Source organism: Neofelis nebulosa, chromosome 4, assembly GCF_028018385.1.
Source record: "Neofelis nebulosa isolate mNeoNeb1 chromosome 4, mNeoNeb1.pri, whole genome shotgun sequence".
In the NCBI taxonomy this organism is placed as follows: Eukaryota; Metazoa; Chordata; class Mammalia; order Carnivora; family Felidae; genus Neofelis; species Neofelis nebulosa.
In genome coordinates this window covers 114430730-114674522 of record NC_080785.1, presented here as the reverse complement: position 1 = coordinate 114674522, position 243793 = coordinate 114430730, and the positions used below count along the sequence as shown (strand labels likewise).

General features: G+C 52.1%; 2 protein-coding genes and 1 non-coding gene across 9 annotated transcripts; 1 reads left to right on the top strand and 2 right to left on the bottom strand.

The window, feature by feature from the left end:
• Positions 1 to 24163: 24163 nt before the first annotated feature.
• On the top strand, positions 24164 to 117848 carry GRIP2 (glutamate receptor interacting protein 2). 4 transcript variants are annotated; one of them, XM_058725879.1, is made up of 24 exons: positions 24164 to 24418; positions 89178 to 89258; positions 89541 to 89676; positions 90561 to 90706; positions 91396 to 91482; positions 91992 to 92067; positions 93288 to 93433; positions 94301 to 94448; positions 94561 to 94730; positions 96816 to 96941; positions 97270 to 97419; positions 99993 to 100179; positions 100673 to 100818; positions 101580 to 101660; positions 104224 to 104290; positions 104383 to 104528; positions 105348 to 105492; positions 107392 to 107531; positions 108157 to 108336; positions 109356 to 109545; positions 111154 to 111259; positions 115289 to 115432; positions 116187 to 116333; positions 117369 to 117848. In XM_058725879.1, the coding sequence occupies exons 1-24, from the start codon at positions 24364 to 24366 to the stop codon at positions 117525 to 117527; spliced, it is 3159 nt and encodes a 1052-aa protein (XP_058581862.1). In that variant the 5' UTR covers positions 24164 to 24363; the 3' UTR covers positions 117528 to 117848. The 4 variants fall into 4 exon arrangements, with proteins under 4 accessions (XP_058581862.1, XP_058581861.1, XP_058581864.1 ...); XM_058725878.1 differs by lacking the exon at positions 24164 to 24418 and adding an exon at positions 61634 to 61844; XM_058725880.1 differs by lacking the exon at positions 24164 to 24418 and adding an exon at positions 76711 to 76843.
• A 5106-nt stretch (positions 117849 to 122954) lies between these two features.
• Positions 122955 to 211812, bottom strand: SLC6A6 (solute carrier family 6 member 6). 4 transcript variants are annotated; one of them, XM_058725873.1, is made up of 15 exons: positions 211524 to 211812; positions 198392 to 198429; positions 167872 to 168114; positions 165841 to 165975; positions 164296 to 164530; positions 153962 to 154094; positions 146079 to 146213; positions 144769 to 144872; positions 144514 to 144638; positions 140463 to 140575; positions 135729 to 135866; positions 134299 to 134401; positions 133380 to 133480; positions 130731 to 130901; positions 122955 to 127462 (listed from the first exon to the last, which is right to left on the bottom strand). In XM_058725873.1, exons 3-15 carry the CDS (start codon positions 168098 to 168100, stop codon positions 127322 to 127324), a joined length of 1863 nt encoding a protein of 620 aa, XP_058581856.1. In that variant the 5' UTR covers positions 168101 to 168114; positions 198392 to 198429; positions 211524 to 211812; the 3' UTR covers positions 122955 to 127321. The 4 variants fall into 4 exon arrangements, with proteins under 4 accessions (XP_058581856.1, XP_058581857.1, XP_058581860.1 ...); XM_058725874.1 differs by lacking the exon at positions 211524 to 211812 and adding an exon at positions 211318 to 211470; XM_058725877.1 differs by lacking the exon at positions 198392 to 198429.
• A 9985-nt stretch (positions 211813 to 221797) lies between these two features.
• Positions 221798 to 221900, bottom strand: LOC131511212 (U6 spliceosomal RNA). Its single transcript, XR_009261414.1, has one exon. It is a non-coding gene; the product is annotated as a U6 spliceosomal RNA (small nuclear RNA).
• Between the last annotated feature and the right edge of the window lie 21893 nt (positions 221901 to 243793).

The following is a 243793-nucleotide window of genomic DNA, read 5'->3' as shown; positions in this document are numbered from 1 at the left end:
GAAGGACATCTTTCTGTCTGCAAAAGGAGCTCATTGTTATAATGTAGGTCTTATCACAAGTGAATAGAGATGAGCTTGTCTGGCTCAAATGAAATGAAAGACCATGAGTGATTGAAGCCTTAGGTGTGAATTGTGATTTACCTTTTCCCCGTGATGATCTCCCTTCATGAATGCCTTTTCTGAACCCAGGATGAGGACCCTCCCCTTTCCTGAACTTCTCAAGGTTTTCAAAAGCCCCCAAACTGCTGACTTCACACTTGGCCTCTTTGCCTAGTTTCCTCTTACTCGTCCTTCAGCACTCAGCATGAATGTCACTTCTCAGGGAAGGCTTCCAAGACCCTTTGGTCCTGTACTAGGCAAAGCTCTTGATTTCAAGTGGTGGAAAAATAAAATTAAACTGACTTAAGCCAAAAACACTGACTGTTGGTTCAGATAACAGAAAAGTCCAAGGGTAATGGCTTCAGATAGAGCTGGACTTAGAGTCTCAAAGGACATCCCCAGGAAGCTGCCTAATGACAGATCTCTCAACTTTCTTCTGTGGGGCTCCAGGCTCAGGTAGGCTGTCCTGGGAGGCACCTCCATGGCAGACCCAGATTTTCTACCTTTCCAGTTTAGAAACCCCAGTGCAGAGAGAACTTGCTTTCCCTAAGTGTCCTCACGAAAGTCCCAGAGTTGAATCTCATTGGCCAGATTTAGGTCATATGCAGATCTTTGACCAATCATTGAAGTGGTCAGGAAGTGGAATGCTCTGATTGGCCAGGATCATACCCCTACCCTCAGCTCATCCCCACCTGAATCATATGGGCTGATGAAAGAGAAATATGTTGGGGCACCTGGGTGGCTCAGTCGGTTAAGTGCCCAACTCTTGATTTCAGCTCAGGTCATAATCACATGGTTCATGGGATCAAGCCCTGCATGGAGCTCTGCACTGGCAATGTTGAGCCTGCTTGGGATTCTCTCTCTCCCTCCCTCTATCTCTGCCCCTAACCTGCTCTCTCTCTCTCAAAATAATAAATAAGCATTAAAAAAAAAGAAAGAGGGGGCGCCTGGGTGGCTCAGTCGGTTAAGTGTCCGACTTTGGCTCAGATCATGATCTCATGGTTCGTGAGTTCGAGCCCCATGTTGGGCTCTGTGCCGACAGCTCAGAGCCTGGAACCTGTTTCAGATTCTGTGTCTCCCTCTCTCTCTGACCCTCCCCCGTTCATGCTCTGTCTCTCTCTGTCTCAAAAATAAAAAAATAATAATAAACATTAAAAAAAAATAAAAAAAATAAAAAGAAAGAGAAACATGGGCCCCAAATGAAAAGTGAGAAAATGAGGGCATGATGCTGGGTGGGCAATAACAACAGCAGGTTACAACAGACCTCCTGTTACAAATTTTCATAATAACCTGCCATTTGCCTTTCTAACATTTGCTGGATTTAAAAAACTATTTGAGTTAGTTACTTGATTAATGTCTGTCTCCCTAACTATTCTGAAACACTACGGGCAAGGATTATGTGTGCTCACAGAAAATGGTATTCACAATACCTGACATGTGGTAGGTGTTCATCAAATATTTATTGAATGAATGGACTCTCTCCAACCGCTTTAACAACAGCGAGGTTTACTTACATTCGCCAGAGGTGATTCTGGAATGCTGGTAATCAGGCTCCCCATTTTAAATCAGATTTGGCTATTGACACAGCCGAACCTCTGTTCTAGCTGTGCCCCAGGATTATCTGTGCCGTGGAAATGCTGCTCTGCAGAACTGGGGACATCTGCCATGTGGCCACTGGCAACTAGAGACTCTTGCTAGATAGTACAGCCCTGGGCGGGGGGTGTTGGCAGCAGACAGGATGGGGATAGAGGGGGAAGATTTTAAATTCTGCTGCATTTGCACCTGACATCTGAAAGTGGACTATCTCAAGCCTCACAGCCTCCTTGTATGGTAATATAATTACATCCGCTTATTTCAAGGGAGAGATTGAGGTTTAGAATAGCCCACAAGGTCTGCCAGCTCATACCCAACACACTAGCACTTAAATCTGAGTCTTCCAGACATCAGCTCTGCCACTGGTTTTCTGCATGACCTTCAGCAAGTCTCTTTACCTCTGGGAGTCTCAGTTTCCTCACCTGTAAAATGCACATGAGTATCCTCCCATGAAGAGACTGATGCGAGATGATATGAATTCTTATGTGCAGAGATCATATGAATACAGTGTGCAGAAGTCTTGGGCAAATGGCGGACATTGTCTTCCCCTCCCTTTAGATGTTGCTCTAGCTAAGTTGAATATTCCAAGTGCTTACCTAGCTGTAACTGAGACATGAGCTAATGGGGGAGGGCAGTAGGGGGAGGGGCCTTCTTTGCATTCATCTAGGTAATGAAATTCACACCTGACCATAGCACACGCTTGTCACTCAGGACACAGTCCAAGAAATAGCCTGCCTAAGGGTAGCACCAGGACTTTCTTATCCTTAGGAGTCCCCATAGCAGTCCAAGAGCTAGTCATGTTTGGTCCTCAGGTGATGACTTAAGTCCAGGAAATACTATCTACATGGGGCAGGTGTGGGTTTCAAGACTCATGTCACACTAGCCAGCGTCTCTTGTAATAACAGCTCCATATACAAAGCTTCCAGGGTGCCTGCAAAGGACACACCCAGTTTCAGGGGTCTTTGTACGTGGGAAAGCTCAACATTATGGCTTCCTCATCAGGCACATTCACGGTCCTTCTAGTCTGGATGCAATTCACTGGCCAAGAGCCATTTTTGACATAAGCAATGTTGCCTGGCAACACAGCCAACATTCTACCTTTTTTCTGGTTTCTAGGGTTAACAGAGCTAGTAAGTTAACCCAAGGTCAAATCTGTTCTTAAGAGAAGGAAAGAGGGGCGCCTGGGTGTCTCAGTTGGTTAAGTGTCTCACTCTTGATTTTGGCTCAGGTCATGATCTCACAGTTTGTGAGTATGAGCCTCTCGTCAGGGTCTGTGCTGACAACGTGGAGCCTGCTTGGGATCCTTTCTCTCCCTCTCTTTTTGGCCCTCCCCTGCGCTCTCCCTCAAAATAAATAAAATAAACATTAAGAAAAAGAGAAGGGAAGAGTTTTGTTAACCTTTTATTCACAAATATTTACTGATATTTCCCCCATACATGTGAACACATGCGTGTGCACACACACACACACACACACACACACACACACATACACACACACCTGCCCTATCCCTGAATTCTTTGCTCTCTCCCCATCTTCCAGTGCCATTCATTTAGTTTTAAAATTCTAAACTTTGGCGTTTCAAGTGCCAAGAATTTCAGAAGCTAAGATGTTTTAGTTTGAAAAGTTAAGACTTTTGAGTTTTAGGAGTGCCTGCCTGGATGCCTCAGTCGGTTAAGTGTCTGGCTTCGGCTCAGGTCGTGATCTCATGGTTCATGAGTTCAAGCCCCGTGTCGGGCTCTGTGCTGCCAGCTCAGAACCTGGAGCCTGCTTCGGATTCTGTGTCTCCCTCTCTCTCTGCCCCTCCCTCCCTCTCACTCTGTCTCTTTCTCAAAAATAAATAAACATTAAAAAAAAAAAAAGACCTTTGAGTTTCAAAGCCCAGGAACTTTAAATTCCAAGGCCAAGGTTGATGAGTTTCAAATGCCATTTTGATTTTTCTGAGTGTGGCCTTTTGGGTTTCAAACATTGAAACCCTGAGTCAGAGCATAGGTTCATATTCTAATTAATAGATTTGGGAAAAACAGATGAAGAGCCAGGTGACCTGGGCCTCAGAACATTGAACAGTTTTCTGAATTGAGGAAGAGGGGAGGAGACGCCATGATGAGGGATGAGATTAGCAGGGTCCACACAAGGGGCCCAACGCTGAAGGGTCTGGCTGTCCTCATCGGTACCCTGTGAGGACCATTGCTTGAAAGAGCAGCAGGAAGGATGCTGTGCCCTGAGGCATCTCTTGGCTCTATCTGACTTACCTATATGCACAGCCCCCTACTTGCCCACACCATCTGCTGTGGTGACAGTGCCTGGAGCCTAGCAAGCCACTGGTGGCCTGGAGGGAGGCCTGTGACCCTGCACTTGGGTGGTTCTGAGAAGAGCCCACCTGTGGTCTCCCCGCTGGATGGAGCAGGGGGGAAACCCAGCCCCACCCTCCTGGAAGTCCACACCCCACAAAGATGAAGCCTTAGTTGTTGTGTGTATGAAGGAGGCAGATGGGACACCCTAGTGAGGAACACAGTTTTTCGGTGCAACAGGGGCAAGGTCATTGATTCATTCAACAAATTGTCTTACCGCTCTGAGCGCAGGTTCTGGGGCCCGACTGCCTGGGACTGCCAGTTCCGCTGCTTCCTGGGCAAGTTATTTCATTTCTTCATGCTCGGTTTCCTCACCTATAAAATGGGGACAAAACAATACCCGCTTCCTGAGGTGATTTTGAAGTCTAGAAGAATTTGTATATCTAAAGAACTTACCAACGTGCAATGCAGCTAGTAACCACCCCACCAACGCTAAGGACTATTGTTACTGCGCAACAGAGATTTCTCGACGCACCAGGGGTACAGGAGTGAACAAACAAAGGATCAGCCACACGGAGCTTATGTTCTAGTGAGGAGAAAGAGGATAACCCACGCAAAACCAAAATCTTTCTTTGAAAGAAAGATAAATCTAAGGCACCTCTTTTTCTCGCTGAGCTCTGGCCCCTCTGGGATACATCATGATACAACAGCAGATACACCAGCACAGGCATCCAGTCGGTGCTCACTGAAAGGGGTTCCCCTCCCCGACTTGCCAGCTCTCCTTGCTGCTGCCCCAGTGCCTGGCCATGAGCTGCCCCTTCCCCGTTGGAGAACCCTGGAGCACGAATCACAGATACAAAGGAAATTCCCAGAAGCACCGTTCCCACCGACCAGATGTCCCCATGCCTTTCTCAAACAGATTAGTGTCCTAGCAACTGAAGAGGGGGGATATGGTCTGTTTCTCTCTGGAAACAGAATGGACAAAAGACATTTGTTTAAGTTCAACCTTCAGGGAAAGTCCCGCAGCAGGAAAGGCATTTGGTGAAGAGAACTTTGGGTTCAGGCCACCCCCTTCGTCACCATCACCAGGTCACTGTCCTGCTTGGAGAGCCCTCAATGACTCCCTGTTGTTATCAGAGCAAATAGAATGGGACTTTTGATCTTCTCCACTAGGCTTGTTCTCTTTCTAGCCTCCCAGCCCCTCTCTTCCTCCTCTAGATTTAGGATACCCTGTGCACCTAGAAACCTGGAGGCCCTCCTTGACCTCTCCTCCACCCTCATTCTCATATGCAAACCATCAGCATATTCTGCTGACTCTGCCTCCAGTGTACTCTCCAATCTGTTTACTTTTGTATCAGTTACCTAGTATAATGATACTGCTGTGTAACAAACAGCCATGGACCTTAGTGCCTACAACAATAAACATGTTGTGTCTAGGATAAGCTAGAGGTAGGCTAGGCAGTTCTGCCAAACTTAGCTGGGCTCACTCATACGTCTGGGGATTGTTGGCTGGCTTGGGGGTCGGGGGGTGCATCTAAGTTGGCCGTGGCCTGGGACAACTCCACACGTCTCTCATCCTCCACCAGGCCATCCCAGTGGGTTGCAATGGCAGAGGCACAGGGCTAGCACAAGCTCATGCCTGTTTTAGCCTCTGCTGATGCCACGTCTGCTGACATCCCACCAATCAGAGCAAGTCATGTGGCCAAGCTCAGAGTGCAGGCGCCAGGCGCCGCAAAGGGTGAGGCTACAAGAGGGGTGAAGTACTAGGACTGAATGGTGCTGACTGCCCACCTTCTCTGGATCCTTGCTGGCACTGCTTTGTCTCAGGCCGCTAGATCATTTCTAGACCCCTACCCAGCCTCCAACTGCCACCCCACTTTCACCCCTCTTGAAGTCCACTCCCTTGCAGAATGGACCTCACCCAGAATCCCAAAGAATCTTCTAGAAATATAAATCTGATCATGTCTCTCCCCTGCCTAAAACCTCTCTATGGCTTCCTGTTACCCTTAGGGTGAAATCCAAATGCCTTATGGGGACCTCCAGAGCCCTTGGGATAAGGCTTTGCCATTTTTTTTAGCCTCGTTGCCAACCACCAGCTCTTGCCTCCTAATCTTCCAGCTGCCAGGGCCCTCACTCAGTGCCTCATGTGTCTCATGATGGCCTTCTCCTTGTCAGTCAAATCTCAGCCTAAATGTCAGCTCTGCTGAGAGGCCTGGCCTCATCATCCTCCTGATTTGCTTTTTCCTCACCACTCATTATATCTCATATGTATTTTGACTTTTCTCCCATTTTCTTCTCCCCTTCCCATTAGAATTTAAGCTCCTGAAGGGCAGGGTCTGTGTCGCTCTTGTTGACCTTTTATGCCCTGAGGCAGTGCATAGTAGATAGTGGCAATGGACTGAATTATGTCCCCTCCACAAAATTCTTTTTTTTTAATGTTTATTTATAATTTTTGAGGGGGGGGAGAGAGAGAACAGCAGGGGAGGGGCAGAGAGAGAGAGAGAGAGAGAGAGAGAGAGAGTGACAGAGGATCCGAAGCGGGCTCTGTGCTGACAGCAATGAGCCTGATGTTGGGCTCAAACTCATGAACCTCAAGATCATGACCTGAGCCGAGGTTGGATGCTCAACTCACTGAGTCACCCAGATGACCTCCCTCTACAAAATTCTTACTTCAAGCCCTAACCCCAATGTGATGGTATTTGGAGGTGGGGGCTTCAGGAGGTAATTAGGGTTGGATGAGGTCATGAGGGTGAGTCTTCATGACAGATTAGTGCCCTTATGAGATGAGGTAGAAACACCAGAGCTCTCTTTCTCCATGGAAGCCATTAAAGATAGCCATTAAGGGGAGAGGCCATTAAGGATGCAGTGAGAAGGTAGCCATCTCCACCCCAGGGAGAGACCCCTCACCAGACACTGATTCCAGTGGCACCTTGATCTTGGGTTTCCGTCTCCAGACTGTGAGAAAATAACTCTTGGTGGTTTAAGCCACCTAGACTCTGGCATTTTGTTGTGGCAGCCCTCACTGACAAAGACAATAATCACAGTGGATGAAGGTCTAACATTAGCATTTTTTTTTTAATTTTTTTTTTCAACGTTTTTTATTTATTTTTGGGACAGAGAGAGACAGACCATGAACGGGGGAGGGGCAGAGAGAGAGGGAGACACAGAATCGGAAACAGGCTCCAGGCTCCGAGCCATCAGCCCAGAGCCTGACGCGGGGCTCGAACTCACGGCCCGCGAGATCGTGACCTGGCTGAAGTCGGACGCTTAACCGACTGCGCCACCCAGGCGCCCCCTAACATTAGCATTTTTTATTCCAGCACTCAAGGCTCTTAATATCCTGTTCCTGCAAAGACATGAGGGAGAGGGTGGGAGGGGGGTGGAGAGCAGCTGGGGTCTGGCATTAGGCCTATCCACTGGGGTGGGAGCCACAGAGAGGATGGAAGCTCCAGGGTCTGTATAGACACATTCCCCAGCTCAACATCCAGCTTAGCCAGGATGGATAAGTGACCAGTAATTTCTGAGCCCAAACCCAGCCCCAGGGACATCCATTCCACAGATTTCTCTTGATCAGCTTACTCTATGCCAGGGACCAAGCTAGGCCTTGGGGACCTCTTCTTCTTCATTTAGCAAATACCCACCATCTGTTCTGCACGAGCATGGGGCCAAGTGCAGGGAACACTCTTGAGGCATTTCTCTGCTAGTCTTGTCTTGTGGTGACCCATTTACCTAGCTGTCTGTGTCCCTCACTGGCCTCCCAAGGTGCTGGGTCCGCGTCTGAGAGATTCTGACACTTGCGGGCCTGGCATACAGGAGCTGGAGAAAGGAGAAGTGACTGAAAGTGAAATGGACCCAAATTTGCCCTCCAAAGGCCCTCCAGAGGCAGTGAGAGTCTGATCACTAACATACAGTATGACAATGCTATCCTGGGGACAAAGTGAGCTCAGACGTGGGGACAGTGCTTATCTCACAGTAGGTATCAAATTAATATTTTGAAGTCCCCACTCTTATCTCTCATGGCCCTGCTCTGGCCAGATCTCCATTACCAAAGTGGTGTACTCCACGCCCCCCCCCCCCCCCCCCAGCTTCTGTGAGTGCTAGCTGCTGACAGCTCTCAGCTGCACCTTTCCACTGAGAATGGCTTTCAGCCAACAGGAGCCTCCCTGGGGAATTTCTGGGAAGTTACATTCTTCCCATGGGATGGTGGGATGACCCCTCCTGTAGCGCTCATGCTCCAGAGCAACTTGTGGGATCAGGCTGAGGCTAGACTTTTCCTGAAACCACATCCTTGAGTGATTTCTTTCCTGCCTCCTCCTGCTTCCCTCCCCCACCCCTTTCTGATTACAACTGAGCTCTCCCTAAATAAACACATGTACAAGAGTCTGGCTAAGGCTTTGCCTCAATGAAACCTAACCTAAGATAATGCATTTTCTTTCCCTCAATATACACTTTATGTGATGTAAGCCTCTTCCAGGCCTGGACTCCAAAGCCCTCTTAAACATTCCTGCCTCCTGTTTCCTTTTCCCCCAGCTTAATGTATACGACCATGTGGGGATGGTGGGGTCACTACATGGAAGAAAGTTGATCTTTGAATCACTGCTGGGAGGAGGTGGTTTTGAACTTCAAGTAAGTGAGAAATAAACTTAGATAGTGGAACCATTATGCACTTGGGGGTCTGTCTGATACAGTGGGAAATGTTACCATAACTAATACATTTGGGTTTCAGTCATTTGTATGCCCTGGCTGATGAGGTGGAGGGAATGTGAGTTTTGGAGTTAGACAAAGTTTGGGTTCCAGCTCTGCCACACTTTACCTCTCTGAGACTCAGTTCCCTCATCTCTAAAGGAAAAAAATGCAAACCCTCATCTGAGGATGATTATAAGCATTAAATAAGATCATGCTTTAGCCCTGGTACAAACTTGCCAGGGATTGATAAATGCTAGTTTTTTCCCCCAAAAGGTTCACGATCTCATCACCCCGAGTTCTAGGGGATGCGTTCACACTGTGTGTCCTAGGCCTAGGCCTGGGCCTCTCCCTGAGCAGGCAAGGCAGAAGGGCCCATGGCTAACATGGCATGATGGCTAATTTCATACGTCGACATGACTGGCCGTAATGTGTCCACACATTTAATCAAACATCATTCCAGGTGTGTCTGTGAGGGTGTTTCTAAATGAGATTAACATTTGAATCAGTAGACTGAGTAAAGCAGGTTGCCCTCCCCAAGGTGGGCGGGTCTCATCTAACCTGTTGAAGGTCTAAATAGAATACTAGGCTGAGTAAGAAAGAATTCTTTTCCTCTGCCTGTCTTTGAGGTAGAACGTAGGTCTTCTCTTGCCTTTGGACTCAGACAGGAATTCACATCATTGGCTTGCCTTGGTCTGGACTTCTCAGCCTCCCCTGCCCATGCTCATAAATTCTTATGAGCCAATTTCTTATATACGCATATACGTATATATATAAGAAATTGGCTCATAAGAATAAAATCTTCACATATATATACACACACACACATCCTATTGGTTCTGTTTCTCTGGAGAACCCCAAATCATTCGTATGAGGTTTTTCAACCAGCCTTCATTGCTGGCACACACATCACACACTGTCACCCATATGTGCCTCCTCCCTTTCAGTTATCTCTGTGGTCACTTCCCCAGGACAGGCCTCCTTACACTCATTTGGACCATCTCAAAAAACCCTCACTGGTCTCCCTGTTTCTGATCTTGCCTCTCCAATCTATCCTCCCTAAAACCACAAGAATGAGGTTTCTAAAGCCCACATCAGTCCATGTGATGCTTGTACTAAAAAAGTTTCTCTTTGCTCACAGCTCCCAATTTTCTCATCTGTAAAATGGGAGGGTTGAGAAGATGAACTCTATGACTCCCAGATATTTGTTTTCACAATTTGGAAGTGTGGTCCTCACCCTTTGGGCTGGCAGCAAAGGCACGCTTCTCATCTGGTCTAATAGGGCTCTATTATTTTTCTCCTGTGACTCGTGTATGCAAATATTCTGCTCCATTCAAACTGTTGGGCTCTCCTGACTGTCACTGGCCATTTGGCCATGTTGCTCATGTCCTTGTAGCAGGCCAGCTCCACCTCCTGTGGAAATCTAATTCTTTTCTTTTTTAATTTATTTTTATTTTTATAAATGTTTTTAATGTTTATTTTTGAGACACAGAGAGAGAGACAGAACGTGAGTTGGGGAGGGGCAGAGAAAGAGAGGGAGACACAGAATCTGAAACAGGCTCCAGGCTCTGAGCTGTCAGCACAGAGCCCGACATGGGGCTCGAACTCAGGAACGGTGAGATCATAACCTATGCTGAAGTTGGACACTTAACCAACTGACCCTCCCAGGCTCCCCTTTTTAAATTTATTTTTTTTTAAATTATGTATTTATTTATTTTGAGAGAGAGAGAGAGCATGGGCAGGGGAGGGCCAGAGAGAGGGAGAGAGAGAGAATCCCAAGCAGGCTCTGACATGGGGCTTGATCTCATGAACCATGAGATCATGATCTGAGCCCATAACAAGAGTCAGACACTTAACTGACTGAACCACCCAGGAGCCCCAAAAGCTTTCCCATTCTTAAGGGCCCAGCTCAAATGCTACCTCCCTCATGAAGCCTCACCTGAATTTCAACAGGATGTGACAGGATTTCTCCCACTCTTTCAAATCCCTACTAAATTATATGGTGGAAGTCACAGTGACTCAATTAGCTGTGTTTTGTATATTAGGCACAGCACCTGTACTTAGTAAGTACTTTAAAAATATCTATTGAGGTCAGAGAAGCCAACATGGCAGAACAGCATGGAAGTTTTTTTTTGTCTCGGGTCCATGAAATACAGCCAGATAAACACTAAACCATCCTGCACACCTAGAAAACTGATTTGAGGATTAACATAACAATATGCACAGCCTGAACCACAGAACTCAGCAGGTACACTGCGTGGAGAGGTGAACTGGGGAAGAGAGAAGCTGTGGAGGGCAGGTAGCTGTTTTTGTGTGTGGAGAGAGGATGGAATTGGGGCGGGGGAGATGTATGGGAAAAGCACCCCCCCCCAAAGCAGCTGGAGAGAAAATGGAAAAGTGGAAATAGCTGCAGGGACTGAACTAAAAATGGAGAAAGGAGAAAGGAGAGGGTTTAAATTCCATTAAGACTCTATAAACAGGGGGAGCACAGAGGCTGAAACTCTGTAGCTCGATACTTGGTGGTGCTCTGGTGGGAAGGGCAAATCCCCAGGAGCAGAGTGGGGTCCGGGGGACTCTTCGGGCCACAGGGGAGAGGTGGTTCCCCTGCTGGGAGGACCAGCAGGTAGAAGGCAGAGGCAGTGCGGCCCCCACACAGGCAAAGGTACCAGCAGACCCTGGAGAACAACCACATTCACCGGTGCTGGAACAAGGTTGTCAAGGGTGAAGCCTGGTGCCAGATGTGTGTTGTGATTTTCCATAATCCCTGAAATGCTGCTGCTACCCGATCACGTGAACTTTTTCTGGGGCGGGCTGGCACCCAGCTGCAGTCTCTGGGCACCAGCAGCAGCACAGTCCCGTAAACGTTCCTGGGTGCGGCTGGCACCTGGCCATTGCTCAGTGAGACCCTCCCACAGAAGGTCTCAGCGGGTCAAAGCCACAGACCCTCAGAAGTGAGGGGTCAGGAAACACCGCTGCATCTGAGATAAAACTCAGGAGGGAGGTGCCGCCTGGCCACCTGATGGCTTGGTCATGGACAGTGTAAAAGCAGGCACTGAACGGAAGCTGGAGACAAAGGACAGGTGCGAGACTGCTGGTTGGGGAGAGCAGAGTTCTGATACTAGAGACTGGGTAGCCGGGGTTGCCATTTTCACCCCTCCTGTACATGCGCATACACACCTACAAACACCACAACAATCCACCCCAGTAAGCTAAGCAGCTCCATCTAGTGGAGAATGGAGCTGTTACACTAAGCCCTGCCAAACTGGGCCAACCTCGCTCTTCATGAACACCACAAGTCTCTCCACCTGCTTAGTTTCATAGTTTGACTTCTACACGAAAAAGATGTAATTTCAATCATATTTCAATATGTTCACTGGTCCATCTATTAAATTTTCTTTTTTTTTTTTGTTTCTTTTGTTCTTCTTGAATACAGAAAGAGAAAAAATTTATTTTTATTTTCAATTTTTATTAAAAGTATTTTTCTTTAATTTTTTTTCTACTATGTTTTTTATTTTTTGTAAAATTTTCAAATTCTATTTTACTTCCATCATTTTATTTTATTCTATTTCATTGTATTCATTTTTTCAAACATTTTCCTTTTTTTCTTTTTCTTTTCTTTTTTTTTTTTTTAAATTTTTTCTCTTTTTTTCCCTAATCTATCAAGCTCCTTTCAACAACCAGACCAAAACACACCTAGGATCTAGCATCATTTATTTGATTCGTGTGTGTGTGTGTGTGTGTGTGTGTGTGTGTGTGTTGTTTTCAATTTTTTAATTATAATTTTTTTTACCTTATTAATTCCTTTTCTTCCTTCAAAATGATGAAATGAAGGAATTCACCCCAAAAGAAAAAGCAGGAAGAAACGACAGCAAGGCACTTAATCAACACAGATACAACCAAGATGTCTGAACCAGAATTTAGAATCACGATAATAAGTATACTAGCTGGGGTTGAAAATAGATTAGAATCCTTTTCTGTGGTGATGAAAGTAGTAAAAGCTACTCAGAATGAAATAAGAAATGCTATAACTGAGCTGCAATCTAGAAAGGATGCCTTGGTGGCAAGGATGGGTGAGGCAGAGCCGCGGATCAGCAATATAGAGGACAAACTTATGGAGAATAATGAAGCCCCCTCAAAAAAAGAGGAAGACTAAGGCAAAAGAGCACGATTTAAGAATGAGAGAAATCAGTGATTCATTATAAAGGAACAACATCAGAATCATAGGGGTCCCAGAAGATGAAGAGAGAGAAAAAGCGGTAGAAGGGTTATGTGAGCAAATCATAGCAGAAAACTTTCCTAACTGGGGAAAGACACAGATATCAAAATCCAGGAAGCACAGAGGACTCCCATTAGATTCAACCAAAATCGACCATCTACAAGGCATATCATAGTCAAATTCACAAAATACTCAGGCAAGGAAAGAATCGTGAAGGCAGCAAGGGAAAAGCAGTCCTTAAGCTACAAGGGAAGACAGATCAGGTTTGCAGCAGACCTATCCCCAGAAACTTGGCAGGCCACAGAGGAGTGACAGGATACATTCAATGTGCTGAAAAGGAAAAATATGCAGCCAAGAAATTCTTTATCCAGCAAGGCTATCATTCAAAATAGAAGGAGAGAGGAAAAGTTTCCCAAACAAAAATTAAAGGAGTTCATGACCCCTAAACCAGCCCTGCAGGAAATTTTAAGGGGGACACTCTGAGGGGACAAATGATGGGAAAAAAAATAAAGACCGAAAGCAACAAAGACTAGAAAGGACCAGAGAATACCACCAGAAACTCCAACTGTACAAGAAACATAACAGCAATAAATTCATATCTTTCAGTACTCACTTTAAACATCAATGGACTAAATGCTCCAATCAAAAGACACAGGGTAACAGAACGGATAAGAAGACAAGATCTATCTATATGCTGTTTACAAGAGACCCACTTTAGACCTAAAGACACCTTCAGATTGAAAGTAAGGGGATGGAGAACCATCTATCATGCTAATGGCTGACAAAAGAAAGCTGGAGTAGCCATACTTATATCAGACAATCTAGATTTAATTTTTTTTCAATGTTTATTTATTTTTGAGAGACAGAGAGAGCATGAGTGGTGAAGGGGCAGAGAGAGAGGGAGACACAGAATCCGAAGCAGGCACCAGCCTCTGAGCCACCAGCACAGAGCTTGATGCGGGGCTTGAATTCATGAACAGCGAGATCAAGACCTGAGCCGAAGGTGGACACTCAACCAACTGAGCCACCCAGGTGCCCCCAGACAATCTAGATTTTAAAATAAAGACTGTAACAAGAGATGAAGAAGGGTATTATATCATAATTTAGGGTTCTGCCCACCAAGAAGACCTAAAAATTGTAAACACTTGTGCTCCAAATGTGGAGCACCCAAATATATAACTCAGTTAATCACACACATAAAGAAACTCATTGATAATAATACCATAATAGTAGGGGACTTCAACACCCCCACTTACAGCAATAGACATATCATCTAAACAGAAAATCAATAAGGAAACGATGGCTTTGAATGACACACTGGTCTAGATGGACTTAACAGATATATTCAGAACATTTTAATCCTAAAGCAGCAGAATATACATTCTTCTCCAGTGCAAATGGAACATTCTCCAGAATAGATCACATACTGGGACACAAATCACCCATCAACAAATACAAAAAATTGAGATCATACCATGCATATTTTCAGACCACAATTCTATGAAACTCAAAATCAACCACAAGAAAAATTTGGAAAGATAACAGATACTTGGAGACTAAAGAACATCCTACTAAATAATGAATGGGCTAACCAAGAAGTAAAAGAGGAAATTAAAAAGTACATGCAAACCAATGAAAATGATTACACGACAGCCCAAAACCTCTGGGACACAGCAAAGGTGGTCATAAGAGGGAAGGATATAGCAATCCAGGCCTTCCTAAAGAAGGAAGAAAGGTCTCAGATACACAACCTAACCTTACACCTTAACGAGCTGGAAAAAGAACAGCAAATAAAGCCCCAAACCAGCAGAAGACAGGAAATAATAAAGATTAGAGCAGAAATCAATGCTATTGAAACCAAAATAACCAGTAGAACAGATCAATGAAACCAGAAGCTGGTTCTTTGAAAGAATTAACAAAATTGATAAACCACTAGCCAATTTTTATCAAGAAGAAAAAGGAAAGGACCCAGATAAATAAAATCAAGAATGAAAGAGGAGAGATCACAACCAATACAGCAGAAATAAAAACAATAATAAGAAAATATATGAGCAATTATACGCCAATAAAATGGGCAATAATAAATAAATAAATAAATAATAATAAAATGGACAAATTCCTAGAAACATATAAGCTACCAAAACTGAAACAGGAAGAAATAGGAAATTTGAGCAGACCCATAACCAGTAAAGAAATCAAATTAGTAATCAAAAATCTCCCAAAAAACAAGACTCTAGGGCCTAATGGCTTTCTAGGGGAATTCTACCAAACACTTAAGGAAGAGTTAACACCTATTCTCTTGAAGCTGTTCCAAAAAATAGGAGTGGAAGGAAAACTTCCAAATTCTTTCTATGAGGCCAGCATTACCTTGATTCCAAACCAGACAAAGACCCCACTAAAAAGGAGAACTATAGACCCATTTCCCTGATGAACATGGATGCAAAAATCCTCAACAAGATATTAGCCAACCAGATCCAACAATACCTTAAAAAAATTATTCACCATGACCAAGTGGGATTTATACCTGGGATGCAGGGCTGGTTCAATATCCATCAAACACTCAAAGTGATTCATCACATCAATAAAAGAAAGGACAAGAACCACATGATCCTCTCAATAGATGCAGAGAAAGCATTTGAGAAAATACAGCATCCTTTCTTGATTAAAAATCCTGAAGAAAGTAGGGATAGAAGGATCATACTTCAAGATCATAAAAGCCATATATGAAAGACCCAATGCTGATATCCTCCTCAATGGGGAAAAACTGAGAGCTTTCCCCCTAAGGTCAGGAACATGACAGGGATGTCCACTTCACCACTATTATTCAACATAGTATTGGAAGTCTTAGCCTCAGCAATCAGACCACACAAAGAAATACAAGGCATCCAAATCGGCCAGGAGGAGGTCAAACTTCCACTCTTCCCAGATGACATGATACTCTATATAGAAAACCCAAAAGATTCCACCAAAAAACTGCTAGAACTGATCTATGAATTCAGCAAAGTCACAGGATATAAAATCAATGCACAGAAATCGGTTGCATTCCTTGCACCAATAATGAAGCAACAGAAAGAGAAATCGAGGAATTGATCCCATTTACAACTGCACCAAAAACCATGAAATACCTAGGAATAAATCTAACCAAAGAGGTGAAAAATCTATACACTGAAAACTATAGAAAGCTCATGAAATAAAATGAAGAAGACACAAACAAATGGAAAAATATTCCATTCTCCTGGATAGGAAGAACAAATATTGTTAAAATGTCAATACTACCCAAAGACATCTACATATTCAATGCAATCCCTATCAAAATAACACCAGCATTCTTCCTAGAGCTAGGATAAACAATCCTAAAATTAATATGGAACCACAAAAGACCCCAAAGAGCCAAAGCAATCTTGAAAAAGAAAACCAAAGCAGGAGGCATCACAATCCCAGACTTCAAGCTGTATTACAAAGCTGTAATTATTAAGACACTATGGTACTGGCACAAGAACAGACACTCAGATCAATGGAACACAATAGAGAACCCAGAAACGGACCTACAGATGTATGGCCAACTAATCTTTGACAAAGCAGGAAAGAATATCCAATGGAATAAAGACAGTCTGCTCAGCAAGTGGTGTTGGGAAAACTGGACAGCGACATGCAGAAAAATGAACCTGGATCACTTTCTTACACCATACCCCAAACTAAACTCAAAATGGATGAAAGATCTAAATCTAAGACAGGAAGCTGTCAAAATCCTCAAAGAGAGAGCAGGCAAAAACCTCTTTGACTTGGCCGCAGCAACTTCTTACTCAACATGTCTCCAGAGGCAAGGGAAACAAAAGCAGAAATGAACTATTGGACCTCATCAAAAGAAAAAGCTTCTGCATAGCGAAGGAAACAATCCGCAAAACTAAAAGGCAACCGACGGAATGGGAGAAGATATTTGCTAATGACATATCAGATAAAGGGTTAGTATCCAAAATCTATAAAGAACTTATCCAATTCAACACCCAAAAAACAAATAATCCAGTGAAGAAATGGGCTAAAGACATGAATAGACACTTCTTCAAAGAAGACATCCAGATGGCCAACTGACATAGGACAAAATGCTCAACATCACTCATCATCAGGGAAATACAATTCAAAACCACAAGGCTCGAACTCATGAACCTCAAGATCATGACCAACTGTCTGGATGCTCAACCTGCTCAGTCGACTGAGCCACCCAGGCACACGGGCAGTCCCAACTGCTAAGCAGTTGTTGCTGTTGTCATTTTAATGTGGACATATTTTTTTTTTAAACATTTATTCATTTCTCCAGAGACAGAGACATTGCAAGCCGGGGAAGGACAGAGAATCCGAAGCAGGCTCCAGGCTCTGAACTGTCAGCACAGAGCCTGACGCAGGACTCAGACCCACTAACAGTGAGATCATGACCTGAGCCGAAGTCTGATGCTTAACCGACTGAGTCACCCAGGCGGCCCAGTTTGATGTCTTTTTATCGATCCTGGAAAATTCGTGTCATTATCAGAACTATTGCCTCTGCTCCATGCTCTTTGTCCTCCTCTCTGCGACTCCAATTCCATATAGTTAGACCTCTTCACCACGTCCTAATCATCTCTCTCCTGTGTTTTCCATGATATTTCGTCTTTATTTTGGAGCTATTTTTCTGCATATTTTTTACTGACCTATCTTCAAATTCACAGATCCTCTCTTCAAATTTGCACAATCATCTGTAAACACATTGGCTTGGTTCTCGATTTCAGTGATTGTGTTTTTCTCTTGAATTTCCAATTGGTTATTTCTTACAGATCCCAGGTCTCTGATAAAAATTCTTCATGTCTTCTTACATCTTCTTGAACATATCAATCACAGTTGTTGTAAAGTCTACATCTGATAACACTCATATTTGGGTCACCTTTGGGTCTTTTTCGATCAGTTTTTTTTTTTTTTTTCATTTTGGTTTGTTTATTCATGTGTCTGGTTAAGAAAAAAAAATTTTTTTTTTGTCTAAATTGAATGCCAGATATTGTGCATGAGAGGATCTTCGTGTTGTTACCTTTCTCCAGATAAGACATTGCCCTTTCCTGTGACAGACCTCGAATTGGGGAATGTTGTCTTAAATCCAATCAGAGGCTATATTGATTCAAGTCTGAGTCATGATTTTTCTAAGTCTTGGTTTACCTGTGCCTCCTCCCACCCCCCAACTTTCTCCTGGGGTTTAACCCTCATTCATCCCAACTGAAAGGTTGGGGTATATCCCACGACTCTTTGGTGCAGAGACCTCTGTGGATTCAATGAAATCATCCTTTGGGTGGGCCCCTGTAGCTGGGGAAAGGGTCAGACTTCCCACAGCATGCCTACCAACTGGTCTTTTTAACAAAAGGATGGGGCAGGGATCAGGCCTTTGCTTTGCTGAGTAAGATGTGCAGGTTTGTGTCTGGAGCTGAACTTGAGGGATGAGAAAAGAAAGACTGATCCCGGCTCCTGCACGGTCCTCCTCAGCATTCCCCATGCTGTGTGGGGCCTTTCCCTGAAGGTCTGTGGCTGAACTAGGTAGGTATTTAAGAAGAGTCATTTCCACATGACTCAGATGCCGGGCTGCCTGGGGCTCCCAAGCCATTGTTCTGGCCCGCACATTAGCTGCTGCTGTTTCTCAAAGGGAGCTGGGGGACATTTCCCACAATGACCACTTGGTGGTGAAGTGTGGGGAAGAAGTTGGCTTCTGGGTGTGGGGGAGGGCACAAGGAGAAGGTAAACTCTAGAGTCAGAGTGCTTTCTTTCCAGGAATATGATGTCTTCCCCAGCCTTGGCTGGATCATGCAGAGAACTTCAGACTCGAGGAAAGAGGAACAAGAGAAGATCCAGTTCTCGCTCGGCCCTATCTCACTGAGTGGCGTTGGATGAGTCATTGTCCCTCTCTCGACAGCATTTGTCAAGAGCTGCAGAATAAGAGGGTTGGGCTGAGGTTTCTTCCAGGTCTAGTCACCTGGGATGGCTTCCATCGAATGCCCCAGGCCCCAGACCTCCTCTCATCCAGCTGCCCTGCAAGGTTGGGGGTTATGAATCCCACTTCACAGATAGGTAAACTGACAGAGAGGTACAGTGACCCACTCAAGGTCACACAGCAAATAAGCTGTTCCCATAGGATGTAAGCTGTGTAAGAGCAAAGATTTTGTGGAATGCCTTGCATGTAGTAGGTGGTCAACAAATAACCATCGAGTGAATGAAACAGTGGAGTGGAAATCTGAACGTAGGCCTGAGTGATTCTGAAGCCGTTGCTGTTTCCAGTGCTCGGTGCTGCTTCTGGGCAATCTGTCTGGAATTATCTGGATCATTTTCTTGGAAGAGGAAGGATGTATAAAAATGTAGACTACTGATTCTTTGATAGCAGTAATCAGGGAGGAGCAAAGTAAAAGCTCAGGATGTGGTGGAGGCCAACCCCAGACTCAGAGCGTGAAAAGAGAAGCGAGGCGTGAGGTCCTGTTCAGGAGCTCAGACCAGAACACAGAGGCTTTTCTGGAGCCCTGCCGGGGTCCTGCAGTAATTGCAGAGTAATTGTTAGCAGGTGATTGAACGTAACCTTCCCCCAGAGGGCTGCTTTGCATGGTGTGATTACCTTTGCACAGGGTTCTCTGAACTTTTGTGGTCTCACACTTTACTCGTAAAACAATTGGGAGCACACACCCCCAAGAGGTGTACATACTTATAAATTGAATATATGCACCATGCTCAATCCATATATTAAATACCAGGAAATCTTAAATAAAGAGAAAGATAAGTAATGCTAGCTCCTTCCCACACCCCAATGGTTTGCTCAGCTCCCATACGTCATCAGACCAGACCGGGTTATGCTCTGCTGCCCTCCCAACCAAAGGCGGTTAGGTTCCCACGAAATGCAGTCAGAGTTGGGAGTCAAGAAGGTTCTAGTGTACCAGCCCCGAGCACCCCTGGAACTGAGCATGCATGCACCCCTTCTCGCCTGAGAGCCCTGGGGGGAGGGAGCCTGGAAGCCTGGGTGCAGCCCAGGTCCTGTCACTCCTTGGTGAGTAACCTTGGCTGAGTTCTGTCCCTGCTTTGGTTCTCACCCTACCTCCTGCGCAGGGACCTGCTCAGAGGCTGTGGGGTGGGGAGCACCATAACCGAATGTGCCGGGTGGTGGGCTGGGTCTCTGAGGAGGACCCATGCCCTGGTCACCAGCGAGGTAGCAACAGGCCAGCCAGGCCTTCGAGTCAGCCGGACCTACTTCCTTAATAGGCACCCCCCTGCAGTATCTGTTGCTCAGGGGACCTCTCCCATTTCTACAGTATTAAGATAACTTGTAATGGTATCTAACACACACAGACTCCACTATGAACCAGGCACTGAATGCTTTAATGGATTAACTCATTACAACCGCATCAGGGAGATGTGATTAGTATCACCATCCCCACTGTACAGATACAAAGACTGAGGCACAGTTCAGAAAGTCACCAGAGGTGCAGTTTGGAGTTGGATTTGAAACCAGGTCCCTGGTTCTGGAGTGGTCCGGGTCCTAAACCACTCAGCCACACCCCCTCTGTTACTCCTGCTCTTGCCTTCATTCATTAATTAGCATCTCCCCCATTCTTGGGCCTCTTCCTGTTTCTATTCTATGTTGCTCACTCGCTGTCATTCTCGTTACTTCTTTCTTTCTGTTACTCCCCAAATATTCTTCTGTTTGCACACTGTCTCTCTCAAATCTCCCAACAGTAGAAGAGCCTCTCCCATTCCTAGTGAAGTTCCTCCTGGTTGGGCTGCTATTATGTTTCTTACTACCGTTCTTTTCTTTCTTTTTTTTTTTTAAAGAGCAAGAGCACTAGTGGGGAAGGGTCAGAGAGAGAGGAAGACAGAGAATCCCAAGCAGGCTCCACACTGTCAGCTCAGAGCCTGACGCGGGGCTCAAACTCACAAACTGTGAGATTGTGACCCAAGTTGAAATCAAGAGTCAGACACTTAACCAACTGAGCCACTCAGGGGCCCCTTTCTTACTACCATTCGTCATGTTACCTCTCTACACATTGCTTCTCTTCACTTTCTACTGCAACAACTTTTCTTTTTTTTTTAAATTTTTTTAACATTTATTTTTTTAACGTTTATTGAGAGACAGAGAGAGACAGAGCATGAGCATGGGGGTGCGGGCAGAGAGAGGAGGAGACACAGAATCTGAAACAGGATCCAGGCTCTGAGCTGTCAGCACAGAGCCCGACGCGAGGCTCGAACCCACAAACTGCGAGATCGTGACCTGAGCCGAAGTCTACTCGCAGATTCCTTGAGATTCCTTCCACAAGAGGTGGTCTGTGCCACCTCCCTGGAATTTGGGAGGCTTGTGACCATTTCAAGGCTAGCCAGCAGTGGTGCTCCGTGACTTCCGAGGCAGGGATGCGGCGCTACAGCACACCTGCTTTGGCATACCTGTTACGACTCGGTTCCCGTGAGCCCCGTGTAAGAGATTCACCTGCCCCCAGGTTTCCATGCTGCAAGGATGCCCAGGCCACATGGAGAGGCCACTGGTAGGTACTTGGGGTGACAGTCCCAGCTGAGCCCAGCCTTTGAACCATTCCAGCTTGGGCACCAGTGAGTGAAGAAGCCTCCAGATGATTACAGTCCCAGCCTTCAAGTCTTACCTGCTGAGGCTCTGATATCATAGAGCTGAGACAGCCCCTCTGCCCTGCCCAAATTTCCTGCTCCATAGAATTCATGACCATAATACACTGGTTTTTTATGCCACTTAGGTTTAGAGTGGCCTGATTTGCAACAATGGTTAACCAGCACACTCTCCTCTCAATCAAGCCATCCATCCTCCTAAAATCCCTTCTCTTTCTCTTGTGCCACGGCCACTTCTCTCCTGTGCCCTGCTCTCCTCCCTGCCTTCCTCTGCCGGGGCCTCCTGACCTTGGCGCTGGTATCTTTGCCTCTCCCTTCAGCCATCCCAGCCCCGTCATCCTCTGAGCAGTGGGCAGTCTGGCTGTGGAGCCATCAATCTGGGTGCAGACAGCAGTGATTCACAATTCTGCTGCCGGGGAGACTCGCTTCCTTGTCAGAAGCTCACAGCCATTAAGACAAGTTCTGGAGTCAGCACTCCGCAGACTGGGGCCTGAGTGCGGATCTGCCCCTCCCTTGCTCTAAACCTCTGGGCCTGCGCCCTACTTACTGAAATGATGAATAATTCAGAATTAATACGGGGCTGGGATATGATGCATCTGAGGGTCTTAGGAGCATGAACAGGTGATAAATATATCAGATGGTCTGTGTGGGCAGTGCTGTCTGGTGGTACTTGGAGCTGGGCAGATCTCGGTTTAAATGCAGTTTGGACAACTCTTGGCTGTGTGACCTTGGGTAAGACAGTTAACCTCTCTGAATGCCAGTGCCCTCCTTTGTAAAAATGGGGCTAATTATACCAACCTTGCTGAAGTATTGGGGATGTAAGATCGCATAAAAAGCATACGCTTTCCGTACAAAAGGGGTACTTGTGAAAGCCAAAGTTTAGGTGGCTTTATTGATAGGGTGAAGATGTCTGGGGTTCCACCACTGAACTATCTTTTGGAATATAAGTACCTGACTCCAGCCTTACTGGACCCTGTTAGGACAATATGATGATCCTTAGTTTGCAGATGGAGAATCTGAGGCTCGAAAAAATGAGGTAATTTGCCCAAAGACCTACAGTTAAAGACTGACAGCCCCAGGATCCAAGCAGAAGATGCCTGTTTTCTTCCCAACACTCACGAAGGGGAGAAGGGTTCTGCACTGACCACCACATTCATATTTCACTCTGACGATGACTAACAAGAACCTCTCCTTCTCTGAGCCAGGTGCTGGAGAGAGGGCGTCCAGGCAAATGGGCTGACTTCCTTCGTCAGGGAGGAGACAGCTTTTACTGAGGTATAGATGTTTCTTAATATTGTAAACATTTATTTAAAAAAATTAGATTAGGGGCACCTGGGTGGCTCAGGGGGTTGAGCATCAGACTTTGGCTCAGGTCATGATCTCACAGTTCATGAGTTCGAGCCCCACGTCAGGCTCTGGGCTGACAGCTCAGAGTCTGGAGCCTGCTTCTGATTCTGTGTCTCCCTCTCCCTCTGCCCCTCCCCTGCTCACACTCTGTCTCTCTCTCTCTCAAAAAATAATCTAAAATTAAATTTTAGATTATTTTTTGAACAAGTAATGCATTTCCAGGGTTCAACATTTCAAGAGGCACAAAAGGGGATTCAAGAGGCACAAAAGAGGGAGGGGATTCTCCCTCTCCCTCCTGCCCCTGGCCACATGATGCCCATTCTCCAAGGGACCAGTGTTTCCATTGGAGATGATTTTCCACATACTTGAGCAAATACGAATGCAGAGGCTTCCCTTCTACTTACTGAACATATTATAAACACTGTTCTTCATTTCACCCTTTTCCAAAGAATGTCCTCCTCCTTTTTTAGGGCAGTGCAGTACTCCTTTGACTGGATTGTACACCCCCCTCCCCTTTACCCCCCTACCCCACTCCCATAGAGAAAGCAAACTGACTTCTGAGGATGGGACCCTCCTGTGCTCCTTCCCCTGGCTATTCTTCCCAGAATCTCTGAGACCTGGTGAGCTCGACGGCTACCAGGCAGATGGAGGACAACTGTGGTTAAGGTGCAGTTGACAAGGCCTACACCAAGACCACCTTCTCCCTACTGGCCTCCAGCGTGCTGTGCGTTCGCAGACAGGCCCCGCCCTCTCTGGGCCTCGCATGTCTCCTCTGCAAGATGCCACCCAGAGGCCTCCCTTCCAGGTCATGCGTGAGGACTTCTGCGGAGGGTCCTAGGCCTCTTACAGGCCCAAGGCCAGGGTGCACTCACTCATACAGATTCACTGGTTCATACATTTATTCCTTCACTTATTTACATATTCCTTCACCCATTTATTCACTGATTAATTTTCTCATTCATCAATTCACTAACTCATTCATTCATTCGCTCACTCATTTTCTCACTTCTCTATACACCCGTTTATTCACTCATCCACTCACTTCTTCACCCATTTGTTTACGCGTTCATTGTTTCACGCATTCACTCATTGACTAATTCGTGGTGATTATCGTTATCAGGATGTGGCCCGGAGAGCCCCGAGGTGGGGAGGTGGGAAACGGGGGCGACGGGGGCCGTGGCAAGTGGGCGGCGGGGGCGAGAGAGAGCGGGCCCCGCGGGGTCCTCCTCCAGCCTAGCTCGCCGCGCCCGCCCCCGCCCGCCGCCCCGCCCCGCCCCCAGCGCCGGGGAAAGCGCGCGCTCTCGGGGAGCGTCGCTGCTCAGCCGCGGGCTCGCGAGCCGAGCTCAGCGCCTGGCGGCCGCCGGGACACCCCCGATCCTCGGCGGCCGCCCATGCCCGCCGCGCCCCGGGCCCGCGGCCCTCCCCAGCGCTGCGCTGCGCCGCCCGGCCCGGCGGGGGCGGGGCCGGGGCCCGGGTCGGGCTGGCGAGGCGCCGGGCCGCAGGGCGGCCGCCGGGATGCGGGGCTGGCGGAGGAACCTCGCGCTCTGCCTGCAGCGGCTGCCGGACGAAGGTAGGACGCGGCCGCTGCCCAGGCCGGTGAGCACCGGCGCGGGGCGCGGGGCGCGGAGGGCGGACCCAGCGCAGAGCTGGCCGGGGGCGCTCGCGGAGAGTGTCCGCGGGAGGCGAAGGGCGGGCGGCCGCGTCCGAGGCGCGGAGCTTGCAGGGTCACCGCAGGACACGCGGTGCGGAGCGGAGCCCTGCCGGGCAGACCTGCGGGGGCGCTCGGCAGGGCGCGTGGAGGTGGGACCCGGGGCAGGGCGGCCGCGTAAGGCTGGAGCGCAGGCTCTGAACCCTCGAGGGCTCAGCCCCCGACCCGCTCGCGAGTCCGGTTCCCGGAGCGAGCCTTGGCCGGCGCGCGACCACGTGCCTCCCGGCTCCCAGGGAGTTTGTCGGGGGTCAGAAGGTGCCGGTGCTCACCGCGGGGGACTTCGGTTCCAAACGCTGCAGTCGCCGGGACCCAACTTTGCTTCGCACGCCCGGCAGCACCCCCGCGCCAACCCCACAGTCTGCAGTTGGTCAAAGTTGCGGGGAGGCTGGAGGTGGGAAGGGGTGCGGGGTAGCGGAGAGATTCGGCCGCACTGCCCCCGACCCGGGCTTGGCCCTGCCGCAGCGCTGCGGCGCAGCCCCCTCCGCCGGGGCGCCTCCAGGGCTGCTCCACCCCTGTACCTGTTGTCTGTACCGTCCTGGCGGTGGGAAGAGGAAGAAGGACCCGCGCCCAGGCTCTGCCTCTGCTGAGGAAAGTTCGGATTCAGTGCTAATCAAGAATTGATAGAACTCTGGGTCAGGGGCAGAGTGAGGTGGGAATGGCAGTCGCCCACCCTCTGCTCACTTAGCGGGGGCCTAATGGCGGACTTACTGGTACCGCGTACTATGCGCCCTGGAGCCTAACATCTGCTTCTGTGTTTAACCTTCACAGCCACCCCCTCTGGAGGGCGCTGTTATTCCTTCCACTTTACAGGTGAGGACACTGAGCCTCCGAGAGAGGAAACCTGCCCAAGGTCACACAGCCTGTAGGTGATAAAGCTGGGATGTGAACTTAAGTCTCTATGGCCGGCAAGATTTTGGTGGGCCAGGCCTCCCTTACGTCCCTCTGCAAGTTGGGCCTGGTTCAGTTCATAGGAAAGGATCCATTTCCAGCCCTGGCCAGAAACCTTGTGTGGGGCGTGGGGGAGGGGAAGAGGAGGGTGACAGCTCATCCCTGCTTCTCCTGCCCTGTCCCCAGGGTTAAGTCAGATCTGTAACCTCTACCCCACTGTGGCCCTAGGTTCTGAGGGCCTGGGAGCAGAGTCTGTGGAGTCTCGTTTAGACCCTCATCAGGCCTTAGCCGGTGTGGGCAAGACCCAGGCAGGCCCATAGCTCCGTCCAGTGGATTGGGCAGACCTTCCACTCTTAATCCAACCTGAGTTGGCATAGCCGGTGCCCAGGTTTCCTTCCCTGGGAGGAGGAAGATTGGATAAGGCTACCAACAAGGAGGACATCTTGGAGGAGTGCCCCTATTCAATGGAGCTGCCCCTAAGGAACAGAGGAGATTAAGGAGGAAATCTTGGAGCACCTGGGTGGTTCAGTCCGTTGAGTGTCTGACTCTCAATTTCGGCTCAGGTCATGATCTCATGGTTAATGAGTTGGAGTGTGCAGCCAGCTTGGTATTCTCTCTTTCTCTCTGTCTCTGTCTCTCTCTCTTGCCTCTCTCCTGCTCACGCGCTCTCTCTGAAAATAAATAAACATTAGAAAAAAAGAAAGAAGGAAATCTTGCAGAGCCAGTGTCCATGACCACCCTTCAGTGTGAGCTTGGCCCTTCAGGAAACAGGGCAGCTAAACCCCAGGCATGTTCTGTGATCTTGGACAAGTCATTCCCCCTGTTCTGAGGCTCACTTTCTGTATCTGTAAGGGGAGGGCCTAACGCTCATCCTACGGGATTCCTAAGGGGATAAAATGAGGTCTCAGTCCTGGCATAGCACATAGCCCAGGGCAGGCGAGGAAGCGGGGGCTTTGATGTCCTGAAGAAAGGATGTTGCTCCCTTGCTCCTGATCTGCACTCCCCACGCTGTGTGTGTATGTGTGTGTGGGGTGGGGGTGGGGGGTATGGGTAAGGCACGTGAGTGGTGTGTGTGTGAGGTGTGCATGAGGTATATGGGTGTCATGTTTGAGATGCATGTGGGTGTCAATGAGGCTCGCCTGTGACATGTATGAGGCACGTGGGTCTTGTGGTCCCTACAGTCATTTTGCCTGCCACTGGCCACATCCATTGAGAGGAAGCCACTTCTTTCCTCAATGCCAGGAGGTACCCACCATTTGAGTTTTCCTTGGAAAATCTTACTTGAGATTGATCCTTGAGCTCAGCACTAAATCAGAGTGTGGCTGATGCATCTACCGGTGCTGGCAGGAAATTACTGTTTTAAAAAGACAAAATCCCTGGCTTTCTCTGGGTCACGGGAACATTGGTTCCTGTGGGCTGGGTCTCAAATGAGAGACTTTGATACATGGGTCCAGCTTGATAAGAGGCTCATGGCGAAAGGTCAGTCAAGCCCAAGAGTGACAGAGAGAGATATGCAGAGACAGGGCTGTCATCCTCAGAGAAGAGCCAGCGGGAGGGACATTTTGAATAAATCCGGCTTACCTGCTTATTCTGTGGTATAATTTAAGGCCCTGGAGGAAGAAATGTGGACTTGGAGACTGGACTCGTGTCCCAGACTTAGGCCCTCTCCACTTGCCAACTTTGTGACCTTAGGCATACTATTTACTCCTTCTGGGTTTCAGTCGTGGTTGTTGTTTCCAATCCATAAAGTGGGAAGGGTGATCTTGCAGGGTGGTCTTGAGGAATCAATGTTAATGTATCCTAGTATAAAACCTGCATACAGTAGGTGCTCAAGAAATACTAATCCTGTTCTTCGTCTTTTTTGATCTTTACATCTACTTTAACTTCATATTTGGGGAAATAATCTGGTGCATGAGTCAGTGGAGAACTCAGGACTCTGTGTAAATTTCTGGATTATGAGCCTTGAGGCTCTCCACGCCTAGGGTTTGGGGGATCCGATCAGGTTGTGTCTGCCACGTGTGGCTACTTGAATCCACCATCTGGCCTTACCTAAGGAGGTTGGCCAAAAGCGTGGTTATGCGCCCCCCAGGCTTGCACAGCACATGCGTCCAGACCACTCTGCAGTTTTTGGAACCTAAAGTAGTAGTCATGTCTGTTGAGGAAAGACCCGGGCAGCCACTGGGATTGGGGAACTCTGATTCCAGCTTCATGAAGCTTCTGAGTGTGTGTGTGTGTGTGTGTGTGTGTGTGTGTGTGTGTGTGTGTTTGTGCATGTGCACGTGTGTGACTTGTGTTCTAATGAAATTCCACCTTGATGTTTGTGGTCCTGTAGACAGTGACACATTTTCTTCTATTCACTGCAGTAAATGCTTCCAGAGCCCCCGCCCCCCCCCCCACCTCCCCTCCACCACCCCCAGGCTCTGTGTGGGATCAAAAACATGAAAGCCAGTCCTCAGCTTCAAGTTGCCCCCAGTCCGTCAGATAACAAAAGTTCAAGGTGCCCAGTGCTTGGGGAACGTGAAGTTGAAAGCAGCAGTTCTGAGTGGGCAGGCTGCTCAGAGGAGGGGGCTCTGCAACCCGGTGGAGGTCAGCCTTCCACTGGCAGATCCTTCCCGTGGTGTGGCCTGATTAATTTTCCTCCTTATGCCAGTCCTTTCTGCTTTCTAATGGACTCTTGGAATGTGAGCCAGGAGGGTTAATAGAAGTCATCTCGTCTTATTAGAGAGATGGGGAAATACAGAAGCAGTGAGGAGGAAATGACTTTTTATTCATTCGACAAGTATTTATTGGGCCCTGTTCTGGGGGCTGCGGCTATGGCCATGAACAAGAGAAAGACCCTGCTGTAAGGGACTTCACATTCTAGGGGGGGGGGGGGGAGACAGAGGACAAGGAAACATAACTAGAGAGTCATTAGTGAGATGAAGAGAACACAAGAGCAGAGTAGGCGATGCCATGGGGAGTCCCAGGGGAGGGGATGTCTTCAGATAGGGCAGCCAAGGGTGGTCAGGGAAAGGCTCTCTGAAAGGTGGCTTTTGAGCTAAGACTGAAGATCAGGAGGGCTCAGGCATGCCAAGAACAGAAGGCAGACCTAGTAGCCACGGGAACAACCGGTACCAAGAAGAGGCCTGATCTGCAGGGCATAGTGTGGAGAGGACCAATTTGACCTGTTGGAGGAAGAGAAAGGAGCGAGAGAGAGGGGAGTGATAAGAGATGAGACTTGGAGTAGCCAGATCACGAAAGGCCAGATCACTGTAGAGGAAGGAGTGTGGGTTTTATTCTGTGTTGGGAGCCATTGGAAGCCTTGACCAAGGACTTGGGCTGGCTCCGAGGATGAGCAAGGTTTTGAGTGATAGAGATGGCAGTGGGGAGAGGCATGCCAGGCAGAGGAATGGCATGAGTAAAGGAGCGGAGGTGGGAAAGCTGTAGGGGCTGAGGCTGCCAGACAGGCAGGAACCAGAGGCATTGAATGCCGCTCTGGGGAGCTGTCTAGGGTTCTGACAGGCGCATCCGGTATCTCTGCAATTGTGGACTTTGTGTGTGTGTGTGTATGTGTATGTGTCCGTGGTACCCAGCTAGCTGATGTGTCCCTGTGCCGGTTACCTAGGAGACAACAGGAAGACGATAGGGTGGGATCTGATTGGCTACTGACTCCCGCTGCTCATCTCTCTGTCAGAACTGCAGGCAGAGGTTACAAATGGTCCATGCGGGCGTGCCAAGTGCCGGAAGGGGAGCTGTGAATGTTTGTTGCCCCGAGTTCTGTGTGTGTGTGTGTGTGTGTGTGTGTGGTTGCCAGTGAATGTGTGTGCAGCTCTTGAACAAAGCGACAGCATCTGGGGCTAATGCACTTCCTGCTGGGAAACATCTGTTCATTGCCTTAAATCAGGTAGTGGGGGCCCAGATAAATTTAAGAAGAATCAGCTAGACTTGGGAGAGGATCTTTTGTTTGGTTTTAATAACTGCAGTGTCAACCCTGGAGCTGATTTTCAACATTTCCCTGTATCGCTAAAAATGCAAATAGAGCTTTGAGTGGCGGAAGTTATGTCCCGTGACATGGACTGTGATGTCAGTTTGCAGAATCGCCTCCCCCACCCCAGCTGAAAAGGTTGGTATTAGATTGTAGGTCTGTTTTTTTTTTCCTCCTCTCTCCTTCTTTAGAACAATAATATCTTTTTCTTCTACTTTGTAGGTAAAAGGACAAGGAATCCACACTTTAATTTTGCTTAGGAAGGGGATTGGGAAACAAACAAATGAAACCCACCAAAGTGTTTCCTTTGCACCTGACTTCCTCAAACAGCAGCCCAGATAGGCTTGGGAAAACAAAATAAAACAGAAAAACAGCAACAGGAACAATAATAACAACAACGAGCTCCGAGGCTGCAGAAGACTTAGCATCCTTAGTCTCTCTTCCCCCACTCCTGCCTCCCACCTTACAGGGTTTGGCAGATGATACAGGTAGTGAAGAGGAAATGAGGATTTCCCTCCTCCCCGCTCCCTTGGTTTCTCCATACTGTGCTCAAGTTTTAACGTTCCATGTATGAGGAGCCTCCTCTGCCTGTTTGTCCTTGAGACAAAATGCCATCCTGTTTCCTATTGGAAACAAATCATACCAGGCCTTTCATTCATGTCTATTTCTCATATCTCCCTCACCATGGGTCAGAAGTGTTTTATCTGAAACATACATCTGGGGATGTTTTCTATCTGTTTACACATTATTCATATGCTCTGTTACTTACAGGAGGGGCCTCACCCTTAAATGCCTAAAGGGGCAAGACAAGTAACCCAAAAGATGAGTGAAGAAGGCCCCAGGGCCTTTGCACTTGCTAATCTGTCTCCTGGATTGATCTTTTGGCATATACACAATTCACTCACTTCATTTAGATCTATGCAATTGTCTCCTCCTCAGAGAGGCCTTCCCTGACCATCCCATCTAAAATAGCTGCTTTTTATCCCCATAACTTCCTTTTTCTTTCCAGCATTTTGTGCTGCCTCACCTTATATTATATCCTTGTTATATCTTCTCTCCCACTAGTATGCAAGTGCCATGAGGGCTGTGGCTGTGTCTATCTTGTTCTTCATTTTATCCCCAGGAACCAGTACCTTGCCTGGCAATTGCTCAGTAAATATTTGCAGATGAAGGGAGTGAATTGGGTCTGGGGGACAGAGAGTGTAGAGATTTTAGGAGCTTGGGCTCAGCAAGCCAGACCTGATTTTTCTAGGGAAGCTAAAAACTCAGAGTTGTACATGCCACCTACCAATTTAAAAATGTTAAACACCAATTCAGACAGACTCTGAGGGTCAAGCAGGACCTCCCTTTGGAGTTAGAGGCCTCTCATATTCAAGGCTCTTTGCCATTTGGCTGTGGTAACCTTTCTTCCCTCCTTAGTCATGCACAGACCTTGTTCTGCCCCATGTCTGAACCTTTGCTTAGGCTGCCTCTGTGCCTGGAGTGCCTCTCCTCTGCCAACTTCTTCACCCAGCAAAGTACTGCTTCCTCTGGCTCCAACCTCAGGCCAGACCAAGGAGCAGCTTCCTGCTATCCCCCTCCTCCTGACATGGCAGAATTCGTCTCTCCCACCATGTTTCTGTCCTAGCCCCTTTCCTGTGGGAGCATAACTATGCTTACTCATCAGTCTCCTCTGCTAGACACAGAGGTCCCGGGGCAGGAGCCCTGTCCAGTCCATCTGTGGGTGTGCAGCACCCAGCTCAGGGGCCGGCATACAGTAGGAGCCCACTAAGTGAGTGGGAAAATGAAATAGAGAAAGGAAGGGGGAGGCACCAGCCTTTCTGTGCACCTCATGTGAACTAGGCCCTGGGCTGACTGTGTTTGCATCCTTCACTCTCAATGGCCTGGTGACGAGGATGTTGAACTCGGGGCCCCCTGTTGAGCTGAATAGCTTTTCCCTGCCTGGTGTGCAGTCCTTGCCTTGTTCCATTCTCTAAAGCAGCCTCTGGGACTTTGCCTGAGTTTTGCTTTTCTTCTCTGTAAAGTGGGAGCATTAACAGCCTCTGGGAGAGCTGTCATGGGGATCCAGAGATGACAGATGGGGGAGGGCTCTGCCAGCTATGGAAAGGGGTGCACTCATGTGGCGGTGACTGGCACAGTGAAGGCAATGGCCAGTTACTTCCTGGGCATGACTGTGCCTCACCTGTGTGTTCGAGGAGTCTAAGGAAATACTTATTCTTCTTTTCATACATCTTTTCATTCTGCAATTTCTTTTTGGTAAGTGTTTATTTATTGAGAGAGAACAAGTAGGAGAGGGGCAGAGAGAGGGAGAGAGAATCCAGAGCAGGTTCCACACTGTCAGCACAGAGCCTAACGTGAGGCTTGATCTCACAAACCATGATATTCCGACCTGAGCTGAAATCAGGAGTCAGCCCCTTAACAGACTGAGCCACCCAGGTGCCCCTCATTCTGTGATTTCATCGTTAAGCCCCTACTCCATGCCAGCTACCTCTCTTTTACCATTTTACTTCCTATTCCCAGAAAGCTGACCGCCTTTAGGTCTTGTTATGGCCATCTCAACATTTGGGAACCTGAGGCACAGAGAAGTTAAGTCACTTGCCCAAGGATGCACTGCTAGGAAGTGACACAGCAGGATTTTTACCCCAGGAATGTCTTTGTCCCAAGCCAGGGCTCTTTCTCTGCCCCCAGACTGCTTTCTTTGGAATTTTGTTTCCAGGAGTCACAAGCAATGAGGCACTTAGAGAAGGGGCATGGAATTCTGCCTGGGGTGGGGGCATTGGTGCTGACCTCTGACCTGGGCTTTAAAGAGCAAGTGTGAGTGGCCAGGTAGGAAAGCCGCAGGGAAGGGTACGTAAGGCCAAGAGATTGGTGTGTGCAAAAGTACAGAGTTGAGAAAAACCTGGTGTGACCATAGTTGTGCAGGGTGGCTGCATGTGCTGTGTGTGGGGGGAGGGTGGCACGATTCTGGCTGGAGACAGATGGTGAGGGTAGAGATGGCTACACCCTGGTCACAAATGGGTCTTGCTTGACCCTGACAGTGGTGCACACACACACACACACACACACACACACACACAATTGGTTGTCATTAAATTTTGAGTGTGTGTATGTGTGTAGGGGGGGAAATTTGACATTAAAAAAAGAAAGATATCTGCAGCTTTCTTCAGAGGATCTGGTAACCTCGGTCTTACATTTCTGCTGTGCCTTGTGGACTGGGAGTATGCCTGCCGTACTCCCCATCTGGCCGCTGATGCATTCACTTACTTGCTCAGCCTTAGAGGTGTTTGTGTTTGAGACCTTGAACTCACCCAGGAAAGGAGTTTGAACTTCATCATCTTCAGGCAGCTGAAGCTGCTGAAGGCAGCTTTATTTTTTAAAGTTTATTTATTCTGAGAGAGAGAGAGAGAGAGAGAGAGAGAGCAGGGGAGGGGCAGAGAGAGGAGGACAGATCTAAAGTGGGCTCTTTGCTGACAGCAGAGAGCCCAACACAAGGTTTGAACTCATGAACGTGAGATAGTGACTTTAGCCGAAGTTGGACACTTAACTGACCGAGTCACCCAGGTACCCCCAGCTGAAGGGTTTTAAAGCAGGACGGTGGCATGTTCAGGAAGCACCTGCTGACTGCTGGGGTATGGGAGGCAAGGTGAGGCAGAGAGACCCCCAAAATGACCACGTTAGGACCACTTGCTTGGCACTTATTCACACTGTTTTGCTTCTCCTGATAACCGTGCATGGTCAGGTGATCAGCCTTATCAGATGAGGAAATAGAAGCTACAAAAGCAGATGCCATGAAAGAAAGGATTGAAAAATTGGGCTACGTAAAAATGTAGAAGTGATGTAGGATGAAAGGCATGATTGACCAGGTTCCAAGACAAGCCACAGCCCAGGAGGGAAGGTATTTACAACATACATCACAGCTGAAGACTAAGAGCCAATGTATATCAGGATCTCCTGCAAATCAATAGGAAAAGATACACAGTCTAGGAGGAACGTCATGAGTTCAAGCAGGAAGTTACTAGAAGATACACAAATAGCCAGAGAGTGAATGAAAAGAAGGCCAACCTCAGCATTTTAGGGGATTATTGTATTAGCATGAGGAAAATGCTCACAGAAATAACAGCACAATATCAATTTGAAGGGGAAGTTAAAAAATTCATAGCATCTAGTGTTGGTGAGATCCCGGGGGAAGCAGAAGCTGACATATGCAGGAAGGGGAAGCATATAGGAGGGCAGTCTGACGGGTTATCTGTCAATATGGAAAATGCTTACGCCCTTTGACCCAGCCATTCCTTTTCTAAGTATTGCAAGTATTTTCTAGTCTAGGGAAGAATCTAGCACAGATGCATAAGGCAACATGGACACAGACGTTCACTGGGGTGGTTCAGATGTCAAACCTCCAACCACCTCAGTGGTCTCTCTCTAACCTCTGCTCCCATTTGCCAAGCCCCACCTCCACCTTCGGCTGAAGGTACCTACCGTTACCTGTTGGTAGCTCTACGCATACACATTCTTTCCCTTCTTTTTACACAAATAACGGCATACTGTCTGCAACTCTCTCTTTTATCATGAAATACGTTGTACATAACGAGGAGTGTTAAAACATTTGTGTTTTTCAAAGAGCAGCAATAGACCCCAGGTTGAGAAACAGATTGCTCCCAGCACCCAGTGCCACACGGCTCTCCAGAATGTCTGTTTGGATTTATACTCCCCTTTGGGATTCATGTAATTTTACAGAAGAGAAAAGGATTTGAGGTGGGTTTGCTGGTTCAAGGTCCCAGGGCTGGACGGTGGCTTTGGTTTGGCCTGTGGCCTGTCTGCTTCACAGGGATGAGGTTGTAAGCCCAGAGCAGGGGGACGTAGGCAACAGAATGGGCCAGATGTGGCAGTGGACAGATGTGGAGGGCTGGGCCTGGATGACACTCAGGGATTCCTCCTGGCCTGGGGGGTTATGCTAGTGCCTTTCACTGAGCTGAGGGGGGAGGGGCATGCAGGGGTGGATTTTAGGGGGCTGAGTGTGAGAGATCTGCCAAGAGGCCCCTGTCCTGGAGGCCCCCAGATGGATGGCCCTGGGAGCTGGCAGCCCAGCTGGGGAACCCCATAGAGGGGTGCCCTTTGAGCAACCATTTTTCAACTGTATGAACAAATGCTTCCCTTCTGTAGTCCAGTGAGGGTAATTTATCCTAGGGAGAAAAATGGATTCTCCCAGGAAGCTTCGCTGCCAGAGACCCAGGAGCCTCAAATTTACTGCTTGCCTTCTGTGCTGATGGAACTGGGCCTCAAGATTTATGTCTGGGGGTTTATGGGCGGCTGGCTCTGGTTGGCAGGAGTCCTGGGGGACAGGCAGGGGGACAGCTGTATTTTATGGTGAGGCTGGGACCCAGGAGAGTATAAATCACTGTGGCCTCCCAGGAGAGGCCACCTGCCTCACATGGGTGGGTGGGAAGGAGCTCAAGCTTGTCTGAGGACAGCAGAGAGGACCCTCCTTCAGAGGCCACTTTGTCCAGCTTCCCAGGTTCTAGGTGGGGAGACTGTGTCCAGAGAGACAGAAAGCCCAGGTCCCATGAGAGGCCAGGGTTTCCCCCAGACCCGCGGGGTCAGACTCTGGTTTGAGTGGTTTGCTTTCTGCTGTTCTGCTTCTTTCAAAGATAAACCAGCCCAAACCACAGACCTCCCTCTGACTGAGTGTTGGCCACTTGCTGGCAGTCTGTGCTGACCAAGACCTCAGTGGTCCCTGCTGTCTAGGAGCTCAGAGACTCCGCTGGTGGTCTCCAGAGTTGGGTGTGGGTGCCACACCCAGGACAGCCTCTTGAGGAAGAGGCTGGGAAAAAATATGAAGAGCTTTAGCTTACGTTTGTTTTCTATCACATTTTCGTTTTCTCTGCTTTTGTCTGTGTTTATAATGTGAGTGATATACAGATATGGTAACACGTGGGTAAGTCATAAATAATACATGTGTGTTATTGCAGAGGAATGCACAGACATTTTTACACAAAGGGGTGCAAGACCAGAAGGATTTGGGGACCACGCCCTGCCCACCTGCTAGACTATAGTTGTTGGAAGGACCCTGGGATCCTGGGCTGGGGTCTCCCTTGCTTGCAGGGCCGAGGGCAATATGTACTGAGCACCTACTAAGTGCTGGGCACTGGTGCACCCTTTTCTGTCAAGGCCTGGACTCCACAACAACAGTGGGAGACAAGGGTGGTGAACATCATTTTACAGATCAGGAGACTGAGGCCCAGAGAAGAGAATGGATTTGCCCCATTTCGTGCCTGAGCTGGGATTCTTTTCTCAGTCCTCCTTTTGACCATTTTCATGGTTCTTCCTTTTTCTGTCTCCCATTAAAAGAAATAAGACATATAGAATGTTCATGGGGTATTTAAACCATTTTAAGTAATTAAACACAGCAATATCAGTTAAAAAAACACACATTGCAATGTCCCCCTTTCTCCATACTACAGCACTAATATGTCATGTACATACTTTTCTGGCCTCTTGCTGTCATTAAAAAAAAGTATCCTTAGGGCACCCGCGTGGCTCAGTTGGTTGAACATCCAACTTCGGCTCAGGTCATGATTCACGGTCAATGAGTTCCAGCTCTGCGTCGGTCGGGCTCTGTGCTGACAGCTCGGAGCCTGGAGCCTGCTTCAGATTCTCTGTCACCCCCTCTCTCTGCCCTCCCCTGCCTACACACACACACACACACACACACACACTCACTCTCTCTCTCTCTCTCTCTCTCTCTCTCAAAAAGAAACATTAAAAAAAGAGTATTCTTTTATACTAAGTTACTTTCTCTCTGATGAAGTATGCAATTATTGTTAAATATAGACCATTTTGGAAAGATAAAAAACCAGGAAGAAAACTAAAATCACCCTCCATCAACCCACCATCCAGAGACAACTTTCCTGCATTTCCTTCCAGTCTTTTTTCCCACTGTCTACTGTCATTGAGATCATATGACATATACCATTTTATGTTTTTTTTTCTTTGCTTAGTTTTGTAGGATCAGCTGCAGAATGCCACATGGGGTGTCTGTACCAGGCAGATTTTATTTACCTGCTCCCCCATGGTTGGATAATAAGGTTGTTTCCAGCATTTTGCTGTTACAAGTAAGGTTGCTGTAAGAGTCCGCTTTCCTGGGGTTGTCATCAGCCTTGATGTGATTCTGCACGGGCTTTCTCCCCCTGCAGATGTTATTTCTTACACTTGTCATTTTTAATGGCCGTGTAATCTCCTGGAGTGTTGCTTTTCCTTATGTTCTAGGCCATTTCGCCTTCTCCATATCCCACCAGGCTTCCCCACTCCCTCTGGGAAGCCAGCCCCTTCCCCAAATCCTCCCCCCACCCCCGCTCCCCCTGCCCAGCACCTTCAATGCAGGGACCCAACCTCCAGTGGGGAGGGGAGGGCTGTCATCTTGCCCACATCCCAGACATTTGCTGCCTCCCTCCTGCCTGTGTCCCCGTCCTGACACTCAGACCCTGTGTTGGCTGATGCCTTCCTTTCTCCTTTCATTCTGTGGTTGTTTAACTATGACCTACCATGTGCTAGCCACTGTTCTAAGTGCTGAGATACAGTAGTAAATGAGACAGAGTCTTTGTCTTTATGGAACAGGGGAGATAAGTCGTAAACAGGTGGAGACAAGACAAGAAAAGGGGATAAGAAGACAGGAAAAGGGGATGAGATGAAAGAGGGTGATAGGTGGTCAGGGAGGACCTCCTGGAGGAGGTGACATTTGTTCTGGGACCAGCCAAGGGAATGCCTGGGAGAGGAGGACTCCAGGTGGAAGGAACAGCAGGGGCAGAGGCCCTGGGCACATTCTGAATGTTTGAGGAACGGAGGCCAGTGTGGCTGCAGTGTCATGGGGGGAGCACGAGTGGGGGGAGGCCGGCAGGCCCGGCTGGTGGAAGGAAGGTGTTCGGGTCTCCTCTGAGAGTCATGGGAAACCTCCGCAGTGCCTGGCACACAGTAGGTGTCTGGTTGGGTTAGCTGCTCTTATTGTTGTTCCCTCTTCATGAAGGAAGTCAAGTCGTAAGACTTGCTTGTCTCAGAGTGCACCGGGCTGCTGCCTGGCCTCCTTCAAGTTTGACCTGTCCCCTTGCTGCAGCTCACACCTGTTCCTTCTGCACATCATAGTCCCACGCCTCACTTGGCCCCAGAAGTGGGGGTCTGGTGGGCCTGTGTTTGCTCTGAACTATCCATCTGTGTGAAATGGGCAGATTCTGCCTCCTGGGGCTATTGGGAGGTTTTGCTGGCACCTTGTGGGGGCTTATTAAGGTCAGCTCCAAAGATACTAAATGCAACATCTTAAAAAATAATATTTTATCTAGAAATCTCTATACAGTTTGTATGAAGTGGGTGGGTGAGCCCTCTGCAGCGGCTCTGGCCCTTCAAGCTCCCTGGAGGGAGGTGGCCGGTGGCCCCTATGGGAAAATCAAGAGCAATTGCATCGGATTCTGCACTTAATTTAATGAAAAGGCACTGCAGGGAGGCAGAGGCAGTGAGGCAGTTAGGGAAGGCTTGCGGGCTTGGACAGGAGCGATTCCAGGGAGATTTATGATGCTTCATAAAAGATTCAGATCTATGGGGCGCCTGGGTGGCGCAGTCGGTTAAGCGTCCGACTTCAGCCAGGTCACGATCTCGCGGTCCGTGAGTTCGAGCCCCGCGTCAGGCTCTGGGCTGATGGCTCAGAGCCTGGAGCCTGTTTCCGATTCTGTGTCTCCCTCTCTCTCTGCCCCTCCCCCGTTCATGCTCTGTCTCTCTCTGTCCCAAAAATAAATTAAAAACATTGAAAAAAAAAAAATTAAAAAAAAAAAGATTCAGATCTAGGCTGAGCTTGGGCGGTGCTGGGCTCAGTGCTCTGGGCTCTGTCTTCGCAGCCTGGGCGGCAGATGGTCTGAGGTTCCTGGTGGCAATGATTGCCGTGTGACCCTGGGCAAGTCATGGCCCCTCTCTGGGCTATGCAGCACCATTTGCCATTCTGGGTTCCCTCCTCCTCCAAGATCCTGGATCCTACCCTCCTGCCCATATCCCACCAGACCTGCGTTTTACAAGCCTTTCCACACTTGGGAAATCCTCTTTCTCGTAGCCTGCGCCCTCCCCTGCCCAGTTGTTTTTCCATTTTACAGAAGAGAAAACTGAGGCTCTGAGAGGTTCTCTGGTGTTCCCAGAGTCACACAGTGACTGGGGCAGGGGTGAAGTCTGTCTGGCCCTTTTAGCAGTGGACTCAGGAGCTTCCATGGTGGGCTGGAAGGCTACTCAGGATGGAGTAGCCACACAGCCCCATGTGGAGCCTGACCTGTTGTGTTTTACTTCCCCATTTAGCAGAGAGGCGTCAGGAAAGTTAAGGGACCAGTGTGGACCCCAGGGCAACTGGCACCAGAGCTGGGAATGTAGTTACCTCCTGGTCTGGCCTTTCTCCCCGCACACTGTCGAAGTCTTTGGGGCTCCTCCGGGTTTAGCTCAGCCTCTCCATTCACTTGCCAACGTGGTGCTTGGCTGGTGCGCACACTGGAACGTCCATTAGGACAAGGTACTAATTGTCCTAATTAGTTGGACTAATTGTCCAAGGTACTAATTGAAGAGAAGAGAGAGTGGCTGTATGACCCTAGGCAAGCGACCTAATATGTCTGAACCTCCGTATCTTCATCTACAAAATGAGCATGGTAACATGCCCATCTCCCAGGCTTGCTAGGTGGAGGGAACGTGCTACTGGTAAGTGGCCTATTTTCTCAAGAAGATTATAGTTCTAGAGCTGCTCAAGCCCTGGAGAAAATCATACCAAAAAAAGGAGCCCTTTCTTTTATAGTCCCAGGGCTTTGCTGGTCGGGCCCCTCCCGAGGCAGCAGAGGAGGGAAGAAACTTATTGTAGGCTGGTGGTTGCAGATGGCAGGCAGCTAATTTATTTACCTCTTTCTAATAAATATGCACGACACAGAAATAAAATATTTTGCTCGTAGTGCCCCACCCGGATCCAGGCAGGCAGAGACAGTCGGCCGTGTGGCTCTGAAGCAGGCTCTGTGGGTGTGTGTGTGGAGTCTGGCAAGGGGGTTAATGAGCTGATTATTCCTTCTTTAACCTAATTTTCTGTCCCATATCCAGCAGCACCCAGAGTTCCTCATTTTGGAGGTGCTGGCCTTCTCCTCCAGACCTCCCAGCCAACACCTTTTGCTTCCCTGGAGCAGGACTGGACTGGACTGTCCCAGGAGATAGCCAGCTCTCCATCAAGGATGCCACCAGACTGGTTCCTGTTCTGTGTGGGAGTTGGACCAGGGGACGCTCAGGACCTCTCTGGAGATGCCTTGACCACTTTGGAGGGCCTACTTTTTTCCAGTTCATGCACTGGTGCCTTGGCACGGGTCCCAGCCTCCACATCATCCCTGCTACAGTCCGTCCTCCCCTGCGCCCCTGACCCAGCTCATCTGGGGTCCAGGAAACCCAGTAATAAGACAGAGTAACAATGCATGGAACTGCCACCCCCAGAACTGAAAGAAGAGAAGAGAGAGTGGCTGGGTGACTGTGACTCCATGAGTAGGGCAGGAGAGCAGGGGCAGCCCATGGAGTCAGAAGGACCAGGTTCCATCCCTGCTCTGCCATTTTTTCAGAGACCTTAGACAAGTTGTCTCACTTCTCTGAGTCTTTTGTCTTCATCTGTGAAATGGGCACAGCGTTGGTATTTACCTGACAAGGTTATTGTGAGGCTTGTTCTTTCATTCGCTTGACAAAATGTTTACTGAGCAGCTGCTATGTGCCAGGCACTGCCTTCGGCCCTTGGGGATACCGTGAGGAATAAGACAGACTAGTACCTTGTCCTAATGGACGTTCCAGTGTGCGCACCAGCCAAGCACCATGTTGGCAAGTAGATGTGCACCCTAACAGCAGGTTGTAGAATGAAAACCAATGAAGTAGAGTCAGGGCACAGAGATGGTGGAGAAGCTCTCTCAGTCGCAGTACTCGGGGAGGGCCTCTCTGGGGAGGTGACGTTTGAGCATATACTTGAACGAGGAGAAGGAGCCAGCTCTGCAAAGAACTGCACAGGCAGAGGGAATGGCACATGCAATGGCCCTGAGGTGCACACAAGTCTGGCATGTTCGGGGAAGGCCGGGGCTGCAGGCACAATGAGATGAAGCAGGTGGGTGACACGTCTGGCACAGGTCTTGGCACAGGGCAAATTCTTGGCTCTGTCTTCCTCCTTCCCGCCACCCTCCTGCTTTCTTGCTCTCCCTGGACTGCTCGAATACTCCATGTAATCCAGATGGGAGGGTTAGGTTCCTAAAACATCCAGTATGGAAGGGTTTCATGACTTGTCCAAAGACCCATTCCAAATAAGCCTAAGTCTCATGAGTAGCCTGTGGTCTCTGTGCCCAACTTGCAGCCATATTTAGCATATACAGTCAACAAAGAGCTCATATCTTGAATATATAAAGAGCTCTTATAAATCAACAAGAAAAAACCCCCAGACAACCCAGTAGCAAATTGGACAAGACACTTGAGTAAGTGCTTCATGAAGAAGATCCAAATGACCTGTAAACATATGAAAAGGTGTTCAATATCATCTCACAGAGGGAAATGGAAATTAAAACCACAGGGAGATACCCAGCAGAAGGGTTGACATTAAAAAGGCTGACAATACTGAGTGTTTGCGTGGAGGAGGAACAGCAGGACTTTCGTGCACTGAGAGTGGGAGTGTAAATGTCACTTTACTAAAGATTCCCTGGAGGGATGGGGACCAGCTTATATCACACCCCAAAGAGTAACATGGAGTCACATTCACCCGGCCATCCTCTCTCTCTTCCAGCCTGTCTCCCTGGAAGCCCCAGTGCTGGGTCCCTTCTCCCACTCCTTCTCCTTCCCTTTCACAGCCTTTCCTGTGTTGCCCTGCTCATCAGCTTTGCTTCCAGGCTCGGACACCAATGTCCAAAACAGAAGCCAGGCTCTCTCAAGCCTGCTGCAGGAGGTGTTACCAGGTTACAAAGTACGGAAACCCAACCCCCACTAGCCTAAGCCAGGAAGAAACCTTAAATGCTCACATCAGCTTCAGGATGGGCTAAATCCAGGGGCTCAAAGGATGATGTCACAGCTTGATCTTTCCATTCCTTTCCTGTCTTTTCTCTGTTCTGCTGGCTTTGCTCCAGGCTCATATCATTCTACATTCTGGTGGGGAAAGAATGTACAGATGGCTCCAGCAAAAGTCCTGGGGCTGTGTCCCATTGGACAGTATTGCGTCACATGTGTGTTCCTTAGTCAGTCACTGTAGCCTAGAGAGTGGACTGCTCTGATTGGCTAAACCTGGCTCTGCCCACCTTGGAAGCAAGGTCAGCCCCGTGAAGTACATGGACAGTGGAGGAGGGGGTCTCCCCAGAACAAAATCAGAGTGTGTTACCAGAAGAAGGAGGTCTGGATGTTGAATGGGTAGAAACAACCAATGTCCACTATGGGGGCCTCAGTTCACTTGTATGAGGAGAGTGGGCTCAGAATTTATCAGTCAGGCGTCTCCAGAAAAACAGACCCAATAGGAGATCTATCTGTCTATCTATCCATCTATCCATTTATCTATCTATTGAAAGATTTTTTAAGAATTTAAATCATTAAGATTTTTTAATGATTGTGGAGCTGGCTTGTATAAATCTGTGGTGCAGCTCGGGTAGGCTGGAAACTCAAGAAGGGTTTCTGTTCTGCAATCTTGAGGCAGAATTCTGTTTTTTTCTTGGGAGAACCTCTGTCTTTGCTCTTAAGGCCTTCAACTGATTGGGTGAGGCCCACCCACAGTATGGAGAGTAATCTGCTTCAGTCAGAGTCAACTGATTGTGAGTGGTATTCATATCTACAAAATACCTTCGTAGCAACTTCTAGCCTGGCGTTTGACCAAACAACTGGGCACGATAGCCTAGCCAAGTTGTCACAGAGCAACAAAGTTGTTTATTTAAGTTAGTATTATATGGTAATGTAAAAGTGTGTTTGTCCCCTTCCCACCTAAGGCTAGGAGAACCATTCAGGGAAGGACAGGAGAGGCTACATGGCCTCAGCACAGGGATAGGGGAGGGGAACCTTCTGGGGCCACCAGGACCTTGGGTGTGGTTTTCAGTCCCTATCATATAGTGTTGGCTCAGCCATCTGCTCTAGGTGCTGGACTGCAGGGGTGGCCAGACCAAGCCTCTGTCCTGCAGCATCCCCAGGCTAGTGGGGAGGCAGTCCTCCCCCTGGGTCCTCTGGGCTGGTAGGGAGACAGTCCTCGCTAGAAGATCCCCAGGCTGGTGGGGAGGCAGTTCCTGCATCCAGCATGAGGTTTCGTGGTGGGGTCAGAAGCTCTCCAAGTGCATGAGGTTTCGTGGTGGGGTCAGAAGCTCTCCAAGTGCCCTGACATGAGGTGATTTGGCCATCAGCCACTGTGCTGAAAGGAGGGGCATGCCAGTCACTGATGAGAGAATCACCATAATTAACGACAGAGGAAACGGTTACATACACATGGACGAGCCCTCTGCTTCCCAGGCTGGCACAGACCACAACCCAGAGGAATGGGTGGAAGATCTTGGGGTTCCGGATGCCTCTGCCATTCCACAGCCGTGAGTCCCTGGGAGCTGCTCCCTTCTTGGCACTGGTCTCCCAGTCAGTGGGATCCTGGAGAAGTCATATTTGATGAGGGCCGATGGCATGCCTGGTGGTGTTCAGCCCAGAGCGAAGAGTTTTGCTGACTTTGAACAGAGGACTGTTCCGGAAACTGAAGACTCCAGGAGGGAAAGTACTGCTTTGCCCCAGGTTGGACAGCGGGGTTGGTGAGGGTAGGAGGCTGGGTTCCAGCCCAGGTCAGCCATGCCAGAGCTGTGGTATTCTTACTTTCATGTGGGGCAGGGAGAGGAATCCCAACAGAACCTGTACTGCTGGGATCTTGTCTTCTGTACCACCCATAGAAATAACCACAGTCCTTTCCACCTGTAAAGTAGTCTCCAGTCTGACAGAGTTCCCACATGCCCATTGGTATGTGATAACTCATCACAGACCAGCTCTGGGAAGTTTTCAAGAATATTGTCTCAGGAACATTAAAAAAAAAATCGTAACTTTATCTAGGATAACTTACACACAGTAAAATACATGCATTTTCCGTGTATGGTTTGATACGTTTTGACAGAGGTATGTACCTGTGTAACCAACACCACAATTAAACACAATTGTACACATAGATAATTACACAGGTATAATTAGAGCATTCCCATCACCCCCCAGAGTTTTCTTGTGCCCTTCTCAAATAGTTCCTGTCACCCTCTGTTCCTGCCAGACCCAGGCAGGATCTGCTTTTTGTCACTGTAACTTAGATTTGTCCTTTTTTTGAAGTTTTGTATAAATGGAATCATATAGTATACAGTTTTTGTCTCTGATGTGTTCAGCGCATTCATCATATTTTAAGATCCATCCAGGCTGTTGTATGTGTCCGTACCTTGTTCTTTTTCTTGCTGAGTGTATCCAGGGAGTGGGTATACCCCCGTGTCTTTATCCAGTCTCTTGTGTGTGGGCGTTTGGGTGGATTCTAGTTTGGGGCTGCTGTGACCCATGTACAAGTGATTGTGTGAACGTGTTTTCATTTCTCTGGGCTCATTCACTAAGTGTGGGATACTGGGTTGTTGAGTATATGTTCAACATTTTACAAGAAATAGGCCTATTTTATGGATAAGGAAATCGAGGGTCAGAGAAAGCAGCTGACCTGGGTCACTTAGTACACAAAACCAGTTCAGCTCAAAGCTCTTTTACCTTGCTAGTGACACAGCTAAGAAAGAAGAAAGAAGAAAACCCTGCATTAATTCATAAACTTTTACTGATACCTACATATACACCATTTCAGTTAATCCTGACAACAATCCTGTGAAATAAATCATAATATTGTCCCCGTTTCCCAGGTGAAAGACTGAGGCTCAGGGAGGTAACATGACTTGTCCGAGGATACCAGCGTGGAGTGGTGTAGCTGAATCTCCAACCCAGTCCTCTGTGCTCCTGGTCCTGTCGGCACTAGTTAAAGATGCAGAAAACAAAAGACATGCTCTCCAGCCCAAGGCCATGGTGGATATTGCTAATGGATGGCCATGCTCTTTCCTGCTGACTCAGCCTCAGAGACTTTTTTTTTTAACACGTGACCTCATACAACCACTCATGATGGATTGGAGACAGCAAGCAAGAGAACAGTCCAAACCAGCGCAGGGTCCAGCCCTGCCTTCTAGAAGGGCTGCTCACCAGCCTGAAGCCTAAAGCCTGAGACAGGAAGGGACCCCAAGCTCAGACTGTCTTCACCCCACAGGCCCCAGGGTCTTGCCACATTGCTCTGTGGCAAGTAGTCAGAGCTGAGAGCAACTGCCTCATCCTTAGCCAGCCCAGCAGCATGGGGGCCTCTGAGGGACCGAGGGACAGAGGGGCAGAGGGACCCATTAGGTGCGTCCTGCTTGGAGCCCCAGCCTCACATGCACCCTTGCAAGCTGGGTTTTTATCACCAGTTCTCAGAGGCGGCAGCTGAGACCTGAGGTGGAGAAACTGACAAGAGATAGTCAGAATTTGAACCCAGCCTGCCCCAGTGCCCACACCCCCTCTGCCACATTGGCTGTTCTCCTTTTGCTGGGATTTCTCTGGCTCCGGCCTAAGGGCTGGGACTGGTTTTACTTGGGCCTGGGTGTTGTTAACTGGTCAGTATCTGTCCAGACGTCCTGTCTGCTGAGATGTATTCCGAATGACTTTTTGTCTTATTTTGATAAAGCTTTCCTGAGTAATGGAATGGACAAGCCCTGAGGTGAATGTCAAGAAGGGAAGGGCCTTCTGGGCCAGAACAACAGCCCAGAGGTGAGAATGTCCAGACTTTGGCTGGAGAGGAGACAGGGCCTACCAGTCTGGATATTGACATTTTTGACTCTGCTGAGTGGTTGGGAGTTCATGGGTCTCTCTCCTTGTCCAGATCTCTCTGTCTTTGTCTCTGTCTTTTTTTTTTTTAAAGTTTATTTATTTATTTTGAGAGAGAGAGAGGCAGGGAGGGACAGAGAGAGGGAGAAAGAGAGCATCCCCAGCAGGCTTTGCACTGCCAGCACAGAACCCCATGCAGGGCTTGAACTCACAAACTGGGAAACCATGACCTGAGCCAAAATCAAGAGTCAGACGCCCAACCAACTGAGCCACCCAGGCATCCCTGTCTCTGTGTCTGTCTGTCGCTGTCAGCCTGTCTGTCTCTGGATCTCTCTGTCTCTCTTTAGTCGTCTTTTTTTTTTTTTTTTTTTGGTTACAAACATGTTTCAATTTTTCACGGATCTCCTAAGAAAAACACAGACCATTTGCCTCTGATCTAATCCGTCATGAACATCACTGGTAGAAATAATCAACACAAAATAAAACTGACATCGGCTAAAATTGTGCACAGTAAGAATAGTTATTGACCTAAAAATTGACAGAAGAATCAATCCCCATGCCAACACTAAGATCTGCAAAAATCTGACCTGAGAGAATCTGGGTTGAGAGGAGTCACAGCCAGAATGGGAAATCCCTGGTGACAGTGGCCCACAGGCTGTAATATGTGCTATTCACAAAGGAAGTGATGAGTGAAATCTTCATCACAAATCTTAGTTAGGAAAAGACTTGATCTCAATGAAATCGACCTCAATAAAGCAGAAAATGGCAATAGAACAATGTGGCAGTGGCTTAACTACACTTTGTAGGGAATTAATCAAAGGTTTAAACGGGGTCTTCGGGGCTTATGCCAGAAAGCACTTCCTCATGTTCACCAAAGTCAGTAAAGTTAGTGTGTTTGTATTTGAGATGTCCTTGCTGTCTAACGGGGAGCCAAAGTGGACCACACCATCTGGAGAGAATATTGTGGTGCCTTGAGGTGCTCAGTAAATGCTGAACAACTAGTGGGGTGCTTTTGATAGTCCTGTGTTGCTCGACTCTTTGTACCCTGGCCAGACAGCATCTCTAAAATATATCACTTCCTCCGACCTTCAGCAGCCCCCCACTGCTGCTAGGACCAAGTTCAGCATCCTCCCCGGTGGCCCGGTGCTGCTGGCCCTCCAGCCCCATCCCTCACAGCTCTCTTCCCATGCCCTCTGGGCTCCAGCCACACTGGCCTCCTTTGCTTCCTTGGGGAAAACGAGCTGAATGAGAGGTAGTGTTGCTCAGCGGATTCAAATTCAGTCTCTGCTACTTATGAGCTGTGTGACCTTGTGCAGGTTTCTTATTCTCTCTGAGGCCTGGTTTCTTCCATCTGTAAAATGGGAATAATAGTACCTATATCAGAGTGTCATCATGAGGATGAACTGAGTTAGTGCAGGAAAGCCTGCCCTGTGGGAGTGCTCAGGGATGTTCACTCTTATTCCCACCTCAGGACCCTTGCCCACGCTGCTCTGTCTGCCTAGGGGGAAGAAGGGGCCTTCACTGGTTCACTCCCACTAATCCTGCAGACCTCACCCCAAGCATCTTTCCTCTAGGAAACCCTCTCAGAATTCCGTTATGCCCTCTCTCAGTGCTGAGCTGTGCTGATCTGAGCTTGTCCACTGCAGTGCCTGAGCCTCAGGGCCATGGGCCGGGACCTGCCGTCTTCTGTCCCCAGCACTGCCCTGGGGCTTGGCACTTAGCAGGTGATCTACAAATCAGGGGCCGTGGGGGAGGGTAGCCCACTCCCACCACGATGGCTGGTGGGTTGGAGACTTGTCGACACCAGCCTGTCCTGGCTGAAAAGGAGACATGACATCCACACGTCTACCTGTGTTCTGTGGCTCCTCACACACAGGGTGAGCCTGAAGGTTCCCCAGTCTGGTCCCCCAGCCTGGGCTCTGGGGACACAGAACAGTCTTGGCAGATGCCTGAGCAGATGCCAGCTGCCTCCCTGATGGCAGCTCCTTAATTGCTTCCTCCCATCCTTTTTGTTTTCCTTAAGGGGCTGTCAGCCTGGCCTGGGGTCCGGGGTGGGCACACAACACTGCCAGTTCCCCTGCAGTGGCATCTCAGTGACTGATGAACTCCGACCCACCCTCCCTCCCAGTTTCCCCTGGATCCGGGGTAGCATCTGTAAAAAATTTTTTTAATGTTTTTATTTTATTTTTGAGTAAGAATAGTTATTGACCTAACTGGGGGAGGGGCAGAGAGAGAGGGAGACACCGAATCTGAAGCAGGCTCCAGGCTCTGAGCTCTCTGCACAGAGCCCGACACAGGTCTCGAACTCACCATCCGTGACATCATGACCTGAGCCGAAGTCTGACTCTTAACTGAGTCACCCAGGCACCCCCAGGAGCCCACAACCACTCCTGATACAGCAAACAGCTCACAGGGCCTTTCTTTAGGGCACCAGCTTTGGCTGAGGACCCACTGTGGACCGGCCCCTGTGCTAGTGACCCACTGGGGTCTTAACGCAGATGCTCCTCACCACTCAGCAGCTGCGATGGCCCAGCTCGCTTTGAGAGGCAGGGCCTGCCAGTTGGGGGCTGGCTCTCTGGGCTTCTCACCCCAACATGCCTCAGCAGATGTGGCCCCAGAACCTTGGAAATCAGGATCTCCCAGGAGTGGAAGTGGAGGCATGTTTAAAAGGCTCATCCCAAGGCCCCAACCTGGACTGAGGAGTCAGCTCTGCTGGGCGTGACTAGACACACTTTTTCCGCCTTTCATTGAAAATCGTTAAACATGCATGTGGGTATAAGATGGAAGTGTAGTGTAATGAATGACGAAAAGCAACCACACCCTTTAACCACCCTGGTTAAGAAATAGAATATCGCCAGCCTCTTGAACGTTCCCCTCGGGTTCATCTCAAATTGTATCTTCCTCCCTCCTCCACCCTAAGGTAGCCACCATCTTGACTTTTTGATTATTCTCTTGGCTTTCTTGATGGTGTTGTTACCTTGTATATGTGACTACACAGTAGAGCTTGTTTTCACCTGTTCTTAAACTTGATATAAATGAAATCTTAGTGTTGGGGTGCCTGAGTGGCCCAGTTAGTTAAGTGTCCAACTTTGGCTCAGGTCATGAGCTCTTGGCTCATGAACTTGAGCCCTGCATCAGGCTCTCTGCTGTTAGCACAGAGCCTGCTTCAGATCCTCCGTCTCCCTTTCTCTCTGCCCCTCTCCTACTTGTGCTCATGCATGCTCTCTCAAAAATAAACATTAAAAAAAAATGAAATCTTAGTGTGTATCTTTCTCTGTCCAGCTTTTGTCACTCAATGTCAAGTTTTTGAGACCCATGCATTGTGCTGGTGTAGCGGCTATATTTCCTTCCGTTTCATAAATATGCCAGTTTTTACTCATCTGTTTTACTGATGGACTTCAAGGTTGTTACCAATTTTTGACTCTTATGGAAAATGCTGCTATGAATATTCTTTTTAATTTTTTTGAAGTTTATTTGTTTTTGAGAGATAGAGACAGAGCATGAGGAGGGGAGGGACAGAGAGAGAGGGAGACACAGAATCCGAAGCAGGCTCCAGGCTCCACACTGTCGGCACAGAGCCCGACGCGGGGCTCGAACTCATGAACTGTGAGATCAGAACCTGAGCCGAGGCGCCTGAATATTCTTGAATGTGCCATTCGGGCAGTCAGGTGACACATTCCTATTGGGTACCCCCCCTCCTTCAAGTGCAGTTGCTGGACCATAGCATATTCATGTTTTTAACAGCTTTATTGAGGCACATTTTCAAGTATGCATATTTAAAAATTTCAATAGATATGGCCAAACTCCTTTCCAAAGTAGTTGTACCATTTTACATTTTCAGCAACAGTGTGTGAGAGTTCCAGTCTCTCCACATCCTCATACTTGATGTTTGTCAGACCTTTAAAAAAATTTTTTTTTCTGTGAATCTATATTTGTATCCAGCTTCCTAGGAGATTCTCATCCACTCAGAGGGAGGTCTCAACTCTTGCTGGACATCAGAATTGTCTGATGAGCTTTAAAAATACAGACCCTGAGGCCCTGCTGGGTCATTCTGAATCAGTGTCCTCCCAGGGTTGGGGACAGACCCATGCAGCTTGAACAAACCGTGTGCTCCCTGATGGTCCCCTACTAGGAGCTCCTGCTGCACTAGCCTCCCTGCCAGCCTTGCTGACTTGAGGTTTCAGAGACTACTCTCAATCTCCGTCTGTTGTGCTTCAGGCACTGGGCCCCTTCCTTCTGGCTGGAGGCCACGGTTTCTGTCCAGCTGCTGATTGTCTACTGTCCATGGTATACAGAGACCTCTGGGAGATTGAGGTGGGGGTAGGAGGCACTGCAGCTCTAAGAGCCCTGGTTCCCATGGCAACCTTCTTAGACCCATCCTCAGTGATCGCTTTGCCTCTTCTGTGGGCCAGCTTTAGGGAGGGGAGACCCAACAGGCACCCCTTAAGAGTAATGGGTGACACCAGAGATTACAAACTACAGGTGCCTGGCCAGGGATAACACACACACACACACACACACACACACACACACACACACACACAGTCAGAACATCAATGCCAGCTGTTCTCAACTGGGGGTTTTGTCCCCTAGGGGCAAATGGGGACATTTTTGGTTGTCACAACTGGGGAGGGGATGTACTGGCATCTAGTGGTAGAATTCCAGGGATGCTGCTAAATATCCCCCTACAACAAAGTACCATACCGTTCAGAATGTCAGTTCTAGAAGCTGAGAAACCCTGATCTAAAAAAGGTTACTTCCATTTCAGCACGCCTAAAAATTTTGTGCCATTTCGAAAGCTAAACTTTTATTTCACAGCTTTATCTTATGTTGAATTACACGTTGGGCCAGGTACCAGCTTCTTGTCACTGGCTAGTTCCTCTAAAGCCGTGCTTCTTAGACTGCCTGGTGAAAGGCCAGTATTTCCTTTTTAGTTTCAATCTATTAGAGAGTGATAAATGTGAAAAATACACCAGCAATGAACTATTGGAAAATGAAACAAAACAACAAAGACATGAAAAATCCAAGCCACTGATCAGACACTGGGATGTTGTGGCAATGTCAGATTGCTGTAACAGTCTCTGTTCTCTGTTTCTAACTTACCTGTTGCTGTCCATTAAGAAATAGTTCAAGAAAGGCCCTGGTCCACAGATGGCACTTTGTGGAGCTCTGCTCTTAATACGGCTGAGGCTGTGATTGCCTCAGACTCCCTAATCCAGGCCCCAAACAGCTCCAACACCTTCCAGGATTTCTTTGTACTCCGTGCGGCCCCCCACTCCCTCTGACTTTCTTAGGTAGCCACCTCCCCTGCTGTCTTGGCTCCCAGACCCACTGATATCACATGCTCTCTGCTAGATATCTCATGCCAGATACGTCTCCTCCCTGAGGGGAGATCCGGGGCCAACTGTCAGTCAGGGTTGATTCTGTCCCCGTAACGTGTGGAGGCAGAGCTTGGCGAACAGTGCCTGGTGGGGCAAACTGGAGGCAGAGACCCCTGGGAGGCAGTGCTCCAGAGAGCGAGGCCCTAAGGTAAAGGCTAGAGTGGCAACAGGTCAGGCTTTGCTCCTAGCCAGTCCTGGGCGCAGCCCCTGGCTCTGCTGCTTACCAGTTGTGGGACCTGGGACAAGTCACTTCTCCTCAGTGAGCAATGGTCATTTCATTAACCCCCCATTTCCCCTCCACCCTCACAGGGTGGATGTGAGGATCTGGAAGGAAGGTGCATATAAAGGTTGCATCTTGGAGCCAGATCCTAGGCAAGAGCCCCACACATACAGGAGGAGGAGGGGAAAGAGGAAGGCTTCTGGTGCCACCAGAGTGTGGCCAGGTGTGAAAATGATGGCATACTTCCACATTGGTTGGGGAATAACTGCTTCCCAAGTCCTCCTCCCCCAAGTGTCTTCAGGCCTCTCCCCCAAGACCCCTGGATCTCCCGTGATCCAGCAACCAGATGGTTAATGCCTCGCCCAGCAGGGCCCTGGCCATCCTGACTGGCCAACACTATCACCCTGCCTGGATTCCCTGTGCCTCTGGGAGTCTGGTGGCTCAGAAAACATTCCCTCCCTCCTAGGCCTCAGTCTCCCATCTGTAAAATGGGTGGGCTGCATTTTGGACCAGAAGCTCTCTCTGGCACAGTATGATTACAAGAAATCAACCTTCATCATCTATGTCATTCAGTCTATCTCCTGGTTTCAGGGGTATTCGTCTTTTTCTTCTCCTGAAGTCATAATCCCAGGCAAGCAGGCACGACTCAGTCATGGCTGTCACTCCTGAATTTGTGGCAGAGAGAAGGCCTGGAGTTCACTGTAAATGATAGAAAAAGGTGTGAGGCAAAGCTCCGAAGGTGGGGACAGTGGGGACAGCCAGGATGGAGTGAGGAGGCTCTTGCTGTGTCCCCTGCCTGGGATCCTGATGGCCCTGCTGCTGCCTGTCCAGCACTTTCCATACATTTACCCCCACAACAGTACCATTTAGTAGGTGAGGAGCTGAGGCACAGAGAGGCTAAGTGATAGGCTGAAGGTCACACAGCTAGTGAGGGCAGAGTGGGATGGGAACCCAGGTCATCTATTGTACCCTGCTCCCCACTGCCTCCCCTTGGGAGGTGTTTGAAGGGTGCTTCTGGAAATATTCCCCTGGCTACCTCCTCTCTTACTCATCTGTCCTCACTGAACCCAACCTGGCCATCTATCATCTGTCCCTGTGACCCCTTGATGTCCTTTGAGACATCTACTCATTCAGCTCTAGCCACACTGGCTTCCTTGATGGTCCTCAAACATTCCACGCACAGTCCTGCCTCAGGGCCTTTGCACTGGCTGTATCCTTTGCCTCGTTTGGAGGTCTGCAGGGCTGGGTCCCCCAGTTCCTCCATTTGTGTAAAGATTTGCTCAGAGAAGTCTCTGCCCCAACAGACAATTCTCTCAGCCTACTTTTTCTTCAGTGTGCTCATTTCAACTATATTCTGTTGCATATTCTGTTTACTGTCTGCCTCCCCTAGTAGAATGTAAATGTTACATGATTTATTCTCTGCTGGAGCATAAGAGCTGCTCAGCAACTCTTAGGTGGGGGAGTGAATGAATGATGGGGTACAATTGAATGCGTGGGGTCTGGGAATAAATGGTACCAGATTGTCATGACTGTAACCATTATTATCTTTCTCTCAGTGCCTCTGCTGCCCAAGCCCCAGGCAGGCCCTGGTTTGGGGACAAGAAGATCCCCCTTCCTTGATAAGAGTGGTGACTCCAGTCTGACCCCAGGTTTTCCTTGTCTCTGAAATGGTATCAGCCTGAAACTCTTGCTGTCTCCTGAGTCCCTGGATGCTACGTGACACAGTAGCCCAGAGGCATGCAGTGTCCCCAGGGAAGGCTGTGGCACTTAATAGCCTCATTAAATCTAGCCATGATAGATGGTCAGCCTCACTCAACTGGAACCCATGTGGTGGCAAGGACTTTGATTGACTTGTGGCCAGGATTCCCTTTGGAAGCTTGCTCTCTTCTTCCCTGTAAATATTTTTCAGTGTCCCAGAACAGATCAGGACGGTACTTGGAACCAAAGGTCCCTGGTTCTAGTCCCAGCCCTGTCTCCCCATGGCAGAGGCATTTCCTGTCTAAAAGAGGACTTTTTTTTTTTTAGTTTATGTATTTATTGAGTGAGAGTGTGTGTGTTTGCAAGCAGGGGGAGGGGCAGAGAGAGAGGGAGAAAGAGAGAATCCCAAGCAAGCTCTCTACTGTCAGCACAGAGCCCGCTGTGGGGCTAGGTCTCACCAACTATAACATCATGACCTGAGCCGAAACCAAGAGTCAGACACTTAACTGACTGAGCCACCCGGGTGGCCCATAAGTAAGGACCTTCTGAGAAGCCCCTAGTCAGTAAGGAATCCAAGCCCCACTTGAGTCACCAGTCCTGACGGGCACATCTGTTTAGTGGGAGTGGCAACCCCACTGGGAGCCCAGCACCTTGGGTTGCAGTTCTGACTGCTGTCTGGGGTCTCTGTGACCTTGAAGTTGTTTCTTCCCCTCTCTGGGCCTCAATCTCCCCACCTGCAAAGTGGAGACAAAAGCCCCTCATGTGGTACCACGCCTCTCCAAGGACGGATCCAGTCTTTGCCTCCTCCCTTTGATTCTTGCCTCAGTTTCTGAGATGTGGGTCTCACTGGCTATTGCCAAGGGGAGAGGGCGGACAGGATACCAGCATACGTACCTGTGTGTCAGGTGGATGCCCCACAGTGTGGATGGGGAGAGGAGCCCAGGGTCAGGGAGGGGTCCCACCCCATTTGCCTCTCGGTCCAGGCACCTTGGCCGTCTGGCCTGCAGGGACGGCCACGTGGTGGGAAACAAGGTAGGAGGGCGCACAGACCAGCGTTGCCAGAAGTGCACCGACCGTGGGCTGCGTGTGCCCCAGTGCTCACTTTGCCACGTTTGCTGTATTTAATCACACCCACCCACACGTTCGCACGGAGACCATAACAGAGGCGTCTGTGTTGAGAAAGAACAGCAGAGCGGGTATGAGGGTGGGCTTGGGACCAGCCCTCCTGGGTTCAGGCTCGGAGCCGTGTGACCTTGGCCCTTTTCCTTGCTCCATGTGCCTTGGTCTTCACGTTCATAACACGAAGCTAATCATAGTCCCCACCTCGTGGGGTGACAGAGAAGGTTATTGTGTGCAAAAGCCGGAACAGTGTCTGCTGCAGAGTAAGACTTAATACACGTTGGTTATTTTTATCCCCATTTTTTCAGACCGGAAACGGCAATCTGAAAGCCAATGCCTGGCGCGTAATTAGGAGACAGGTCTTGCTCTGGGAGCCCTTAGAGGCCTCGGACCCGCATCATTTCATGAAGCTGTCACAACCACCTGGTGCCTGGGTGATGTTGTGCCCCCTTTATGGACATAGAAAAGTCCTGGGCCAGGCAGCACAGGATTTGAATCCAGCACTGTTGGCCTCTACACCTCCCCACCAGGCTGTCCTCTACCTAGGACTCGGTAGGCAGGTATGGGGGGCGAGGCCCAGGAGTCAGGGTGGGAAAGGGCGCTGGCTGGGCCTGGCACGTGGAGCCCCTGTAGGGCCATAATTGCGGCATTTCTGTCACCTCTGCCCAAGGGCCCCACAATTTAATCTGCATACTCGTTAATGGTGCCTGCCCAAGCATTTGCTCCCAATTATTGCGCCGTGAAGGCAGAGCCAGGAACATTAACAGGCGTGCCACCTGTTTCCTGGCAGGTGGCCCTGTTGGTGCACCTGTCAGACAGCCGCCCTGGCCCATGCCGAAAATGCTTGGTGGCATTTTATTTCTTGGCTCAAAAGTGTCTCGGAACCGTCACACAGATGGGCTGCTTCCCCTGTCTGGGTCTAAGTCTCCCATGGGGTTGCATTCTGGCTCTTGGCCTTGGAGCGGGCTAGGGGGGGTCTGGTGAAAGTGAAGGGGTCCAGAAAAGGTAATCCCCACTCTGCCACTTGGAAGCTGTGTGATGCCAGAGCAGTCACTTTCCCTCTCTGAATGTCAGTGCCCCATCTGTGTTACAGGCCAGCAAGGAGGCAGTGATTCTCCACCCTGGTACCCAGAAAGTTTCTGATTCAGCCTGAGTTGTTTTAAGCTCCCCAGGTGATAATCACCAGTGATGGGGTGAGGCTTGATACCTGCGGAGCCCTGAGCTCTGTGCCTGGCATGTAGTAGGTGCCCGGTAAAGGCTGTTTCCTTGTGACACAAGTCCAGCCCTTCCAGTTTATAGGACATTCTCACCTCTCTTGTCTCCGTAAAGCAGCCTAATGATTGTCCGAGCTCTTGGTCACCGTCTTCATTTTACCAGTGGGGAAACTGAGGCCCAGAGTGGGGAAGGGACCACACGAGAGTGGGGGCTCCATCTTAACTAGCCCAGGCTTTCTCGACCCCAGAGCTCTTGCTCCTGACCCAAACAAAGGACTGTCTGCCATTCTGCCAATGTTTAACCCTGGCAGAAGATCAGAAGAAGGTGGCTGGACCTTCAGAAGCAACCAGAGTCCACCCATGTTATCACTGCTTGTGTCCCCACCCCAGTCCGGTGGCCATTGGTGATCCCTGGCCTCCAGTAGTGCCTCCTCTCTGCCTCCACCCTCCCTGCCCCCCCAGCAGCCATAGGATGGTGCTAAATCATGGCTAGACCATGCCCTTCCTCTGCTCCAAATGCTGCAATGGCTCCCACCTCCCTCAGGAAAGCCAGAGTCCTTAGGAGGCCCTGCATTATGCCCCCTTCCCCTCCCCTTGCATACCCCCTTCCTACTGCCCCCTCCATCCTGGAGCAGCCGCCCCCCCCCCCCCCCACCTCATGGCTGCCTCCCTCTTTTCAGCCTTTCTTCAAATGTTACCTTCTTAGTGGGGCCCTTTATGACCCCTCCTCCATTTATTTTTATTTTTTTTTTGAAATTTTTATTTACTTATTTTTTAAAAAAAAATTTAATGTTTATTTTTGAGAGAGAGAGAGAGAGAGAGACAGACAGACTGTGAGCAGGGGAGGGGCAGAGAGAGAGAAGGAGACACAGAATCCGAAGCAGGCTCCAGGCTCTGTGCTGTCAGCACAGAACTCGACGCAGGGCTCGAACTCACAAACTGTGAGGTCATGACCTGAGCCAAAGTTGTACATTTAACCGATTGAGCCACCCAGGTGCCCCTGAAATTTTTATTTACTTCTACATGGCACATATAACACAGGAATATCCCTGGGGCATTTTAAAGGCAAAATCTCAGACTTTTTTTGTTACATGTGTATCTTCAATAGACTTTTTTCTAAGTGTAATTATAAGAACAGCATTAACCCAACTGAATTAAGCAGAATCTCTCCACATCAGCTGATACTCAATCCTTGTGCAGTTACCCCTGTTGGCTCCCAGTGTCTTGTCACACTCAGTTTATGCAAATCTAAGGTTCCCAGATTGTATTTGGTTGATGGGTCTCAATTCTCTCTTAATCTGTAGCAACCACCTCCCCCCACCCTGGTTTTTTTCACTCTAATTATTTCTTGGGATAACCAGGTTGTTTGTCTTGTGGAAATGCCTCATGGTGTCATTTCATACATTCTTTTGTCCCCTGTACTCGCTGTCAACTTGTATTCGAGTCTAAAGCTGGATTTGGTTCAGGTCTAATTTTGTAGGCAGGAATATGTCATGGGTGGTGCTGTGGGCTTTCTTCCACATCCTGTCAGGAGGTACACAATTCCAGAGTGTTCCACTTTGGGTGATGCTAAGATTGGTCCAGGGGGCCAAATGCTGTCTGCTTGTCTCTCTGTCATAGGGTCTCTTTCAGCCTTCCACGGATGGTCAATGTTGCATCCTTTATTTCGTTAGGACTGCAGAAAAGTGGTTTTCCAATTCTGTTATTTCCTCTGCACTTATTTGCTGTGGTTTTTTTGCTAAGAATGACTTTCCCTTATTAGGTCCCCTCCAAATACCATTCACACGAGAAGACAGGATAAATGCTTCATTTTTTACCTTCAATATCTGTTTATAGAATAATGAACTGGTGCCTTAACTACCTCCAAAGGGATCAGTGAGATTGTTTTTTTTTTCTTCTGAGAATCACAAGCACATGAATGTGTATACTTTGCAGTCATTATTCTTTCTGATGCTCAAAGTGACCCAGATTAAGCCGGTGGGAGCCCCCTGAAGCTGGCTTCTGTGTCCCGTCGGCCTGTCCCCATCAGACTTGGAGCGTTTGCTTACTTTCTGGTGCCAGAATATGTTCGAGGCTCATCTTGTACTTTCTCCTCCCCAGTCCTGGAATCAGCCACTTCTTCGGAGGCCCTTGGGGGCCCTTTTAGTGGGAAAAGATGTTTAGAGACGGTAGTCTGGGTTCTGGGGATACTACCCCCTTACTACTTTCCCTCTGTGCCCCGATACCCCTCACCCCACTCTATTTACTTCTAGCATGTTTCAGCTCTATCATACTGCAAATTTACTTAATTATTACATTTGCCATTTCTTCTCTGCCCCCCCCCCCACCAGAATATCCATGAAGGCTTGATTTTGCCCATGGCTGTATACCTCTGGGCCTGGCACACAGAAGGTGCTTAATAAATGTTTGTTGAATGAGTGAATGGATGGATAGATGGCCCTTGTCCTCCCCCTCCCCAAATCTGGAGAAGTGATGAAGAGGGGTCTGCCCACCCCCACCCCTCCTCTGCCTGCAGAGCCTCAGGGCCTCTGTCTTACTTGGATGAGTAGAGCTGGGAGGCAGAAATGTCACCACTTGGCCCATGGGGAAGAAAGGGCCAGCCCCAAGAAGATTAAAGGCATGTCTGATGAGATGCTAATTTGTTCCTGGTAGCAGGCGGGTGTGGCAACACCCCCTGCCTCTGGGGCTTTGTGAGGCTGAGAAGGAATGGAAAAGGCAGAATCTGAGGGGTAGAGGCTGGTCTGCATCACTCTGTGATTGGTGTCCTTCTCTTAGCCCATCTTTGAGTTCTGTCTGCTCATTTTTGAGAGGGTCAGATGTCCACGGCCAGCTTGGACCTGAGCTCAGGCCTCCTGACCCTCCCTCTGGGCTGATCTGGTGTGCACCCCTGGTTTCCTCTCCTCTGAGAGGTCCTGTGCTCTCCCACACTGTCCCTGTGGCTGCCATTTCTGCAAAAGGAGCCCTGTGAAAATCTGGGGGCCACAGAAGGGAGGCGCCTGGCAGGTGTGTCTGAGATAACAGACAAGCGTTAAGCGCCTGGAAACCAGAACCCTAGATCTCCATTCCTGACTGCGGACTCTGCTGTCTGCCAGGCCAACTGCTCGCTGGAGGCTAGGAACCCATCATGCAGCTGAGGCCTCCTTCCACTGCCTCCCTGACTGGCCCTGAAGGCAGCTTGGAGATATGAACATATCACTCCATGTTCTGTTCATCATTCCCTCATTGTGCATTTGCTGAGTCCCCGGTCTGTGCTGGAATCTGGGACTCTTAGAGGAGGGAGGCACTGGATCGGCCGGGACTCTTTTGGGTCCAAGTTACGAAAAACCCAACCCAAACAGGCTTAAGCAGAGAAAGGAATTTATTGGCTGAAGTAACTGGAAAGGGATATTGCCAACTTAAGGTGTGGTGGGTTCCAGGTGCTGAGAGGACCACATCATCAGGGTGTGATCAGCCTCAGTCCTCCCTCCCCTTTCTCTCTGCCACCAGCAGCTCCAGACTGACGCTGTTTTCTGTACCCCTGGCCCCCTCAGGGGGGAAGGAATTTCCCTTTCTGAGTAGTTTCATCCTAAGTCCCAGAATAATCTCTCATTGGATCTACTTGGGTCATGTGCTCATTCCTGAGCCAGCCACCAGGGGTGGGGTGGGAGTGTGCCATCGCCAAGCTCTGGGTCAAGCGCTCTCCTTGGGGGGATGGGCGGTGGTGCCAGCTTTCCCCACACTGAGTGCGGGGAGCGGAGGGGCTCCCCGGGGAAAATGGGTGATACTGCTGGAAGAAGAGGAGCAGGAGGCAGAACAGCGGGGGCCCCCGCAGATGCCAGCTGTCGGAGAGCTCACCACCTGGAGAAGCTGGCCTGCGCCTGGGGAAAGGTGTTTATTGAGCACCTACTGCATACATGTGTTCTGATACGTGGAGTCATTGTTTCCTCTCTGGGGCCCCAGGAGGTGCACATTCCTGTCCCCTGGGTTCAGATGGGAAAGAGACTCAGAGAGAAGCAGCACCTACAGTCCGGGAGCCCTTAGTGTGCAGGGATCGTGTCCTCCTCAGCTCTGCTTTTGGTGTAGCACCGAGCACAGAGCCAGCAAGCTTCTCAGGAGGACCTGGGTCTTCTGGGACCCAAGGAGCCACCTCCCAAATCAGCTCCGAGCGGCTGGGCTGGAGTGACTTCTGGGTGTATCTTGTCTTCGAGATGAGGCCTTGAACTTGGGAAGAGATGGGGAAATAAACTTACTCCTTCCCGCAGTCCTCCCTCCGGGGCTCACCACAATGCACACAGGCCCACTCATAGGGACTCTTGTCTTGTGTTCACCTCTCTTGGCTCCTTTTCTTTAGGATAAATTCTTTCCCGGGGCCTCCGTGGTGGCTCACCTGCCCTGCTCATTTGCCTGAGGCACCGAGGTCCATCTCTTAAACCTGAACTCCACTTAAACTGAAGTTGGGCCTCTGCTACACCTACCAACAGCTCTTAATGAGAATCCTTACATGTAGTATTTATTGAGCACTTACTGTGTGCCAGGGGTTGTTTTGGGAGCTTTATGTTTACCCTATTTTTTTTTAATGTTTATTTATTTTTGAGAGAGAGAGAGAATGGGCGAGGGGCAGAGAGAGAGGGAGACGCAGAATCCAAAGCAGGCTCCAGGCTGCGAGCTGTCAGCACAGAGCCCGACGCAGGGCTCGAACCCACAAACCGCGAGATCATAACCTGAGCTGAAGTCGGATGCTTAACTGACTGAGCCACCCAGGCGCCCTTATGTTCACCCTATCTTATTTCCTCCTCACAACATATAAGATCTTGACACACTCCTGTGATTGCTCTCCAGGCCATTTAACATCCTCAGGCTCCCTGTCCCACCCTGCCCTGAGAGCTTCCTTTCTTCATCTGACCCGTGACAGTCCTGGAGGCAGGTGAGGTGCGGTCACCGTGTCCATTTTGCAGCTGAGGAAACCAAGGGAAACTTACCTAAGGCCACACGGGCAGGGAGTTTCCAAGCTGGGTTCTATCCCCAGGTGTGTGTGTGTGACCCCAGTGTCAACACTCTGGCTGGGCCGACCCACCTCTCTATCCATGTGTGGCTCTGGCCCGGGGGACGTCTTCACCTGTGGGGCCTGGGACACTTGCAGGGCATCCTCCAGGGTATACTGGTGACAGGAAACCCTCCTAGGCCAGGCTGCTGGATCTCGCGCCCCCCCCCCCCCCCCCCCCCGCCGCCTCAATGCCCTCTCTGTGCATCCTTATTTATTGTATTTTCCACGTGTGCTCGAAACCACTGGGGCCATTTATCTTCTCACCAAAGGCAGCGACGGAGGTGGGGGGCAGCCTCGTTCTTGGCCAGAGTTCTTGCTCTGGACTCGGACTGGCTGGGCTCCTGTCCTGGCTCTGCTGCTTAACAGTCTCCGTGGCTCTGGGCAGGGCAAAGCCGGCAGGGTGCTCAGTACAGAGCCTGGCACACAGTACGGGTTTAACAAGAGCTCCCTAACGGCCTGGCTGCGGTGGTGGCATAGTCTGGCAGCTGGTATCAGACTCTGCCACTTACATGCTGTGTGAGCCTGAGCCTGTCTTGTACCTCTCTGAGCCTCAGTTTCCTCATCTGGGAAGTGAGGATGATCCTAGGACCACCCGGGTGCACTGGAAGGCTTAACTAAGATGTGCATGGAAAGCACTGGATTCTTGACTTTCTTGTCTGACCTTAGCCGGGCCGTCACTTTGATGGATTTCCTGTCTCCACTCACACACAGGTGTTGGGCTGCATGTAGAATAACCATAATATGAATAGTTGTGATTTATTATTTATCAAGCCCCTACTGTGTGCCAGGACTCAACTAAGTGCTCTGTGCGCAGGCTCATACAGGCCCCACTGTATGAGAGACAGGAACTGTTAGCCCCATTAGTCAGATGAGAAAACAGGCTCAGTGGGGCACACTGAGCCAGGATTCGAACTCAGGTCTCCAGAGACTTGTGATCTCTGACTCCTCCCCTCACTGTTTGCTAGGTCAGAGCTTTTCTGTTCAGCAAGAGGAAGGGATACCAGATGCATTTATTGAGTTCTTGCTGAATATCCGGAGCACTCCTCGTTACTCCCATCCACTCCACTCAGTCAGCCAGCCGGGTGGATTCTCTCTGTTACAGACAAGAGTCATTGTCAGGATAAGGAGTGAAGAGGCAGGGCCTAGGTCTCATCATTATGCACCAGCGACCCCATCGAATGCCTGTGCTGAGTGTAGGGGACACGGGACAGGTGGACCCCATCCTTGTTTCGGGGAGCTCCTGGTTTCAGGGGTGGATAGTCAGCTTCAACCTAGTATGAACAGAAAGCATTATTGAGACCCGATAGCAAGGATTTCCAGCCATCAGGGGTCTCTGAAGTCTGAGCAGACCTTCCCAGGCAGAGAAGTTCAATGGTGCCATGCCAGACAGGACAGGCATTTGAGGTGGAGGGCCCTGCAAGTGCAAAGGCCTGGGGGCTTCAAATAGCACCGCCTGGGGAAGGCAGAAGGAGGGGGATCTGCAGATTTTGGCAAAAGAAGGGGTAGGCAAGGTGAGCGCTTTGGGAGAAAGAAGACTGTGGTTTCGGGCTGGGTGCCCCATGAAGATTTGCCCCAGGGTTTGGAACGCCCTGGTGCTTCACTCCCTAGCTGGGGCTGCGGTGGAGGAAGGGACTTGCTGCCACAGATGCCACTGCCGATGCCACCGCTGCTGGCTCTGGGGAGGATTATCTATTTTAGCAACTCGGGAGGGTGGAGGCTGGGAGCGCCCAGCCTCTGCCAGTTAGCACAGGCGGCTCTGGAGCGGAGCGCACAGAGGAGCGCCTGGCTCCAGGAGCGCAAGGAGGCTTGGGCAGGTCGTGTCCCTGGCCCTGGGCCCCAAGGGCCCCGAGGGGCTGATGCTGGCTGTGTCGCTCAAGTGGCGGCTGGGCGTGGTGAGGCGGCGACCCAAAGGTACTGAGTGGGGAGATGGGCAGGGGGCAGCCCGGCTGCCTGCCCAGGGGCTGGGCGGCTGGACCTGATCCGGTTGGAAGGCAGAGGCTGAGGGCTCCTGGGGACCTGGGGCCTCCTTCCCTGCCCCATCTCTGCCTCCACCCCATCTCTTCTGGCACTGTTTGGGCTTTGCTTCCGTTCTGGGTTTCTTTCTCAATCTGTGTGTGTGTCTGGTTTCTCTCTGCCCAGCCGGCTCTGTTGCCTTCTGCACCTCTCCATCTCTCGACGGTTTGTCCCTGCACCGCCCCCACCCCCCATCTCTTTGTCTGGCTGAGTCTCCCTGTCTCTCTGTCCATCTTTTTTTTTTTTAATTGTTAATCTAGTCTCATGGACCATATTGTTTTCAGATTGTTGTCCTCTGTCTCTCCATCTTTCTCTCTGCCTCTGTCTCTTTCTGTTCTCTGCCTCTTACTGTCTCTCTCTTTGTCTGGTTCTCTCTCATCTTTGTTTCTCTCTGCCCCAACCTGTTTTTTCCTTGTCTTTCTCTCCCCTTCTGTCTTGTTCTTCTCTCTCTTTCTCTCTTTCTCTCTCTCTGTGTCTCTCTCATGGTCCCTGTCTGCGTCTGTCTCTCTTCCTCTCTGCTTTCCTGTGTCACAGTCCCTTTCATTGTCCCCCTCACATGGCATGTCGCTGATGGCCTTTATTTTCCCTTCTGTTTGGGGCATGAGGTTGTCTTGGTCGAGCTGGGCCGGCAGGGTTGCTGTGTGTGTGTGGGGGGGGCGGGGGGTGGGGGCCAAGGGCTGTGTGTGGGCATTCAGGGCCGGGGGGGCCGTGGGTGGAGGCAAGACTTGACCCTGGGTGACATGGAGTGTGTGCTGAACCCCACTGTGTGCAAAGCCCCATCCTGCACAGGCGGCTCCAGGAGGGGGCCCGGGAGGGGGGAAAGGCTGAGGGTGAGTCGGGGTCAGAGTAGTGTCCAGCTGGGAGTCAAGCTGCCCAAGCTGTGTGACCCTAGGTTTCATCTGTGGCTTCCCTGTGTTGCCATCTGTCCGTCGACAACATGGAGGGGAGGTGGGAGACGGTGGATGCACAGTTTTTATGTTGCCGGCCTCAGAACTAAGAATAATCATGCTGTTAATAAGAGAAACAGTCAGTGACATTAATTCAGTGCTACTGTGTGCCAGGCAATACATTCACTTAGTAATTCCTCACAACAGCTCTGCAAGGTTGGTCCCATCCTTATCCCGATTGTGTAGACGGGGAAACAGGCACAGAAAGGGTAAGTGGCTTGCTCTAGGCTACACAGGCAACACTCAGAGGCTCTCTCAAGCCAGCCCTCCTAACTGCCATGAACATTTTCTGGACTCGGAGGAGCCTACAAACAGAGGGGCTGCCTCAGGAGTGGTCAAAGGGTAAGGTAGTAGGGTCTTTGGGGGTATCAGAGGGACTCTAGGCTCTGTACTTGCCCGCAGGCTGCTGCTGGTCTGACATCTAGAGGCCTTTGTCAGTCCCTTCCGTACAACAGAGCAGGAAAAACTTGGAGAGTATCAGGAACAGAGTTTCCTTTGGGGCTTTCCAGGGACTCCTGTCTTGGGACCGCCTCCAAGGGAGAAGTCCCCTACCCCGTCAAGGCTGTTGTCCTCCTCTTCAGGTCCACAGACCCTGAGAACTGGTGGGATCCTCCTAGGCTGGAGGGATAGGCAGATATATCCCGGGCTGTCCTCGGGTTTTGGAGAACAGCCAACTAAATACTATGGATCAGGCTCTGCCCCCTTGGAGGTGGAGAAAGTACTTGCATTAACCATAGCCCACCTGGATTCACATGCTATCCCCGTTCTTCCTTCCTGTGCAGCCCACTCAGAACCTCAGTTTCCTCTTCTAGACGATGGACCCAGGAAAGGCCACCCTTCTGAGATTGCAGTGATGATTGGGAAAGACTAGCGCAGAGCCTGGCACACAGTAGACACCTGGTAATTTTGAATTTCACGTAGCCACTCGCTTCCTACTCCCACCCCAGCCATATTCACACCACTGACCCCAGGGTGGTGTCTGGGACCAGCAGACCTGTAACAAAACAGAGGGGGGAGTGCACCCCAATTGGGGGCACACGGTGTGCTGGCGTGTGCCAGGCTCCTGTCTGACATCTCTCCACTTCTTTGCCGGGGGCTCTGTCAGAGGCACAGAGAACTTGTTTTCATACATTTGTGAAAATGTAAAAGCTCAAGGGAGAAGGATTCAAGGGGGGAAGATCGGAGGAAGGGGAGGTGTTGCTTCAGTTTATGTTTCCAAAGCATTTTTTTTAATGCCTAAGGACACATCTTCCCACTTCTAGCCAGTATTTTCTAGTAGGCCTTCCTGTTCCCCATCTTTTCTGGGTAAGACCCTTAATTAAGTTCTTTACCCTGTGATTGTTTAAGGGTGGGGGTCTCTGGGCCTTGCGGCCAGATGAGAGCCCTCCTGTGTCCCTCAGACTGGGATTTGAGGCTTTGCTCACATTTGTGAGCTGTACTCCCCGCCCAGGCCGGGACTGGAGACAGGAGGTGTTCAGTCCTGACTCAGCTTCCCCAATTTTGGTCAGGGTTCCAAGGTGAGGGGAAGCACCTAACGTGCATGCACAGATGGAAACACGGCCCTGCTCCATCTCAGACAGCCCTGAAAGTGTCTGGATGTCCGCATCTGGACAGTGAGGAAACGGAGCCCTCGGGGGTGGGGAGGGGCCTGTGGCGCTGGCCTGACTCTAACATGCATGTCCTGGACCCCAGTGTCTGCAGAGGACGCAGACATTCCCAGGCCACTGTGCCTTCTTTCCTAGCCTGGGCATAATGATGGCATCACCCCAGAGGATTCTGGGCTATCAGATCAAGGTTTCCTATGGGGCTATGCTTGGGCCTTTGCGGGCATAAAATGGTCACGTTTGATTCAAAGAGTGAGGGATTTTGTTTGCTGTGTGTGGATGTGAGGGAGGAAAGATATACAGAGCACAGGCTCTGGAGCCAACGGCCAGGGATTTATCCCAGCTGTGCAACTGGGCCTAGTGGGCCTCAGTTTTCCTGTCTGTAAAATAGAGTTAATATTAGAGCCTTCCTCCTTGGGTAGGCTACAAGGACAACTGAGGTGAAATTTTCAGAGTGCTAGGTGTCAGGGCCCCCGAAGGAGATCACTTGCAGTTCCTGACCCAGAGGGCTTGGGGGAGGAGGAAATGATATGTAGATGATGTTGGCACTTCAGTGGGATTGGGTGGGGGCGGGGGTGGATGGGTCCACTTGGTACCTGGAGAAGAGAAATGCTTTTGCTTGAGCGAGGTCAAGGAAATCCCCCCTGAACGGAGTTTTTAAGGATGAATAGGAGTTTGCCAGGCAAAGGGACTAGCCAGCACAAATATCTGAAGCTTCAAAGATCTGCCTCAGGGAGCTGAGAACTTTGTGAAGAGTGTAAAGAGAGAAGGGAGCCAGGGTGGAGGAGGCAGGAGGTTATGGAGTTTGGACTCTGTCCAGAGATCCGTGGGAGCCATGGAAGGTCCCTGAGCAGGAGAGAGGGGAGAACAGCTTTTTGTGTTAACATAGGCTCTGGCTACAGTGCAGACTACAGGTGACGATGCAGGGAGGGGACTAGGGTGGGGTCCAGGTGAGAGGTAGGGAGCTAGGGCTCTAGGGTAGGTGGAGTTGATGGATGTTGAGGCAGTAGACTATGCTTTGCCATTCACGATTTCAACAGGTATCTGTTAGCACCTGTTGTGTGTTAGAACTACTGTTCTAGGCCCCAGGGGGACATACGGTAGGGAACTAGATCGACCTAAATCCGGGCCCTTGTGGAGCTGACATTCTAGCAGCGGGAAAGCGAGGAAAATGTATGGCGGTGATACGTGTGTGCAGAAAAATAAAGCAGAAAGAGGGGATGGGGTATGTGGGTAGTGTGTGCGGTTTTAAGTGGTGTCTTCAGAGAGGGCCACACCTAGAAGGTGACATGAGAGCAAAGCCTTTATGGAGGTGAGGGAGGCCACATGGCTATCCAGGGGAGGATGTGGCAGAGGCCACAGCCAGTGCAAAGGTCCTGAGGTATGAACATGTTGGTTGTTCCCAGGCTGGCAAGGCTAGAGCAGAGGGGCTGAAAGAGGACAGAGGGTATGGGCTCAAAGAGGTTCTGAGCAAGGGCGTTATTATCTGGCCTCCCAGGCCCGGGTGAGGAGAGGGGATGTATTAGAGGAGCAGTGGGCAATTTTTGGGATAACAAGGTTATCCCAAGGTTAAGGACAGGAATCCCTGTTGCTGGCTACATGGCACCTCCTGGGCACAGGGAGGGACTGTGCCTCACCCTCCCGAGCTTTCTCTGCCTGCACCCCCTCCATGGTGCACATCTGTGATGAATTATTTACTCCTTCCTTCCCCTCTGTAATGAGGCTCTCTATCTCGCCTCCACATCCGGCTCCTGGCATTTCTCACAGTGCAGTAGCTGCATTGGGGTCTCACATCTGATTCCCAGTGGGGAAGCCAGCCCCTCCCTCCAGCGCCTGAACAGCTCCCGGCTCCTAGGCCTCTGCCCTCCTCCATGCCCAGACTGGGGAGGGCACCAGAAGTTTAGATCAACTGCAGTGTCTCAGAGACCACGGATTTCTTTTTTTATCAAGAAGGCAGAGATAAAGTGCAAACCTCTGGTCCTGTTCTTTGTTCCCCAAGCATTTACTGAGCACTTACTGTATGTCAAGTGCTATGCTGAGTACTTCACATGTACTTTCTTATTTTCACAACAACCCTGTGAGTTATGGTATAAGTTGCCCCATTTTGCAGGTAGGGAAACTGAGGTCCAAAGAAGAAGTGACTTTCCAAGGTCACACAGCTAGGAAGGAGATGGTGGAATCTGTGCCCTGCCCCTACCCCCCAGACAGTCTGACTTCCAAGCCCAGATGTCTCACCACAGGGGCATTTCTCAGTGGTCAGTTATCTGGCCGCCCTGCCAGCAAGAAGGGACCTCTCTGTTGCATTCCCAGCATGTGGCTGCTGGTCTGTCTTCCCCAGGCTCCCTCAAGGTTCTCCGCCCTCCCTCTGCTCCCCCTGCCCCAAGACAGCCCTGTGGAGACAGCATTGGTGCCTCCCCAAGATTGCCCTTCCAGGCTAAGTGGCCCCATTTCTCAGGGTCTCTCACCCCTCCCCACCTGGTCACCATCTCTGTCCATGTCCCAGCCTGTGTGTGTCCCTCTTGCAGGGCAGATCCCAGAGTTGAGCCCAGGCAGGGTGTGGGGAAGTCTGAGCAGAGGCAGAATAGCTGGGCCCTTTCCTGATTCCGGGCAGTGAACCGTCTTGATGGCACATTCACCTTGCCCATGTCACCCACCAGAACTAGTGCCAGTCTTGTCAGTTAATGTCCCAGCATTGTCTCCATTTGTCAGCTTGAATGGTCGGTCCAGTGGGACCATCTGCCTGTCTTAATTGCCCGGATAATTGTGAAAGCTGCGGGCCCTGTCTCCCTTCCTGGGGAAATGGCCTGATGGAGCAGAAAGAACATCCATTAGACAGGAGACTGAGGCTGACTCTACTTTCTGGGGTCCTTCAGCGGGTGCTTGCTCTTCCTGGCTTCAGTTTCCCTTCTGTGCCCCCTGCTGTGCTCTCCAGTGGCTGGAAGCCCCCTCACTGCCTTCCCCCCATCCACCCATTTGCTCTCCTTGGGCTGACCTTCTGTCTCCAGCCCCCACATTTCGCCGTCTTGGCCGAGGTGATGGTGACTCATAAGGAGATGTGTGGGCAGGTAGGCGGGCCAAGGGAGGCCACACACTCAGCAACCTCTCACAGCCTCACAACTGGGGCAGTGGGTCCCTGTGGGTGACCTTGGGGAAGGTCCTTGCCACTTGCTGAGTCTTGGTGCCCCGTTTGCAGAATGAGTCTGTTGAGGAAGGTTTGTTTGAGATTTGGAAAAGGTTGGGGATCCTTGAGTCTCAGACAGAGACTGGGGTGAGGGGGTCCCAGGTTAGCTGAGGTCAGAGCTGAAATAGCACCCAGAGACCACAGGTCCAACCCCGGCTCCAGCCCATATGTGCACCCCTATTTTACACATGAGTGGGTTGAGGCCACTTTTGCTGAAGGTCACCCAACCAGTCAGAGGTAGAGTCAGGACTTGAACCCAGGGCTCTGCTAAGGCTCCCATGACACTACTGCTGGAGGAGGCAATGCTAACAGGCTGGGAGGGCAGTCTGGAATGTTCCTCACCACTTTGGTGTCAGGCTCATCTGGGGATAGATGGGCAAAGAGGGTGGGACATCTGGTGAGTGGACAGAAGTGGGATCTAGAGGTGCCCGAGGGCATGGGGAACCCAGATGAGGCATCAGCAGCTGGCGGATCAGGGAAGGCTTCCTGGAGGAAGGGACAGTGGGCAGCCTGGGGGACTTGCAGCATTTGGCCAGGCAGGCAAGGGATGAGGGAGGGGGCGTTCCTGAGGGACCATGAGTGTGAAGGCTGGGAGGTGGAAAGGGCTCAGGGTGTGTGATGCTGGGGATGGGGGTGGGCGATGCTGGAGAGGTAGGCAGCCAGTTCTGGACATGGTTTGGCAACCTCCCAGTGGTTCTTCCTAAACAGCACTGAGGGGCCGTGAGCCGTGGGAGGCCTCAGCTGGCAGGCAGCAGGCACTGGCCCAGGAATCTCAGTGTCAAGCCTTGTCCTCAAACAAGTGGCCCACCCCCAACCCTGCAGGGCCCCCCCACCCCACAACTCCCCAGTGGGAGAGCTGCTGCCCGGATCTCCTGGGATATTCATGAGCTGTGTGGGACCCTTGGGTGGGCCTTCCCAGATCATCACCCTGCCTGAGGCGCCTCATCAGCCCCTGCCTCCAGGGTTCTCTTTCAATGTTCAGGTCCACCAGGAGGCCACGAGATAAAATGAGGCTCTCACACAAAGCCCTTTTGAGAACGTGTGGCTCCCGAACTGTGATTAAGGCTTTGGAGCCAGACACCTGCATTCCTCAGTCTCTTGCCCCTCTGGACTCTAGTTTCCTTATCTGTGGAAAGAGGTGATTATCCCAGCCTCGTGGGCCTGGTGCAGACACACTGGAGGTAAAGGCTTGCCGAAATCCATAGGGATTGAAGATGCACGTGTGAGCATGGCCCCAGAACGCTGGGATGTGTGGCCGCCCACTCATTCCAGCCACACACCCAGGGGAGGCCCTCGGGATGGGATGGTTGCTCGTGGGACCATGCGGTGGAAGCCACATCCAGATCCTGAGCGGTGGCCTCCCTCTCTTGCCAGGGCTCAGAGGCCATGGCCCGGGTCCAGACAGGGCCCTTGACTCTATGCAGGGCAGTCCTGGGGCACGGGGTCTGGGTGCCCCAGGGAGCCACAGGAAACCACAGGGAGGCAGGCTCCAGCTCAGGATAATGGAGCGACTCATCCTTTGACTCTTCAGGAGTTGGGTGGCTGCTTAGGAGGTGGTGAGCTTTCCATTCGTGGAGGTATACTAACTATATCAAACAACAGAAAACGTTTCTGTGTTGATGTGTTAGAGGGGATGAATTATTGCTTTCTTTTCCAACATAGCAATCTAGAGATTATGCCTAATCACCATTTGTTTTTCATTGATTTATCCTAGCACTTACTGTGTGCTGAGCTTAGCCCTGGATATAGGTTTGAAATCAATAAGCAAGATAGCCAGGGGCCCCTGTTTGGTGGAAAAGAACAGGTGAGCAAACGCATCGGTGGAAAGACTGGGAGGAGGTGAAGGGGACTCACCTGGTGTGGTCAGGGTGGGCTTCTTGGTGGAGGCAGCATTTAGGTTGGGCTGTACAGATTTTCATCTTTAGATGTGGGGAGAGACTTCTAGAAGGAGGGAAAGGCCCATGTAAAGGACCCGAGGAGGGAGTACCTGATTCTGACAATCTGTCCCTTGGCCTGTACTAGCTAGAGTCCTTGGCCCAGTCCCTCCCTTCTCTCTGGACCTCAGTTTCTCCTCAAATGGGAGCAGCAGGGCTTTTGAAAGGTTCTGCAGCACACTAAACATCAAGTGCTTGGTATCCAGTAGGTGCTTTGTACATGTTAGACCTTTTTTTTCCTCTGGGGCATATGCATTTGGACAAGGGTAATGCTTGACCTAGAACGTGGAAGGTGGGATTCCAGGCATAGTGCTCGCCACAAGGCTGAGCCCCAGTTCAGTCTCCTACTCCACTCTGTCACTCGAGGGCACAGCTTGAGGGCGGTGCCTTCCCCTCCCACATCCTCATCAAATACAGGGGGTGTCGCTGTAATCAGGCTCCAGTGTGCAGAAGCTCCACCCGCTGCTCCTGACAGCTTGAGACCATTCTTCCCTAAGTGTCATGCATGTGGTGGCCACGGTGCCAGGAATGCCCCATTCAGTGCATTCCCTCCTCCAAAGCAGGTCTCTGTGTCGTTGGGACCCAGCCCCACTTGCCGGCCCAGCCCACCTGCTCTTTGGGGTCCTCTGACCCCAGCCATGCTGGTTGGTGCCTTTCCCTACATATACTGTGCACCTTTCTATCTCCCGCCCTTTGCCTAGGCTGTCCCCTCTGTCTCGAATGTCGTTCCTGCCTCATCTGTGAGTGTCTGGTTCCTTTGTCCCTCAAGGCTTGGCTCAGACACCACCTCTACCAGGCAGCTTTCCCTGACTCCTCCTCTTTGGCCCCCTTTGCTATGTTTGGGCCTATAGCAGATCCTCTTTGGGTATAGTTCCTTCTGCAAGAGATGCTGATGTTCTGACATCACATGTGACGTTCTTGGCATGGAGTAGGCCCTGCGTGAGCAGTTGCTGGGCCTTGAACCTGGTCTTTTGACACCCAGCCCGGGGTTCTCCCCGGGGCAGGGCAGGGAGGAGCCGTTGCCAGGGTGGCATTGACCTCCTGAGGTTGGAATGCATAACACTGCTCTTTCCCAGGGCTAAGCCCTGACAACTTGCCCATTTATTTTTATGTTTTGCCTTTTTTAAAGCTTTTTTTTTAAAGTTTATTTATTTATTTTGAGAGAGAGACAGAGAAAGGCAGAGAGAGAGAGGGAGAGAGAATCCCAAGCAGACCCTGTGCTGTCAGCACAGAGCTCAATTCGGGGCTCAGGCCCACAAACCGTGAGATCATGACCTGAGCTGAAACCAAGAGTCAGACGCTTAACCGGCTGCGTCACCCAGGTGCCCCACGTTTTGCTCCCTTTGCTTGAAAGGCAGTGAGAGGGCAGGTGGGCAGAGTCAGAGCGGACTCTGTGGGGAGGAGCATGACGGGGGGTGGGACTGAGGTCAGCTGAGGCCCTCATCCTGTGCAGTGACTCTCTTAGCACCCAGTCAAGTTAGTTTTCTAAGGCAGTTATCCCTTTCTCCCTCTAAACTCTTCAATGGCTCCCCAGTGTCCTCAGGAGAGACGCCGGGGTTCCAGGCTTCCTGCCTCTAAGGTGCCTTTCTGCTTTCCTCCCCTCTTGTCCCCACCTCTGCCCCATGCCATCCTGACCCTGCAGCCCATTCCATCTGGCCACCATTTGGAATAAGATCACAAAAGACCCTGCTAAAAACCCTTCAGCAGCTCTCCTCATGCCCAAAGCAGAATCTTGACTCCTCGTCTACCCACCAGCCTCAGCTGCACTGGCCCCTGATGGCTCCCCTTCCCCTTCCCATCCTTCACCTCTGCCTGAACAATACCTGCCCTGAGAGGCTCCCTGACCCCCCCTGCCTTGTGCTGTCCCGGCTCCCCTCAGCACCATCTCATTATGTATCTATACTTGTGTGTTTTTCTCCTTTGACCTCTGCCCCTTCCCTGAACTGGCAGCCAGAGAGGTAGGCTCTACTCATATTTTGTTCACTGCAGAAAGCTTAGGCCAAGCTTAGATTCTAGCAGGTAGTGGGTGCATGATAAATACTCGTTGAATGCGTGAGTGGCCAGAGAGACAGGGCAAGGCTGTGATCACCCTAGCTACCTCTGTGGGCCCCGTACTTGACAGTTTTCTAGGTGTTTTGTTTATTCACCGAGTTTCTCACAAGAATCCTTTGAATGGACAATCTCATCAATACTTTAGAGGAGGAACCTGAGGCTCAGGGAGGCCCTCTGCACAGTTGTGGCCTCATGTCATGTTTTCCAGGAGGGAAGCCATTGCAGGTGTCGGGAAATACAGAGGGCAAGAGGGAGCCTTAGGGAGATGCCCTACTCACAGCCAGGCCTGGGCTGGTGCCTCTTGACCCTCTCCAGTTAGGAGATTCCCAGAGACTCCCCAGGGGCAGCAGCGTGGCCCTCCCCCTTCCCCCACAGTCCTTTGTCCTTCCTGTATCTCTCTGGGCTGGGGAGAGGGCTTCTGAGTGTGCCTTTCTCAGGGGGCTTGGGGTTGGGGTGTTGGTGCAGATGGCATCAGGAGTACCTGGGTTCAGATCCCAGTTCTTCCTTCCCCTTCTGTGTGAGTAAGAGCAAGGGGCTTCCCTTCTCTGGGCCCCTGCTTTTCTTTTTTTTTTTTTTTTTTTTTTTTTTTTTAATTTTTTTTTTTTCAACGTTCTTTATTTATTTTTGGGACAGAGAGAGACAGAGCATGAACGGGGAAGGGGCAGAGAGAGAGGGAGACACAGAATCGGAAACAGGCTCCAGGCTCCGAGCCATCAACCCAGAGCCTGACGCGGGGCTCGAACTCACGGACCGCGAGATCGTGACCTGGTTGAAGTCGGACGCTTAACCGACTGCGCCACCCAGGCGCCCCTCTGGGCCCCTGCTTTTCATCGCTGAAGTGCAGGTGTGGATGAAGTGAGGAAAGATGTATACAGCGTTGAAAGTCAGGCCCGGCACACAAAGTCTCTGCACCACCTGGTTCTGTGGTTCCTCTCACATCCCAGAGCCTCCCCCTTCCCTAGTCTGAGCACACAGCCTGTCGCCCGGGTCCCCTTGGCTGGCATGCCGCTGTGCCCTCCACGGCTGGAGGAAGGCTGCGGTGAAGGGTGCTGGCAACCGGCAGGTGTCTGGGGCCACAGCCTGGGAGCCGCCCACCGACGTGGCACTACCCCCCGAAGCTCTCCCTAGCCCACCCTGGAGTAGCTGAGGGACAGTGGGGGTGTGTGTGGAACAGCATGGCCGGAGTGGGGGCTGCGGCCAAACAGCACCTCCTAAGACGGGGGTCACTCGTGCCTCGCCCGTGGCTGCTGGAAGGGCAGGCTGGGTCTCAGTTTCCCCAGCTGTAAAATGGGGACCCACCTCGTGGAAATGTTTACCAACCAGGCAGGGGGCCGCGATTGTCCTGGCCTGGCCTCTGGGGTGGTTTGAGGAGAGGGGGAGGAAGAAGCAACAGAACAGCAATAAAGGGTTTATCTGTCTTGTCTTCAAATCGCCGTCTCTGCCTCGTTCCCACCCAGACTTCATTTCCGGCTGTCCGTCGGGGAGGGTGGTGGTGCTGGCGCGCTTGGTACAGCTCCCCTGTGGTTATGGTGGACTCAGCCCCGGGGTCTGAGAGGAAAGGTGGAGGCTGGGGTCCAGGCTCCCACTCTGTGCTGGGGGGGGTCCCCAGACACGGCCCCATCTGGGTCTCGGTTTTCCGTCCCAGTTGTGGCAGTCACCGCTCCTGGGTGGGCGGGGTCCAGGGGTGCCAGGAGTCCCGAAGGGTGTCCTGCAGGGACAACCTGACACGCCAGAGAGTATCATGCCAGTGGCACCCTGTTAAGAGACACTAAGAAGGGCCCCGCAGGCCTGGCTTCGTGTAGGGAAGAGGTCGTGTGTGCTGGACAGTCACAGTCTGCTCAGCCCTTCCAAGTCTCTTCACAGAAGTGACTGGCCCGGAGTCACATCGTTCAAGGGTGGCAGAGCCAGAACTTGAACCTGGGCGCACCTGACCTGTGTGCTCAGCCACCTCCAAGTTTTTCCTCTCTGGTCTGTTTCACAATGTTGGTATATGAGAGTCTTGGCGGGAAAGTGGACGGATAAGTGCTTTCTGACTTGTTAACATGTGGTCTCCCTACCCTAGGGGGTGGGTTCTATATGGCGAGGAAGCTGAAGTCCAGAGAGGCTTGGGCGCATGCCCCAGGTCACACCGCAATCCATCCTCCAGTTGTCTTACAAAACCTAAGGACGTGCGGGTGTCAGGGCCTCCGCTGACCGTGGAGGGTCTGCCCACCGGCTCAGTGGCCCTGCCACCTCCCCTAGGTTGTCCAGTCTTCCTGTCTGCCCATTCACAGTGCTGGAAACATGACTGGGAGCTGCTGCCGGCCCGGATCCCTAGCAGGCCTGGCTTCTAGCCACCTTACACACCCAGCAATCTGTCCCCTTTTTCCTCTGCTTCCCTGAAGTTTGGCAGCGCTCATTGGATGAGAGGGGTCGTCTTTGGAGCAGGACCGACAGCAGCTTCGCCTGCTCTCAGCTCCCAGAAGGGACCCTTGCTGCTCACTGCCAGGCCCCCCTCCCTTGTCCCTCAGGTGGTGCCGCAGGTCTGAGGTCCTTACAGAGCCTTCTCACTCCCTTGCTCTATAACCATCCTTGGCTCCCGTTGCCTACAGGATGAAAGCCAAACTCCTAACAGAGCACTTCTCAAACTTCTATGTGTCCCCCGGGGAGTTTGTTCAAATGCAGATTCTGATTCAGTGGGCCAGGGTGGGGCCTGAGAGTCTGCATGGCTGAGGAGCTCCCCTGGGAGGCCTTAGTAGACCCTTCACGGCCTGGCTCCACGTGCACTTCCTGTCTGGTCCCCTCACTTCTCACCCAGGATTGCATTCCCCGACACACACCTGCAATGGCTTTTCCCTTCTTGGGCACATTCCCTCTCATCTTTCAAAGTCAGACTCAAAACGCTTCCTTGGTGGAACCCCAACAGAGCCAACTGCTCCTCATCTGTACTTCTGGAACCCTTTACTAGCCCCTGAAATCCTGAGAGGCACACAGCAGTGACTTTCATTCTTTTTTAAAAAATGTTTAAAGTTTATTTACTTATTTTAAGAGAGAGTGCAAGTCGGGGGCACAGAGAGGGAGAGAGAAAAGCAAGGCTTTTCTCGAACTCAAGCAGGGCTCGATCTCACGAAACCGTGAGATCATGACCTGAGCCGAAACCAAGAGTCCGAGGACTCTTAGGTGTGAACCTGGCTCCACCCTCATAGCTGGGAGATCTAGGGCAGGTGACTTAACCTTTGTGCCAGATATTTATTTAAACCCTGCCTTGTTCTAAAATGGACCAGCACTTGCTTCCAAACTCACTCTTGGATAAAATCAAGTGGAAAATGTGCTCAGTGGGATGGCAGGGACAGAGGGCAGAGGGAAGACACTGTTTCCCACCTGTCTCCTGGTGTCTCGGTCCCCAGCACCTGGCACAGCGGGCATTCAGAAAAACACCGCACGGAAGCTCTCTCATAACCCACGGCGTGACCTTTCCAGGAGCTTCTCATCCACAAAAGTAAATACCAAAGGAGCAGGAAGAGAGATCGCCAATCTTCATCGCTCATTTAAATGCATCTGTGTGGCGAACAAATATTTTCTTACAAGAAGGGACGGATGTAGCTCTAAAGGCTTGTGCACCATGCAGTTGGCCCCTCAGGGAGCTGTAAATAAGGGGTGAGGGGAAGAGGGTGAGAGTCTGTTAAGGGCAGTTCACATGCTGAGAAGGGCCACGTCCCTGCCTGGTATGGAGCTGGGACTACCCCAAGGTGTCCCTTAGTGTCCTGCTCATGGTCATTGAGAGCCTTGTCCTGACTATTGCTGGGTACCATGGACCAACCTGAGAGCCTGCACCCCCCCTTCCCTGCCTGGCTTGATTCTCCCAGCAAATTCCTCCCAATTCAGACCCCCCTCTCTGACCCAATGCTCACTACCCCTTCAATGGCTGAGACCTTGGCCTCACTTCTGGCCCAGTGAGCTTGACCTGGAACCTGGACCCTGCCCCCTGGGGTACATGTGGAGTCACCCTAAGAAGAAGGCAGCCTTGGGAAGTGGACAACGGGAAGGAACCTAGAAGAAGCCTCCAGTCCCCAACCACGGTACTGTACATTTTCATTTACTGCAGGACACAGAACAAACTGGAGCTCCATTTGTTTCTGTGTATCCAGGAAACTCTCCATGGGAGCTGGGACCTCATCTGTGTTGCTCTCTTCTGCATTCAGCAGGAGTTAGGCATACAGGCTATTGACACCCTGTGTCCCTATCGCCCACCTTTCTTCCCAGCACCTGTGCGGGGTCTGGCCCTCAATAGGTGCCCACACACACTGGTGGGATGAAGCGCAGAAGCAGCTGGGAGGAGGGGCCTTGTGTGTCCATCAGGGTTGGCAGAGTCAGTCCTGAGCTAGCGTGGAGGAATGTAGGAGTGTGCAGGGCTGAGGCCCAGCCGGGGCTGGAATTCTGACCAGCTGCCCCTGCCCATCAAGCCCAAGGCAGGCAGATCCTTTGCCCATCTTACTCTGTCTTCCCCAAAGGCTGGGGGAGTGCTCCATGGGGCAGGCTGCTGGGCTCATCCTCCCCAGGCCCTCCCTTACAGAAAAGGAAACTGAGGCCTGGAGGAGGTAGTTGGAATGTCAGTGGAAGAGCCCCAGGGGGCTCTGAGCTCAGGGATTTCTAACGCTGAGTCCTGCAAATGCTCTTTGGCATATGGCTGCACTTTATCTGGCTTGTGTCCTGGGATTCTGTACGAGATTCTGTTGGAATCTGCTACTTAAAAAAAAAAAGTTTGGAAGGCACTGTTCCTCTTTTCTAGATGGAAAAACTGAGGCCTGGGGAGAGCAGTCACTTACCAGAGTCCTAGAGCAAGTTAGGAACAGAACTGGCTCCAGGGGTCCATCTGCTTGGGGACCCAGCGGGAGGACCCAGACATGCCATCTTCAGAGATCCTCACCCAGACTCCGACTGTGGGCCCCGGGGGGTGTAGAACCACATCCAGGAGCCAGTCATACAGTGGCCGTGTCCCCTTTAAGCAGAGAGCCGCCCGCTGCAGTGGGTGGACTCGGTGCCCAGCCAGTGGGAGCTGTGAGCTTCCCTCCCACAGCCCCTCCCCAGGGAGGGTGAGGGAGGGCTGAGCAGCGTGGCTCCCGAGGGAGTTGGTGGGCAGCCGAGGAGACAATAGCAGACATGCTGTGTGGGCTCAGCCGGGAGACCCCTGGAGAGGCGGGTGAGTAATGGGAACCTGTAGGCAGAGTGATGGGACTGAACCCTCCGGAACTGCTGCCCAGAGAAGAGACAAGGATGGCCACTCCCTGGAGACCCAGAGCCCCGAGAGAGTGCAGGGCTGGGACACCCAGCCCCCGGTGGGCCCATGAGAGGGCTGCTGTCCTGCAGCCAGGGACTGAGTCCCCCGGGCTGTCCCCTGTCCCGCACAGCAGGGGCAGCAGGCAGATCTGGAGTTCCAGAGGGCAGCCCTCAGCCCCTTAGAGGTGCCTCAGGGAGGTGCGTCCCCTCTCTGCATGGGCATCAGCTGGTGGGAGTGAGCTCCCGGCCCAGAGATGTGAGAGCAGAGGCTGAGCTCAGGGTGGTGTAGAGGGAGCTCCTACAGTAGGTGGGAGGCTGCACCTCCTGGCAGGAGGCAGAAGCCCCGGCCCGGCCCAGGGTCTGGCTGGGGAGCCCCGGGGCCCTGGGAATGCAGTGGGGCAGGTATCACACAGCTGCCACATTCCTAAGTGGGCCCAGGATGGGCACTGTGGGAGGGGCTCTGGAGCAGACATGGTTGCTCCATCTGTCCGTCTGGCCGCCTGTCTTTCCAGCCTTCTCCTGCCGGGCTGCCTTCCTAACCCTGCTCCTGCCCTACCCCCTGACCCCAGCCCGGGCTTATCAAGAGCCGGGAACCGGTCATCCTTCACTCAGTGCCCTGGGACTACCCCTGTCAATCCCTTCCCGCACTCAACATACTCTTAATGGTACCTCCTTGAAACAGTTCCGAGGGTAAGGGCTGTGGTCCTAGTGGACCGATGGAAACAGGCTCAGAGAGGGGTGGTGGCACACCCAAGGCCCCACAGCTACAGTGCAGTGTCCAAGCAGGACTAGCCCCAGATGACTTTTATGGCACAGCTACCTCCATCTTGCTTCCGAGGGCCCAGTGAACTTAGGCTCCCACCCCGCCCCCCATGGCAAGGGGCAGGGACAGTGTCACCCCCTGGCCTCCAGATAATAACATGAATAATGTAGCTAATAGCTGTTGAGATCTTACTCTGTGCCAGGCTCCGTTCTAAGCTCTTTCTGTGCATTTTCTCATTTAATTTGCACAATACTGTGAGTTTGGTACTATTTTTCTCTCCATTTTCCAGCTGGGGAAACTGAGGCATGGAGGTATTAAGTGACTTGTCCAAGGCTACACAGCCAGAAGTAGCAAAGCTGGGATGTTCCCCATGTGGTCTGCCCCGGCTTCCTCCTGGTGACTACACTGTAAATGGAGGCATTGCTCCCCTGGCCTGGGTATATCTGTCCTCTTGACCTAAGGCCCAGGTGAGTGGGGTGACCTTGTCCTCCAGTGATCAGAGCCACAAGTGCAACAGCGCCCTGGAGACCTCCCCTGGAGCACTGCCAGGGAGGTTGTCTTCCCTCACCTCATGGGCCTCATGGGCCTCATGGGCCTGTGGCCTCCACCTAGGCTCAGGTCTCAGCATTGCCTGCCTGGACCTTTGCCCCAGTCTCTTTCTTGGCCTTCTAGCCTCCACCCCACTTTCCCATCCTGCCCTAGGAGGGAACTTTCTAAAACTCAAATCTGATCACAGCTCCTTATGTTGGCATTCAAGGCTTATCTTGGCATCTCCCTGGCTTTTTCTCTCTCTGTTGACTTATTGGACCCCCATCCTCACCACAGCAGCCCCCACCCTAGACTCCTTCCCAGGCCACAGAGCCTCTTGAGTACACCTGCCACATTTGATGTTCAGCACTAAGCCTTTTTTTTTTTTTTTTTTTTTTAGAAAAGTCGAAAGGTGGAGCTTGGGTACAGTGGGATCCAGGTGCTCAGTTTACATCATTAGGACTCTGGGTCTCTGCTTTGGTTTAGGCAATCTTCATTTCCAGGCAGACTCTTTCCTTTCCTTGAGGTGCCCAGAGGGCCCCATAACCTTTGAGCTTAAGGTGAACCAGGTCAGTCGTCTCTAAGGAAAGAGAACCTGTTTCCAGTAGTTCCAGCAAACATCCCAGGGCCAGCTCTTGTTGGCTCAGCTTGGATCACATGCTCACCCTTGAACAATCACTAGGCCTCTGATTGGCTGGCCAGGCCTGGTCGAGTGGCCTCCCCAGGAGCAGGGGAGACAAGGATAGCCAACAGGTGGCCACTCCATACACCCTGCACATTTTGTAGGGAAGGCTGGGCTGTAAGAAGTCAGGCCACTTTCAGAGCTCCTCAGTGAGAGCCTGGCTTGGGGCTGGGGTCTGTGGAATGCACTACCCAGTGCCCTTTCTCTGCCCCTGATGGACTCCTGCCTGCACATGCCCTGGGAGCCTCGTTCACCACCCACTAACCCTAAGCCCTTGCGGAAAGGGATGTGACCAGGGTTGGGTGCACTGGAGGCCTGAATGCGGATTTTGGCAGGAAGCCCCACCCCCAGCCCTCCCAGTGTTCATTCCCCCTCTGACTCCTGGCCACAAAGTGGTCTTTGTTCCCAGGGCCTCTGGGCCTCAGTGAGTATCGCTTGGGCCTGGGAAGGCTCAGGCAGGGTATGCATGTGTGTTGTAGAGATTGGGAAGGGTAGTCCTTCTGCTGTGGCCTGGGCTGCCCACTCCTCTGAGGGGCTCTCACCATCACTGCCTGGATCCTCTGTCAGGCCTCACCTCCTACTGCATGGCAGGGGCTATGGCCATGGGGCAACCCCAGGCCCTCCACCACAGAGGCCACAGTATGGATCCAGGGAGGCCTGGACTGGCATCCTCGCTCTGCCTCTTCCGATTCTATGACTTTAAAAATCTCATGCCACCTCTTTGATCCCCATTCTCCTACTCTGTAAGTGGGAATTGAATTCCAGATTATTTACTGAACACTTACCGTATGCCATGCTTTCCTTCCCGGACACAGCAACCAAACGCCAGCCCTTTGGAGCTGACATCCTAGTGGGCAGAGAAAGATAGTAAATGAGATCACTAAGTTTTTACAAAAGTGAGATCTGTTAGATGGTGTTGAGTGCATGAAGAAAGATACAGAGTAATGGAGGTGTGGGAGGTGGTGGTGGGGTGCAGGGTAAGTTCAAACAGGCTGATTGGGGAAGATCTTCCTGAGAGGATGACATTTCCACAAGTTGCTGAAGGAGGTGAGGGAGGGAGTTTTGTGGATGTCTGGGGAAGTGCATTCTGGGCAGAGGGAACAGTCGGTGCAAAGGCCGTGGGGTGGGCACAAGTCTGGTGTGTGGAACAGCGAGAAGACCTGGGACCTGGAGTGGAGGGAGCTGGCGGAGGGACGCGTATCATCTGGCAAAGTCACGGAGGCCGAGGGACTGTCACTTGTGGCAGGAACTTTTGCTTTTACTCTTCACGGAGTGAAATGAGTTTTTATTGCTCTAGGCAGCCACCGCCAGGAAATAAAATGGTTTCATTGGTGACTCCCCAAGACTGTCATAGGGTAGGAGGAGGTAGGAGGCTGGAGGGGGCCCATGACTAGGAGCTTAGGAGCTGTGTAACCCTGGGTAAGTCCCTTAACTTCTCTGTGCCGCGTTTTCCTCATCTAGAACATGAGGATAATGGCACCCACCACATAGGATTATCGTGAGGATAAAGCGGTACTAATTTTTAAAAGTTTATTTGTTATTTTGAGAGACAGAGAGAGAGCAAGCAGGGGAGGGGCAGAGAGAGAGAGGGAGAGAATCCCAAGCAGCACAGAGTCCCATGCGGGGCTCGAACTCACAAACTGTGAGATCATAATCTGAGTCGAAAACCAAGAGTAGGATGCTTAACCGACTGGGCCCCACCCAGCGCCCCTAAAGTGGTAATAATTTTAAAGTTCATAGAACACGGCTTGGGTTCAAATCTTGACCCTGCTTCTTACCATTGGAAGTCAGGTAACCTCTCTGTGCCTCAGTTCCCCCCTCTGTAAATTGGGAATAACGATCATACCATCTCAGAGGGTAGTGAGGATTAAATGAGACGATGCTTATAACGTGCATAGCACAACACCCAGCACTTCATCAAAAGGAGTTGCTACCATTATTAATCTATGAAAACTTTTCTAACGAGGTCAGTAGCGGGGACAGGGAGAGAACTCCCGTGTTTCATGGCTTGTGTGTACCCTATAATGTTAATTAGATTCCTCATACCAACCCATGAGGCGGGCCCTTGCCCCCCACTGTGCAGAGTAGAAGCCTGAGGCTCAGAGAGGAGAAGTGGCTGGTCCTAGATCCCTAGCCAGTGGGCAGCAAGGTTTAGAATCAGACTCTGAAGTTGGCCTAACTCCAAAGTCCATCCTTCCTTTTTCCATCGGACCAGCCATGCCTGCAGAGGTGGGAACAGCGGAGCTGGGGCTGGTAGATCCCCGGTGGCCTGTGGGAGCAGTGAGCGGCTGCTGCCCCAGGGTCAGCAACGGGCCCCTGAGTACTGTACTTGAATGCAGTCAACGTTGGGCCCAGAGGAAAGTGGGGTCCCCCTTCTCATCAGTGCGGGGCTGGGCTGGCCCCGTTGGTGGCTGGGTGTCACGCAGTCATTTCCTGTTCCCCCCAGATTGAGCCTCGGAACATGTGCTTTCTCAGTGGCCCCCCCTCAGAGGCCGAATGCTCCCTCCTGGAGACCCACAGAACCAAGCTCAGTAGGCTGAGTCTGCCGCCCCGCCCTCCCGCGCCCCTTTCTTGCTTAGGCGGGATCCTGGCACAGGCAGCCTGGCCAGGGGCAGACTTCCTTTGCCCTTTGTCAGAGCTCAATAGCTCCCTGGGGCCCCAGAGAGACAGGGATAATGAAGGCAAGTTAGCAAAGCTTTCAAGAGAAATAAAATAAAAAAGAAGCCCACCCACCCGCCCCTGGCTGCAGCGTGGGGCCTGGGACCAGGTGTATACCCTGCACTGGGCACTGCGTGTCCTCGCTCCCTTCTGCTCCCTGACGGGGCCAGCCCGCATCTGCTGGGACAGGCTGGCTTCGCTGCGGAAATGCATTTCCCTCTGAAGCGAGTTCTTACAGGACGGATTGACTGAACGCAAAAGCTCATAATTGCCCATTGCTGGAAGGAGGAGACAGGAAAAAAGAAACACGCGGATAAAAATATCTCTGTTTTTATGCACGTTTCCAGCTGAAAATTGGTGGGAAAGATGTTTTTGAAAAGCCTTCATCTCTAGGCATATAATTACCAAGTCCCAGAACAAAAAAAAAAAAAAAAAAAAAAAAAAAAGCGGGAGAGAGTGAGCACGTTGTGCTAGGGAGGAGGACAAGGGTCTGAACCCCCATAGAATTTTCTATAAATAATTCCCTCAAATTCTCAAGACTGGCTTGGCTAAAGCCAGCAGTGGGGGGATACACCCCCATTTTATGGATGGAGAAATAGAGACTCAAGTCACGCAGCCAACTGAAAATTCTGGCCTTGCCTTGATTCTTGGTTTGAAGGCTGCCTCGGTTTCCCCCCACCCTGGATGCTCATGAAAGTGGGGCACTGTTGCTGAACAGGCATCAGCAAATGTTGTCGCATTTCTCATGGGTGCCTTCCTGAATATGGTACGGGGTCTTTGCTATCCAGGAGCCTCTTACCCAGCAACTGGCTGCCTTGAGTGGCCTCAGTCTCCAAGAGAGGTCATCAAGGCCACACACTAAAATGCACATGCCTTTTCTAGAGAAGAGTCTCTCAAGTCCCAGTTTATTGCCCACTGACTCTTTGCACACAGTCGTATGAATGTCAGTTCACAGCACACCTGCCAGCCGGAAAAGAGATGGCTCACAGCCTGAGCCCAAAGCCAGCAAAAGAATTGTAGAAGGGAGGGAATAGGGGTCGCTCAGGGTTGAGACAGGTGGTCCTGACACCTCTGTCCCAAGGGGGTCATTGTGGGCCGATGTGGCCCCGTATGGTTCAGTGGAGCAAAATCTGAACATTGGGGTGTTACAAAGGGAGGAGAGGCCACGTGGAAGCCACATGTGGAGACACCCCAGGACATGGGTTTTCTCTTTGAGAGCCAACATCCTGCAGCCTCTGCTTCGGAACCCAGCATTTGGGGACTCCACCGTTCCTCACTCTAGGTTTCTAGGTACTTTGTTTTTGATATCAGGGCCCAGAACACCACCTTAAACCGACTGTTGTTTCATACTCCCTTCTTGGGGATCCTGCTGCACTGAATTTGGTGAACTTGACCCTCTGCTTTCCCCGTCCTTTCCTTAAGAGATAATCTCTCCCCTCCCCGCAACCGCCTCCCTGGAATCAAACCTGGAGCCGGCAAGCTTATCTCGGGTCCTCCCAGGACAGCCCAGGAGAGAGGGATTTTCCAGTGACAAGAATCTCATTTGCAGGAGATAAGACCAATTTTAATTCTGGAATTTCCCACAATGAAATACCAGAGATGTTCACTGTCACAGAGTTGATAGAAACCAGTCTTTTTCATTTTATTAGCTCAGAAACATCTTGTTGAATCTAAATGAAGTGCAAATTAGGGAACCGTTATGGGAGGCATTATACTTAATGGTGTGTTGCCTCAATTGGTGGTGGCTTGTATGAACAAGGGCCTGGGGGATGAGGTGGGGGCAGCTAGTAAGCAAAGCTGCTGGGGGCCCAACTGCAGGGGCCCTGGAAATGGTTTGGGGCTCACCTGCTATCTGATTTGTTATTTGCCACCTTCTGGCAAGCAAAGGGAGCCTAGCCTTGGTCTGGAAAAGCAGAGCGATGGGGGAGCTGGGTAGTTTCTCTGTGGCTAGAGCTGCAGGTGGTGAAGGGGCTCACCTTCCTGAGGTTCTGGCTGTGCTGTGACCCTGACCCAGCCCCAGCCTGAGCCCCACTTTGACTCTAGAGCAGTGATTTTCAGGGGGAGGGGGTTGGGTGGGGGCACTATTGCCCCCTTAGGGGACATCTGGCAATGTCTGGAGTCATTTTTTGTTGTTGTGAGTAGGGGTGGGGTGCTACTGGCATCTAGTGGTTAGAGGGCAGGGATGCTGCTAAACATCGTACAGTGCAGAACAGAGCCCCCCCCCCACCATGTGGAATTATCTAGCAAAAAAAACATCAATAGTGCAGAGGTTGAGAAACCTGCTGTAGTTCGACTGATTCTTTTATTTTTAATGTTTATTTGTTTTTGAGAGAGAGAGGGAGACAGAACGTGAGTCGGGGAGGGGCAGAGAGAGAGGGAGACACAGAATCCGAAGCGGGCTCCAGGCTCCGAGCCGTCAGCACAGAGCCCGACGCGGGGCTCGAACTCACGAACTGTGAGATCATGACCTGAGCCGAAGTCAGACGCCCAGCTGACTGAGCCACCCAGGCTCCCCCAGTTTGACTGATTCTAGCTGAGCCCTGACCTTGGCCCAGCCTGACTCCACCCCCCGCTGAACCCTAATCTGAAAAGGACCTGGCTGGGATGGGATTTGTGCCTTCTGCCCCTTGCAGGGGCTAATTCCTCATCAACTCTGCTTCCATGTGCCTCCGCAGAGGAGTGAGAAGGGAAGATGGGTGCTGTGAGTTAGGTCTTGCCATGGCCAGAGGCTTGGGGAGAGGAGTGGCTTTCCCACAGCTGGTGAATAGCTGAGCCGGAGTCTGCACTCAGGATGGGTTGAACCCTGAGCGCATCCCCTTAACACTGGGCCGGGCTGGAGCTGCCTGAATGAGGGCAGCAGGAGGGCTCTTCTTCATTGGTGGGTGGGGGTGTGTGCAGGCTCACATGAGGCCTGAGGAAGCCTTGGAGACCCATGGGACATGTCTGGTGCTGGGAGGGGTGGCCCCCGAGTCAGCACGGGAGAGCCTGCCAGCCTGATGGTTTGCCAGTTGTCTTTGCCCATCTCAGTCTGGTGCTGAGGAAGAACCTGGAGAAGGAGTGTGAAAAAAATAACCTGGTTAAGGGGGCTGGGAATGTGGGGTGACAGGGGCAAAGGGGCCTGGGGTCAGGTCCTGGCTCTTGGCAGAAGCTTCCTTGGCCAAGAACTTTGCCCCTATGAGTCTCAGGTTTTCTCATCTGTCAAGTGGAAGTGATGGTAACATCTCCCTCCTCCCAGGGTTACTGTTAGAAGTAAATGAGATATAGGGGATAGTGTGGATGGTTGGTGCATGATGTGTGAGCCCCCCTTCCCCCCTGCTGCCAGGGCATAGAGGAGAATCCAGAGTATGCACAGTGTCTAAGACAAACAAGTGCTGAGGAGAGGCGAGGGCTCAGGCATTATCACAGAGCAGGTAACCTGAAACCTTCCAGCTTCAAACTCTTTTGAGATGCACAGATAAACTCATAGGAAATGAAGAGGGTGCATTGGAGAAGAGATAAGGGTGGCCTTCATAACCACTTCTGTCAGTTTTGCACTGGAAGTCTGACGAGTGCAAAAAGGCATGTAAAAGAAATAAAAAGTATGACATTTAGAAAGTAAGAAAAAAAACCTGTCATTTTTCACAGACAACAGAAAAGCCCAGAGAACCTACAGATAAACTATTAGAATTAAAATTAATACGGGAGTTTTAAAGGTCAGTATACAAAATCGACTCTGTTATTATATATCAGCAACAAATGATTAGAAAATTAAATTTGAACAACAATCCAATTTACAATAGCATTAAGACACTTCAAATATCTAGGAATATATTTAATGAAAGATGTACATGGTCTTTGCCCATGGAAGTATACAATATTCTTGGCAGAGATTAAAGAAGACAAAAATAAATGAAAGAGTAGATCATGCTCATTGATTGGAAGACCTGATATTGTAAAGATGTCAACTGTCCACAAATTGGTCTGTAAATTTAGTACATTTCTAATCAAAAAATGAAGAGAAAGCTGAAAACCAGCAGGATGCATGTAGGCTGATAAGCTTCCTTACTGGGGTGGCAGCAGGAATGAAGGTGTTTGCTGGTCTGGCAACCAAAGGCTTAGGTTTTAATAGCTTAAGGATACAGGAGATGATGTCCCTATACCTTCCCTAGTTGGAACTCACACCCCAGCATAAAGCCAGGACCTTTAAAAGGACATACCCTCAGCACAAGTGGGGACTTGGAAAATACCCACCCATCTACCAAAGAGAGAGAATGTCTGTCTCAGCTAGGTCTTGAGATTTGGGTTTCTGAGATGTGCCCCTGGTATCTGTTGAAGGTTGTAATTCACACTACTCCCCTGGTTCCAGAACCCCTGAGCCAATATTTCTATAAATAATGCCTTGGCAGGCACTGAGGGAAAGGAATTGCAAATTCTCTCTGGACCCTGGAGGGACCTGCCTTCAACCAGGCTGAATAAGATTCCCACAGGTGAAGCCCTACTAGAGATGAACTCACAATCCAACAATTACCAAACATACAAGGAAGTAGTTCACCACGAGGGAGAGTCATCAGACATCCCAGACAGCAGAAACACCTCTCAAGAGTCTGAGATAATAGAAAAGTGAGTAATAGATGAACATTGCAAAGATTTAAAATTATTAGAGACCTGTAAGGTACACTAGATAAGGAAAGAACAATATATGACAAGGATATAAGCAAAAGAACCAAACACAACTTTCCAAAACCAAAATTGTACTCGTTGAAATTAGAAACTTATTGAAATTGGGAAAATTTGAGTATGGAGTGGATTTTAATTAGTAATTTAATAATTAAGGAATTTTTAAAAAAAATATTTATTTATTTTGGGGCACCTGGGTGGCTCAGTGGGTTGAGCGTCTGACTTCAGCTCAGGTCATGATCTCACGGTTCGTGAGTTCGAGCCCTGCGTCGGGCTCTGTGCTGACAGCTCGGAGCCTGGAGCCTCCTTCAGATTCTGTGTCTCCCTCTCTCTCTGCTCCTCCCTGGTTCACACGCTGTCTCTCTCTCAAAAATAAATAAAGATTTAAAAAAAATTAAAAAAATTAATTTATTTTGGGCAGAGCACAAGTGAGGGAGGGGTAGAGAGAGGGAGACAGAGAATCCGAAGCAGACTCTGTGCTGACAGGCTGACAGCAGTGAGCCTGATGTGGGGCTCGAACTCATGAACCGCAAGATTAGGACCCGAGCTAAAGTCAGACACTCAACCAACTGAGCCACCCAGACGCCCCAGGAATCATTTTAATTTTGTAAGGTGTGATAGTGATATTTTTGCTATTTAAGAAATGTGTTCCCACTTTTTTTAATACATACTGAAATATTTAGAGTGTAATTTCATCATATCTGGGGTTTGTTTTAAAGTATCTCAACATAAAAATACATGAGATAAATATGACAAAGTGTTAATAATTGTTAAAACTAGATGTTGGGTAAAGATGATTCATTATACCAGTGGTTCTCAAACTTCAGTGTGACACAGAGTTGCCTTTGCAAAACACAAAATTATGACATCTACACAGAGGAATCTGGAATAAATAAAGATTTGATAACAAGAAAACAAACAACCCAATTTAAAAATGAGCAAAAGGTTTGGATAGATATTGCACCAATGAAGATATATATGGGTGGCAAATGAGGAAAAGCGTACCACATCATAGTCATTAGGCAAGTGTGCGTTAAACCACACTAAGAAGGGCACCTGGCTGGCTCAGGCAGGGAGAGCATGTGACTCTTGATCTCAGGATTGTAAGTTTGAGCCCCGGCTGGGTGTGCAGTTTACTTAAAAATAAAGTCTTTAAAAAAAACACAGTAAGAAGCCTCTACATATCTGTTAGGACGACTAAAATTAAAACAAAAAAAAAAAAAACAAACAAAAAAAAAACAATCCTAGCTGAGATTGCCAAATACTGGTGAGAATGTGAAGTAACCAGACCCCTCCTACATTACTGGTGGACCCACAAATAGTGCAGCCATCCTGAAAAGCAGGTTGGCAGTTTCACACAAAGTTAACCTCATTGTTACCATGTGACCCAGAATCCCATCCCTGGGTATTTACCCAAATGGAACAGAAAGTTATGTTCAAACAAAAATCTGGATGCAAATATTTATTATGCCCCCTGTGAAACTGCACCAAACTGGGAAGAATGGAAATGTGTTTCAGTAGGTGAATGGCTAAGCAAATAGATGCATCCCTGCAGTGGAACATCTGTCAGCAATAAAGAGGAACAAACTGGGGCTCCTGGGTGGCTCAGTTGGTTAAGCATCCGACTTCGGCTTGGGTCATGATCTCACGGTTCATGAGTTCGAGCTCCTCATTGGGCTCTGTGCTGACAGCTTGGAGCCTGGAGCCCTTCCCTGCTTGCTCTCTCTCTCTCTCTCTCTCTCTCTCTCAAAAATAAACATAAAAAAACTTTTTTAAATAAAAAAAGAGGACCAAACGACTGATCCATGCAAAACAGGAGTGAATCCCAAATGATTATGCTAAATAAAAGAAAGTAGACTTAACAGCCCACATACTTACGTGATTCTATTTATATGGCATTCTAGGGAAGCCAAGAGTATATATAGAGAAAACAGATCAGTGGTAGTTGGGGGCTGAGGGTTGGGCAGGGACTGGTTGGTTACAAAGGGGGCAGCAAGGGAAAATTTGGGGGGTGATGGAATTATTCTAAATCTTGGTTGTGGTGGTCAGGACACATTTCCCAAAACCCAGAGAAGAGCACACGACAAACAATTTTAATGTCTATAAAATTAAAAAAATAGATGAAAATGTTAAGTTAGGGTAATCTACTAAAACATGTACACATGCAGATTGCTGGACCCCCATCCTCAGAGTTTCTAATGTACTACGTCCTAGGTGGGACCTGAGAATCTGCGTTTCTGACCAGCTCCCAGGGGTTGCTGGTGCTGCCGGTCTAGGAGCCATGCTTTGAGAACCTCCGCATTGTACTATTCTGTTTTCATTATGTTTGAAATCTGTGAAAACTTCTTAAAGCGAGCGTTTTCTAGAATTAAAGCTAAAGGAGACACACTTCTTGCAGGCTGCCAGAACATCTGAGAATGTGAACTGTAAACTATCAAGTGCAGTCCTCATGAAGGAGCGCTGAGTGGGTCCATTCGACTGAGTTTGCTCACAGTCAGCCCCGTCTCACCTGTGCTGTGGTGCCTGCATGGGAGAGAGTTGCCAGTCCCGGCAGTTGTGCAGGCACAGCTCCCGGGTGGTGGGGCCCCAAGACCTGTGCTCTAATCCAGATGGCGCGACTCCCCAGCTGTGTGACTGTGGGCCTGAGTTGTCCGGCTTGGGGCCTCCGCTTCTCTATCTATACAGTGGAATGACACTTAACCACAGGATGGCTGTGAAGCCCCAGTATGTGGTGGTGTTCAGAAGAAGGTTATTCCACTCAAGGGCAGAGATGGAGCCTCCTTTGGGAGGAGAAGCCATGAGGACCCCCCCCCCCCCGCTGCCGCCCAGCAGATTCAGTCGGAGCCGGTGGCAGGAAGGAACCCCTTTTACAGGTCACATCCATGAAGCAGAAGAGTCCCAAGGCAGAAAGGTTTCACCTGCATGGAAATAAAAGTGGAACTCAGGGCCTTTTCTCTTTCTTGCGTGCAGACGATGGACCTTACTCCAAAGGGGGCAAGGATGCAGGAGGGACCGACGTGGCCCTGGCATGCCGCAGACAGAGCATTCCAGGTGATGAGCCTCTTCCCCTTCCCCTTTCTCTGTCCTGGAGGCACAGGTGGCTCAGAGCGGGGGGCAGGGGGGGTCAGACATCAGTGGCTCTGCCGATAACTCACTCTGTGACCTTAGACCGGTCACTTAACTTCTCTGATCCTCTTTGTGTAAAAAGGAGATGATCTTACCCAGCATTTTGCAGCCAGGTGCTCTGTTTACCAAGTGTGCGTCTCATTTGTATTGGAGCTGGGGGCCTGGTATTGTGCCATACTGCCCGCTCACCCCCCCATCTGTTGACAGAGGAGTTCCGCGGGGTCACCGTGGTGGAGCTGACCAAGAAGGAAGGCAGCACGCTGGGCCTAACCATCTCAGGTGGCACCGACAAGGATGGGAAGCCCAGGGTCTCCAACCTGAGACCAGGGGGGCTCGCAGCCAGGTGAGGAGTGGGCTCCGTGGGGCAGGAGGAGGTGGGCAGGGGCCAGTGGAAAAGGTACCAGGGCTGTCGGTAAAGCCATCAGTCAGTTGTTTCCGGGAGCACCCAAGTGCTCCTTGGAGGGAGGCCTCCGGTGGTGGCTGTAATTCTAGGCCCCAGCTTCTTCTCTTCCCCTTTACTCAAGGGGCTGGCTCGACCACAGCATCCCACTCTTGCCAGGCCCTCCAAGCTTTTGCACATGCAGTTAACTTGCCAGAAGGTTCCCTGCTGGCAGCCTCCTATTCATCCATCCACACTGCCTCTGGGAGGCCCCCCGTACCCCAGGCCCAGGCGGCTCCTCTGCTCTGCTCGCATGGCCCTGCGTGCCAATTCTGCACACATCGCTCTGGATTTTCCTGTCGTCTGACCTACGTGGGTCCCTTGGATCAGGAGTTCCATGAGACTTGGGGGTTAGCCTCTCTGTTGCCACTTCTCTGGGCCTCACACAGGGCAGGCACCGGTAGCGTCCAGTTGAATAGAACAGAAGATTAGTGGTTAGAAGCCAGGGTGAGCTCTAGGAAACAGCAAATAAGGAGATGATCCAGCCACTCTGTAGGCTCCTCTGAGGCTGGTCAGAGCCTTAACTATGAGGGCAACACCCCAGCAGGAGGAAAAGCAGGCAGGCCGGCATCGGGGGAAATGCCAGGCCTGGGTGTCAGACAGGTGTAGGTTAGAATCTGCGCTCTCTTACTGACCCGCTGTGTGACCCTGGACGATGTCTGACCTCTCTGAGCCACTGCTTCCCCATCTGTGACATGGGGATTCGGAGATCATAAGGATTCAACAGAAGAGTGGGTGTGAATGCTGGCACCTTCACCGTGCATGTGCTCTGGCCTCCTTGCTCCCAGGAGTGACCTGTTGAACGTGGGCGACTATATTCGGTCAGTGAACGGGATCCACCTGACCAGGCTCCGCCATGATGAGATCATCACCCTGCTCAAGAATGTGGGCGAGCGCGTGGTGCTGGAGGTGGAGTATGAGCTGCCCCCGCCCGGTGGGTGCCCTTGGACGGGGAACTTTCTCCACTGCCTTAGTCATGGGTAGACACAGCTGCCTCCCTGCCAGCACCTGGGTGGTGGGGACCAGCTGGGTGGGTGGGACCTGAAGACCGGCCTATGTCACACCTAGGGACTTCGGCTGCAACTGCAGTGTGGTGTCACCAGCAGGTGGCAGGGCCCTGTTTATAACCCGTTGTCGTTTTTTACGTGTAGCGTCCAGATTTCTTCCTCATGGTGGGGGGGGGGGTGGGGGGGGTGGGGGGATGGTTTGGGGAATGGGGGCTGAAACAGTTATTCCCAGCCCTACTGGTGTCTTCACCCCGCCGGCTTGCACAGAGTACAGTGGGCAAGGGTTTAGCCTAGCTCTGAATTTTCAAAGCTGGTCTAAAGTCTTAAGATTTGAATGACTGGAATTCAACCCTGGCCTGAGCCCATAGCCATGGACTCACATCTGAGTTCTGTCGTGGTCTCTGTGTGAGCCTGGGCAGGCCTCTCTCTAAGTGGGTGTTAAGGTGAAGGGTCCCTTGAAGTCTTGCTTGTCCTACCTGTAAACTGGGGTGGGGGGAAGTTTACCCTCCCTGTAATCTCTGTCTGGTCACCCAATTCTCCCAGAATGAGCTTTGGGGATGTCTGTGGCTTGGTGATGTGACTGAGGTACTCAAAGGAGCCCTCTATTTCTCCCCAGCCCCTGAGAACAGCCCAGGGATCGTCACAAAGACAGTGGACGTCTCCCTGTACAAGGAGGGCAATAGCTTTGGCTTTGTCCTCAGAGGTCCGTGTAAGAGTCATACTTGGGGCCAAGAGGTGGGAAGGAGGCTACCGCTAATTCCATGTGTGAACACATGTTTTGCTTTAATGGGTTGTAGGGATAGGTATATGGATAGATAGGATCGCTTCTTGCTTCTGATTCTAAAGAACCCAGGGCCATTAAGTCAAATGTTAAATGGAAACATTTGCCAAGCAATGAAGGGTGCATGATTGCTGGGAGTGAGATTGAGAACAAAGTTTGGAGCTGCCTAGCAACCAGGGCAAAAAGGGAAGTAGGATGAAATCATAGGAAGGGAAGCAAGCCATTTAAGAAAGGATTTCGTCACGTTCCCTACTTTTTGTTCCAGCTCTGGGGATTTACGGTTGGTATCTTACAAGAGGGCCCGTGAATAGAAGGGACAGGTCCTAAAACAGATTTAGTTAAGGGAGCCTGGTTAGGGGCTGAGTTGGGGCCTCTAGGCATCAGGGAAAGAGTGGGTAGATGACTGATTCCTCTTGTTGAGTTCTGTCCAGGGGGTGCCCATGAAGACGTACATAAGACCCGCCCGCTCGTCCTGACCTGTGTCCGGCCTGGCGGCCCTGCAGACAGGTGAGCCTGAACCAGAAGAAGCCATACAGCCTTTCCCTGCCCTGACTGCCCCCAGCTCCTCTGTGAAGAAGGCAGACCAGAAACCACTGTTCTCTAGATAAGCAAACTGAGGCTCAAAGAGAGGACACACCTTGTTCAGAGTCACTTGGACTTGTTGGTGGAGCAGGACTCAATGCCAAATGTGAGAGACCCCAAGATCTTTCCTCCCCAACAACCTACTGTCTCAGGGGTGGGGAGGGAAGCAAGCCTTGGCATTATGTTGTTCTTCCCTTCCCTGGCTTTAGTTTTCCCCATCTGTGGCATGGGGCGGATACTACAGCCCCTAGGAGTTGCTGTGAGAGATTTGGGGGCCCTGTTAGCAGTGCCGCTGTGGCCTCTATAACACAGCCTCTGGAGTCCTGGCTGTGCCACCCTGCCTGGCTCTGCCTGGGCATAGCCCAGAAGGACCAGGCAGGCAGGGCCAGGAGATGAGAATGTGGGAGACGAACGTGTCCAGTCCCCAGCACCTGACCCCTGACCTCCCCAGTGGGAGAGTCTTGGCCATTTTAAGAGAAGCCTGGAACGGCCTTGTCAGAAATCTAAACCCATTCTTGGGACAGAGGCTGTGATGAGCTATTCATAGAACCTCCCAGAATAGCTTTGGCCATCTGTTGGGGCAAGCACTCCAGGGTGGAGATTTGATCCAAACCGAGGTGAACCCCCACTCAGGCCCCTCTCCCGGGGCCCCTGCTGAATTTGTTCCCAGGTGCATTTGTCACCAGGCCAGAATCACTGCTGAGGAGCCAGAGTGGGGGCAGTGAGAGCGGACCCCATGATGGGAAGCATGAAGCCTCCAGACCACCCCACCCCTGATGCTGTGTGGCCCTGACAGGGCTGGTGTCCTTTCTGGGCACTGGCATTCTCTTGTATCCCTGGGGCGTTCCCACTCAGACGTTCTAGGGTTGAGCTGGGGCTATGAATTTATTAAGCACCGAGAAAGGGGGGAGCTGTCAGAGCTGGTCGCTGGTCCCAGCTATCCTTACCTGCCTGCTTCATTTATTCAGCCGCTTACCCATGGACTCCCTCCTACGTTCCCTCACTCATCATTCCGTCCCTTTCTCCTTCACCCACTGCCTGCCCCTCTCTGTCCCCCGTGCCCCAACCTTTCCCAGCACCCTCTCGGGAGGGCTGTGCACAGTGCTCATTGAGGCCGGGCTGGCTGACCAGGCCCTTCCCTGCAGGGAAGGTTCCTTGAAGGTGGGCGACAGGCTGCTCAGCGTTGATGGGATCCCGCTGCACGGGGCCAGCCATGCCACTGCCATGGCCACGCTGCAACAGTGCAGCCACGAGGCGCTCTTCCAGGTGGAGTATGATGTGGCCATCCCAGGTGAGTTGGGGGTCTGAGGACTAGGGTTGGGGCAGAAAGAGGCCCAGGGCTTGGGGCAGGGGGTAGCAGACCCAAATCCTCACCACTGCAAAGGCTCTGTGACCTTGGACCAGCACCTAGCCTCTCTGAGCCTCTCTGGGCAATAAACACTATGTGTCAGGCATTGTTTGAGGTACTGGAGATCCAGGTGAGAGCAATACAGACGAGGCCTCTGTTCTCAGGGAGCTCACCTTCTAGTGGGGAGAGGTGGACAGTAAACAGAATAAATCAAGTATGGAAGGTGTCAGATAGCAATAAGTGGCATTCTAAAAAAAAAAAAAAAAAAAAAAAAACATCAGGGAGAGATGGGAAAGGCTAGGGGAGAGAAAGGTGATGGTGGCTGGACCAGGCTGGTTGCCTGAGAAGCATAGCTAGGTTGCATTCAGGAAATATGATGAAAGTCGATTTGGTTTGATTTGCTGACGTTTGGACACAGTGGCGGGGGTTGGGCAGGAGCGTCGAGAGCACAAGGAGCTAGGTTTCGTATTTAAACCACTGGGTGGGTTAATGGGGGTGCCATTTCCTGAGATGGGAAAAGGTTGTAGACAAATGGCAGGCTCTCCATAAGTGGGAGCACCTTAGTGTTGTCTAGCAGAGCTGTGGGGTCAGAGCCCCTCAGAGCTGAGTTCCTGACCCTCCTCTGCTGCTGAGTGTTTGTGTGAACTCGGACAAGGCCTTTACGTCCATACATCTCAGTTTACCCGTCTGTAAAATGGGTACAGTAATCCCTCCCCAGCAGCGGGGGTTAAATTGAGATAGCCGACTGAGGCTGGGGAGGCAAGCGTTCAATGTTTGCATTTCGAACTCTTGTCTCCTTCCATGTGCCAGACACAGTGGCCAATGCTTCGGGGCCCTTGATAGTGGAGATAACCAAGACGCCTGGGTCCGCCCTGGGGATCTCGCTCACCACCGGCTCCCACCGGAACAAGTCAGTCATCACTATCGACCGCATCAAGCCGGCCAGTGTGGTGGACAGGTGAGGCACACTGGGTGCTGCCCCCGTAGTGGCCAGGGATGGATGGGGGAGAGGCCACCTTGAGCTCTCTCTGGCCAGACCAGCCTCCCCTTTCATTCTCCCGCCTGGCCAGGAGTGGGGCCCTACATGCTGGAGACCACATCCTGTCCATCGACGGCACCAGCACAGCACACTGCTCGCTTCTGGAGGCCACCAAGCTCCTGGCCAACGTGTCAGAGAAAGTGCGGCTAGAGATCCTGCCAGCACCCCAAAGTCGGCGGCCCCTGAAACCGTCAGAGGCAGGTGGGTCCCCTTGGAGGGTCTCAGCCTCCAAATCTGAGGGCAGATGGGGAGGATTGCACAGGGTCCCAGATGCCTAGGACTGTAGCCCTGGGCAGGCTGAAATTTACTGGAACAAATGTCCGCTCCCATGGGGAAGCTCAGACTGTCAAGTGTAGCAGCCGAGGCTGGGCCGGTGGGGCAGAGAAACAACTTGAATGTTTGAGTGTTGACAGTCTGCTGGGGTGGGTGTCCCAAGGCTGTTTCTGTCACTCTTTGTATTAATAGAAATACAACGGCTAGACCAAGGTTGGGGACAGTCCTTCTGTGCTCTGTGCTACTCAGAGCTTAGATCTGGGGCTCAGCTTACGGTCCTCAGCAGGACCAGAGGGGGCAGCCAGTCAGTCAGGAGGACCGAGAGCCCTGCCTTTTGAGGAGTTGGGGGCTCCCAGACCAGAGCAGACAGCTGGGTGCGAGGCAGTCCAAGAGCAGAAGAAGCAGGTGGTCTAAGAGACCAGAGGGCAGAGCTGAACTTGGGGCAGGGAAGTGCCTCTAGCATTCCAGACCTTGGGCTTTGGGTTCAAATGCCAGCACTGCCCCAGCTGAACAGCCTCTGCATCTCTCAGCCTCCATCGCCTCGTCCGTAAATGGGAGTGAGGACCCCACATGCACAGGCTTGAGAGAAGTTAACCGAGGTAGAGGATAGAGCACAGCCCAGGGGTGTGAATCCCAGCCTGGCACGCCCGATTGATCATCTGGGAGAGAAAGAAACCCCCCCAAATAAAATGCGGGGAGACAGGCGTTGGGGAGGGTCCATCTTTGTGGTCTCTGCCAGGGTCTGAAAAGGCCCCATCAAGCCCCAGCCAGGGCCTGACACAGAAGGCTTTGGGGCTTGAGCTGGAGTCACATATGGAGCACCTGCTGTGGGCTGGGGCTTCCCATGGGTCACCTCCTTTCATCTTTGGGACGAGTCTGTGAGGTCAGTATTGCTGTTATTCCACTTTCCAGAGGAGTTTGAGGCAGCTGAGGCTCAGAGAGGCACCCCTGAGGTGCCTCATGAGGGCACACGGCTGCCGACAGCCCTCCTGGCCCTTATGGGCCTCTGCTAGGTGCCAGACACTGCTCTAAGCACGTCCTATGTGGTAGCTCGTTCACATCCTCCCCGTTATCCTGGGAGGCAGCCACTATCTTAGCCCCATTATACAGATAATGACAGTGAGGCACAGAGGGGCCAAGTGGCCTGTCTCAAGGACCTGGCAGCTGGCTCCTGAGTTGGCTTGTGTGCCGTGCCCTCCCTGTGTGGGATGGAGGTGCTGCACAGGGGGTGGAGTCACTGGGCTGAGATAGCTGGGTTCTCACTCATCCATCCATGGACACGTTGCACCAGGCTGGCCCCCCCCGAAAGCCCCACAGCAGAAGGAAGAGCCAAGGCGGGACCTGGGGCAGTCTGGGAGGAGGCGTTGCATGGCAGCCGGTTTAGAAGATCTGGTGGGGCAGGTGGGGGAGGCAGGATCGCTGGAGTCCCGTGGGAAGCAGGTGGAGGAGAGTGCAAAGAATTCATCTGGGGGTAAAGCCTGCGGAAGTTTGGAGGGCAGGGGGCAGGAAGCCAGAGCAGCTTCAGACTGCATTGCAGGTGTGAGCAGACCTCGGCCAACTCCTCGGCCCTGGAGCATAGGTTGCCTCGAGAGCCCAGCATGGGTGGAAACAGCCAGGCCCTAGTGCCCCCATGTGCTCAGCCCCTGGCCAGGGCTGCCCAGGCCATAGCACTGCAGTAGATCCTAAAGGCGCAGGGGCCCAGTGGGGTCTGCCAGCTGCACTGCCCAAAGCTGATGGGCCAGTTCTCAGGCTGGGCCTGCTTTCCCTCCCATCCTTGCTGCCGCCTGGCTGAGAGCTGAGCATAGTGCCTGGCACGTAGTGGGGGGGGTTCGGGACACATGAGTGGCATCCGAATGAATGCCTGGCTTGGCTCTGGGGAAACTCGGGCTGTCTGGTCCTGCTCTTCTCGCTTCATCTTGCAGATGGGAGCCTGGCCTCCAGGGGAGCGTGGTGAGTCCAGACTCGCTCAGTCCCTAACACCTGCACCTCTGTCTCCTCTTCCTTGGGTCACAGTGAAGGTGCAGAGGAGCGAACAGCCACATCGCTGGGACCCCTGCGTGCTCTCCTGCCACAGCCCGCGGCCCGGCCACTGCAGGACGCCCACCTGGGCCACACCTGCCAGCCAGGACCAGAGCCGATGTAATGTGCCCATCTCACCATGGCTTGTGCATGTTTCATAGGGGAGGAAACCAAGATGCAGAGAAGTTAGGGGGTCTGCCCGGTATTACCCAGCACATTAGTGGCGACATGAGCCTGGCAGCTGGGTTTCACCAGGTCTGTGAAAACCCTGCAGTCTTTGAGGCCCAGAGTGGGAGAGACTTACCTGAGGTCACACAGCCAGTGGTTGAGGTGAAAGGGGGAGTGCGTCCCCATGTCGCCTTGTGCTGGGGTCGCTGCCTAGCACCCACTGTGTGGCAAGGTGGCAGGCCCTTCTGGGATTCACGGGGCTGTGCTCTCATCTCCCCAGCCTTGTCCTCGACTCCCTTTTCCTCGCCGACCATGAATCATGCCTTTCCCTGCACCAACCCCAGCACCCTTCCCCGTGGATCCCACCCCATGAGCCCCCGGACCACAATGGGGCGGAGGAGGCAGCGAAGAAGGGAGCACAAGAGCTCATGTAAGTAAGCCATGGGCTCTTCCCTCCGCTTTGAGCTACGTGTATGCCTGATCCTGAGAGATTTGCCGAAGAGTGGGGGCATTTGGGGCAGGGCCCCAGTTCTATGTTTGTGGGGTCATTAAATAGCACGAGTGGTATGCCAGACTGTCTTGCATGGTTGGGTAGGTTGTGCAGTGTACAAGGATGCACCTGATGAGTTCCAGTTACTTTGTACATTTATTATGGAAAATTCCCAGCAGGTGATAGGACCTCACCATCAAAGGGGCACCTCACCTTAAAGTGCCTTGAGGAGAGGATGCCTGAATCTGAAGAGCTTTCCTCTTTCAGATTTGCACAAAGGTCTTGCAGGAACTCCATTTCATTTTCTTTCGCGTGGTGCAGCTACGTCTTTACCAATTCTCTGACATTTTTTAATTTCCCCTAAGACAAAGACATGCAGGCTGAGGCTAGCCATCCAGCATGTGGGAATTTTCACATTCAGTCTGTATGTATACATACACATATACGTGTAGACATACACACATATATACACACACGTATAGATTTCTACTTACCTTTTGTTTGTAGGCATTTCTATTTGCAATCACTGTATATGTAGTTCCCTTTTGAAAGGAAGGTATAAGTATTTTAAAAAGTGAGTGAATGTAAAGACAAATAGTAGTGAATGATAATGCAAGAGACGTGTGGAAATAGCAAAAGTCACGAGAATGCCAAGAATTTTGAAGTCTTTCCTGGGAAAAGTCCTTCCTTTGTTGATGTAGAGAGTTTATCCAGCCTTCTGCTCTGTGAGTTGTAGAGGCCTCCAGGAAGGATGAAAGGTTAACTGGGCTGTTTGTAATTGAACCAGGTGAGGGAGAAGAGGAACACAAATCTCCTGGAAAGGAGCTAAATACAGTTATGAGCTTCCTGGAAGCCAAGGTGAAAATGGAAACATTTCAGAGTCAGATGAGAGATTAAAATACGTCTTTACCAACCTCCTTTGTCAACCACCAAAGCTGGAGGTGTGTAGGTAAAAAGATTCAGAAATGCTGTTCATAGGCAGGGGCATGTGGAGGTTAAGGGCTCTTGGGACCCCTTTACCTGTCCCTTTCCTAAGATGGATGACTAGTAAAGTATTATTATTATTATTATTGATGATAACCATTAGTTAATTAGTTAAACATTTTGAACACCTCCTATATACCAAGCACCATTCTTATTATTAGGGATGGAACTATGAAAATTATAGCAATACAACATATGCAACAATACAATATATTACACAGATTGTAACATGTAATATAAAGTATAACAAAATAGTAATAAAGGCATAATAGTATAATAGAATTCATAATAGAATTAAATATAATAAATTATATTTAATAAATGGTATCCAGTGTCCCTATTAATAATACAGATATTTTTATATCTGGAATATAAAACAATATATATTAAGTAACATAATATATCAAACAGATATAAAATTTTCATATGACCCAGCAATTCCACATTGATATATGCCCAAGAGAAATGAAAATATATGTCATGTCTACCCAAAAACTTATACATGAATACTCGTAGCAACATTATTCATTTTAGCCAAAAGGTGGAAACAACCCAGATGTCCATCAAGAGCTGAATGGATAAGGGCGCCTGGGTGGGTCAGTTGGTTGAGCATCCAACTTTTGGTTTCGGCTCAGGTCGTGATCCCGGGGTTGTGGGATCGAGCCCCGCATCGGACTTCTCGCTGAGCATGGAGCCTGCTTAGGATTCTCTCTCCCTCTCCCTGTGTCCCTGTCCTGCTCTCATGCACACTCTCTCTCTCAAAAAAGAGAGAGAGAGAGAGAGATGAATGGTTAAAGAAAATGTGGCATATTCATACTGTGGGATGTTATTTAGCCTTATAAAGGAGAACCTTGAAAATATTACGCTTAGTGACAGAAGCCAGACACAAAAGACCACATATTATAGGATTGCATTTACAGGGAATGTCCAGAATAGGCAAACCCATAGAGAAGAAAATAGATTAGAGGTTGCTTAGGGCCAGGAGAGATGGAAGGATCTGGAACACTAGCTAAAAGGAATGGGGTTTCTTTCTGAGATGATGAAAGGATTCTACATTTGATTGTGCTGATGGTTGTACTACGTTGTTAATATACTATAACACACTAAGTTGTACACTTTAAATTGGTGAATGCTATGTTAGGTGAATTGTATCTCAATAAAGCTGTTACCAAAAATAGCATACTACGTATTATGGTATTATACTAGCATTAGAACAACACTAACCCAACGTAACATCACAATCTTCTGTTTTACAGAGGATTTTACAACATCACATCACACATCACAATCCTCTGTTTTACAACATGGCAGTCCCAGGAGCTGTCTCCCTTAATCCTTGTCACGGCCCTGCTGGGTGGGAATCCCCCACTGTGCAGATGAGGAGAGCACTGCCCAGAACAGGCTGTGACTCCCTTGGCCACTCACTTGCCCGTCTGACTCCAGGTTCTTGAGCCTAGGCATGGGTTGGTTCTGGCCCAAAGGGCTCTCTGGGACTGCCCACCTGACAGCCATGCCCACCTGTCCTGCAGTGTCACTGGCCTCCAGCACTGTGGGGCCAGGGGGACAGATCGTGCACACGGAGACCACGGAGGTCATACTTTGCGGAGACCCCCTCAGTGGCTTCGGCCTCCAGCTCCAGGGTGGCATCTTTGCCACCGAGACCCTTTCTTCCCCTCCACTCGTGCGCTTCATCGAGCCCGACAGCCCAGCAGAGAGGTGAGCCAACTTCCCCTGCCCCGCTGGGCCTGCCACTCTCCAACTCAGGGCTCACAGACAGCCAGGGAAACTGAGTCACATGCCAAGCCTGGCTTCACAAGTGTATCTCGTTCCGCCATCCCATCAACTCCGTCATCAGCCCCACTTTACAGATGAGGAAACTGAGGTGCAGAGAAGCTGATGCATTGCCCAGGGTCACGCAGCTTGTGAGTGCCCCAGGACTGGAACCCCTGTCTGCCTGAAGCCAGAGTCCTCTATATACATATCTCCTAAGGCACGCATCACCCCCCTTGGGCAGACAGAGAAGCCGAGGCCCAGCAAGTTCACTCCCTTAGCCAGAGTCACGTGCTGAATGGCCTGAGGATGTACAGCTGGTATAGGGCCGAGCTGGGAGTCATACCCCGAGCCTGCCCCTGCATGGCATTCCTGTCACCCGGGGATAGCCGTGCTGGTAACGGAACTTCTTCTCTCCGCGGGGCTGCCCGGGATTCAGGTGTGGGCTGCTGCAGGTGGGAGACCGGGTCCTGTCCATCAATGGTATTGCCACTGAGGACGGGACAATGGAGGAAGCTAACCAGCTGCTGCGGGACGCAGCACTGGCCCACAGGGTCGCACTGGAGGTCGAGTTTGATGTGGCAGGTGAGTGAGTGTCCCTACCTCCCCCCTCGCCCTTGGGGACCCTGTGCTCCCTCCTGTCCTGTGCTCTCGCCCGGTGCACGTGCTCCTCCACCCCCACCCCACCCCCCCGCGCAGTGACCCTTCTGCCTGAGCGTTTGCAGCGTGTGCCTGAGCACCAGCACCAGGAAGGCACTGGCCGGGGAGGCAGGAATTCTGCACACCAGTGGGAGCGTTGATGAGGGAGTTATGTGCCGAAACAGGACCGAGGGAGGGCAGAGGGGGGCTGAAAACATTCCCTGCCCCTCTGCAGGGCTTAGGCAAAGAACCCCACACAAAAGCTCAGTTAGACGTTCTGGTCTTGTGATTTCGACATTCTGTGACTTTGGACACTCCCTCCCACCACCCATCCTTAGCTTCCCCAACTTGAACTGGTGAATAGAGTCCTACTACAATGGATATTGTTGGGTTAGATGAGATAAATCTTGTGGAAACACCCAGCTAAGGCCCGGCACGTAGTAGGTGTTTGGTAGATTGTTACTGGGTCTGAACTGGGTTGGCTGGCCGTCATGGGGCCTGGGCACCAGCCCCAAATCTGCTCTGACCAGATGGGTTGTCTTGGGCAAATGCCAGCTCACCATGCCTCAGTTCTCTCATCTGTCAGGTGGAAGACGCAGGATGGGGTTGGGATGGTGACTTTTTGCAGTCTCTCCCAGCTGGCCTACTGGGACTCCCTGAGTCTTCTCCCTCAGGCCTCACATGAGTCCACGTGTGTTTGCCTGCAGAGTCCGTCATCCCGAGCAGCGGTACCTTCCACGTGAAGCTGCCCAAGAGGCGTGGAGTGGAGCTGGGCATCACCATTGGCTGTGAGTCTCTCCCCGCCATCCAGTCCCCACGCCGAGTGAGCCTCCTGCTGGGGGAAAGCACACACCTCCAGCCTAGAAGAGGGGGGTGCTCCAGGTGGTGGGAGGGCTGGCTTGGGTTCCCTCTGCCTGCAACGCTCAGCTCTGTGTCCTTGGGCGACACCCTAGCCGCTGGGAGCATCAGTTTCCCATTCTGCACGATGGGAGTTTCCTGGCCATCTGGCTCTCCCAGTGGGATTAAGTGGCTTGTTAGGCACCAAACACGTGGGCCAGATTGGTTTTTTATTTGTTTTTTGTTGTTGTTGGTTTTTACCTTCACATTCCCAGTAGTGGGAGGATGAAAACAGAAGAGTAGAAGGCACAAGCATAGGGACCTTCAGAACCCTCCCATGGCTTCATCCTACTCTGAGTAAAAGCTGAAGTCCTCACGGCTGATGAGGCCTTTGTGATCTGGTCCTAGTGATCTCTGACTTCATCTCCTGCCATCCCTCCATCATGCGCCACCAGCCACTGCTGGCCTCCTGGTTGATCCTTGAACATACTGTTCCTTCCAGCCTCAGGGCCTTTGCACTGGCCGTTCCCTCTGCCCTCTTCCCCACCATTTGCTCAAATGGCACCTTTGGAAGTCCTTTTCTACCACCCCGATTTACACTTGCCCTACCCTCCACATGGCCCCTTCCATTCTTTCTTTTTCTCCACAGCATGCTTTATCAGTTGACAAACTATGTACAGTTGGCCCTTGAACAACATGGGTTTGAACTGTGCAGGTCCACTTAAACGTGGATTTTTTCCGATAAATACAGTAAGTCCTGTAAATGTATTTTCTCTTCCTTAAGATTTTCTTAACATTTTCTTTTTTCTAGCATACTTTATTTTAAGAACACAGTATGTGATACATATAACATACAAAGTACATGTTAATCAATTGTGTTATTTGTAAGGTGTCCATTCAACCATTCAACCGTAGGCTATTAGTAGTTAAGTTTTGGGGGAGTCAAAAGTTAATACTCAACTGCATGGGGAGACAGCACCCCTAACCCCCACATAGTTCAAAGGCCAACTGTACTTTAAAATGTTGTTGATTATCTGTGTCCCCCGCCGGACTGGTAGCCCCAGGAGGGTGGGGATCTTTGTTTTGTTCCCTCTCCCTCTCCCTTGCACATACATAGTCGAGATTCAACTGTGCCCTGGGGATCCTGAAGGGAAAGACGTTGGGATAAGGGGTGGAGACACCCCCCGGCTGGCTGTAGCATTGCCACCCCCACTGCCCTGCTGAGGTGACCTCCTGGTGGGTGTCCACTCTGGCCAGGGCAGCACACACACTGGTAGGCTGACCCCAGGTCAGGCAACAGATGCTTGGACCTCATTCCCCAGGGAGATTCAGGGAACCCCAGAGAACAGAAGACCAGGATTGCAGTCCTTGTGTGAAATGATCCTCAGTCCCCACCCTGGGCTTGACAGAGGGTGACTGCAGCTCCTTCCTTCCCCAGACTCCACAGTCAATGGAGGTGGAAGTTTAAGCACTCTGGGAGGGGAGAAGCTGCTTCCAGCCCAGGAACCTCTGGGTAGGGCTGCCAGATACAGTTGCATAAGTTGTACATGACACAAGGATGCCCATTTGAGGTAGACTTACAATTTTATTACATCAGTTGGAAGAGGTGCCCTTGTCTCATCTGCAAAGATGCCACATGGGCTAGAAGAGGCTCCTACCATCTGGTCACTAATGGGAAAACCCATTCGCCCAGATGGATTCTTTCCGCAAGAAAACTTAGCTATTCATGCAACACCCATTGTCTTAGGTCACGTTTCCCCAGAAAGAGCTTCTTAGACAGAGTTATGTTCCGGGGGTTTGCTGAGAAGGGCTCTTGGAATCACCACCTGTGCGAGGTGAAGGATGTGGGGCTGGGCAGTTGGAGGAGCTGGGTTGTGATGCGACCACAGCAGGTGGCTCAGCCAATCCCACGGAGAGCCCGAGGGCCAGGAAGGCTTTGGAAGTTGTCCTGAATGAGGCTGGGAGCCAGGCCTTTGCACCTCTGTTGGACCAGGCTGTACCCAGGAGTTGCATAACCTTGGGTGAGGCTGTTCTCTTGGTCAGAGGCAGTTTCCAGAGAGGGAGCCCCCTGTGGGCCATTCAGCTAGCACTCCCTGCAGATGGGAGAAGGGAAAACTCAATTGTGGAAGGGTCACCCAGTTCCTGGGTCCTGGCCCTGTGCCAGGTGGGAGGGAGTCCCTGACACAGCCCCTGAAGGAGTTCGCAGTTTGCTGGGGGATGGGCTGAGCAGAAGGGAAAAGCGCTGATGTGGATTGAGCACCTGTTATGTGCCGGGATCCATGTTAGGTTTTGCTTTGTCTAGTTTGATCTCATGACATCTCCATGAGTTCTGTGGCATCCCCCGCCCCCATTTTACAGAGGGGAAACTGAGGCAGAAAGGGGGCTGATTTGCTCACGGTCACCCAGACAGGAAGCAGTGAGAGCAGGACATGCTCTAACTCCTGACCCCTCCAAACTCCCTGAGGCTGAGGTGGTCAAAGGTCAGATTCATGCTTCTCCCCCCTCCCCCCCCAGCGACCAGCAGGAAGCGAGGAGAGCCCCTCATCATCTCTGACATCAAGAAGGGCAGCGTGGCACACAGGTAGGGCTGGCCCTGGGCACAGGGCAGGGGGAGTAATCCAGGGGGAGTAGCGTGTGCCAGCCTCTTTCTGTCCCCGACCCCTGCTCATGCAGGACCGGCACCCTTGAGCCAGGAGACAAGCTTCTGGCCATCGACAATATCCGCCTGGACAACTGCCCCATGGAGGACGCTGTGCAAATCCTGCGGCAGTGCGAGGACCTGGTGAAGCTGAAGATCCGGAAGGACGAGGACAACTCCGGTATGGCCCCTGCCCGGCCCGGCCGCCTCTCGGTCCACCCCCGGATGATGGGTCCCCAGCTTGCAATCTGAGGTTCCCTCTGGCCAAGGAGGGAGGGAGGCAGGCTGCTGGTGCAGGTTCCTTGAATGAACAGATGCAGGGAGGAGCCCCAGCACAGATGTTTCACCATCCCTGGGGCTGCCTGGATCCTCTGCGCCCAGCACAAAGCCTAGCAGAGGGGACCTCCAGGGGGCAGCAGCGAGCAGATGAGTGGGCGGGGCAGGGATGCCTCAATGACTGCACCCTGCAAGGGCAGTGTGTGAGTGAAGAAGTAAAAGCTGTGACACCTCTGAGGCCAGACAGGTGACAGAAGTGAGTGAACTGGACAGAAGGTAAGAAAAATGTATACAGGTTAGGGAGGCAGTAAGGAGGGGTGAGGCTTGTGGTCCCTGGAGAGCCAATCCCTTATTCAGAGAGGCAACTCCTACTCTGGGAAGGATGCTGTCTTGTGGGCAAAACTTCTTCTAATTTTTTTTTTTAAAGAAAGCTGGAAATCTGGTTTCTTCTTCTCATTATCGTTATTTTGTGTCATGCATGAAATCTATATTTTAGAGTGCTGGGTTCATGGTATTTGGGTGCCAGAAAACATTTCTGGAGGCAGAAGATGGCATCAGGGTCCCCGGGTTGTGCCATCCAAAGTCATGGCAGGAGTGAGTGGGTGAATTAACAAATGAGTGAGTGCGAGTGGGAGTAAGGACACCAAGGTGTTGGGGGCTGGGGGCGTCCATCTCCTGGATCCTGCCCCACTGCACCCCGCCCTGATAGGTGCCACCTTTGCAGATGAACAGGAGACCACGGGTGCCATTAGCTACACAGTGGAACTGAAACGTTACGGGGGTCCCCTGGGTATCACCATTTCGGGCACAGAGGAGCCTTTTGACCCCATTGTCATCTCAGGCCTCACCAAGCGTGGTCTGGCTGAGAGGTGAGCCAGGGTTCCGGGGGGGGGGGGGGGGGATGCATGGGGTGGGCCCAGGGACCCTCATGGGGCAGGGGTTGTGCTTTGAGAACAGCTGAAGTAGATTCTGACCTTGGTTCCAACGTTGACATTCTGGGTGACATCAGGACTGTCCCTTCCCTCTCTGAGCCTCAGTTCCACAGAGGTAGACCAGCCCCTCCCTGGCTGACCTCTCCAGCTTCAGTAAGTGCCAGATAAATGTATGCCAACTCTCCTCTCTCTTCCAACGTGGAGATTCCTGGCGATTTCTGGAAAGTCAGCATTGTGAGCCTTTTTGGAGCACCTGCTGTGTGCCTTCAATCCTGGCACAGCATGGGGCTTTTCTGCAGGCATTATGGGCCCCCCTGCTGTCCTCTCCTTTGGGGAAGGTGTGAGAAAGAGGGTGCCCCAGGCTGGCCAGACTGGGAGGAGCAGGTGAATCTGGGGCCCAGAGGTAGAACAGGGCCCCATGGGGGTCACAGGGAGGTGGTCCCAGTCTGGGCGAGATGCAGCTTTCTCCAGACACTGAGAGGAACTGGCTGTAAAGGGAGAGACTGGGCAGGCCTGGAGGGGGCAGGCTGGGCCCCTGGGGGAGGACACAAAGCAGGAAGGGCCACGTGGTGACGGGGTGCTGCAGTGGGACGGAGGGGCCTGAGGAGTGTGGTCCGTGGCTCCCTGTTGGTGTCCTTGCTCCCGGAGCGCCCCCTGCTGGCCCACTCCAGGGGCCAGTGTGGATGGTTCCCACCTCAAGTATGTTCATCTACTCCCACGTTTACTGGGTACCTACTATGTGGCGGCTCATTCTGGACGCTGGGAGCACAACAGACAGTCCCCCGTGCCCTCACCGGGCTGATCTGGCTTAGTGCTGTCTAGTTGCAGTGTAATGCGAGCCACACATTTAATTATCAACTTCCCGGTAGCCATATTAGAAAAATAAAGAGAAATAAAATGAATCTTATGTATGTATTTATTTCAACACGTAATCAATATACAAATGATTAGTGAGATAGTTTACACTGTTTTTTTAATTGTGTCTTCAGAATCTGGTGCGTAGTTTGCCTAAGTCAAGGCGTCTCAGTTTGTGGCAGCCACGCTATGGGGCCCAGTAGCCACAGGCGGCTGCCGAACTGGACAGACCTCCCTCCCTCACTCAGCCTGCCACCGCCCTGACTTACTCAGTCCCCTGGACTCCTGGGGAGCTTGGTGGGCGGTGCCCACCTGCAGCTGCTCTCCCTGCTCTCAGTGCTGGCTGTTCCTCAGGATCCCCTTCCCCAGCCCGATTCCCAGGGATACCATTTAATTGGCCGGGCGTGGGGGCCAGACGTGTGCATGTTTAGAAAAGCTCCTCAGGTAATTCTAATGGTGTCCAGGCAGAAACCCACTGGACCGGATCAATGCTGCTGCCTGGCCTTGCCAGCCCCTTGCATCCCCTTGTGAGGTCGCCTGGGCACCCTGTGCTCATTCTCTAGGTGAGGAAGCTGAGGCCCAGGGAAAGGGAAAGGCTGTCCATGGAGAGAAGCATGAATCCCTTCCATCCATCCATCTTTCAGTTAGAATTAGGTAAAGTAAGTTTATCACTCTCATTTACGGGCTCCAGATCACGTAGTAGTTGACAGCTGCTCTGCGCGATTCAGACCGTGCTCAGAACTCATGCTTGACCCTGCTTCCAGAACCTGCCCCTACAGTCAGGCAGGATCCCTCCCCTCCCAAATTCTAGACTTTGTACCTCCGTTCATACCACCAGAGATCACACTTGCCTTCTGTTGCAGCTGGGTTTGATTGAGGTCCGTCGGGCTTGTGCCTTGGGGTTCCTGAGTTCCCTGAGGGCAGACCCCCACTCTGAAGCCTCGACTGTGTCTCGTTCTCTGTCCTGTGCCCCCTCCCCAGGACTGGCGCTATCCACGTTGGGGATCGCATCCTGGCCATCAACAGCGTCAGCCTCAAGGGCCGGCCTCTGAGTGAGGCCATCCACCTCCTGCAGGTGGCTGGTGAGACTGTCACACTGAAGATCAAGAAGCAGCTAGACCGTGAGCCTCACCCCACCACCTGGGGGCCCTCAGCCCTTGTGGGAACCCCTCTGTGCCCAGCCTCGTGGAATCCCCACCAAACCCCACAGAGGCGGGAAGGCACCTGGGACAGCTGAGGAGACTAGACTCAGAAGGGTCACAGCTTGTATGGGGCAGAGTCTGGGCCTGAACCACCCACTGTCTTCATTGCCTCCTGCCTCTCACAGCTGCTCGTTATGCCTTCGGGCCGTACCTGTCCTTTCCTCAGTTTCCCCCGATTTGTACCCTGTACCTTGGCAAGCGAGGCCACCGCCCGCCGTGGAAGGAGCCTTCAGGGTCTTCCTTCTGACCCATGCCCCACTGTTGCTCACCCTGTGACCTTGGGCATGTTGTGCACACACAACGCCACAGGGGCTCCCCGAGGCCCAGCTCAGAGAACTCAGCCTCCGTTTTCCTGTCTGTGAAATGGGTTTGCCCATTGGTGCACCACCTCCCTCATATCAGGGGGCCCAGCAGCAGGCTCGGGGGGAGTGCTTAGTGCCTGTGAGTTCCCAAACCAGACTGAAGTGGGGAAACTGAGGCTCACTGAGCATCTCTGTCTCTGAGGTCAGAGGTCAGTGGCAGTGACACCCCCTTTCCATCCCAGGCCCCCTCCCACACCGCAAGTCGGGCAGCCTCAGCGAGGCCAGCGATGCAGATGAGGACACTCCAGAGGCGCTCAAAGGAGGCTTGCTGGCAGCCCGGTTCTCCCCTGCCGTGCCCAGCGTGGACAGCGCCGTGGAGTCCTGGGACAGCTCGGCCACAGAGGGGGGGTTTGGGGGCCCAGGTAACACTTCATCGCCTATAAGCAACATGCTCTCTCTGGGCCGCCCCAGCTGCCAGGCCTTTGTAGGGGCTGCTCCCTCTGCTTAATCCTTCCTCCTCCTCTCCCAGCTCCTTCAGGGACGCTTCCTGGAGGCAGACCCGCCTGGGCCACGTCAGCCATTCCCAGGGCCCCTCACTGCTCAGAGCATGGACCCCAGGCCTTCACACATCTTTTGATTAGCATCCATAGCACCTCAGCTGGCTATTCAGAGTTCCCCACCCTGAGGTTAGGGACCAAGCTGGCCATACTTCTGTCTTTGTCATTCCCAGCCCAGTGCCCTGCACACAGCAGGTGCCCAATCAATGTTTATTGCATCCGTGGAGTCCTGGGCAAAAAACCCCTTCCCACCTCATCCCGCAAGATCCAGCCTTAAAGTGGACACCTCCAGGCCACCCTCTTAGGACACGAACTCCCCTGCCCATGCGTGTTGAGACCCATAGGTAGCTTTGGGGGTTGGGGGCATTTGACTGCAGCAGCTGGCCTTCTGGCCTCTGCAACACAGAGCCACAGGGGCTCCCCAAGGCCAAGCTCAGAGAACTAGTGGAGCGAGGCTTCTAAGTGCCCTCAGGTGGCTCCCAGCCCCTGTCCTCACTGTCTGTATATCTGCCTTCCCTGGGGTCTCAGCTTCCCCATCTCAAGTACTTGATCAGTATCTCTTAGCTTACTCCCGGGGTAGGGTCCTCAGAGCTCCCAAAGGCAGGCAGAGAGGAATGGTCAAAATAGTGAAACTCCTTCCCGTGCAGGGGCAGCTGGGCGAAGCTTGATGGAGGCGGGACAGGGTCCTGGAGCCCTGGGCATTAACTCTTCTGCTGGGTGATTCAGAGGGTTCTGGGTGGCGGCCGGGCCCTCAGCGGACTCTGAGTAGTCATGCAGGTCCAGACGGGGGAAAGACCTATCCAGGGTCACCCAGCACAGCTGGAAAAGGGGCAGAAAGGAGGGTGAGCTATACCCTCTCAGACACCCCCCTCTCCACCTGCCAGGCTCCTACACTCCACAGGCGGCGGCTCGGAGTGTGACCCCCCAGGAGTGGCGGCCCAGCCGGCTGAGAAGCAGCCCCCCACCCACGGAGCCCCGGAGGACAAGCTACACCCCAGCCCCCACAGACGAGAGCTTCCCCGAGGAGGAGGAGGAGGAGGAGGAGGAGGAGGAGGACTGGGAGCCACCAACTAGGTCTGTGGTGGCAACGCCATGAGGGAGGAGGCAGTCACGGTCTCCTGGCTAGGATGGGTGAGGGTCCCTGTGCCACCATAGGGGGGCAGCGGAGGAGTCTTGTCTGGCTCCCGAGGAGGGTCTCTTCCCAGGAGAGAGGAGGAAACGTCCGTCAGAGCTGCCTCGGCCTGGCTGAGATGGCAATGAGGCTGTGCTGGGCAGAGGGTGCTGCCGTGGCAAATGTGTGGAAGGTGTTTGCCTTTCCGAAGTCTGCTAATCTCGCGTTCTCAGAAGAAAGGCAACAGACTCAGAACTTGAACCCAACCCTCCTGACTTAGCCCAGATTCCTTGATGGCCCCCCTACAAGGGCCTTCGGGTCACAGGTGCCAGCCCTGAGCTGTGGACGCGATGGGTTTTGTAGTGTTGGCTTTGAAGGGCACGTTGTCACCCCTGGAGGAGGCCCCTGCGGAGAACAGGCCCTGTGGCTGTTCCTCACTGAGCCCTAGCCACCCCTCCCGCATCTGGGCTTTCAATCAGGCACTTCCTTCTGCCTACTCTCTCCTGACCAAGGCCTACTGTGCCTTCAAAACCCAGGTCCTGCCTCCGGGAAGCTTCCCTGACTTTTTCAGGCAGAAGGCATGTGAGCCTCCTCATGGCACTGGCCGCCTTGTGTCCACCTGATGCGTTCCCTGGCTGTGGTCCCTTCTGCTAAGTGCCTGGCACCCAGGAGGCACTCCTGCACACTTTGTGAAGGAACCGCCAGCTCCTTGAGAACAGGGGCGACACCTTCTTTACCTCCGTAGCCACGAACCCTGTGGATGGAGCCCTGGCTCAAAACATTTGTAGAAATGATTTGAATGGAGAGAATGTCCGTCAGCCTCAGTCTTCTCATCTTTAAAATGGGAAGGGCAGGAGGCAACTATCATGCATCAGCCTCCCTGAGTCTCCCTAGGAGATAAAAGCTGGAGGGCCTTTATAAGAAAGTGCTTTGCAAATCATACTTTATAAGCGGCCAGGACTTTGTAGGCGGCAAGTGGCTTTGTGAACTATGAAGCGTGCAAGTGTGACTTGGTATTATTCTATCGCGCCTCCATTTTAGAGTGATGATGGGCTCCTACACCCTGTGACGGAAGCTGTGGGGTGGCCTGGACCCTTCCCCAGCACAGACACGCCATCTCCATCCATCTGTGTCCTTGCTGGCTCCAGCTCTGTCCCTGTCACTGTGCTCTGATGCCATGTGTCTGGGTGGGGCCAGGGGCTGTCCTCTGGGGCTACACCATGGATCTCCTCTCTGTCTGTCTGTCTGTCCGTCCGTCTGTCTCTCTTCCCAGGCGTCCTGTGTCACCGCTCTCCACCCCGTCTCATCCGCCCCTGTTCTAACTGGCCACCGACAGTCCTGGTCGCCCCTAACTGCGTCTTCCCCCCATTCCGTGTCACCAACCACTGCCCCGGGGCCCCAGCACTGCCACCGAGGACGCCCGCCTGCCTGCCCGCCCGCCCGCCCGCCCACCCTCTGGCCCCTTGAGCCCAACGCCGGGCCCTGGGGCCCCGAAGACTCCTCAGGCCCCAGCCCACCTGCCCGCCCATCTGTCCACCAGGAGTTGACGCTCTCTGGTTCCTACGTTACAGCCCAGCCCCTGGCCCTGCCCGTGAGGAGGGCTTCTGGCGCATGTTCGGGGAAGCCCTCGAAGACCTGGAGTCGTGTGGTCAGTCAGAGCTGCTGAGGGAACTGGAGGTAGGGCCAACCCACCCCGCAGACCTTCCTGGGGGCACCTGTGCATGGACACACTGACAGGCATGCCGTAGGAGACAAGCGTGTTGATGGGATCCTGCCTGCGTGTCATGTGTGTCATGCACTCACCCAGCACCTGCCATGTAAAGGTGTCTGCACACATGTGCGGACACATACACAAGTGTGACTGAGAACACTGTGGTGTGGCGGTTCGAGGCGTATGCACATGTGAACCTGTCTGGTATCATGTGTGCATTGGGAACATGCGTGTGGGCATTTCAGAGCAGGTGTGTCTGAGTGTGCACAGTTGGATATGCACAGGGACAGTTTTGGTGTCTGTGTGTGCATGTGCAGTATGTGGACACGGTTTTGGGCATGCCCTGTGGAAGCATGTGGATGTCAACATCAGTGACAGCACAGGGGATCGGGGTCAGGGGGCTGAGAAGTGACTACAGCTTTGGGTGAGGTCAACATTGCCCACAACAGAACAGGCTGCGCAGAAGGTCTAGGAAAGATCCAGCTGGGTCATTTCAGAAGCTCCTTCATACTCTGAGAGCGATAATGTAAACCTCTGCTTTACCTGTGCTTTTGCCCCTAATATTGTCGACTAGGGCCTTTTTTTTTTTCTCCACCAGCCTTGCTATTTACTATGCTCCTCAGAGAACTAGTTTTTGGCTTTGCTAATTCTGTCTTGTGTTTCATTGTTTCCTATCTTACTCATTTCTGTGTTTAACTTCTTTGTGTTTCAGTAATGATACTTTTCCTGGTTTCTTAGGTCCTTAATTTTCAGTTTCCCTTGTTTTCTACTGTGGTGCATCTTAAGCTATGATTTTACCCATAAGTACTGCTTTGGCTGCATCCCACAAGTTTTGATTTGTAGTGCTTTAATTGATCATTCAGTTCCAAATATTTAAAAAATGTCTAGTACAATTTTAGTTAGACCCTTAACATATACAGAAGTGGAGAGGTTTCTTTCTAGTATCAGTTCTAGTAAATGTTTCGTGTATGCCTGCAAAACAATGTGAATTCCCTTTTTTGGGTGTAGGGTTCTCTGCAGATCAAGATTGTTCATAAACTTGTTCAAATCTGCATCCTGATGAAATGTTATATGCTTTATTTATCTTTGTGTGGTTTTTTGTTGTTGTTAATAGTATGATAAAATCCCATTGTGAGTAGAAATTTGGCAAATTCTTGACATTCTGTCAATTTTTGTCTATGTCAAAATTTGTCTGTCATTAAGCGCATGATGACTATAACTTCTTGGTGAATTTTTCTTTTTGTTATTAATCAGTATCTCTATCCCTATCTGCTTTCCACTTTAAATTCCATTTTTCCCATAATAATATGGCTCCACCAGCTTTATTTTAGTAATGTTTCCTGTCTTTTTTCCAATTTCTTTATTTTCAAACTTACTGTGTTACTAAGTTGTACATTTCTCATTTTAAGTGTATCTGTTGTATGCTATATATAGCTGATTGTCCCCCCAAGCCAAGGGTCTTCTTTTAAGGCAAGTTTAGTTCATTTATTCTTTTTGTGATTACTAATATAAAGTTATTTCTAGCAAAGAATTTATACTTTCTATGTATCCTACTTTCTCAATACTTCTGATCTACTATCTTAACTTTTCTTGTATTGATAAATCTCCTATTCCTGCACTCTTTCCATCATGAAAAAGGATATTTTTTATAATTTTTATTCTTTTAGTGATTATCCTTAATTCATTTTACCTTTTTTTTATTTTAGAGAGAAAGTGTGAGTAGGGGAGATGGGCAGAGGAAGGGGGGAGAGAGAGAGAGACAGAGAGAGAGAGAGAGAGAGAGAGAGAGAGAGAGAGACTCTTAAGCAGGTTCCATGCTCAGCATAGATCCTGATGAGGGACTTGATCCCATGACCCTGGGATCATGACAAGATCAAGAGTCGGATGCTCAACCTACTGAGCCACCTAGGTGCCCCTGTTTTACTTTTTATTTATTTTTAATTTTTTTTAACGTTTATTGATTTTTGAGAGAGAGACAGAGCGTGAGTGGGGAGGGGCAGAGAGAGAAGGAGGCACAAAATCCGAAGCAGACTCCAGGCGCTGAGCTGTCAGCACAGAGCCCGACACGGGACTTGAACCCACGAACCATGAGATCATGACCTGAGCCAAAGTCAGACACTTAACCGACTGAGCCACCCAGGCATCCCCCTGTTTTACTTTTAATATTGAATTTTTACATTTAATTTTTTTTTATTATTACAGAAGCCACACATGTGGATGGTGCAAAATTAGATAAAGTAAAATAAAAAATGAAATAAGCAGAGTAAAACATAAGAACAAAACAGCCTCATCACACATAGATTACCACTGTTACTGCTTAAGTGAGTGTGTATGCATTTTTAGGATAACAAAACCATGATGTACATGCTCTTTTATATGCTTTTTCAGTCAGCTACTCTGTTTTTCCGTATATGGAAATAATCTTCTAATATATTTTCATCTCTTCTAATAGCAAGGTCATAGGTTTTCACAGTTGACCCCAAATTTCCCTTTAGGTCTGGTCTGGCTAAACTAGTCCCTAATCCATGCTTGGCACTTGGTTTTTATGCCTTTTCAGTCTCTCTTAATTTTAGTCCAGTGCCTTTTTAACGATGCTGACATAAAATCTTTGTTTATCAAGATAAAATTCACATAACATAAGATTTACATAATGTTATGGAGCCCCTGGGTGGCTCAGCTGGTTAAGCGTCCAACTTCAGCTCAGGTCATAATCTGGTGGTTTGTGAGTTTGCGCCTGCGTCGGGCTCTGTGCTCACAGCTCAGAGCCTGGAGCCTGTTTCGGATTCTGTGTCTTCCTTTCTCTGCCCCTCCCCTGCTCACACTCTCTCTCTCTCTCTCTCTCAAAAATAAAGAAACATTAAAAATTTTTTTAAAAAAATTTACAAACCGTTCAAATGTAAATTAAATATTAAAAGTAAAAAGAATGAATTAAGGATAATCACTAGTAATTCAAGGGCTTTTATAGTGTATTCACAATGTTGTGCATACATGACCAGAACATTTCTAACATCCCAAAAAGGAGTCCCACATCTCTCAACCGCTGTCTGATTTGCCTGTTCTTATAAATGTAGTCATGCACTATGTGGCCTTTTTTCATTTAGCTTAATGTTGTAGAACGTATCAATACTTCATGCTTTTTATGGCCACATAATATTCCGTCCCATGGATAGACCATGTTGCTGACTTTTTGAAAAGACCAGGCCCGGTGGACTTTGCCTTGAATTTTTTTACCATCTTCACTTTCCTTATTTTTTTTCTTTTTTTTTTTTTTTTAACAAAGTCTAATCAGTGCCTTTGTCCTCCTCCTGAATGAGACAGGCCCTGCAGAATGCTTCCATTTCCCTACCAACTCCTCTCCCCACTTGTTTATAAAATTGCTCAAAATTAGTTTTGTGGGATTTTAGTCAATACTCATTTACTGTTACTGGTAATTTCTTTGCTCACCATTGTTTCTCGCATTCCATGTTTTCCGTCTCAGTTCATCCTTTAAGATCTTTCAGTGAGAATCTTGAGGCGGTAAACTCTTTTAGGTTTTGTGAGTGATTTTACCTTACTTATTTTTACCAATAGCAGGGTAGCAGAGTGGTTAAAACCTTTGATTTTGAACCCAGACTCCGAGTTCAGATCTTAATTTCTCTTAGCCTCTGTTTCCTCACCTATAAAATGGACCAAAGGAATGGTAGAATGGTATTTGCTTGTTTCATAGGATTGTAGAGAGCAAAATGAATTTTGTGGGAATAGTCCTTAGACTTGAGCTCGGCACAGAGTAAGTGCCATTCAGTGCCAACAATTAGTATGCTAATTGCTGGTGTGATCGAGGACCTCCCCCACCTCACCCCTGCGCACCCTCAGACTGAGAGCCACAGGAGGCCAGGGACCATGACTATGCTGTTCACTGTTGTGACCTTGAAGGCTGGCACATAGCAGGTGTCCATAGATGCTGACTGCAGACGGCGAGCCAACAAGCATCTGAATGAAGCTCTGTGTGTCCTCAGGCATCCATCATGACGGGCACGGTGCAGAGCGTGGCCCTTGAGGGCAGGCCTGGCCACCGGCCCTGGCGGAGGAGCCAGGAGGTACGAGCGTCCCCTGAAGAGACACAGGAGTTGCTTGTGCCGACACCCTTAGAGATGCACAAGGTGGGCACCGGGGCTGGGCACGGGAAGCCTGGATGGGTGTCCCGGGGCCGCGAGGACTCACCAGGGGCTCCCGAGGGGCTGCACCCCTCTCTGGGCTTCATTCTCCACCACCAAACACGATTTGGTATTAGACTGAGTTTTCCAAAATTCTCATCATTTGGGTGATACACACCCCCACCCCCAATGATACACACCAGGCTGCTATTAATACATTTCTTTAAGTAGACTCACTTTTTTCCCACTTAAGTTAGTGTGTGTGTAAGATCTAAAGGCATTTATATAGAATACATGTATATGTAGTTGTATGTGTGTATCTATATATATCACTTCCTTAAAGGAGAAGCCAGCCTCCCTTGCCATCTGTAGGTTACTATATAGAAAAACAGAGAAGAAACCTCTCAGCTGGTAGTCCTCAGAAGGCTCAGAGCCTCTTGGTAAATTGGGAGAGGAGCAAGTGTTAGAAGGGTGAAAACCCGTTGGTACCCCACGGAGACTTTCTTCTGGGTGGAAGGGAGAGGATTGAAAAAGAACTGAGAAGGTGCCCTATATCTAACTTCCCCTTTGTGACTGGTGCTGGGAACTGGAGGATGTGCTGCCATGCAGAACGCAAGGGGGCGCTGTGGGACAAACGCAGTGAAGTGTGGGGAGCACAGCTAGGCGGCAGGCTAAGTGTGTGTCCCGCACCAAGGGCTGCTGTGGGGGGTGGGGGACAAAGGTCAAAGCTCCAGGGACCTCCTCCTCCTTCTGCTCCCAGGTGACACTGCACAAGGACCCTTTGCGGAATGACTTCGGTTTTAGCGTCTCCGATGGCCTCCTGGAGAAGGGCGTCTATGTCCACACTGTGCGCCCTGATGGGCCAGCCCAACGTGGGGGCCTCCGGCCCTTCGACAGGGTCCTTCAGGTAATGCTGGGCGGGGGGCACCATGGATAGCGTGGCCTTTTCTTGCCTCATGGTGGAGAAAGAACCCTGTTTCTACCCTGGCTGAAAGGCCTCAGGCAGGTCGCCTCCCCTCTCTGAGCCCCAGCTTTCTCATAGAGCAAAGGGAATGACAGGACCAGGCCTCTAGTCAGGTTAGGTTCAGTTGTGTTGCAGTAACAACCCCGAATCTCAGTAGCTTAACGCACATGAACGTATACCTGTCCACAGTGGGCTGGCATAGGCTTAATCCACCCAGGCTGATGGGGGCTGTACCCTCTTGTAAATACCTTAGATGACATGACTTAGGAAAAGCGACTGGAACATCACACATGGGTTTTTTCCTGCCTTCACCCAGAACACCTGCTCCTCCCCTTCACAGCCTATTGGCCTTCCGGAACTAGTGATGTGACCTTGCTAACTGCAAGGGAGCCTGGGAAATGTGGGTGAGCAGATCGAAAGCTCTGGGACAGGCCTGGCCCAGCCACCCTGCACCGCCTTTCCCAGGCCCCAGCTACCTTTGTTCCCATGATGTGATTTCTGCTATATCAGTGCTACATTTTTACTAAATATGTTTCCTTTCAGTTCAACTGAAATTTATTTTGAAAGGAAGCTTTTCGTGTCAATTAGGAATGAAAACCCAGCACCCCTTTGCTTGACATAAAAGATCAATCTAAAATAAAAATAAAACAGAAACAAAGCAATGTCACAAAATTCTAGGCAGGAAGCTGGGTGTGTGGTCTGCTCTTTTATGTTAAAAAAAAAAAAAGAGAGAGAGGTGGGTGTTCGTGGAGTGGGAAGGAGGTACTGGCACCCTCTTTGGGGTTTCTCTGATAAAACCTAACCGGAAAGATTGAAAGAGAACTAAATGAAGGAGGACTTCCTCTCTAGGAGTGTTCTAGATTTACCCTGTACCTGGGCTGGGGCAGGGCCCATGCTTCAGGAAGTCCCACGATTCCCACCTACTTTAGAACAGGCTCAGCTAATGCCGTTCTGTCCCCTTGGCTGTATACTGTGCAGGTCAACCACGTTCGCACGCGGGACTTCGACTGCTGCCTGGCGGTGCCACTCCTGGCCGAGGCAGGCGATGTCCTGGCACTGGTCATCAGCCGCAACCCGCTGGCGCAGAGCAGCCGAGCCCCGCGAGCACCAGGCCCCAGCAGCCCCCGGATGCTCTGAAGTCAGCGTGCGGTCTGGACACCCCAGGGGCTGCCCGAGTAGACCCTGACCCCCAGACCTGTAGCTGGGCTGGAGAAGTGGCCGCTCACTTATCCATCTGTCTGTCTGGCAGGCTCTGAGCCGGGGACCGGACTCTGTGTCTATTCTCCGGTTCTGTGGTGCCTGGAGTCCCAGGCAGTGATGTCCCTGTGCCAGCTGGAGTGACGTCCAGGTCTTTCTCCACGTTGGGGCTCCAAGATGCCCGGAGGAGCCCCACTCAGTAGGGGCTGAGACAGGCTGCTCAGCTGGGAGAAGAGGGGCTGGGGAGCCCAGCTCCGTGTAGGGAGGAGTGAGCTCCCCATCCCAAGAGGTGAGCAAGTGGGAGCTGGATACCCCCAGTGCAGTCATGGACTGAGGTATGAAGCATCCGGGCAGTGGGTCCACACATGCTCAGGTAGTTAGTTTCCCAACAGGGGGAGAGCATTTAGGGTGTTTCTTGTTTTCTGGACCGCCTCCCACCAAGAAAGATGCCACTCAGGGTGGGAGCCTAGCCCCTTCTCTTCTCCAGCATTCTGGTGTTTGGGTCTCACTGGCATCCCCACTGGAGAGACTCTGAGCTGGGATGGCTGAAGCCCAGGAAGCGTCAGCCTGCCGACTCTGAAAGCGAGTGGTTTTCTTACTTCGGCATCTCTGGTCTGAAGCCTCTGTGATTTGAGACCACAGTGCTGGGCCCTTTGGGCAAGCTCACTGTGGCTTTGGGCTCTCAGCCCCTCCTGCTGCTTTTGTAGGGTGCACAGGCACAGATCCATATGAATACACCCCTCTCAGGCCAGGTCCCACACTGCGGGAGGGAGTCATTTGGAACAGACGACCCAGGGGTTTCCATTCATCTGCCATTTCAGTGGAGATGGGAAAACCATGGAAGTATGCCATGTTAGATGACACAGCTCCTCTTCAATATCTAAATTAGTGAAGGAGGAGAGACAGGGAGAGGGAGGCACAGAGATAGAGAGGCAGGCAGGAGAGAGATGGGCCGTCTTCTCTCATGCCCAAAGGCGACAGTGTCCAAGGTGGTTATTCAAGGAAATTTATTCCCACTTGAAATCTGGAAGCACCAGCATCCCTTAAAATCATTGTCCTCATTTTCCACAGACCCAGAAACCCTTTTGATTTTGAGAAGGGCACGGGCGGCCTTCACCTGGTGGTCTGGGCTGGGGCCCCAGGGATGGAGGCGGGCAGGGAGGATTCAGTCAGGTCTGGGGATTTGCTTTGCTCTTAATGGGGGTCTCAGGAAAACGGGGCACCCATTCCCATCTGCATCCTCCATGCTTCCCTCCAAGGGAGGCCCCCCAGAAACACTCTTCCACTCAAGGGACAAGATGGGGAGTCGAGAGGCCTGTTCTTTTCACCCTGGGTTGCTGCTTGGTTGCTCCGTGACCCCCTCTGGGTCTGGTCTGGCCCTCTCTAGACAATCAAGGGGTGGACAGTCTCTGAGCAGGTATGGGCCTCCCTGTCATGGCCAGAACCAGGCCCACTGGGCACCCCACCCACACTCTCCCTGGGGGCCTGCTTTCCCTCTCCTCCCTCCAGTTTCCCAGAGCCTGCCCTTTTCCTGTCTTCCCTGGAGAGCCCTTCATGCCACGGCTGGACTGTCCAATGCCTCTGCTATCTTGGATTCCTGTGTGAACATCCGCCCCAGGGTGAAAGGGCACTGCCCACCCATCACAGGGGCACTGAGGAAAAGCCAAGAGCCCTCAGCTTGGGGGTGTGGGGGGTGACACAGCAGAGACATGGCCACTGGCAGCCACAGCTGTGTGAACTTAGGCAAGTTGCCCAGCCTCTCTGGGCCTCTGTCAAGTGACAGGGCTAGACAGGACATACTCCCAGGGCCTGTCAGCTTGGGAAAGCTGCATCTGGCTGCAGGTGAAGGAAGATGCGTTCTGACCCGTCCAGTGCTCCCCTGTTTTCTCGGGCTGGAGGCCTCTGCCATTTCCCCCAGACGTATGCAACCGGGCCCGGCAGGTGGCCCCTGGCCGTGGCCGGCCTTCTCATATGCAATATTTCTTCTGGCTTCTCATGGGGATCATAGATCCCAGACTTGACATTTCCCGACACCAGTCCCCGGTGAGCATCCTGCCTGCCTATGCATTTTGGGTACAGCTCCTGTGACATGTCCCTCCCACCCTCAAAAGCTGTATTTTTCTCTGGCTGAGATTAGAGCATATTCCTTGTAAAGTATTTTTCTACATGGGGTTTTCTTAGAGCTCTCGGGAAGCACATGCCAAGGGGCTGCATTGCAAAGGCCATTGGGGTCTCTTTGGGGCCCACGCGTAAATCCGTTCTGCCAGGGATTGCAATGACGTGGGAGCTGGGGGTGGGGTGCCATTGGGATGATTTTTTAAATAAAGTTATTTAAATGCAACTGGACTGGAGTGTCTGCCTTTTTCTTTCTTTTTTTGTTTTTTATTTATTTTTTTTTATCATAGGCTGGCAGTAGCTTCTGTTTGGATCTTAGGACATCTTACCTGTTTCATTCATTCATTCATCCATCCAAAAAGTCTGCTTGGGGGGCGCCTGGGTGGCTCAGTCGGTTGGGTGTCTGACTTCAGCTCAGGTCATGATCTCACGGTCCGTGAGTTCGAGCCCCGCGTCGGGCTCTGTGACCCTCTCTCTGACCCTCCCCCGTTCATGCTCTATCTTTCTCTGTCTCAAAAATAAATAAACATTAAAAAAAAAAAATTAAAAAAAAAAAGTCTGCTTGGACTATGCATTGTTTTCACCCCTGGAAAAACAACATGAACAAGACGGAGGAGGTCCTGTCTGCATGGGGCTTATAATTCTAGTGGAGAACAGACAATGAACAAGGGAGTACATTGTAAAGAATTATTTCAGAATGAAAAAACAAAACAAAACAAAACAGTCATGGGGACACAGTGGAGGGTGAGAGCTTTAGCTCCGGGGTCAGGGAAGGACTTTTCTTAAGAGGTATTTGTGCGGAGACCTTCAAGACAGGAGCCAACCCTGTGGAGACCGGGAAGCACAGTGTCCCAGGCAGGGGGTGCAAGTGCAAAGGCTCTGAGGTGGGAATGAGCTTGGTGGGTCAAGGAAGAGAAAGGAGGCCCAAAAGCAGAGTGGGGAGACCAGGTTGGAGGGTGCAGGGCCCAATGGTGAGGGCTTGGGTCTGGACTGGATTTTATCCTATCTGCAGGAGGAAGCCGCCGAGGCATGTAAGTGGTGGGTCTGCTGCATGGAGCCACTTTATCCTGGGTGGGATCTCACTGATGTCCTGAGTCTTCACTGGGCATCCAGGGCAGGATGGGCCCAGAGGGCACGGCCAGGCCTCACTAGGGGTCCACAGCTCTGTGGGGGCAGATGAAGAGCTTCTTCCCATCAGCTATGCATGAGGGAGTGAGCCCCCCATCTCTGGAGGTGTGTTAGTGTGGCTGGGCCAGGGAAGCCAAAGGCCAGATTGGGCACAGGGTACCTCTGCTCTCCCTAGTGCCAGGCGATACTCTGGGCCCTTGTGAAACAGGGAAGAGGGTGTGGACAGGGCCAGACCTAGAGAGGTACCCCTGTGCTACAGACTGGCTTCGTGCAGGCACTTCTGTGTGCTTTTCAAGAATTCTCTGGATTCTCCTACAGCCTTCAGAGGTGGTTCTGTTAGCCCAGTGTCATAGGTGAGGAAATGTACAGAGAGGTTAAGTAACTTGCCCTAAGTCACACAAATAGTAAGGGATGGAATACAAGGATTCGAATACAAGTTATGGCCAAAACACACAGGGAGGAGGGAGGTGGACAGAGGCCATCAGAAAGGCCAACAAGGGACGCCTGGGTGGCTCAGTTGGTGAGGCGTCTTAGGCTCAGGTCAAAATCTCACAGTTTGTGGGTCTGAGCCCACACCGGGCTCTGTGCTGACAGCTCAGAGCCTGGAATCTACTTCAGATTCTGTGTCTCCCCCTCTCTGTGCCCCTCCCCCACTCACGTTCTGTCTGTGTCTCAAAAATAAAAAATATATATATCAAAAAAGAAAGGCCAACAACCAGAAAAAGCTGGGGGAGTGGCATTTTATTCTAACATCATCTATAAATAATGAGTTTATATTACTGAGGGGTACCTGGGTGGCTCAGTTTAGCTGAGTGGCTCTTGGTTTTGGCTCTGGTCATGATCTCAAGCTCCATGGGATTGAGCCCCGCACTGGGGTGTTCTCTCTCTCTCTGCCCCTCTCCCGCTCATACATACTTGCTCTCTCAAAATACACTTTAAAAAAATGAGTTGAGAGATGTTTGGTCTGGCGAATTGGAGAAAAGGACCCAGGAGGCTTCCCTAAATTTGCCCACACACTGATCTGTCCAAAATATTGACCTGCACTATGATCCCAGCAAAGCTGAACCCCTCTCCTGGCCTCAGTTTCCCCACCTATAACAGTGAGTTGAGCACACGATTCCCAACGCAGAGGACCAAATACTTCCTGTACCAAATACTTTCTGAGGTCCTGAGTGTTCTGCCTTCTGAGGCCCCAGAGTCTGTGGTGTGATTTCTATTTGCATCCCTCTAGGGCTTATGCTCCTCCCTGCAGCCTCTCCCACTCAGGCCTGGCGGTCAGAAAGCCCGTTTGGGTGCCAGTAACTACTCCTGTGCATGACCTCTAATCAGCCCGAAGCCTTGAAAGGGGCAGCAGTTTATTCCAGGTGGGGAAACCGAGGCTCAGGAGACTGATGTGAGGTGTCCCAGCCATGCGGGGTGGGATGCATGCCAGGTGGGCTTCAGTCCCCAGCATCAGGGGAACCAGCCCGGAGCAGACCCAGGACAATTCTTTCAAAGACTCGCTCTGTGCCCCTGAGTTAAGTGTACCCCTCTGTGAGCCTCTGCCTCAGTGTCTCCGTAGACAATTACCACCACCCCCCCCACCTTTTTTTTTAATGTTTATTTTTGGTAGAGAGAACACAAGCAGGAGAGGAGCAGAGAGAGAGGGAGACACAGAATCTGACACTGAGCTGTCAGCACAGAGCCCGACACGGGGCTCAAACTCCCAAACCTCGAGATCATGACCTGAGCCGAAGTCAGACGCTTAACCGACTGAGCCACCCTCGGGCCCCTACAATACCCACCTTTGATGAGCATCCTAGGGCAGAACTGAAAGCCCTTTGTAAACTGTTAAGGTGCTTGTCAAACATGGGGAAAAACAGCCTCATCAAAACAGAACCAAGGGCTCCTGGGAAGCTCAGTCAGTTAAGTGTCTGACTCTTGACTTCGGCTCAGGTCATGATCCTCGGGTCCTGGGATTGAGCCCCGAGTCAGGCTCTGCGCTGAGTGTGGAACCTGCTTGGGATTCTCTCTCTCTCTCTCTCTCTCTCTCTCTCTCTGCTCCTGCCCCCCTCCCAACTTGCTTGCACATGTGCACACTCTCGAAAGAAAAATTAAAAAAGAAAAACACAGAACCAACACGTGTTGGATTTTAAAAAGGAAATGTTTATTTTCATGTTATAAGGTGATTACAAACTCCTCTAAAAAAAAGCAAAGATGAATTTAAAATATCGATATACATATTTATCTAAAAAGCAAAAGAGGAAAAGAAAAGCCCTGCAAAATACAGGGATTCATATCATAAAACATTTATACACAAAAGCTTGTATACTGCAAGACTGAATTACACACCAAGGATCTTATTCAAATACAAATTCCTCCTCAGAAGAGTTTCTCGTTGGTTGATTTTTTTTTTTTTACAAAAGTTTAAAATATCTTAAAAATATTTTGAAGTTTTAAAAAAAAGTCCTGATGAGCCAGACATATTTCTGGAAGGAGGCAAGACCCACGTTCTCAGCTTTCTCTTGTGCTAAATACAGAGTCACAGTTGCTAGGGATTCGAAAATTAAGTGGGTAAAAAATAAGGGTGGGGGGGGGGGAGAAAGAAATGGAGCCAACATCTCAATTGGAAGCCAAATATATAACAAGATTCCTCAGGGAACTGTCAGAACACGTCTGTAGTGACACCCACCAAGAGAACAATGAAACATAGCTTCCGATTAAAACAGCAGTCTGAGGGCCAGGCATTAACAGGGCGTTGGGGGCGAGGGAAATGCTGTTCTCTGGCTTCCAGGTTGCCCACACCCCTCTCTGCGTTTTGATATCTGGGATGTTGTTTGGTTTGTGCCTGTTGGATTTTTGCACCGGGCTATTTATAGCATTCACGTGGACAGCCCAGCCTGGGGCTGCCTGACACTGGGGCTCAGGGCTGGATGGGACCTCTAGCCACCTCAGGGTTTCTCTTGGGTCCCTTCCTGGCCAGTGTCTGAGGCTGGAGGGGAAGGGAGGCAGTGTCTGCCTTTAGCCCTGGCTGCCCAGAGCATTTCCCCGTCCAGAGGGGCAGTGCTGGGGAGATGCTGGCTGGGCCCCGGACCACTGTGCAGTGGCACTGGGTGACACAAGATCACCCTGTGCTAGGCTGAGGGTGGCTCACTCCCCTTGGACTTTGCCACCTTCTCTAGGGGTGCGCTGGGATCTGGGGTAAGAATGAGGGAGCACAGGTACAGAGAGGGGGCCGTGTCACCCAGAAATCATCCAAGGCCACTCACTTCTCTGCCTGGGAATGTCCCTCGTGGCCTCAGGCTAAATCCTGCCTAAGGGATTCTGCCTCTTGCACACCAACCGGCTTCACTGGGCCTCAGTTTCCTCACGTGCCATAGGGAGGTCAGCTCCTAGCTCACAGAGGGCTGTTGGGTGCAGGGCCAGGGTGAACGGGTGCCACCTCTCCTACCAGAGGAAGGGCAGTCGTCGGTCCCATGGAGCCACAGCTTGAGGTCCAGTTGGCCCGAGGATGGTGAGAGGACGGGGGGTGCTGCTCTCCTCGTCCCTGAACGCTGGGGGGACAGAGCGCTTCCTTTTTCATAAAGGCTCGTCTTTGGTCTTCAGGGAGAACACTGGGGAGCTACACGCGCCACTCATCACACACCCCTTGGGGAACCTGCAGCCAGACGGACTCCAGACAGCCCGGCTCCAGTCCCTGCTTGCCGTGCCCAGCTTCTTCCTCACAGCAGGTCTCATTTCCCCCATTTTATAAGGGCGCTGACCGGGGAGGCACTGACCACGCAAGACTGCCCACCGCGGGGACTGACACGGCCCATGCCAGGCCCGGCGAAGCATCTCCCTGGGTGAGATTTATCCTGAGGCCCTTACCCATTTCTGCATCCTAAAACAAGTTCTTTAACCACCTCCCTCGCTTCCCTTCCAGAGCTGGCCTGCTGGGCTATCTGCGGGCACTGGAAATTCTAACCCATCCCAAGGCAGAGAGTGGGGGGGCTGCCTGTTCTCCAGAGACAGGAGGACCAGAGTCATGAGCTCCAATGACAGGTTTCCTTTATGAGGAGACATAGAAAAGTCATGCACCATCACACCTTGTACTCACAGAGCCAAGTTCTGCGGAAACACAAGGGCGAGGGGAGTAGACAAGAGGGTCCAATTGGAGACAGGTGCACTGGACGATTGTCGAGGAGCGGGCTTGGGGAAAGTGGCTGACCTTCCTTCCAGGCGGGGCCTGGGGACTTGGTCTGCATGTGTCTTTGGTCTAGAATTTGGTCTGCGAATTTTATAAGAGGAGAGGCCTTTCCCAGGCCATTTCCAGAATGTTGCAATTTGCCTACCAACCCAAAATACTGTAGCCTTTCACCAGAGGGGAGACATTGTAGCCTGAAATGGCCACAAAATGCCCAGGCAGCCACTGCACGCCAGGCCCCCCTCGACCCCACGTGTCACCTGTCCCCAATCGTTGACAGTGGTTAGTTCACTAAGTTCCATGAGACAAAGGAAAACAGGTCACATTGCTACTCGGTAAAATTAGGAAAAAAAAACCCGACAAAATCAAATCAGACACAGTGGCAACCATAAATACATAGAGAAACAGGAACACAGAATTGTTAACAGTTTGGAATAGGACTGGGTATTGTTTGGCAGAGTATATGCTTTGGAAACAGTGAAATGTGGATGCTTGCCAAAGAGAAGAGGTTCAGAACTGCCTCTGCCCCTCGGACCCCAGAGGCTCCTCCCCTCCCGAATCTGGGGAGAGGGTTCCAGGATTCAGAGAGCCCCTGCTCCGAAAACCCGAGCTGGACCACTCTCCACGCCCCATGAGGCCGTCACTGTAATTTGTGCGTGACAACGTGTCGTATTTAGACTCTGAACTTGGAAGTGACAGTTTAAATGGCACAGTTTAGGTCCAAATGGGGGCTGGGGCGGAGACGTGTCCGTCTTGGGATTTTAAAGGTGGAGTACCTTCTCTCCTGGTTCAGAGAAGACAGGCTCTTGGGTAAGCCAGTTCTGGGGTGCCAGCCCCCTGAACAATCCCACCCTTCTAGAAAATGCCCTCTCACCTCCTCTCCTCGGTCCCCACATAGTGTGTATCTAACACCAGCTACCGCAGGAGTTGTGAAGAATTTCACCATCTCCCGAGTCACCACCAAGGGCTGCTCTTGTGCCTGAACGGGGAGGAGGGTTTGGGAGCACTTCGCCCAAGTCAAAGATCCAGGGAGGCTCCAAAAGCACTCCTGGCACTCCCACGGGGGCAGCCCTGAGCCGGGAGCGTGTCGGGAGTTTCCCAGCCCCTGGGAGACGAGGACAGAGCTGAACGTGGATTGCTGAGGAAAGAAAAGCACCCCTCCCTGACATCAGGCCTCTCTGAATGCCTGGGCCCACACCCTTTGGTCCACTGGCTCACCCCTCGTCCCTCACCAAATACATCATGCTTCTTTCCTACACGCAGCTGTGAGAGAGGTCAGCGGGGGGCCGGCCAGAACCTGATAGAACCCCATTAAAACACAACAGACCCATCCGTGTGAGGGTCGGAGCCCTGAGACCGCTGGCGGCTCCCGCAACGCCGGCCCCGAACTCTAGCTAGGAAGCCGTGGAAGGGAAGCAGCCTCCCGAGGCCTCCTGAATGTCAGGGTTCCATCCTCCCCAGCACCCTCTTGGGAGCTCTTACTGCCCCCGCTCCGATGAATGGTCCTGACAATCGATCTGACAGTCCTTCTGACTATCCACCCTCCATCTCAAAATAACAGGAGGGATTTTGCTCTTGGTGCAACGGTTTCTAGAGAATCAGACTTTGGCTGTAAGGCCTCACCTGTCAGCTTTAAGTCAGTCCCTTGACTGGAGGCGCTGATTCACTATTTGGCATCTCTCTTCTTGGCTAAGACAAGTGTAATGAAACCTCTCCTTGTGGCCCTCCTTTCTCTAACCCCTCTGGGTCAGGCCGGCTGGTGGGGCCTCTCCTCTGCTGTATGCTTCTATCTGAACCAGGCTGAGAAGGTACTACACCTTTAAAATGGGTCTCCCGTCCAGGAAAATTCCACCCTGTGTTTTTGGGGGCAGAACTTTCTGCCAGCTATACAAGCACCGAAGAATTGCTTTTGAAAACGAGATCTGTTGCTGGCAAGATCGATTCAAGTGGTAAAAGTGTATGACAATCTCTAAATGTATATATAGTTATATGTAAAAAAAAAAAAAATACAAAGAAAAATTTACCAAGTTCCCATAAAATACATCTAATTCAATATGAAAACTCTGCCTCGCCCCGGACATCCGCCGGTGGGTTTTCTTTTTTGTATAAAATATCCCCAAATCAAAACAAAAAACACATACACACGATACCACACACACACACACACACACACACACGCACGCGCGCGCACACAGAGTAACATTTTCTGTGACAATTAAAAAAAACAATCCTAGTGCAAATAGAAAGCTCTGTAAACCTGGTCCTATGAGAATCTAATGTTAGTAAACAGCAGGGAAGCAGCCCGTCCGCCCGAGCGCCCGAGAGCTCACATCATGGTCTCTACTATGATGTGGGTTGGTTTCATGAGAGCGCCGTTCACGGCCAGGCGGGAGCTGTAGGGCATAGCTCCCTCGCGCTCCACAGCCCAGCGGTTGGGTTCCCTCGGGGTCAGCAGGTACTTGAGTCTCTGGAGAAGGAAGAGGATGGGAGCAGAGAGGAAAGTCAGGCGTCCTAGTTCCCCTCTTCACCACAGCCGTCTATCCCCTCCGAGCCCGGCCAGTGCGCTGTTTGGCCTTTGGCAAACTACCCCTGTCTCTGGACCTCCCATTTCATCCACTAGCAAATGAAGGAGCTGAACTAAGGTGCTTCTTCTAAGGTCCCTCTGGGCCCTGAATGAGGGCAGAATTCCTGTCAGTAGTTTCCTTGGCCAACCCCTGCTTGCACACCTCAGGGACAGGGGGACTCATACCGCCTGGCTCCGACTTCTTTCTCCTACGAGGCTGAAATCTGCCTCCTTGTAATCCCCATCCCCAGATTTCTCTGACTTACAAAGCAGCTGAGCTTCTGCAATTTGTAAGCCCGAGGTAGGAAGACGGTTATGAGCCTCCTCTGGCTTCCTACCTTCCCCAAGGAGAAACCCCCAACTCCTCAGCCACCTGTAAACTACATTTCCTGCCTTCTTGCATGGCCCTCCCGTTCTCCTGCAGGTATCTAGTTCTCCCTGCTGGGGGCTCAGAGACACTGCTCGTGTCTGAGGTCCTCAGAGAGGGACCTGAGATTGGACTTCTTGAGAGTTGTCCCATCACTTTGGGACAGGACGAGTTTCATCCTTCTGGCTGGTTGCCTGATCATAGAATCAGTGAGGGAAAGAGCCTTCCCAGGACACCCAGAAGACCCACAGCGGATTTGGGACTGGAACTCAGGGTTCCTGACCCCCAGCTTTCCGCTGCCAAGGGTCTACTCAAAGACTTAAATAGGAAGCAGCTGTGAATAAAAAATCCTCTCTTTAGACATTTACATTCAACTTAAGTATATTACAATTTTTAAGCTGCTTATTAAAAGCTACCATATCTCATTTCTTTTTTTAAAAAATGTTTTTAAACATTTATTTATTTTTGAGAGAAACAGAGACAGAGTGCCAGCTGGGGAGGGGCAGAGAGAGGTAGACACAGAATTGGAAGCAGGCTCCAGGCTCCGAGCTGTCAGCACAGAGCCCAATGCAGGGATTGAACTCACAAACCACGAGATCATGACCTGAGCTGAAGTCAGACGCTTAACTGACTGAGCCACTCAGGTGCCCCAAGAGCTACCATATTTCACTCGAAAAATCCAAATTTAATTTCCATCTGCTCTTAAAACCTTGCAAGATTTGGCAACTAGTAACAACAGGCCAGAGCTGAGCACATGGCTGCCTGCTGCAACTTTCGATCGCCTTCTCCAGGTCCCTCCTGGCCCCGAGTGAGTCCTTCCCTTGCCCAGGTTCCCCGCCTGGTTCTGGGGGAACCAGCCTGGAGGCCCCAGGGAAAGGGTAAGGGACGGAGGGCCAGCAGGAGAGCAGGCTCGGCTCCCTGCCGTCATGCTGCCTCTCTATACAGCTGTGAGCCCAGAAGGTGGGACGAGAGGCAGGCAATGCCAGACAGCCACCCGGGACTCCACGTATATGGGAGGTGTGGACAGAAGGGGAGTCACCCCGGGACGGAGCTCTCAGTTTACAAATGTGGCTCAGAGAGAAGCTCATGGCTGGGAGCGCAGACAGGAGGTCGAGGGGCACGTGACAAACAGATGGATGGTGGCTCAAATGCCTTCAGAGGACGGCGCTTTGGCTATCCACCTGGCTTGGAGGCAACCATGAGGTGCAAGTTTGGGAGGAGGCCTCACCCACACCCTCCTCCTCCCCACCTCCACACCCTCCTTCCCTCCCCGCCCCCCCCCCCCCACCCCGCCAAAACCCATTCTCATCAAACCTCTGAACTTGGGATGGAACAATATTTTAAAATTAGGCTTTGAAGGGACACAAGTTAGTGTAAGGTGTCCCCCAGGGTTGAAATATGTGGTTGCTGTGGGCAGAGACCAATTGGAACAAACATCCAAGACTGTCTGCTCTGCCCCAATTAACCCGTTAGTTTCTGGGCAGTAGGGACATTCTGGATATTCCCAGGGAGGGGCTGGGTTTGCAAGAGGTAATGGCGGGGGGGCGGGGGGGGGCGGGGCAGGGAGGGACATGTGGAAAGCTCAGGACCATAGCGATCACAGATCTGTCCCCAGACCCCGTATTTCAGGATTTTCACAAATGACAGGTCCTATCAGCATTCTGGCTGAGTGCTGGGGTCCTTCCCTGTGTCCTCTGACAAATTACAATGGGTCCGATGCTGCAGGAACACCTCAAGGGCCCAAGGGCTATCCCAGCTCAGACAGACCCCGGCTTCGTGGCTTCATGTTTTCCTCCCAGGCACACCCTGGCCTGCTTCCTCTGTCTAGGGAAGGATGGTGCCTTCTGCCCAGCCACCCCTCTCCCCCCACCAACACCACCTCCAGGCCATTCCTCTGCCCACAAGGAAACCGGCCCAGCCCAAGGGGGAGCCAGGGCCCCAGGACATCCTGGCTCCAGATTTTTAAGAGAATAACAATAAAAAGAGTCCAGAACAAAACAGTGTAGTCTTGGAGCTGGCCCAAGCCCAAAGGTTAAGAGAGATTCTAAGAAAAGGATTTCTTGGAAAGAGCCCCAGTTTTTGCCACAGCCTGGAATCTGCAGTATTGTTAGAGAAATTTCTGAGGGGTTGGTGGTAAGGAGGGGACCTCGGGGTGGGAGACTGGCAGGCACAGAAGCTTGGAGGACTGAGGGCCTGTCTCAGGCAGCAGATGGGGCCACAGATCTGGGGAAGGGGACACCAGCACGGGCCGGGCTTATCCAGAACATGGCTCCAGGGTAAGAGAAGGCCTCTGGGTGGAGCTCAGGCTTCCTTCCCAGCTCCTTGTCTCCTGTCTTACTGCTTCAGCACCATGGTCCCCACTGCTCCCAGGATAAAGCCCTACCTCTTAGCCTGACATGCAAAGCTACTGTCACCTCTCAAGCTTCATCACTCACCTGCCCCCCTCAGAACATGTCATTGCTGCCCAAACGCTATCACTTGTCCTTCCCTGTGAACATACCAAGCGTCACACCCTTCCACTTCTCATTCTCTGCTTGGCAAATTCCTCGCCCTGCCACAGTTCTGCTCTGAATGTCACCAGAGCCTTCGTCCATGTGAACTGTTTTTGTTCCTGTTTCCCCACATGCCTGCTGACAACCTCAACCCCTCCAGGGGGCAGGCAACGGGTTTAGGACCCAGAGAGGGCAAGCAATGTGCCCAAGGTCACACAGCAAATGGAACAGCTGACAGCCAGTGGCTGGCTTTCACTCTCTCCCTTCTCACCCTCCCGCACCCCCATATCCAGCCTCGGCCCCACGTGCTCACCACAAGGAACGGCCCTTCCGTCTGGCAGAGGCGGATGACCATGACCAAGGGGACACACATCATGGAGGACAGGGCCAGGCTCCAGCCCAGCCCGATGGCCCAGGTGGGGTACACGTAGACTTTGTTGTAAGTCAGGGGTACGTACTTGACGAGAGAGAAGATAAAACATCCCTGTGGAGAGAGATGGGGCAGTCAGGGGGGCCCTGGCATCAGGAGCAGGGGGCTCTAGGAGCAGGGCAGGGCCCACTCAAGGGGCCTTATGCCCTTCCTTACTCGGCTGCCTGAGGACCTCCCCTGGGGCAAACCTGACCACGTCGCTTCCCTGCTCAACACCCTTCCATGGTCCCCCAGTGCCTTCAGGATCCAGTCCAAGTCCCTCAGTCCGTCCAGCAACGTTAGCCAAGAGCTGTGCCCCTTCACCCCTCACCAGCCTGCCACCCCCTCTCCATGTCCGCACTCCAGCTGTCCTGAGATCCTTCCAGCTCCTTAAGCTGCGTGCCCTGGGGCCTTAGAACAGGCTGTTCTCTTGACTCGAGCCCTTACCCTCCATCCTCATTTAGCTCGAATGGTCCTGTCTTCGTCTTACGTGTCCAGGCCCTGCCCGGACTCTGTCAGGTGACCATACCTTTCCTTCCCAGAAAGCATACGGTTTTAATTGCTTCTTCACACATGCTCCCCCGACCTAACTGAATCGGCGAGGGCAAGCAGGACGTCTCTTTTGCTCCCCTGTTTCTCTAACACCTGGTGCAGCTCCAGATGTACACAGCAGGTGCATAATAAATGTTAGCTGCCTGGGTGAAAGCCTTTCCTCCCTTCCCCCACTCACCCATCTCCATCCCTGACCCCCAGGACAGGGTGTAGACCTGGGTCTTGCCCTGTGGGGGTGTGTCCAGCCCCAAGCCCAAGCCAGTGGCCAGTGGCCATCAGTATCCATGAACAGTGGGGTGCGGTGAGCTCTGAGCCCCAAAGCCTGTGCAAAGTCCACATTTCCCTGAGAAGAGCACATAAGGCTGGTTGGGAGGGCCCAGGGCTTGTTTCTGGTCAAAATTATAGCATCTCATATATGACCCAGGATTGCCTTGGATGGATCCACAACGTAAAAAGGACTTAAATCTTCATTATCTAATAACTGCGGTTTGACGGGAAGACAAATCCACATAAATCAGAATTGGTGGCAGGGGAAGGGAGAGCATTAGGCTACAGATACTTTCCCGGGGGCAACTACCGTTTGCCTGGCCCTGTTGTTGCTTCCATCCCTAAGGGTGGGGTGTAGCTTAGGTTGGGATGGGGCCCAGGAGAGCGCTACTCTGGGCTCTCCCAGCACGAGGAAGCTTAGTACCTGCCCCTTCACATTCCTCTTTCCACTAGGGTGACCTCATCCCACTGCCTGGGGATACAGCCTACCTCTGATCTACCCCTCCCTCATCTCAGGGAGGGACAGAGTGGTGACAGGAGGTGCTCACAAACCACTGTCGAGTGAGGACAAGAACACGGGCTCTGAACCCAACTAAATTCATCTCCCACGATAAACTTGCCAGTTGTTGTGGCTGCTGGTTGCTACAGCTTATTGCATTTTGTGGGGAAAACATGCACCTCAGATGAGAAGGCCACAGCCATACTAAATGACAGCAAACCTAAGGTTGTCGCCTGTCACTCACCTCTCACTGCAGAGCCTCCTTGCCATTACAAACGGGGGAAACCAGGGCCCCAAGAGAAAGGAGGTGCACACTGCGAGTTCACGGCCGTGTTGATTTATTCTGGCCCTGAGAGCAGGGTCACTGAGGGGAGGGCCTGTTCATCCCTCAGCACCTGGTTCCTAAACGCAAGGAACATTTCTGCCATTTGTGCGCCTCATGGCACGAGCCAAGAATGGCCTAGCAGATGTCTTCCCCTGCAATTAGCTCCAAAGCTCACAAGTGGTTTCAAATAATGACAGGGAAGAAGAGGACTTCCCTTCTGCCAGAACCTCTGGGGAAAAGATTGAAATGGAGTGTCTGGGCATGCTCTAACCTGCATTCCAAGATGGCGGGCAAGGGAAACCTGGCGCGGGGGTGGGGGGCGGGGGGAGAGGAATGTGGCACATCACTGCCCTTGGGTCCTGGGTGGGTACGAAGCTTCCTTGTTCTTGGGAGAGTCCAGAGCATCTCTTTGCTGGGATTTCCCCTTTCTGGACACAACTCCCACCCTGCCATGGAAACACCACACTTCCAGCGTCTATGACCTCTCTCCATTTGACACCCTAAAGGCCCCTCAATTGGATCAGTGACCCAAACTGAGCTCACGAGCTCCAGAAGGGCTTGGGGAAAGGTTATGTGCTTTGTTGTGGACTACCCCTGAATTTCTTGACATGTCCCGACACACCTTCCTCTTCCGCAACGCCTTGCCTTTGCACGGCCCAGGCTGGTTCCTCTGCCAGGAATGCCCTTTCTATTTTCTCTTCCCGACAAGCTCTTACTTATTCTTCAAAACTCATCTCAAGGAACTTTTGGGAGCAGCCTGCTGCCTCACCTCTCCCAGGCAGAGGTGTCACTGGGCTTGTTACAGGCCAGTGCTTGGCAGGTGCTGAGCAAAAAATGGTTCAGCAGGTGATAAGGTCAAGCCCCATGGACAAAAGGCTAGCACCCACAAGCCAGGCAGGGCAGAACTCACAACACAGAGAACTGGAGTGACCACGGCCCAGCTGTACTTCATCCAGGGTCCAGGCCGGTAGCCAATCATGTCCTCAATACCGTCATAAAGGTTATCGCTGCCTAGGAGAGACGGAGGGAGACAGAGAGTGACACTGTGCCCAATGCCAGCATCTGCCCTGGGAATTGCACAGCAGGGGCTCAAGGGCCACGAGGGGGACTCGGGGGTCTGCTCAAGGTCCCTGCTGCTCAACACCACATAGATCCAAGAGTGGCAGATGTTCATCTGAAATTATGTGAAACTCAAATGTAACTGGGCATCGTATATATATATATATTTAATTTTTTTTTTCAACGTTTTTTATTTATTTTTGGGACAGAGAAAGACAGAGCATGAACGGGGGAGGGGCAGAGAGAGAGGGAGACACAGAACCGGAAGCAGGCTCCAGGCTCCGAGCCATCAGCCCAGAGCCTGACGCGGGGCTCGAACTCACGGATCGCGAGATCGTGACCTGGCTGAAGTCGGACGCTTAACCGACTGCGCCACCCAGGCGCCCCTGGGCATCGTATATTTTTGAGGCAAACTTAGGCAGCCCCCAAATCCTGGTGTGGCCAATCCAAGGTCTCAAGAGGATTAAAATAGACCATGTCCGGGTCCCAGAGCAGTAAATCATAGATAGACCCCCCTGCACAGACAAATTCTGTGTTTCTCAAAACATACAGTCACACCCTGCACCTTTAGCATGGGGAGAATATGTCATGTGGCCACAACGATATTATTTCTGTACAAAAGGGGAAGCCTTGAGGGGAAAATGCCAAGTAGGGAAAGACTTTGTGTTCAACTCAGAGTGAATTCCCCTTAGAATTCTGTTTTGGAAGCTTCTAAATACAGAGACCCAAAGAAGAGACTTGAGAGAGTATATGCCAAAGTCTGTACTCACCATATATCCAGGCAATAACAAAACATTCAAAGAATGCAACCCACAAAAGGCATACACCGCTAGCTGCATAGTAGTCAAAGAGTTGAAACACATACATGCCACCCTATGAAGAAAAAAACCAGAGAAGGTTGACTTGTTATTTGGTATCCAATTCCCTTAATATATAAAGAGCTTTGACAGATCAATAAGAAATAGAAAACCCAAGAGGAAAATGGGCACAGACTATGATGACTAGATACATGTGTAGAAAGATGCTCAACTTCATGTTTGACAAATTTAATTAAAAAACACAGACACACAGGGGCTCCCAGCTGGCTCAGTCGGTGGAACGTGCGACTCTTGATCTTGGGGTTTTGAGATCGAGCTCCACGCTGGGTGCAGAGATTACTTAACTAAATAAAATCTTAAAACACACACAAATACACACAGGAAAATGAAAGCAAAAGATGTTTTCCTCATCAAAAATGATGGGTTTCCAGAAGCAGGTGCTGAAAACTAACCGGGGCCAACAGAGGATACTTCAGTGAAAGCCAACTGCTCAGTGTGGAGCTGTGATCTGCCTTTGGTGCATGCGTGTGTATGCGTGTGTGTGTGCGTGTGTGTGTGTTTCTTAAAGACATTTCTAGAGAAACAGTCATTTGCATTTCCAGTAGGAAAAAGTGGTGATGTGAAACCTGAACGGAGTTTGGGAGCAAATGCAGTGATTTGCTGGAGAATGAGGGGTGGTAGGTGGGGAGGGGAGCACAGGACAGCAGGCCCCAGGCCTCTGCCAGGCTTCCGTGTTTATCTTAGCGCAAGAATCTTTCTTTTCTGCTGCCTCTTCTTAGACAGCTGGCCCACCTCTGCCTTAGACACTGTACTGTTCCTGCATCTTTTTTCCCTTCTGGATGGAGCCTCCTCAGGGCCCCGCCCACCCTCTGAACAGTGCACACTCCCTGCCGACTACACAGGCCCAGCACCGCCGGTGGTATCTACCAGGAGGTCTGCATTTATCTGTTTGAATGTCTCCACCTCCCCTCCGGGCCTGAGAAGGGCTGTGGCACAGTCGTGGGTGAAAAGAGCTGCCATTAAAATGGATTTCGGCTGAAGCACCTCTCTCCCAGGCATCCTGGGACGAGGGAGAGACGGAGGGCAGGGGGTGGCCAAGGTGTTGCCATGGTAACAGGAGAAAGGGTTGGGAAGTCTGGGTCAACTGCTGGGTCCTGAGCTGTCTCCTGCTGCCCGAAATGTAGGCCAGGTCCCTTGGGCAGGGTGGGATCCCTGAGCTGGGTGGGGCCGGGAGACAACCCATCTCAGTGCTGCAGCCTAGCTACTGCCTCCACCAGTGGGAGGAGGGGCAGTACAGCCTTGGACTGGTCTTTGAAGCATGTGTAGGTCACCAAGAGCCCTGCAAGAGGAGGTCCCTCGGGCCAGGTGAGAAAGCCACCTACCTCCGTCACCATCGCCAGCCCCAGCAAGTAGCTGATGCTACATATGAAGGCGATGAAGATTTCCCGACGGAAACCCTTCCTTAGGAAGGATGGGTAAAGATCGACCAAGGACGTGATCTGTCCTTCGACTTCAACAAACTGCGGAGGAGAAGAGAGTGGTTGAGTCCCAGATGCCCAGCACCTCCCCTCCGCTCAGAGAGGAGACTCCTGGCACTCACGGAGTAGCCTGCGGGGTCAAGACCAAATGTGTGAACGTGGTCTCCTGAACTCTACCTGGGGAGCCCCGCCAGCCGGTCTAGCCACGGTGGGCCACACACAGTCCTCCAAATATCCCACATGTCTGTGTCTTTGGTTCAGAATGCCTTTCCCTTGTCATTTAAGACTTCACTCAAGAATGACCACTTCTCTGAAGCTCATGCTGACCCTCACCTTCTCACACTTGCTGGCACATATGTATTGGCACAAACACCTCCCCCCATCTTGGTCTTGGTCCTTTCTGACACCAAGGGCAGTGCCCCCTCGTCTCTGGGCCTGGAGTGCCCAGGTGGGCTAGGGACATGTGGTTGCTCAGTGGACACATGAAGAATGAATGGGTAACTCAGGGCAAGTCTGGACCCCCATTTCCCCATCAGATTCACACAATGGCTTTAGCTCTGTGGGGAACGTGGATCCACGAGGAAATCCTGCACACCTAAGCGCCCACGTGTGTGAGCCACATGCTAACTGTGACCCCAGGAACCCGTCCCTGGGCTCCCAAAGGTAAGGAAACCCATTGAAGAGGCCCTTCCTTGGGTAATGTGCTAGGATGATTCTCAATCTTTCTAACATATAACTTGGAGACGGAGCCAGATCATTACATGGAGAGCTGCCTCTGTTAAAATGCAGCAGGAAACTCTGTCCTATGGACACTTATTGTCATGGATGTAACCAGTGCCCGATGGACGGGTTCCACCCTTCTGCGGCTACTGGTCCGGGCAAAGACTCCTCCTCTACCTCTATCTTTGGGGCAGAAGCATCCGGAGCACAATCTAGAAATTAAGCTTCAGGACCGAAGGGCACATAGAAGCAGTTTACATTTGGGTGACTACTGCCAAAATGCTTTGCCAGCCAACATACCCTCCAAGGCCGGTCTGTCTGATTCCTTTAAAAGTCGAAAAGCTAAAGCCTTGACCCTTCTGTTCTTGCATCTGAGAGAGGCATTTGGGAAGGATGTTTCCCCAGCATTCCTACAAGAGAGATCCCACCACTTATTCCTTTGGGATGCATCACAGGAGGATCAAGGGATACAAACCGGGAGCGAATCCCTTTCATGGCTGAGAGGGGCTGGAGAAATGATCCTTTGTTGCCAGGAATTCAGGGAAAAGAGGAGCGAGAGGCTCTTGAAAGGGGCCCAAAGAGGAGGGGCTGATGTTTTGACCTCGGACTGATGTGTCAGCCACAGAGTTTTCAACCTAAATTACCACTGAATTACAGCAAACCTGCGGCCCAAACATTAAGCTTCAAAAGGAGTTAAAGACAAAGGTTCTTTCCTTTTTGAGATGGGGAAATTAAAGGCAGGAAGGTCCAGTGTCACTGTGGGGCAGGGTCAACACCAGCACACGCCCCTCATTTCCAAGCTCCCTTCCATTTCTGGAGAACGCCAGCCCCAGCCCTCAGCCCTGCTCCACCGGCCTCTTCAGACCTCCCTCACTTAACAGCTATGTGACCCTGATTTCTCCAAATGTCCGTCTGTCTCCCCTGTAAAATGGGAAGGTCTTGCCTGCTCGGCAGGGAGGGGACAAAGATGTGAAATCACAAGAGTAAGCTGGTAATTGGGTGATTGCTGCAAACCCACGTCAGGGGATGAGTGAGCTCCAGGGAGATGGGGGCCAGCTCTCTCCTCCACCGGTGCTGCTTGTTATCTCGTGCAAGCATCTGCCTCCACGTGCATGCCACCCCCACCCCATCTCACCAAGAAATACGCAGTGGTCCCTAAGTCAAAGAGCGCTCCCTGCAGATGCCAGACATCCTGGGGTGGGGGGGGGGCAGGCGGGGGGCATTTCCTTGATGGGCACACTCCATCAGTGAGAGGCCTCTGCCTGAGGTTGGCTATGGATCTCTGCACTTCCATGAGAGGAAGCTATTTGGGGGGAACTCCAAGATAAGGCCAGGAGGGATGAACTAGCAGGTCAGGGAATGGGTAGCCCCAGAACCAAGCCCATTCCTGAAACCAGCTGTGCGTGGCCTCGGCCGATCCCTTGTTCTTGCTCAGCCTCAGTTTTCTTGGCTCCACAGGGCAACAGTTGTACCCAGCTGTAGAGACGCTACAGATTAAAGAGTTTACATATATATATAAAAACAGGACAGGGAAAGGGCCCCGGAATGGGGAGTTGAATTTAATGGGGACAGAGCTTCGTTTTAGGAAGACACAAAGGTTCCGGGGGCGGGTGGCAGCGATGGTCGCACAACAACGTGAATGTACTTCATACCGCTGAACTGCATGCTTAAAAATGGTTCAGATGGTCCATTTCATGTTGTGTATTTTGCCACACACGTACATAAAAAGCCCGACATGAAGACTTGCCCACAGAAACACCTCGCAGGACAGCGCTCTGACTATATCACGGTGCTGGTGGGGCGTGAGACGGTCACCAGCATCTGCAAAACCTTCCCCCCCCCACCATCTGCGAGTTCACATTTAGCAAATAGATGCAAAGGAGGGATTCCAACCTAGGCCATCAGACCCCTGAGACATTATGTCCTAGCTCCCTGGGTTCAAATCCTACTCATGCCCTTCGTGGGATATCAATTAGGCAGGTCATTTGAAGGGCTCTGAGCCCTGAGTTCCAGGTTCTGAGTGGAAAGGGTGCCAGCTCCCTCTGAGGCTGGCTTGGAGAGCTCACCAAGATTCCCTGAGCCCGTTGGCCGTCATGAGGCCTGGCTCAGATGTGTGCCTCGCCAGCCAGGCCCCACCTGCCTCCCAGGGAGAAAACTTAATATAAACCACCTCCACTCCCTCCGGAAGCAGCTTTCTTGGCCCAAGAGGCCCATTTTGGGCCCATGGAGACGTCACGCTTTGTCATTTATTAACCACTCTCTGTTTTTGTTTTTTGCTTTCACTTAGAGCTTTGGAAGAAGTTATAAAAGCCATTTGCTTGGGGCCTCTGAAGGCCAAACTCATTAACGAGAGATGATTAATGGACTCCTCTTGCTGTTTATACAGCTCAAGCCCACCAACAACTACACAAGTATTTTGTTTTCAGTCTCCCAAATGTTTCCACTCTGTCTTCTCTGCTAATCCTGGTCCCCTTCCTGCCAAATCCTTCACTCTGTTCTTGACCTTGCTGGCAGACTGCCTCCTCTCCTCTGCCTGACCTTCTAAGATGTTCCTCCTATCTGGTTCTGAGTCCACAGGGACTCACCCTGGGCAGCGACTTTGAGGCTGCTGCCCAGGGGGTGGGTGGTGAAGCCCTCTCCTGAACTGGCAGCAGGTCTCTGGACCTAAGATTTCCCATGAGGCAGCCAGATACCCAGACCACACAGAAGGCCGCAAAGTGCCTGCCTTTCAGCGATGGACCTCAGATGATGGCCTGCCACGGTGGTGGCACTGTGTACAGGGCTCTGGTCTGGACATACCACCAGCCCACCCTGCGCATCCTAACTCTCCACTCCTGGATCACGCCTGCCCTCTCAACTGTCATCTTGAGACTACCCCAAGGAAAATACACATATCCCCAAGGGAACTCTAACAGTTTTCCAAGCACCACATGCTGCTCTGTATCAGGCACTGTGCCTGGTACTTCATACAAGGCAATGTGGGTAAAATCACACCCATTTACCAGATGAGAAAACGGAGTCTCAGCGAGGGGAGGGAACGTGCCCAAAGCCACACAGCATGGGGGCTTGGAACTGTTACTCCGAAGCCAGTCTCAGCCCCTGGTTGGCTCTCACTGACACACCCCATGGAGGTCTGAGCCCTGGAGGGGCGGGACACAGGGGTTCAGAAGTGCAGGAAAACAGTGTTGGTATAGATGGGAGTCGTGCCTTGGGAGGGCAGAAGCTGGGCTGGCCAGAGGACAGGGTGGGCCTGAGCGAGGCTCCCCAGTGCTGGAGGATCATGGTTTCACTCCGTGGGACGCTACTCACATGCGCCAGGAATCACAGAACACCATGTGTGGTTTGGGCTTCTCTGGCTGCACTTAGGACAATCAGTGACAGCTTGGGCAGGCACTGTCGCCCCTTCCCTGAACTGCCTGCCATGTCCTGGGCCCCTGTGTGGACCCTACTCACATGCGCCAGGAATCACAGAACACCATGTGTGGTTTGGGCTTCTCTGGCTGCACTTAGGACAATCAGTGACAGCTTGGGCAGGCACTGTCGCCCCTTCCCTGAACTGCCTGCCATGTCCTGGGCCCCCGTGTGGACCCTCCACAGAACACATCATCATCACCACTTGGCCTTGACCTTCTATTTCCTGTCTTTAGTTTCATTTTAACCACACGCCTCAGGTATCCATTTCCCCTTGCTGGGGCCAAAGACCCGAGCTTTGGGGCAGACGTCCTCCTCCTGTTGCCCTGAGGCCTTTTCTACCCCTGGGGTCTTGGAGGAACCCTTGCTGGCTGAAGCTGGTGCAAGTCTGATGTGAGGGCAGGAAGGGAGGGAACGTGTCACACATGGCACGGTGAAGGGCACCTTCCCAGAACCACACTCCCCCGGGCACTCCCTCTGTATGGCGTCCCCTCGATCTGGACATACCTGGCTATCCAGTCCAAGCAAGAGAAGCATAATAAAAAAGAGAATGGACCAAAACGTGGGCAGCGGCATCATTGTCACAGCTTTTGGGTAGGCAATGAAGGCCAGGCCAGGACCTAAAGGGAAGAGAAAATGGGGAGGGGCAGAGGGGGAGGCACATCAGTGACCCAGCCACCCGGGGCACTGGAGCTCACACAAAGACACTCGGGACTGAGGCGGTGTCCCAAACCCCAAATGCAGGGAGGAGCCGGGTCTGAATCTGTGCCTGGGGGAAGAGCCCAGGCCTGCCTCCCTTTCGGATGGGGTGCACTGGGGCTCAGGTGGGGCCCCGTTTTAGCATCTGTCTCCTATGCAGCAGTACAAGTGGCCTCACACACCAGAATCCGGCAGACCTGGCCATTTGGGGGCGGGAGATGGGACCGAGCCTGGGACCCAGTCTGCCGGCTTGGAAAAGGAGGGCTCCCCAAACCAGAGTAACCAGGCCAACGTTTGCTGGAAGGAAGCAAAGGGGGAAAGATCTGGTTATCGGACTACCGAAGCCCCCGTTGGCAAAGAAAAGGTTTCTGCTTCTGAGTTAATGACTAAAACATTGTGAAAGAATACAGAACCATGCCCTGCAGGGCAAACCTCGCTTCAGGGGTGCGTCTGTGCACCCCACTGAGCAATGTCAGAGGCAAGGCCCAAAGCTAAAGGGAGGTGTGCGCGGGGCAAGACCCCAGGATCCGGAGACCCGAGACTTCCATTCAGGTCTCACTCCACCTTCTCTTTATGTCACCACGCACCCCTGCAGGGACCTGCTTCCCCACCTGAGAAGGGAGGGGCAGGATCCAGGAAATGACTCCCAAGGAGACTTCTCGTGCTCAGATTCTCAGATGCTGAGCCCACTTCCCTAGAAAAGGGCTTCTGGTTTCTGAGGAGGGGACTCGGACAGAATCTGGAGGCCCGGTGTGGGAGACGGGAGCCCCGCCAGCTCAGGGGGCACCTTTCTGCCTGGAAACATTCCAGAGACATAGAGAAATGTCTCCTCCTGTCTCCGGCGTGTCTGCGGGGAGAAGCCAGGGGTTAAGACCTGTGGTTCTAAGAGGCGGCAGCAAGCAGCAAAAGAAAGGAGGCCTGAAAGGGCCCGGGCTGAAAAAATAAAGTAAGATCCACAACTTAAAAATAATAATAATAATAAAAATAAAATAAATAAATAAAAAAATAAATAAGGTCAAGAAATGTGAAAACAAAAAGGGCTAGAGGCCAGGATATTTAGAGCAGATATCAGAAACCAAATGACTAGCTTAAGAATGAGAAAAAAACAAAACAAAACACAACAACAACAAAAAAACCACCAAAAAAAAAAAAAAAAAAACCCAACCCAAAAAACCTTTAAAATAAATTGGAGCCAGAAACCGCACAGTAGGGCGTTAACCACAAATGTGGCAGGCAAGGGCGAGTCCTTCTACTGTCCAGAGTCTACTCGGGTATCCTCAGACGGCGATGGTAGCAAATCCCACGAGAAGTGGTAGAAGGGGCGGTCCTACCAAAACCCCAAAGTCCAAGCTGCAACGGAAGCCCCATGTGCACCTCGCTGGGGCCCCCCTGGTCCCCCTACACGTCAGCTCTGGCCCGACTGGTAAGCGTCACTGCGTGTGGATTCAAGTCCAGCCGACTGCGAGACAGATGTAAAATGGGGCCCCCCAACCCCCACCCGCCACCCGCCGCCCACCTCCCGCCGCCCGCTGGGGCCTGGGGGAGGTTCTCAACACGCTCGTTTCTGTATTTCAGTTTTGCCTTTCTCAAGCCAGCCTCTGGGAGAGGGTCTGAGCATCTTTCTCTAAAAGCGCACGGGGAACTATAGAGAGAGAAGTCCATGTGAAGTCACGCAGCCGCTCCGAGCACCAATGCATGCCCCTCCGCGAGCAGAGAACGCGCCGCTGCACGTGCCGTGTATACTCCGTTCGGCCAAATAATTATCTTGTTCAAATGCACTTCGCTCAATATGGTGCTTGTTAAAAGCTTATTAGAGAAATAATCACCCTTGAGGTATCTGTCAGCTGTTCAGACATCACCGTGGGGAATAAACAACAAGGTCTTTGAAGTGGACAGGAGGAAGAAAACAACTTAGGGTGATGATATATACACATATAAAAGTACCTGGTTGTCCACAGAGAAAGATCTATTTTAGATATCGAGATATATATATATAGATATATATATATATATCTATATATCTATATATATATATATCTCACCACCAATTCACTCCATGCTCCTGGCAATCACAACTGCTTTGCAAGCCCTCAACTGAAAAAAGCAGCTGCAAAGAAGCTGCAAATGGTCTTCCCCTCATCACTGGACCTGCCAAACTCCCAAGTGGGTGTGGATCTTTCTGGAATTAACTTTCTGTGTCCTCAGTCCCTGGCCTGCTTCTTGGGGCCCTTGGGGAAGGAAAGCTATGTCTGATGGTCCAACCTGGGACTGGGGGCCAGCGGAGAGATGCGTGGGCTTGCCACACTTGTCCTGTGACACTGCGGAGCGGGCGGTGGGGAGGGGGCAGAGAACGTCTTTGCCAAGCAAGGATGAGAGCAGGGCCCATGGGCTCTGAGGTCAGAGAAAGAGGAGCTCAGATGCATTCTCACACAAGGAAGACCAGAATTATCACGTATGTCCAGGGTGAGTGGGAAGGCAGGAGGCAGAGGACGTCCTCGTGGCAGAGGGGCCTGTCCAGGAGGTGGCGGGCGCCCTGTCCAGGAGACCCCAACTCGGATCCTGATCAGCCTGAGCAAGGCCCTTGCTCTCAAGCCACTGGTCTCCTCATCTGCAGAACAGACGTCTAAATGCACAATGCTGAGGTACCCCTGACCCCCAGCGGTAGGGTTCTGTGGCTGAGAAGCCAGGACGCCACCCTGTTTTCAACAAGGGCCAGGGCAATGCCATGGCAAGGGCTCTAGCTATGCCTGACTCTGGTCTGTGGTGGTCCCTGGAGTTAGGACACTAGGCTGTCCTCTGGACCTGAGAAGGGCCTCAGTCCAGGACCCTCGCCTCTCTCCATGTGGGCCCGGAGAGGTCGTGAGAAATCGAGAGGTCGGGTGCAGCAGAGGACATGTACAAGTTACCAAACCTTCCAGGCAGCTGATGAGCACCCACCCGGTGAATGGGCAGGACAGGAGGGAGGTAGAGAAGCCACAAAGATAGCCCTTGGGGAACTCGGGAGCCTGTGGTTCCTGTTCCCGTATCCAAGCCACTGCAGTTCTATGGCTGCAGTTCCAGGACTTAGCACTTCCAGCAGCAAGTCCTAGAATACTGTGGTTCTGAGGCTGTCGGATTCTAGCAACTGAAGGCTTTGTCATTTTCAGGTTCCAGAACCACCTTCCTGGAGCTCCAGGATCCCAGCCTAGGATCCCAGGCTTTGCAGAGTTCACGATTCTAAGACTTTCCTCTACTTCTGGAAGGAGCACCCCACCAACAGGGCCCCACGTCTCCAGGGGGTGACACTGTCCCCACAAACTACCCCCAAACTGGGTCTGTCACGGTCCCAGCGGGCGACCGCCATGCCCACCGTCTCTCTCCCACCCCACTGCCTACGGTGGTGGCTGACACAGGGCAGACTCCATAAATCAATAGCATCGGTGGAATGAATGAATGGGTTTGCTAGAGGGAGCGCACTGGGAGCAAAGTGCAAAATACAGAAACCAAAGCTGAGAAGGTGGTGATGGAATGCCGACTGGTGGCTGGCTTGGGCCTGAGTTAGGAAAGTGGTTTCTGTTGCTGAAACCAGGAGTTTGCTGGGGAAGGAGAGGGAGGGAAGACCACACAAGAGTAGCTAAGTATTCCCCCAACTTAACCAACCCCCATGTTTCTGCTAGCCCCTTGGGCCAAATTGCAAAGTGCTTAAAATTTAGCTTTTGTTCTCTTTGATACGTGGGGGACATCTTGGTGGGGGGGGTCCGTTTCGGAAACCAGGCTCGTCCCCCCCCAAAGCCCCCTGGGGTCTGGCTTCATGCCTGCAGTACTTGGCTTACACACTAGGTGGCAGTGCCCACCACCACTGCCACCAATACCACCATACCTGACTCAGCCACATCAGCAATGTCCACCCCTTGCTCTTGTGCCATGAAGCCCAGGATGGAAAAAATTGCGAAGCCAGACACAAAACTGGTACCACTGTTCAGGCATCCCAGCAGCATACAGTCCCTAAGTTACACATATGTCAGGGAGCAAGTTAATTCACAACACAAGGAAGCCACGCTCCCTACTTCTTCTCTTTTTTTCTTTAAACATCATCATTTCTAAGGTTTACCAGGCCCGCTGGCGCGACACTTGCCTGTACGAGTTGTACTTGTATTTGTTGTAGCTCCCCAGAGAGGTCATGGCTCCCAGGCAGATGGCGTAGGAGAAGAATATTTGGGTCCCGGCATCAATCCATACCTATGGGGGTTGGGTGGGAGTGGTAAGGAGAGAGAGAAGGGGCCGTTAGGACCAGCTTCCTGGAGGGGGCAGTGCGGGCCCTGGGCACCTCAAAATGTGCAGACTCTTGACTGCAACGAGAGCATTTGTGCTGGAATCCAAGGCGTCTTTGAAGGCAATACTGAGCTGCAAGGAAGCTCACAAGTCAAAGAAACCCCCAGTCACTGAGCGTCAGGATTAGGAGGATGGACTTTTGAAGCAGACAGATCTGAATTCCAACTATGAAATGATTGTGGGCAATAGGACTCCCGCCTGGAGCCTCAGTTTTCACATCTGTACCATGGGCTCCACTGCCCTGACGCACAGCACTATCATGCCTATTTTCGGAAAATAGATTCAGCCCAGTGCAGGCACAGGGTAAGACCGTGAAGTCAAGGCCGCTATCGTTACCGTAACTGCTATTGTCTGGGGACCCCCGAGTTGGAACGGGGGGGATTCCCGAACGGATTATGCAGGCAAAGCTGCTCTCCAGAACTTTCCTTGAGGAGCTCCCGATGGCCACAAAACTGCCTTCCCAGCTGTCCTCTGATGTTGGCCAAGCCCCCTATCACCTAGGAGAGGGCGAGAGGGCAGTGGGGAGGAGACCCAGAGCAGCACAGGACCTTAAAGGCAACTTGAAGGTTGAGGATCCCGGGGACAAAAGGTCCTCAAGTGGACCAGTAAAACATTGTAGGGTGTTCTCCAACCTCCCGCGGTCACATGGCTGACTGCCAGGAGCCAGACGTTCAGTATCTGCCCCCTGACATTCCAAGAGCTCATCGCCAACTCTGAATTCTGACCTCGGCCAAGGAAGCCAAAAGCGGCACTCCTGAGCCGACTCTCCCATCCCCTCGAGGCAGCCCTCTCGGCCACTGTGGGCAAAGGCCAGGGGCGAGGAGGAGGCTGGCTCCTGAGACCAGCCCCCCTTACCTGGCACAGGGCCGGAAGAAGACTATAACTGGCTGGCCTCAGGAGGCCTCGACATGAAAAGATACGCCCACAGCGGGAAGGGCCCATGTGCATGGTGAACAAACTGCCACAGCCCAGCGGAAAAGTACCGGAGCCGGACGGCCCGACCAGATGCGTGTGCCCAAGAACCGCGGAAACTGGGCCGCCAGCTTCGCTTCCCCCGCACCCTGCCCTGCCTGGCCCCGGGTGGGAGGGAGGACAGGCTACCTCCTGGTGTACCTGTGGGTCCTCCAGGCGGCTGATGTCGGGGTACAGATAAAACTTGATGCCTGCGCCTGCACCGGGCAGTGTCAGTCCACGGACCAGCAGCACCAGGAGCATGGCGAAGGGGAAGGTGGCCGTGAAGTAGACAACCTGTGAGGGACGAGAGGGATTCAGGGGAGCCCGTGGCCTCACCTGCTGCTGTCAAATTCCAGCATTCCCTCCGGAGCCGAGGGTCTGGAGCTGAGCCTGCTGCTTCACTTGCTGTGTGACCTTACATATATCGTTTAACCTCTCGGGGCCTCAGTTGCCTCACCTGTAACCTGGGTATCACACAAGTACTCACCTCACAGATTTACTGAGATTCAATGAAAGCAATCCTATGAATATTTACTGAATATCTAGGCCCTGGAAATAGAGCAGTGGACAAGGCAGAAAACAAATCCCTGCCCTCACGAACAGACACTCTAGTGAGTAAAGAAGGAAGATGGAAAGTAAGAGTGTGAACTATCAAGTGTATGTGTAAAAGGCTGACCCCAGGGGTGCCTGGGTGGCTCAGTCTGTTAAGCAGCTGACTTCGGCTCAGGTCATGATCTCGCTGTCTGTGAGTTCGAGCCCCGCATCGGGCTCTGTGCTGACAGCTCGGAGCCTGGAGCCTGTTTCAGATTCTGTGTCTCCCTCTCTCTCTGACCCTCCCCCGTTCATGCTCTGTCTCTCCCTGTCTCAAAAATAAATAAAACGTTAAAAAAAAATTAAAAAAAAAAAAAAAAGGCTGACCCCAGTGGTTGGCATGTGACACTCAGTACGTATTAGCTAACATTACAACTTTTAGTACGACTCTTACGGTTCGGGATCAGTTAAGTGTGGGTTCAAATCCCAGCTCTGTCCCCTCTCTTGCTGGGTGGCCTTGGGCATGTTGCTTAACCTTTCTGGGACTGTTCCCTCATGTGTAAATGGAGACAAAAGTAATAAAAGACCTCTGTCAAAAGCTGAGGTGAGTGCCTGGCACTTCGGTGCTCAAGAAATGGGGCCTGTTGTTGACTGTGATTTTGTAGGAAGGACACGAGAACTTCTAGGAGGAGATGAAGTCTCTAAAGCCCCTTGGCCAGGAGATGGGGAAGAGCCTCCACTCCCTTGGGGCCGTGGGAGGCCCATGGCCTTCCCTGGATCACACAGCACATCCCAGGCAACCTAAGGCCAATTGGAGGTGGGGACCAGAGACGACCGAGGCTGTGCCGTGCCATTGCCAAGGGCCTGCCCTCCATATCCTCCCCTGTCCTGAGAGCACTGGTCTTCAAACACCCTGCGGCCTCAGTCCTCTTAGATGGATTTCCCAATCTTTTCCTTCAACCTGAGAAGTTTCCAGGCAGGGTTTATGCCTGGGAGGGGCTCAGAGGTGCACGGCTCCGAACAGACAGCGAACTCCTGGTACTTCCAGCAGGACACTGGCTGAATGAGGACTCCCCAGGCCCGAGCCCACTTCGTGCTCACTACACCCCCCCTAAACTGGTGTGCTGGCCACCGTGCTGACAGAGGAGGAACCGAGGCTCAACAGGGCTTGAAGACTTGCCCAGGTCATCTAAAGAGCACAGGACCTGCACCCAGGGCCCGTGGAGGTTAACCACCTCGCTCTGAGCAAAGGCATGAGGTATTTCACATTGCCGATGGAGCACATACAGAAAGGTCATGTTGACCACATGCTAAGACTAGGTCGCAGAGCCCCTGACTCCCTCGGGACCTCAGAAAGGAACGACTATGTAGCCAATGCACCCATTTTACAGGTGAGGAAACAGACACCCAGAGAGCAGGATGAATGTGTCTGTGGTGCTGGGGGGCGGGGGCGGTGCTAGGTTACTGCAGCCAGAAGTGCCCAGGGGGGTAACAGATGCCAATGGAGGGTGACAGACCCTGAACCCCACCGATCTGGCACAGGAACCCTCACTGGAGCACAGTTCTTGGATAGCCAACATCCCTTTGAGTAGAAATAACTAGAAAGGGCCTCTGGAAAAGGGCAAGAAAAAAGCTCTCAGGACCCGCCTGGCTCGGCTGCCCTCAGCCAGTACTGCCAACCAGCATTTATTGAACGCTTACTGTAAGCCTGGTACTATTCCAAGTGCAGTAACTTCTATACTTAGTTGGTCCTGCCCTACCCTAGCCCTTTGAGGTAGGTTTCAGTACTATCTTCGTCTTTTTTTTTTAATGTTTATTTTATTTTTGAGAGAGAGAGAGAGAGAGAGAGACAGACAGACAGACAGAGTGTGAGCAGGGGAGGGGCACAGAGAGAGAGGGGGAGACACAGAATCCGAAGCAGGTTCCAGGCTCTGAGCTGTCAGGACAGAGTCCAATGCAGGGTTCCAACCCATGAGCTGTGAGATCATGACCTGAGCCGAAGTTGGGTGCTCAACCAGCCGAGCCACCCAGGTGCCCCGTGTTCATCTTGAAGGTGAGGAACTGAAGCCTTTGCTCAGAGCAAGGTGGTTAATCTCCACGGGCCCTGGGTGCAGGTCCTGTGCTCTGTAGATGACCTGGGCAAGTCCACGGCTTGCCCACACAGGTCACACTGCACTTAAGAGGCAGAGCAATAAAAAGCCCTTCTGTGGGGCACCTGGGTGGCTCAGTCGGTTAAGTGTCCCACTCTTCTGTTTTCGGCTCGGGTCACGATCTCACAGTTGTGAGCCCTGAGTCGGGCATCATGCTGAGCATGGAGTCTGCTTAAGATTCTTTCTTTCTCTCTCTCTCTCTCCCTCTGCCCCTCCCCTGCTCGCACCTGCCCCCTCTCTCTCTCTCTCTCTCTCTCTCTCAAAAAAAAAAAAAAAAAGTCCTTCCAAGTCTGGCAGTTTATTCAATCCTTCCAACGACCCGAGGAAGGCTGGACTCCCCAAGGGCACAGGTTGAACTTCAAGCTCAGTGACTGGCTTGCTGTCAGAACTTGAGCAAGCTATTGTCCCTCTCTGGGCTTCATTTCCCCACAAGCTGAAGCCCGCCGAAGTGGGAGGCTCAGGCCAGATGAGCTCTGAAGTTCCCTCCAGCCCTGCCACCCCAAGGGGAAGGGTAGAGTGGTGTGGGTCACCCAGGCTGGGGTTTGCGTCCCATCTCCGCCACCTCCCAGCTGGGTGGTTTGGCCTCAGCTTCCATCTGTATGGGGAGGATTAAGGGAGCTGACCTCACCTGCCACCCTCAGGGAACCTCGGCAGTGATCCTGGTGACCCCAGGTGAAGGGCGGGCCCTACACCTGTCTCTGCAGCTCCTTCCCGGGATGCCTTTGCTCCATCAGGGCCTCAGTTTTCCCAGCAGAGAACCCTTCCAATTTCCCAAGGACCAGAAGGCAGATGCAGAGGGCGAAGGCAGGCCAGGAAGCCACAGAAGGGGTGAAAGAAAGAAACCCAGCATGCCCCCCTCCAGGCCGCTCCTCCCTTCCTGCAGACAGGCCCCCAACCAGTTTCCAACTCTGGGCCCTGCTGTGGGCCACACCCTGGGCCTGGTGAACAACAGCTGCTGACAGCATGCTGTCCCCAGAGGGCGGCCACTTCAAAGCCAGCTGGGCCCCACCAGGCTGGGCAACCAGGCTCTGGCCAGAGGGCTTTGTGTCAGGGACACAGGAAACCACCCAGGGATGGGGGTGGCTTCCCTTGTTTTCACATATTACATTTGTTTAACAAGCACTTAACTAGCACTTACTGTGTGCCAGGCACTCTACTAAGCTTTATGTGTGTTACTCATTTAATCCTAAAGGGGTCGGTACGTGTATCACCTGCATTTTCTAGATGAGAAGACTGGCCCAGAGAGGTTGATGTCAGGTGCCTGGGGTCACAGAACTGGTAGGTGGCAGAGGTGGGACTTGATCTAGGCCAGCTGACCTCAGAGTCCCGTGTCTTTTGTGTGTGTGCGCGTTATCCCTGTCCCTCCCCCAGTCCAGACCAGGACAGCCCCACCTGATCACAGCCCCGCCTAGTCACCCCACTTCATCTGCCTTTTTGGAAAGCCACCCTTGTTTTGCAGAACTCGCTGCTCTGAGGACAAGCCCCTGAGACCCATTCTCTCAACTTTTCCGTGACTCCCCCGGGATCCTCACGGGAGAGGCTGGTGCCAGCCGCCGCCAGTGGGCCTCTAGTGGTGGCCCAGCAGGCCTTGCCACGGGACGTGGTATTTTTCCACTCTTGCTGGCAAGCTCATGGTTCCTCTGAGCCCTTGATCCAAAAGCCCTGTGGCCCAACTGCCCTGGAAACTTGAGAGGACAACTCTTCCTCACTCCCCTAGGGACGGTGGAGAGAAGGTGGTCTGCAAGGCAGGAGGGAGACAGGCTAGTCTCACACTGCCCTGAACTTCCCTTGGGGGGAAAGGCCTGGGGAGCTGGGGTCCCTCAGCCCAGAGATGGAGGTCCGAGAGGTGGGGCCATGAGTCTGTGCCCAGCACCTAGGCAGGCCCTGAAGGCTTTCACAGCACCCCTGTGTGTGTGAGGGCAGCATCACGAACTCATTTCACATAAGCGGAAGGACGTGCCCAAAGTCACGCAGCCTGTGGGACCGAAACTGAGATCCCAAACCACATCTGACTCTGACTGCCACCCCTTTGTTTCTAAGAGCCAGACGGAAGAGCTGGCGATGGAAGGGTGCGGCCTCAGACCATGTCTGTGCTCCTGTCTACCCACAAATGTGTTCCCCTTCGGGTCCATGGCGCCGTACTTCCTGTGTGAGGGTCTAGACTTGCGTCACCTTCTTGGACCTGAGGCTCTGTGAGCAGGGACATGCCTGCCTCATGCCCCACTGCACCATCAGGCTAGCACAGGTTAGGGCAGGCAGCAGGTGATGGTTAGGGGGTGGAAGAATGCAGGGCGCCGAGCTTGGCAGCTGGGCTGTCTGGGTTCAAATCCCAGCTTGTCCCAGACACCTCAGAACATTAGGATGGTTAAATAAGCTAATAAACAGCACTGAGAACAGTGCCTGGTGATGTGTGTTACACAGCATTTGCTGCCATTATCACGGTTTGTTGAATGAATTAAGCCCCAACATACCTGGGCCACGGCTCAGATCCTTGGAATGACGACAGTTTACAAAAAAGGGAACTGAGGCTCAGAGAGGCAAAGTGACTTGAACTTGGGTCCTGAGCTGCCCAGGCCCTCCATCCGTCCACCCTCTCCCTACCGGACCAGTGTCAGCCACTGAAGCAGGGCCATGCCAGGATGAGGCCTGCCCTGCTGCCCATGGGCCCAGCCCCCACAGCGGCCATGAACCTGGTCTGTGGCCAGGGCTGAAAGCCATGGCTGGCGGCTGGCGGCGGGCGGGTAGGCAGGCAGGCAGGCTGTAGAGCTCAAGGAAGTCCACAGAGCCTTACTGTGTTTGTCTTGGCTTCTTTGGGCTGGCCCAGGCCCTGCTATTGTTCTGGGAGCCATGCCCGCCCCTCAGGGGCCTGGAGCTGTGTGAGGAGGAGGTTGTCTCCAGGGGTGGGGAAGGGTAGGGGACCTCTGTCAAGTCACGTCTTCAACTGGCCACAGTTGCAGCCTGGTACCCTCTGCTTTTCGCTTTGATTCTATTGTCTTGCCCGCTGTTCCTGCGAAACATCAGCTTCCTCCATCAGACTGGGGGCTCCCCATAGGTCTGGATCAGATATACCTCAGGGCCTTTGCACTGGCTGTTCTCTCTCTTTAGAATTTTTTTTCCTCCAGATATCCACATGGCTTACCTCTCACTTCCTTCAGACCTGTGCCCCAAAGTCACCTTCTTGGTGAGCCTGCCTGGCCACCCTATTTAAAAGTATACCCCAACACTTCCTATTCTCCTTCACCACACTGTCCTTTAACCACCATACTCTAGTCACCACCTGACTCCTATATATTTCACACATTCACCTTGTCACAACCAGCAAATGTGTCAGCTCCTGGAGCACAGAGATGTCTGTCTTGCTGACCCCTGCGTGTCCCCCGGCCCCATTCCTACAATAGGACCTGACGAACAGTAGAGGCACAAAATGGACAGATGCACAAGGAAACGATCATGTGTCCAGCATTGCTCAAGAACACTGCTCCATAGAAACTTCCTGAGAAAAACTCATCTCCATGTGGGGAAACGGAGGCCCAGTGAAAACAGGATTGGTATTTACTGTACCATCTGAGACAAGCATCGTGCTGGCTACGTAACACTTCTTGTTTGAACCCTCGCTTCCTCCCGTTCTGTAGATGAGGAAACTGGGGCTTCAAGGTGAGGCAGTACCTTTGAACAAGCCGCCTAACCTCTCCCAGCTTAGTTCCCTCATGTTTGAAGAAAGGCAGTGAGGAAGCAGCTTGCACACAAGACGGAGGAGGAGGTGGGGTGTTACGGGTGAACGCGCACCCTGAGGCATTGTGTGGATTGCTCGAGGGGCCCTCTTCCTGCCTGTCCCGGTGGGGCAATGCTGGCCAGGGGTGCTGCGTGTGGACATTTCTGAAGCCTGGCCTGCTTCCTTTCTGGACGGGGTTTTAGGAAAGCAGGATGGCTCCGAGCACAGAAACAGGCAGAGGGTGTGTGGGCTGGGCAGGCCCCCACTCCAGAATCCTTCCCATTCTGCCTCTGCCATCCTGGGCGCCCGGATCTTGCCCTGAAGGAGATGCTGGGATCCACTCAGACCTGTGATTTCACTTCGGGGGCTCTTCATCCAGAGACAATAGGGTCTTTCATTTAAATTCCAGGGCAGCAAAGGCCCCTTCTCCAGACAACTTTACCACCCACTGCCCACTGCTGTACCTCAAATGCCACCTTAACATACTCGCTTGACCTTTGGGGGCTTTTAGACCTTAAAGAGATTTTCCCCCATTGAGATGCAACTGATAAGAGGGAAATGATAGATGGGGGACATGTAAAGGCAGATGAGCCAACACCTTCCCTATGGCCTAGAGCCTGGCTGAGGCACGGGCTCACAACTCTGATCGTGACAGAGCCCTCTGCACTGACCTGAGATGGCAATGACCATGATGCCGGCCAGTGTCTTGGTTAATCAGGTAATGGTTTAGCTCTAATTTTAACAGGTAACATTTTAATCATAGGCTGACATTTTCATGATTGCCAATACACCAGCCCATACCTAAAACCTCAATTATAAGCTAACATTTTAATGATCAGCTACTACCTCTGTTAATAGCTAACAGTCTAGTCATCGTGTAACATATTAAATCAGTGGCAAATATTTCAGTGATGGCTAACATTCTGGTTAACAACTAACATCTTGGTTATGAGCACGTGACTTAATCTTATTAGCGAAAGCTTTCCTTAATAACTAACAATTCAGTTTCCAGCTGAAATGTCACTGGTAAGATGATTCAGTGCATCGGACTTAGCAGCAAAACTCCCGGTCAGTGCTTCTCAAACCCTCAGTGAGCATTTGGATTATCTGGGGGTGCTGTTCAAATGTGGGTTCTGATTCTGCAGGTGTGGGGTGGGGGGCTCATGGGTCTGCATTGCCAGCAAGTTTGCGGGAGATGCTGCCCATCAGGGCGCATTTTGCAGAGACAGGGTCCGTGCTGTTAGGGACTGGCTGAGAATCGACAATCAAGCTGCCAGCTCACCTTGCTTGCAGCTAACTTCACAGTTACAAAGCTAATGTCGGATATCTGCTAACAGCTACGCTTGGCCGTGGGAGCCAGTGATTATGGGAGCTTGTACAGGCACCACAGAGCCCACTGCCCGATTTTCAGGAATTGTGTCAGCTCGTTGTGAAGCCCTTGGTAACTTGAAGTCAGACATGGTGGGAGTATTTCCACCACGAAGTGGGCAAATACCACAAAGCAGGGCCTTATTTTCTTTTAGGGGACTGCTCTGTCGCACACACCAGCACTTTGGTCTGGGCTCTGCGTCCAAGCGGGAGGTCCTGGGAGTGGGGTAGGCGGAAGATTCTCTGGGCTGAGGCAGGGGAGAGACAGAAACACCACTCACTTTTCCCGTGGACTTGACGCCCTTCCAGATGCAGAAGAAACAGACCAGCCAGACGAGGAGAAGGCAGAGAGCAAGGTCCCACTTCAAGGAGCCGGGGTCGTCGATTCCAGAGGACAAGCTCAGCACATTGCGCCTTCAAGCAAACAAAGCCGCAAGTCAGTCGGGCCGGCCCTGGGGCAGCGAGAGCTGAGGCCGAGGCGCCAACAGGCTGGGGTTGAAACCCCGACTCAGGCTCCATGTTTCCACAAGGCCTCTCGCCTCTCCAAGCCCTGGAATCACCATGGGTCTTTGAAGCAGCTCCCACCCAGGCCACAGGGCTGTGGAGAAGTCAACAAGGAGATAGATACGGACTCCTACGTCAGGCGAACCCGGGTTCAACCCAGTCTGGCTTCAGGAAAGTTAAGTAAACCTCCAAGCCTCAGTTTCCTCATCTGTAAAATGGGTACTAATTCCTGTGGATCGATTCTTAGTAGACCCTGCTTCAGTGCCCACCAAGGGCCAAACACTGGGTTCAAACTTGGCTCTACAGTGTAATCACTGGGCTGGTTACCCAAACTCCTGGACCTGAGTCTCCTCATTTGTGAAATGGGAATGACTACCCTCCCCCAACACTCTGTCCCATCCCTCTTATTCTATTCACCCCTGTTCCTTATCCAGATCTCCACTAAAATGTCAGCCTCACAAGGCTTCTACATGCGGCTGCACAGGACTTTATAGAGATTGGTGTTAAAAGAAAACCCACACGGGGCGCCTGGGTGGTTCGGTTGGTTGAGCGGCAAACTTCAGCTCAGGTCACGATCTCGTGGTCCGTGGGTTCGAGCCCCGTGTTGGGCTCTGGGCTGATGGCTCAGAGCCTGGAGCCTGTTTCCAATTCTGTGTCTCCCTCTCTCTGACCCTCCCCCATTCATGCTCTGTCTCTCTCTGTCTCAAAAATAAATAAACGTTAAAAAAAAAAAAATAAAAGAAAACCCACACGAAGTACTAACTACAGGGTCTGGGTGCAACCAGCACTGGGTAAACCTGTTTCTGTCCTGGCCTTGAGACGCCCAGAATAGGTCCTGGTACCTAAGCGATGCTGGTCTCCTCCCAACCCCCAGCAGGGTTGTGAAGGTCTTGGGGGTCGGGGGGTGGGGACAGGTAGACAGTCTGAAGGCTAATCAGCTCAGAGCACCCACCCTCCCTGCCCGGCATCACACAGCAGAGGCTGGGTCCTTGGGAGTCCAAGAGACTTACTGACCTGTGGAAGATGCATAGAAACACCTACTCACAGACACATCTCTGCGGGGCAGATGCCGTCTGAAGTCAGGGTGGGGCAGCACGGGGTGCTGACGGCCAGAAGCCACACATCGTAATGCCAAGAAACTGTCCCCATTGTCCCAGAGCCCTGATACTGCAGCAGTGACCAAGGGCAGGCAACACCGAGCCCAGGGATGTCAGCCCTAACCGCCACTCCATCAGGGTCCCTGTCCGCTGAATCCCCGGGCTGCTGACCGTGGGAGCCAGGGAGCTCGTGCTCCCCTGGGAAAAATCTGGTTCGCTCCTGTTCTAACCAAAGTTCGCTCCTGGTTTCAAGGCCACACTCAAGCAAGAGAGGCAGAGAGGGAGTGTGCTTTGTGCCCTAGGCTCTCTTCTGTAAAACGCAGGTAACAGTTCCTGCCCCCATGCTGCTGCCTGGCAAAGCATTCCAAACCATTCCCTAGCTCTCAGCCAGCCTGTGGGAAGTTCCCTGTGGTCAGGGCTCTGGGTCTCAGAATGCCTACTGGGCCAGATGTGTCATTGCTTTTCCTTCTTTTTTCCAGAGTCAACATGAGGACCTTGAATAAATCCAAGATGCCCCTCTCAATTGGCATTTGACCGAGGCCTTTCTTTGGGTCACTGCCAAGGTCCCAGCACCTACAAGAGCATGTGGCACATAGTACAGCCTCGATAAATACCTGTTGAGTGAACGAACCAGGGACTCAGCTGAGGCAGCTGGCAAGTTCACGTGGCACTCTGGACCAATCCATGCAGTATTACCATTAACGCACCTTAAAAGGGGCCAGCTTTCCTACCCTTTTCTTGATGAGAACCCTGACATCAAATGGCCTCCCCTCTGTCACCCACAATAGTGTGCTCATACCATCCACAAGTCCTTTTCAATTCATCTCATCTGATTCAAGGACTAAGGTCACTGGCCCCATTTTACAGATGGGGAACACCAAGGCACGGAAGACCCAATTGCCCACAGACACACAGCCAGCAGGTGACAGTGTTACCACCCTGTACTCAAGCCTGTCTGACTCCAAAAGCCCGCACTCTGTGGACTCCCCCATGCTGCTCCTCTGGCAAAGAGAGAATAGAGTCTAAACTTTAAAAAGAATCTGTCCAGTCCCTGCTATGGGCCAGGGTCACCTGAAGCCTCAGGCCAGGGGGCATCCCCGTGAGGCAGGCCGTCCGCCAGACACATCCCGGCTGGGGCCCTGCCAAGCACGTGGATCTGGCGGCTGCAGCTGCCTGAGAATAAAAAGCCCTTCCCGCAGGCTCCAGAGCTCAGCGCCTTCAATGAAGGCCCGGGGCATGCTGGGCAGCGGCCCAAGGCTTCCTTGTGAATGGGCAGCGTCACAGGGAGAGTGCTTTTCCACCTCCACACCTTTGCACACCCTCTGCATTGCCAGCCACGCGGCCCTTGGGCTTCCAGAGAAGCCTTCCCTGCTGCCCCACAGACCACCAGAGTCCCTGTCGGTCTTGTGGCTTCTATATGTGGCTGCACAGAGTGTCACCCACAGGTGAAAAGTCTGTCTTGCTTACCAGGCTCCAAACATCCCAAGGACAAGGATCTCACAGGCAGGTACACAGTAGGTGCTCAGCTAACGCTGAGGAGGTGCCCGGCCTTTTCTGCTCTCCTAAGGGCAAGCCGACCGAGGAGCCTGAAACCCCAGAGCTCAGAATCTGACCACACCACGGCCAGCCGGTTCACGGACGCCCTTTTGACCTTCTCCCCCTCCTGTGCCGGGTAAACCCCTGGTGCCCGTGACAGACGGGAGGCTTGCTCTGGGCAGCTAGCTGAGCAGCTACGGAAGCCACAACAAACAAGGAAACTGAGTCTCCGCTGCTGGCAGCGAATTCCTTAAAGGAGCTGGCGACACCTGCAGCGACACTGTTGAAGGCACGTGCTCTTGGATCCGGCAATACTCCGTTCCTAAGACTCTCTCCTGTAATTACTCTTGCACGTGTGGCCACCGACGGGGTCCACCCCAAGCTATTCATCGCAGCAGCGTCTGCAGGGCCGACGCCTGGACGCCACCCAAATGGCCCTCAACAGGGGCTCCGCAGGGGCAGGGAAGACACACAGTGGGATGCGCCACGGCCCCTAAGACAATGGGAAAGCTCCCTGGATGCAGATAAGGAACATAAAACAAGTGAACAAAGCAAGGTGGACAGCACTGTGGCATGCTCCCTATTGTGTTCAAAAGGGAAGGGGGTGGATGTACATTTGTGCTTGACTACGCACAGACTATTTCTGGTAGGACACACAAGACGCGGTTGCAGTCGCTGCCTGTGGGGAGGGGGACCTGGCGGTGGGGACACGGGGGAGGGGCGCTCACTTGGCACTGAATACCATTTTTTCTATTTGGCTGTTTTCAGTCTGAATGTTTTTCTTGGTGAATGTCTGATGCTGTCAGAAGAAGGATTCCATGTTTTTAATAGCACCTTTATAAAAATTATTTAAAATTCTTGAAAATGTTTGTAATGGGCCATGCAGACGTTCTAGGAATGGAATGAGTGTGTCTCATCCGTCAGGGGTTGTCAAAACAGAGCCCAACGTGGGCCCAGGGCCAAAGTGACCGACATCCTTTCCAAAGATATCTTTGGGTAGCCGTGGAGCCCAGAGAGTGTGTGCATCCGTTCGAACCCCTCTTTGAAGGGACCCAAGTGTGAAGGACCCTCCCCAACCCCCCCCCCCCCCCCCCCGTGGGACTCCTGTGGCCTCAGCCACAAAGCAACAGATAGGGATCTGTTGGGCCTTCCGCCTGTGCTGCATGGGAGGGCTCAGGAAACTGTAGAGTGCTGTACCCCAGAGGCACGGCTGTGGTGCACTGCCCCTCGACGGTGCCTGCTAACCACCCCAGGAAACTGCACATTACCCCAAATCTAGCCATGTCCCCAGCACTGCCACCACTCCTGTCTGGGCCCCCACTGCTCCCCAGAGCTATTTCAGCAGGCTTCCCACTTGCCTTCCTGCCTCCACTGTCACCCTGCCCCCAAGTCTGTTCTCATCAAGAAAGAATGTATCCATACCCAAGTCAGGTCACACCCCTCCTCTGTTCCATATCCTCCCTTGGCTCCTACCTACCTGGCTAACAAGGCCCTCCCAAGCTGCCCCTATCTCTTTTTTGCCTCCCTGAATAAGGTGACCGAATACTCTTATCGTTCAGACCTATTAATAATGACAGTGGGACCACAGGTGTAAATGGGACGTGTCTGGGACAAGCTTATGTATGGTAGCCCCATCTCGAACCTCAGTACGGCCCCTTCAGCCACTGTGTTCTCTGAATAGATTGAGCACATTCCTGCCTCAGGACCTTTGAACTGGTTGTTTTCCCAGTCACATGTTATAAGACATGCCAACGCCCTCCCTGCTTCAGGTTTCTGTTCAAATGTTACTTCACTGGGGCAGCCTCTCCTGTCCATCGTATGAAAATAGCATCCCTGGTCACTCTCCTTCTCCCGCCCCGGCTTTATTTTTCATCATGGATCATCACTTTTATACTACAATCATATTTGTGTTATCTGTGTAATGTCTGGCTGTCTTACTGCAATGACACGTCCATGGAGGCAGGGCCTGTGTCTGATCACTGCTGGACCCAGAGCAGTGCCTGGCACATAGTGGGTGTCCAACAGACATTAACTGAGTAAATTAATCGTACCCATTTGGTTGATGGGGAAACTGAGGCTCAGAGAGGTTCAGGAATTCACCTGAAATTACCCAGCTAAAAATCAACCCTGGGCCTGGTTCCCTTTTTCTGATGCTGCCCTGGGACCAGCCCCCTGTGTACCAGGCCCTACGCTGCCCTTCGCGAGAGCTCCCAGCATCCCAGGCTTCCCTGCATCTCTCATACAGAGGGAGGAGGCCCAGAGGTGAGCTGCATTCTTGTCCAAGAATAGTAATGATTCATTCCAGGGTGGGATCCAAAAAAGAATCGCCTGGATGTCTGTTTTGAGTCGGCCGCCCCGCTGCCGTCCAGCCGGCACTCAGAGATGTAAATACGTCCTCCGAGTGGGCCAAATCGTTTCCTTTTGACTGCCGGCCAGCCATTTATTGGCCATGGCTCTTCCCTGGAGACTGGCGGAGGCAACAATTATAAAAGAGCCCGTCCTCCCCGAGCATGGGGCCACACAAGGCTCTCTCCACCGCCTCCTCCTTCCGACAGCTGCAGGGGAAGATTGGCTGAGCACGGCTTGTTTGCAAATATGACTCATTTCTTTGATTCTAATAAAGCCTAATGATACGTGCTGAGCTCCCGGGGGGCTCGGGAGGAACCAGGGAGGAAGGCATGGCTCCGGCCTGATGGAGGGCATTAGGCCAGATCTGGCCCCGCCTGGCTTCCAGGGCTGGGGTGAAGCAGGACCCTTGGGGCAGACAGAAGAAGACCCCAGAGCAGAGACACGCAGGATGAGGTTAAGCGGGGGCAGAAGCTCTGTTTTCCATCACAGAGCAACTCAGAGTCCAATTATAATTCACAGCCAGTGTGAAATGAATGTCCCAGGGGCCCAGGTGGCTGTCACAGGGGTCTGCAAGGGCACATCTCACCAGCTCCTGCTGACAGTGGTGCTTTGGCGTTGCAGACAGGGTGGGCGTGGGGGGTCCAGGCCAAGAGAAGACCCCACGCAACCTGAGAGTGGGTCACGCAAACACATACGGCACAATTTTACCTGTGACCATGGGCTTGCGGCTGGTGGGGACACAGACGCTGCAGGTGGCGTCTGGTGGCAGAGGTGAGGTCTGGGAGCTCTGCTGCCTGTCTAGCTCCCTGCATCACTTAACCTCTCTGGTCCTCAGTGTCATCCCCGAGGAGCCGTGACTGGAGGCCCTGTCCTTAGCATATCCCTTGTCTTGGCTCTTTAAATAGAGCCAGACTGTGAAGGTGTTGAAACCATGCTATCTCCAAGGTTTAGAGAGGTGAGGTCTCTGCCCTGGGGTGCTGCAGCTGGGATGCGTGGTGGCCAGAGTCAGCCTCCCTGCTCCCGACGACCTCCTCTAGTAAAACTGGAGGGGGAGGGGCAGCTGGCAGCGATGTTCAGCAAGTTCCTTCCCTGTCCAGGGCCCATAAGGAAGTCTCAGCTTTCACAGTGCCTTCTTATCTTGATTCCTAGGCAGCTCTCATCAGGCATCGTTTGCTGAAGGCAAGGTCACCTCGAAGACCTACGCGTCTGCTGCAGGTGAGAGACGTGGAGGGAAACGATGGCTGGGGCCGGGCTTTGGCTCGAGGGACATGGAGACCAGCCTTTTGAGAGTCAGCTGGTACCAGTCATGGATACCTCCATAATGCCCCAGCAAGCCTCTCCTAATGGAAGCCGCAGAGCTGGTCACTGTAGGGCTGGTGGCTATTTTCAGGGGAAATCACAGAAGCTATGTGTCACCCCAAAGGGAACCCAGACCCACTGATGCCTGACCCCTGTGAGGCCCTGTCTATAGTTGGTGCTTCATATATGCCCTAGTCTCTCTCCCACTACTGTGTTCCTTGAGCAGTGTCCAAAACATATTCACTCATGTCGCTCCCCTTCTCGTATACCTTCTATGGCTCCCCCTCCTAGAGAACAAAGCTCAAACTTACCGGGCTAACATTCAGAGCCTCAAACCTTCTCCTGGCCCCATGCATCCTACACTCCAGCCAAACTGGTGACTTTACTACTCCCAAACACTTGTGTGTGTTCAGAATGGCAAGCCTCTTCATGGGCTGTTCCTTCCACCCAGAACGTCTTTTCTCTCTCCTTTCCAGCCTAGGGAGCGCCTATTCACACCTCAAAGCCCAGCTCATATGGCCTTTCCACTTGCAGTTGAGGAAACTAGGCCAGAGAGGGGTGGCTGCCTTGCTGCTCTGGGCTACAAAGCCAAGTGGATGCAGACAAGCAATCAGTGAGAAGAATCGGCACTCGGTGGGCATTCACTGTGTTGAAACATTCTCACTTAATCCCCCCGGGCTGAGTGAGATCATAGTATCGCAAAAGCCAGGAGAGGGTTCTGGGCTGAGAAATGCCACATTTGGATTCACAGTTGACTGCAGAGACACAAGGGTAAGGCAGGGAGAGGAGAGTCCAGCGCTGAGGTCTGGGAGAGTGATGATGGGACTCCCATGCAGGGTGGGGGGGGGAGTGCAAGTGGGGAGAGGGGTCAGACTCTGGATATACTTGAAAGGGAGAGCCAAGAGCACCTGCGAACTGGATGGGAGCTTTGAGGTGGGCAGGAGTTTGGGATGAATCCTACGACTTCCCTCCTTGAAGCACCTCTCCAAAGATGAAATGCAGTGAGAGGGGCAAGTCCCTGGCACAACTGGAGCCGTTAGTTCTCTTTCCTCCCCCCTCTTCCATGTGCAGGAGAAGGGAGGCTCTAGAAGGCTGGGAGCCGGGCCCTTCTCACCCTTAGCACCTGGCCCAGGGCTACACTGCACTGAAGCCCCCAGCCCCACTCACTGGCCCCAGCCTCTGCTCGTGCAGGTGGCTGGCCAGGTCTTCTCGACTAAGCCTGCATTCCAGGCTCCTGTTCTGTGGACCCCAGTCCTCCCCAGGGTTCCAAAAGAGGGTAAGCCACTTGGAGACATTCAGGTGGGCTCACAAAGCTCTGCTGAGACCCAAAGGCTGGAGTAGAAGGTGAGCACCGGGCAGGTGGCCGGCGCTCTGTGGGCTGAGCAAGTCCATCCGCATCACGTGGGCCTTCGGAAGCCGCCTGCGGGCTCCGGACATTTCTGAAGATAAATCCTGTCTCCGTGGCTTCCAGGCCAGGAAGGGCAGCTTGGGCACTCAGGATGGGGATTCTGGAAGGCAGGAGCCTTAGAACCCACAGGAGGGCCGGGTGTGGGGGACGGGCACGTGAGAAGGCATGGGAAAAACCAGACACCCTGAGGACCTCATTGCTCTTATGAATCCTTTCCAAGAGCCCTCACGTCTACGCTAGCAGAGAGGGGGAAGGAGGACAGTCCCTTTGCAATTTGGGGGGAGGGGGGGTGCATACGGGAATTTGAGAAGGGGCCATTCTTAGTCCCTCTGAAGGGCAGATCACTTGAGTTTCAAATGCCCCTAGAGGGCAGTTTTATCCACTACAAGGGCACTCAATAAATTAAAATGGCCTACATTTCTCAAGCAGCTTCTCAGAGCTCAGTCTCACTCTGAGAAGCTGCACAGTCTCACAGTCTGTGTCTCTGAGTGAGACTCAGAGCTGTGCACAGTCTCACTCAGTTAAGGGCAGCCCTACATCCCTGGAAGGGCAGTGCTATGATCTCCCCAAGCACAGGGGAGAACACTGGGGCCCAGAGAGGAAAAAGCACCTGTCCAAGCTAGGACCGGCAGATCGAGGGTTCGAACCCAGGCAGCCAATCCGTGCCCGAGGCAATGAGGTCCCAGCAGGTATCCAAGTGGCTGGTTGGGCACCAGTTTCCTGGGTGGGGCAGGCCGCGTGTGGTCAGGCTGTGCCAGGAACAGCCGAGAGCACACAAGGCTGTGGTTTCGGGCCCCACTCAAGTGAGAAGTTCATGGTGCCTGCATTTCTTTGTCTATAAACTCAGCTGTCTGGTGGGGGTGGCGTGGAGTGGGTGACGAATATGCTTGTAATGCCCTCTCTGTCTACAAGTGGAAAATATGTACACACAGAGAGCCCTTGTCCAAGCAGGCCTAGGGCCTTGTGAGCACAGACCGAAGGCTCGCATGTCACGACAGAGAATGGACCACCTGAGAGTGGGCCACCTGACCCTATCTTGCCTATGATTTCCGGGCCCCAGCCCTAACGCATGGCTGGGACTGGTCAGCAGGCAACCCCCTCTTCTGTGGGCCTGTTCCTGGGCCAGCTTCTAAGAGTGGGGAAGACCCTTGGAAACCCCAAAGCTGCACACAAAGAGGAGTAACATCTCATGACGAGGAGGGACCACCCCCTTCCTTACTGATGTCTCCTGCCCCTGGCTCTCACCCTCCAGGTGAGGACTTATCTCAGTCATTTTCAGGACCATCAGGATCATACCAAGGTGCCAAACCCCAAGTTTAGTGGAAAATGACGCACAAGTCCATTTTTGATTGGCCTCCAAACACTGGGTTCACAGGACTCCCTCGGACATCAGCAAAGAGGTGCCCAAACTTCAGGTTTCCACATTCTGCCTTTCTGCTGTCTGTCCGCTGTCTATATTCCTGTAGGTGCTGACTACATTGTGGTAAACCATAAAAACGCCCACAGCTCTCCACTCCTCTCCTGAAGAGACAGGGCCTAGCTCCTACCTCTTGAATCTGGGTTAGCCTGTGGCTTTCTTTGGCCAATGGGACATTAATGAAAATGGAGCAGAGGCTTGAAAAGAGGTCCTGTGCTGGGGCTTTCCCATTCGTTGTTTTGGAAATGCTGAGCCTCCTGTAAACAGGCCCAGGCTCAAGCTAGCTGGCTGCATGATGGACCCATATGGACCCATTGCCCCTGGCACCCCAGCCAATAGCCAGCTAATCCCCAGAAGAGCTATCCTGAGATCCTGCAGCTGACCTACCCATGAAGGAGCCCAGCAAAGACCAGAAGAACTGCCCAGCCAAGCTCAGCCCAAACTGCCAATGAGCAGAACCATGAGCCAAATAAATGGTGGTTGTTTAAAGCTACCAAGTTTGGGGGTGATTGTTACACAGCAAAAGCTAGCCAATACATATTTTCTTGCTCTATCTATTCACCTTTCCGCTTGAGTAACTACTTCAGCTTCATACATGCATTTTTCTCTACGCAATAACAGGTTTGATGTGCTAACTATACATTTTTTCCGAAAATGAATTAAGAAAACTACATCATTTTCAGACAACAGAAGTACATATACCTGCATACGGGTGTAGGAAGGATTCATTCCCCTCATTTGACAGTTAAAGAAACTGAGGCTCAGAAAGGGGCAGTGACTTGCCGAAGGTCAAACAGCCAGTAAAATGGCAGAACTGGGATTCGGTTCCAAGCCTGTCTGAGACCAAAGGCATGGATTGATCGCCAAATCTGCACCCTCCTTCCCCCACCATCCATCCCAAGACAGTGACTGCCACATCCCTGGGGAGAAGATGAGGGAGTAGCCTGTCGTCCAGCCCCCAACCCGTGCCCTCCTCCCTCCTGCCTTCGGTGAGGCTGGCCTTACTCCCAGAACTCGGTGACGGGCGAGGTGAAGTTGTTGGTGTTGAGGGTGGCCCACAGGCTCTTGTTCTTGCGCATAGTGTCTTCCATGCACTGCGGCGTGTTCCAGCTGTGGTTACAGTGTGCCCAGGGCAGCTCCGACTGGAAGGACTGGAACAGATAGTATGTGGCCCAGGCCAGGATGATGACGTAGTATATATTCAGGAGGGACACGATCACGATGGAGGCATAGCCGATGCCTGTGGGTGTGGGCAATCAAGATGAGAATCAGGAAGGGGGCCAGACCCACCATGGCCACCTATTCAACTTCAGTATCCCCAGGGCTGGGGCCCAGACAGGCCCTTCAATAATGACCAGCAAATAGGGGCACCTGGGTGGATCAATTGGTTAAGCTTCTGACTCCGGCCCAGGTCATGATCTTGCGGTTCGTGAGTTTGAGCCCTGTGTCTGACTCTGTGCTGACAGCTTGGAGCCTGGAGCCTACTTCCAAATCTGTGTCTCCCTCTCTCGCTGCCCCTCCCCCCCCCCCTCTCTCTCTCAAAAATAAATAACCATTAAAATTTTTTTTAAAAAACCTAATGACCGCAAATATTTATAGGATGAATGGATGGCCAGATGGATGGGTGGATGGGTGAAAGAATGGATGGTCTGATAAGCAGGATGAATGGAAGGATGGATAGAGGATAGGTAGAGCAATGAATATATGGCTGGATAGATAGATGAGTAGATGGATAGATGTTTGGTTGGATAGACAGCTGAATGGATAGATCTTGGGTTGATAGATGGATGTTCAATATGTTGGATGGATGTATGGATGGTAGCTGGTTGGAAGGTTAGGTAGATGAATGGATGGATGAATGAGGGGATGGGTAGATGGGTAGACGGAAGGCTGGTCTAATTGACTAATGGAAGAAAGTTTACTGGATGGATAGGTTTATATAGATGAATGAATGGACTCACACATCCTTCCACCCCTGCCAATTATAATCATAACAGTGATTATTTTATGAGTGCATACTAGGTATTAGGCATAGGAGTAAATGTTATAATAATAATAATAAAGTTACCATTAATTTGGTGCTTAGTACGTATACAAGACACTTTTACGTAGCAATGTCATTTTGTCTTCATAGTAACCCTATGAAAGTAAGCATACTATTTCCATTTTACAGATGAGGAAACTGAGGCACGAGGCGATTAAGGGACTTTCCCAGAGTCACAAGAGTTCGAGCAAGAGGAGGACATAGGTCATGACATCATACAGCTCCTGAATTTGAGTGCTTATCTTCTGCACTATATGGCTGAGTAGCTGCTACATACGGATCCTTCGACAGCGCAGAGAGGTGGGAACCGCTCATGTGTATTGGGCAGCCACCGCGGGCCGCAGCATCACAGGAATAACGCACCAACTGCCTGCCACCGTGCGTCAGGCACAGTGCCAAGTGGGCTTGCATGAGGCTCCAATGTACCTCGCAAATAGTAGGTGCTCAATAAAAATTTGCTGACCCGATGAACGCCAGGCCCCGGGTGACCTTTGTCCCATACTCACCGGAGAACAAGGGGCAGATCTTTTCCCAGCAGGTGATGCCCCCTTCAGAGGTGTACTGGCCTATGATTACCTCCAGGAAAAACACAGGCAGGCCGCCGCCAAACAGGAAAATAAAATATGGTATGAGAAACGCACCTGCAGAGAGAGCAGAGTGGGATGAGGGTCAGACTGCGGCTGCCACAGGGGCCACTCCCAAGCCCTCCCAGCCAATGGAATCCAGGAGAATGAGGGAGGGGCGTGAGGGATAAAGGCCAAACTCTTGGACCTGGTTGAAAATTCTCCGGGCCTTGCCCACCTGTCCAGGGGGCATCACCTTTCTAGTGTGCCTTCTCACCTGCTTCAAACCCACCAGGTGCTTTTCGAAGCCTCCAAGCCTTTGCTTAAGCTGTGCCAACGACCTGCCTGCCTTCCCCACATCCGTCCATCTCGAACACGACCTCCTCACTGAAGCCTTCGCCCATCCTTCCCCAGGCCCGCCCAGGGCAGGAAGCTGAGAAGAACCGGCTAGGAAGGGTGCAGTGATGAGAAGCAAGAGGTGGGAGTCTCCAGCTGGGGGTAAGAGCCAGGGCGAGGGTTCCTACCTGGCATCCACTAATGGCTTCGGCGGGTCCATAAACCCTTTGAAACTGTGGGCAACTTGGGTCTATGTGTATGTGCTTTGTTCTGGGGAGCGTCTAGGGCACTCATCAGAGTCCCAAAGGCGCCTGAGACCTACAAAAGGTTAAGAAACCAGGATCTAAGGCAGAATTTCCCAAAAGGTGGTTCTCCTAACTTGGGCAGCAAGCCACCTGCTGCCAAGCAAGCCTCTGATTGCAGGCCGTCCCGGGCGCTGAGCAATTCCTCCCTGCCCAGTGTTCCATAAGCCCTCTCCTTGCACCAGGGAGAAGGTCTCCATCACGTGCTGCCTGACTGTGATACCTCCGACAAGAGAGGATTTTAGCTCAGAATCTTCTGAGCAGCAGCAGGTTGAAAAAAACCCAAAAAACCAAAAAACACACCAAAACCCTGAACCAAAAAACCCAAACCAGCCAACTAGTCGAATACCCATTTACATTAAAAAAAATTATCTTCAAAGGTGGTTGAAAGATACAGATTCAAGGTCTAAGCTCTGGGGACACAACGTACAGTACAACAACGGTAGTTAACAGACCCGTACTGCGTATTTCAAAGTTGCTGCGAGAAGAAATCTGAAGTTCTCAACCCAAGAAAAAAATGTCTAACTGCGTGGGGGGATGGATGGTCACTGGAGTTACTGTGGAGATCATTTAGCAATATACACATGTATCAGTGCATTATGTCGTACACCTTAAGCTAATAAATGTTACATGTCAATTGTATCTCAAGGAAATGGGAGCAAAATTTTTAATTAAAAAAGAATATATTTTAGAATAAATTCACCGAATTTCTTTTCTTGGATACCTTTCCATCGTGGCAAATAATACTGGTTTTCCATTTATGGGGGTGGGAACAAAGCCTGCTTTTGAAGTACATTTGGATTAAGTTAGAAAAAGCCAAAGCAGGGGTGCATGGGTGGCTCAGCGGGTTAAGCGTCTGATTTTCGCTCAGGTGATGATCTCACGGTTTGTGGGTTCGAGTCCCACATTGGGCTCCATGCTGACGGCACAGAGCCTGCTTGGGATTCTTTCTCTCTCTCTCTCTCTCGAAATAAATAAGTAAACTTTAAGAAAAAAAAAAAGGAAAAGAAAAGGCAAAGCAAAGGCACATAGATATGGGGGGATTTATGAAGGGGCCATGTGAATGCCTGAGGCCTGGGTCATATGGGTCTGGCCTCATCGCCTCTCGAGAGAGAGATGGTAAAGGACTTACTCGAGGTTGCCCAGCAAGACCCTGACAGAATATCACCTGACTCCCAGTTGTGCTCATTTCTTGCCTCTGAGATGGGGTGGGAGGTAGCAGGCTGACCCAGGGGAGGTCCAGGGTGGGGGCCTGGGAAAGCGGGGCATGGAGAGAACCCCGTGGTCCGGCCCCGCCCTCTCCTCCAATGCCACTCTCTGCCCAGTCCAGGCTTACCTCCACCATTTTTGTAGCAGAGGTACGGGAAACGCCAGACGTTGCCCAAGCCAACGAAGCCACCAGCCACAGAGAGCACAAAGTCGATCTTGCTGGACCACTTCTCCCTCTGAGGGGGCTTCCCCTCTGCCTCATCTTCGGGCCGCGTGCCTGGGCTCTTCCCCGGGGATGGCTTCAAGATGTCTTTGTGAAAGTCTTTCAAACACTGCAGTTTCTCCTTGGTGGCCATATCCTCCTTGATTTCTGTAGGGGACAAAACAGAAGACAACGTGTGCTCGGTAAGGGACGGCCTGTTTGTCTTCGGCACATGCTCTCCTTTCTCACCCATGAGCTGGCTCTGATCCACCCAGGCCAGTGGCAGGGGGCCTGACATCCCCTGTCTATCCACTGCTCTGTCCTGAGTGACTTGGACCCCCTAGGTGATCAGGGACCTCAAGACTCAGGAACTGACAGGTTCCCCAGGTACTGCTGAACAGAAGCACGGGGATCCCATGTTTGTCATCTCCAAATGTCATGCCTTGTTCTGCACCCAGAGGCAGAGAAGCCACCCCAACGCTGGCATCATCTCCACAAAATAAGACACACGCCGGGCAAATCCAAGGTAACTTCCCAATAACAGCCTGCCTGCATTTGCTAGAAATGAATAGACACTGTCTCAAATTTCAGATTTGCCTAGAGAATGATGGCTCCCATTTCATTCAAGACCCAGCACAGTGCCTGGCCATAGGAGGTTCTCGTTCCCAGCTTTGAAAAAGCAGATTCGAAAAAGAAAGAATGGCTAAACATAAATGAATACGGAATGGAGTTTCAAGCCGGAATGGACACAGTATTTGAAAAACGAGGTTTCCATCAAAGTATGGAAAACAGATGTTTATGAAACAGGTTTGCAGTTCATTAACCAGTCACATCTCTGCGGCACACTGTGCGGCTAACGGAAGAACAGGGGCTAATGTCCATTTGCCCATCCCTCTCTAGCCACTCTGGCTTGCTCTAACCCCTGCGCCATCCAGGCCCTCTTGCCCTCTGACTCCCTGTTGGGTGCAGCAATGGAAGACCCCAGATGAGGTCCAATCTCCAAGTCCCCAGAAGCTGTTCAGGATCACACTCAGCCCACCCCGGCTTCGAGCCCACTCTAGAGGAAGTCTGCCACCAGCCAGGAAAGAACATCTTTCTCTACTTCCCAGGTCCCTGAGCCCTACCCCCCGCTGCCAGCTGGGCTTTGAGGGAAGAGCACCGCGAGTCCCAGCCCAGGGTGAGAGGGTGCCTTTGAGGGTTTACCCCCACCCGGTGGACGGCCACGGAAGGCAGCTGAGCTGGGGGAGCCAGACTTAGGGGGCCTACCCACCCCTCCCCGAGCAGAATAAAAAGTGTGACCAACTCATAGCCAAACAGCCTGGGATCCAAACGGATGGCCAACATGTAAATAACCGAGAGAAGTCAAGATTTCTAGGTTTTCTTAAAACATGTGAAGGTCATCAGGCCTCTTTGGGTTCACATTCCTCAAGGGAACGATCGGCTGGACCAGATGCGGCCCGCTCACCCAAGCACACCCTGCCACCCGGCTCACAGGACATCTCTAGTGGGGATCTGAGTCTGCCTTGGCAAAGTGCTTAGCACTATGTACCTGACAATGTCTTGCTCAAGCCCTTGCTTCCTTGTTAACCGTCTCTGCCTTGACAAGAACACAGGCTCCATGGCGACAAAGACCTGTCTTATCTACTGCTGTGCCCAAAACCTGGAGTGCAGGAGGTCGCCAGGTAAGAACGGATGTGTAAATGGTCCCCAGAGTGGGGTCTTCAAGCATCTGTTGCCACGTCCCAGCTCTGATGCCAGAGAGTGTCTCCGCCTGGCGTGGGTGGCGGTCTGGGCAGGGTGAGATGGGGGCTGCCTGAGGACCTGGGGTGTGCACAGAGGATGCCCTGGCCTGGCCCCAGCAGACAGACCCACAGGGGCCATGCTCTGAGGAGGAGAGGCACAAAAGCACAACAGAACCCCCATTTCCCCCACGCCTCCTTCCTCTCCCTGGCTCGGGGTGGGGGACCCCGATTGTTTCGCTATCTGGCCATGAGCAGACCAAGAAAAGGCTTCCTGGAGCCGCCGGGCGCTCGCTGAGCCCTTCCTCTGTCTCCTGGAGCGCAGACTGGTGGCGGCATCCGCACAGCCTTTCTTTGCCCTGCTCCCTCGGGGCGACGTGGGGGTTCGGCCAGGCGTATGGCTACTGTAAAAATAGCCCCAGCGGCCAGCATTGTTCTAGCATTAATTTGTGCAGCCCCCGATGGTTATCTGAGCAGCCCATTGTGGGCTGGCTGGATGGGAGCATAATTGGAGGATGTGGGACTCAAGTCCCTCCTAGTGAAGATGTTTTTCAGGGAATGACCCCTGAACCTCCTCACCAAGAGGGTCGGTTCCGCCCTTTCAGGCTCTCCTTGGATCTCGGGGCTACGAGGCACTTCACAAGGTCAGCCAGGCGGAGCGGGGAGGTGGCCAGCTTCTGTTCGCACAGGCAGCTGGGAACGGCGAAAGTTCTGCCCCAGTAGGATCCTAGGAGCCGGGGCAGCTTCCCTGTGGCTACCCTGAGAGTCCTGGCTCTGCACCCCCAGGTCCCCAAACCCACTTGCCAGGCTGGCACTCAGAGGACCCTGCAGAAACGTGGGGGTGGGGGGCAGCAACAAGTTCCCCAAGACCCTCTGCTCCAGGCTCCTGTTTCCCATGAGGTGAGACCTCCAGCCCCTTCTCCCCTCAGGACCCCGTCTTCCCAGCACCCAGCACCCGTGGCTGAGCCAGGATGTGGGCGGGGCTTGAATGGGGCACAGCTGGGGCCTGTCACATGTCTGGCACCACGGGGGTTTCCCGTCTCCTCATCCCAAAAGCACATCCAGGGACGTGTTCTTCTGTTATGTCACCTGTCTCACCCACGGCTGCCACGAATACAAGCCCACCTGCCCTTCAGGGACACACCAGCCGGTTGCCCTGCCTATTGCTCCCTGCCACCAGGGCCACAGTCCGTGACCTCGTCCAAGACCTACTCATGCCCTGATGAGGCCAGGCCCAGGTGCAGGCATCCCACCTCCCGCTCAGGGGGCTCATTCCAAGCCCTTCTGTGGTGCCTGACCAGCCCCGTGCCTGTAAAAGCCCATTGCAGTAAGACCCTTGGCTTCCGCCTCCTGTACATTCCTGCCATCCACCCACATCTCTCCGTTGCCATGGCAACCGCGGTGCTCAGGGGCCCTGACAGCTCTTGCCTGGGCATCTGCGGCAGCCTCCTCCCAGGTCTCCCTGCTGCTACACTGTCCCAGCTCCCCAAACCGTTCTCAGCACAGCAGCTGAGGGCAACGTATAGAGCACAGCAGACCAGAACATACCCCATTACTCCGAGGAGAAAACACAAACTCCTCACCACAGCCTAGGCGCCATCTCCCCATTGTCCCTTCTCCTTGCAACACTCTTTCGTTCATCCCACTCCTCAGCTTCAGGCTCCCTACGCGGCTGCTTCAAGCCCTCTGGTGGCGACCTGACCCCTGGAGGAACTGCAGTATGAGCCCCGGCCTAGAAGCTGACAGCCGTTTCCCGGCTGGGTGTCCTCGGGCAAGTTGCTCAACCTCTCCAGTCTTTCGTGGCCTCACCTGTAACGTGGGGATAATCACGCCCAGCTCATAGGGATATTGTGGAGACTCCACAGGGGAGGAGAGGAATGCATGGAAAGTACTTAGAACCGTAGTGGCAAGTACTCCTTACACAGTAGCGGCTGCGTTACTGTTGTTACCGCCACAATTATTATTGGGTCCACCTTGACTTTGGGGTATGCAAGGCCTTGGTTCTACTCAAGGGGAGATCGGCGAGACCCGGGGAGGCCAAGCGACACTCCTGAGGTCATACACCCGGTAGTGACAGTAACTGTAACACGTGCGCCGAACTTTCAGCTCTGCCGCCAATCCCTCCCCCGGCCCAGCCCAATCTCAGACAACACCTTCCCTGGAATACTTCCATCCATCTCTGCAGACTCCTGGAGGCCCACTAATTCCCACCTGTCACCCCACAACACCCTCCCCACAGTGCAGTGAGCACTTAGGAACAAGCCCCCTCCTAGGCATTCCAGCAGCCCGCTGGCTGCCAAAAGCTGTTTTCCTTGGCCCCAGGCCCAGGGCTATTTTGTAGCCGTGATACATAATTCCCCATTTTAAGAGCTTCCTCTTTGGTTATTACAGCTACAAGTGATTAGAATCGGCCTTAGAATCAGCTCTGACACAGAGGCTCCAGAATTAAGACTCCCTCCTTGCCCAGCTTAAATTCTCCTTGTCTCTGTTGCAGGGGTCAAGGCCAGAACTGGCTGTGCCTGAAGACCGACTTACAGATCACCTGGTCAGCTCTGGCACGTCCACGGACAGATTCGACCTGGTGCCAGCGGTGCCGTGGATTTATCAGATGTTCCTTTGCTTCTCCCCCATTTAAACCCACTAGAATTTTTGTACTTACACTTTGTGCTGAGCTGTCAGTAACTAGTGGTCTATTTACTCCTCAAACAGCCTTACCGTGGAAGGGAAGGGATTTCTAGTCCTGTTTTACCCATGAAGGAAGTTGAAGCTCACGTGAGAGAGTGAGTGGCCTGCTTGGGGCTATGCACACAGAAGCCGGAAGCCAGAATTCCCACCTCCACCTGCCCAATGCCTAAGGCGCTGGAGCAAAGCTTAGAAGGAGGAGACCTCTGCCCTGTTTGCAGATGAAGATGCTGAGGCCAGAGGAAAAAGGCCAGATGTATAGCAGGACACAGTAGGGACTGGGTGTCCTGCCCACCTCCCATGCCCTCCCAACCCCTCTGGCCCCAGGTGCCCAGGTGCCAGCCAGCCGGACCTCGAATCAAGCTGCAGACACCGCGGTGGCTGCCTTTCCCAGCACCTGCCGCTTCAGTCCAAGGCTGTGGGGGAGAGCAAGCCCTTGCCCGAGAAGTTCTCACCCTTCCCCGGCAGAACTTGAAACGTTTCCCTTAAAAAAAAAAAAAAAAAACAAAAAAAAAAAACAATCCCACAAGGCTCTCTGGAAGAGAATGAGGACTTCAATCTCTCATTGTCACTGACTTAACCAATCAGTGAGGTTCTATCAGGTTTTCAAAATAAGAGGGCAGGTAGGTACACTTCGCTGTTTCCTCTTTAGAAGCCCTTCCACCCACTCAGAGGCACACAGTCAGCCCCTGAGATCCATCTCTGGACAGTGAGTGTTTCTCAGCAAGCCTCTGGGGGTGAGGCAAGCAGCACCTAGAATCCCAGAAGAGACCCCCTCTTAGAGGTGGAAAAATAGCAATGTCCTGTTGGGCTCACTGTGAAATTAAGCATTCTGGGGCAAGGCTTTATCCTCTCCTCCCGTTCCCCTGTCCACTCCAGAGCCAGGGTTCTGGGCTCACTGAGGCTACGATCCAGCTGCGTGACCTAGAGCAGGTAACAACCTCTCTGTGCCTCATTGGCTATAAGAACTCCCCTCCTAGGGATTAAGTAGGACGATGCCTGTAAAATGTTCCGCACAGGGTCTCTTACATGCTAAGTGATTAATAAATATTAGCTATTACTGAAGAAAACAGCTGACCACACTGGAATTTTATTAATACTGTGTGGCAGGCATCATATCCTGAGTGTTTTGAAAAGAAGAAAAAAAGCAAGCTGCATTTATGAAGCATTGACTACACACACATTTATTTAGCAGTGTGCTAAGTGCTTTGCAAGCATTTTCTCAGTTAACCCCCCTATGGGAGCCATTTTGCTGACGAGGCCTGGAGAGGTGAAGTCACCCATCCAGAATCACACGGCAAGTAAAACGGCCGCGGAGGCTTCAAACGGCTCGCAGGTCTGCTTCAGCCTCTGTCCCATGTTCTCAAGCACTTGGCCATCTGGGATCACCTGCAAGGTGACCCAGTGAAATCAGGCCTGGTGCCTTTAAGTCCACTCCAAGCCGCTGGACTGGACACATCAGGGTAGTATGGGAGGGCCAACAGGGACGCAAGGAGCCACAGGACACAGATGGGGCAGGGCCCGGGGACCTGGGGAGCAGTCACTGCCCAGGGCCATAGGGAAGGGCTGGACAGGCTCATGAAGTGGCATTGACAGCTAGGACACATGGCACTCTGGACCAGAGTCTTCCTCCAGCAGGCAGGGAGAGCCTCCCAGACTTCTCTGATAAGTCTGAAGGGGCTCCTTCAAAGCACTGTGTCCACAGATTCCAGGCAAAGGACAGGTTCAGTGAGTAGCAGGGCTGGGATCAATTAGTAATGTCTGCCACGGCCATGCTCCTTAGGTACCCTCCCGACCCTAGGAAGCATTTGAAACCTAAGCACAAAAAACAAAAAACGAAAACCAGGGCACCTGGGTGGGTGGCTCAGTGGGTTAAACATCTGACTCTTGGTTTCAATTCGAGTCATGATCTCACAGTTCATGGGATTGAGCCCTGGGTCGGACTCTGAGCTGACAGCACAGACCCTGCTTGGGATTCTCTCTCTCCTTCTCTCCCTCTGCCCTCCCTTGCTCTCTCTCTTCTCTCCCTCTCTAAATAAATAAATAAACATTTTTAAAGAAAATTAAGCACCCCAAACCAACCAAACAAACAAAAACAAAAACACGAGGTGTGTCAAGAGTGCTATTTAACCCAAGACCTTAAGGGTAGCTATTTTTGAAAAGAAAGTAGAAGTTACTCAGAGAAAGACTTTTGTTTTTGTTTTTCAGGAAAAGGTGCACCTTTAAAAGATGTAATCATTTGATTAAATCACGTGGTCTGTATCCTTCTGTCTTGTTTATCTGTCTGTATCTCAGGATAACTCATGTGACAATCTCAACAGCCTACAAGGACCTGGCCGCGAAAAACAGAGTTTGGTGGGGAGGCAGGGAGACTTCGGGGAGGAGTAGGGCTTGCGGCAAACCGGATGGGCCGCTCTCCTCAGCTCCAGCTGCTGCATATACATTTTCTAATTTCTAAAAAATGCCACGGCCCAAATACAAATATGGTTTGCCTTCTTTGCTTACGCCATTACCCCAGGTCACCTGAGGTGGCCACAGCAAAGGGCAGGGCAGGGGGCAGGCTTGCCTGGAGATGCTGAACAGCCCGGCCTCACCAGCCCAACGGCTCCCCCGGTGAGGTCATCCAGGAAGTCTGGCATTGTTTTGCCCGGAACAAAGCTGAACAATGAGCCACCGCATTCTGGTCCTAGTGAAAGTGAATTCCGTTTGGGGAATTGTTTTTAGCATGACATCTCTGGGGACAGGGCTTGTTCATCTACCTGGGGTTCATTGTCTGCGGGCGAGTTCTCCCCTTCCCTGGTCGAGCTGGAAACCCCCACCCCACAAAAACTCAGGTCCACCCTCAGAGACCCCTCGTTTCCATTGAGAGCACCTTGCCTGGCTCATTATTAGCCCTCAACCTACGTCAAGTGTCTACCTCTCCCTGAGCTTCACAGAGGCTCCCCTTTCACAGATCAGGATGCTGAAGCTTAGGCAAGGGGAAGGTCAGGCCCAGGTCACACAGTCATGAGGCAGTAGGTCAGGATTTGACCCCAGATCCTGACTCCACACCACCCAGAGACGAGGTGACCTCTGGACAGGGACCTACCAGAACAAGTCGTACCTCTGGCTCTGTGATTTGCAGAGGAAAAAGTGGGTGAGAGGGAACAGGTTTTACAGAGAACCGGCCTCTGGGACAACACTGGTGGCAGGCAGGATGTGGGCCCAATGCACAGCCACTTTGTCCTCTTCTCCTCAAAAAATGTTTACAGGTGAGAGGTCCGGGGACCGGGTCCAAATATTTTTCTTATCTCCTTAGAGGTGGCAAGCACTGACCCAAAGCCCAGAGAACCACAGGCGGTCAACAGAGAAGAACAAAAAAGAAGGCATGCAAGCTGCATGGGAGTGAGGGGGAGGGTACTAGGTGGGGGGAGGCAGGAGGCCGGGCCAAGGGAGGGGCCAAGGGGTGGGGGCAGGATGGCCGGCGCAGCCCCCAGGCACCAGCCAAGCAGGCCACTGAGTCAGGGGAAAGGGCAGTGGACTAGGGGCCAAAAGGCTGGGTCTAGTTCTAGTTCCACTGGGTCATGCAGGCCAAGTACTGCCCCTCTGCATCTCAGAAGTCCAGGGACAAAACAGAGCAAGGGTAACCCCGGCAGGCAGTGACTGCTGAGTAAGCACTTCCTGAGAACCTACCGTACTGGGTGCCAGGCACTGCTATAGGAAATGGGGGCATGGAGGTGAGCCCTGAGGAGCTGACGTTCCAGAAGGGGAGATCAATATTTACAACCAGGATCAGCATGTAGAAGACAGCCAAGCAGGATGAGGTGTAAGGGACAGGGACACAGGAGTCAGTGAGGCCCCTCCGAGGAGGTAAGGTTTCCTAATGGCAGACGCTCACTGAGCTTTCAGGGACCTTTCAGGGACCTTCCAGGCACCAATGCATTCATTCCTCTCAGCAGCCTGGATGAAGCAATGAGGCCCAGGGAAGCGACGTCACTCGCCTAAAGTGACACAGCTGGGATCTGAACCCAGGCAATGGGTTTTGGGGTCCATGCTTTCAACTACACCGAAACTGAGGTCTGCATGGCAAACAGCTGGGGAAATGTTCTCAGAGCAGGGAATGGCGTGCTCCAAAGAGGGCCACACAGGGCATGGTAAAGGAAAAGAGAGAAGGTCAGTGTGAGACAGAGAACAAAGGGAAACAGGGGATAGGGTGACCTAGAGACGAGGCCATGTCCGGAGGCCAGGATTAAAAGCTGGGTTTATCCAGAGGCTGGTGGCAGCCCCTGGAGAATTTTGTGCTCGGTGGGGACTCAACCGTGTGGCTCCACAGCCCCTGCTTGTCCCTGACTGCCTGACCAACCCCTCCCTTCCACTCTGGGAGGGGATTCAAGGGCTCATGCTGGGCTTTTCCCTGTAAGCTACTACGAGTGGGGGCTTTTAGAACCTGGGTCCTTTATCCCTGACACCCCGGAGCCACCCAGCCCCCTCATCCTGTGCCAAATACCTGCAGGACTGGCTGAAGACAACCGCTGTTCTTTATGAAGAGGGATCACCCAAGGATGGGTGGCCAGAACTCCTTCCCCTTGGCCAAGGGTCACAACACCAGTGCCACAGAGAAGAAAATGTTCTTGTGAGTTGAGTCCGGACCTCAACAAGGGTGAAGCCCACGGGTTTGGGAAGAAGAGGGTCAGCCTCTGATGCTAAACAATCTGAGACAAGTGACTAACCCCTGCCAAGCAGGCACTTACCTGGGGCAGTGGGGCGGAAAAGCCCCAAATGTCCCATGCTAACTGAGCACCTACTTACACTGCTGACCCAGGGCCACTGCAGGGGGATACGAGGTCACCTCCCTGCCCTCAAGGTGCTAATGTCCAGAGACGGAGGGGAGGGACTCGTTTTGTCAAAGTAACACAAACATTATTCTGCAAGGAGGACAAGGAGTCGTGCATCTGGTCAAGGGTGAATGAGAGGAGCTTCAAGGAGCAGGTGCCTGGGGCACCCTCCGGGTTGGGCCCCACACAGCCTGGCTGGACCTGGACTCCTGGGGAAAGGTGAGTATCCGGGAACAGTCCAGTCTCACGGATTCTGTCGCAGCGGGCTCAGACCCCAAATGCCACTTAGGTCGATTTTGAGCATACACCACCAGAACTAAAGCTTAGCTAAAGGAGAGAAAGCAGGGAGACAGAGGAGGGCCGCCATGGCGTCTAACGGGGGCGCTCAGGGGCCTGTTTTGGTGCACAGGGCAGTGAGTCAGCAGGCAACGGTCTCCTGGCACTGACTCACCAGCCACAGCCTGTCACTCTCCCGTCAGCTTCCCCACCACCCCAGCCCTCAGCCTGGTTTTGCCGGAAGTGGGGGTGGGGTAGGGTCTACCATGATCCTGAGGCAGGCTCTGTAGAACCCAGGATTATTTCTGGAGGCCACAAAAAAAGAGACATGAGAAACAAGAAAAGCGCAGTTTCCATTTCCGCAAACTTCCCCTTTAAAGCTATAAGAACCCTAAAGCCGCCCTCCTCTCACTGCTTGTGGAAAGCAAACAGGGCTACCCCTCCCTAGCTCTATAGAAACTGGAGAGCGACAGGATCTCAGCGACAAGGCTAGCTAAGGGCACGTCTGTGGCCCAACACCCACTCAGAGCCAGCCACCTCCAACTCCCTCACCTGGGCTCGGCCGGAAGTCACATCTCCATGGAAACAGTCAAAGAACGCTCTGCGGAACAGCCTTGGGAAGTCACCTCTCTAAGCCTCAGTGTTATCGTCTGTAAGATGGGCATAATATCCCATCTATGGTGTGTGAAGACTCCTAGCTCAGTAAATGTTTGTAAACAAGGTCCCTGTTCCTCTTTTAAACACGTCTCTACTCAATGAGGAAGGACCTTCTTCCTTCCTAGCTGTACCCAAACCTCACCCTCACTTAGAAATTTAGCTCAAGGAGAGTTTGGTGCCCAAGGAACGAAGCAGCTTGAGATTTAGCAAGACAGAGGTGGCGATCAGCTAGCAATGTCTGCTGCCAGTGCCCCGGTGCCTGTGCCATCTCGGAGCAAAGGGACTTGTTGCCTGGAATTTTCTCCGTTTATCTGGAAGTCAACTTCCGGTTGGCCTCCACCACCCACAGCCCACCTGAGATCCCCAGGGGCTCCTGAACCACACACATCTTAGGCTTTCTCACACCTCCATGCCTTGGCTCATTCTGTTCCCCTAGCCTGGCACACTGTTCCCCAAGTATGGTACAAGCAATCCTCAGACGATCCCTCAGGACAATGGCCCTCCAATGCCTCCCTTGGGCTCCGTGGGCCACACCACCTCTGTTCCCATGCTTACCAGCCCATATCATAATTGTCTGCTTACCCAGGGCCAGCTTCCTGACACCCAGTATGAGGCCCGGCACTATAAATATTTGTCGGATGGAACCTTTAGGACTCACAACTCTGGGGACACTCAGCATAGGGGTAAATATCTTCTTCATTGTAGCTATGTGTAGCGGGGCGGGGGCGGGGGGGTCCTCAACTAGGGTGAGAGAGCAAACAATAGCAGATGTTTAGGACCCAGGCAGGGCTGTTGACAGAGGAAGAATGGGCCGTACACAGCCTCTGCTAGACAGAGGGGGTGTGTTCCCGGCATCTGAGCACAATTCCCCCGCAAGTGGTCAAACCCCTGCAGAGCTTTGCCCTCTTTTGATAGATGAGCCCGAAATCTTCAGGAAATCAATTTTCGTTAAACGACGTGTTCTCTGAGCATCTTCCAAAAAGGGACTCTGAAGTGAATTCTCCTTGGTCTCCTAAAGGTTCGCCGGGTACTAGAGGATCCCAGTGGATCCTGCACGAAAACTGGGAGGCTCCAAATGGGGCCTTAGAGTAGTGGCACATGCGCGTGCAAGCCCACTTTCGGAATGAGCAAACCGAGGCCCCAGACACACAGCAGATCAACAGGAGCCACCAGCCTCTTTCACAGATGCGCCATCAGAGCTCAGGGGACCTCATTTCAAAGGAGAAAGTGAGGCCAGAAGGAGGTGGGATTATCCCAGCCCGCTCTTATTCCAAACCCGCGTGGACCGCCTCAGATCTAATTCCGTCAGGTTGGCGGCTGTTGGCACAGCAGCCGTGGCAACTTCCAGGGCTCCAAGGTGGTGCCTAAAGCAGCCAGCATTTGGCTAGAAGAAAAGCTCAGCATTAAAATCCATACCAGGGATGGGGGGGGGGGGGGGCTCAAGGGAGGAGGCACATTTCTCAATTATGCATACAGTCTCCTAGGGCAACCCCCAGGCACCCTCTAACCTTCTCAACCTTTCACGCCCCCAGTGCTGTTCGCAGAGAGCACCGTGTAGGGGATGTGGCGCTGCCTCCTCACAGCCAGCCACCCATGCAGTGACACAAAATGAGGCCACCTCATCCACTGGAAACTCCCTAGAGGCGTGCCCACTAGCTCAGCCAAGCCTGTTTCTAGCAAACCCCACTACCCACCATGTCGCCCTCAGCTCGAGAACTATCACTGGTGGCTCCCAGCTGCTTGGAGAATAATCACTGTATTTCCCCATCAGGAACCCAAAGCTCCTTACACTTGACATTGCCCTTGTCCCCAGTCCCCACCCTCTGGTCCTGCCTGAGTCCCAGGACCTCCTTGTTTTCTCCATCATTATCCCATTCAATCCTGCACTTTGAGAGCCCGTGAGTTCTCTTATGTTTAGGTAGATCCCACCCACCCTGAAGACCTGGCCCGAGAGTCACCTCCTCCAGGAAGCCCTTCCTGCCCACCCCACTCTTTCCCCTCGCCTCCTCTGACTTGTGTCACCACACCATGCACCTGGTTCTGGGCTCTTGTTCAGACTGTGACACCCTAGACAGAGTTCAAAGTTCTCCTTGGGAAAGCTCAGTTTCTTCATCTGTAAAGCGGGCCCCCTAATCTGTAAAACCGTCCCGTGCTGAAGTCTCTGGGCCCCTGAGCAGAGTTGCTAGAAGATCCCAGGTGCCTGAACCTCAGCACGGCCTGGGGCTCTGACTGAAAATGCAGATGCCTGGCCCCTCCCCAGACCTCCTGACTGAATCTTCAAGGATATTAGACCAACCCCCCCCCCCCCCCCCCCCGAGTGAATAGTAGAACCGGGTGAGGTTAGGCATAGTGGGTGCTAACAAACTGGGAGGTGCTTGGTAACATGTAAAACAAAATCAATCGATGAAAGAGACTATTACTGGCTGATGAAACTGCATGCGAGTGTGCATAGCTGTGCACATGTGTGTGCCCATGGACCATCGGTCTCCCCTGCCAGACTATGAGCATCTGGGGGCCGGGCCTGGCTGGCTTTCACGTCTGCCAGCCCCAGCTGAGTCCAGGGACTACCCTGTAACCATGTGCCCAGACATGGTTTGCCATGATAGTTTGCCAGAGGCTCTCCTACTCCCTTTTGCCACTGCTCCTTACAGTACTCCCGGGGGACGGGCACTTTTGTCCCCATTTTACAGATAAGAAAACTGAAGCTCAGAGACGAAACATGATGGAGCCAAGGTTACCCAGTGAGCAAGTGACAGAATTTGAACCCAGGACAAGGCAATACTCCCTCTACTGGCTTCTTAAGTTAAAAGGCGTTTGAGAAATAAAGGTTGGGGCTGGCAGGTGGATTATCTGGGGTTCCTGGGGCAGGGAGCTGGTGGAGTAGGGGTCCTGGAGGGACAAGCACCCAGGGGGCAAAATCCAGCAGAGCAGGCCTCAGTCAGCATCTCCAAAGAGACGCAGAGTGTAGGGCACATCACCTGAGACCTGGGAACCCCTCCCCGCACCTGTCACCCTGGCACAGGGGGTCACTTTTTCCCTAAAGTGGAGGCAACAGGTGGGGCCTTTCCAACAGGAGAAGCACCTGTCCCTAACATGCCAGCTCTCCAAACCCAAGGAACAACCACAGGCAAGAACCCAGGAGGCCCTGGTGAGGCCCTGGTGAGGCCCTGGCTGGGCCAGTGGCCACTGTTTGACCAAGGCAAGACCTGCCCCTCTCTGGGCTGTGGTTTCTACCAGGTGACCAGCAGACCCTGACAGCTTGCAAGGGCGGTATCCCAACCATCCGTCCCACACGCAGGTGCACACACACACACACAGCCACACACACAGCCACCTCTCCTTCTGCAAAGGCAACCTGTCCACCAGAAGAAAATACACACCACAGATACACCTGTCAGCACCCCAGTTTCCTCAAATGTAGAACGAGGACAGTAATAGTACCTACCTCTTCGGGTTGCTGAGAGATTAAATGAGCTAATATGTACAGATGACTCTGCCAGAACAAAACATGAGCTATCAGGACAATGACCAAATGCAGGCATATTCTTCCTGAGACCAGTGACAGCCTGGACTCACAGCCAAGGTCCTGCTGGGCATGTCCTGTGTGCCAGGTCTGCTGGGCACCTGACAGATCACCTCGCAGAGCCAGGACCAGGGTTCAAAGGCAGGCCGGCCAGTTCTGAGACACGGGGCATCACCCTAACGCCCCTGCCTCCTCTTCCATTCCTCTTCCACAGTGGGGGGAACCAGTGTCCCTGGGGGACACTCTCAGTACACTCGCTGACTAGGACGATGTAGGTCCTGTGGGCTGGTGACTCCCTGGGGATCTGAGCACAGATGCGGAAACCTGTCACCTCCTGTCCCTAGCCTCGGAGTAGGGTCGGGAGAGCAGCTCAGGCAGCTGCCCACAGACAGGCAGAAGGTGCCCAGAGGAGCCGGCGCCCAGGCCAGCACACGAGGTGGTGTCGGTCCCCCTCTGGCCCACGGGCGGCGGGGGACGTGGAAGTTACAGGGCCTGGGGCCCGACCTTGAGAGCAGACAAAACATGTACGGCAGGCGCTGCCGGGGAAATGGGCTGCAGAGCGGACCCAACAGCCCATGGGGGAAATGCAGACCAGCTACTGGAGCAGAGGGGCCTGGCAGCCTCCCTCCTTCCTGGTGGGCACAGCTGCAGACCTTGGGCTGCAGCTACAGAAATCAGATTCCGCAGCCCCCTCAACTGCCAGGGGCCTCAAAACCCCAAAGGTCCTCGCTAGAAATCCCTGGGTACCTGAGACCCCTTAAGTGGCCATCAACAAATGACAGATCAGCCCCAGATGCCAATGCCCAGTTTACAGAGGAGACTGAGGCTTGAAAAGGGAAGGGGGCTTTCCAGGAAGCTCCAAGGCTCTGCTGTGGGACCCTGGGCAGCCCTACTGGGTCTGTTTCCTCATCTGTAAAAGGTGACCAATAATGGCATCACCCCCTCAGGGCAGAGGGGTGATCACGTGAGCTGATGCAGGTAAATCACCAAGTACGGGGCCAGGTGCCCAGACAGGTGCATATTAAGATGTTGTGCGTGAGGGCAAACATTATTCATGCTGGAGCGAATCTCAGGCAACTGCCTGCTAGTAGGAAGGCAAGACCACAGCAATTATGGCAAAAAGTTTGCCAGCCCAAGAAGGATGGGCCACTCCATTCTTCAACCCCAATTGTTTTTTTGAATGTGTACTAGTTCATGAAATTCAATACCATCATCTGGTCTAATATGCCCGTTTTACAGGTGGGGAAATTGAGGCCTAGGCATAAGAGCTTTGGTCTCTAGTGTTTCAACTCAGGTTCTAGGCCTCTGGTTGCCTTGCCCGCTCCTACTATTTGGAAGCCTAGGACCAGCTTATTTGGGGAGCTCTTACCCAGACCCAGGACATGCACAAATCCCACAAAGGTCTTTGACTCCAAGAGAAGGCCCTGCCTGTTTACCCGGCAATCTACTTCCCGTCAGTCCAGGGGTCAAGAGGCTCCTTCAGGCATTGATTCTTGTTCCCACCAGACCCCCTGAAGGACCACTCAGGTCAGAGCATCTGCTCCCTCTCCTGGGTGGACTCCCTGGACACCGTTTCCTAGGTAACTGCAGCTGTTGGGGACCTCACAGACTTGAATCACAGAAGGCAGCTCAGGAAGGTTCTGTAAGGGGACAGAGGCCCTGTAAGCAGACAGGAACACAGGTGGACTTACCCCAGACACTGGGAAACCGGGCTTCTCATGAAGCCTGAGAGAGTATAAAAGATGCCCAGCACGCTGGCTATGGGCCTCAGAAAATCTGCTGAGGTCACAATGCTCCTTCCAACACAGCCCAGGTACCCAGAGACTGCATACTCCAGAAAAATGCCACCGACTGGGAATGTCCCTAGCAGAATTAAAGCCAGAGGAGGGTCCTTTGTCATAGAACTTACTGTCTCTCTACATCAGTGCCTGGGAAGCCCTGGGCTCTCACAGCTCAGTGGTGCATTTTCACAGGCCATTTCAGGCCCTGAAATGCACATCCCTGCTCTTCTCGATCCTCAAATACTTCCTCCAGGAAGCCTTCCGTGACCATCCCCGGTCCATCTCCTGGCAGAACAGATTGCTCAGCTGTAATCCTAGTTTCTTCCTCCCACAGTCAGAAGATGCTCTAGGACAGAGGGTGGGCCTCCTCCCTAGAGGCAGCCAATGAGGAGGACCTGGGTGTATCATTGCCATGGCAACCTATTGTTCGAATTCCAGCTGTTCTTATGTCCTGGAAACAAAAAAATAGTTGTAGCTGGCACTATGTTGGGCATTTGATATAATTCTAGCTGCTAGTAATTTTTCCTTTTCTACTTTAAGTTTTGTTTAAGTTTATTTATATTTGAGAGGGAGAGAGAAAGAGAGAGAGAGAGAGAGAGAGAACACCAGGAAGGGGCAGAGAGAGAGAGGCAGGCTCAGCACGGCTACTGTGGAGCCCAATTCAGGGCTCGAACTCACGAACTGTGAGATCATGACCTGAGCTGAAGTCAGACGCTTAACTGACTGAGCCACGAGGTGCCCCAAGTTGGTTAGTAACTTTTTAATCATGTTAAATATTTTTATTTGCCTAGATCACTTCTCACTGATTACTGCTGCTTGCTTTCCTCCTATAATCAATCCAAAGGTAGTAAGACTTCATAACATTTTCGGAGACTCTCATAGAACAAGAAGCACACTCTAAACGCCTCAAAAGTATGGAAAATCCTCCAACTGCACACCAGTTCCAGAACTCCCTGGGTTGAGTGACCCTGCATATGTCCAGCTCAGCGCCTGGCACTTGGGGATGTACTTTTACCCAGTCCTTACCAACCACCCTATGAGATGAGGAATCTCACCCCATCTGAGGCTCAGAGAAGCACAGGCACCTCCAGAATCCTGGGTCCTCAACCACTGGGCTCTGGGGCATCTCCTGACTATGACCTTTGACACCAGCAAGTCCCCCTCTGCACCTGACACCAGAGGAAACTGAGGCCAGCAGGAGGTGGGGATGTCATTCTGCAAATGAACCAGCTAGGATTAGAAGCCGGGTCTCCCGAGTGGGCCCCTATCACGGGTACTGGGCCAGTCTCAATCATAAAACTGCAGTAACAGGGGCGCCTGGGTGGCTTAGGCAGTTGAGCATCTGACTCTTGATTTCAGCTCAGGTCATGATCTCGCACTTCTTGAGTTTGAGCCCCGCGTCGGGCTCCATGCTGACAGCGCAGAGCCTGCTTGTGATTCTCTCTCTTCCCCTCTCCCTGCTCCTGCCCTGCTCTCCCTCTCTCTCCCAATCTCTCTCTCTCTCTGAATAAACAAATACATTTTTTTTTAATGGCAGTAACAAAAACATCCACATCGCTGAGGCTTTGTGCTAAATGCTTTACAAGGACCTTCCCAGGTAATTATGTATACGTTCTGGGATGACTAAATACTGGCCCCTCAGGCCAGGAAGAACTGTTAACCATTTTGATTCATACTACCTAGAGCAATTAGGTGGCTAAAACCTGTGGGTGTGGCTAATCGTAAGTGGATGGAGGAAAAGGACGGAGTCCAGAAAGCATCATCCCTGCCCCCACCTCCTCTGAGCTCCTCTCACCCTGACCCTCCTGCAGTGTCCCATCCCCTGCAGCAGCCCAGGACTTAATCAGCTTATTCACTCTTTAGATGGCCTGGCCGATCAGAAAAAGTCTCCTTTTACTCCTTGGGGACAAGGATAGCTGAGATTTAGGCCACAACTATAAATAGTCAAGAAATCCGTCCTTTTTAATTGACTCATCTATTTATTTGGTCAATCGGTTCCTGCTGACCCCCAGATGGCTGAGTTCTACATAATTCCATCCTCGTGCTGTCTGTGGAGAGGAGGGACCCCCCTGGTCTCTCTAGCTTTGTTCTCCGAATTCCCCAACAGGCACTGCCCGCTGCAAGACCCTGTTCCCCACATACGCTTTGCCTAGTTCCACTTTTGTCTGTGCTGCGTCACCTTAAAAGATTTTAGTTGGAACCTAAGTCTGTTACTTGTCAGCTGTAAGCGGTGACCTCAGGAATGTCACTTCCCCTTGGGGCCTCAATTGCACCATCTGTAAAATGGGCCGTCTGGAATTACACAACGGAAGGTAGGAGGAAGTGCCTCTATGCACGATTGGATTTGCTCTCAGGAGAAACGGCCTGCCCCAGGATGCGGAAGACCAGCCACCTTTCACTTCAAGCTGTTCATCAGTAACACAGACTCCGCCCCTCCTTAGCACCCTGCAACTAAGTGCAGGGAGAGGCAGCAACAAGCCGCAGGGGCCAAAACCAAACAAACAGTTCCTCGTCCAGTGTTCTGTGTCAAATGGGCAGCCAAGTCTGCTCACCGCCAACCCTTCCCAAGGCATTTCGCGTGCTCCCCAAACCACGTGAGTCGTCAAAACTAGGTTAGACATCTCGTTAGAGTGGGTTTCCTCTTGGGACCTCTGGCAGCGCCTGCAATCCTCCCGCAGCCCTGTTTGGGCGAGGGCTGGGCTGGGCTGTTTGTTTTCCTGAGCAGAAGCCAGTGGTCAAAACAACTGCCTAGTCGCTACCTTTGAGGGGGCACCTGGCAGCAGTACGTAAGGACTTCTGGTCCCAGGCTGGCTCCCCAAAGTGAATCAAGGCCAACCACTCGGCGGGGCGTTCAGGGTCACCAGCCGAGACCTCCCATCCAGCTCCTCTCCCCTGCCCTCTGCCCCAGAGCGAGACACCGCAGCCAAACCCCAGCCAAGCCCAGCTACTTGCAGCATCTGGAGAGACTTCCGGCTTTCCCTTTTCAGGGCCGGTGATGCCTTTCCTGTCCAGCGCCTGCCTGGCATGCTTTTGTCGTTGGAGGCCTCTGGGCAAGTTTTTTGAACTCTGTTGCCCAAAGCATCTTCCAGAGACCCCACCAACCACAGCCAACTTGTGTCCTCACTGGCCTGGTGGTTCCCAGGCTGGGCAGAGTGAGGCTCGGCTCTGGGTCTCCAGGGCACGGCCAGGGCCCGCACTGCGGGAGAAGTCCAGAAGTCTCTTGATGACTGAACGAACAGACTTTCAATTCTCGAGTTTCAGATGCTTACAGGTTTTCCCCAAACTTCCCCTGACATCAAAGATTCTTGTCTGGGCCTTTCCCCCACTCAGTGGGGCTGGAAGGGGTTTGAAAATATATGAATTTCTCAAATGGACCATAAATGTCAAAAGGAAAACACAAGGTCTGCCCCGCCGTGATCTTATGGAGTTGGGAGCTACCGTTATCTATGTGAGATGATGCAGGGCAACAGAGCCTGTGATGATTGATCACTTCCCAGCGTGTTCCATGAAACCATCAAGCCACAGGCCTGGCATGATGTATGCCAACTGTCCCTCGGTAAGACAGAAAGAGAAAGCTCACACTCAATTTTCACGTAGTTTATAGGTTCACATGTATCTCACTAGATTGTAAGATTCTAAAAAATGGACGCTGTGTCTTTATATTTGTGTCACTAGCTCCGTCACATAGCTTATGGATATGAAATACAATCAATTTGTTTAATGTTTATTTTTAAGAGAGAGAGGGAGGGAGCACAAGTAGGGGAAGAATAGAGAAGGCGGGGGTGGGGGGGGTGGCGGGGGACAGAGGATCTGAAGTGGGTTCTGTGCGGACAGCAGAGAGCCCGATGCAGGGCTGGAACTCACAAACCACGAGATCGTGACATGAGCCGAAGTCAGACGCTTAACCAACTGAGCCTCTCAGGTGCCCCATAAAATTAATTTTTTAAGGAAGTTGGGGGTGGCCTTTCTCCCCAGAAGCACGCCACATGCCCAGTCTGCAGCCACAAAGCTTTCAGGCCCGGCCACATGGGGGATCAGCTGGGATCCCAGACGAGGCCAGAGATGTATAGGAGTCAGTACCTAGAAGCTGCCTCGGCCCCAGGGGCCGTCCAGAACTGCAGCTTTTCTAGTTTTGTTTCTTTTCGGATGAGACATTCCTGGGTGTATGGACTATTTAATGTGACTAAGTCACCCCTGAAAGCACTTCAATACGACCATTTAATATGAATAACACACATTCATAAGACCTATTTGCGTCAAGCTTTTCGATACACCAAACTACTTTCTCCTCATCACCAGTTAGCCTGGTGGGCACATGGTCCCCCTTTTACAGGTGGGGCAACTGAAGCCCTGGCAGGTGGGACTGGCCAGAGGTCACACGGCCAGGAAGCTGCAGACCAGGGCCAAAAGGGTGGTTACGGGAGGAGTGCAGGCACTAGGTCTCAAGGTGCCGTGTGACCTTGGGCATGTCAGTGCACTTCTCTGAACCTCAGAAGGCTCATCACAAGGACTGACAGACAGGAGGGTGGAGGCAGACGGCTGCGGGAGAAGTGGCCCCCTTCTCTCCTCCACCCAGAGACAAGACCTGGTTACGCACACGGACTGCATTCTGGAACCCCTGTTCCGCTTTGCAACCAAAGTGTTTTTTGCGATCTTCCTTCCAGCCTTGTTCCTCATTCTATCCCCACTGCCCAGCACTCTGCCTGGTATACAGCAGGTGTTCCACGAATGCTCACCATGTGAATGAACAGATGAATGCTAAGTAAGCGACTCTACTCATTCAGCTGTGAGATCCTCCCAGGACAGGAGAAGGTCTGGAGGGAATAGTCCAGAAGAGAGCAGCAGGGTCCCACTGGGCAGCACCCTGTGGAAGGAGGGCAGGGCGGGCAGCCCGGGCCTGGACTAGAAGCGCACCATTCCTGTCTCCTACTCTGTCTGTGTGGCTGCAGCAACATCCCCAGGCACCCCTCCGACCCCGGCTTTTCCACCCGTGAAACAGAGAACATCAGGACTTTGACACAGGACCGTCTCATGGCTCAGATGAGGAAACGACTGTAAAGTTCTGGGGTGTCACTGGGGCCCAGTAAGCATCTCCACGTCAAAACCAGACCTCGTAAGTCCACCGGGCTGACCCTTCGGGTGCCTGGATGAGGACGCAGATGCCCAAGGCGGCAACGTCTCAGAGACTCACTGCCAAGGGGGCCAGGGCTGGGGCGAGAGCAGCTGCAACCAGCTCACGGGACCGTCCGCAACTTCAAGCAGCGGTTCAACCCAGTTTGCCCGAACGGCCTGAATCAATGACGTTGCAGAGGTAAGACGGCCGGGTCGACAGAGACCGCAGAGAGGACATCCTTCGCTCAGAACATGACTCACCGTATATCTGAATTTCTACTTCAACTGGACGCCCAGTATTTTACCTAGCAACCTTATTCGGAGTGTCTGGAGGGATCTCTGTTATCACCACCACCCTCCTCCCTGCCCCCGGAATCCAGCATAAAATGTGACACCCACGAAATAAAAGGGATCAAATACTTGGGCTGTCTGGACTGAAAACTTCAACCTGAGTACAAATGAAATACCCTGGGACTGTAAGGGTCACATCCTCCCACAGGAATGTTCCTTTCTTTCTTCCCACTCAGAGGAAGCTTCTCACCTGGTACCTGCTCCTCTCACCTCTTCCCTGTTTCCATAGTTTTTCTAGGGCAGGTGTCTGATCCCAAAGATGTCCTATAGTCCTTACCTCACAGATGCCCTGAATACCACATCCACCTATCCTGATCTCCCGACAGACATTCCTAATTGATCATGGCATCCTTCCCACAGATCAGGAGCCAGCCTTACAGTCCTTACTAAAACATGGACTTGGGAGGGGGGGGGGGGCGCTCTGTGGCTCAGTTGCTTGAGCGTCCAACTTTGGGTCAGGTCATGATCTCATGGTTTGTGGGTTCGGGCCCCGCATGGGGCTCTGTGCTGACAGCTCAGAGCCTGGATCCTGTTTCGGATTCTGTGTCCCCTCTCTCTGCACCCCCCCCCCCCCACCATGCTCATGCTCTGTCTCTTTCTCTCTCAAAAATAAACATTAAAAAAAATTAAAAACAAACAAGCATGGTTTCTCTCTCGGCCTCAGCAACCTAATAGACAAGAGAAAGCTCTCATAGGGTGCCTGGATGGGTCAGTCCATTGAGCATCTGACTTGATTTTAGCTCAGGTCATGATCTCGAGGTTGGTAGGTTTGAGCCCCATGTCAGGCTCTGCACTATTAGCATGGAGCCTGCTTGGGATTCTCTCTCTCCCCCTCCCCTACTCTCTCTCAAAATAAATAAACTTAAAAAAAGGGGCACCTGGGTGGCTCAGTCGGTTGAGCGGCCGACTTGGGCTCAGGTCATGATTTCGCGATCCGTGAGTTTGAGCCCCGTGTCGGGCTCTGTGCTGACAGCTCAGAGCCTGAAGCCTGTTTCAGATTCTGTGTATCCCTCTCCCTGACCCTCCCCCGTTCATGCTCTGTCCTCTCTCTGTCTCAAAAATAAACGTTAAAAAAAAATTAAAAAAAAAAAGATTCTCTCTCCCTCCCTCCCTCTACCCCTCCCCTCCAATTGCACGCCCTCTCTCTAAAATAAAAAAAAATTAAAATTAAAATTAAAAAAACAAAAACACAAGGAAAGCTCTCATGTTGGGGACACGGTCGGGACAGGCAGGAAACCAAGAAAAGACTAGGAAGGAATCAAACAGAAGGCCACAGCAGAACTCGACCTGAAAACATAAATCAGAACGATGACCCCCTCACTGTGGCAAGAGGTAGGGAGGGAGGCATGGCCTGGTCCCAACACAGCAGAGCAGATGGGGCCCACAGAGCAAGAGCTCAGGGGTGATGAAAGGAATGTGGAGAAATCTGGGGGTCAGAGAACACATGTGCAACATCATGTGGGAGCTAAGCTGGGCTGGGATGAGGAGCAGAGGAGCCATTCAAAACTGCCTCCGGCAGGGGGGCCCTGAGGGGGCTCGGTGGGTTAAGAGTCAGACTTCAGCTCAGGTCATGATCTCATGGTTCCTGAGTTGAGCATCGGGCTCTCTGCTGTCAGTGCAGAGCCTGCTTCAGATCCTCTGTGTCCCCCCTCTCCGCCCCTCCCCGACTCAAGCGTCTGCCCCACCTCTCAAAAAAACAAGTATTAAAAAAAACCCAACAAACTCTGCCTCTGGCTACTCCTAGGGATGCAGGCATAGGCATAGGCGTGAAAAACCTATTATGCAAAAAGCCACTACAGAAGGTGTGCCACCAAGCTGCCAGGCTGGGGGGAGGGGCCAGCCGTTAAGCACGCGGGAGGCCCTACGGGGCATGCACACTGATGTCTGCTTTATAGAGAACACCCAGTCTAGGGAAGGAGACCACCACAGTAGGCACTGGCTCCTAAATGGCAGAGCTGAGATTCATGTCCAAAGCTGGGCACTGCTATCCCAGGAGCTCCCCGGGAAAATGATTCCGGACCCTTGTTCTACGCATGAGGAAAAAGAGGGCCCAGAGAAGGCAAGTGACTCGTCCAAGGTCCCCCAGCAAGTTGGCGGGGACATGGGTAGATAAAGGTGGTGCCACGAGGAACCCTTTGGGAGGCTGGGTCTGAATACTGACTCAGGGCACCCTCCTTCGGGGGTGCCTCAGGGAGCCAGCCCCTCCCAACCCGGAGCTGTCTGCAGCCTTGGGAATCCAGGAGGCTCCTGCTTTTGGGAGCCTGGGCTTCTGGACTTCTTATCTGCAGGCTGAGAACAGACTAACAAATGGGAATACCTCCCAGAAACCCCACTCAGGTTTCACGTCGGCGGGCAGCTCTGCTCTCTGAAATGCCCTGCCAGTTTCTGGAAAAAACAAACAAAAAACTGTGATACTGAGATTTTTAATAAATATATATATTTGGTCTTGCCCCCCAAAAGCTGGCAGAGCTCCTAAAATCCTTGTAATTTCCCAAGTGAGGAAAGTGATAAAGGTGTCTTTTGTTATGTTAACAAGTGATTCTAGCAAGTACCTAAGGATTGGGGCTGGTTGCTAGGAGAATCCAAGGAGGGATGTGGGGGTTGGAAGTTTCAGTCCCCACCCCCTGACCTCCATGGAAAGGACAGGGGCTGGAGATAGTTCAGTCACCAAATGGCCAATGATTTAATCCATCGTGCTTAAGTAATGAAGCCTCCATAAAAATTTATTTTTATTTTATTTTGTTTTACTTTTTGAAGCCTCCATAAAAATTTAAAAGGACGGGGTTCGGAGAGCTTCCAGACTGGTGAACACATGGAGAGTTGGGGAGAGAGGCACTGGAGAGAGCATGGAAACTCGGCGCCTCTTCCCCAGACACTGCCCCACGCGTCTCTTCCATGTGCCCGTTTGGCTGTTGCTGAGTTATGTCCTTTAATAAACAGACCGCTAATCTGATCAATAAAATGTTTCTCTGGGTTCTGCGAGCAAATTAATCAAACACAAGGAGGAGGTTGTAGGAACCTCCAATTTATAGCCAGTTGGTCGAAAGCACAGGTATAGGTGGGAGTGGGGGCGGGGGGCGGCCTGGGAGGACTGAATCATTAACCTGCAGAATCTGACGCTGTCTCCAGGGAGATAGTGTCAGAAGCCAGTTTAAAGGCAGGACCTCCAGCAAGTGCTGGAGAATCGCTCGGTGGTGTGGGGGGAAAAATCCCCACATGTTAGAATCATAACATCTCTCCTTGAAAAAACCCTCATCTGACCCCAGTTGGTGCTAAAAGCCAAGACAGGGACATAAACCAAGGAATCCTCTCTCCCTCCACCTGAGGCCCAAGCTTTCCCAGCATAGGTGAGGCCCAAAGAGGAGGCTCCTGCTCACCCTGGTCGTCCAGAGGCCCCAGCTCCCAGCAGCTGCTGTGTGGGACCGACTACAAGCCAAAGACGTGGCTCCCTGTCCTGACACATGGCTGACCTCGAGGTGGCCGTTGCCTTCTTGAGCCTCAAATTTCTCACCTGTTACACGGGGACAGTAATAACTACGCTATAAAATAATGCAAGTATTACAGGTGGAAAACCTTTCTGAGAACAGCAAAGGGCTGCACATACTATTATTGCCTGTATATGCCTACGTGCAGTCACTGTGCTAAGAACTTTCATAGTATCTCTTCCGTGATCTTCCAACCAGAAAGGAGAGCCTCTACATCATTCTACATCAGGTCTATTTTGAGAGCACTCTAGGCCCCAGAGAGGTTAAGTGACATGCCCTGGGTCACACAGCAAGGTCGAAGACAAATTGCATTTACACCCAGAGTCACTGGACACCTGAACTGAGGTCTTAACCACACCTCCCCTCTCTCTTTTAAAAAAAAAAAAATTTTTTTTTTAACATTTATTTATTTTTGAGACACAGAGAGATAGAGCATGAACGGGGTGTGTCAGAGAGAGAGGGAGACACAGAATCTGAAACAGGTTCCAGGCTCTGAGCTGTCAGTACAGAGCCCGACGCGGGGCTCGAATCCGCGAACTGCGAGATCGTGACCTGAGCTGAAGTCGGACACTTAGCAGACTGAGCCACCCAGGAGCCCCATACCTCCCCTCTCTCTAAAGGGTATATTTATCAACCTCTGAGTCTGGTCCAGTATTCATAGCATACCTTGTTTATTGAATTTTTCTTTTCTTCCCCAACAGAGGAAGGCTCACAGGCTGAAGCTGTTTCTCTGGGATGAGTTGTTTTAAATCCACTGCTCCCTAAAGGCCTGAAGGCAGCGGCTCCCCAGGGAGGGGGAACCGCTCCCTCCTGATGCCTCTTCACTGTCACCACTGATAGGCAAAGGCTTAAATTGGGGCAATCTCTCAGCATCAATGATGCAGCAACACGTGCCCAGCACTGCAAAAACGCACCCCCAGCTTAGGATAGCAATTCCAATTTTCTGAAACAGACCAATGTGTAAAGATGCCCACTCAGAGATGTTCACTGCCTTCGGTTTGGCAAGATGAAAACAGTTCTAGAGATTGGTTGCCCAACAATGTGAATATACTGAACACTACTATACTGTAGACGTAAAAATGGTTAAGATGGTTAATTTTATGTTATGTATATTTTACCACAATTAAAAATAGAAAGAAAAAAAAAGATGTTCACAGCAGAGTGGTTTACATGAAAGAGAAACTACAAACGACCAATCTCTCATCACTAGGGGATTAATTAAATAAATGATGGTTTCCTCAAACAAATCAGAACAAATTAAGAAAGGGGGGGGTCAGCAAACCTCAGCTCCTGGGCTAAATCTAGCAGGTAACTTTTTGTAAATAAAGTTTTATTAGCATAGAACTACACCTGCTCATTTGCATATCGTCTAAGACTGCATTCTGGCTACAACCGCAGAGGCGGGACGAACTCCACTGAGATCAGTGGAGGCAAAACCACATGGCCCCGAAGCCCAAAATACATCCGATCTAACCCTTTGAAAAAAAACCCTGCTGACCCTGACTTAGAAGACCAAAGAACCAGAAAAACGCTTAGAAATATGTTAAGGGGCGGGGGCGGGAAGTTGGCTCCCAAACATTGCTACACTGTGAATTCAACTTGAAAAGGAAACATTTAAATAATGTATATTTACCCACACGTTTATAAATGCACTGTTAGATGGTTATGTTTGGACGGCGGGAACAGAGATAAATTACATTTTCTTCTTTTGACTCCTCTGTGCTCTCCGAATTTTCTGTATTAAAAATACGTTACTGAGGCACCTGGGTGGCTCAGTGGGCTCAGTGGGTCTGACTCCTGATTTCAGCTCAAGGACTTGAGATTGAGCCCCAGAGTCACGCTCCCTGCTGGGTGTGAAGCTTGCGTAAGGTTGTCTCTCTCCCCTTCTGCCCCTCACCCCTGCTCACAAGCTCGAGCATGCGCGCGTGTGTGCTCTCTCTCTAAAATAGAAAAAAAAGGGGGGTGGGGCACGTGGGTGGCTCAGAGTGTTGAGCGTCCTGCTTCAGCTCAGGTCATGATCTCATGGTTCATGGGTTCAAGCCCCGCGTCGGGCTCTGTGCTGACAGCTCAGAGCCTGGAGCCTGCTTCAGATTCTGTGTCTCCCTCTCTCTCTGCCCCTCCCCTGCTCACAGTCTGTCTTTCTCTGTCTCTCAAAAAAATTTAAAAAATTAAAATAAAAACAAAAACTTGGGTCACCAGGGTGGCTCAGTCGGTTAAACATCCAACTCCCGCTAAAGTCATGAACTCATGGTTTCTGAATTCAAGCCCCACTTTGGGCTCACCACTGTCAGTGCAGAGGCTGCTTCAGATCCTCTGTCCCCCTCTCTCTCTCTGCCCTTCCCCCACTCATGCTTGCTCTCTCAAAAAAAAAAAAAAATGATTCTCTCTCTGCTCCTCTCCCCCGCTCCTGTATGTGGTCTCTCTTAAAGTAAAAGATAAAATTAAATTAAATTAAATTAAATTAAATTAAATTAAATTAAATTAAAAAATAAAATAAACAAGATTCTCTCTCTCCCTCTGCCCCTCAGCCCTGCTCATGTGCCTTCTCTCTCTCCCCTAGAAGAAATGATAATTATGTGGCCCAATAGAATGGCTAATGTAAAGTGACAAACATGTTGCAGTATAAATGTATCAAATCAAAATGTTTTAACACCTTAAAACTTATAGAATGTTGTGGGGCACCTGGGTGGCTCAGTTGGTTAAGTCCGATTTCGGCTCAGGTCATGATCTCACGGTTTTTGCGTTCAAGCCCCGTGTCTGGCTCTGTGCTGACAGCTCAGAGCCTGGAGCCTGTTTAGGATTCTGTGTCTCCCTCCCTTCCTCTGCCCCTCCCTAGCTCATGCTCTGTGTCTCTCTCTCTCTCTAAAAACAAATAAACATTCAAAAAAAAAAAAAACCTTACAGAATGTTTTATGTCACATATATCTCAACTTTTTAAAAATGTGTCACTTTTATGATCAGGACAAACAGTGAATACCATTTTCTCACTGCCTGGTCTCCTCCAGGGAGGGGGTGATGAGGGGTCACAGGTCTGCCGGAGTTTACAACCTGGAGGGGTGGGGGGGGAGGGGACGGGGTGAGGGAGAAAGCCCTCTGGGAATTCTTATGGCAAGCCCAGAGAGGCTTCCCCTCCGGCTAAGGTTACCACAGACACCCCCAAGGATGGATCGGATTTTCAGCTGAGGCAGGTTAAGGGCGGGTGGCTCCTGGGGATCTGTCCAGGGAGCTGAAATTAGAAAATGTACCAGGGTGCTTGGGACTGACTGTTAGGCCTGTTGACTTCAAACCTCCACTGTGACGACAAAGGGGTCATCACAGGAAAGGCTGCCTGTCTTTCCAATCCTCTTGGGGGCATTTATTGCTCCATTTTACAGGTGTGGAAGCTGAGGCTCTGAGGAGTTCAGGGACTCCCCTCCCGAGGTCACACAGCTGGCAAAGGACCAAGACAGGATTTGGATCCAGGACTATCTGACTCTCCAGCTCCACGGACTTTCCACCAGATGGGTGGTGCCTGTCAGGAATGATTTTTTTTGGCCGGCTCTTTAATAACTCAGAGTCTGCTGAACAACTGAAAACCCTCCATACCTCAATCATCTCCCAGCCATGCACACCCTGTGAGGGGCTAGTGAGTAGGGATTATCACCCGTCCTCAGATGGGAACCTGGAGGCCTCAGGGAGGAGAGCCACACACCTTCGTGCCCGGTGGGGCTCCAGCTTCAGAGATGACAGTTTCTGTTCCCTGACAACACCCTCCCTCCAGATCCTACTGCCTGCCATGTCAGATGGCCAACGAGCCCTTCCATAAAGAGAAAACTTGGCAGCGTGGAGGAGGCGTCACACAGACCTGAGAGCAAACCCGCTTCTCAGCCTCCACTGGCTCTCCTGTGAAATGGGTTCCCACCAAGTGTGGATGGATCAGCAAACCTTGGAGGAGAGGAATGGTGACCCTTTGTTGCCTATAAAGCCACCAGACCAGATGGGGGCTGGGCCCCTTGCACAAGACTCTTTATCTGGAAGCAGAACTCAAACTCCAGCTTTGTAGCCACAGGCATCTGGCTTCCAGGCTGCCCCGGGGCTACTCATTAACCAGTGCAAGGCCTTGGGAAGGGACCAGACTGGGAGTCGGCTTCAAGCCCGGTGGGGAGGGGGGAACCAGCGCTGGATGGTGTGGATACCAGGGTCAAAAACCTGGGGTTCAAATCCTTCCTAGCGGTGTGACCTTGGTGGGGGGGAGTCAATTCACCTCTCTGCACCTCAGTTTCTGCATCTGTACAATGGAGCTAATTATCTAACTCATGAGGGTTACTTTGAAGACTGCAGGAGTCTATAAAGTGCCTAGCAGTACCTGATACAGAGTAAATGTTCAGTAAATGTATCTGTCATTTTTACAAAAAGAACAACAACATCCACATCCTAAGACCGTTGTAGGATAAAATGAGCTCCTATGCATTAAACCTCTCGATGCCGTAACGAGCATGCTGTTAAAGAGTTCAATAAATGTTCACGATAATTCTTATTGACGTTTGTGACAAATATGGCAATGACTCTGGAGGCTGACATGGATGGGAACGTTTCCATTCCCACTCAGCAGCTGGCCAGGGAGGTGTCCTGAGCCCCCAGAGATACACCTGCTTGATTTTCCATGTCTGATGTCACAGCATAAAGAACAAGTCTCCAGAAGGTGAGGTAGCCTAGAGGGGGGTGGGGAGTGGATTACAGGGATGGAATAAGGTCTACCATGGGCAGCGGTGGGCCAGGGTCCCCAGGATCTTTCTCCTAGTCCTGGCTTCCTAGGGGACCCCAAATCTGCCAAACTCCAACTCGGGACCAGTGGGAGCTTGGCCAGGGCACTACCTTCCTCCCCTCCCCCCCTTCCACCCCCAAGAGAAATTTCTGCCCAAGAAGCCAGGGTGTTCAAATTCCAGAGCAGAGTCTACCAATGGGCCATGAAATCAACTTAAAGGGTCAGGACTATCATTTTTATAAAAGAGAACGGAATACAACAGAGCCCTAAAGAGGGTGAGGATGTGAGTTATCCATGAGGCTGGTTTCACTTTCATCTGTGTGTACATGGGAGCTCAGTGGCATCCTGCTGTAAATCTATTTCTTACTGAATGTCATAATGAAAAAGCTTTGAAAGCCCCAATAGTAAGGATGTTTTAAACCAAGGTAAAGAAGTCATCTGCAGGAAAGTCAGGTTCCTGCCCCATTAAACCCCTTTTAAAAACACTGTGATCCTGAACTGGGGGGGGGACGGGGGGGCAGGGGGGCAGCTTCTGTAAATATGAGACAGTCAGCAAAATGTCATTAAGGTCTGTAGATTAGATAACAGAATTGTGTCAATGTTAAATGTCCTGGGGTTGATAATTGCATGTGCTTATATAAGAGAATGAGTGGCCTTGCTCTTACGAAATACATATGAAGTATTAGGGGTAAAGGGGCATCATGCCTGCAATTTATTTCCTAATGAGTCAGAAAAAAAAAAAAATATTAACGTGACTATTTTTATAGCATATATATAGAGATGAAGCAAACATAGCAAATGTTAACAATGGGAAAATCTAAGTGAAAGGTATACAGGAGGTCACCGTATTATCCTTGCAACTTTTCTGAGGGTTTCCAATTTTATAAAAATAAAAAGTTTAAAGAAGAGACAGTCGGGACACCAGCCCCAAGTCCTGGAGCATCCTAGCTGTGCTGGGAGCCAAGCATCTCACCCTTTTACATGTGCCCGACCCCAATCCTCACAATTCCCCATTACCACTCGCTGGCAGAGCCAGGAATGGGGTCCAGGCCAGACTCCAAAATCAGTGCTCAGCATTTGTAGGGCTACCTCCCTGGCACAGTAGGCATACAGGCGGCCAACCTGGGCCATAAACCCACAGCCCGGAGGTGACGTGTGGACGAGGTCCTGGAGCCCTAGGGGTTCTGTTTCCTTCTCCTGGAGCCCGGAGAAGACACTGAGATCCTGAGTGCCCCATGTCGGTGAGACACCAATGCCATGAGAAGGTCAAAGGCCACTTACGTTTTGGAGGCTCCTCGGAAAGGGCTGTTGTTCTGGACCTATTACAAGAGGAAGCAAAGAAGGAAAGAAGAGAAGATCTGGTCAGGTTGTGGCTTACACGAGACCCAGAGCCTTCTTCCATGTGTGACCAACTCATACATGCTGGGAGGGGCCAGATCAACACCCAGTGGGTGTTTCCCAGGGCTGGGAAAATCAGGGGCTCAGACACTCATGCATACACGCACATGCTCTCTCTCTCTCTCTCTCTCTCTCTCTCACACACACACACACACACACACACATACACACACACACACACACACACACACATCTCCTGGATGCAGGGCCCTTCAAACTGTCAGCAGCAAGAGCCACCGGGGCCCTGTCCCTACCCAGGAGCCTACATCCCTGGGAGCCCCGTGCCTAGCCATGGGCCCAGCTCTGTGAATGGCTGTTCCCTGTGAGCACAGAGACATGATAAGGCAAGACAGAGGGGCTGAGGAGGCCCTGGGGGCCCCAGATTCTTGGGAGAATACGGTAACTCATCGACTGGCTAGAGCCTCCGAGAATCATGGTGCCAAGGAAATCTGAACTTTGCTGAGCCAAACAGTCCCCAAATGTGATTGACCCCAGAAGGCTTTTTTTTTTTTTTTTTTTTTTTAATAGAACACCTCCTGTTCTTTGGAACTCAGCTTAGGGAAAAATGCAAATGGGGGAGGATCACCTCTCCCTCTCACTCTACCAGCAGAGCAGTGCTGGAAAGCTCCCTGGTTTCCTAGAATATAAAAATGCAGAAAACCAGGAAATGGCTTATCAACTAAGATCTCACATTTCAGTGAACATGTAAATGAAGGGTAAAGAAGGAAAGGAGGGATGGTGGGAGGGCAGAAGAGGCTGCAGGGTGGGCAAGTCTTTCCTTACCATGCCTCAGGCCCTGCCCTTGGAGCCCCTTCCTGACAGAAACATGGCCCCAGCAGTCTACGGAGTTCCCAGTCCCCCAAATTACACAACTTCATTGCTACGTCAGGGCCCCCATGGGCTCACGTGGGTGCCCACTGTGTTCAAGGCCCTGTGGGGTAAGAATATTCAGTCAATAATTTATTAAGGGGTCCCTGGCTGCCTCAGTTGGTAGAGCATGCAACTCTTGATCTCTGGGTTGTAAGTTCGAGCCCCATGTCGTGTATAGAGATTACTTAAAAATAAAATACATTTTTAAAGATCATGGAGCACCTACTATGGGCCAGGCACTGCTTTAGGCACTGGCAACACAGCAATGAGCAAGACAGCTGAGGTCCCTGCTGTCATGGAGCCCAGAACCCCACGGAAAGGGCCAACATATGACACAATGCCTCGGAGGCTTCCCATGGCATCGCGAAGGCTGGGGTAGATTAGTGATGCCTACCACAGGTGTAGGTGCTGTGGCGCGAGTAACCTGCCATCCTGACAGCAAGGGAAGAGGGAAAGGGGGAAAGATGAAGAAGCATGTTTAACGCACAGTTATAAGCATAATGTTAAGGGAACCAGAAGAAGGAGTATAATTCTATCTGGTGTGAGAACATTGCAGTTACGTGAGGGCAGCCCAGCTCAGGAGGAGGAGGAAAAGAGTGGCACTAAGTTCCTGTGGGGACAGCCTCCTGGCACCCATGACCCTTCTTCTGGGGACAGCCTCACATCTCTTCCACCTGGAGACCCATGCACACCCACTCTCAGCCCATAGGGCTCTGGGTGGGCATGTGAGCCAGGCCTAGCCAACCAGAGAGGCCGTGACAACTGGCTCAAGGATAAGGGCTTGACCAAGCGTGGACAATGAGAGTGATGACAGGGGCTTGTGCTAAAAATATCGTGAAAAAAGAAGGCTCTTTCGGGGCCCCTGGGTGGCTCATTCAGTTGAGTGTCTGACTCTTGATTTCAGCTCAGGTCATGATCCCAGGGTTGAGGGATCAAGCCCGGCATCAGACTCCATGCTGAGTATGGAGCCTGCTTAAGATTCTCTCTCTTCCTCTGCCCCTTTCCCCTCCTCCCACACTCTCTTAAAAAAAGAGGGGGTGGAAAAAGGCTCTTTCTAGGCTGAGACGGCTATGCTGGGACAGGAGGTATCCTATGCAGCTGAGGATAGCCCAAGGAGAATGAAGCCAACACAGAAGCCTAGGAATGGAGAGAAAGAAACGGAGGTCCAAAGACCTGGATCCCGCCATGCCTGAAGTATGACCCGGGGCTTTTCAATTAAGAGTCAGTAAATATTCTTTCTCTTTTATATTCTTTCTTCTTCCTCTTCTTCTTCTTCTTCTTTTCTCTTCTTTTCTTCTTCTTTACATTCTTTCTTCTCTTTTCTTCTTCTTCTTCTTCTTCTTCTTCTTCTTCTTCTTCTTCTTCTTCTCCTCCTCCTCCTCCACATTCTTTCTTCTTTACATTCTTCTTCCTCTTCTTTTCTTCTTCTTCTTTACATTCTTTCTTCTTCTTCTTTACATTCTTTCTTTCTTCTTCCTCTTCTTCTTCTTCTCCTTCTCCTCCTCCTCCTCCTCCTCTTCCTTCTTCTTCAAGTTAGTTTCAAGTGATTTCTGCAACTTGTAACTCTAAGAATCCCGGCCTACACCCTGTCTCAGATGTGCTGTATAACTTTGTGCATGCCCCTTTATCTGACATTCAGGTCATCAGAAAAGTGGGGCACAGATGAAATGAATCTGAAGTCCCCCTGCAACCCTGGTACTCTGGCTACCAAGAATGTGCAGCAAAGGGTAGGACTGACCCTCCCTGACTCCTGGGCATTTGGCCTGAGATGGAGAAATCAGCCGTTCTCAGAGTTAAGCCTTGAGGGCTTTGTTAAACCGGAGTGCTGGGCCCCACCCCCAGGGTCTGAGTCAGCAGGTCTGGGGTGAGGCTCAAGATTCTACCTTCTAACAAATTCCCAGGTGATGACGTGACTGTGCATCCTGTGACCACATTGTGAGGACCCAAACTCCAAATCTGTTCTCTTCCCAATCGCCTGGGGCAGGTGCCGGGTGCAAAAATAAAGCCCCAGCCACGCAGAAGATCTCAGCAACCTCAGCCCTCCATCAGATCCCCAGTTGCAAGGATGAACCAGTATTTAAACAATGACGCACCAGGTCCCAGCTCACAGCCCTTCCAGTGCCTACGCTTCCGGCCAGCCCTCCACCCTGGGATGCATCTAAATAACGAGGCTGTAAGACTGACAAGGAGCCTTCTTGGGTTCCGGCAGGCCCCACACTGGTCTTCCAGGAGCTGGGAGCATCCCCGGGCAGCTCGTCACGCCAGGCAGCAAGACCCACTTCAGACCTGATCCTGACACACTGCCTCAGGCCGCCCTGCTGTCAGCGCTGCTTGGCTGGCCCTGGGCTCTCCCTGATTTACATCCGACTTGGCTGCCTTGAAAAGCCTCCTGTGGCTTTTGGACCGTGGACACCGTTCAGTAGAAAACGGCTTCCCCACCAGCATCCTTTCCAAGGTGGCTCTGGCCCAGAGGGCCTGGCCTGGCTCAGCGGCCTCCCAGCTGTGTGACCTTGGGGGCAAGTTACCTGTGGTTTCTGGGGCTTTGACTTTTCACAAGCAAAATGGAAATCATTGTATCTCTTGTGATGGTTAGGGAGATGATGCTCACAAGGCACAGGGGCTGGTTGAGGAAGTAGGGCGGGCACCCAAGAGCTATGATTTACCTCCTTTATTCAAAGCGTGGTCTGCAGACCAGCAGCAAGATCACCGCCGGAAGTTGGTTAGAAATGCACAACTCAGGCCCTCAACTCAGTCCTCCTGCATGGGAAGGGGCATCTTAAGCTCTCAGGTGACCTCTACAGCTTTCAAGTCTGAGCACTGCTGTGCGTTTACCATTATCATGGCTGTTGCCATATCCCATCCAAGATGTAGCAACAACCCGCAGGCCTGGGGGAAACACAGGCACGGGTCAGAGGGAAGGAAGAGATGGAGGGGGAAGAAAACTTCTCCCGCGCCTCTCGGCCTCCCCACTGACGACGAGCCCCTCCACGGCTCGGGTGGGTGGGGGACCGCTGCATCCTGCGATGGGGCCTTAAAGAATAGGTACCGATCACCCACTTACTTCACTCACAGGCTCGGCCAAGCTAACGTGATCCACTGAAAACATTCCAGGTCTCAGACCGAGGGCTTCCGGCGGCCGATTAGGGCTGCCCTCGGATCCTCTCTGCAGAAGGCTGACTCTTTTGCATTCAAGGAGGCAAACGGCCGTCTGCCTGGAGCCCGCAGCCCGGAACTCCCGGCAGAGGCTGACAACAGCGGGGCTGCCTGGGAAGGTGCGTGACTCCGCCCGACGTAGGGGTGTGCCTCGGGCCCTTCGCGGAGCAGCGTGGGGGCTGCCTGGATCTCCCCAGCTCCGGCCTCAAGCTACCCCCGTGGAAACACGAAGGTCTGCGCTGGAGGGCCGTAAACACGAAGCTGGCCTTCGTGAATCTCTCGCGCGTGCGCGCCGCGCTGCCAGCCCCGTTGGATGAACAGAGCGGAATGCTTCCACCTGCGCGGGGTCCCCTGGCAGCGCATTTCCATGCCTCCAGGGCCAGGCCAGACCCAAGGAAGCAGCTAGGGGGTCAGGGGCGTGTTGAGGGGGTGGCCAGGTGGGACGGCAGTGTGTTCAGAGACACTAGACAACGGCCAGATGCAGCCGCAAAATAAATAAACCTTATGCTGAAAACTACTGGCTCGATTATACAACTCCGTGTGGGCAACACAAAACGTGCCTGTGGTCCAGAGCTGGCCCCGGGAGACCATTTTGCAGCCACTGGTACTGTTTTTTCAGGCCTGGGGCTTGATCTGGCAACCAAAGTCTGGTGCCCCACGCCGCTGCGATCATTCATTAAACCATTTTATAGTCAGCTCCATGAGGGAGGGTATGGACATGCTTTGGTCTGAATGGCTCACCTGCCACATCCCCAGGGCCCAGAACCAATAAATATGGATGGTGATGGGTGAATATAATTTTCAAGCCCGGACCCACTCAGTTGTTTAAACTATAGGCTCTCATCTCAGAATAGATGAAATCAGCCTTCAGTTGTGTGCTGAGCACCTACTGTGTGCCAGGCCCTCTGCTGGATGCGGGTGCATCTATCCCTCCCTCCCCGGCTGTGCTGTCAGTCAGATGAATGGATAAAAGGCAACACTGCAAAGATCTGAGCTCTGTCCTACAGAGGCTCCGAGCAAGGTTAGATTATGTACACTTTGTCTCATCTGATCCTTTTTGAGTACTTACTATGTGTCAGGCACAGTTAAGGGTGTGAAGGAAAGCTTCATGAAGCAGGCAGCTTCAAGCTGGCCCTTGAAGAGGGGGAATAAAAAGAGAAGGGAGAGGGGCACCTGGCTGGCTCTCAGTCTGTAGAGCATGTGACTCTTGAACTCAGGGTCTTGAGTTCAAGCCCTATGTTGGGCATGGAGCCTACTTTGAAAAAAAAGAAGGGAGGAAGGGCCTTGTGGGCTGAGGCATGGCAGAGCCAAGAGAGCCCCAGGCTCATTTTAGGAGCAGAAAACAGCCAAATCACGAGGAGAGGGGAAAAGTGGTAGCCGATGAGGGTAAACACTGGCCAGGAGCCAGATTCTGCAGGGCCTCGAATGCCAGGCTAAGGCGTGTGGACCTGATTTCATACAGCACTAGGGAGCCACTGAAGGCTTCTGACAAGGAGAGTGGCATGTTCCCACAGAGCGATGCCTAGGAGGAATAGAGCCTGGCAAGAAGCCTGTTGTCTCAAGCCGTAGGGATATCCACCCAGAGAAGAGATACCAAGTGCCATCGGGTGAGAGCATGAATGTCCTTGAAATCATGGCCTGAGTCTTCCCTGAGGCCTAACTCAGCAGCCATCATCTCCAGGTGCCAACTGGCTATGGGGCAAGAGGGCAGAGCCCTCATGACCACCACCTTCCGGTGCCCTTCACCCACTAAGCATGACTCTGCTGAAATACACTTCACCCCTCCACCCCCCACCCCCCCCCACCAGGCAACAGGCAACCTGGCCTGGGTTAGAGACTTTCTGCCGGAAAGGGGATGGTGGAACATGGCAGTGATTGGCTTAGCACTTTTATTGTGTGCAAAGAGCCGAAAAGCCGTGGGAGGGCCAGGACTCTCAGAAGTGCCCCCAGCCTCCCAGCCTCCATTTAATGGGGAGGCTAAAGCTCCAAGGGACTAGGGAGGACCCAAGTGAGCAAATCTAGAGCTCAGCCCCGGCCCTCTAGCCCTCTTGCAATTGCCTTGATTCTATTCCACAGAGCTGCCCACGGGAGCCAGGAGGTCCTGCTTTCCAGGAACCCCCATTCCGGATTCTGCAGATGTCTCTTGAGCAACCAAGTGCTAAGGAATCTTTTGGATCAGTATGGCTTCGTCCTCTCACTCCCTTTCCTATTAGCTGTGATAAAATCAGAATCTGAATTATGAATGTGGCCATCGAGTCTGAAACAAAGGTAAAAACCCTGCCCTTAAATTTACCTGTTTAACGTAATCACTGAATGGAGCCTGAGTCTGGGGGAAGAACTCGTTTGGGAACAATGGCCCTTTTGATAGCTGATCAGCCTCATTCAGACCTCACTCTCCAGATCCAGAAAGTGGATGGGCGGGGAGGCTTAACTCAAAGATCTCAAAGTCCCCACACTTTTCCCCCTGCCAATGGACCACTCCCCCTCAGACCTTCCATGCTTTTCCCTGCCTGGACCTGGACTTTTGCCTGCCCTTGGCATGAGCCTCTGGAACTGTTCATTAACCTCTTCCTGATACAGATCTTCTCCCCTCCTGTGAGACTGAGCCACTTGAGCACAGGGGCTGTTTTATTTACTTATCCTTGCCCTCCTGGCCTTGGCACTCAGCCTGATACGCAGTAGGTGCTCAGTAAAGCTCTGCAGTGCCGCCAGTGGAGTAAGGGGGGGCTCTGTCTCATTCTAATTCCCTTTCCTATATCCCAGCTGTGTGAGCTGCAGCACAAGTTACTGTCCTGAGACCGGGTGAACTCATCCAGAAGATGGAGGGAAGAACCCCCAAGTCAGGCACAGGGCTTAAATGCAGGAAGGGAGACAAGGCATCTTGGGTGCTCAGTAAGTATCAATCCTTCCCACCTCAGCCTGCTGAATGGCCTCGGCCTGCTTCTTTAAGTTCAAAGTCACCGGATGGGAGCTTTTCATTCACTGAGCTGGCAGCGCTTGTGGTGACTAAGACAGGCCAGACTAGGTCAGTGATTCCCAAATGCAGACTAGCTATTCAGGGTGGCCTGGCAGGTCTGTACGTTCTGACAAATGGCGGTCCCACAATGGTCCGTTGTTTGAAGAGTGAGTGGCAGAACCAAGAACAGTACGATGCCATTTTCGATAACAACACCACAGAATGAGAGCCAGCTTGCTGGACACGTCCTAAATAGCCCCAGATCAAAGAGGACCTCAAAACTGAAGAGAAAACTGACCTAGAAAGTAATAAAAAGGAATATATATGTCCACGTAAATATCCAAGGGATTCAGTTAAAGCTGTATGCAGAGGAAAATGTGTAATCTTACCATTATCAGAGAAAGAAACAAATAAACTGAGTGAAGACTACAGTGCACTTTTTTTTTTTTTAATTATCTTTAAGAATCACTTTTAGTAGGTGCGCCTGGGTGGCTCAGTCGGTTAAGTGTCCGACTTCGGCTCAGGTCATGATCTCGCGGTTCACGGGTTTGAGCCCTGCGTCGGGCTCTGTGCTGACAGCTCAGAGCCTGGAGACTGCCTCAGATTCTGTGTCTCCCTCTCTCTGCACCCCACCCCCGCCTGCTCATGCTCTGTCTCCCTCTCTCTCTCAAAAATGAATAAATGTTAGGGGAGCCTGGGTGGCTCAGTCGGTTAAGCGTCCCACTTCGTTTGGCTCAGGTCATGATCTCACGGTTCATGAGTTCAAGCCCGGCGTCAGGCTCTGTGCTGACAGCCCAGAGCCTGGAGCCTGCTTTGGATTCTGTGTCTCCCTCTCTCTCTGCCCCTCCCCCGCTCGCGCTCTCTTTCTCTCTCCTTCAAAAATAAATAAAAACATTTAAAAAAATTTTTTTAATGAATAAATGTTAAAAAATATTTTAAATCACTTTTAGTTGATAGGGTTTTGTAGTGCTTGAGGTGTATTACTTCTGTAACTAAAAGAATCCTTTGACAGTTTCTCATAAAGTTAACATATTATCCACCCTACAACCCGGTCTCACTCCTAGAGCTATGGAAAAGATAAGCCCACTAGAAGACTTGTACAGGAATGCTCATAACAGCTTTATTTGTAATCATCCCAAACTGGAAACACCCAAATGTCCATCGACAGGTGAATGGATAACAACAGATAAATCCATACAGTGGAATACTACTCAGCAATAAAAGGAAGCACCTTCTGATACACTCAACAGCATGGATGGATCTCAAAAACATCAAGCAGAAAGAAGCCAGACACAAAAGCATATAGACGACACAAGTCCATTGATACAAAGTTCTAGGCTTGGCAAGACTAATTTGTGGTGACAAAAATCAGAAACTAGTCGCCTCTGGGAGGGGAAGGGCACAGGACGACTAACTTTCTAGGGGAGCTGGGAATAGTCTATTACCTTGATCTGGGTGGTTAGTTACACAGGAATATAAATTTGTCGAAACGCATCCAACTGTAACAGAGACTTTGCATTTCACTGCATGTAAATTATATCTTAATTCAAAAAGATTTTTTTTTAAATCACATGGAAATATTTAAAATACAGATTCCCCATGGGGATCAATTCAGTGTGTCCACGCTGGGCCCGGGAATCTGAATTTGTAAAAAGTAACTCAGGTCATTCTCCACCTAATTAGACTCAATACTGCCTGACCCCTACCCCCCTATACTTCCCTTTCTTTTTATTGTTTTGGGTGATTTTTCTTGGGTATATTGGTTTTTATAAGGGAGTTGGCAGACTCGCAGAGCTTTAGAAACAGGACAGCAATTTCCATTCTTTCTCCCCTCTCTTGGCCACCCAAAACCCCTGCCCCTCAGCTCAGGTTTCCAAACAAAGCCTCTGACCAGGTGAGGTGGGAAGAGAAACCCCAATGCCCTGTCCAGGGGGCAGACATTACTCACCCTAAAGACTCCTGGGCTTCATGCTTCCAGGGAGGTCAAAGCCAGTAAGTTAATGGCCTGTGTACCTATTAAACTGTATGTCCAGGCCTTCACCCTGTGTTTACAAAAAGAGCTCAGGGCAAGAGTCACTGGCACAGAAAACGCTTTGTGCCCTGACCAGCAGGGGCCCAGCTGGCCATCTTCGGTTTCCTGGACCCCAGCCTAGTTCCTCACCTACCGTCAGGGGTCTTCTGGGCTCCCGGGTTGAACTGGCTTCTCCACTGCTGCCCCCAAAGCCAGTCTGATGCTATTTCTCTCCCTGCTGCTGCCCTCAGAATAAAGCTCAAGCCCATTTACCCAGTGCCCACTCCCCTCTACCACCTGGCTCCTGCTCTCTCCAGCAGGGACCCTGCAAGGCTTATCATGATGGCTATTTCATGCCGCTGTGCCTTTGCACCTGCTATACCCTCTGCCCAGAATGCCAGCCCACACTGTTCTTCCACTCACAGAAAATGCCAGCCCTGACACCACCCCCTCCAAGAATATGAACTGCCCTCTGCCTACGACCTTGCCATCAACGTACACCTGGTCTCTTGAGTCTTCACAGCATGCCACGGATGGCATGGTCACTGTCCTCTCTCCCTCTGGGCTACGAGCACCTTAAAAGCCAATATTCTACCCCAGATCCAGTGCCTGGCCAGAACTGACCTCAGCTAGGTTACTCAAACAACTAGATGAGGCACATTAAAAAAGCTCTCTTTGGGGCGCCTGGGTGGTTCAGTTGGTTAAGCGTCTGACTCTTGATTTTGGCTCAGGTCATGGTCTCATGGTTTGTGATCGAGCCCCACATCGGCCTCTGTGCTGGCGGGCTCTGGGCTGGCATCACGGAGGCTACTTGGGATTGCCTCTCTCTCCCTCTGCCCCCCCCCTCCCCCCGATCCCCCTCTCAAAACAAACAAGCAAACAAACAAAAGAGCTCTCTTTTACACTTGAAGGCCACCCTGGGCATGTCCACATCCACAGCTCCTCCCCAGAACCCATAAATTCAAACAAACACTTGGACCAAGATAAGGTGGCCAACACAGAGGAGTGAGATATAGCCCCAAAGAATCTGACTCTTGCTTATGACCTTCTGCCGAAGAGAGTGACCAGCCTGCACCTGTGGGGGTCACCCTGGGGTTCCGAGGTCAGCCCCGTTCCCGCCCAGATCCCCACCCTGCTGTGGTGAAGCTGCACTCTGGTGCTCTCTGTATTTGTCAACTCTTTCCTATATACAGGAATGTGTCCAATGTAATTTTTTTTAATGTTTATTTTTAAGAGAGAGAGGGACAGAGAGACAGCCGTGCCAGCAAGGGAGGGGCAGAGAGAGAGGGAGACACAGAATCTGAAGCAGCTCCCGGCTCTGAGCTGTCAGCACAGAGCCTGACGCGGGGCTCGAACCTCCGAACCGTGAGATCATGACCGGAGCCGAAGTCAGACGCTCAACCGACTGAGCACCCAGGTGCCACTACAGGAATGTGTTCAATGACTCACAGGGATCTTATTATTTCAGGAACTTTGGAAACACTTTCAGAGTACAGCTCCCAAGTCCTTTGACAGATGGACAGGCAGACAAGTTGGAAGTTAGAAAACACCATCACCAGAACCCAAACTGCCTCCTGGGGACTGACCCTTGTGTAGGAAGAGTGGCACAAAAAAGGGAGAGTGTATAACTAGGGACAGAATTGAGGTGCCAGTGGGCCCCAGGCACCCACCCTCCAACCCTGAGGACTGAGGCATCTGTGACTCTCCTTTTCCCCAGGTCCCAGCCAGGGTCCAAGTTCAACACTTCAGCACAGCAGTGACTAAAGCTCCACAGGGCCAAAAGTCGCAGCTGGCCAAGGGAAGACGCCCAAAGCCCACTCTCATCACTATCCAGTCAAGGCAAAGTCCTCTAGGCAGCTCTCAGTTTGCTGATCTCTAAAATGGGCACTTCCCACTCTGGCCTCCCGACTCTGCAAAGCAGATGTGACCCAATCACTGCAGGACAAGTGGAGAGGAGGGAGAGGAATGGGGCAGAGGAGGCTGACTGCAGCTGTATCATGGGCCAGCACAAGGGTATCCCTGAAGGACAAAAGCTCAAGAGTGCACCTTGGCCCTGCCACATACCACAGTGACCTGAGACCTCGTGATACCCTCTAATCGGCAGCTACGAAGCCGAGCCCAGCTTTACAGCTTACCACAGGCTTATTCACTCTCATCTCCCTCAATCCCCTCAAGGACGCAGCGAAGCCGGCATTGGCGTCCTTGCTGCCCAGACGGCCAAGCTGAGGTTCAAAGAGGCCAAGAGTATCTCCCAAGGTCACCTACCGACTAAGACACAGTAACTGAGGCACGGTAACTGAACTCAGCTCCCTGGGGACATGCTCCTGCCTCTCAGTCCCAGTTTACCTCATAACCAGTCGACTCCACCCATTTTACAGATGTGGAAACTGAGGCCAAGAAAAGGTTGCACAAGGTCAACCGGGGGCCGAGCCAGGCTCAAGCCCAGGCCATTCTGCCAAGCCCGCTCGGTGCTGGGTTCTCAGCCGGTGCCCTCGGGCATCCCTCTAATCCCCCTCAACACCATCCTGATTAAACTCCTTCCCCCACTCCCACCCCCGTACCTGCTCATGCCCACCCCACACTCTTCAGGATGACTCCCTGGTCGAGAGGGAGGCAGGCGGTTGCTAAGCACTCACCCGCTCTTTCTCACAAAAATAAACTCCTTCTGGCTGGGAGACTCTGGATGAGATCCCCTCCCTTCTAGCCAAGAAAAAAATTAAAAAGAAAATTTAAAACGACTTCTCCATGACATTTATTTGAACGCCAGCAGTGCCAAAGCGTGGGCCAATTTACCGAAGTCCAAATGGAGCCAGCCACGCGCCACTAACCCTCAGCCCAAAGACCCTCCGTTCAAGTGTCTGGGCAGTTACTGAGCTGATTTATTTCTCCAGGCCGGAAATGGGGGTTCGGGCTGCCTCCCAAGCCTTTGGGGCTGGTCCTAGGGGACACCAGGATCTGGCAGAAGCTAGGCAGTGACCAAAATAGCCAGGCCGGTGGCCCTGCCCGGCACACACCTCCCTCTGAAGGCCGGGGAGGGTGGCCCACAGGTCCCCCCCTCCAGTTTAGGCTGAAGCTTTGAGGCTGTCAGAGGAGGTCCCCAAGATTCTCTATCTGGCTTCCCTGGTGGGAGGGGGACGAGAGTCTCTTGCTCGAAAGAGGAACCCTCAGAAGGAAGCAGAAAAGGCTAGAGGAGGATGTGTCCTGCTGTCCCTGCCTGCTGCCCATTTGGCCCCCAGCTGTCCCTCGGGGCCTCCGTCCTGCCACGCAAGACGGCTGGACGTTGGCACCGCCACCTGCACGCCACACACGGGCAGCACCCTTGGAGCCGTGCCCCCCTATTACCTCTCCCCACTCGCTCCCTGCCCTGGAGAATCAGCTCTGGCTGTTCCGTCCTCCAGGCACCGGGGACACTCCCTCAGGTACTGCCGAGAGGACACACAAGTGCCCGCAAGCAGGGGCCCGGAGACATAGCCACACTCTGGGACACACACGTGCACAGCCAGGTACTCGGAGACACAGTCACATACACACAGGTCGACACCAGACACACACCGGGACACACAAGTGCACACATCCAAAGACACACTGACACAACCACACTCAGGTATCAGACACACCACAACACACAGAGACACACAACCCAAGACACAGAACAGCAGGCACACACGGAGACACACAAGTGCACACTGCTGGAGAAATGGAGCACCACCCACCCTCAGAAACACAGACACACACGGGGACATGGGGGCACAGACACCCAGTGAGACGGAGGGAGACACACACACACACACACACACACACACACACACACACACACACCTGCCGCCTGCACGAAAAGCCCAAGCCCTTTTCGCTGGCCAAACAATAACAGCCCCGCCAGCGGGTCCGAGCAGGCGACCCTCCGTCCCTCCCTCGGTGGCGAATGGGGCGCCGGAATCGGGGGCACTCGGCGGGGAGGTCGGGCCGGCTGGAGCGCAGGGATGGGGAGGGGGCTCCGCGCGCCCGGCTCCCTCTCCCTCGGGTACCTGGGGTGGCCGCGGGGCTGCGCTCGGCTGCGCTCGGCTCCACTGGCCGGGAGCTGCCCTCCTGCTCCGTCTCTGGCCCGCGGGCTCTGCGCTCCGCGCTCCTTCCCGGCTTGGCTCGGTCTCCGGGCTCGCGGTCCTCGGGGCTCGGTGCTGGCAAGCGAGCAGGGCTGCGGCCAGGGCCCGGAGCTCTGCGCTGGCGGCGGCGCGGAGGAAGCGGTAATTTATAAGCGGCTTCTTCCTGACCTCGCGTGTCTGTTGTCTGAGCAGGCAGCTCTCAGCATCACCCATCCTGCTGGGTGGAAAAATACCAGCTTGGCCGGGCCGGGGGCGGGGCCGGGGGCGGGGCCGGACGCCCAGCCCCGCCCCATATGCGGACGCACACATGCACACACACACACACACACACACACACACACACACACGCGCGCGCGCGCGCGCGCGCACCACACACGCACGCGCGCACGGGCTCGGACAAAGAGCCCGGGCTCGCCGAGCGCGCGCGCACACACCCTCATGCAGCGCGGCGAACGTTTGGCCCACCGCTTCCCCTATTAGAGCGCACTTCTCAAGGAAACCCTTTCCTTTCAAAAGCTGGTGCCAAGTGGTACAGCCGGTCGTCAGCCTCCTGCTGCTTCCAGAAAAAGAGCTAGAGAGCCCCGGGCCCGACCCGCCCCCTCCCTTACCCACCGCCACCACTCGCCCATCCACCTGGCTCAAAAGAGGGACCTACCCCTCATTGAGTGGCCAGGTCCCAAACCACTCCACTGCTTCCTTTTGGGCGGTCATCCAGGTTCTCCGACCTCGGTTTACTCCTCTGAAAAATGGGCACAGTAACCCCGCCCTCACTGCCTCCCCAGAGGCATGAGTGATCTGAAGCTGTGATATGAAGCAGTCAGCAGCTCTTTGATTCTTGGCTTTGCCCCTGCTGGGTCACTTTGGGGGGTTACTCAAACTCTCTAACCCTCAGTTTCCTCATCTGTAAAATGGAAATAAATATAATAGAACCTATCTCCTCTAACCGCTATGAAGACTCAAGGTTAACAGTGTAAAAAGCTCAGAAAGGCACGGGCACTTAGAAAGTGCCAGGCAAGTGTCAGCTACTGTGACTATTTTTAAATGAAAATGGGGAATGTGCCATTATTCTTGTCCTTATTTGCATGAGTGGCTCCTCTGAGACCATTTTCCACACTCCTGCCCTGTGTGGGCATGAGGAGGAGTGCCGTGTGACCTCAAGCAAGGCCTTTCCCTCTCTCAATGCTCTCCACTTTCTCCTCTCACTCACTCCGTCTCTGCACCTGGGAGGCTGTGTGCAGAACACGTGGATCCTTCCACCTTTGCAACTGAGAATAAAAGAGGAAATACAGGCTCTACAGAGAGCCATCCCCCACATCATACCTGGCCGTGTCTGGATGAGCTTCATAACACCCTCTTCCAGAACAGCCCCCAGAAGGCAGACCAGGGAAGCTGAGGAGCAGGATTGGAGAGATGACGCTTATCCTCTGCCTGGTTTTCTCATTGAGGCCCCCTGCTGTCTGCCTCCATCTTGACCTTCTAGTGGGTTACCCTCTCCCCCAGCTGCAGCTGAGCAGACATGCCCTCCCCTGCCCTTCTCTGCTGTCCCCAGCCGTCCCCTCCTCCAGGAAGCACCCAGCCACGCCAGGTGGCATCTACCTCCCGGCTCCTCAGCTCGGTCTTTTGAGTTCATGGTGATTGCACCCCTCTTACGGGTGAGGAAAGCAAAGCTGGAGAAGAGAACAACTGAGTCCTCACATCTCTCCCCTCCTTCCCTATGTGAGCGAGGCTCCTCCGTGAGCTGAAGGAGCAGATGGCAACCCCAAACTCCTCAGCCTCCCGCGTGTGTCACTGCACACAGCACCAAGTGGCAGGTCATAATATGGTTAAGTGACTTTGGAGAGGAGGCTTTGACTAAGCCAAGGGGTTGAGGGGAAGGGAGGGGGGAGCAGAGGAAGCTGCTGTGGAAAAGCTTGTTGGCAAGAGTGGTTGGGCCCTAAGCCAAGGTGATATGGGCCAGCTGAGGGTCACGGAGAGTGAGCGAAGGCAGTGGAGGCCATGGGAGGAGCGGGGGGGGGGGGGGAGCGGGGGGGCACGTCCAGTGGAAAGCCCTTCGGATCATGCGAGCTTCAGGCAGGTCAGTATAGTACAGATGGTGCCAGCTTAGGACACACGGATGACGCTTGTCCAATCATGTATCTTCCTCCTGTAGGGCATAAGTTCTGTGAGGCTGGGACCTTGTCCTTTGTGCCCCCGTTGCGTCCTGAGGTCCATCATAGGGCCTGGCACACAGCAGATACCCGATAAATGTTTGTTGCCCTCCTTCTATTTAGCAAACCCTTATACAGACGGCATGTAGTTGCATGCCAGGCACAGTTCAATGCATTTGTATATTTCAACTCATTGAATCCTGACAACCACCCTCTGAAGTACCTGCTATTAATCTCCCCCATTTACAGAAAGGAAAACCGAGCCACAGAGAAATTAAATAGCTTGTCCAAAGTCGTTCAGCTGGTAAGTCGTACAGCTGAGATTTAAACCCAAAGTGGGAAGAAGAAGGGGAAGAAGGAGGGGAAGGAGGAGAAGGAGAAGGAGAGATAAGGGGAAGGGGGAGGGGAAGGAGAAGAAAAGCCAGGAAGTGCTCCAACCTCAACCCCAAGGAAAGGTGGCATAAGAGGTGGAGAAGGGCCGGTGGGGTGGGGGTGGGGTGGGGTGGGGAGGGGAACTGGGGGAAGTATAGGGTGGGGTGGAGAGAGCTCCCCGTGGAGGCCAGAGACCCCCAGTTTGTATTTGCCCCTCTGCTGCTGTCCAGCTGTGTGACTGGAGTCTGCATGCCCACTCTCTGGGCACCGGTTTCCTCATCTGTGACATAGGATAGTGAGTCCTACCTCGCAGAGCCATGGTGACGAAAGGTCTCCAACTGGGGGGCCCTGTGCCGAATCTAGCTCCCAGATGGGCTTTTCTGGCTTTAAAATGTCTTGAGTTAATTGCCATGAAGAAAAACTTGGAAGATCTCACATATTAGGAATCTGAATGTCTGGTGGAAAGATTTCACATTTAGAAAATGGCAAGACGGAGCCTCCTCAAGCCATTATCTACCTGTCCACCATCCCTTGGAGCTGAGTGGCATCAGCCAGCTGCTCCCATGGGGATGTGGGATCCCCAGGGTGCCACATCCCCACCGGGCTAATTCCCTCATTTATGCCACTCAGCCGGCCCTGCAGAGAGCAGACCAAGAGAAGCCTAGTGTGCTCTGTGCACCGGCCCTGCGCCTTGCCAGGGGACAGCAGCTGGAAACTCCAGGGAGAGACAGTGAGCACCAAGGAGCTGAAAGCGCTGGCAGCGAGAAGGGAGCTTCAAGGAAACCCAGGCAGAGGTTTCCTTCAAAAGCCACATACTAGCCTGAAATTCCTCTGGGACTGTTTTGAGAATGAAAATCGATTGCCAGAAGAGCTCATGGAGGGTATGTGGGGAAAGGTGGCCAAGTTTCAGGCTTCTGTGCGCTGCCCTTAACTTAAAAGCAGTGAATGCAATTTGGAAAAGGTTCCTGATCATGCTTTTTTCAGCAACTGGCAATAATAAAATAAAATCGATCCAGGACTTGGAACAAAACCTTTAGTCCTCTGCCAGAGAATAATTTGTCTCATCTATCAGGTGACCACCGGCCAAGGAGAGCTGTTGAAATTCTTGCCGGAGGTCCAGCCATGCTGGGCCATCTGGCCAGTGCAGGGTACCCCTCCGCACCAGCCCTGCCGAGGGTGACGGGGTCAGCCTCTCAGAATGGCATTCCCTGAAGAGACAAAGGGACAGTCATGAGACTGTCGAATGGTCCCCATCCTGGGCACTTTCTCCTGGACACACCCCCTGTGTCCATACTGCTGGATGTGTATGGGTGGACCCCTGAACCATGGAGGCTTTAACAGAGCATCTGAACCTTCAGGAATCTGCTTCCCACTTATCTAACCTCCTCTTGCCTGCTTGCACATCCCAGCTTCATCTGTCTTGGGCTGTGTGACCTAGATTGAATCGTCGGGAAAAAAAAAAAAATCTCTCTGTGCCTCAGTTTCCCAATTTGTTAAGCTAGGCTAATCATAACCTCTATGCCCCAGGTTGTTGTGGGAACTAAGTGGAGAAGATTCATACAAAGCACTGAGCTTGATGCTGGGCACACAGTCCAATGTTGGGGTAACCAGAACACTCGCTGGCCTTTTCACATGTATGCCCCGAGCTTTCCCACCTTCTGGGTTTCCTCCACACTGTTCCCTTCCCCAAAACACTTTGCCCATTGTCCTCCTGAAACCTGGGGTTGAGCCAAACTTGGAGGCCCAGACCGGGAGCACCCATAAGTCAGCGATCCCTAGTACGGGGCCCAGAGCACAGAAGATCCCAGGAAATGCTTGCTGGATGTGGCCTGTGTGTGGCAAGCCTCCAAGGACTCATTTCCTTCTCTCCTTCCACAAGAATGTGGTAGATCTGTCCCAGGGATGAGAGGAGTGTCAAGGCACGGGGCAGACATTCAGGGGAGGGGGTGGGTCCACGTGCATATTTATTCATCTACTAATACAGCTCCTTGGCCATCCCAGGGGCCTCCTTCCTGGCTTTCTGGCTTCCTCTCCTGCCCACCAGCCCATCTCCACTCAGCAGCCAGAGGGATGCTGGGACCCTCTTCCACGGCTGGTGGGGGCATGGAATGACACAGCCACTGTGGAAAACAGTTCAGCAATTTCTTATAAGGTTAAACATCCACTGAGCCTACAGCCAGCAATTCTATGCCTAGGCATTGACCAAAGAGAAATGAAAACATACGTCCACACACAAAGACTCGTATAAGAATGCGAACGGCAGCACCATTCATAATAGCCCAAAAAACAGAAATAATCCTGGTTGCGTAATACCCACAGGAGAACGGAAAAACAGACAAACAGATGAAGGACTATGAGATGCACGAAACTGTAGGGCGGTCTGCAAAACACCAGGCTTGGTGAGAGAACACCACAGACCATGTGGACTTCTCAATTCAGCCAAGCAAACTTAGGGTCTTGGAAACAGGAGCAGTGATCACTTCTGGGGGTGGGGGCGGGGGCGGGGTGGCTGGAAGGACCCCAAGAAACCCTCCTGAGGGTTGGAAAGGGGCTTTATCCTGAGCATAGGTATACCTCCCCAGCACCTGTGTGCTGTATACTTTAGATACGTGCATTTCACTCAGCACAAAGGTCCTCAGACCCACTCCATTGTCCTTCCTGCTTTAAATGGCCCCACGGCTCTCACTGTGCTGATGGAAGCCCGCACCCCTCAGTGCCTCTGGGACCGGCCCCTCCCATCTGCACCATGCCTCTCCTTCCACCCACTCCCGCCACACTGGTTTCCCTTCGACCTAAGCTCCTTCTGCTGTCCAGCCTTTGCTTTTGGCTGCTCCCCCACCCAGAAGGCATCCCTTCCCATTCTTTGGACCTCAGTGCCAGTGTCTCTTTCCCCAAAGACCTTCCCTGACCACCGTGTCTCATGCAGCCACCTGCCCCTCCCCACCAGCACTGTGCCGTGGGCCTGGTTTTATTTCCACCCGAACTTGGATAACAGCGTGAATGTACCTCGATCATGTATATATTGGCCTGTTTCTATCTGTTTCCACATTGAGGCTGCCCACTTGACATGGGCAGAGCTGAGCCAGGCAGGTCCAGCACCACATTCCCAGGGCCTAGAACAGTGCCTGGCCCATGGTAGGTGCCCAGGGAATATTTGCTGAATGAATGAATGATGCTCTAGCTATCTACAGTTGCTGTGCACATCCATATAAGGGATCACCCCCTCCCTCCTCCGCGCGAGTGCGCGCGCATGCGCGCGCGCACACACACACACACACACACACACACACACACACACAGTGCAAAACTAACCATTTGTGCAGCTGGGGGTAAAGGGGCCAGTCAGCAAAACTGTGAATTCAGTTCCACCCCCAGGCGCTCCCTCCCCTCCCCTTCTGCCCTGGAGAGATCTGGGTCTAAGCCCTGAGGCATCTGGGTGTCTCAGTCTCCCCATCTCTAGCACCAAAGGTGAGCCAAGATGGCCCTAGTCCAGCCCTCCTCCAGCTGCAAAGTGCATATAGTCACCTGGGGATGTTGTTCACATGCAGATCCCACTGCATGGTCTGGGGAGGGGCCCAAGGTTCCTATTTCTCACTAGCTCCAGGCAGACACCCCTGGCCCACAGGCAACACCTTGAGTCATGAGAGTGCAGGAGAGGTTCTCAAAGTGTGTCCCCAGGCCAGTCGCAGCAGCAGCTGCAGCCCCTGTGAGAAATGCATGGTCCTAGGCAGAGCCCAGACCTCCTGATTCAGGAACTCTGGATGGGGGGCCCAGCAGTCATGCTTCACAAGCCCTTCAGGGGCTCCTGATACACTGCTGTGGGCAGCACTCATTCTCAACACTGGCTGCCTGTCACAGTCACCCAGAAAGCTTACAAAGTCCTGCTGTCTGAGTCCCACCCTTCAAAATCCTAATGTAATTGGGCATGAGGCTTTTAAAAAAATTAAGTTCTCCAGGCAATTTGAATGGTTCAACAGAGATGAGAATCCTTGACCTAGGGGGTGCTGGGGCCTCTGGGAGCATCACCATCTCCCAGACATACCCAGGCAGGCCTAATTCCTCTGCATTCCTGCCCGGGCCTCTCACTGGCTGCCTTCTTATATTTGGTTATTTTTCCCTCCCTCCCCAAACACAACAATTCAAAATATTCCCAGCTCCCAGACAATAAACAAAGCCAGAGAGGCGAGCTCCCTGGCTGTTTTGTTCCCACTTATGGCCTGATCCAAGGCTGGCCTGATTGGGCCCTCGGGACTGGTCATCTGAGCCAGGCAGGGTGGGCCCCAGCTCACAGGCCACCCCAGCTCTACTCCTGGAATCCCAGAATCCCTCAGCTCTGAATGGCCATAGGCACCCTCTGAGGCCACTTCCCCTGGGAAATGGAGGCTCAGAAAGGGTGAGTGACTGGTCCCAGGACACACAGCAGTACTGAGAAGGCCTCAGTCATCTCTTGCAGTCTGGCAGGGGGAGAGAATGAAAGTTTTCTGAGCTCCTAGGCTCACAAGCATGATCTTTTCGACCCTTTCCAGTAACTGGGAGGAAGGAACCCATGTAATAGATGAGGAAACTGAATCTCAGAGATGATGAGCCACTGACTTGAGGCCACACAGTGGAGCTAGGATTCGAATCCAAGCATGCTGGACTCTAAGCTATGAGCCCTGCTCCTTTCCATAGGCCAAAGCCAAGAGAAGAGAGAGAAGCAGAGGGAGGAGGAAGAAGGTGACATCAGGGTCAGAACAAGGGTGAAGGAGATGCCTGGTTTTGGACATGTGCCCCATGACCTCAGTTGCTTAGCAGGTGAGCATAGGTGACGAGATGTGGGACAGCTGCTGCATGGACCCTGATTTTTGATATGGGTGGTCCAATGGAGCAAGAAGAAAAAACTCTTGCAATCATCACTTGGGTTATAACACTTGGTGTGAGCCAAGTTTTGTCCAGGTCCAGTTGCTTGAAGCATAGTAATAATCCTACACAGACTTCACTTGGCTATAACTTCTATGGGATCAGAACACATACAGGCTGTGTCTGTTTGCTCACCCTTGAGAGTTTAATACGCCTGCCCTACATCCATGCACTCAGCTCCTGGCCACCTGGGCATGACCTGGGGTTGCTGGGTGGGACTGGGAAGTCCTTTCCTGGAAAGAACGTAGGAGTGCAGCCCAAATCCAGACTTGGCCACCAGTGCTCTGTGACCTTGGGCAAATCACTGAACTTTTCTGGGCTCGGTTTCCTCAAACATGAAGGGAAGATGGCAGGAGGGAAAATGGCCATACCTGAAGTCCTAATCATTAGAGATACCTCAGAATGAGACATTTTGGGTAATAATCAGGTTTTCTCTTTTCAATTCTCTTTTTATCCCTCTGATAAGCTGAGAAGTCTCAGCTAGGTGCCTGTATATCTTCAATACCCTTTGTCATTTGCTCATGTCCTTTTCCTTTTTCTTTTTCTTTTCTTTTTTTTTTTTAATGTTTATTTATTTTTGAGAGAGAGAGAAAGAGAGAGAGAGTGAGCAGGGAGGGGCAGAGAGAGGGGGAGACACAGAATCTGAAGCAGGCTCCAGGCTCCGAGCTGTCAGCACAGAGCCTGATGTGGGGCTTGAACCCACAAACTGTGAGATCATGACCTGAACTCAAGTCGGGCACTCAACTGACCGAGCCACCCAGGCGCCCCTCATTGTCTTTATTTTTAAGGAGCCTTCTATTTATGGAAAGGATCATGGTCTTCCATTTATAGCAGTGATGGGAGGTTTACTTTTAGCAAATTGTATGCAAGTTGTTTGAAAATGAGTTCATTTGAAGGAAAAAAATGAAGCGAGCAGTGATTTAGGAAGGTATATCGGTTTCCTAGGGCTGCCTTAACCAACTACCGCAAACTGCTGGCTTCAAACAGCAGAAACCTGTTCTCTCACACTTCTGGAGGCCAAAGGTCGGAGATGGTGGTGCTCCCTCTGAGGCCCTGGATAGATAGTATCCTTCCTTGCCCCTTCCTAGCTTCTAGTGGTTTCCATCAATCATTGGGTTGTCCCTGCATCACTCCAACCTCTGTCTCTGCTGTTACATGACCTTCTCCATGTGCATCCCTGAGAGCCCATCCCCCTGTGTCCTGAATTCTCTTTTTCTTTTTTTTTACTTAAAAATTTATTATAGCAAAATATACATAAAATTTGCCATCGTAACCACTTAAATTCACAGTTCAGTGGCACTAAGTACCCTCACACTGTTGTGCAAGTATCACCACCATCCATCTCTGGAACTTTTTCAGCTTTCCCAGTTGGAACTCTGCACCCATTAAACAAAGCAATTCCCCATTCTGCTCTCCCAACCAGTCCTTGGCAACCACCATTCTACTCCTAGACTATTCTTTTTAATGCTTATTTATTTCGAGAGAGAGAGAGTGTGAGCAAGGGAGGGGGGGTGGAGAGAGAGAGAGAGAGAGAGAGAGAGAGAGAGAGAGAGAGAGAATCCTGAGCAGAGTCCATGCTCAGCACGGAGCCGGATGCAAGGCTTGATGTGGGGCTCGAACTCACAAACCGCAAGATCACAGCCTGAACAGAAGTCGGACACTTGACCGACAGAGCCACCCAGGTACTCCTCCTAGACTACTTTTTGACTCAATTTCTCTTTCACGTAATAAAAGTGAGGGTCCACTGCTAACTATAGGATTGCTTTGATATATGCAGACTTTCTTGCATGTACAGGATTGAGTTTATCATAAGAAAGGCAAGAGAGAATGGGGTTGGAGAAAGAAAGGAGACAGCTGGATAGGGATTTTCATACTGGGCCTACTATCCACAGGCCTCAGCAGCCCTGCCACCGATCTGCCCAATTGTCTCATCAAGTTGGTCTTTCGAGTCATTCCGTGTTACAGATCTGCAGGCAGGTTTCATAGCTTCCCTGCTGTCAGCACAAGGCTTTTCATAGTACTGCCGCCCCTTAATGTCCTCAATGATCCCATCCATGGTGAGGATTCTGTTTAGGGTCCTGGAGGCACCTTGAACATTCCCTTCCTGTGCCATCATGGTCCTGGCAATGAACTTCAGATGTTTTGCAATGACCTTGGGATTTAACTCTTCACTCTGCAGGACCCCACATCCTCAGGAACCAGCCACCAAGAACCTAAATCCCCTCTTCTTATAAGGACACCAGTCATGTTGGATTAGGGCTACCCTAATGACCTCATCTTACATTGATTACATCTGCACAGACCCTATTTCCAAAGTCACATCCACAGGTCCTGGGAGTTAGGACTTCAACATATCTTTTTGTGGGGGGACACAGTTCAACCCATACCCAACAGGTGAGTTGTTGTAAGGAAATACTTGTACAGAGGGACCTAATGGACAAAGGTTTGGGGAACTCTGCCCCGGCCCGAAGAGCACGGGAAAGGGAGTCAGGGGGCCAGAATCTGGCCCCAGCCTTGCCCTCACGATGGGAACTCCTTGGGCAATCCTGTTGTCCCCTTCTCTGAACCTCGGTTCCCTGGAGTTTTCCAGCTGGGTCCCACAGAGTCCCCAAGGAACCTGGGGAGACCTGGGGGAGGTCAGAGAGGGCAGGACTCCAGACCCCCCAGTATTAGCACCACTTTGCTCCAACTGTTATTGGGACAGTGGAGAAATCTCTTGTTTGACAAAAAGGCACCAAAATAACTTGCAAGATAAGAACCCTTTATTAATTCATATATTTTTAAAATAGGGAACTCCTCACGGATTTGCGTGTCACTTTGTGCAGGGGCCATGCTAATCGTCTCTGTGTCGTCTACCTTTAGCTGAAGCGAGCACTAAAACACTTTAAAACCACTGGGCTGGTGAGTCCGAGCGACTCCTTGCATCCACTCTGATTTTAACTCATTCTCTTCCCTGGACCGGGAAGGGAGGAACAGCCGCTGCTCACTGCTCTCTTTTCTCTGGGAACAGAGTGTCTATCTGCACAGATTTTGCCCTCAGGAAAGACCCCGGTCTCCAGGCTCCCCTCTGAACCCCACCAGAGAGGAAGTGGAGGAGGCAGCTCAGCCTTGGGGCCCTTCCCTCACAGGCTCCAGACACCCGAGGGACCTTTCAGTTCCCATAATTTGTTAATTTGCTGCTGAGGGTCTTCCTGCCATGGGGAGTTTGTGCACGCTCTTCCCTCTGCTGTTCCCGCTGCTGGGGAGGTTCTTCCACCCCTTCACCTGCCTGCTGTACTCAAGCTTGGTCCTGCTTTCAGGGAAGTCTTCCCTGATCTCCCCTGACTAGTGAAGCACCCCCGCACCCCCACCCCACAACCAGCACGGTTTTATAATCTCTAGGATATGGCTCATCCCTGTTGTGCATCAGACTCGCCTTGGCAGCTTTTTGCAAATACCCATTCCGGGGAGCCTGGCTAGCTCAGTCAGTGAAGCAGCCTACTCTTGGTTTTTTCTTTTTAATTTTTTTTTTAAAGTTTAGTTGTTTACTTTTGAGAGAGGGAAGGAGGGAGAGAGAGAGAGACAGAGAGAGAGAGAGAGAGAGAGAGCACATGTGTGCGCACCATGGGAGAGGGGCAGGGAGAGAGAATTCCAAGTGGGTTCTGCAGGGTTAGTGCAGAGCTCCTTGTGGGGCTTGAACTCAGACCCGTGAGATCATGACCTGAGCCAAAGTCGGACGCTTAACTGACTGAGCCACCTGAAGCATGTGACTCTTGATCTCCAGGTTGTGAGTTTGAGCCCCATGTTGGGTGTAGAGATTACTTAAAAAAAAAAAAAGCCATTCCCTAGGGCTCCCCTCCTGAACTTCTGATTCCTTTGGTCTGGCATGAGACCAAGAACCTGCATCTTAAGCAGTTCCCCAGTTCATTCTTTTTAAATTTTTTTATGTTTATTCATTTTTTTAAAGAGAGAGGGAGAGGGAGAGAAAGAAGGGGAGGGGCAGAGAGAGAGGGGGAGACACAGAATCGGAAGCAGGCTCCAGGCTCTGACCTGTCAGCACAGAACCTGACGCGGGGCTCGAACTCACGAGCGGTGAGATCATGACCCGAGCCAAAGTCGGATGCTCAAGCGACCGAGCCACCCAGGCGCCCCTCCCCAGCTCATTCTAATATGCAGCCACGGTGGAGAATCATGACTAATAATTATAATGACCCGCATAATCGTAATTCTCATAGCCAGCAATTTTTTGAAAGACAAAAATCTAAAAACAAACCTGGGGGCAAAACTAGAGATTCTACAAAGCTATCTAGAAACTCTATTTAGCCCCTATAGCACTAGTCATAGCTTCACTGTAGACTTATCAGTTGGGCTGCCTGGAGGGGCTGCTCCAGACCCTGCCGGGTGATATGTAACATACGGTATAGGCGCTGCGTCGTTCTTGCAATCCCGATCACATTTGGACTCGAGGGTTTGCAGAGAAGACTTTGGACCCTAGACTATAATTGGTGACAGCGTCACCTCTGTCTGGCCCAGAGAGAAGTCCTTGACTGTCTTGTCCTCCCGAATCCTCATCACCTGGTCCCTGTGAGGAACGCATAACCTTCAATCCCACGTTACAGAGGAGGAAACCGAGACTCACGGGGAGAGGGGTAATGCGCCCAAGGCCTCACAACCCACCCAGCACTTGGGAAGGATGGGGCTATACGCAGGCAGTCTCAGGAGCCCCAGATCTAAGGACGTCCACAGGGGAAACATTACTGAGGGCTTTGAGTTTGGGTCCTGATAGTGTGGGCGAGGACCGTGGTCAGCCCTCAGATCCCCAGGCCCAGCCCACGGTGCTTGGCGTCCCCGCAGGACAGGCTGGCAAAGCCAGAGCCAGGCAGCCTGGTGGGGAGGCCCTGTGCTCGTCCCTCAGAAGCCTGTACTTGGAACAGTGCCCTGCTGTTTGGCCAGACTTCAAGCCCGAGGGATGGATTTAGTGTCCTTAATCCTCCTCTTGAGTCAAGCCCCTACTTGTCACCGGCCTGCCTGGGACCCCTCAGAGCAGCCTCTTTGGTGAGGCCTGCCTTTCCAAGGTTGAAGGCACGTGGGTCTGGATTTGTGGGAGGGGCACTGGACCTGCAGTGTAGACAGCCCCTTTGTCCCCGCCAGCCTTCTTTATAAAATGAAGACTGTTTGGGACACCTGGGTGGCTCGGTCAGTTGAGTGTCTGACTCTTGGTTTCGGCTCAGGTCAAGATCTCCTGGTTCGTGAGATTGAGCCTGGAGTCTGGCTCCATGCTATTAGCGAGGAGCCTGCTTGGGATTCTTTCTGTCTCTCTGTCTCTCTCCTTCTCTGCTCCTCCTGCCACTCACACATGTGTGCACGCTCTCTCTCACTCAAAATAAATAAGTGAACATTTTTTTAAGAAAAGACTGTCATTGGGGCGCCTGGGTGGCGCAGTCGGTTAAGCGTCCGACTTCAGCCAGGTCACGATCTCGCGGTCCGTGAGTTCGAGCCCCGCGTCAGGCTCTGGGCTGATGGCTTGGAGCCTGGAGCCTGTTTCCGATTCTGTGTCTCCCTCTCTCTCTGCCCCTCCCCCGTTCATGCTCTGCCTCTCTCTGTCCCAAAAATAAATAAAAAACGTTGAAAAAAAAAATTTAAAAAAAAAAAAGAAAAGACTGTCATTGGGAAATGACCATGATGCTTACAGCCCTCCCCACTGAGAGGTGGGGTCTGTTCCTGCTGCCCTTGAATCAAGGCTGGCCCTGCGACCTGCTCGGGTTAATCAAATATGCTGGAAGTGACACTGTGCCAGTTTGAAGCCTGGGCCTCGAGAGACCTTGCAGCTTCTGCTCCTGCTCTCTGCTCAGCTTCTGCACAGCTGCCACGTGTAAAGTCAGGGTGGCCTTCTGGCGGATGGGGCACCGTGAGGCAGGCCAGCCAGGCCAGCGGAAGAACCACTCGGTGAGCTAAGTCCGATTCACCAACCCACAGAACCGTGAGCCAAACACATCATCGTCATTTTAAGACCCTTAGTTTTGGGGGTATTTGTTAAACTGCTGATGCCGACGGCACCTTCCAGTCCAGTTCTCTCTGGGCTGCTGAGGAGTAAACAAGGTGGGTAGTGCCTACCACAGAGAGGATGCCCACGCAATGCCAATGTTCTCTTGCTCCTCCGGCGAAATTCTTCTTAGTGGTCAAAGGTAGAAGAAAGAAGGTGAAGTTTCTTGTGGGTTTGGTGCTTTTTCTACTAATTTCCTCTCACCTGAGATGGGTTCCCTTCTCCACGCCCTAGTCATAGAGGGGCTCCTGTTGGTGGTTTGGGGTTAGGTGCCCTTCATGAGAGCCCTCCTTACGAGCGTTTTCAACCCCAGGGAATTCGTGAGAACACCCAGAGGAGGAGTATGTTAAGAGAGAAGAGAACCCCAACCTTGAAGGAGTGGGCTTCAGAAGAGGAGCTTGTAAAGGGGCCTGAAGAGGAAGGGCAGGAAGTTGAAGGGAACCAGAAGAGGGTATGTCATGGGAGTCATGACGGAGGAGGGCGTAACGGGGTGAAGGGAAGCTCAGTGAAAGAGGACTGACCAGAGGCAGTCGGATGTGTCCGCACGAAGATGAGCTCTGTGGTGCTGGCAAGATGGGGTTCCACGGAGCACAAGGGAAAGAAGTCGGAACATGGTGGCTCAAGGAGAAAGCCAGATGGACAGAAGGCATGGAATGTAGATGTGTCGCATTCGCAAATAGTCTCTCACGTACGCATTTCTTCCACTTCCGTCTAGGGGCTCCTCCTGGGCTCCTAGGACTGGGGGATATGGAAATAAACACGACAGTCTGAGTTCGAGAAACGTGAGATCCACGAGGATACACAGAGAGGGTGGGTGAATGAATAAATGAACAAGTGCGTGAGTGAAATCCCCTTGGATAGAATGCCCCCGAGGGCCAGCCCTCCCCCACCCTGCCCCCGACCCAGCGCTGGGGCCCAGCACAGAGGCTCTGGAGTAGGACACCCTCATCCGTCATAATTGCAAGCTGTGTGACCTTGGGCTAGCAGCCTCACCTCTCTGGGCTTCCGCATCGTCACCTGTACCGCAGAGCTGTGAGAGCTGCCCCCAGCACTATCCCATGGAGGGGGAGCTCCAGGGACAGCGGTGGGGGTATGAGGGGCCCCCCTTGGCCGGCAAGTCTCCCGGGGAGCTGTGAGTTTGATCTTTGTTTTCATAAAACACACCTGACCAGGTGAATGCCTGTGTTTTATGGAAGGGAAAAACAAAATAGGGGAAAGGGTGGCGTGTGGGAGTGAGGGCAGGAAGGAAGAGAGGAGAGGGAGGGGACAGGGAGGGGATAATGGGGGCAAGGATGCTCCTTCACACTTGCTGTGTGCCAGTCCCTACTCTCAGCTTGAGCCCCATCAATTCATTTACTCCTCATGGCAGCCCGGCCAGACAGGTGCCCTTGTCATCCCCACTTTGCCCACAGGGAAATGGAGCCATCTCCCCTCTGTGACAGACCCTGGCGGGCAGGAGCAGAACTGGAATCCTAATCATGGCGGCCTGACTCCAGAGCAAGCAGGGAAGGGGGTACCTGTTCCAGTAGACAGAGTCAGGGGTCAGGGTCCTGCAGGGTCAGGATCTGCAGCCTGGGCTTGGGGCCCAGAACCACCAGACTCGTGTGGGAGCCTGGCCCTCTTTGGACTTAGTGACCTCATCTGTGCAGTAAAGGGCTGAGTCCTGCTCTCTTGAGCTACCCAGAAGCTCCTCTCTTGTGGTCTCTTCCTGCTCCTTACTGGGGCTTAAATGTCCGACCTGGTCAGCCCTGAGCCAGTCCCTGCCCCCTGGAGATTCCCCCCAGGAGACTCTTACCTAATGGGGAACCAAGTCCCTGACTGGGGCTCTGACCCTCTGCCCCACCCCTGACAGAACCCTCCTCACAGGCTCTGCCACCACTTGGATCCCTGGGGAAAAGCCAACGCACACATCACTCTTACTACAGAATCTTTGGTGGCTCCCTATTGTCTCCCAAGTGATTGAACCCCTCAGCCCTGCCCTCAGGGTGCCCTAACGCTTGCCTTCCAGCTGGTCTCCCAGCTGCCTCCCCTAAGTTCTTCAGACGGGCCGCAGGCAAGTCTTCTCTTCTCTTTGGATTTTCCCACTGTGTGTCTTTGTGTAACAAGTCCTTCTGTGGGTCCACCCTCCTGTTCCCCAGGCCCAGCTGATGGCTCCTCCCGAGGCAGGTAACAGAGCCCATCAAACTGCCTTGCCACAGTGGGTTCTGTGCAATTACTCCCGAGCTCCTTGAGGCTGGGGGCCAGACCTTTCTGCACCCCTGCACCCCTGCACCCACAGCACTTCCCCGGCCGCAACGGGAGGATCACGAGGCGGGAGGATCATGAGGCGGCAGGAGCCCTCAGTTTCGGAAGCAACAGGAGATAAAAGTTGGTGGAAACCCAGTGTCCTAATGGGGGAATGTCAGCCAGCAGAGACTCAGGATCAAGGCCCCTGAACCCTCCCCATCTGAACGAACTTGAGAAGCCCGTGAGTACTCCCTCTCCCACCCAGAACATTCCAGAAGACGTCAGCTGGGAGGCTTCTGGAAACTGGTGTGCCCGAGGCTGTTGTTGCCAGTTGCCCACCCTGCTACGGAAGGCTGCCGCCCTGTGCCCACTTGCATGATGCACAGAATCGTGTCAGCCAGCAGTTAAAGGAAAGCGTCTGCTACCACAGACCTTCTGGGGTCCCCTCAGGAGGACTCTCAGGGCCCCTTCTGAGTGTGAGGTTTCCTTGAGATCGAAACCAAGCCAGCATCTGGGCTGTGCCCCGGGGGTTGGCTGTGGGCACCTGGCATCCTTCCGCCCGTTTTCTTGGCCTCCAGGAGGCTCAGCCTCCCGCTGCCCAGCCTGCAGTGGGGGTCTGGGAGATGAAGGGGTCAGAGGGAGGTGGGGGTCTGGGGGATGAAGCTGTGCCAGGGCAGAGGCAGGGATGGGGGAGGCAGGAGGCAGCTCGGGATCAGGCTGGACACGAGATGGAGTCAACTGAGATGGGCCACTGCAGGTCCCGGGAGCCCTTGAGCCGGGCTGGCCTGACTCGTGGGACTTTGGGCCGGGAGGCCCCCACATGGCACCTCGTTCACAGGCCCCCGATCTCCAGACCCTCCCTTAGCTGTTTGCCGTGGACAAGGCCCTTCACAAATGCCGTCCTCCCAAGTGGCTGCGGGAATTCAGTGCGGTCCTCAGCACAAGGTCACTACGTAGGAACTGCTCTGACACAGGCAGTAAATGGCTGTGCCCCGAAAGGCAGGAGGGAAGGGGAAGACCCCTTAGGAACAGGTGCTGTGCTAAGAAATTTCTTCCTCACAAGAGTCTCGTGAGGTGGCGTTGCCGTTGCTGTCTCACAGGGAAGGCCCAGTCACCCAGAAAGTAGAGGTTTTCTCCCCAAAGAAATAGCTCTGTGAGCCCCCAGACCCGTGAGCTCCCTCCAAGTCTTCCCTCCAGGTCCACAGCTCTGCACCAGCCTGCTCCATGGTCTTCTGGTCCCCATCTCGCCCCTCCAGTTCTCTCTTGGCTCACTCTGCGATGCTCCTGCCCCCCAGAACCTTCAGTGGCTCCTGGTTGCCAGCAGAACAAATTACAGGCCCTCCTTTGACACTCCAGGTGGGTAAATCTGGCCCTAGCCTCCTTTTCCGTCGCTCCCCTCCATTCTCGCTGCCCAAATATTCCATGTACTCTGCCCCTCCTTGCCCTTGCTCACTCACCTCCCTCCTCCTGACACTTTGTCCAGCCTCTGTTGAAATCCTCTGCACTCTCCAGGCACCACCGAGTGCTACGCTGTCCTTGAAGCCTGGCTGTGTTTCCCGGTATGATGGAACCTCTCCCCTCCTGCACCTCTGTGATGTTTTACCCAGGAAGTCCTTGCAGCCTTTCCACTTACAGAGGATTTGGGGTTGGTCCAGCCAGGGCTAGGTAAGTCCTGCCTCCCGGATCCTCCATGTGCCCAACTGTGAAATGAGATTTGAGACCACCAGCTGCTTGCTCCCCAAGCCGGTGGGAAGTCTTACAAGAAGGCACAGAGAGATAAGGAGCCATATTATCTCCAAGTTCCAGAAATGTGCAAGGATTTCCCCTGATATTGTCTCCCCAGTAGGCATCCCCTTTCGTCTTGGCCAAGAGAACTCTGACTTCAGGGGAGGGAGTAACATGTCCCCTGGTGTGGTCCACCTTGAGTGGAATGCACAGTCCCAGCCACCCCATTCCCATAGCCGGTGACAGGTCGGGAGCATTGGCCATGTTCTGGCCAATGAGACATAAGAGAAAGTCAGCTAGGGGCTTTAAGAGAAGGATTTTCCTCCTGGAGAAAAGAAAGGGACACCTCATTGCCCGGGGTGCCTGATATCCCGTCCACCTCAGTGTCCACAAGGGAAGGTGTCACTGACATGCTGAGGGACGGCTTTGTGGAAAGTCAGAAAGTGCTGTGGTTCCCTGGGTCAGCACTGAGCTACTGAGGCCCCTGGGATCGGGGCTGAGACCTGTGTGACAAGAACCAGCCATGTGGCAATCTAGGGAGAAGCTGTTCCAGGCAGAGGGAATAACCAATGCCAGGCCCCAGGCAGGAAGGAAGCTTGGTGTGCTCCCGTACCAGGGAGGAAGCATTGTGTGCACGTACCCGCACGTGGGGAGAGGGGGAGTGTGCGGAAGATGAGATCAAGGTTGGATGACATAGAACCTCACAGAATTTTAGATTCTATTCATTGTACCCCCAACTTTTTATTAGAAAAATGTCCTAAAACATAGAACAATTGAAAGAATATAGAATGAGCACTGATATTTCCATTGGGTTCAACCACTGTGAATATTTCAGCAGTTTTGCCTTATTTAGGATATGTATGTGTGTTTTTTTGTTTTTGTTTTTGTTTGGCTTAGCGTTTGACGGTAAGTTGAAGACTTCACAACTCTTAACTCCTAAAAGCAAGGATGTCCCTCTATCTAGGCACATTACCGTGATAACCAGAGAAAATGAAAACAGTTCTCTGATACTCAATTTATATTCAAATTGTGCAGCAAATTTTTTTTTAACTTTTGAAGTGTTTATTTATTTTTGAGAGAGAGAGAAACACAGAGAGCGAGTGGGGGAGGGGCAGAGAGAGGGAGACACAGAATCCGAAGCAGACTCCAGGCTCTGAGCTGTCAGCACAGAGCCCGATGTGGGCTCGAAGTCACAAACTGTGAGATCCTGACCTGGGCCGAAGTCAGACACTTAACCAACTGGGCCACCCAGGCACCCCTGTCCTGTAAATGTTTTACATAGCTGGGTCTTCCTTCCTTCCTTTTCTAGAACCAGGATCCAATGAAGGCTTATGTGTTATACTTGATGGCTATGTCAAGTTCTTTTAAACTAGAACAGTCTCCCACCTGTTTCCCCTGACGCTGACCTTTTATAATTTTATTCATTTGATTACTTTATTAAATTGAGGTATGTCACCCATACAGCGAACGAGTCTTAAGTCTGCAGCTTGATGGAATTTGCACATAAAAATAATCACCACCCAGATCAAGATATAGAATATTTCCATCCTCCCCAGAGTTTCCCTTGAGCTCTTTCCAGGGAATCCCTACCCCCCAACTGAGGCAAGAACAATTCTAATAGTTATCACTCCAGATTGGTTTAGGCTGTCTTAGAACTTCCTGCGGATGGACCCATATAGCACCTTCTCTCGGGTAAGGTTTCTTTTACTTAGCATGACATCTGAGAGAGTCATCGCATTGCTGTGAACGAACCACACTTTCCTGTTGTCCCATTGAGGGCTATTTGGAGTGCGTTGGCGATGATGAATAAGGCATTGACTCACGTGAAGAGTCTGGGACGGTTGTGGTGTCTGCTGATTTCCCCGTGGTGTGGCTTAATTTGTCCTTCTGTCCCCTGATTTTACATGAACTGAAACGCCTTGGAGAAGCCAGGTCAAGATTTCACAGGTAGGGCTGTGCTCCTCGTAACACATCCTACAAAAAGGCCCAAAGTGTCAGGTGGTCTTTCTGTTAGTGATTTCTGATTGGTCAGGGGGTGACCTCAGATCTTTCCACTCTTAAGGTAAGTTTAGTTTTTACATCAGGGTCAGTGGAGAGTTTTGAGCAGGGGAGTGACAGGGTTTGATTCACCTCTTGTCGAGAGCACTTTGAGTTCCGTTTAGAGAATAGACTGTAGGGGGTCACAGGCAGAATCAGGGAGGCCAGTGGGGAGGCTACCCCAGCAGTCCAGGTGAGTGACGATGGCGGCAGCAGTGGAGGTGGTAAGAAGAGGATTCTGAATAGAGTCCTGCTAGCCTCAGCACCTACATGTGGAGGGGCTTGGTCAAGTTTAGTTGTCTGCACTGAGCTTCGAGAAGGCAGAGACCATGGCTCATTCACTTCTGTGTACCCAGCCTAGGACCTTGCAGAGAGAATGTCCCCATCATACCTGGGTCTGCCTGAATTTGGGAGGGGTTTGATGCTGCAATAAAAACAAAAACAAAAAACAAAAAAACAGAACAAGAGTCTGACCTGGTTTCCCAGCAGCCCTTGCAGCAGCTTCTGATTAATAACATGCTCCACCCTCCTCCCTGAGCATCATGAATCACCAAGGATGCCCTTCTGCCTTCAGGGAGCACCATTCACAAAGCCCTAGAGTGACCATGTTGAGAACAGTCAGGTCTGCCTCCCGAGGACAGAAGCTTCCCAGCTTGGAGCCTAGGTCAAAGAGCCCTCTTTTCCTCCCTGAGGCTGGGGCCCAGGCATGAGGACCGGCCCCTGCACCTGACAGGCTGTCCCCAGCCACCTGGGGCAGCTCCCATCTGAAATTCTGCTTGTGCCAAGGAATATGGTGGGAGCCTAGGTTGCCTGCATTCGTGATCCATCACTGCGTAACAAATCGCCCCAAAGAACAATCGGTATTGGTTGTATCTCATGTTTTCTGTGGGTCAGGAATTCTGGGGTGGCTTAGCTGGCTGCCTCTGGCTTGTGGAGGCACCAGTGGTCTCTCATGAGGTCACTCTCAAGGGGTCAGGCTGGGAGGCTGTCATGAGAAGGCCTGACTGGGGCTGGAGGCTCTGATCTCAAGGTGGCCCCCTCACAGGGCTGTTGGTGGGAGGCCTCGGTTCCTGTGCACAGGCTTCTGCCCCCGTGGTGGCTGGCTTCCCCCAGAGGAAGTGGTCCTAGAGGAGGGCGGAAGCTGCAATATGCAATACCCTGTGACTTAACCTCGGAAGTCACACACCATCCTTTCTGCAATATCCTATCGGTTACGCAGGTCTGCCCTGTTTGGTGTGAGGGGGGGACCGCGTAAGGGTGTGCCTACCAGGAGGAAAGAATGACTGGACCCCATTGGGAGGCACGTGGGCATTGAGCAGGGAAGAACACCACCAACCTTCCGGTCTACTTGCCCGAGCTCTAGTGATCCTGCGTGCCAGGCTCTATGCTTGGCTTTGGACGTGCAGGCGTGAACGCAACAGGCCCAGCCTCTGTTAAGCAGAAAGAACTCCATGCATTCAGTGGATTCGTTAGGGGAGCAAAGCCCTGTGGGCCACACAGGGATGAACAAAGCCACCGAGCCCGAATGGAGCCTCCTTAGCAAGGGAATCGCACTCCACCCAGAGCCTCGAATACATGGCTGGATGTGCCAGGTGCACTGGGGTGAACAGCAACAACACCTAGAAGGAGAGAGAAACCTCCTTGGCCTGGAAGCAATCAGGGAAGCCCCAGGAGGAGGTGGCATTTGAGCTGGTTTTGACGTCCAGGAGAACATGAAGGTGGGGGATAGTGTCACTGAGGGGTCAAGTCAGACATGGGGCTCAGGCGCATGACAGGGAACTCCTGAGATACCCTTCAACTTCTACTTGACAACAAAGCCATTAATCACATTCTCTATTGTGCGTCATGGCCTGTGCTGGCCACTGGAATTCAGCAGTGGATGAAACAGACCTTCTGGTGCTTAAAACTAAAATCCTGTGTCAGGAACAGAGCCTGAAGGTGACCTTGAGATTGATGCTAACAATAAAGCTACCTCCATTTCAGCCATGCGATGTACGTGCATCATCTGATTGCAGTGTGCACCATCACATCCCCATTTGACAGATGAGAGGCTCACAGCTGGAAGGACTGGCCGCGGTCCAGAGCCAAGCCTAATCCCAGGCTTTGTAAGTGGCCGTCGGGAGCCCAGACAGATACCGGTGCACTAGCCCTCGGCCCGGCTCTCTGGAATGCTCTGGGCTGCAGGAGCTGCCTTCTCTTTCCCACTGGGAGGAGGCCTCCATGCCAGCCTAGGCCTTCACAACAGTGGGAGGAGGGTAGTACTGAGTTGTGTGGCTCAGCCTCTGTGCTTGGGGTCAACCATATGACAGATTAGTGGGGCCCATGAGTCGCGTGGGGAGGGATTTGCAGGGATTGCTGTGAAGCAAAGTGTCTCCGGGCCCGATCTCCTGCCATGGGGGGAGATGCAGAGGCCCTGAGCTGCTAGTGGGCCAGTCGGGGGCTGCCCTGGCTTAGGGGCCCTGAGTCCCAGAGCCCCCATTCAGCTCTTCCCCTTTTCCACCCCCCCCCCCCCACCATGTTAGTGGTTAAGGCCATCCATCTCTGAAAGAGTGCCTGAGGGAGCCAGGCATTGTGCTGGGCTTTATTGCCCCTCGCAGCACTTCATGCACAGATGCTCCCCATTTCACAGATGAGGAGACTGAGCTCAGTGAGGTCACATCAGTTGTCCCAAATACAGATACAACCCCAAAGCAGGACCTGTCAAAATATACCTTCAAAATACCAGTCGGATCTGCCTCTCCTTTGCCACCATACCTGTCCACCTTTATCACTGGCCTGGACGATGCACAGATTGGACATGTGATGTTCCTAAACATCATATTTTAACACAGCTGTACCTTGCATAAGTTCGACACTGAATGCTTTCTCTTGGACCTTGCCTTTCTCCCTCTGCAGTGTGTTTCTGAGGTTCACTGAGTCGGTATGTGTAACTCACGCTCGTTCATTTTTCACTGCTGTGTAGTACTCCCCGGAAAGGCTCCAGCTTAGTCTTTTGTTCCTGATTTTAGTCCCACTGGTCCAGGTGGGTGTGATTTTGGTTCCCATATTACAGATGGGAAAGCAGGCTCCCAGAGGTTAAAGAGTTCATCTGGGATTAGCCGGCTTCTAAGTGGCAGAAAAAAACCCTATTGAACACTGAATAATGTGGCTCACATACTCCTTTATCTTTGGTTTTGTGAACAAAAAGGAAAAGAGACCACGCAGCTGGACTAGACCTAGGGCTATGTCACCTCTTGGGGGTGGCCGGGAGAGGAGGGGCCTTGAAATGGCATTGATTGGGAAGGTGGCCCTGTGGGCATAGATCACCCCAGCCCCAGATCCTTCTGTGGCCTCTGTCCACTGCATGGGAAGTGCATACAAACCACAGGGTAGACTGTCCTCCCTGAGGCACCTGCTGCCAGGGATGCTGAATGAGAGAGCCAGACTCGACTCTGGGGGTCAGTTTCCTCATCTGTGACTTGGGGATAACTGTTGTACCTGCTCAGAGACAGGCTTGACTACTGTTCAGGAACATCTGAGATTTAATGATCTCATGGTTCCTCTGATTCCTATTTTGTTCAGGTTCATTCATTCATTCATTCGTCCATTCAACAAGCATGTGCTGGACATGTGCCATGGCTAAGTGCTAAATGGAGCGCTGAGGACCCGACAGTGATGAAGAATTGGGAGACAGGATGGAGCAGAGGACACAGCCGCAGCTGTGGTAGGTGAGTACCAGTCACAAATGGGGAATGGGCTATGTGAGCGTGGGCCACACTGCCCTCTCTGCGGCTCTCTGGAATGGGCTTTGTGAGATGCCCAGACCCTCACTTGGCTCCAGGGAGGTGAGTCGTGTCTCCTCTCCCCCGCCCCGTTCTGAGCAGAGCAGCACCTCCAAGGCAAGCCTGCAAGGGCCACCAGTGAGCATCCTGGAGCCCAGAGCTGCCGGTTGCTGGCACCGTCCCCGTGCTGGGCAGGCTCTAGGATGTGGCTGTGGACACAATCAGTCAGTCAGCTCATGGCCCAGACATGCAGGCACGTCACCCCAAGGACAGGGGCCAGAGGAAAATCCCCTTCGTCCTGTCTCCTTCGCTCTCCCTTCCTCACCCCTCTCTGCCACTCCACTCCCAGGGGAGAGGCAGCGGCTTCCCTCAGAGTTTCCACAGCCGCCCCGTCTGCCTACCCACCAGAGACCATCAACCCTCGGCACCTGGCACAGGCCCCCGCCCATCCTGCCAGGGGAGGCTGCTGCCAGGGGAGCCTGCCCACCCTCACGTCTTCACTCAGGCACGAGGCACTGGCTTGACACCAACGTGAACCCGACAGGAAGAGCCAATTCAGGTCACCCTCAGAGACGGCTCAGGGCTCAGGCGGGCCCCTGCTGGGAAATCTTCTCTGGGTGTCACCGAGGACCCAGGGCCCCAGTGGTCCCTTCCATCCCTACCCCTATTGGTTTATCTGTTTCGGCCCCCATTTTTTCTCCTTCCCATGTCCCCCACTGCTTTTGGAAAGACCCCACTGTCAGTTGATTCTGGCTGAACAAGGGTCCCACCCTGGATGGAGATATGGCAAGTTGATTCAGGAGCTTGGAAACTGGGTCCGACAGCCTGGGGCTGATCTTGCTGCTGCCACTGTCGGGCTGTGGGACCCCCGGGCATGCCGTGTGCCCTGTGTAAGCCCTGATGTGGAATCCGATGGGATGACGGAGGGGACAGGGCCCGCACAGGGGCTGGGAAGAAGAGGCGAGCGGGCCCCCCTTTGCTGGAGGGCTTGCACTCATCACTGCAGGGCAAATGCTGAAGGCCAGGGGAGGGAGGGCCAGGGAGGCCAGGTGCTGAGATTGGTATGGCTGGTAAGTGCCCGAGGGGGGCAGCGAAGAGAGGGAGCCAGGGAAGTATGGGAACAGAGAGGGAGAGAAAGAGGGGAGTGAGAAAGAGGCAATCACCAAGAGAACCAGAGAGAGAGGAAGGAGGGAGGGACAAGGAGGTGGGATGACAGTCATTGGGGTGCAGAGCCCGGAAGACTTCATGGAAGAAAAGGAATTTGAGCTGAGCCTAGAGGACGCCTGCCAAAGAGTTAGATTTTGGGGTGGGGCCTGGAGAGGGCCCAGTGAGAGGATGATCCAACCAAGAGCACAAGGGTGAGGAGTCCTGCCAGTTGGTGTCTCTCAGTGCCAGCAGGGAGGCCACGTCGAAAGGGTTCCGGCACCTGGGTCCACTGTCCCCCCCACCAAGAGCTCAGGCTTCTTCTCCTTTCCTCCTTTCCCCCACTGCCAGGGGGGCATTTCACACTTAAATAGCTGGGCTGAGAGTTTTGCCAAAATTTCCCAGGGCTGGAAGGATTGGGGGGGGGGAATCATTTCCCAGGTAGGGAAACTGAGGCACAGGGACCAGCAGCGGTGGGTGAGGGTCTAGACCTCCTGCCCCCTGGATGGCATTGTTCACAAGATCACAGCATCAGCTGGTCAGAATATCCTAAGCTCTTTCTTCCAGAGTGGACACAATGGAACTGGCATCTCTGGGAAGAGAAACAAGAGGCTGAAGCCACTTGTTGTAGTGTTAGCTGTAACAACACTAGCAAACGAGAGGAGGAGGGGATCACGGTATCCACTCTGTGCCAGGCACCGTCCTAGGCACTTAAAAGTATGAACTAACTCATATTTCACAAGAGCTCTGTGAAGCAGGTGTTACTGTCTCCATGCAATAGATGAGAAAAGGGAGGCACAGGGAGATGAATGCCAGGAACTTGACACCCAGTTGTCACCCCAGGCCACACAGAGAGAACGCCCATGTTCCCAGGCCTCGCACCAGCAGGTCTGAGGAGAGAGGCTGAAGAGCAGGAAATGTGGGTGCTCCAAGGGGGCAGGCCAGGGAGGGGCCTGAGCCTGTAGAAATCCCCAAACGAGATCCCAGCCTCTGAAGACCGGAGGCATCACAGAAGCAGAGAGAGACAGTTGGAGAAACTGAGGCACACATGAGGCATCTGCCTCCCCGACCACCTCTTCCTGGGTGTCCCGTGACATTCGGTTGCCCTGAAACTTCCGAGGCACTCATCCTTCAGCAAGCAATGTCCTCTGCCCTTAGCAACTGGCCCCTCCTATGAGCCTTGGGTTTAACTGCTACTTTGAAGTTCTGCCACTATTTTGAGTGTTTAGCAGTCTTAGGTGTTGCAGATAAAGAGAAGGGTCCCAGACCTTGGAAACTCCATGGATGGCCCACTTTTTTCTTTAAAGATATTTTTCAAGTTTATTAGTTTCAGAGAGAGAGAGAGAGAGAGAGAGAGAGAGAGAGAGAGAGCGCGCAGGGGAGAGGCAGATAGAGAGAGAGAGGGAGAATCCTAAGGTGACTCCACTCTGTCAGAGCAGAGCCCAACCCAGGGCTTGAACCCACGAAGCCTGAGATCATGACCTGAGGTGGCTCACTTTTGAGTTAGTGGAGATGGAAGGCACTTCTTACCCCCTTTTACCTGCTGACTGATGTTGGGCAAGACCCAAAGGCCTCAATGATCCCAGCTGTTGGACAAGGTGGTCTCTGAGATATTTCCAGCAGGATATTCTCTGTTTTGGGGATGTTTGAATGTCTGGGTGGCAAAGAGCCATTGATATGTGCCTCATTGATCTGAGAGATGGAGAGAGACCCACAAGGACAGCAGGTACCACACAGGTAGAGAGACAGAGAACAAAATAGAGAGAGAGGTGGTGGTGTGGGAGAAGCAGATACAGCTACAGACAAAAGTACAGAGAACAGAGAAGGTGAACAGAGATGTGGGGGTGGGGGGGGGGAGAAAAATCAGAGTGAGGGGGTGGGGAGCACAAGGAAACCCAGCCAGGCCTGCCCCTCCCTGATAGCAGGGACAAGGTCCCTCACCCAGGAGCAGCTGGATGCAGCAGCTGGAGTAGCCTTGGCCTGCCAGGCCCTCTTCCGTGCCCGCCGCTTCCGGCTTGGGCCTGGCAGGGCCCCCGAGGTGGGGGGAGGGGAACAGGTGGGCAATGTCAGCTGTGAACCAGCACATTTCCCCCACATCTGAGTAGGTAGATTTCAGCAAATGTTCCCTGCTGTGTGTAGGACAGAGTCACCTACTCAGGCCTCTCGCTGCCCCTCTTCCTGCCCACGTTCTCTATCCTTAGGAGGCTGCTCACTGTCCCACAGCCACGTTCCACCTCTGGACCGCTGCAAGGATTGTTTCTACTGCTTAGGATGCTCTGAGCCCCTGTTCCTCTTCTTGTGTAAGATACTGTCGTGGTTAATTTTATGTGTCAGCCTGGCTGAACCACAGTGCCCCAGTATATGGCCAAACATTATTGTAGATATTTCTGTGAGAGGGTTTGGGGATGAGATTAATATTTCAAAAGGTGGACTTTGAGTAAAGCAGATTGTCCTCCAAATGTGGGTGGGCCTCATTTAATCAGGTGAAGTCCTGAATAGAACATAAAACTGACCTCCCCTGAGTAGATGGTTTTCAGACTTGAACTGCAATATCAGCTGTTCCTGGGTCTCCAACCTGTTGCCCCACTTTGCAGATTTTGGACTTGCCAAATAATCATAATTTATTTAAAATAAATCTCTTTTATATATACTTTCTATTGGTTCTCTTTCTTTGGAGAGCCTTGACCCATACAGACGTCCTTCAAAAAGCACCTCCTTCCTTGATTCCAAGAGTCCTCTACTTTCTCTGGTCTATTCTAGCCCTTCCTGCTGCCTCAGTTACATAGCATTTGTCACATCATGTGCCACTAAATTATAAATTGGTCTCCCTTACTGGGGAGTTAGTCCTAGACATTAGGGACTGGGGACAATTGACCAAGTCCTCAGCACAGCCCAGCACAGGGCCTAGCACAGAAGAGATGTTGGCGGAGTGGCTGGATAGATGGAAAGATGGATGGGATGGGTGAACGGATGGATGGATGCAGGATTAAAGGAAGGGAGGAAATTAAGAAAGAGAGAAGGAAGGAAGGGAGGGAGCAGGGGAGGAAGAGTGGGCAAATAGGTGGATAGAGGGGCAGATGGATGGAAAGTAGAGTGATGGGTAGGTGGATGGATGTGTGGATGGATGGATGGGTAGATAGGTGGATGGATAGGTGGATGGATGGATGGGTGGATAGTTGGATGGATGGATGAGTGGATACATGACCGGATAGATGGATGCATGGATAAAGAGGTGGATGGATGGGTGGATGGATGGATGGATGGATGGATGGATGGATGGAGGGATGGTTGGTTGTATAGATAGGTGGATAGATGGGTTTTGGGTGAATGGACAGATGAGTGGGTGGGGGTGTGAATGGATGGAGGGGTGGGTCGGTGTGGATGGATGAGTGGGGTATATGTGGATGGATGGAAGGATGAATGGGTGGGTAAGTGGATGCATAAATGAGGCAAAGCCCTTATCATCAAGGAGCCCCCAGGTGAGTAGGAGCATTACCCTTGTTCATAACTCACTTCCTTTTCAGGCAGAAAGGCCTAGGGGTCCCAAAGAGGACCGTGCCAAAGAGGACTCTCTTAAGGAGAGTGATATTCCCTTAGTCAGTGGCAGTCCCACTCAATCCTTTCTGCAGAGGCTCTACTATGAACCTGGCCTGTGCCAGGCACAGAATAGGGCAGTGGGTGTGGGCTTCGGAATGACCCAACCTCAGACTCAGTGCTGCTGTTTGGACTTGGACAAGGTCACTTTCCCTCTGTAGGTCTCGTTTCCTCATCCGAAATGGGCATATGGAGATACCACGTCACTAAAGGGTTAAATACATATGTTCTGGAGCGAGACTGCCCGGCTCTGTCATTTGTTCGTATGTGACCTCGGGCTGGTCACATCACCATCCTATTCCTTAGTTTCCTCATATGTAAAACAGAGAGAGATTCTGGCATTGTTTTGCAGATTAAATGCACGAATATATAATAAAATGCTTGGAACAGAGCTTAGCACAGAGTCATTGCTCATAAATGTTAGTCGTTAACCCACGTCACAGTGCAGTTGGAAAGAGAAAATGAAATCATGCTGGTGAAATATTTGGCCGGGTGCCTGGATCATCAGAACCACTTGATAAGTTGTGTTATCCTGAATCTCCAGCATGATCCTATTTTCCACTCGGAGAAACTGAGGCTTTAGGAAGAAAGGTGACTTAGCCAGGATCAGGCAACAGATCAGAGGTGGAGGCCTTGATTTGGGTGCAGGCCTGGCTGACCCGGGGCCCCGAGCTCTGTCCAGGAAGGTGGCAAGCCCGAGGCCTTGAACTATGAGTAATATTTCAGCAGGTGACAGGACAGGGCTGGCCCAAGAGGCCTCTGGGCCGGAGGCCCAGCCGGGAAAGCACGAGGCCTCTCTGGGGTGTCGTACGTCACGGGGCCCGGCCAGGGCACCAGCGGAGGCGGCAATAGAGTGGCCGGGAGGAGGTGAGGACAGTGAGGCACCACAAGAGGCTTTGGGCAGGGAAGGAGCTGGTCACACATGGGGCCTGGAAGCCGGGGCGACAGGCGGGGGCTGTGGCAACGGGTGGGTGAGAGGCGCCAGCCACCCTGCCAAGGTAGCTGTGTGCGTAGAGCGTGTGACCGGGTGAATTTCTCTGTTTGTGCCAAGAGCAAAGACAGTGCCGAAAACCACCCTGCAGAAAGCAGGCTTTCCTCCCTGTTTTGGACTCACACAGATGATGACACCAGTGAACATAGCCACGGCAGGCAGAGTGCGTGCCAGGCACACAGCTCACAAAGTCACTGTGATGACCTCCGAGGAAGCAACTGTTACCGTTCCCACTTTGCAGATGCGGAAACAGCGGCACGGGGAGCTGAGTGCCCTTCCCAAGCCCTGGTCCCTGAGGTCTGACCAGCCTCTGCCCAGCCCACCTGCCCAGCAGCAGGTCATGCCCTCGGTTCCCACACTGTGGGATGTTCAGAGTGGAAGGGAAGATGAGTGGGAAAGAATGGGAAGGGCGTTCGGGGTGATGGTCCCAGCTCAGGAGGAGGCTGAGAGGTAAGAGTGGGCAGTGGTGGGCACAGGGCACCGCAGAAGCGTCTGGGGCCCTGCCGTTGGCGTTTGAGCCAGCCAGGGAACAACAGCGATGCGTGTGACAACAGCGATGCGTGTGATAACAGCAGCTCCGTGTCTCGTCCCAGCCTCGGAGACAAGAACGGTGCTCTGCCCATTGCACGGGTGAGAGGTAGGAATCATCGCCCATTTCACAGATGAGGAGACTGAGGCATGGGTCAGGGGCAGAGGGAATCTGGGGCTTTTGGAGTCAGGGCGATGGGGAGGGCTGGTTGGGAGGAGGGTGCCGAGCCTGAGAACTGCTCCAAGTAACAGGACAAAGCCTGGGAAACCCGATCGCATGTTTACCAGCCTGGAGATGAAAGACGATGCTGCTGCCAGGGGGCTTACCAGCGAGGCAGGTAGCAGCAGGCCTCCTGGAGCAGGCAGGGCGGGCGGCCCAGGCCAGTGTTTCCCAGGCCGTGATTTCTACAACTCACCAGGTTTATCCAACCTGCTTGCTCTGCACCGGCTCCCTCTGTAAAATGTTTGCTGCGGCAGAAGGTAACCCTGACTAGGCCCTGGGCCCAGCTCTAAGCGCAACCCTCAAAACAGCCTTCAGGCCAGGTGGGGTCCCGCTGCTTTCCTCACACGGAAGGGTGAGGAGAGAGGGCAAGAACTGCCTGAGGGCACACGGCAACAAGGACGCAGAGCTGGAGTTTGAACCAGGCCCACCTGGCCCCAGGGTCCCTGGGCTGACACTTCGCTGCCACCTGACACTGTTGCTTAGGTCAGCACATTTAAAAAGAAAAAGCCATGTCACATCCGAGAAATGGCTGTTGTAAACAGAAGGCACCAGAAGAACAAATACAACGAAAGACAGAATGTGGCCTTGTAATCTTCTCTAGATGCTGTGACCCGGGAGAGTTCAAAGCCAGAGAGAACTGCCTCTGGCTTGCTAAAAGGACAGAATACCAAGTGGCCAGAGAGACATCCGAGACACCTAGCCCTGCTCTGAGTCCCCAGAGGACTGAAGACATTAGCAAAGGGAAAAGTTCTCTCCCGGGTGAGTCTCTTCTCCTTAGAGCCAGGCAAGCCTCTGTGTCTGCAGCTCTTTTAATCTTTGAGATGATGCTGAGCGTCCCCACTTAACAGGTGACAGGATGGAGGCTTCAAGGTTTTGGTCACTGGATGGAGGTTGCCCAGCCAAGCTGGGGATGAGAAGAGGCTGTCCAGCCTGCCCGGATTTCTGCTTAGACTCTTGCAAGCACTCACATCATCAGAACCTGCCCGCTCCACAGCCCACTGCAAGGAGACCACTTCTTGGCACGGGAGGTCAGGCCGAGGCAGCCTGGCCCTGCCCTGGGTGGGCGAGGCAGGGCTGGTCCAATGGCAAGAAGCCAGTGAGGCAGGGTGGGTTCTGGGAGAGCCCATGACTGGCCGGGGGCACACACGGAATGTCACCCAGCAGAGACCCTTCACTACTATATCCATGCTATCTCCAAGCACTGCAGGGACCAGCCTTCCATGTGGGCCTGCCTGAGAGGCAGTGAGAATTGGCCACTTTTGGCAGATAAGGAAACCGAGGCTCAGAGTGGGGGAGTCTGCCCAGATGGCACAGAGCAGAGCCAGGATTCAGACCCAAATCCACGTGACTCCTCATTCTCTGCCCATTTCTCAGTGCAGTCCCATCCCGACAGGCAGATGGCATGAAAGATCCCTTCCTTCTGAGGCTGGAGCCTTAGATGGCCTCCACTCATTCATCCATCATTCATCAAGGATTCCCCAGGCCTGCTGTGGCCAGAGGCAAGTGCCCGGGGACACAGCAACAGGTGACACATGGCCCCCACTTGCCAATATAGCTGTCTGGTAGGGAGACGGACCCCACGCTTGACCCTCTCATGAGAGGGGGAAGCACAGACCCTGAGGAGGCCCAGGGAGGCAGCTGACTCAGCCCGGGTCAAGGAAGGTTTCCTGGAGGAGGAGAAGCCCAAGCTGAGATTGGAAGGAGGAGGAGCAGGCCTGGTCCTGAGGCTTGAGCTTTGCAGAGCACTGAGAGAGAAAGAGTATGGTTCCTCCTGGAACTCACAGACCGGTGGAAGGTAGGAAGGACGTGCACAGGGGAAGAAATCCAGTAACAAGACCAGCCATCCTCCTTGGGGAAAACAGGAAGGACCAGCCATCCTCCTTGGGGAAAACAGGCACCCTTCCAAGGGACTGGGAGGGATCCCAAGCCCCTCTAACTCTGATAGCAAGGCCTCAGAGATCACCTGGTCCTGGGCTGGGCCCACAACAGGTGCCAAAACAAAGTCTTGTCACAGAGCCACCAAAGGAGAGTGCTGTCGTATGTGTCCTGCACACGAACAAGAGGGCGGTGGAGGTCCAGAGAGGGCACTAGACTTGTCCAAGCTCATACGGTAGCTGACATGGGCTCATACCCGGCTCCCTCCTTCCCTTTCCTTCTTCATGAACCCCCACCCCAGTACCATCTCAAGGAGGCAGGCTGCACTGTTTCTCCACAGATCAACTGGGTACCTGCTCAGGTCCATGTGGATCTTGAAGTCTCAGGGATGAATAATAATTGATAATAGCAACAATAACGTGCTAAATGTTCTATGTGTATTGCCACTCACAATACCCACAAAAACCTTATGAAGTAGATACTGTTTCCTTTTATACCTGTAAAGAGGCCCAGAGAGGTAAAGTAACTGGCCCAAGGCCCCACAGCAGCTAAGTGACAGAGCGGTATCCCAGCTCAGGCTCTGGAGCCCCCTGCAGAAGCATGAGCCTCTTTGTCCTCCTCAGTCATACCAGGTTCTTAGGGACCACCCAGT

Excerpts from the sequence above, each read along its gene's own strand:
- GRIP2 (XM_058725879.1), top strand. The coding sequence starts at position 24,364 with ATGCGGGGCTGGCGGAGGAACCTCGCGCTCTGCCTGCAGCGGCTGCCG. Across the intron at positions 90,707-91,395 it reads GTATGAGCTGCCCCCGCCCG|CCCCTGAGAACAGCCCAGGG; the intron begins GTGGGTGCCCTT and ends ATTTCTCCCCAG. Across the intron at positions 94,731-96,815 it reads CCTGAAACCGTCAGAGGCAG|TGAAGGTGCAGAGGAGCGAA; the intron begins GTGGGTCCCCTT and ends CTTGGGTCACAG.
- SLC6A6 (XM_058725873.1), bottom strand. The coding sequence starts at position 168,100 with ATGGCCACCAAGGAGAAACTGCAGTGTTTGAAAGACTTTCACAAAGAC. Across the intron at positions 146,214-153,961 it reads GCGTCAAGTCCACGGGAAAA|GTTGTCTACTTCACGGCCAC; the intron begins GTGAGTGGTGTT and ends CGTCCCTCACAG. Across the intron at positions 140,576-144,513 it reads TGCTGATGTGGCTGAGTCAG|GTCCTGGCCTGGCCTTCATT; the intron begins GTATGGTGGTAT and ends TCTTCCCTTTAG.